Below are 288,358 nucleotides of genomic sequence, written 5' to 3' on the forward strand. Positions count from 1 at the left end.
CACCGGTTCGATCCCCACTGCCTCCTATATTTGCCGTTTTCAGTATTGCGCTGCTCTTATTGTTAATATTATACAGTACGCACAAACATTTGGTTTGCATCTGTAACAGACCATATACATTTATAATACTATACTTGTAAAAGTTACCTTTTTTTTCTCTTTTATTCTCTCACAATCATGATACATAACTACCACCCTAGGGATCTGACACTTTTAGTTTTTATTTGAAACTTGGAATAACTGTAGATGTGAGTAGTGTTTTGAGGCAATGGAACAGGATATTCTCTGCTCTGGAGGGATAAAGCCTGACACACAAACGCTGGTGAATCTGCCCTCTTTGTATCTCACCGTCACTGTATTTTTTTTTTATTCAGTTTTATTGAGTTTTCCTGCTCACACAAAATTAGTATGCACCTTATGGTGTATGACGTCAAAAAAAAAATAAAAATAAACCACAGACGTAGGTATATGTGACATTTTATAACCTAAATAGTACCAATCACAAAATGTCATTGCACTAATGCAATATTATTTGAAAACGAACAGCGTCAGATCGGGTGTGAATTTACGCTGGTGCTGTTACTTAGAGTCAAATCAGGAGAGGCAGGCAGGCAGGCGGCCGGGGGGTGGGTGTGTTAGAGCGTGATCTTCATTGAGAGAATAAAACTGAAAAAAGCTAACTTTTACAAGTACCATAAATTTATACCCAATGTCCCATATATTTGTCTACACCAACTCATCTAGAGTTCAGGTAAGCTAGTATCTCTGTAGAATGCTTTTAAGACCTTGATTAGCACATTCCTTGATTTCCTGAGGCTGTTCTTATAGACCATGGCATAATTAGGTAAAATGAAAAATTAGAAGAATGACCCTGTATTACAAATTAAGGCAAGATCATCATTTCATCTACATTTTTTTTTCAACATTCCAGCAGAAGTTAGCCCAATTTGCCTTATTCAGATGAGAAGCTGAGGTCATTTTAAGAACTTGGCTCGACAGGGGCCAGATCTGGCACAGAGCCAGTCTGGGGCTGTAATGGATGTGTGCCAGAAAAGGCCAGGATTTTAACAAAATTATTTAATGCTGGTCCAGCTCTGATTTAAATTTGGCCCAGGTAAAAATCCTGATCTGTGCCGGTATTGGGCCGTTGTGCTAAAAGACACTGGACCAGGTCTGTACACCAGATCTTGTCCTGATGTTACAGTATATCCGGGCCATATCTGGAAATGTGTCCATTTGCGTTCTGAATAGAGCCAATTTAGTGCTATCATTTCAAATAACCTGCATATCTTTGGAGAAAGGGAGAAAACCAGAGCACCCAGAAGAACCCACACAGACAGGGAGAGAGAACATGCAAACCCCATGCAGGGAGGACCCAGGATGTAAATGTTGGTGTTCTTACTGTTTGGCAATAGTCCCCCACCCTCGATCACCATGCTGCCCACATAGAGAGGCAATGCACTGAAATACAGTATATACAAGCATAACTTGTATTAAATCATATAACTAAAACACAACAAAGCTTGCACAGTTCCTGATAAAAAAATATTTTTGTATATTACTGTACTATCGTCAGGGAGAATGATCTGAGGCATACCAGAGGTCACTATTAAAATCTAGGGAATGCCTAATGACACACAATAAAATAACTGCAATACCAAACAGCAGCAATGAGCATTGCTCAGCTTGTGAATGTAACAAGTAGTACCAAGAAAGACTTTCAGATGCCTTGGAAACTCATCAACTTTAGTCTTTGCAGCCATATGAACAGAATAATTCCATAGCTGACATTTTCAATTAAATGCAAGTTAAAGGTAGCAAATTGTCTCCTGCAAATCAAGTCACTGGTTTTTACAGAATGTATAGAATGCTTTTACAATAATGTTAGGCGAACAGAGACAGAAAAAGGAAATGAGAACAAGGAAAGGGCTCAGATGATGCAATTTAAGGTAACAGCAATTATCTGCATTAAAGCTTTAAATAAATATATAAATCAAAAATATAAAAAGATATTTTGTTTTCACAATCAGGGCCCACAAGTGCAATTTAATTTCTTTATGCTAAAATTTTAAATGGACTTTTATTTTGCAATCCTTACGTCTCAAATACCAGGCCACTACACTCTCTATGGGGAGGGGTTATTATCTACAAATAGAAATTGAAGAGTTGCGTCTACTTCACAAAAGTAGGACAATTATTAGCAGGATACTCACTTATTCAGTGTAATTGCAATGGTGAATTGTAAGCAGTTCAATGCAAATGAAAGGCTTTGAACAACCAGACTGATTAGCCACTTCAGGGAGTAAAGATGGAGGCAGCAGGCACACAAAAACTCATAAAAACCCTTAACTGAGATAATTAAAAATACAAAATGAATCTCCTTTTACCATAAATATATTAAAATATACTGTGTTTCTGTACCCTGGGAAAACTGTCCCAAAAGTAATAATTTGCTCACAGAGGCAGTGACTCAGTGTATACTATACAGGGTTCTATTTTAGGAGAAAGGATGCTGGTCACTTGCGCAAATCCACAGTGGCATAAAACAGGAGATGGCAAGGAAAGGGCTGCCATTTGAAGACCTGATACAGGCAGTGGAAGGGTTTTCTTTGTTATTCGTTCAGATTGTAAAAATAATACAATCCACTGACTATTAAAAAAGAAAAGAGTGAGCAAATACATCCCAATGATTCCAAATATCTACAGTATAATTAATACAAATGAATTCCAGAACAACCTTAAAAAATGACAATAAGGACAAAATATAACACGCTTGCGTGTGTAATACAACAATTTTGTGTCAAAACACATAACAACCCATCACATGACCTGGCAACCAAACAAAAAAATATTAGAACTTAGTAATACTATCTTTGGTATTTTAGCTGTTTTATAAGCAAATTTTAAAAAGGAACTACAGTCTAACAATTAAACATTATTAACTGACTGAGAGAAATCAGAAGGTTCTTGTGGTGGACCCAACTACAAATATGTCCTAAGGATATGCTCTTTTTCTAAAAAGCCACATTAATTGCAAATTTTACCAACTGCTGTCAATTTTATACTTGATTTTTGTCTTACTAGGCCATAAATGAACTGGAGGATATCAGAGCAGCGTGGGATCCCAGTCCCTTACTGGGTTCTCTTACGTACCCACCCCAATTTTGAATCAGCGGTTATCCTATCATAAACATAATATAATATTTTAGGTCTTCTCTGAGCACTATGATTTCATCTGTGTAGAGAAGAAACAGCAGAATCTACAGAGACTGTTTGTGGAAATCTAACCCAGGCTATAGAAACATAACCATTGTTATTTTGAGCAATTTCAAATTATTGTGTTCATAAGAGATCAATCTGAATACTATGAAGTGCTTCCTGACTTGCCAGTATGAGAAAATCTACAAATATAATGCACAGTTTAACTTGTCTTGCTGTCCAATTATGTAAGGGGTCCCCTCCTATTTTTGGCCCTAAAGACCTCTCATTCTTATACAATTTTTGAACCATATTTTGTACAAGAAATGACACCCTTATGGTAAAGAGGAAAACAATAAAATTGACGAGATGGACTTTGAAGTTTTGCATGCTACATCAACCGGCCCCTGGGGTTCACCCCTAATGTTGTACCAGTGGTCCAAGTTACCCAAGGGTACCCATAATAATATCCATCCATCCATCCATTTTCCAACCCGCTGAAGCCGAACACAGGGTCACGGGGGTCTGCTGGAGCCAATCCCAGCCAACACAGGGCACAAGGCAGGAACCAGTTCTGGGCAGGGTGCCAACCCACCGCAGGACCATAATAATATAGGAATGTGAAATATTCATTTCATGCTATTTTGAGGTTGCTGATCACAATTGTGATGATAATTTTGATATTTAATACTTTGCCAGTGTTCCTAGCCCGAGCCACTCATAACAATTTAAACATTACAAATTTCAAATATAAGCGCGTGGGGTGTCACTTTAGACTATTTCAAAGTCAGTGATTACAAATTTGATGTTATTATTGATTTTTGATCCTTTTCTAGGGATATGGCCCACTATGGACTAATAGCATGATAAATTTCTATTGCAATCAAGAATACTTACACTTTGGACATTGAACTTTAAACTTAAATCACGTATTTCAACATTTTAAATATACTGTATCATGCAACTATTTTTGCTTATTACGTATTTCTATCACGTGAAATAAATCATTACATTCCTCATGAACACCCAGAATTAGGGTGGATTTCACTAATTCAGACTTTTTATTTAGTTATGTTCCTTTCTACAGCATTGTAGGTCAAGGTTTGTTCACTCTTAGTTTCATCATACCTTACAAAGTATGAATCATTATAATTAGAAAGACATTGATTTTAGTACTCATTTTGATGAACAATGTGGAAGCCTTTGGGTCATTTTCGTTCACTGTACACACAAAATTTTGCATAAATTTAAACAAATTTATGCGATACCATTGTGTTTTATATATATTTGCCTAAACAAAAAATGGAGCTGTGCAGATTTAATTAACTCTATACATAATTTACTTTTACGCACTTTTGAACTTAAACGTAGCTGGTAAACATTTCTCTTGGTGTTACAGTGACACATTTACCATGTTATGTACAATTGACAGTACAATATATAATACATGGCACCACCCCAGCATTATGCACATTAGTAGTGAAGCACACGATTCAAACAACATATTGATGTATTAGTGCCCTCCTGCCCAGTAATATATCAAGGAAGGCTTTATAAAATAACATAATTAAGGTAGGATGAAGGAGCTTTTTCAGCTTACGAAAAGCCAGATGAATCAGAGACTGTGTTTAACCTGAGTAACTACAGCAGGAAAGAAACTATGTGTCAAGTAACATTTTCTTGATGGTAAATACTGAATGAGATGGTTACTGTAGTTAGTGGTCTTTACTTATATTTCAGCACATTTCTTGACCCGTGATGTACAGTATATAGGAACTCAATGGAGTTCAGTTTCACACCCACAATACTTTCTGTTGTGTGAATGACAGATAGCACTTTATGTTATGAGCGCAAGAAGATGCCTTGCCACTCCAGACTATTATGGAGAAAGTGAGAATATTTATAGAAATGTACCAGCGCTGTTTGGAGACAGATTCAACTTTTTAGTTGACAGAGTAAAGGCATACACGACTGAGCTTTGTTTTCATAACAGAAATTATGTTTTTATTCCAGTTCTAACTATAAGTGATATCGATACCGAGTAAATTGTGATACCTCCCTTTTGATAGTGACACCAATTATAACCAGTGAAGCAGAAGGTGAAGAATGTCTTGTCAAATACACAACCATTTTAAATTTAAGATAAGCTTGCTAAGGGTGTACCAACTGAAAAGCTGACTTTCTGCCCTCTGATATGGCACCTCATTCCCATCTGTAGTCAGGCCAGTCAGGGTGGTGTCATCAGCAAGTTTCAACGGTTTTACAAATAGGTAATGAGATTATGTCATTGGTGTAGAAACAGAAAAGAAGAGGAGGCAGAACACAGCCCTGAGGGGTTTCTATGTTCAGGGTCAGGGGCCCTGCCTGATACGTGTTCCATTTCACTGTCTGATGTGTGTTTCTTACAAAAAAGTCAGAGATCAGGAAATATGTGGTAAAGTCCAATTTCATACTGAGAATTTGCCATGGTGAAGTTCTGGCATGTTTGTGTTAAATGAAGAATTGAAACCCTCAAGTAATATCTTGGTGTAAGTGACTGTGAAGTCTAAATGCTGCAAGATGAGCGTGTTTACTGTATCCACAACTGACCTGTTAGCAAAGCAAGCAAATTGTTGTCATCAAGATGCTGGAGAATCCATCCATCCATCCATTATCTAACCCGCTATATCCTAACAAAAGAGTCACAAGGGTCTGCTGGAGCCAATCCCAGCCAACACAGGGCGCAAGGCAGGAAACAAACCCCGGGCAGGGCGCCAGCCCACAGCAGGGCTGCTGGAGAATCACTCATTCAAATATCTTCATTATTACAGAGTGTGGAATATGGCCGGCAGTTTATCCTGGCCAATACCCCCAGGCTGCCAGATGGAGCCCTCCCTGCCCCGAATTCCAGCAGGGAATCATGGACAATGGAGTCTTTATTCACAGCCCTGCTGGATACCATGGGGGCCGCCAGAGGACTCCGCAGGGATGCTCAAGGAATATTTTCCCTACAGCCCGGAAGCATGTCCCAGTCATGGGGACAGATGAAATGATGTACTTCCGGGTTAATAATAATAATAATACATTTTATTTATATTGCACTTTATATTTTAGCAATCTCAAAGTGCCACAGAGTAGGAATAAAGAAAAAATTGTAAAACAAGAAAATGTATTTATACTTTAACAAAATCTTTCTAAAAAGATGAGTTTTTAGATTCCGTTTAAAAACTTCAGTCAACAAAGGGTCGCTCAGGTAGTCAGGGAGGGCATTCCATAGTCTCGGCGCCACAGATGAAAAAGCCCTATCACCCATACTGCGAAGCTTGGTTCTAGGGACTTGGAGAGTGTTTGTGTGTACAGAGCGGAGGGTGCGTGAGGAGGTATGAGAGGTAAGGAGTTCCTGTAAGTAAAGGGGGGCATGTCCATAAATGCACTGATGGGTGAGGAGAACGACCTTATACTCTATTCTGAGTGAGACAGGGAGCCAGTGAAGGGTTTTCAGGATTGGGGTGATATGGTCATGCTTTCGCACTCTCATCAGGATCCTGGCAGCGCAATTCTGAATATGCTGGAGTCTCTGTATACTCTTGCCAGGAATCCCAATGAGCAGTGCATTACAGTAATCCAGCCAGGATGAGACAAAGGCATGGACGGGCTTCTCTGCATTTGCCAGGGTGAGAGTTGGGCGGAATTTAGCGATGTTCTTGAGGTGGTAGAAAGAAGACTTACAGAGGTGTTTGATGTGGGTGTCAAAGGTGAGTTGAGGGTCTATTTTAACACCCAAATTGGTGACAGATGTGGAAAGGGGAATGTTTTGGCCAGCGAAAGTGATACTGGTGAAGTTAGAAGAGCGGAGATGGTGTGCTGTGCCAACTAAGATGGCTTCTGTTTTGGATCTGTTTAGCTGAAGAAAATTGAGCCTCATCCACGCCTCTATCTCCTCCAGGCAGGTAGTCAATGTAGATATTGGCACAGGAGCAGTAGAGGAGGTGGGGTTAGTGCTGAGGTAAAGCTGAGTGTCATCAGCATAGCAGTGGAAAGACAGACCATGTCTGCTAATGACATTTCCAAGAGGGAGCAAGTAGATGGTGAAAAGGACAGGGCCTAGCACAGAGCCCTGTGGGACACCACAGGTGAAGTTGTGGGTATGAGATTTTGTGGTGCCCAGGTCGACATGCTCAGTTCTGCCGGTCAGGTAAGATGTGAACCAATTGTGAACATTTCCTGAGAGTCCAATGGTGTATATCACGCGGTGAAGGAGGATGTTGTGGTCTATTGTGTCAAAAGCAGCTGTCAGGTCAAGGAGGATGAGTAAAGAAGGGGAACTAGTATCTCCTGTCATCAGAAGATCATTGGTGACCCTGACCAGGGCTGTTTTGGTGCCATGGCCAGGGCAGAAACTAGACTGAAACTTTTCGAACAGATTATTCAGTTTAAGGTGATCATGAAGTTGTGCTGCAACTGTTTTTTCCAGAACTTTAGAGAGAAATGAAGATTGGAGATGGGCCTATAATTGGAGAGAACTTCAGGATCCAGGTTGGGTTTTTTCAGTAGAGGTCTGATGACAGCAGTTTTTAGTGAAGAAGGAATATGGCCAGCCAGGAGGGACTGGTTTATGATCCTGGTGATAAGTGGAGAGACGGCAGAGACGTTGGCCCTCAGCAAAGCTGAGGGGAACGGGCCCAGGGAACTGGTAGACAGTTCCATTTTCCTGATGATGTCCTCCACCTCTTTCCGTGCGGAAACAGAGAAGGAGCAAAAGGGCTGGACAGGCTCAGACAGTAGGTCAACTGTTTCGGGAGGGGCAGGATATACGTGGTGGAGAGGTGTAAGCAGATGTTATCAACTTTTTGTTTGAAGAAATCGATGTGCATATTGCACCTCTCATCAGTGGCCTCAGAGTGGGCAGGTGAAGGAGGTTTGAGAAGGTAATTTATAGTTAAAAAAAGTTTTTTGGGGTTCCCGGAGCTGTTGCTGATGATAGTGGAATAGAAACTGGACCGTGCAACCTTCAGCGCTTCTGCATACGCCCTCTTGTGTTCCCTGTAAGCCTGTTTGTGGACAGTCAGCCCAGAGGCCTTGAGCCACTGCTCAAGGACACGCCCAGCCGCCTTCATTTTTCGCAGGTGTACCAAGGTGTTGAGCATGAAGGAAGATGTTGCAGGTATCAAGATACGGGACAACCCCAAATCCTGACGGTGGATGATTGCTAAGCCACCACCATGACCAGTGCTGCGAGCTGCCTCTAAGTAACTGTAGCCAGGTGGACAGGCTTCATTTAAAGCAGAGTAAACCTCTGACTGGTGCCATGTTTCTGTCAGACACATGACGTCAAGTCCTTTCTCCCTGATGTGTTCTTCAATCAGTGTGGCTTTCAGGGCCGTGGAGTCGGTAAATAAATGCTCCGACTCCGACTCCTCAGTTTCTAAATCTTCTGACTCCTCTGTATGTATATACTATGCTAATGTATTTTCTACATCCATTGCAGGAAAGGAAGGCAAGATACATGTCATTTCACCACAGAACTACTTGCTAGGAAGCCAACACTCTACTATAATGCCATATTAAAGACAAACACAATGAAAACAAGGTTTTGTTTATTTATTTATTTTTTAAACAAGTATCTGGATAGTAATAGCAGGCATAAAAATCAGGAACAGGAAATGTATTGGTTCAAAAATACAAACCACATTCTTTGGTAGTTTTAACTTTAAAAAAAAAAAAAAGCTTAACTATATGAACTAAAAACAATATCTGGAAAACCTATATTAAACTTGGAATACAATTATAGTTAAAGGAAAGGAAATAAATATGGCAGCCTCCATATTCCTCTGACCTCGGGTTCCCTTTAAATGCAATCTAAAATCAGTGTAGAGTTATAAGAAACAGAATTGTTTCAGCCAGATCCTCTTTCATAGAGGCTCTTAAATCTGATTTGATTATTTTCAGAGCTGAAAATAATCTTTCAACACTGACTTGGGTGGGTGGCATTGCTGTTACAATTCTAGCCACATCACCAATGATCTCTGGATACACAAGGATGGCTTCTTCAACACTAAGTTTTGATGAACGATCATACTTTTCAACTTCCTTTACTTCTTTAAGAAACTCCTGCCGGAATTTCTTTATTTGGACATTGACTGGTTCTTTATTGCTTATGCGACGTCACTTTCCTTTTCCTTCCATTTTGTCCAAGAAGGAATCAAAGTCTAACTCTTCATTTGAAGAGGATGATCCTGAGTTACCACTAGTGCTTTGAACTTCCTCCTGTGGAGGTATTTCTGGTAGTAATCGCCTCATGCGAACTGCTAAATCGTAGAGTGCCTTTTTCGCTGTAGCAGTCTGGTCACTGTTCAACAAAATTCGGCTCATTGGGTCGACATAAATAGCTGCTAACAAGATTTCATTGTACAGCAAAAGACTCTCTCTTATTATCATTGAAGATGCAATGCCATCAGCTATTAACCCTCCACTTTTGTTCAGGTGATACATCAGGCTCTTCCATTCCAAGAAGAATTTACCGGGGGTTAGATCGTCACATTGCAACCTCTTGGTGACGGTAAAGGGGTGCGAAAGAAGGTTTTCCAGCTCTTTTATTTGTGCCCACTGGCTTTCAGTTAAAGCAACATTCTCATTATCCAATTCTTCTAGGAAGTCTTTAAGTTCAAGCAAACGCTTCACCATCAAATAAGTGCTTCCCCGGCGTGTTGTCTGATCCAAAATGACTCCTTTTCCTGCACGTCTCTTCAAAATTGCATCCGTTTTTGGTGCCCTGGCTGGAATAGCTACTTGCCTTAATTTCCCAATCAATGTAGCTGCATGGCGATCTTTTAGTCCATCCCTTATAGCAAGCTGCAGAGTATGAACAGCACATCTCATATGGTGAATAGTAGCAAGCTTCAATGCTTCTTCAACAATGTTATCCACAATGTCAGTATTCTCTTCATTTTTTCCAATACTTTCAGAGCAGTCTTCCTCTAACTCTAATAACTCTGTGCCACTTTCTTCATCTTTGTTCATCTTCTCAATTGTGCTCAACATATTAGAAGTATTATCTGTCACAAAACAAAGAATCTGTTCCTTTTTAATTTCAAAATCTTCTAGAACACCCTCCACTAACTTCTGAAGATAGTCACTTGAGTGATGTGCCTGGGTGTCCTTTAATCCCAAGGTCTGTGTTATTGTTTTGTTATTTTCATCCACAAATCTCACATTAATACCAAAATAACTGACCCTGTGACGTGTTCATGCATCCATTTTAATGAAGAGAAAATGTCCATTCAGAACTTTCCGCAGTTCTTCCTTTTTACATTTGGCCTCCTCAATTATAAGTTTCCTTATATTTTCTCTTTCCAGAGAAACACCAAGTTTTTTAGCCATTTATCCATTTAGGCCTAAAAAGGCTGGCTGAGAAAAGAAGGATAGTGGTAGACTATTCTTTACTACCATTTCAATAATGTGGGTTTTGAATTTTTCTGGTGTCATTGTTATGGTAACTTTGTCAGATGCAAAGAATTTTCTTATTTGTGATTAGGTTCCAGTAGAGGCAATGTTTTCATTGCTATCTTTCTCATTCACAGCTTCTAATACTTTGGGATGAAAACGCTGTAAGTGTCTTTTCAAATTTGATGCTCTTGTAGGTGCATTTTTATCAGGCCCACTGAAACTGCTAATTTTTGCATCACATTGTTTTTCACCATCATCATCATTTTGAATACATTGGCACACATAATGTTTCCCATCACTTGATAATGCAAAGTACTCATAAACAGCAGACTTTGTTGTGTTTGTCGTTGTTGACAGTCTTTTTGCCATTCTTAATAGGATGCGTCCTTCACTAAAATATAAAATATAAAATATTTTATACTTACTGGCATATGCTTCAATTTTAAATATAAAAATTCTTTTACTAAGCAAACTTACATACAACATGGCTTTATACATACAAATAAGCTATCTAGCTCAGCATTAAACCTAGATACGATTTGTCCTATGCACATACTAGTAATCAGAAGCATATAAACAATCTGCACTAACTTTTATACATTCCTGCACACTAACAAACCTACAGATAGCAGCCATGTAGTTTTATCCAGACACATGTGCACACAGCCTTCCCTCATACAGACAAGAAGCCATGCAGTTTTGTCCAGACACGTGCACACAGCCTTCCCTCATACAGACAAGGAGCCATGCAGTTTTAAAATAAATATGAACACTTACAGTTGAATGCAAATGCAAGAAGCTGTTCCACCAAATTCTTCTAAGCTCTTATAGCAGAGAGAGGCAGAAGCTGCTGCTTTTTCCTTAGTGTTCTTATCTTGTGAAGATAGGGCAGTGGAAGGCTGAAGGAGGAGGCAGGGGGGAGAGGCACTTCAAGGGAAATCATGAATCATGTTTGAATCCCATAGTCAGGTTTAAAGTTTAAGTTTATTCCCTTCACTTATACAAGTGTCTCTAGTCCTGCAAAAAACATTTACCTAATTATCAGCGAGAGTTAAGGGCCCCAAATACGCAGCGATCCATGGCCGATTTTGCCACTGACCGATGTGCATGTACAATCGCGGCAATTGATTGGCGGCCGCAGATTGTGGGTGTCCACATGGACGGGCAGATCCAGCTTGCCGAAAATCTCGACCACCGCCCCCATCCAAAGTAATGTGATGCCTCTGTCTGCTGCAGTGGCTGTCTCTCCTCTGTCAGCCAGCCGGAAGTTTAGTGCATTGTGTCACTAACCGGCCAGCTGATCAGCAGAACGAGCCTCTGCTGGAGACAGGTAGGGAGATCTGTGTTCTCGGCTCCTTCGGCCCCCTTCACTAGCGCATAGCGAAGGGGAGCCGACGGAGCTGAGAACACACCAGATGATTTTTCAGGTGTTTGACGCGTAATGACCCTTTGAACGGCCAAAAAATCGGCAGTGCATCTGTAAATGTATGGGGGGCTTTAGGCTAGTTCCCTGTAACAGTGGAACACGACACAATGGAAAGCGGTGCCGCACCTTACCTGTGCATTACATCCCAAATAGTGACGCATACAGTCAATGAAAAGCATGCTTCATGGTTACTTGACATGTTCGTTTTGTGGTAACATTATGCACTGCATGCATTGGGCTTTATTCTTACAGCAGAGAAGTAGTTCATTATGACTGCTTGTGAATTGGGACATTTCAACTTACCCTTTTAATTCCCATTTAAATTTAGTAGGAATCGGAGTCGGTAAATTTTTTGCCGACTCCGACTCTAGGTACCCAAAATTGTCTCCGACTCCAGAGCCCTGGTGGCTTTATTGCATTTGGATTGAGAGTTAAACAGTTCAAATTTGACCAGTGACTGTGGGGTAAATCTCTGTACTGGTCGCAAAACATTAAAATCCACTCCACACAGCTTAGAATCCACTCCACAAAATAAATTCAGCCGGGGATGTGAGAATCTCGCTGTGTTTCTCTCAATAGCTCGGGTGTTTCCCATGCTGGAGTGCAGAGATCTCATGATACTTTCAGAGTTGATAGTAGTTGGAGCGACGGTGCTCTGATGACGCGTCAAACGTGCGACAGGTGACCAGAAAGATGGAATATTGGGAGCAGAGCACTTTGGCTGGTTATGGAAGATGAACTTTCGACCGGAGCCTCTATGAGTGTAACGAGGACGGCGAAGGAGTCCAAGTTCTTTAATGATGGGTATGTTAATTTCAGGAGTGGTTGCAGGATTAAGTCGGCGAGATGTGAGCTGGAATAACTGAACGCCATTCTGACCGAAGAAGTGCGAGATGCTAAGAAGTAAAATCCAAAGTAGACGGTAAAACAGATGCTATCCAGACAACGCCGGTAAAACAGTATATCCAAACAAGTGAGTAGTCAGATAAAAAATCTAACTAAAAAACTAAACCAAAAGTAAAATAATAAACTCAGAGGGAGAAGCGGCGAACATTCAACGCCAGCATCCTCTCCACTCAGTCAAATTCAGTATAAAATGCATACTTAAACATTTTCCAGAAATAACTACACTTTCATATTTATTTATTTTTAAACATTGGAAATAACAGCTAACAATCACTTTAGAATCATTCAAAACACACACCTACCAATAACTATTTAAAAAGGAACCAAAATTAACCTCACACGTTTTAAATGACAGTCCTGCTCTTCAGAAATGTTGCTTTCAAGACTTGTTACTAAAAGGAAAACCACAGAACGTAGGCATGGACTGGCATTAAAGACACCATACACATCACGGGAACATTCGGAAGTTTAGAAATACGTCTATCAGTATGTTTTGCAACAATAAGGTTGCAAAGTTCTTGAGAGAGACCTTTGCTTTTTACCCATCATGAGATGCTTCTTGTGCATGGGTTGAAGAAAAAGGAGTTTTTATCCGACCCGGAAGTGTTGAAAAGTCACATGGAGAGAGAGAAACACTTCCGGGTCAAGGACTTTAAAAGGACTGTGGGAGATCCCAGCAGTGGGCCAAGTTGGGAGGAAGGGTGACTGAGCTGCTGGGTGGTGTGGAGGATTATTGTTGTACTGGATTATTGAATTGTGAATAGTGTGTTGTTTAGTGAAGTATAGTGGAGGTGAAGGTGCTTTGTGCACATTATTGTAAAAATAAAATTAATAATTGGACTTTTTTTTTTCTTTCCCAAACCCAGTGAAATTCGCAGCTGAACTCTTCTCTAAAATAATCATGGAGGACTTTAAAGCAGAATATGAGATAGCAGCGGCTTACCGTGTACGCGGATCAAATACCATTCGATCCAGATATTTTATTATTCGCTTTGAAAGATTATCATTTAAGTTAAAGGTGACGGCACTCCTCAGAGACAAGCAAGATATTATATATGAGAATAACCACATTCATATCTTCCCTGACTTCTCTCCAGCAACAGCTACTAAACGTGCAGCCTTCTACAACATTAAACAGCGGTTACGGCAAGCCAACATCAAATACAGCCTCTTGTATCCGGCCAAACTGAAAGTTGAATTGCTAGCAAGTAAGAAGCAGAAAAGGAATTAAGAAAGCTGATCCCAGGACTATTCTGATACATAATAATGAGTCATGGTCATTAATGATATAGCAAGGACTAATAATCTACTGTCTGATCTTTTTGTTTAAAATATGGGTTTTTATCATCCTATAATTTCATTATTACTTAGTATTACTAGGGCGCCATCTGTCTATGTTTTATTGTGTTTAATTACTTTCCTTTTTTTCAGCTAATTATTTTATCTCTACCCTAAACGAGACTGTTCAACATTAAACCCTTGGTTTATAGTTATTGCTATTATTGCATTAAGACTTATACTTATTTTGGACAAATTTCTAACACTATTCCCCAGGTTTATTGTCTGGGTGTATTATCTTAATGCACTAAGATTGCTGAAGACTATATATATTTTAAATTCACAATATTTTTTTTCTTATAGACTATATTGGTAATAGATATTTCTATCTTTTAATCCTAAAACAAGGCTGCGTGGGGGCTTGTTTTGCTTTGGACATGCTCTGTCTATGGGTATGTCAGAGAACTGGGACTGTGTGAAGTGGGTTCTAGCCTCACTTGGCGAGGCAAAAAGGGAGGGTGGGGGGTTAAGGGGGGGGAAAAAATAGAGCAGGCTTGATCTATACCTAATCTATCCTCTTAATCTTTATAATTATAACTACCAATGTAAAAATAAGCTACATGGCAACAACTCTAGGGGAAATTAAGGCCGAAGCTGTCTCACTTCTAGTTAAGACTATAAAATGACATGAAAAACTCAGAGTCAATGTCTCCATGATGGGACAGTTAATTTCGTGAGCTGGAATGTTAAAGGCTTGAATCACAAATTAAAGAGAAAGAAAGTACTCTCTCACCTAACAGGTTTAAACGCTAAATTGGTATTTTTACAGGAGACCCACTTACTAGGCAAGGATCAGTTCCGGCTGCAAAAAGACTGGACTGGCCAAATGTTCCATTCTAGTTTTACAAAGAAAACTAGAGGTGTGGGAATTCTCATACACAGAACAGTCCCATTTGTAGCATCAGATGTAGTATTAGATCCTGAAGGGAGATATGTAATGGTCATGGGAGATTTATCTAACTGCAAAATGATCTTGATTAATGTTTATGCACTGTCACAATAACGAGACATGAACAGATAAAGGTTTGGGGCAGCCACCCGTGTAATATGGTATCCCGGATGCAAAAGTCGTTTTTATCACAATAATTAGCACTGAAGTGCATACAACGGAGTCCAAAACAAGATTGAGGGAAAAGGGGAAAAGGGCAGGCTTTTAAAGGGGAAGACAGGAAGTGAGGTCATAAGGATCGGGCATGTGTTCATCGCTCATTGGATCAGGCCCGGACGTGACATCAGGGAGCTGGGGCCTCATGTATAAACTGTGCGTACGCACAGAAATGTTGCGTAAGAACTTTTCCACGTTCAAATCGCAATGTATAAAACCTACACTTGGCGTAAAGCCACGCACTTTTCCACGGTACCTCATGCCTTGTCGTACGCAAGTTCTCCGCTCGGTTTTGCAAACTGGCGGCACCCAGCGTCAAAGCAATGGTACTGTTCTTGTGTGATTACACATTATTTTCATAACGCGGCTTAATAAATACACAGAAACTAACCGCATATTGTTTATTAGTGTAATGCATCTGATTGTAATTAACTCGTAACAATATAATGGTCCAGGGAACAGCCATAGTATTCCAAATACCATAACTGCTTTAGCGTTGTTACTCTCACTACTTTTTCCTCTTCTTCTTCTTTCAGCTCCTCCCGTTAGGAGTTGCCACAGCGGATCATCTTTTTCCATATTACTCTCACTGCACGACTCGGAGTATTTATATCACTGTATCTGAGTGTGAATCACAGCAGCAGCTGATCGGAAAGAGAATTATCGGTATACGGCATTAAGCACACGCTGTCTCAGCCACTGCAAAATGTTTTAAAGCCTTTCCTGTACGGACCTCGCGGTTCAGAAACAGTTTAATCCCAAGAACTTTAAATGCACTCAATCAATTGCTCCTTGTAGAACTGTGTGTACTTATAAGTACAATCACCCCACTGTAAACTTGCACTACAGTTATAATATCTCACAACCTGGGTCACTTTATAAAGCGCGTATTTACATATGATGACGATATCATTTTTAAGGTGAAATGCAGCAAAATATGTTTGTTAAATTATACACATACAACTTTAACTTCATTTAAATAATCTATATTCTTCACTGGGAGTGTCGTGAAGGATAGAATAATTAAACATGTACTACGAAGATATTTCAATGTTCTTTAAACGTTTTGAAGAATCGGCGCTAAGCTTACAGATGGCTTAACGTCTATTACAGAGCTGATTGTGTGGCGATGGGTTACTTGGGGAAAGAAAAGCAAGGACTCTTGGGGCGGCCACGCCAATATATATTGAATATAAAACAGAAAGAGAAAATAACAACACAGCTAAAAGCATAGCGACAAATTTCGACAAAGATAATGCTTGTCATGAGCACGAGGCTCATGAAACACATGTTTAATAATGTGCTTTAGCTCCTATCATCATGAAAATGACATCACGTATACATCTCAGTATTTTAGTTATTCAGAGAGCTGTAATATCACAAATGTAATGGACTCTGTGTCCAGTTGGAGGAAGAGAGCCAGTTTAAGAATCAAGTAGTGATTCACACACATAGATCACATACGAGTAGAAGATCAAATACAAAACAAAGCATTTAACGTGCTACTTTAATTACGATGTAATTTTGAGAAACTGGTTAATTAAACGATTTTAAGATGAAGTTTATAATGTTCTACTAAATGACAAAATAAACTACGTGATTAAAGTGGAAAATTCGAGATTAAAGTTGACATTTCGTGCTTTTTCCCCACCGTGTGCCTTTTTCTCTGTACCCTAATAAACTTTCATATGACACTCAGACAGTGGGCTTACAACTCTTCTTTTCACGGCAACTTTGATATGTGACTTCTTTTTATTTCCGCACTGTGCGATTTTGTGAATGTGAGCTTTCAAGTTTCTCCAACACGCTATGTCACTCGATCAACTTCATTTTGTTGATTATACCACGGTTTATTTGAACAAATAGTATGTTTTTCCTTTGCCTCCACTTGGTATTCGCTGAAATTCTTATATTTTCCCGTGCTTTTCCCATTGTCTTTTCACAGAAGGCTGCGCTTAAGGGCGATTTATATTGATTTGCATATTCAAATAGGCGTAATTCTGGGAGGATTTGGGGCGTTACATAATGCGCGTGCACGAGCGTTAGTTTTCACGCTGGTCGGGATTTATGTAGCGGAAGAAGCGTGGAAGTTGGAGTACGCACAGATTCCTGCATCTGGATTTTTCTGTGCGTAAGCACATTTCGGCTTTTGTGCTTACGCCATGTTATAGTGCGAGTTCTACGCACGGCGTTATACATGAGGCCCCTGGTAAGGTCTGTTTCCATTGGTTCGGTCCCGGAAGAGATGTCAAGAGAGCCAGGTGGAGTCTCCCAGGAATGGTCTACAGGGAAGTGAGAAAAAGAGTCAGTGCACTCTGCCACATCCCGGCATGCCTCCGAACTGCCTTCATTTAAGCCCTTTAGCTGCCTCCCATGCGCACGTGTGTGACAGCACCTAATGTCGATGATAAGGAATTTATACAAAATTTATTTGCATCCATTCCCAATCTGAACACTTATAAAGTTATAATGGCTGGGGACTTTAATTGTGTTCTAAATCCACTTTTATATAGGACTTCTTCCACAGTGGGAACGCATCTAACACCGCAAAGATAATTACAAAGTTTATAACTGACCACAACTTATCAAACCCCTGGAGGTTTTTAAACCCAAACTCAAGAACATATTCTTTCTACTCACCAGTACATCATTGCTACTCAAGGATTGATTACTTCTTTATAGATAATAACTTCTTGCCTAAGATTAAATCTTGTAAATACGATGCTATTGTTATTTCTGACCATGCACCTATGATCTTGGAGCTAAATTACTAAGCCCCATACACTCACCCCGCAGATGGTGTCTCAACCCGCTTCTATTAGCAGACGAGAATTGTATGAATTTATATCCAAACAAATCAATTCTTTCTAGAGACAAATACATCCCGAGATATCTGCAGGAATACTCTGGGAAACTCTTAAGGCCTTCTTAAGAGGACAGATTATCTCATATCTTTCCCACAGAAATAAATCAAAGCCAAGAAAGTAGCAGAGATAAAAAGCGAAATTACTAAAATAGATGAAGAACATGCCAGACTACCAAGCGAGACTCTACATAGGAAAGGCAGGCTCTACATTCAGAATTAAACCTCTTGACAACTAAAGAAACTGAACAACTAATTTACAAATCCAGACATCATTACTATGAACATGGAGAAAGCTAATAAGCTTTTAGCTCAACAAATTCACAAGCAAGAAGTGCAACGCAATCTCAGTAATCACCAACGAATGGAGATAAAATCATCGAACACAAAAATATAATGCACACTTTCAGAGACTACTATAAATCCTATATACTACTGAGTTTAAAGAAGACAATATACAATCTAATGCATTTCTGGATACATTACAGATACCACAAATAGACACTTTTAGTGGAGGAACTTGATAAACCTCTGCATTATCAGAATTACTAGATGCTATAAAGTCACTCCAAGGCGGAAAGCAGCAGGCCCTGATGGCTACCCTGCAGAATTTTACAAGAAATTCTGCTCAGCTAGCTCCCCTCCAATTAGCAACATTTACAGAAGCCAGAGATAACCAATCACTTCCTCAAACCTTTCGCCAAGCACTAATCACTTTTTCCAAAACAAAATAAGGACTTATTACAATGTGCATCATACAGACCAATTTCACTTCTGAATAACGACGTTAAAATACTCTCTAAAATCATAGCTAGAAGGATGGAGAAAGTGCTCCCTCGGTAATATCACAAGACCAAACTGGATTTATTAGGGGCCGACACTTATCTTCAAATCTTCAGCCTGTTTAATGTAATATACTCACCAACTAAATCAAACACCCCAGAAATATTATTATCATTGGATGCAGAAAAAGCATTCGACATGATTGAATGGAAATACCTTTTTACTATATTGGAGAAGTTTGGGTTTGGCCGAACATTTGTGCATGGATTAAATTACTGTATACTAACCCAGAAGCTTCAGTTTGCATCAACAACATTTGCTCAGACTACTTTAAACTAGAACGTGGCACTAGACAAGGATGCCCCTTGTCACCGCTGTTGTTTGCAATTGCCATTGAACCACTGGCAATACATTGTCGAAATACTGATCAGATAAAGGGGATTAGCAGAGAAGGACTGGAACAGAAAATCTCATTATATGCAGATGATATGGTACTGTATATATCGGACCCAGAAAATTCTGTGCCTGCAGTCTTAGCAGCACTCACAGAATTTCAAAAGATCTCTGGTCTCAGAATTAATCTGAATAAAAGTGTACTCTTTCCAGTGAATTCTCAAGCATATAATATTAGATTAGATACCCTACCTTTTATCATTGCAGAACAGTTTAAATACCTAGGGGTAAACATCACAAGTAAACATAAAGCTCTTTATCAACAAAATTTTGCGTCTGCATGGAAAAAATTAAACAAGACTTGCATAGATGGTCAACCCTTCATCTCACACTAGCTGGAAGAATTAACACTGTTAAGATGAATATTCTTCCTAAGCTCCTTTTTATTTCAAAACATCCAATATACATTAATAAATCATTCTTTAAGCAATTAGATTCAACAATAACCTCATTTATTTGGAATTCAAAACATCCACGCATCAAAAGAGACACCCTACAAAGACAAAAGGCAGAAGGCGGCATGGCTCTACCTAACTTCCAGTTTTATTACTGGGCAGCAAATATACAGGCGATAAGAACCTGGACACAAATAGAAGAACATACACAGGCTTGGACCGCAATAGAAGTAAAATCCTGCAGTACTTCTTTGTATTCCTTGCTCTGTGCTCCAATAAACACCCATTATTGGCAATACACTAATAACCCAATTGTGCTCCACTCACTTAGAATCTGGAACCAATGTAGAAAGCATTTTAAGACGGAGAAGCTTTATCTGTGGCACCCCTGCAAGAGAACCACCTCTTTCAACCTTCACAAACATATGCAGTTTTAATATCTGGAAAAATTTGGAATTAACTTGCTTAGAGATCTTTATATAGACAACGTCTTTGCATCCTATGAACAATTACATTCCAAATTTAACATTCCAGCTACACATTTCTTTCACTATCTTCAAATCAGGAACTTTGTTAAACAGAACCTTCCAGATTTTCCTCATCTTGCACCCTCATCCATGCTGGAAAAAATTGCTCAATCTCAAGGACTTAGACATCCATCTCTACAATATATAAAATCATTTTACAATCCCTCACTTTCAAAGATCCAAGAGGACACTGGGGAAAAAGATCTCTCAATTAATATATCAGAAAAGGAGTGGAAAGTAGCAATGCAGAGAATTCACTCGAGCTCCATATGCGCAAAGCATACAATTATACAACTCAAAATTATATATCGAGCACATCTGTCTCGACTAAAACTCTCCAAAATGTTTCCAGGGCATGATCCAACCTGCGAACGCTGCAAACTAGTTCCAGCCTCACTGGGTCACATTTTCTGGGCCTGCACCAAATTAACATCTAATTACCTTTCAGACCGCCTTGGATTCACAATCCCTCCTAACCCATTAACAAATACTCAGTTAGAGGATCCGTAAAGAATTTTTTCAAAACATGGCAGGATCTAATCAGTAATATTTTAAAATAATTTCATAAAGCACAGAGAATCTATTAATTTAGGTATGTCTACAGGTCTTAAATTTCATGCTGTTTGGCTTGCTCTCTCTCTTAGGGGTGGGGATTGATTTGTTCTTAACTCAAATTTTCTTTATGTAAAACTTGATTGATTTGTATGGAATACAATAAAATTAATTAAAAAAAAAATAATAATTGGACAAACTCTAGATGGTTCAGGTCTGAGTAGTGGAGGCATGCTTCTCACACCTGCAATAGAAACTGTTTAGCTGGTCAGGTCAAGATGAAAAAATTTTACCAGAATTGAAGGGTTTTGGTACTTGTGTTTGGAACTAGTAATCTCTTATAGGGAACGATAGACAGAGGTGTAATCACTGATAGAGATATTCTGCTGCAGCTCTTTTGCACCATTAATGGCCATATCTAATTGATATTTGTAGACTTCCTCTTTAGCTGTTCATAACCTATTCAGCTCTTTGGAAAACTATGGTTTATCATTAATGTATATGAAGATTTGTTTTTATTGGAATACAGTTTCCTGACAAATACTTATGTACTATAAGAAGTAACTGTGTCTATATAGTCATCTGATTGAACACAGGATTCTCTGAACACACCCCAGACAAGTCCAGGCCAACCTGTAGTCTATCCACTGCATCACTAGTTCAGGTTTGCATTTTTTTATTTCTAATTTAACTGATTTCTGTGTATGTCTATATAAGGGTACAAAAAATATCATCTTATGGTCAGACTTGCCAATATGTGCATGTGGAACTGCACAGCAAGCATCAGAGCTAGTGCAGAAGCAGAGTTCTACTGTTTGTCCCTCTTCAGTTGCACATTGTATTAGCTGCTTATATATAGAAAGCTCACATACCAAGGTGGAAATACTAAAGACACCCAGGGTAATATCTGTGGAGTCCAGTGTCACACACGTGAACATGGGAGGCAGCTAAAAGGCTCAAACCAGGGGATGGCAGAGGAATTACAATCAATTGAGCCTTTTAGCTGCCTCCCATGTGCATGTGTGTGACACCAGGTAATTATTTTCAGCTGCTAAGACTTGATCTGGTAAGTGCTGCATTACAATAGTGCCATTTGATTGAGGTGTAACATTAAACTCCAGTGAAAATGACAGATGCACATTCTCTGAGCAGATAAAACGGTTTGCAATTGTCATAAATTCAGATGAGGCGAGGCACTTCTTCCTTTTGTGAATTGGTTTCATTTTTGATTTTTTGGACATCTTCAATGATTACATTAGGTTTTATTTGTGGTTTTAAAATTAGAAAACAGAAAACTAGCATTTGTTTGTACAGTGTTTTCATGATATTAAAAATTATACACATGTTACAACATTGTCATGATTGTTTATCTACGCGTGCAGCCATTTTGTTAAACCTTTTGTTTAATTTTGTCAGGGCTTTGCTTTCCAGCAATAGTTGGAAGTATGCATGATGATAGATGCACTTTGGCATAAAAGTCAGCACTATGCCTTTCTTGGTTATTCGAATTTGCGTATATAAATAAAATCTCTTGCAGGTGCGTTCCTTGCTTCTCAGTATCATCTTATTAAACAATCTTTGTATTACAACCTTTTTATTACAAAATTGGTATTCTGATAGGGCTTTGTTTAGAGATAGAATTGTGGTATTGATATTGGCTGGTATTTCTAGCTACTTTTCATCTTCTGGTCCCTTCCATTTTTACCACATTTCTTTGAGGGATTAGACTTCCCAGCTCTTTAACATCTGAGCACCAAGCACTTTTTCACCTTAATGTTGTTGGAGAGATCGTAACTTCAAGAAGTCCTGAAAAGATTATATCATTGAAAACTGATAAACTGTTTATGGTTTTAAACAAGTCAACCACATTTTTTGTAAAACAAAACAAACAAGGGAGTAATCAGACCTAGTATGGTAAGCCAAATTTACATTTAGAAAAAAACTCAAAGTAAATTTTAGATATCTTAAAATGCAGTTCACCATTTAAGATTACTTGCAGTATATTTTGAGATACCGTATATCCTAGATACATTTAATATCTGAAATGCATTTTAACATATCTCAAAGATATTTCTAGATATTATAAAATAGTATCCTGTCCACTTTCATGTATTTAAAATACATTTAAAGATAACTTAAGCTTACCTGTGTCATTATACAACAATCAGATGTTTGAAAAAAACAAAGCTGGTAGAGTTGTTTGAAGGCCATGGGAGTATTTTCTGTACATCACTTAAATCATTCGAGATCAGATGCCTCATCTTGGATGAGTTAATACTGGTGAAACTCATACAGGATAAGTCGTTTTTTTAAATGCAGCTGTGTAGTAGATTAGTCTAGGTTGATCTAATCATCCGAGATGACTGTGCGTGCCTGCGCTGATTGAAAAGCCCATATATATTGAGTCTAGAAAACATGATTAGCAAGTCTTTCATAGGCCGCAACAAAATGACGAAAGAACGGGCACAATTTTTCACACAAGCGGAGCAGGACCTTTTACTCGAAGGATATGAAGAATTTCAAAATTTAATATGCACAAGGGGTAACACTGCAAAAGCAGCCCAAACCAGAAAAGAAGGCTGGCAAAAAGTGGCCGACAAATTAAACGCGTAAGCAGTGTACATTGTACTTACTGAATGCAGTGTTTCATTTCCTATGTGTCAGATTAATTATTATTTAATATATCATAATTCCAGATTAAACATGAGCACAAGGAGAACATGGGAACAGGTTAAAGTGAAGTACAAGAATATACTTCAAACTGGTAAATATTTGTACAGTATATAACTATTTAAAGAATTGTTGACATAAAGAATCATATATAATATAAAAAACATTAATTTTAAAGCTAATGAAAAGAAGGCAGACAAGCAAAAAACAGGTGGAGGTCCACGCGGTCCAAACCAAACCTCGCAGAGAAGTTGGCTCTCCAACAAAATGCCCATTGCCCTGTTTCTGACGGCATTCCGGGGGAAGCTCCTCCTCAGAACCAGTGGCAGGATAAAGTGGTCACTTCATTTCACGTAAAGGATGGTCATTGCATATATTTGTCCTCAATGTGTGCCATAGGTATGTTCCATATAGCCCTCTTTTTTTGGTTTGGTCAGTTGCAGGAAATGTCATTTCTCTAGAACCTGTGTCTGACCAACGAGATTTTGACGAAGGTCAAATATTTGATGAAAACACTGTGTCTGATTATTCATCAGGAGGAGAGGTAAACTTTCCAAATAATGTTTGATCAAACTTCACTCTGATCAGTCCCACGTACCCCAATCACATTTGGAAATCCTGGGTAATGAGAATGTTAGGCTGATTGTGAGATTCTTTATGGAACTGTGGATGTTGTTGCCTGTGTATTACCTACCTGCAATGGCATGAAACACCTCTTTTATTGTCTGCACACACAGGTGTCCAGGAAACACTATGAAAACCCGAAGGAAATATTTCAGAGCCAAACAGACTTTACGAATTGTCTGGCAAACTGTACTTTTAGATTGATTTTCCACATCGCTTACAGTATATAAAAAATGTGTCTCTTGCAAAAAACTTCAAAGCAATGCATACTGCCTGTGTGCTTGTGAGAACCAGACTTTGCCTAGTTTGACTTCGAATATAAGGTACAGTGGAACCTCAGTTCACGACCATAATTCGTTCCAAAACTCTGGTCGTAACCCAATTTGGTTGTGAACCGAAGCAATTTCCACCATAGGATTGTATGTAAATACAATTAATCCATTCCAGACGAACTGTATGTAAATATATATTTTTTAGTTTTTAAGCACAAACATAGTTAATTAAACCATAGAATGCACAGCGTAATAGAAAACTGAATGTAAAAACATTGAATAACACCGCGAAAACCTTGAACAACAAAGAAAACTAACACTGCAATAGTTCACGCTATAGTGCTAGGAACCGCTTGCTAAAAAACTTTTTTTTTTTAAGCACGGAAAAAAAAACGAACATTTGAAAAATCAGTAATTTAATAAACCACCAAGAAAAGTAACATTACCACAATGCATGCTATGACCCGATCACTGTAAACAGAACTGAAAACAAAAACAAGCCTTTTCTACCTTATGCATCCAGCCCTCCCTCTCTCGCTCGGTCTCTCTTTCGCGAGCCTGGAGCACCTGTGTGTGTCTCTCTCTCTCTCTAGTGCGCTCACTTGTGTGTGTGCCTCTCTCTTGCGTGTGTGCCTCTCTCTCTCGTGTGTGTGTGTGTGTATGTGCCCCTCTCTCGTGCACCTGTGTGTGTGTGTGTCTGTCACGCTTTCTCTCTCTTGCTCGCTCGCTGCACAGGGAGAGACTGAACGTGTACAAACCAAAAGGGAAACTGGCTTGTTCGTATACTGAGTGTGTGGTTGTGAACCGAGACAAAAGTTTGGCGAACTTTTTGGTCGTAAACCGATTTTCCACTGTACTAACAAATCTTTACGGTACAATTTTCCCCAGGCTAAAGTGGTATCTTTCGAAAAGAATTTCCCCCGGGAGCAATAAAGGATCTTGCCGATCGTGCAAAACCCTCTCTATATGAAATTCTCTTCTTATAATTTGCACACTGATATCAATTGGTCACTCATTCATGAACGGCGAAGCCATGACAATGAATTCCATGCACGGATACTGATTAAGTGTGTGAGCTAATTCTTGTTTGTTGTATATAAACATTTGGATGTGCTGCTATGACAACACATGCAGCAAGAGTTTTGAAAACCCGACAGATCCAGGATCATGCCAAATCGTTAACAATTACATCCGTTTAAACAAGTAATCCACGTACAAAAAATACCTCCCATGTTTGTTGAAACAGAGATCATCAGCTCTTTGACCCAGCTTTGTTCTGTTAGTGCTAGTGGAACTCCTGCTGTGTCTCCCCGTGCCGCGTTTAAGTAGAGTCCTGCTGTGATGAAATCAGCTGCAACCAGAACTTCCAAAATTACAGTCGATTTGTCACTGAATATATTATTTGAAAGTAATTATTATGGGTATATGTTAAACAGTAAATTACACTTATGAACAAATGTGACAAAGAGACAGTAAAACTTTCCTTTGGTGCCATCTTCAATAATAAAAACTTTGATATCAAAGGGTGAATTTCAGGATATTTTAATCTTAATTTAGTAAAAGAACATGTTTGAATAACCAAAAAAACTTATCTATTGCCTCTCCAAACCATAAAAGTTATATTTGAAGTGTCATTATAAAGCACAGACATGATGCATATTTACCTCTATATATGCATTAAAAATAACTAAACGTGGCAAAATTCAGGGGCCTCATGCATAACACTCTGCGTAGAATTCACACTATAACATGGCGTACGGACAAAAGCGGAAATGTATGTATGTACAAAAAAAATTCAGACGCATAAATCTGTGCGTACAGCAACTTCCACGTTCTTCTGCTACATAAATCCCGGTAATTTATTGCAGCAGTACTGTCTCTCTCCAACATACTAACCTCCAATTACTGTCTTTCCTTTCTCCAAGTACGCAATCGCCACACAATCAGCTCAGTAATAGATGTCAAGTCATCTGTAAGCTTAGAACACCAATTCTTCAAAACTTTTAAAGAACATTGAAATATCTTTATAGTACATGTTTTATTATTCTATCCATCTATCCTTCCTGTGACGCCAGCCCCAGCAAGCATACAGCATGAGGCAGGAACAATCCCTGAACGGGGAGCCAGCTCATTGCTACCGCTGTCCACTGTGTCCTCACATATTAAATTATTAACAATATTTAAATGATGTTAAAATTTTATCTGTATAATGTAGTAAATATTTTGCTGCATTTCATCTTAAAAATTATACTGTTATCATATGTAAATGCACACTTTATTATATGGCTCAGGTAGTGCAATATTATAACTTTATTGCATGTTTACACTGAGGTAATTGAACTTATAAATACAAAAAGTTCTACAAGGAGCACCTGATGGGTTGATCGAGTGTGTTTATAGTTCTTGGGATGAAACTGTTTCTGAACCTGGATGTCTGTACAGGAAAGGTGCTGAAGAATTTGCCATATGGGAGCATTTCAATAGACTGTGTGCACAGCTGAGGCAGCGTGTTCTTGATGCTGTAATACCAATAATTCTCTTTCTGATCGGCTATTGTAGAGCTGTGATTCCACACTCAGATACAGTGATGTAAATACTTGAGAGTAACAATGCTAAAGCAGCTATGGTATTTGGAATAGTTTGGCCATTCTGTGGACCATTATATTGTTACAGGTTAATTACAATCAGATGCCTTAAACTAATAAACAATATGCGGGTAATTTCAGTGTGTTTAATAAAGCTGCGTCAGGGATGTGGATCTAAAAAAGAAAGGGAAACCACGCAGGAACAATAGCACTGTTTTGATGCTGGGTGCTGCCAGTTTGCAAAACCAAGAAGAGAACTAGTGTACGGCAAGGATTTAGCTGGCGTGAAAATGTGCATGGCTTTACAACAAGTTTAGTTTTTATACATCGCAATGTGAGCGTGGAAATGGGCATACACATCGTTTATACATGAGGCCCCAAAAGTGTATCTCAATATGTGATCCTAAAAATTTCTCTAATCTCTCATATTTCTAAAGTTATGAATTATTTTTAAAACAATAACTAGATGATTCATAACCTTTAAACATAAACTACTGATGACAACCCCAACTAACCTAGAAACATTTACATTGTGCGTTTCCTGAAAATCATAGAATACTACTTATGCTTTTGGATGTGCTTCTTCGCATCAAATATTAGGTTTGTAGTTTGTAGATTACGGAGGGACTATAATCACTTTTCATAGATGTTTTAGACATACAATCATAAATATTTTTGATTGTTTAGTTTATATTACCTTTTGACTGCTTTTTGATTTTTCTAAATGTGTATTTACTTTCAAGATCACCTCTAGTTATATCATATTTTTTATGAAAAATGTCTTTCCCAACAATTAATGAAACACAAGAGGAAAATAAGTATATAGTAAATAAAATTAAGGTCATTGTGTTTATTTACCTTAGTTTGCTTAGTTTTTTGGTGCAAACACTGTACACACAGAAGCATCTCAGAAAATTTTAGCTGTTTGTTTCACTGAGTCTACTAAAAATAAGAGAAAATATTTGTAGGTTGTTTTTCGATATGTCTTGTTTTACTGTATCTGATATTGTGCAGCAGGGTCCACTTTGTTATGGTGTATAATAGAATGTTTGATCCTTATTGTACCTCACTAAATATGCAGACAGTTTAATGCACAAAGATGTATGTAGCAATATATAGTACATCTGAATTTACACTTTTTCCACTGGCAAAATAATTAAGTTTTAGTCATAGTTATTATCCTTAGTTAAGTTTAATTTTATCTCAGGTTTTTTTTTTCAGACTATATTAATGTGTGATATTGTTAATTTTGTTTATATTTTGTATATTGATTTTTGATTAGTTTATGTAATTTTCCTATTTTTTCTTTCTTTTTTTGTTATCTTCCCTGTCTCCTATATAAAGAGCCACCTAATTAGGCAACTTTCCCATTAATAATTTAGTACTTTAACTAACTTTGACATTGAGTTTCTATTTACTTTTACTTTACGAGAAACCTATTTTTTGTTAATTTTGTTCCTATCTTGCCTTTGCTCTTTTGAGCCCTCAAACAAATTCTTTACATATAATGAAACATTGTTATCGTTGGACCAGAGGGAGAGAGCTTTCTTCTCCTCCTTTATAGGCATTTTGGGACTTTTGCTATTTGCAAATCTTAACCTTATTTTTGGGCCTATTCAGGCTGAACATTTGCCAGTTACATTTGGGTTTAGGCTTTCTGCTGTGAGACATATCCAGTGTGCCAAGAACTTTTTGTGATTTTGCAGTGGCCTGAATAACAGCAATGGCACAGTATTTTCCTAAATTGAAAAATAGCACTTCACATTTACCAGTACATTTTTTAGTATTCTTCTGGTCTTGATAAATAAATAATAGATTCTAGACCTTTAATGAGTTTTCATTTAGTAATGACTTTTTCCTGCAATTTGTACAACATGTACATTGGTATGACCAATAACAGTTATATTCTAGGTATTAACATAACACATACAAAATAATTCATTTTTTGATGCAACAGTAAAAAAATGTTACATAGCTAAGCACTGTAATAATGAAATACAAAATGTTCTTGTCACAATAAAAATTCATCTTAAATCATACAATAGCAAAGTACAGTAGATCTTTTAGAATGGTAAAGTGTTTACTTTGCATTATCAATATGCTTCATTACTTGTAATAGTAAATCAGTTTAAAATGGAATTTGGTATTTGATAAAACTAAATTATCAAATTACCTTTAAGAAATATCTTGGCAATTTCTTTTAGTATCAGTTACAGAATGTTAAATAGAGTTTTTATTTAAATGGCAAGTATTTTCTCTTAGCAGAGTTGGAAGGTGGATGAAGGTAGCTAATAATATGATAATTCTTGTGTTTTTCTACCATACTCAATGAAGAACTGTAGCCCAATTTGCATGGTAGTACATCCCCACAGCCAGGTAGTGGTTTTTGGCTCATCTTTATGCTGTATTAAGCAAGTGCAGATCATTCTAAACCTTTTATTATTATTGATAGATTTTACACAAAAAGCAGAAAAATGTTCTATTAGAACAAGTGCATTAAATTAAGCCAAATTTATTTTTCAGTAATAAATATAGTTTACAGCTTTTTTTGCATAGTAATTGTCAAAATAAATTTGTAGTAAAAAAAAAAAGTGTTCACTCAAGTTTGACAGTGACCCACACACTGCTGACATAACAGAACCGTTTAAATTTAGGTTATCATGGTTAATTTGGAAGGCATCATTAACTGAACTATTTATGATACAAGGAGACAGAATTTAAAGCAAGCCATAAATCTGAAATCTAGATAAATTACAGTGGAAAATTACTCTTCCTGATTTTTTTCAGCACTATAATATTTTTGTCTTTGAATTCAGTCAGATCTTTTATTAGGACGTGTCATTTTCAGATGGAAAGTTTAAGAGAAAGATCTAAGTTGTGTCCTTCTTTTATCTATTTCATGTCCAAGACAGTAAAACATGTAGTCTTTGTGTACGATATCTCAGTCTACCGTTTGCATAAGTTATCAGTCAGTATTGTGCCACACATTTGAAACTAGCAGCACAACATGCAAATATCGAGAAACATTTTCACAATGCATCCAGACAAATGTTTTTTGGGACCCGGAAAGGACTATAGTAACATTTCCAAATTCCTGCAATTCAAGTCAAGCACATACTGACCAAATTGTTATATTTTCATATAGTAGCAAATATTATCACATGGAATTGTACTTCCAAAATCATAGTATGAGCAACAATTTTCATTTCTATTCACAACTGTTTAAAGAAGAGACAAAATGTTACATGCAAATAATGTCTTACTACACTCTGGATATATGATATAAATTTCAATTTGAACTTGTAACACTATCACAATACAATAAATGCAGCTTTAGAAACATACATAGAACAGAAAAGACAAAAATAAAACTTTTCTGCCAGCATTGGGCAGTTTAAGGGAATACTCCACTCAATATGTTTTATATGATACTTTCTTCATGCACTTTGCAGTGATGACCAAAAAAAAATAAAAAAAACCTGAATCTCATGTTTGCATACATTTTGGAGAGTAAACAGTTTATCACATAAAAGACATCAACAGTGACCAATGCTGTACAATAGTACAGTGTTTCAATGATGTGAAAAACTTTAAATGGAGAAAGGGAAAAATCATTACTTGTGTCACTTAACATGTCAGTAGTCGTATGTTTAGAATAATTTGCTAAAATGTTGTTAAATTGATACTTCCAGAATAATCAGAACACATCATAAATATTAATGTAAATCCTTGTGCGGTTGATTTTTTAAATTAAGGACTCTTGATCAAGGAATGAGCGGGGAGGCAAGTATTTAATTCAAAAAGTAGCTCTCTTAAAGCTGTAGTTTACTGTTTATGATGTGTGCTGATTATTCCTGAAGTAAATATTTAGTATTTAATAGTCTTATACCATATCACTTTGAAAATAAATCATTACTGGAGGACCGACTTAAGAGTTTGGGAAAAAGGAACCTTCATCCTATGTACACTTATGAAAAGGATATTTTTAACTTTCTATTCAAAAAATACCACAATGTAGGTAATTGTGTGACTTACTAACTCTTGGCACCCAAGATCAATGTACAGATTTTCCTATAAAATGTTAAATATGTAATTGTGTTATGTTACTTTTGCATTGCGTACAAACTAGAAGTAATTGTAATTTTCAAATACTTTTACACTGTCATACTATTCTACAGTATAATATGGTGTAGAGCATCAGGGTTGCACATATTGCTGTGAGATAATGGTTAAGTTTTTTTTTTCCAATAGCAGCAGAGCAATGGAGTTGAACACCTGACAAAGGATTTTAATGAAGCTTATATTTTTAAAGTTCCTATATCCGTTTATTAACTGATCATAATAATTTTATGGAAGAAAATAATTTAGAAAAATTGCCTTTCAGTTGCTACTGGTCTTGAAGAAACTCATGAAGTGAAACACTGCTAGTAAGAAAGCCTTAGACTAAGCCAGATTCAGTACATCTACTATATATTGAATATTACATGAATTTGCCCAAAATACAGTAACAGTAGATGAGTGAGCAATTTAAAATCAGCTTTGTTTTTACTCCATGATTAACATATACAGTAGAGTTCTTTAACCAGTTAATTGAGCAAGCTATTAATACTACAGGGAAATGCAGATTTTGAAAGCAGTAGCAGCCACAGTGCCAGGAAGACACTGATATGAAAAATGATAATGTGATGAGCTGAAAACAGTTCCAGATGCATACATGGGGTACTTACTTCTAATAAAGGTAAAGAGCAGAGTTTCCAGATGTTTTGAAGGGTGTTCTCAAATCTGTGTTTTACAAGTTAGATATTGCAATAAAGTAAATATCTAATGAGGAGGAAAAATGGGGGAGGGCTGGGGGGTTTGGGGAAAGAGAGCAAGTTACTCATTTATCCTTTTAACCTTGACAGCTATAATTGCCAATATAATAGGCTCCAAAGCCACAATATTCTGCAACAGTATAAAATCAAGGCTAAAGCTACTGCATTAAAACATACTACTTAAGTTTACAAAATGTCATCAAAGGTTCTCTCTGACAAAACAGTAATTTTTTTCAGCTGGAAAATCAATGGTCTCAAACACAATGTAAAGAGAAAGAAAGTATTTTTTCGTCTAACACGTCTAAATGCTAAGATAGTATTTTTACAGGAAACTCAATTAGTAAGTAAGGATCAGTTTCAGATGCAAAGAGATTGGACTGGTCAAATCTTTCACTGCAGATACACAAAGAAAACCAGACGTGTGGGAATCTTAATTCACAAAACAATCCCATTTGCAGTATTGGACACAGTATGTGATCCTGAAGGACGATATGTCATAATGACAGGTAATCTAAAGTAATTTTGATAAATATCTAAGCACCTAATGTAGGTGATAGGGATTTTATCCAAAATGTATTTGCATCTATTCCAAATGTGAACACTCATACAATAATAATGGCCAGAGACTTGAATTGTGTTTTAAATCCTAACATGGAGAGGTCTTCATCTACAGTGGCGATAATATCTTAACACTGAAAAAATAATCACACGGTTTGTAGTGGATCGTAACTTATCAGACCCAATGAGATATTCCTTCTTCTCACCAGTACATCACAGTTACTTAAGTGATTATTTCTTTAGTAATAATAATCTGTTGCCCATTATCAAATCTTGTAAGAATAATGCTATTGTTATCTCAGACCATGCCCCTCTAATCATGGAGCTTAAATTACTGTGCCCTACACACTCATCACATAGCTGGCATGTTAACCCAGTCATTAGCTGATGAGAACTGAACAGAATTCTTCTCTGAGAAAATTGTTTATTTTTTAGAGACAAATGCATCCCCTGAGGTCTCTGCTGGAGTACTCTGGGAAACTCTGAAGGCTTCTTCAAAAGAATGGATTGTTTCATATCTATCCCACAAAAACAAATTGGGAACCAAGAAGGTTTCACAGCTAATTGATAAAATTACCTGGATAGATCAGGAATATGCTAGGTCTCCAAATTAGGCACTTTTTAGGAAAAGACAGGTCTTCCAATCAGAATTTAACCTCTTGACCACAAAAGAAACAAAATACAACGGTAACTTTAAATCGCAACATCAGTACTATGAAAATGGAGAGTTTAATAAGATCATAGCTTGGCAAATCCACAAGCAGGAAGTTCATATGCAATAACAGAAACCATTGACCATAAAAATGTACACATTTAAAGAGTGCTTGACTCCTTATAATCTACTCAGTTGATAGAGAAGATAAGACACAATCTAATGAGGTTTTTGGTGCATTACAAATTTTACAACTAGATATTGTTAATGCAGAGAAACTGGACAAACCTCTGACATTGTCAAAACTACTGGATGCTATAAACTCCACTGTGGGAAAGCAGCAGGCCCTGATGGATATCCAGTGGAATTTTATTTTAAAAAATTTCAAATAAGTTAGCTCCACTACTTTACCGTCATTTATAGAAGCTAGAAACAACAAAATTGTACTTCAAACTTTTTGATAAACATTACTTGCTGTCTTTCCAAAGAAAAATAAGAACTTATTGTACTGTAGTTTGCATCATAGAGACCAATTTCACTTCTGAATAATGATGTTATGGTACTCTCCAAAGTTTTATAGATTCTAGAAGGATTGAGAAAGGACTTCTTCCTCCTGTAATATCACAAAACCAGATATAACAGAAGACATTTGGCTTCTAATCTTCGATGTTTGTTTAATGTAATGTACTCACTCATAAAATCTAACACACCAAATCTTATCTTCGGATGCAGAAAAAGCATTTTGCATGGTTGATTGGGACCATTTACCACATTACACAAATTTGGGTTTGGCCCAAATATATGTGCATGGATCAAACTACTCTATGCTAGTCCAGAAGCTTCTGTTTTTATTAACAAAATTAGTTCAGACTACTTTAAGCTAGACCATGGTACACAACAATGATACCCCCTATCACCATTGAACCATTGCCTATTCTCTTTCAAAATGTATCAGAGATGAAGGAGATTACCAGAAAAGAACTTGAGCAGAAAATATCACTATATGCAGATGATATGTTGCTGTATATATCAGACCCACAAACATATGTACCAGAAGTCCTCAATGCACTAGCAGAATTTCAAAATATATCTGCACTCAGAATTAATTTAAATAAAAGTGTGCTTTTCCAGTGAACACTCTAGCACACAATATTCAGTTTAAGTAGCAGGAGTAAACATCACAAGTAAATATAAAGATCTTTTTTAAAACAAAATTATATTTGAGATGTGAAAAGATGGTCTATCCTCTATCTTACATTAGCAGGGACAGTCAATACTGTCAAGATGGACATTCTTCCCAAGCATCTTTTTTAATTTCAGAGTGTCACCATTTTCTTTAACAAACCATTTTTTAAGAAACTGGACTCAATTATAACCTCATTTATTTGGAATTCAACAACATCAACACATCCAAAGGGCAACTCTACAATGACGTAAAGTAGAAGGTGGCATGGCACTACCTAACTTTCAGTTTTATTACTGGGCGGAAAATATAGAAGTTATGAAGACCTAGACATTGACACAAATTAATGAATGTACATAAGCCTGGTTTAGAATAGAAATAAAATATTGCTGTACTTCTTCCCTGCTTTGTGCCCTAGTAAATACAAATTATCATCAATATACAAATAATCTAATTGTCCATCACTCACGCAGAATATGGAACCAATGCAGGAAGCCCTTTAAGACAGAGAAGCTATCTTCAACCCTGCACAGTATTTCATTTTTGGAAAATGAAGGCTGGCAGCCTTGGTGGCAATGAGGATGCTGATGAGGATCTGGCCTTGCTTGTTCCCCACATTGGTCACTCAGGCCACCAAGCCACCAGTGGGACCAGAATGTTTCTTGGTTACCTGGAGGACAGAAGCAAGAGTGATAGTAAGCTTGGAAGGATAGAGGATAGGGTTCTTGCTCACCTCCTCGGTTGAGTCCATCTTGAAGATTGAGCCGAAGATGGAGGTGATCCAGGCTTTCGTCTTCTCTAGTCATGAAGCCACCTCCCTGGCATAGAGAGACAACAACCATTTTGTGCCTGGCAGTGGAGTCATTGGAGATGGTGAATTGGGCATTAATGGGTGGTCGGGTACTCAGTGATAGGAACTTGGCGCACACCTACAGGTACTTTCTGGACAGTGACTTCCAGGATCTGATGTGCACTTTGAGCAGTTATCTGCGTAGCCGGTAGGCCCTGTTGCACAGCGTGTTCTTGTGCATCTGTCCAATGGGCTTCTTGTTGCAGGATAACCTGTGTTTGGGAGAGGAGAGAGGTGTCAAGGATGCCCATGCCTGTCAGCCTGCCTGTCTGCATGCAGAGAATAGCCCCGACAATACCATCTGAAAAAGCATAGCCTTTTGACTCAGGTTCTCCAGGCTGAGATAGCGTTTGAGTTGATTGCTGTGACGGATCAGGTTTGGAGTGCTGGTGTGGTGTGTGCCATCCACTGGTTGCAGACTGGGAGGGGGCAAAGACAGACATTAACCTGAGATCACTGTAGGTCCTAAGAAAAGTGAAGATCTGGTAGTCCAGCAAAGTTAACGTGCATGAGTCCGTGGGCCACCGCGAGCTACTGGGTTAGCAAAGCTTCATTAGTGTGCTGCAGTCTACAAGACTAATGACACATGTGCTCACACAGTCTCACACCACCAAAAACTATTGTGCCTTGAATATGGAAGAGGCCCAGTTAAGACAGTTAATTGTGCCAAATAACTAAACATGCAGTTTGTGCGTGACTAGAGCTACTGTTTCGAGAAATCCATGACTGTACAGCAAGGCTGTTTGTAAAACAGCAAACTCCAACAAAAGTCAGGTTAAAAAAAGGTCAAGAAACCCAACGTACCATTGGAGGCTATCACTTACTAGGCTCAAACCTCACGCTGGCTAACAACAGCATGCCGTCAGGAATCTTGATAATGAAGGCTGGTGCAGAGAGAGGGGTGTTGGTGTGATCCTTTTTCTGGTCTTTGTGGGGATGGGGGTTTCTGGGAAAATAGGAGGAAGAGGAGGGAGCTGCTGCCCTCGGCTGGTCTCTTCACCACACATAGAGTTGGAGCGCCTCCATCCTGGGTCTAGCTGGACCCAGGTCTGTTGGCGGATACACTTAATGACTGTATCAGGGCACAAAAGTGGCATGGGTTACAGAGGAATAAATCGGGGGGTAGGGTTAGGGTTACTTCTTTAATAGTCAGCTGCTGGTGTAGCATAAAAGTTCAACATTAACTTTACAATACCAGCGTGATAGAACTGTCTCACTTTTTTTTGTTTTTGACGGTTACAATATATAATTTTTTTATGTTAAAATGGTACATCTAAAGAATGCAAGAAATAGGGAATTCTTTTTGATTACACAAACTGTCACTCTTATGTAATATATTCCTGTAGTAATTTAGACAAGTTGGCTTTGTAAAAATGCAATAAAGCCAGAGAGCCTTTGCCGCTTATATAAAGCTTGCAGCTCTGATAATGAAAGTGCATGAGTCTACAACAAAAAAATCAACCTTGAGGGAAGAAGTATGAGTTTGTGAAGAAATGACCCTTGTGAATAGAGGATGAATATGGCCAGGTGTGACCTGCAGAATACTTGTAAAAAGCTCACTCATGAGAGATTAGGAAAAGTAAACTCAGTCCTTCAGAGCAGCTTTAATTTAAAATGTCATTTCATTTAAATTTCTGAGAACAAATAAAACTAAAGCAGGAGGCAGAGATCTTAGTTATTGGGCACCCGAACTCTGAAAAGATCTACCTAACAATATTAGAGAAGCTGAATTCATCTCAACATTTATGCTAAACCTCAGGATTCATTATTATACCATAGCATACTCTTATTAGAGCTGCTTTCTATCTATCTATCATGTGTTTAATCTTATTGTCTTATGTTACATTTTTATAACAATTGTGTTTGCATTGCTACAACTACTATGTCTTTTACTTTTTCTTTTTTATCCCATTGTCAGTGATGGTACTTGGTCTGCTTTGGGTGAATGTGTCATCACATATGATAGATTTGTTTTTAGATGTTATCTATTTAAATGAAACAGTTGTAATATGCCTATGGATGGGTCCCTTTAAGAATTTGGTCAACCTAGGGCAGTTAGAATACACACACAGTACATATAGTATAGTGGACTTTAGGGGGTTGTATTGAGCTGTCCCTCACTCCAAATGAATATGAAAAAAAAAAACTAAAAAAAGGAGCGTATCAAAACAAGTGGCTGTCAGTACCATAACTTCTGGCCTCCATAAACACTCCAAGGACAACTAACTATCCTTTGGATGGCTGGTCCACTTACTTGATTTCCCTTTGCAGTGTTCACCAAATAGTTTTGTTTCAGCTTTTCTCTCTCTCTCTCTCTACCCCTTTCACATACCATCCTTCCTACCCACTTCTTAGCCCTTGTCTCCGGTTACCTACCAATTACAAGCACTTTGTGTACTGGTTGAAAAGGCCTATTAAGTCTGGGCCCAGGAACACATCTTGGTAACCTTTTTTACGTATTTCTAGGTTATCCAGCTACCATTCAAGAGCCTGTTGGTTTCACTAATGAACTCCACCCGTTGAATCAGGTTTCCCCTGCAGGTTCTCCATACCATCGAGTCTGACTGGGGATTGCAAAACTGTTCTCTCCAGCACTCCTTTGAGCCTAACCCAGAGTGTTCTCTAGTCACCTGGAAGGCATCTACTAGGTGACATGTCTGGTTTTACCAGTCCCACAAATAGGCTATGTTGCATTTGAATACCTCCTTGGAGACAGCATGAGTGTCATGAAATGCTACACTTCGATCACTTTGGTCATCTGAGTTACAATATCTGCCAAATTCTTCATGTGGTCACCTGTATCTGGTCGCTGCTCGTTCAAAGAAAAAAAAATAGCCCACTATGTTGTCTGTGTCGGTAAGAGGGGTCAGTACCTGGAAGGGAGTCCGGCTTTGATCCTGGCAGATAGTGAGACGGGATTCTGATTCCTCCAGCCGTAACTGGAGACGTTGTAGTTCACCCTCCATGTTTGTGAGAACGTTATTCAGGTCCTGACATCATCAGGGTTGTGTTCTGTATCCTGTATGAATGGGGTTAAATCTTATTTGTTCCTGCAAGGAAGGAGAGAAGGCATTAGTGCACATGTTTAGCCCCCCTTATTGGCACTTCAGAATCAACCAGACCCTGCTGCTGCCTCTCGTGCACTTGTCAAATTGGCAAAACTGAAATTTTAACAGAAAATGAACAAATACAATTCACTTTAAATTAAATGATAAAAGTAAAAATGATGATTTTTCTACACTCACAATGACCCTCCTCCGTTCACTAAACATATTCCTATTTTTTAGCAAAATAAATGGCTATTTTATATGTAATAGTCCAATACATTATACACTCTATCTGACAATGTAATCACAAACAAGATAATGGACAACAAATAATAAAAGAACACAATTCAAGAAAAAATATATTTATTGAACAAAATATTATGATTACAAATGTCAGTGTAGTTTTTTTATTAAGCAAAATACTTTCCACAACAATGAAACATTTTAGTGTAAAATACAATAATACATTAGCAAAATAAACATTTTAAAAATAAAAAAAACAAACTCTGATCACAAATGATAAAGCCATATACAGTAATCTCTCCTCGATTGCGGGGGTTGCGTTCCACACCCCCCGGCGATAGGCTTACTTTTTTAGATACAATTTCTTCTTTAAATATTTGATGAATTAGGTTCATAAGTTCTTAATTCAAACTAAATTTGTGGTTTTCTGATGATGACTTATTTTTAGATACAAACTAAAAGTCACCTTCATTTTCAAATGATTTTGGCTCTTCAAGTCTTTCTCCTATCATTACGTGAGAAAGCTGTTTAGAAGATGCTACCGAAGTTTGCTCCCTCTCTGCCAGTCTTTAGCATTTATCTGTGGTCTCTACACTATGACACATCATATCTGCCAAATTTGATTTCATCCATGGATGACTTTGAAGAATAACAGAAACCACTGTCTTTCTGAAGAGTGTACAAGTTATATTCCAATTCAAGGCACTTTTTCTCCAAATTGATTGAAATACTCCAGATATATGCCTACTTTGAAGCTGTTCTCCAGTCCAAGTAAGAAAAACAAAGTTCAGTTTCTCATTGTATCTAAAATCTATTTGTGCATGAGCCTTTTTTGCAAAAATGCTTAGCCAATTAAATAAGGTGGGACTTAGAATTACTTTTGCAGAACCCTGTGTAGATATGTTCTTGTGTTTGATAACAGATATGACGTGATGGTTATTTACAAGTCAAGTGCCTGAAAGTTGAGCTATGTTCATACTGACTAGCGCACTAGATCGATTTGCATTATTCAGTACAATCTCAGTTAAAAGAAAACCCCTTACTTTAACATAAGGTGACTGTGTATTGTGTTTTTCATTATCACAATTAAAAGTATATACGTTTTATAGCAGTTGTGGCAGATTCACTTTTTTCAAATTTTTCAGTCTCTGCAGGGGTAATCTCTATTTCTAAGTCGCCCTTCTCTTCTAGGCTACATTTAGTGCTTTCCTATAAATGGTACAAATCCAAAGTGCCAAGCAATGTTTCACATTGTGGACAGCCTTGTTTTTTTTACTTTCAGAATGCTCTACTCTCTCTCTCCTGTTAGTAAATAGCTGTACCAATGTATTAAATTAGAAAGATATGTTTTTATGGTCCCAAGCAAAAGCCTTTTTTTGGAAATTATTTATTTAGAAATATATCCCTTATTAGTGTTTTATCAATAGGTTATAGATATTGCTTAGCTTTGTCAATAAAATAATACTTTTAACCTATAAAGAATTTTGCTTTTCCGACTTACTGCTTTTCATTTCTCCATCTGCAGACTGCAGCCATTTTTCAAATTTTAAAAAATGAAAATCTTCCCTTGTGCTACAACTAGAATTGCTTTCATTACTTATAAAATGCTGTTCATTTTCCTGAATTTTAGATTATTTCTCCTCACTTATCTCATTGGAACTAACTACATCATCTTCAGATGCATAATTTACTTCTGCTACATCTTCCTTCCTGTTATAGTAGATCTGATGATTATTTATCAGGTTTAGGACTGAAAAGCTTTGTTCACAAGAAGCATTGCTGACACAGCTATCTTACAAAACCCTAACAGCTCAAGAAACACATCCCAGTATGGGTCCAACAGATTGGCAGGATTTTGTTCATCCTTTTTATGTCTTTCTAAGATATGCATGTTTCAAGCCTTCAATATTGAACTAACAAGCATTTGCCAAAAGAAGAACATCCTCCTTTCTTGAAAAGCTAGAACTAGATGGTTTTAGAGCTTGAATATTAATCATGATATGGCAGTTGCTATTAGAAAAATGCCTTTCAATTTCCCCAATCATGCTATCAATAACTGGGTAGTACCCTTTGACTTGAAAAGCATATTTGCTGTCTGGTTCTACATGCTGTTTAAGAATGGTGGTGGCAACACAATCTTTGAGTTTTCCACTTACCATCACTAACTGTTTTGAGAGGTTCTTGGTTATATGAGTGGAAGTACCACTTCTTACACATGTCAACAATATCACTCCAAATCTCATCAAAATAGGCATCACTACAATAATGTGTCATTATGTCTTTCAGCGATTGGAAGTGTTTTTGTCTGCAGCATGTCTGACAAACTTTTTGAATCACCTAAAACCTTTCTGAACACTGCTGAGGACAAATGAGATCATGAGATCATCATGACTGAAAACTGTGCATTCTCTTTAGCCTCTTTTATTATTTCTTCATTAACCATGTCAAACAAACATACCAGTATTTCGTTTTGCATAGTTTTACTAGTATGTGTTGTATTTTTGACTTGCTCTTCAAATCTTTTTCACTTTTCTCTTCATTTTACAAAGCAGACCATACAACTTTTCAAATGTTTTTTGTCTTTTGAAATCTGATTAAAAAATGTATTAGTTTAACAGTGTTCTTCCTATATTGGGAATTTTGCTTTGTGAGGATGGAGGAAGCAGTATACTAGAGACAGAGAAGACGCCTTTTTACCCATGTGTACCGAAGGAGAAATACATAGTGGTCGCATTGTATATAAAAAAATCTATACAGTTAAAGCAAAAACACAGGCAAGATTCTACAAACCCATGCAAATTAGCAAACTAAGCAAGAGGAGCCAGAATGCTTGAAAATGTGTCGTGATTATAAAGTTTAAAAATCATTGTTAAACTTGTCTTTTCATTGTTTTTTATATATATATCAACACTGACAACAGCAAATCCACATAAAATGCAGTGTGCAATTTCAAGTATTTGTAAGTATTAGGTTAGAATAAAGTTCACAAACCATGCACATAAAACAAGAAAAATAAAAAATAGAAGAAAGTATAAAATGCTGTAAACATAAAACATGGAATTATAACATGTAAAAAGTAATATAACATGTGGCTGTAGTTAATTAGGTGGTTTTTCAAACATTGGATTTATGTCTTTTTTGAGAATTTCTCTGGCTTTAATGTTAACTTCAGCTAAGCACCTAGTTGTAAATCAAACACAGGAAAAGGAAAGAATTTACAAATTATTTCTGACATTAACTCATTCTTTCATCTGAGACAGACAATCTCAGTTTCACAAATTGCGTGCTGTTAAATTCGTAGGACCAGGAAATGCAACTGGTGCATGAAACAGACCAGTGTTCTCTGAAGGGGAGGTTTACATGGAAGGCTGAGAGCAGGACATCCTTTATGTCAAATGAATTTTTGTGAAACTTATTTATTAATTACAACTTTTGTGATTTATATTATATTTACATTGGGTGGGGCAAATGTGGTGGCACATACTTTTGTTCAGGTGTCAAATGCCACCACATTGGATAAATCGGTCTAATCAGTCAGTAGTAGCTTGAAAGGACATCCATCCATCCATTTTCCAACCCGATGAATCCGAATACAGGGTCACGGGAGTCTGCTGGAGCCAATCCCAGCCAACACAGGGCACAAGGCAGGAACCAATCCTGGGCAGGGTGCCAACCCACCGCAGGACTTGAAAGGACATGTTTTATAAAACTGTAAAGAATTTGGTCTAATCTGGTTAAAACCATACAGGTAGAAGGAAACATATAATGTCTTTTTTATTGCTATTTATTTATAATGTCAAAGAAATGCAGTTTAATCTACAATAGAATGTGTGTATTATCCTGTACCATGATTTAGTAGTTTATTATTTAAATTCAAGAAAACATTTAGTTTATTTCTTACTTTCTGACTGGCCCACACACTGTGCCTTAATGTAATGATGAAATCTTGCAGGGATGATGTGTACAGTTTAAATCAGACATCTAAATTTGATTACCTTTATGCAGTACTTTGCACTGCATGTTACACTCACAATTTGATCCTAGATTGATAAACCAAATGCAAAATGTAGGAGATTTGCTCTCATCCTTTGCATGAGATGGAAAGCTAGAGCTGAGCTCTGTTAGCAGCAGTGTTATTTTCATCCTTTTTTTCCACTATCATCCCATGGTATCCTGTAATTATATTATACACAATTATAAATAAACATGAACAGCAAACAAAGGGTTCAGAATGAAAAGGAAAAGGGTAAAGCAGCTAAACTTTAATCAAAGTCAAAACTAGGCTCAAGGCCATAGTATGGCCTATCAGAGACTGACCTGGAACAGACGGGTGAAGGAATTAATCTGCCAGGACCTCACACTGCAGTATCACCTCCAGCCAAAAGCAAAAGTGGGAGCAAAACTGTGAGTGAGAAGGGCAAGGAGGATTCATTGATTTCAGGTGGATTACTGGAACTAAGCGTGACCCTTTCATCCCCACTGTCAACCATAGCCAACTCCTGAGTTCAGCCACATCAACTCCAGCCAGACTCAGAACTCTGCCTACAGAATGTGCAGAAGACCGAAATGAAGGAAATGATTGCCACACTCTTGGGGGACGTAAATTATATGAAGAGCGATATAAAGGGTATAAAGAAAGAAATAATGGACCTAAACAAGAAACAGCATCAAAATATAAAACACCTTGAGGAACATTTAAGTAATAGGTTTGCTACAGTCTTTACATTCTAATTCTAGGAAAAAATGATTAAAAAATAAAATACATGTTGGTAGAGAGAGAAAGATAACTTTGCTATTTCTTATTTATCCTTTGTACTCCAATAATCGATAATGCCAACAAAACACTAGACTTCATAGCCATAACTCTTGGCAGTAATTTGAAATCTAGGTCAAAGCTATCATATGTAAAAATGTACTACCTTATTTAAGACTACAAAATATTAACAAAAGTCCAGAAGCAATGTTTTTATGACCAAACAGTGAACTTTGTGAGCTGGAATGTCAAATGTCTCAATCATGAATAAAAGAGAAAGTATTCTCTCATTTAACAGGTTTAAATGCTAAGATAGTATTTTTACAAATGCAAAATCAAACTGGAATGATAAAACTTAACAATTTGCTGACTTACAATTCCAGTTATTTACTTTTTTTTTTTTTCATATTACATTAAGTGTGTCTGGTAATGTTTTGTTTTATAAAAAAACTTTTACACTGGAAATTTAACATTTGAAGAAATAAAAAAATGTTCACAAGCTTTCTTTTATTGTTCAACAGAATTGCCATTAGAAACAATTAAACCTTTTAAACTGTTGAAAGTAATTCTATGTTACAAGTTCCCATGCGGCATACCTAGCATATGTCATATGTTGTTAGTTTAAAATTAACCCAAAATCTTAAAAGTTTGTATTCTAATATATTAACTCATAAACTATTTGTTGTTTGTACTCACTATATTTTCAGTGGCTATTGTTTTGTACATAAAGGCTTCAGGTTTAACTCACATATTGTATTCTTGAGAATTATTTTGTTGATTGTTTATCTGAACTTGACAAACCCTTCTTGTGATAAGATTCATACACAATTGCTGTATAAATCTCATTAGGCAATCATGTCATCTATCCATTTAACCATCCATTTTCTAACCAGAGCAAGGTTGCAGGTTTTGGGAGCCTATCATATTAGGCAACGGCTGGAGGTAGGAACAGCATCTGCTCAGTCCATGCAGCCACAGAGAGAAAACGTAAAATCCATGCAGGTAGGACCCAGGATGAGAATTCTGGTCTCCTTACTGCATAAAGGCAGCCTCCAAATTGAACAATTATGCCATCCAGAAGTGTTAAATAAAATGCACAAAATATGTTAGCATGGAATAGCATATATTAAAATTAAGTCGAATTCTGAGATTATATGCATATTTTAGGAAATTTGTTTAACTATGGTAAGAAAAAGAAAAGAACTTCTGCATGTGTGTTTCTATGCCCATGCTTTACATTAGAAGTGCTTTCATATTTATCTGGTATGTAATATGACTTTTATGTAAGGCAGTATTGGCTGCAATTTTTCTATAATTAATATCATCAGGTGGCACAGTGACTCAGTAGTAGTGTTGCTGCCTCATAACAAGGACACCAGGGTTTATGTCCCAAGTATTCCTGCAAAGAGTTTGCAAGTTCTGTCAATGCCCACGTGGGTTTCCTCCTGCAGTCTAAAGACATGCAGGCTAGGTTGGTGGACAGTGCTTAATTGGGCCTGATATATGTTAGTGTGTGTGAGGCTCAGCTGTCCCCTGCCCTAGATAAGCCAGTTAGGAAGATGATTGGATGGAAAAAGTAGTAATATTGGATTTGGTTATACTGTAGCTTTACCTTATGCTTTGTAATGCATACATTTCTGTATTTTTAAAGAGTGTACAGTCATTAATAAGACCATGTGAGTAAACAGGTTAAGTAAAAGAATGAAAGGACAAATTTGATTAACCAGTTCATATCACAATACATCTTAATCATATACCATGTTACATGCGGATATAAAATATGTACAAAAGGCATTAAGCAATATACAGAAAACACAAAAAGAGAAAACTTTAACCTTACATATGATGTCAACGATCAGTGAAACTTCAAAGTTTTCACATGTCATCATTCTGTATGTTTGAAAACTCGTACCAGAAGTCATTGAGCTCACTTCTGGATAGCAATATTAACACACCCACCTTTATTTTATAATTTGTTAATGGAATAAATCACTTTTGTTATTCAGCAAAGAAATATTTATTTATACTAATAAAAGGCAAAGCCCTCACTCACTCACTCATCACTAATTCTCCAACTTCCCGTGTAGGTAGAAGGCTGAAATTTGGCAGGCTCATTCCTTACAGCTTACTTACAAAAGTTGGGCAGGTTTCATTTTGAAATTCTATGCGTAATGTCATAACTGGAACCTATTTTTCTCCATATACTGTAATGGACTTTAGCTTGATGGCCGTGGGGGGTGGAGCTGTATGTGACATCATCACACCTCCCACGTAATCACGTGAACTGACTGTGAACACAGTACGTAGAAAAGAAGGAAGAGCTCCCAAAGAGCGCTGAAAAAAAAACGCTGAATACTTTATTTCCCGAGATACAAGTTTAATGAGAAGACACGAGGTATAAATGAGACTTTGGATCACTTTGTAATGGAGCTAAAATTGCTGTAGAGAGAAACTTATAAATGCCGTGTCTTAGCTAACATTAAATAAAGCCGTGGACATCGCAACATCACACAAGAGAGCAGCTCACGCGAACTGACTGAACGCCGTACAAGTGATCACTTCCATGCAACAAACCTGTTCAAAAAATGCATTACACAATTGACAAGGTAGGAAAAGAATATGCTCCGAGCTGAGCTCCATAGCTAACGCGGTCTTGCGGAAGCAACTTCGTCACACTGCCACCAAATACTCACAGAAAAATCCACAAGTTAATACACACGCTGTCTCTAGAGTTTCTCCACACTCAATGTATTCCTCGCATCCCCGTTATACCCTCTGATCTGCCATTTCAATTCAGATGCCTCCAATTTCCAGTAAGGCTCTGCTGCGCGATGGCAAGTAATAAGTCTCAGGGACAGACCCTACAAAAGGTTGCCATTGATTTCAGACAAGATTGCTTTTCTCCTGGACAACTATACGTTGCATTCTCAAGAGTGAGCTCACACAGCTTCGTCATATTACAACCAGAGTGCTGAATTGACGACGTGATATATAAAGAGAACTATAATAATCGTAATAAACGAACAATAAAACAGCAGAGAACCTGTGGATTAAACAAAAAGGCAGCTTCCTTGGCAAAGCAAGGAAAAAGGATGGCTTTATATGTCGTTCGTTTATAAAACAGCGGAGAAGCTGTGTAAAGGCTGCTTCACAAAAAAACAGTGGAGTGCCTTATATGAGCAGGCAGTCAGCTAAAGAAGGGAATCAATAAATATCTATAATCGTAATAAACAAAAAATAGCGTACAAGCCGTGGATTAAATAAAGGAAATTGGTACCTGAACAGTAAAGTAAGTCTCGAATAGCTACAAAATAACTATAACAATTGTAATAAACGAAGAATAAAACAGTACAGAACCGCGAAGCAAGGAGAAACAACGGCCTTATATGGTGTTCGTTTATAAAGCAGCGGAGAAGCTGTGTGAAGGCAGCTACACAAAAAAACAGCAGAGCGCCACACTCTGAATGTATTCCTGGCATCACCGTTATACCTTCTGATCTCCCATTTCAATTCAAATGCCTCAAATTTCCAGTAAGGCTCTGCTTCGCGATGACAAGTAATAAGTCTCAGGGACAGACCCTACAAAAGGTTGCCATTGATTTGAGGCAACATTGCTTTTCTCCTGGACAACTATACGTTGCATTCTCAAAAGTAATCTCAGTGCACAGCTTGGTCATATTACAACCGGAGTGCTGAACTGACAACGTGGTATACAAAGAGATCCTTAACAGATAGTTATTGGTATATTTTCCCTCAGTTTAAAAAGGTTGCTGCGAAGCGCGGGGATTTTCCTATATACAGTATATATATATGTATGTATGTGTGTGTATATATATATATATATATATATGTATATATATGTGGATATGTATATATATGTGTGTGTATATATGTAGATATGTAGATCTGTATATATATGTATATATGTATCTGTGTGTGTATATATATATGTGTGTATGTATGTATGTATGTGTGTGTATATATATGTAGATGTGTATATGTATATATATATAGATATGTGTATGTGTAGATATGTGTATACATGTACTGTAGAAATGTTTATATGTATATGTATATATGTTTATATGTGTGTGTGTATATATATTGTATATGACAGCAACACTCATAACAGTGACAGTCATGTTACGTTATTTTTAAAATGTTTCCTTTTCTTTTTTATAACTTCTTTAACCCACTACTTCTCCGCTGCGAAGCACATGTATTTTGCTAGTATTATATATAGGTGGAGAAATCTAAGTTTCTCGATATCCAAGTAAGGCTCTTCATGCCTGAAATCCATTTTTCTGTGCATTAAAGCAATCTATACTAATAAAAGGCAAAGCCCTCACTGACTGACTCACTCACTCATCACTAATTCTCCAACTTCCCGTGTAGGTAGAAGGCTGAAATTTGGCAGGCTCATTCCTTACAGCTTACTTACAAAAGTTGGGTAGGTTTCATTTCGAAATTCTACACGTAATGGTCATAACTGGAACGTATTTTCGTCCATATACTGTAATAGACTGCAACTCGATAGCAGTGGGAGGTGGAGTTTCGTATTAAAGCATTTAACCAATCACATTTCAGCCGTCATTTGTTGCCAGGCAGAGAGAATAGACTGCAGCTTGATAGCTGTGGGAGGTGGAGTTTCGTATTAAAGCATTTAACCAATCACATTTCAGCCGTCATTTGTTGCCAGGCACTCTAACACAGAATAAATGTTGATTAACCTGTTGCTTCAACCAATCAGATTTTGAGTTGGTGTCAGTAGGGCCCTGTAGCAGGTGTACGGCAACATCACCGTATCCAGACCCATTGATTGGATAGAAGCCGATATGAGGAACTCTACGAGGCCACTGAAGCACTGCAAACGCTCCGAGTGAAAGATTGTCGTGCGCACTACGGCCAACACCATGTCAGGATTCTGGACAATATTTGCCAGACACAGACCAGATTTCAAGACAACGAAGACCTGATGTTTGTCACGCTGCTCAAGCCCCAGACGTTTCGGGAATACAATAAAAAATTCACGCATGCAGCCTTCTCCAGTTTAACACAAGAGCCATGGAGGGCTTTTTGATCTATCTCGCCTAAAAACAGAACTGACTGTAATGTATGCCGTGGATGATTTTGCAGGAAAATCTCCCACTGATCTCCTTGAATTCCTTCATCAGAAAAATCTGAATGAGAGCATGGGCTACTGATCACATTGGTATATTTGGTGGTGAGCATTCCCGTGTACACTGCTTTTGTCGAGCGGACATTTTCATCCCTAAAGCGAATTCAAACTTATGCCAGAAATACCATAGGGCGCGTTCGCCTTTCAGCATTAGCTTCGATGGCGATAGAAAGTGAGGTTTTAATGGAACTCAAGCGCATGGATAATCCGTACGACAGAGTAATTGAACTGTTTTTGAGGAAAGAGAGAAGGATGGATTTTGTTTACAAATAATCCGAATTTTTGGTGAGTAAAATGTTTCGATTTTCCTAAATAATATTGCAAGTTTATGAGTTATTATTGATGTTTTTTATGTGTGTCGCGGCTGTGGCTGCAGTAGAAAGGAACTTATATATATATACCCCGACCTACATACTTTCAAATAAATGAACCACACGCTGTGGTGCAACACGAGAGGCTTCGCCTCTAGCGCTAACGTCCAAGGTTCGATTCCCGAGAGGAGGTGCAGAGAATGTGTACGCCTGATGAGCCCAGAAATAGGGCGAAACACGTGCCGCGTACTGTTTGCATTATTTGACAGTAAAACTATTTCAATATATCTATACTAATAAAAGGCAAAGCCCTCACTGACTGACTCATCAATAATTCTCCAACTAACCGTGTGGGTGGAAGGCTGAAATTTAGCAGGCTCATTCCTTACAGCTTACTTACAAAGGTTGGGCAGGTTTCATTTCGAAATTCTACGCGTAATGGTCATAACTGGAACCTATTTTTCTCCATATAATGTAATGGAGTTGAGCTCGATGGCCATGGGGGGCGGAGTTTCGTGTGACATCATCACACCTCCCACATATTCACGTGAACTGACTGTCAACTCAGTACGTAGAAAACAAGGAAGAGCTCCAAAAAGCGCTGAAGAAAACATGCATTATACAATTGAGAAGGCAGCGAAACAATAAGAAGCGACTGAGTCACACATACAACCATATTCATGACTACAGCTACTTTGGAAACAAAGCACGGTGTAAACCTAAAGTTTAAATTAAGTTCATAGACAGGCTGCTGCTGGCGTTTGTCATGCCCATGGCTAATGCGGGATACAAATTTAATGAGAGGACGCAGGATATAAACGAGAGTTTTGATCACTTTGTAACTAAGTTAAAATTTACTGGTGAAGGGCTGTGCTTATGCAAATTCCGAGACACTGTCTTTGTGGGTGGATTGACAGTTAAGGTGGGTGGGAGAGTCACGTCATCATCTCCCCTCCCATTCATATCATTTCGCTGTGAGCTGAGCTCTGCAGCTAACGCAGTCTTGAGGAACCAACTTTGTGACGCTGCCACCAAATACTCACAGAAAAATCCACAAGTTAATAAACACACTGTCTCTACAGTTTCTCCACACTCTGAATCCTCCAGGCACTACTTACAAAAGGTTACATTGACAATCGTGTTACGTTATTTTTAAAATGTTTTCTTTTCTTAGCACAAGCACAGCTGAGAAGCTTCGATGTATGTGCTCCATAACACATTAAAAAATAACGCATTTAATCACACTTTGTATGCGAAGCAAAGGGGAACTTCTGTCAATGCATGATTTCCTCGTACACCGATTACATTGATGTACATATCAGAGCTACAAAAATGTAACAGTCGGAAGAAAGCGTGTTGCTACGACTGATTGGAGGAAAATTTCATTTCAAAAGACTATCCAACGGAAGCCTTGATATAAGCGTGGTTTTGTGCACATATATATATGTATATATATGTGGATGTATGTGTATATATACTGTATATACGTGTGTATATGTATATATATGTGTTTATGTGTGTGTGTATATATATGTATCTATACTAATAAAAGGCAAAGCTCTCACTCACTGACTGACTCATCACTAATTCTCCAACTTCCCGTGTGGGTAGAAGGCTGAAATTTGGCAGGCTCATTCCTTACAGCTTACTTACAAAAATTGGGCAGGTTTCATTTCAAAATTCTACGCATAATGGTCATAACTAGAAGCTATTTTTCTCCATTTACTGTAATGGAGATCAGCTCGAAATCCGTGAGGGGCGGAGTTTCATGTGACATCATCACGCCTCTCACGTAATCACGTAGAAAACCAGGAAGAGCTACAAAACGCGCTGAAGAAAACATGCATTATATAATTACGAAGGCAACGAAACAATTAGAATCGAGCAAGTGACATATAAAACCATATTCAGCGGCTCACGTGAACTGACGCAGTGCGCAGACATAAAGCAACAGTTCCAAAGAGTGCTGAACAAAAACCGAATTACACTGCTACGCTCAAATAGACAAACCACACGCCGTGGCGCAATAGTAGAGCCTTCGCCTGTAGCGCCGACGTCCGAGGTTCGATTCCCGAGAGGAGATGCACTAAGTATGTAGCGCGCTTCTCGATTCATTTTAACCTCGCATCCCCTTAGTTTGAGACGTATGAAAACACATGCGGTTAACGCAGAAAGACAGATCACCTATTGAAGCTTCATGAATAATGGATACTTTATTCGCGATCAATGATTGTTTTGGTAAAGCAATACGCAGTGTATTCATTAGATGAACGGTAAAAAAGTAAGAGCGAGGGGACGGTAATTTACTGAGGCACACAAGCAAAACCACAATAGCACGCGGGCTCGATGTACTGACTTGCGCGATCACATTCCAAAAAATATTTCTTTTCAAGTTCTATTTAGTCCATATATGTCAAACTCAAGGCCCACGGGCCACATCCGGCCCGGCGTGTAATTATATCCTGCCCGCGAGATCATTTTATATACTGTATTATTCTTATTAATGGCCCGGGGATATGAAGCGCTGGTAACACCATAAACTACAGATCCCAGCACTTCAGCTGCCTTGTCGAACACTTACCACATTAATCAAGTCTCGCTTATGATGCTATAAGTTATTGCCAAGCTAGCCCACAAGATACCAAAGAGAAAAGGTGATTTTGAACATAGAGCCTTTAAAAACCGATGGGAGGCTGAGTATATGTTTACTGACATTGCCGGTAAACCCGTGTGTCTCATTTGTGGAACGTGTGTACAAAAACTGGGGTCTCCTGCCCTGCAAAAGTCGAGCAGCTGGCGCACACGCATAGCTGTGCCGGCCTTTGAGACGCTGACTGCGCTTCTGCCTTAAGTGAAAGTGAGCACTTTTAATATTTTTCCTCCTCCCTATAAGGCTATAGCCCAGACAAGTGCAAACACGGGACCCCTTTTCTACACCCCGGTAAACTAATATTAAGGCGTTTTGCACTTTCTTTTGCACGTATACAATTATGAGTTCGTCACCTCGGATTATGAAGACACGCACACAAGTGGAGGACCAACAGTGCCATCACAGCCGATTAATGGCAGGGATGTCTCACCAGTCTACACAAGACCCACCGTGACTGTCCCCAAAAGGCGCTCATATCGTCAGCAAAGACATCTCTCTACACTATATAAAAGAAAAAGGCAAATTTCCTTTCTTTACACCTTTTTTCCTTTTATCCCAAACCAAAGCCTTTCTCTCTTAACACTGCAGAGGACACAAAACTAATTTTCTTTAATTGCTGGTAATGCCGGTAAGGCACATTACCAGAGGCAGAAATCTGAACGTTCACATAGAAAATGTAATTTCTATACCACAGCCGTCGTGTAGCGCCTTTCAAAATGGATCTAATACCGAGAGATGATCCATATACATTTTAGCTTCTGTTAGTACTACTTACCTGTTCTGTTATACCGTCTTTTAAAATGTAGTTTACCCGAAACCACTCCAGTAGTGCTCAATGTAGCTTTACTTCTTAAAACGTTAATGTTTTACTGTTTAATAACTTATAGACTACATTTTATTATTTTTCCCTTCCACTCAGTGACCAAAGCTATACACACACATATAGACACATACATATATATACACATATATATACCTGTGTGTATGTTTGTATGTATGTGTATATATATACTAGCAAAATACCCGCGCTTCGCAGCGGAGAAGTAGTGTGTTAAAGAAGTAATGAAAAAGAAAAGGAAACATTTTAATAATAACGTAACATGATTGACAATGTAATTGTGTTGTCATTGTCATGAGTGTTGCTGGCATAAATATATATATTGTGGTCGAGGAGAACCAGAGGAGGGCTTGTGCCTCCTCCAGACCGCGAGGGGGCGTCCATCCTGGTTATGTTGGGGCCCTCGGGTAAAGGGCTTGGAAGCCCAGCCCTGTAGGGACCCGTGGCCACCGCCAGGCGGCGCCCCGATGCCGGTATATCCCGTGTGGTCCCTGGTCGGGGCTGGAGCCCGGCCGGGACGGACAGGAGGACCAGAGGAGGGCTTGTGCCTCCTCCAGACCGATAGGGGGCGTCCGTCCTGGTTATGCTGGAGGCCTCGGCTAGAGGGCTTGAAAGCCCAGCCCTGTAGGGACCCGTGGCTACCGCCAGGCGGCGCCCCAGTGCCTGATTATCCCGGGAGCCTGGCACTTCCGCCACACCAGGAAGTACCGGGGGAAGACGACAGGGGACACCTGGACGGCTTCCGGGTACGCAGCCGGCACTTCCGCCACACGGGTGCCCATCCGGGTTCCTATAAAAGGGGCCGCCTCCCTCCAGTCATGAGTGGATGTCGGGTGGAAGTGGACAGAGCTGGAGAGAGGACGGAAGGCGGTCAAAAGAAAGGCACAAAGGACTGTGTGGTCTGGACAATTGGGGGATCGGTGCAAGAGGCACTGGGGTTTGTGCACGTGATTTTAATTTGTGTAAATATTGTAAATAAACAGTGTGTGGTGAATTTAAGATGTCCGTCTGTGTGTGTCCGGGTCCAAGTTCACTATATATATATATATATATACTGTATATATATATATATATATATATATATATATACACACACACACACAAATAAACACACACATATATATATACACATATACAAATATATACATATACACACACACGTATATACTGTACATACGTATATATACAAATCTACATATATAAAGCTACATATATATATTAGGGGTGGGACTCGATTAAAAAAAATAATCTAATTAATTAGAGGCTGTGTAATAATGAATCTTGATTAATCGAATGTAATCACACATGAAAATTTGCCCCAAATCACAAATGTTTTTTTTTAATTTAAAAGGGTTTTAGTGAGCGACAGAATCAAATAATAAACATGGACATGAATATTGTAAACTCAAGCTCTTTTAATTTCTGAAAAAAAATTCTTTTAAACTGCATTTCAATTCAAAACAGAAACAAAAATATCATCCCTGGCTAAAATTGGGCAGACGTAAAAATAAAGTGGTATTTTAAGTACTTTAAGTACATTTTCAGAATGGTATTGTCTTTAAATAATAACAAAAATTTCAACATAAAGTGCAGTTTTTCTTCTTAAAAAAAATAAGGCAGAAACATAAAAGGTAATTTGACCAGCTTCAACTTTAAACTTTGAGAAACCATAGCCAAAATTATTTTGTACATTTGGCTAAAACAGTGTGATCATTGAACATTTTGTAATTAGATGTAATTAGAACTACTAACGGTCACAGAAGTCCAATGATCCCCAGTAAGAGCCACAAAGTCCGCTTTCTGTAAAGCATCTAATTTTGCTTGCTTTTCAGTTTGCACAAAACCACACTTTTATCAAGGCTTCTGTCGGGTAGTCTTTTGAAATGAAATTTTCAACCGATCAGTCGTAGGAATGCGCTTTATTCCGACTCTAACATTTTTATAGCTCTGATGTGTGCATCAGTGTAATCGATGTACCAGGAAATCATGCACTGGCAAAAGTTCCCCTTTGCTTGGAATTGAAAGTGTGATTAAATGCGTTATTTTTTTTAACGCGTTATGGACAGTGGCGGCTGGTGAAAATGTTTTGAGGTGGGGCTGTGGTACAGCAAACAATTTCTCAAACAATTCTTCACAAATCAAAGCAATATGATTTATTGCAATGCAGACAAAGTTAAAGAACATTATTAAATCATGTCTGATCAATTATTTCAGTATATATATATATATATATATATATATATATATATATATATATATATACACACACACACGACAAATGTGAGGACAACCATGTACAGGAAAATAACTGTGGTGGGAAAAAAAACTGCATCTTTTTTTTACTTATTTGTACAGGAATTTTGCTCTTCTCTTCTTCTGATTAACAAACTTCTCAATTACTTTCTTATTGAAGTCAGGAATGTCTCTGACAAGTTTCTTCTCAATAGAAAGCATTGCCAGAGCATTAAGGCGGTCCTGGGTCATTGTGTTTCTTAGGAAAGTTTTGATCCTCTTCAAAGTAGAAAAGCACCTCTCGGACTCTGCTGTTGTCATAGGCGTGGTGATTATGATCTTGAGAAGACTGACAGTCTCTGTGAAAGTACTTTGAAGATTGTTGTCAATGAAAAACTGGTACAGAGGCACTGCACCACTGCCAACCCTAAACTCAGGGTTTTCATAGATGAGGGACAGCTCTGTTTTGAGCTTGGCCTTGTTCAGCATGGGGTATGCCTCCACTGTTGTTTCGAGTGCTGATTCAGGAAACGTCACACTGTGTTGTGGAAACAACTCTCCATGCAGCAATGTTGCACTGACGAGGTGCTGGGTGAAGGAGAACCGCTCCTTGCTATGAATCAGGATGGTATCACATACCTGTAAAACATTATCACAGTGATTCTGAGTGAACATAACCTGTACATTACATTGTTATTAAAGTTTAAACTCCAGTATTCATCGTTGTACTTTAGGGTGTTTACTTCTCCTGATCTTGAACTTTTTATTGGTTTACTAAACAAAACAAGCTATACAGTAGCATTTCAATAAATAAACCACCTATTTTCTGCTACATGTACGGATATTATGTACTTAATTATTTCCCATTTGTGTTGATGACAAACATCATCATGCAGCTTGTGACTTATCAGCACTTTTTTGGCACTATACTTGACTTGGCCCATCGGTTTAATAACGGTGGTCTATACATTTTAAATACTGAGGCCAGCTACATAGTTTTCTTAGACTAGTCTTAAAAGTTAGCGATGTAATTTTTTTCTTCAACAGTTCCTATCTTTTTTTAGTCAGTTAAATTAAAAAGTTAAGTTTACTGTTTGGCTGACTGCTAGTTGGTCAAACTAGTGCTTAATATCTTAATAAAGTGGCTAGGTTTATGCTACTTGACTGGTCTGATATAAATTCCTTTTAATTGTCACTAAAAGATGTTATATCCACTTACCCACAGAGGCAAATACTATATTCACAAAATATTACATTTACAAAGAGTCACTGCAAGAATGCTTACAAACAAAATTAAATTGACATTTTATGGAATTATTCACAATATAACGCCCAAACTAAACCTCAAACATTTTGGATTTGGTTTTTGGGAAAATATAATACTTTTCACTCTCTTTCCTTGTTGGTATTTAACAATCCGTTTCTTTACAATTACAATAATTATAATGTATATGTCATCTTTGTCTCTTTTTGTGTGAGTGTGTTTTACCTCTGTAGCTAGCCTCTGTTGTTCTCCTGGTCCCAGGGTCCTCAGTCGCTTGTTGGGCTGGTGCTGCTGGTCAGATGATGTACTGTCCCCACACAGAAAGGGAATCAAGTCCCTGGTCCAAAAAAAGTTAATAAATCATTTTTTAAAAATGTGGTGTGCTCTAAGGCAATCATTAACTTTAATGGCAAGGCACAATTAAGATTTCATAGACAACAAATCTTTCTAACAACAACAGCTTTATAAGCCAATAGTAAATAAGGGTATTTACCTGATTGCTTGCATGTTGTTTGTGAATCCCTGGACAGCTGCCTTAATGTAGACAGGGTCAATGTTCCTCTTCTGCAGCTGGTTGAATAGCATGTCTACATTTGGCATGATCTTGTGAAACAATGCCAGGAAAAAACAGAAAGCCTCGTCTTCAAGCATCCTCACAAAACCCCCCGACTCTCTGACAGTTGAGGAATCAAAGTTCCCTGAGTCTCTGATGAACTGAAAACATTTTAAAATGTCATCCTTGTGTTCGTACACAGTGTTTACAGCGACTTTGGAAGTTCCACCGTGTTGTAGAGGCCCTGGGAAGTCTGTGCGCAACCACTTGGTCAAGCACAGCGATTCGCTTAGGTGACCTGGAGAAGAAGGCAGAAAATCCACCAAGGTCAGAAAAAAAAGTGCCGATTCTGGGAATGCGTGATGTCGCCTGCTGCATGACGAGGTTCAGCTGATGCGCGTAGCAGTGAACATAGTGAGCATTTTTGCAGACTTCCATTATCTTACGTTGCACTCGCCGGTGCTTCCTCTCATCACAGTGGCCCCGTCATAAGTTTGGGCAATTACTTTGTTTTTTTGTCCGTCTGGTAGTATGGTACTTAGACGGTCCAGAAGCGCTGTAGCAATGGAATCAGCGTTTGCGTTCTGGATGGTAAAGAACTCAAAAAAGCGCTCTTGGATGTTACCATTGGAATCGATGTAACGTAGCACAAGCACCAGCTGACAGTGGGTGGAAACGTCAGTCGTCTCGTCAGCTTGAATGGCGATGAAATCAGCAGCAGTTACTTCCTCCAAAATGTAATCCTTAACCACTGATAGCATGGAGTCCAGCAGCTCGTTTTGTACCGTCTTTGATGTTCCCTTAAAAACGGTTGCCGTCTTAAGGTGCTCCTCTAGCACACTGTCTAGCGAGGCAACAAAATCCACTAAACCCTTAAAATGCCAGGGTTGTCTGACGAGTCAGTCTCATCGTGCCACGCAAGGCCAACTCAAAAGCCCCACAAAATTTAACACAATCAATTATCTTGGATAAAATATACCGATTTTATCTACCTCCTCGTTGTGTTTTCTTATCGCAATCCTGTGACCGTCGTCTAACTGAGTAGCGATGTTTACTCTTCCCAAAATGGCTAGTTTGACGGAATTATCCATGTGTGTCCTGGTGTTCTCATGTTTTCTTACTTTCTCGGACAGGTGCTTCATATCTCTCACTCCGTAACTGTCCAAGCAGGATCTGTCCCAGTTGCTTTAAACAACAAGCACGGGAAACAAAATAAGGCATTAGCAGAAACGCATCCACATAGCCAGGCCTTTTTGGTGTACCAACTGGAAGAGTAGCTTCGCGTGTACTTCTTCCCTTTTTCGCTTATCTGCTGTCTGATTAAGAGGTTAGGCTGATCTGGACCCAGCTCCTTTACCTTCAGTTTTTCTGCCAAAGTTCTCTTCTCAAACGGATATTGGAGTAGAGATTGAACAGAGTTGGGTTCGTGTCCGGAATTAACAACACCTGAGTCCACCATTGTCACGTAATGTTAATTGAAAATTGCGCCACTACAGACCATCCTTGATTTTAGCTGCTTGGGGCGACAGAAAAATCGCCCATTTCAGTTAAGATTTGAGGACGCTGATTGGCTAAATTTTATGTCACATCTTGAATATATTTATATCTTGAATCAGCATTTGACTAAATTCTACAAAGACCCGCCTCCTTTGGGCGATATCTCGATCGCCCTCAGCTGAAATTGAGACGTGCTGACAGGCAGAGAAGTTATATGGTGATGGTGAAAACATTTATTTTTTACAGAAGATTTTCTAATATATCACATCATATAATTATACATTTAAATAATTTATATAATTATTATTTTGTGTGTGTGGTTCAGGGAGGGCGGCGCCCTAGCGCCCTCTATTGGCCAGCCGCCACTGGTTATGGAGTACATGCATCAAAGTTTCTCAGCTGTGCATGTGCTGAGAAAAGGAAACATTTTAAAAATAACGTAACATGATTGTGAATGTAATAGTTTTGTTACCGTTATGAGTGTTGCTGTCATCAAGGATTTGATTATAATTTCTTTCAATCAGGTTCGTATTTGGACAGTTTGCACAAAACCACGCTTTTATCAAGGCTTCCGTCGGGTAGTCTTTTGAAATGAAATTTGCCTCCGATCAGTCTTAGGAATGCGCTTTGTATCCATAATTCATGAAGCTTCAATTGGTGATCTGTCTTTCTGCGTTAACCGCATATTTTTTCATACGTTTTTTCATACAAACCAAGGGGATGCGAAGGTAAAATTAATCGTCAAGCGCGCGTAAATACTCAGTGCATCCTCTCTCGGGAATTGAGCCTCGGATGTCGGCGCTAGAGGCAAAGCCTCTACCATTGCGCCACAGCGTGTGGCTTGTCTATTTGAGAGTATGCAGATCGTGGTATATATATACATATATATATATATATATATATATACCTGTATTTCGCAGCGGAGAAGTAGTGTGTTGCGGTCATCAAGGATTTGATTATCATTATTTCTTTCAATCAGGTTCGTATTTGTAAGATGTGTTTTGTTCAAGTTACATTCCGTGTTTGTCAATCGTTGTAAAGATAACAGGTTTCATTCATCGATTCGTTTCTTACTGCATCAATAAACACCTCGTCTTCCTCTTTATCTGAGACGTGACACACTGCATGCACAGGTTTTTTTTACACTGTCTTCCTTTAGCGGGACATTGACTTTTTCCACTATGTGCTTTGTTTCCGCAGTAGCTGCACTTATGAATATGCTTGTATGTATCAGACGCTTCATATTTTTTTGCTGCCTTCTCAATTGTGTAATTCGGTTTTTGTTCAGCACTCTTTGGAACTGTTGCTTTTTGTCTGTGCACTGCGTCAGTTCACGTGAGCCGCTCGGTGTACATGCATCGAAGTTTCCCAGCTGTGCTGGTGCCATCTCGCGCGATGTCCACGGCTGTATTTAATGTTAGCTAAGACCCGGCACTTTTTTTCACTCGCAGTTTCGCTAAGTTTGTTCCAAGCACCACCCTGACCATCTCATCTTCCTCTGCATAAGCACAGTCCTTCACCCGTGAATATTTAGCGGCAGTGTTTCTATTGGATTGCCGCTGACAGACGGCCTTATATGGGCAGGCACTAAATAAATAGTTACGCCTCCCACGTGCAGCGAGCAGAAGTCTATTATAGTATATGGACGAAAAAATAGAAAATAGGTTCCAGTTATAATCATTACGCATAGAATTTCAAAATGAACCCTACCCAACTTTTGTAAGTAAGCTGTAAGGAATGAGCCTGCCAAATTTCAGCCTTCTACCTACACGGGAAGTTGGAGAATTAGTGATGAGTCAGTGAGTGAGTGAGTCAGTGAGGGCTTTGCCTTTTATTAGTATAGATATATACACACACACACACATATATATAATTTGTGTGTGTGTATGTACGTGTGTGTATATATGATGTAGATAGATATGTACAGTAATCCCTCCTCGATCGCGGGGGTTGCGTTCCAGACCCCCCCGCGATAGGTGAAAATCCGCGAAGTAGAAACAATATGTTTATGTGGTTATTTTTATATATTTTAAGCCCTTATAAACTCTCCCACACTGTTAACATTATTAGAGCCCTCTAGACATGAAATAACACCCTTTAGTCAAACGTTTAAACTGTGCTCCATGACAAGACAGAGATGACAGTTCTTTCTCACAATTAAAAGAAAGCAAACATATCTTATCTTCAAAGGAGCGCCGTCATAAAGGAGCCAGGAGCAGAGAATGTCAGAGAGAGCGCTCGCAAAGAAAAGCAAACAATCAAAAAATCAATACATGCTTTTAAGTATACAGAAGCACCGCGATAAAGCGGCATTTTGTAGAGGAGCGTCCGTGTCCTCTGTGCAAACAGCCCCTCTGCTCACACCCCCTCCGTCAGGCAGAGAAAGTGAGAAAGATAGAGAGAAGCAAACAAGCACAGCGCGGGAAACATATCTTATAGCATTGAGGAGTTTTAGTTAATATGTAATACATGCTCTGATTGGGTGGCTTCTAAGCCATCCGCCAATAGCGTCCCTTGTATGAAATCAACTGGGCAATCAAACTGAGGAAGCATGTAACCTAAATTAAAAGACCCATTGTCCGCAGAAAGCGGTGAACCAGTGAAAAATCTGTGATATATGTTTAGATGTGCTTACATTTAAAATCCAGCGATAGAGTGAAACCGCGAAAGTCAAAGCGATATAGCGAGGGATTACTGTATATATATATATATGTGTGTGTGTATATGTAGATATGTATATATGTATGTGTATATATATATATATATATATTTATATATAAATGTAGACTCAAACCGATTATGACAGCAGCAATCCAAGCTGTGAGAAAACAGTAAAAAGGAGGCGTGTCAGACGTCGTGGTACATTTTCTGATGTAGCTAGACGAAAATAACTTTGTGACGCTGCCGCCAAATACACAAAACAATTACTTTGACAATCATGTTACGTTATTTTTAAAATGTTTCCTTTTCTTTTTCATAACTTCTTTAACACACGACTTCACTGCGAAGCGTGGGTATTTTGCTATATATATATATATATATCTATATATATATATGACAGCAACACTCATAACAGTGACAAAACAATTACATTGACAATCATGTTACGTTATTTTCAAAATGTTTACTTTTCTTTTTCTTTACTTCTTTAACACATTACTTCTCCGCTGCAAAGCGCAGGTATTTTGCTAGTTCAATATATATATACCAGCGCTTCCCGATTCATTTTACCCTCGCAACCCCTTGGTTTGAGAAAAGTATGAAAAAATATGAGGTTAATGCAGAAAAACAGATCACCAATTGAAGCTTTATGAATATTGGATACTTTATTCGCCATCAATAATTGTTTTGGTAAAGCCATACTCAGTATAATCCTCCTTCCATTTTCTAATTTTTTCGTGACTAGCCATGATTAAATAAATGGTAAAAAAGTAAGAGCGAAGCGAGGTTGACTTATTCAGGCAGGCAGGTGACAGCTCAATAGCTCTCAGGCTCGATGTAGTGCGCGTCAAGTCGATCTAAAATGCGCAATCACATTCGCAAAAACATATCTTTTCAAGTTCTATTTGGATATAAGTAGGTTCTATTTAGTTGACAGACATATCTTTGGTAAGAATGTAAGTTGAATTTAGTCTTTAAATTTCTATGGTGAAGAAAAATTTATGCAATGATGACTAAATTTAACTTACATTCCTACCAAACATATTTCTGTCGACTAAATAAAAATTACTTATATTTCAAATTTAAATAGAACTTGAACAAATACGATAGTTCATAATACCCACGCAGCACTAAGTGCACTTAAGAGCAGGAGTCATCCGGTTTAACAAGCAGCGTATTGCACTGAAACGAAATAGCGTGTCCATTTAATTATTTAGGAATGGATAGATAAATTAAGATTTTGTACAAATAATGTTTTTCATTTTTCTTCCTCGATGGATTCTGGCAACCCCAGCAACAGCTGCTCGCACCCCAAAGGATATATATATATATATATACATATATATGTGTGTGTGTATGTATGTATGTATATGACAGCAACAAAACAATTACATTGACAATCATGTTATTTTTAAAATGTTTCCTTTTCTTTTTCATTACTTCCTTAACACACTACTTCTCTGCTGCAAAGCACGGATATTTTGCTAGTTAGTTTAGATTTCATAGTGTGCCTTTTGTAGTGAGCGCTTTAAAAAAATATCCTTAAAAAGCCACATCACAGAATCAACAGATAGGGGACTTTTGTACCATGAAAGAGAAAAAAATGCTAATTAAAAAATTGGGAAAAAATATGGGAATATTATTAAAAATACAAAGAGGTCTAGGAACATAGATGTCATCAGTTTACTTTACAATGCGTTATTAATCAGGAATGCAAGAACACCAAAGTATGCTGGTTAATGCACAACCATTACAAAGTATTTTTTTCTGAACAGAGAATGAAAGATGCAATATATGAAAGAATTTTCAAATTAGCAGAATCAATAATACAGAATTTAAAATTATGACTTACTTTTTAGGGCTGCATGGTTGCGCAGTGGGTAGCACTGCTGCCTCACAGTTAGGAGACCCGGGTTCACTTCCCGGGTCCTCCCTGTGTGGAGTTTGCATGTTCTACCCGTGTCTGCTTGATTCTCCTTCGGGTGCTCCGTTTTCCTCCCACAGTCCAAAGACATGCAGGTTAGGTTCATTGGCGATTCTAAATTATCCCTAGTGTGTGCTTGTTGTGTGGGTGTGTGTGTGTGTTTGCGCCCCCTGCCCAGGGCTTGTTTCCTGTCTTACACCCTCTGTTGGCTGGGATTGGCTCCAGCAGACCCATGTGACCCTGTAGTTAGGATATAGTGGGTTGGATAATTGATGGATGGACTTACTTTTAAAAAATTAGGTGAAAAACAATTGTGAATGGGTTGTTAAAGACATTTCTTATGTTCTTTTATCAAGATCAGACACTTATAATGGAGCAATTTAGTTAAAATTAATAATAGCACGTAAAGGTTTTTATAGCAAGACTTACTGTCTCACAATTAATCAAACAATAATTAATGCCTGTATCATGTAGAGGGTTTACATTGAGAACTATCACAATCTTCATTACAACATTGTTAATTACCACAGTCCAGGCATTTTGAATTTCTTGAGAGTAGAAAAGTACAGAATGATTCTTCAGCCTACATTTGCTATTCAAATTACTTTTTCATATTTTCAATGTCATTTTCTGGAAATTAAAGGAAAGAGAATGAGATTCATAAAAAAAGACAATTTCATAAGTCATTTATATCAAACGGTCCATACTGACAAATTCATAATTATTGAAATTGAAAAATAAACTTAAATTTCTCAGATTTTCTTTATGCAAAAAAAGATTGAATACTTCACTAAAGTTTTCCATTAAGGAATGCTTTATTTAAAAATATACATATATTTACTCTACATTTAATGGTGTACTGGTGTTTCACAGATCCAAAGACCTAGGTCAGTGAACCATCCTAGACACTGTTTATGTGAAGTTTGCAGGTTTCTTTGGGGCTACTCTGACCATGCCAGTGTTCTCCCATATCCCAAACACATGCATTTTATGTTATTTGAAAATGTCTCAGTCTGAGTGTGTACTAGGATGTGTATGAGTGTATACCTCATAAGAGACTGACTGGCTTGCCATCCCAGGTTGGTCGCTTTGAATTTGATGGCATCATAATGGTCCCCTGTTCATAAGACCATATAATAGTTAAAATCAAAAAATTTCACTTAAACGGATGAGTGGATGGAAGGTGATTTTTAATTATAATCAAATTAAATATAATCAATAGTCACATATATGCGCATGTATATGGGCATCACATAAAGTACACATGAATTTTGCATACAGTGTGACTGTCTCATTATTTTTTTATATAAAGTAAACAGTGCTTTATGAATTTTGACAAGCATGTTACAGCCTTTTTCAGAGGGCATTTTATAAAATATGCAATCTCACACATGGTTGCTATGCAGCAATGCTTTCCCAGAAATTAAAAGCAATTGAAAAAAACATTGAATTATCTTAAAAAAAGAGCTAGAGGTGTGCTTTCTTTTTGTGTATGAGTAGCTGAGGTTATCAATTCATTTTGTCATTTTGATGAGGGCTCTTGATAGGAATTAAAATGAATCAGTCTACAAGGTAAATAGATACCTGCATGAAAATATTACAGATAGGATAATGATCATGAAAACATACTGTGAGCTGCAAAAATGTTTTATACAAAGGCTCCTTCGTAAAACTTCTTTGTATGCACCTTTTATGTCTCAAAGTTGGAATATGTTATTGAGGTCATAAAGGATATGTACATTCACCTTATGTGTCACTGTACAGTAGTTAATGAGTACTTAATGTAATATTATTGTGTATCTTCTTTAGCATTATTTTTGCATTTCAATGTAAATGTGTACTATGAGCAAATTCTTGACATCCTCTTGAGTCCTACTGCAGTACCCAGTTAGGTTTAAAGTTCTACTATCATTCTAACACCACATTGTGGAGGAAAGCAAGCTTGCAGCCTAACAACAGAAACTGAACTGAATGGTGTGTATAACTCCATGAACAGTATTTTCTGATAATATTGCATGCTTTCATATTGAAATTCGTATGTTGATTAACTGTTATGAACAGAGACTAAATGTTTGAATTTTATTAATTCATGAATTTTTCAAACCTGCATATTCTAATACGAAGCTGCAAGTCACTGATGTCTATATTGGTTGCATCAAAAGCAAAGCAGGAACTGCTAAGAGCAAGTGTGCCAAGGTCTGCCAAGAGTAGAAAATGTAGATCAGAAAAAGGACCAAGAAATGTAATATTGTTAATGAGCAAGTCAAAGACCAGTACTGCTAGATCAATCAAACCTTCTAGATCAAGTCATAAAAATGCTAAATTAAAATTCTAGTTAAGAAATCATGAGGAGAGGTTTAAAAGACAGAAAAATCATTAAAAGTCTAAGAGTATCCACAATCTTGGAAAACCAGGAAGTGCACTATGCTGTCCTTTATGCCGTCACAATTATGATATCACATAGCACACACTTTCAGTCATTCCAGGTGTGAGTGTCATGGAGGACAAATGGGAATCCCGGCTGGACAGCAGCATGAATTTTTGCCAAGATGGAAAGTGCCAGAAGATGGATGAATCACTTTACTGATGCTTTGTAATTATCATTATCACTAGAATTACCAAAGCCTACAAAAAAAAAACTTGTAATCCCGGCCCACCTTAAATCCCTTCACACCACTCCGTCAGCGTCTTTTGTATTATAAATGTGTTTATAAGCACAAGCAGCAAGCAGCCAGCTATCCCATCCTCCCACCAACTCAGAAAGGGCAGAAAGTTCTTTCAGCTCAAGTCTGTTTACCTAAGTGTGAGATGCCGGGAGTTGTATAGGTTAAATAATATATCGTTATTTGGACTACATGCATTTCATGTGTTCTCCGTCTCTACAACAATCTATATAAACAAATTGTTAAAACAGAAATGTTTTTCATATTTTAGTAACTAATGACAAAATGTAGACATGAAGTGTATAATGTGTGAAGCCTGAAGTCCAAATATCAAATAACAAAACAAGTGCATGTTTATTCAAGAATATAACTGCAGAAAAAGAACCTGTATTAGAGTGCAACATTGACACAACTTTAATACGTCCGCTTAGGTGGTGCAGCAGTAAGAACTGCTGACTGGTAATCCAAAAGGTTGACGGTTTGACCCTGGATGCTTCCATTTTGTGGCTAAGATGCTCTTATTCCTACTATTATAGGATAAAAACATACAGTACATTTGATTTGAGTCTGTAACAGCCAGTGTAAATTTATGGTACTCGTAAAGGTTAGCAATTTTGTTTTTATTCAGTTTTATTCTCCCAGACACATTCACGCTCCCCCCGATCTGACACTGCTGTTTTCACATAAAGACGTGTTATAACTGAGGTGAACTCAGATGATGTTGAGGTTTCTACCTTGCAGAAAGAATGCATGTTACACTTTTGCTGTCGCAGTACTTTGTATATAAAAACCCGATAGAATGTTATTTACCTATTTACCTTGATTTATTTACTTATCTTCCTACAGCATAAAGTCACAAGTAGACTGCAGAGCTTCCTCTGCTTGATTGACACACAGTGTTAAACCAAAAGAAGCCTTTGTTAAGGTTGTGTTACATATAAGTAAATAAGTAATAGATGTATTTTTGCAGTACCAAAACTAAAGTCTTACCAAAGGCTTTAAATGAGTTGTTTTTATAATACAACAGTTTTTTGTATGCAGCACGTGATACATAGCAGAGCTCTGTATTCTGGGAATCTTGTTGAATACATGGGACCCGTAAGAGCCAATCTTAAAATGTTAATGTATGATGTTAAATTCATATATGGTTTGCTTTATTTCAATAGTAGAATATCAGTTTCTTAAAGCTACCTAGAATATGGTATAGCCTTTTACCCCCTGTAAGTTAACATGAGATAAAACTTTCTTAGCTGTATCTGTAGGACAGAGAGTTAATTGAGCCAAATAGGAAGCTTTCTTACTGCCAACATGGACTATTAGATATGTTTGCAAATAGGAGATGGCATACAGTTTTCTGACCATGTTTAATGTGCTCATGTGCTTATTGTGCCTTAAGCACGACTGTATAACCAAACTTGGAGAAATTAAACAATATTAAACAATGCCTTAAACAGAACCTTTCTTAAACAAGAACTTTTCCTTTCTTAAATGTTTTTTTTCCTCTATTTTTGTGTAAACTGTTTTGCTTTAAAGTTTTACTAAAACTTTTAAAACAAAGATACTTGATCTGTGGAATTATTTGAGCATGTGTCACACTTGTGTTTGAATCATCCTATGAAGCAAACTAAAAGCTGCAGTATTTTGGTAATTTTGGATAAATGCAGCTATGGGACCCATAATGAAAGCTGTGATAGTTTTAACAAATGCAGCAGTCAGAAGTGTTTAGTCACAGGGAAACAAAGTAGTTAAATATGGCCTAGGGCCCAGCTGTGATATCTGGTTTTCATCCTAAAAAATATCCCTTTTTAATTGGACTTCTATCATATTTAAACAAGCTTTTATTTCTCATTTTTATCTGTTCTTGTATACAGAAATTACAAAGTAGTTATGCTACATTTGTACTGAATAAAAAAGCATGTATGTTGGCAGGGATGAACTCATTCTTTCTATTCTGCCTTTTTATTAATGTTCATGTTATTTAAATCATTATTAGTAGACTAATAAACACGCACAGTGGTGCAGTGGTAGCACTGCTGCCTTGCAGAAAGGAGACCAGAGTTCATTGTCCTGAGTCCTCCGTGTGTGGAGTTTGCATGTTTTTTCCGTGTCTGCATGGGTTTCCTCCAGGTACTCTGGTTTCAGTTGGAGAGGAATATAGCAGATAAAGCGAAAGAAGACCCTAAGAGATTCTTTCAGTATTTTAGTAGTAAAAGAACAGTCAAGGAGGAGGTCAAGTGCATCAGAAATAGTAAAGGGGAATTAAAAGATACAGACAATGAAATAGCGGATGCCCTAAACTTACATTTTTCTGAGCTGTTTACAAGTGAGCAAGTTGATAACCTCCCAGAGGTAAACGTGACTACTAAGGAGGTACTGAGTGATTTGGAAATTGTAGAGAGAGAAGTGCTGCTCAGATTAAATAAGCTGAAGTCAAAGAAATCACCAGGAGCAAATAATATTTATCCTCGTGTTCTTAAGGAGGCTAGTGAGTATATATATAAACCCATGACACATATTTTTATGAAGTCACTGTGCACTGGAGAGATTCCGAAGGACTGGAAAATGGCAAATATCATCTCATTATATAAGAAGAGTGACATAGCAGATCCAAGCAACTATAGGCCAGTAAGCTTAACATGCATCACAGGAAAATTAATGGAATGAATTATTAAGGATAAGATTGAGCAACACATGGCAAGGACAGGAGTTATTCTGAACAGTCAGCATGGATTCAGAAGAGGGAAGTTGTGTTTTACTAACATGCTGGAATTCTATGAGGAGGCAATAAAAGGATATGATCAAAGTGGAGCTTATGATATTATTTATCTGTACTTTCAGAAAGCATTTGATAAGGTGCCACATGAGAGGTTGGGCATCAAATTAAAAGAAGTGGGAGTTCAGGGTGATGTTTTTAGATGGGTACAGAATTGGCTCAGACACAGGAAGCAGGGGGTGATGGTGCGAGGAACCTCATCAGAACTGGCCGATGTTAAGAGTGGTGTTCCACAGGGAATAGTGCTAGGGCTACTGCTATTTTTAATATATATAAATGATTTAGATAGGAATATAAATAACAAGCTGGTTAAGTTTGCAGATGATACCAAGGTGGATTAGCAGATAATTTGGAATCCGTTATATCATTACAGAAGGACTTGGATAACATACAGGCTTGGGCAGATTTGTGGCAGATGAAATTTAATGTTAGTAAATGTAAAATATTACACATAGGAAGTAAAAATATTAGGTTTGAATACACAATGTGCGATCGGAAAATCGAGAGTACACATTATGAGAAGGATTTAGGAGTCATAGTGGACTCTAAGCTATCAACTTCCCAACAGTGTTCAGAAGCCATTAAGAAGGCTAACAGAATGTTAGGTTATATAGCACGATCTGTGGAGTACAAGTCCAAGGAGGTTATGCTCAACCTTTATAATGCACTGGTAAGGCCTCATCTTGAGTACTGTGTGCAGTTTTGGTCTCCTGGCTGCAAAATGGACATAGCAGCGCTAGAAAAGTTCCAGAGAAGAGCAACTAGGCTGATTCCAGGGTTACAGGGAATTATGAAGGAAAGATGAGGAAAGATTAAAAGAGCTGAGCCTTTACAGTTTAAGCAAAAGAAGATTAAGAGGTGACATGATTGAAGTGTTTAAAATTATGAAGGGAATTGGTACAGTGGATCGAGACTGTTATTTTAAAATGAGTTCATCAAGAATACGGGGACACATCTGGAAACTTGTTAAGGGTAAATTTCTCACAAACATTAGGAAGTTTTTCTTTACACAAAAAACGATAGACACTTGGAATAAGCTACCAAGTAGTGTGGTAGACAGTAAGACGTTAGGGACTTTCAAAACTCGACTTGATGTTTTTTTGGAAGAAATAAGTGGAAGGAAAAAGAGGAATAACCTTGGAGGTCAATCATCACCCGAAAGCGGATAGTAGACGTCACCTAGTATATGTGCACCAAATTTCAGGTCAATAGGTTAAACGGTTTGCGAGCTACAGGTGATTTAAAATCCTGGACAGACAAACGAACAGCCACGGTAGCATATTATATATAAGTATTTGGACTTCAGTCTTCACACACCCTACACTTCACGTCAGCATTTTGTCATTATTACTATAACATGAAAAACCATTATACAGATCTTTGTAGGCACAGAACACACATTAAGTGCATGTGTTCCAAATGACAATATACCCTATACAATTCCAGACACCTCGCTCGTAGATAAAAGAGACTTAAACTCTGAGAATTTTGCATCTGACTTGACTTCAACTACCTCGGTGTGGGATGAGTGAGCAGGCTGCCTGCTACTTGTGCTGATTGACACATTTGCAAAAAAAAGACGCTGATGATGAGGTGCAAGGGAATTTAAAGTGGCCCAGCATTACAAATTTCTTCGTAGGCTTCAGGGATTCTAATGTTAATATATATAAATTACTAGCAAAATACCCGTGCTTCGCAGCGGAGGAGTAGTGTGCTAAAGAAGTTATGAAAAAGAAAAGGAAACATTTTAAAAATAATGTAACATGATTGTCAAAGTAATTGTTTTGTGTATTTGGCGGCAGCGTCACAAAGTTGTTTTCGTCAAGCTGCATCAGAAAATGTACCACGACGTCTGACACAACTCCTTTTTATCACAGCTTGGATTGCTGCTGTCATAATCAGTTTGAGTCTACATTTATATATATATATATTTATATACATATACATATATATATATATTTATATACACATAAATATATATATATATATATATACACACACATACATACATACATATATATACATATACACATACATATATATATACATACAGTGGTACCTCGAGATCACCTCTGTATACGAGAAATTCAAGATAAGAGGAAAGTAAATTTGGATCTAAATAGGAGCATTGGCTCGCGTAAAGAGCCACAAGCCAGGCTGTGGGTATGCGTGACGCGTTTCCCGATCCGCCTCGACTCAGGGATTCACCCAAGCTTACGCTGCCAACCCATCAGCTCACTCAGTGTTCCTTGTTCTCCCGTAGCATGAGGATCTACACGTTTGTGCGCTTGTGATTTCATTGTTTCGCTGTAGCAGATCGCCGTATAAGCATATCCAAAAATATCACGGACATGCAGACGGAGAATAGGAGACGATTGCCCTCAAGAGGAGAGAGATAGAGAGGCGCGAGCGAGATAAGGAGAGAGAGACACGCATGAGAGAGAAGAACCATCAGCTCAGTTATGATCACATGACACTCAGCAGACAAAGTGTATCCATACTACATGTATTGCAAGACATCGCTCGTTTTATCAAGTCAAAATTAAAAAATTTAGCTTGTCTTGCAAAACACTCATAAACCAAGTTACTAGCAAACCAAGGTTCCACTTGTATATATTATTTATCAGTGTTATTTGTTAGGAAAATTGATTTTTTTATGTTGATATTTTTGAGGGTGAGGAACGGATTAACTGGATTTCCATTATTTTCAATGGGGAAGTTTGTTCTAGATATGAGAAATTCGCTATACGAGCTCAGTGCTGGAACGAATTAAACTCGTATCTCGAGGTTCCACTGTATATATATATATATATATATATATATATATATATATACTGGCAAAATACCCGCGCTTCGCAGCGGTGACGTACTGCATTCAAATTTTTATTAAGAAGAAAATTAAACCTTTTTAAACTGTGGGACAATATGCCAATAAGTATTTGTTAAGGATCTCTTTGTATACCATGTTGTCAGTTCGGCCCTCCGGTTGTAACATGACCAAGCTGTGCGCTGATTGAGCATGTAACTTACAGTTGGCCATGTGAACAGTAATCTTGTCTCAAATCTCACAGCTTGGATTGCTGCTGTCATAATCGGTTTGAGTTTCATGGTTTGTTTCAATTACGACAGTATTTGCAGGATTTGTTGTGTTGAAGTGACATTTGGCATCTGTCAAGCGTTGTAAGCACACAACCGGTTTCATGGATAAAATCACATCCAGCTTTTGAGAGTTTAAACATTCATAAACATCAAAGTGTCCACTACTGAAATCGTCACCTGTGAATCTAAGATGTTTAAGAGGCATTGGCGGTTGTCGAAAGGTGTAAAATATTTGGCCATTTCGGTACACTTGAAAGCGACAACCGAACAATTCAGCGGCAGCCATCAACTCACATGCAGAACCATAGGTGAAGGGCTTAAGCATTTCACTCTTCTAGTGCTCCTGTGTAGTATAATTATCTCCTGTACCGTCATCAGTCCACACCTTGAACCTGTCCCAGTCATTCAATACATAAGACAGAATGTTCCTCCGGATATCAAGAGTGAGCCTGATATGGCCGTGCAATATGTAACAAAGAGAATGGAAAAGGTAGGTGGTATCTCCGGGCATGGAAACCACTCGGTAAGTGACAGTTCTTTGATCGATAGAATTTCTTGAAGATGGGCCCATAAGTAACAAAGACTGTTGAAAAGTTCAATATGGCGGCCGACAGTGGCATCATACTACCGAAATAAGTACGTACATTGGTTTCAGTTAGTGGAGGGAAGCCGCCTACCAAATTTCGAGAAGATGGGGCCATAAATAAGAAAGTTCAACATGGCGGACGTTGTTGACCGTTATGACCATTACACGTAGAATTTCGAAATGAAACCTGCTTAATTTTTGTAAGTAAGCTGTAAGGAATGAGCCTTGCAAATTTCAGCCTTCTACCTATACGGGAAGTTGGAGAATTAGTGATGTTGGAAAATTCAATATGGCGGCTGACAGTGGCATCATACCATCGAAATAAGCACGTACAGTGGTTTCGGTTAGCTAAGGGAAGCCACCTACCAAATTTCGTGAAGATGTGGCCGTAAATAAGAAAGTTCAACATGGCGGACGTTGTTGACCGTTATGACCGTCACGCGGACAATTTCAAAATGAAACTTGCTTAATTGTTGTAAGTAAGCTGTAAGGAATGAGCCTGCCAAATTTCAGCCTTCTACCTACACGGGAAGTTGGAGAATTAGTGACGTTGGAAAGTTCAATATGGCAGCTGACAGTGGCGTCATACCACCGAAATAAGTATGTACATTGGTTTCGGTTAGCGCAGGGAAGCCGCCTACCAAATTTCGTGAAGATAGGGCCATGAATAAGAAAGTTCAATATGGCGGACGTTGTCGACCGTTATGACCGTTACGCGTAGAATTTCAAAATGAAACCTGCTTAACTTTTTTAAGTAAGCTGTAAGAAATGGGCCTGCCAAATTTCAGCCTTCTACCTACACGGGCAGTTGGAGAATTAGTGACGTATGGAAAATTCAATATGGCGGCCGACAATGGCATCATACCACCGAAATAAGTACGTACATCCGTTTTGGTTAGCGCAGGGAAGCCGCCTACCAAATTTCGTGAAGATGGGGCCATAAATAAGAAAGTTCAATATGGTGGACGTTGTCCACGGTTATCGACCGTTATGACCGTTACGTGTAGAATTTCGAAATGAAACCTGCTTAACTTTTGTAAGTAAGCTGTAAGGAATGAGCCTGCCAAATTTCAGCCTTCTACCTACACGGGAACTTGGGGAAATAGTGATCAGTGAGTGAGTGTGTGAGTCAGTCAGTGAGTCAGTGAGGGCTTTGCCTTTTATTAGTATAGATACACATACATATATATACACATACATACATATATATATACACACACACCTATATACAGTAATCCCTCGCTATATCGCGCTTGACTTTCGCGGCTTCACTCTATCGCGGATTTTAAATGGAAGCACATCTAAATATATATCACGGATTTTTCGCTGGTTCGCGGATTTCTGAGGACAATGGGTCTTTTAATTTATGCTACACGCTTCCTCAGTTTGTTTGCCCTGTTGATTTCATAAAAGGGACGCTATTGGCGGATGGCTAGGAAGCTACCCAATCAGAGCACGTATTACATATTAACTAAAACTCCTCAATGCTATAAGATATGCATCCCGCGCGGAGCTTGATTGTTTGCTTGTCTCTGCCTCTATCTCACCCTCTCTGACATTCTCTGCGCCTGACGGAGGGGCTGTGAGCAGAGGTGCTGTTTGCACAGAAGCTGTTTGCTTAGAAGATACTGACGCTCCTCTAAAAAACTTAAAAGCACACGTATTGATTTTTTGATTGTTTGCATTTCTTTGCGAGCACTCTCTCTCTCTCTCTCCTGAAGAGAAGAAGATATATTTGCATTCTTTTAATTGTGAGAAAGAACTGTCATCTCTGTCTTGTCATGGGGCACAGTTTAAACTTTTTACTAAAGGGTGTTATTTCATGTCTAGAGGGCTCTAATAATGTTAACAGTGTGGGAGAGTTTATAAGGGCTTAAAATATATAAAAATAACTACACAAACATGGTTTCTACTTCGCGGATTTTCATCTATCGCGGGGGGTTCTGGAACGCAACCCCCGCGATTGAGGAGGGATTACTGTATACCCTTACATACATACACACACACAAATTATATATGTGTGTGTGTGTATTATATATATATATACATATACATACACAGGTATATATGTATGTGTCTATATGTGTGTGTATAGCGTTGGTCACTGAGTGCAAGGGAAAAAAAATAAAATGTAGTCTATAAGTTATTAAACAGTAAAACATTAACGTTTACCTAATGTTACAATACATTGAGCACTACTGGAGTGGTTTCGGGTAAACTACATTTTAAAGATGGTATAACACAACAGGTAAAAGTAGTACTAACAGCAGCTAAAATGTATATGGATCATCTCTCGGTAGTAGATCCCTTTTGAAAGGCGCTACATGGCGGTTGTGGTATAGAAATTACATTTTCTATGTGAACATCCAAATTTCTGTCTGTGGTAATGTGCCTTACCGGCATTACCAGCAATGAAAGAAAATTAGTTTTGTGTCCTCTGCAGTGTTAAGAGAGAAAGGCTTTGGTTTGGGATAAAAGGAAAAAAGGTGTAAAGACCGGCTGCCCGACTTTTATAGTATTTTTGCATTGCAGGAAACGGTACTTTTTGCAGACACGTTGACGTAATCAAAATGTCTCTGCGCTCTTTAGAGATCTTGCTTGTTCTCTGCTTACTGCGTTCATAGTCAGTTCACGTGAGCCGCTCGGAGTACATGCATCGAAGCTTCTGAGCTGTGCCTGTGCTATCTCGTGCGATCTTGCGATGTCCACGGCTTTATTTAATGTTAGCTAAGACCCGGCACTTAAAAGTTTCTCTCGCAGTTTTGCTGAGTTTGTGTCAAACACCACCCTGACCATCTCATCTTCGTCCGAATATTTAGTGGCAGAGTGTTACTATTGGATTGCCGCTGAGGGACGGCCTTATATGGGCAGGCAATCAATTACGTGGGAGGCGTGATGATGCCACCTCCCACGGCCATCGAGTTGCAGTCTATTACAGTATATGAATGAAAAATTAGGTTTCAGTTATGACCATTAAGCATAGAATTTCGAAATGAAACCTGCCTAACTTTTGTAAGTAAGCTGTAAGGAGTGAACCTGCCAAATTTCAGCCTTCCACCTACATGGGAAGTTGGAGAATTAGTAATGAGTGAGTGAGTGAATCAGTCAGTCAGTGAGGGCTTTGCCTTTTATTAGTATAGATTTGGATAGGAATATAAGTAACAAGCTGGTTGAGTTTGAAAATGATACAAAGCTAGGTATTTAGCAGATAATCTAGAATTGGTTGAATTATTATAGAGGGACTTGGACAGAAAATAAGCTTGGGTTGACTTGTGGTAGATAAAATAAAATGTAAATAAATGTAAAGTATTATATGAAGAAAGTAAAAATGTTAGGTGTGAATACAAAATGGCAAGTATCAAAATCGAAACTACACCTTATGACAAGGATTTATCGTAGTGGACACTATCAACTGCCAGACAGTGTTCAGAAGCCATTAAGAAGGCTAATAGGATGATAGGTTATATAGCACAATGTGTAGAATACAAGTCCAAGGAGGATATGTTCAAGCTTTAAAATACACTGGTGAGCCCTCATCTGGATCACTGTGTACAGTTTTGGCCTCAAGGCAATAATAAAAAGGACATAGCAGTGCTGGAAAAAGTCACAGAAGAGTGACTACACTGAATCCTTGGCTAAAAGGGATGAATTACGAGAAAAGATTAAAAGAGCTGAGCATTTTCAATTTAAGCAAAAGAAGATAAAGAGGAGACATGATTGAAGTGTTTCATCAAGAACACAGTTGGAAACTTATTAAGGGTACATTTCACACAAGCATTAAGAAGTTTTTCTTTATATGCAGAGAACTATAGACACATAGAATAAGCTTCCAAATAGTGTGGCAGACAGTAGGACTTTGGGGAATTTTAAAACTGGACTTGGTGTTATTTTGGAAGAATTAAGTGGATAGGACTAGCAAGCTTTATTTAGCTGAATGATCTGTTCTTGTCTAGATTGTACTAATTACCACACAGGACAGAGATGCAGTGGAACAACATACGTTATTGAGAGACAGCCCCCAACAGCAAATTAATAAATTAGTCAATCTGAAAAATAAAAGGCCTGAATGATCTTTACTAAGCTAAAATCTCAAAATGAATTAACTGTGTAAAAGAATTAAATCTAGGGCCACAAACAGAGAAATCTAAGACTTTTAATACCAATCCATAGGAAAGAATGAGATCAATAGAAGACCAAAAAGAGAGCGCTAGTGGACAGAACCAGAATATAGTATATACGAAGAAGAGCAGTGAGGAGTTTTAATGAACACCAGTTGCACAATGAATGCAGAGTTGCATGGCAAAATGCCTGCAAAGTGGTAGGTACCATCTGTGTACTAATTGGGAGTGCATATATTGATACATAGGATTATTAGAATAGTTTTTAATATTTAAAAAAAAAATCTCACCTAATGACAGTTCATTCAACCAAATAGAAGTGGAAGTAATAATGCAAAAAGACGTTTTCTGTGGGGAAACAAAGAAAGCAAAAGAGTACATACTGGATGAGATGGCACAGAGAAGCCCAGAGAAATTGCAATAGTTTTAAGTATGGAATGTACTTGTAGTTAAAAACAGAAGAAAGAGGAGGAGGATATTTAATAAGAAGTGTATAGACCCAGGAATCCAGTTTCTTTAGAAAGCTGTCGATCTCAGGGGAATAAAAAATTACAGCTCTTTTCATTTCTGCACAGATGGCCATCTCCCAAACAATCACCATTCCACTTATAATATATTGCATGTGTTGTTGGGTTTCTTAAATGCTTTTGCTGAAAAAGAGTTACTTTTTCTTCCGTATTAATAATATTTATTCTTCACAGTTAACAGAAAAAAAAGCCACCACCTTACACATTCTTAATTTCTTTTACCCTGACTGGACTTGGACAGTCTGGATGTAAATATTACAGTTTGACTGTTGACCGACCTCTCTCAAATTGTTCTCAGCTGTAGCTAAGTTCTTCCAATAAACTCGCTTTTTTTACCCTGTTTCGAATAACTGCCAGGCATTTCTCCACTCCACAATCCTCAGCTCAAACAGCAGGTCGTCCGAGGCTTAACTGACCTTCCACACTCTTGCCTGAATCAAATTTTTATGAAACAGATGTGCTCCCAGTCTTTGAAGCCCTTTACTGGATCACTACTTTCATCTCTGGATTTAAAGCACTCCCTTACTTCTATGGCTCCTCTGTAATTATGAGCACTTTGTATTAGTATATCTCTCAAATTATTATTTTAAACATCTCACACTGACAAGAGTCTATAATGTAGTTTTCAATAATAACTTACTTTCAATCTGAATTAAATAATTATTATAATTTTTTTTTTGTCAAATTTAACAAGCGACAAAATACACCAGTCTCTGAATACAGTAGTTTGTGGATGATAGCTTTGACATAATGATTAGTGTCAAGTTAAGTGTTCTTTAAACATGTATGAACTTCTTTTCAGTCATCTTTTTATTGCTATGACCGTGTAAACAGTGAAACACATTTGTGTTTTTACAGCTGTGAATGCCCTGTCAGACAAATGAATACATGCAATAAAGAAATTACTGCAAATGGATGCTACACACATGTACACGTAGGTGTACTGTTTGGCACTCACATTTTAATTTTCTACCAAATGTTTTTACCATCTCATATACTGATCATAACATAAACAACAGGTGGCAGATAAGTAAGAGAGGATAGGCCTCCTGGCATCAGCAGCTGCTTGCCATGTCTTCTAAAAGCAAATTTCATGGAATAGGCAAAAGTTATCATCACTATGGTGTCAAAACTTTCATGACATGCAGTTCCATTCCTGGTTTTCAAGAAAGTGAACATCAAACAACTAATAAATAATTTATGTTTTAGTGGAGTGGGAATGTTGTAACAGTCTGCATCGGAAATATAAAGGATATGTCGGCTATGGCCAAGGGCAAATTAGGATTACCATAATGTACAAGTTCAACCACAGATTTAGAACACACAAGGCATACCAGGTATGACATTTTTGAATGCCATAGTTCAACATAAGTATTAGATAAAGGGGAACACATTAAACAGATATTAGACTGCTGTAATATAGTGGAAATATGAGAACACATCATTTCACCATTCAACATTCCTTTAATACTTTGTAAAAGAACACACATGGCATGCTTTGAGGAATATAGCTTAAAAGCACAAATATCACAAATGTATCTATTATACACTAGAGTAATAAGGTAAAGCAAAATACAAAAAAATCAGTATCTCTCTTTCAAAGCATTACATGAACTGAATGTTATATAACCATAAGCTGGCCTAAGTCATTTGAATAAATAAGACTGAACATTAAGCCAGTGTTATCCAACTTATACTTCTGTCATCTGGAAATATCAACTGTACTGCTTGTGCAAAGCAACAAGGGTTATGAGAAAGAATGGAATTCAAAGATGATACAGAATAGTCTCATTTAAAATATGGATCATGACAAGGAAGACTAATATTAAAAAAAAGTTTAGAATATGTAACCAGAATCATAGTCAAAAAGCAGTGTAATACGTTGTAAGCTAAAAAGAGTACACATAACCAGAGAGACAAAAACAATACATAATTTGTAGTGGGAAGACAGAAACATTTTCATAACTATTTTTTTCAAAACCCATATAAGATGTGATGGTAATGTTTTTTGTTAGTAAATTCAATCTTAGATGTCCAGGAAATGAGTGACTTTTAAACCATGGTGGCAAGCATCTCACAATTTAGACACTCCATGATGTCTAGCCTAGCAATGGCATAGCAACTGTGAATAAAACTATTGCAAAATGTTAGCGCCCGTAAGCAAAACAAGATAGCACTGTAGAGAGAATGTGAATCATTTTTATCAACGTTTTAAAACACATGGTAACAATCAATAAATATAAACAACAGATTCATTCATTTTCAAAACTCTACAAACTAAACAAAATAATCCGGAAAAAAAAACTAAAAATCCTGAACATGATATCAACAACCCTATCAGCCATTTTTTTTAACATTTTATTGGATTTATTAAAATCAAACAACATTCCATACAAGCAAGTCAAATTTTACAAGACTAGATTCAAGTCAAGTCAACCCCCACCCATGCGAAAGACAGCTAGGCCAACATAGCGAAAATTTAATAGTAGAAAAAATAAATAAGTAAATAAATAGAATAAAAAAAGAGTGGTAGACAGTAAGACTTTAGGGATTTTCAAAACTCGACTTGATGGTTTTTTGGAAGAAATAAGTGGATAGGACTAGCAAGCCTTGTTGGGCTGAATGGCCTGTTCTCGTCTACATTGTTGTAATGTTCTAAAAAAAATAACTAAGAGGAAGGAACCAGCAGTATCCCTGAAGGTCATAGAACACTAGAGAATAAAAATGTGTCTTCAATCTAGTTTTAAACAGTTTAAGTGAGGGTGATTACTTAAAGTAATTGGGTAATTAATTCCAAAGACGAGGTGCAGCAGCTGCAAAAGCTGTGTTAACCTTAATTTTACAGTTAGTAAGGGACAACAAGAGACAACTGGCCGGTAGATCTAAGCTCTCTGGATGGATGGTGTATAACAAACAATTCAGAAAAATAGATGAGCGTATACCCATGTATTGATTTGAAAAGCTGCAGAAATATTTTTTAAATCAGTTCTGAAAGTAACAGGCAGCCTGTGGAAACGGGCTAAAATTGGAGATACAGAATCAAACTTTCTTGTCCCGACGAAATAACGGGCAGCATTCTGGACCAACTGCAACCTGCCTGTCAGGGATTTGCTGATCCCAGAATACGAGTTGCAGTAATCAAGCTGAGAAAATATAAAAGCATATCTAGCTTTCTTAAGATCGGTAGGCGATTAAAAAGGCTTAACCTTGCTAAAAGACAAAGCTGGAAAAAGCAACTCTTGACCACAGAATGTATTTATTTATTTGTTTGTTTCTCAAAAGAGAGGCTACTATCAAAAATAACACCAAGATTCTGAAAATGAGGTTTGCAAAAGTCCATAAAAGAGCGAGGGAGTTCAAAACCAATTTGAGTTTTGGGAGGAGGATCAGCTATATTTTGATTAAGATCGAAAAAATTGTCAGCCCTCCTGGATCTTAGTTCTACAAGGCAGATGTGCAGCCAGTTGATTATGGAGTTACAATCAGAAATGCAGACTTGTGTGTCATCAGCATAACAATGAAAAGAAACATTAAACTTCTTAAAAATAGCTGCTATAGAATAAAGATAAATAGAAAGCAAAATAGGATCAAGAATGAATCCCTGAGGAACACCACATTTAACAGGAGCAGTAGACGAAAAAGACGAGGAATGAAAGTCTCTGAAAAGTGTCTATCAGTTAGATATGACCTGAACCAGTTAAGAGCAGCCCCTTTAAGCCCCACCAGATGCTCAAGCCACAACAGCAAGATCTCATGATCAATAGTGAAAGTGAAAATAAAAAAAAAACGATGTTACACTGTAAGGTTTATATTTTTCTTTATTGACATCAGCAGTATTTGTTTCAAATGATTAGGGTGTTTTTATTTATTTATTTATTTATTGTCCATCTTGAAATTTATATCTCCATCAAAAGCAATAATCAACTGGTATCTGTATTTTTAAAGGTTTGTGTAATATGGATAATTAATGTTACCTGTGAAAAGTGATTATTTATGACTAAGGGGCAGTAGCTAAATATAACAACAGGCTACAGACCAGCAAACACTAATATTATACTAATAATTAGCTGCTTACAGGTAGTTTACCGCTACTGAATATATTATTTTAAGTAAGGAATATCTGTTTTCATAGTTTGCACAAACTCAGCTTATGCACTTGTCAATAACTACAGTTGATATAGTAGGTAGCAGAACCAGCTCATGGATGCAATGTCCTGGATTTGAATTTGCAACCCATTCAACGTACATAAGGAGTTTTGCATATTCTCTCTTTGTCTTTCTGGGATTTTTTAAGGGCGTGCCTGTGTTGTTAGACTGTTAAAAAGCTAATCAATTTTTGTAAACTGTGAGTTATTATTATTTTTAGTAGGTGCAATTGAGTTGGGTTCAAGTTCTAGTGACTTGATGAATTAAGATCTAAAAAGAAGACATTTTTGTGCTAGTCTGGCGAGGTCCTCCAGTGTCATCCCCATGGTTGTCTCCAGCGTGTCCAGCCATCTGGTTCAGGGTCACCCTCTTCACCTGATTCTTTCAATCTTCCCAAACATGATGTCCTTCTAGTGTGATCTCTCTCTTCTTTCGATGTGATAGTCTTAACCTCATTATCTGGGCTTGGAGCGACATAGTGGGTTTGATCTATTCCAGAATCAATTTGTTAGTTCTTCTGGCGTTCTACGACACATACAAAATCTTTATCCAGCACCAATGTTTAAATGAATCAATGTACTTTCTGTCTTATTTTTTAGTGTTCAGCTTTCGATTCCATCATTGACCACTGAGAAAATGAGTTACTGAAAACGAGTTAAAAACTGTGAGTTACCTGTATTCTATTTATTATTTTTTTAAATGGCAAAATTTTGAATAATGATGCAGAGCATGCTGCATTGGCAGAAGAGTAGCAATAAACTAGGGTAAAAAGAACAAACACTACAACATGAAACAACCGATAGCTGTCTCTAGTGCTATCTGGATCGACCAATCAGGACCAACACAGTTGTGCCCATACTCCCAAAGCTTTCCAAATGTCAGAAAATCAATATCAATGGATAGCATTATTCTGAATGATGATTCCATTTAAAAATGGTGTAATTATCAAATTTTAATCCATGTTTTTAGTCAAAACCTGATATAACTTTACAATTTAATAAAAGTATATAATTATATGAAGTTATAACAATGCATTATTAAACATAAGGATAAAGAAATTAATGTAACTAAAGGGTTAACTAAATGTTGTTTTAAGCCTAGGCACGTAAGGCTTTTGTCTCATCTTAGTGGAGCCAATCGTTGACTGGATGACATTATACACATTAAGAGTCAGATGATGTGATGTATTAAATGGGGTAACGTAACAGAAAAGCATAAAGGCAGATGAATTGTTTTATTGAGTGCTAACTCCATGGATGGTGACATTTGTGCATAATTATGTACAAATAAAGAATTGCTTTACATTTTTATATGGTCTCTGTGAATGACTTCTTTGAAAACACAGGGAAGTTTTTCCCCAATAATTTCCAGCACAAAATATAGTTCAAGAATGGCCTAAAAACAGGGTTTTGTTTGAGCCAAGAGGGTTAAAAATATGGGGGCACCCAAACAGTTAGATATCTTGCATAAATAAACTTCAAGACAAGTTAAAAGTATATCATATATGGGTGTTTCCTTGCACCACTGAGTCAAGAGGCGCCGGACAAAAAGAAAAAAAACACCTGAAGTGATTTCAAAGCAATTCTAATTCTAAATAATTCTTATAAGCACAACCAATCGAAAATGCTTGAAATAAAAATGGTACAGTAGCATAATGGTTATACTTCTTTTTTCTGCCTGGGTTAGATTTCCACCCACAGTCTCTGTGGATTTTGCACCTTTGTGCTCTGTCAACAGAGATTTCAAAGCATTCAGAAATAATTCTTATGAAAATAAAATGTTTATTTGTGCTCCATCTGAATGCATTTTCAGTATGGCTGTAAACATTGCCATTCCAGAGATATCTGCATTAAAAATGTGCTGGGAGGGAACCTTCCATCATACAGCTTAGAATTTTTAAAATGTCTCATTATATATTTGTTATGGTTCGTGTTTATAAGTAGTTACAATCTTTAGATATTTGTCTGTTTGTTGTTTTATTTCTTGGAAACAGTTTAACCTGCAATCCTGCCCTGGATAAGCAGGTTGAAAAGATGGAAAGACAGATTAATGGATCAGTTATCATTTGGAGTGTAAGGTTTCTTTAATAATTTAAGTTTGCACAGGTAGTTTGAGTAAAAACAGAGCATCCTTTTTTAAATAGAATAAAGTACTTTATACTTTAGCATATTCCATAGGCTATAGTTATATAGGCAGTGAAGTGTTTTGCACTGTTTCAATAATACAAAAATCACAATTTTAAAAAATATAAACTTTTTAAAAGTGTGTTTAAATGAAAAAAGTCTGCAATAGTACTTTATATTCACAACATGCCCCCTCGTCCCCCCAATACCACCAAACAAGGTCAGTATAAATTTCGATTCATGGTATTCTTTTTTTGTTAGTTTGAATTAATTTGAATAAAACAATACACATTCCCAGTTCAATTCACTTTATTTTTTTATACAGTATTAATATCACAGGCAAAATATAATCAACTAAACTGTCCCCAAGCACTTTCACAAGTGTAATGATACGTAAAGATGAGCTGTCACACATTTAATTTACTTTTTTGCATTTTATGCAAAGCTGTGACATGTAATATGATTAACCAATTGTGAACAACTATATATTATTGGAATTCTCTGTACCTCAGCTATCCAGTGGTAATGAGTCTTTTACTGTATGTGGCTCAGCATATGTGAGATCTTTGATAAAAGCATGTTCACTCAGCTGTTACGCAATGGGCACCTTGGCAAATCAGGTATCACTAATGAAAGAGAGCAGACAGCAAAGAAACTTAAGAATTATTTGAAAGAAAACACTATTGGTTATGTAAAAATACCATTATTGATTCTGATTGACTTGTGGGTTAGAACATTAGAACATCAGAATACTCTAGACGAGAACAGGACATTCAGCCCAACAAAGCTCGCCAGTCCTATCCACTTATTTCCTTCAAGAAAACATCAAGCCGAGTTTTGAAAGTCCCCAACATCTTACTGTCTACCATACTACTTGGTAGCTTATTCCAAGTGTCTTTCGTTCTTTGTGTAAAGAAAAACTTCCTAATGTTTGTGCAAAATTTACCCTTAACAAGTTTCCAACTGTGTCCCCATGTTCTTGATGAACTCATTTTAAAATAACAGTTTTGATCCACTGGACTAATTCCCTTCATAATGTTAAACACTTCAATCATGTCACCTCTTAATCTTCTCTTTTAATTTTTCCTCATAATTCAACCCCTGTAGCCCTGGAATCAGCCTAGTCGCTCTTCTCTGGACCTTTTCTAGTGCTGCTATGTCCTTTTTGTAGCCTGGAGACCAAAACTGCACACAGTACTCAAGATGAGGCCTCACCAGTGCATTATAAATGTTGAGCATAACCTCCTTGGACTTGTACTCCACACATCGTGCTATATAACCTAACATTCTGTTAGCCTTCTTAATGGCTTCTGAACACTGTTGGGAAGTTGATAGCATAGAGTCCACTATGACTCCTAAATCCTTCTCATAAGGTGTACTCTCAATTTTCCGCCCGCCCATTGTGTATTCAAACCTAACCTTTTTACTTCCTATGTGTAATACTTTACATTTACTGACATTAAATTTCATCTGCCACAAATCTGCCCAAGCCTGTATGCTATCCAAGTCCTTCTATAATGATATAACGGATTTCAAATTATCTGCTAATCCACCTATCTTGGTATCATCTGCAAACTTAACCAGCTTGTTACTTATATTCTTATCTAAATCATTTATATATATTAAAAATAGCAGCGGCCCTAGCACTGACCCCTGTGGAACACCACTCTTAACATCGGCCAGTTCTGATGAGGTTCCTCGCACCATCACCCTCTGCTTCCTGTGTCTGAGCCAATTCTGCACCCATCTAAAAACATCACCCTGAACTCCCACTTCTTTTAACTTGATGCCCAACCTCTCATGTGGCACCTTATCAAATACATTCTGAAAGTCCTGATAAATAATATCATATGCTCCACTTTGATCGTATGCTTTTGTTGTAACCTCATAGAATTCCAGCATGTTAGTAAAACACGACCTCCCTCTTCTGAACCCATGCTGACTGTTCAGAATAACTCCTGTCATTGCCAAGTTTTGCTCAATTTTATCCTTAATAATTCCTTCCATTAATTTTCCTGTGATGCATGTTAAGCTTACTGGCCTATAGTTGCTTGGATCTGCCCTATCACCCTTTTTATATAATAGGATGATATTTGCCATTTTCCAGTCCTTCGGAATCTCTCCAGTGCGCAGCGACTTCCTAAAAATATGTGTCAAGGGTTTATATCTGTACTCACTAGCCTCCTTAAGAACACGAGGATAAATATTATCTGATCCTGGTGATTTGTTTGATTTCATCTTATTTAATCTGAGCAGCACTTCTCCCTCTACAATTTCCAAATTCCTCAGTACCTCCTTAGTAGTCGCATTTACCTCTAGGGAGGTTATCCACTTGCTCACTTGTAAACACCTCAGAAAAATGTAAGTTTAGGGCATCTGCTATTTCACTGTCTGTATCTTTTAATTCCCCTTTACTATTCCTGATGCACTTGACCTCCTCCTTAACTGTTCTTTTACTACTAAAATACTGAAAGAATCTCTTAGGGTCTTCTTTCGCCTTATCTGCTATATTCCTCTCCAACTGTCTTTTAGCCTCCCTGATATCCTTCTTAATGGTTGCCCTCATGTTCTCATACACTCTCCGATTCACTTTGCAGTTATTGGTCTTATATGACTTATACAGCAGTTTCTTCCGTTGCATCTTTCTTAAATCTTAATAATCCGCCTTGGAGTTTTTTTTAGTTTCCTATTAATTCCAAATTTAGTTATGTATCTGTCCTGCATTACATGTAAAACATTTTTAAACCTGTTCCACTGCTCCTCGACTGTCTCCACACTTAAAGCTTATCCCAGTGTATCCTACTTAGACTTTGTCGCATCTGCTCAAAATTAGCCCTACCAAAGTTCAACTTAACAATTTTAGTCTTTGCATCTGCACTCTTACAAAATACTGAGAATTGTATTACATTAGGGTCACTTGACCCTAGTGGTTCAATCACCTCTACATCCTCAATTCTATCCTGATTATTACAGAATACTAAATTCAGACAGGCTTCACCCCGTGTTGGTTCTCTAACATGCTGTGTTAAAAAACAGATACTGATTACTTCTAAAAACTTCTGCTCTTTACTCCTCCATCTGCAAGGTTATCCCAGTTAACATTGGGATAATTAAAGTCCCCCATGACTATAATATCTCCCTGTAAACTTGCCTTTTTGATATTACTAAAAAGATGTGTGTTGAAATTACTGTCTGAATTGGGTGGTCTATAACACACTCCTAAAATATGACTTGTTTCCCTAATATTTTCCAGGCAAAGCCACATGTCCTCACTAAGATGGGGCTCATCATCCAACTGAAGATGACTTACATTTAAACCCTGTTTGACATAAACAGCAACCCCACCTCCTTTTCTGTTCTGTCTGTCCTTCCTAAAAAATGTGTATCCCTCTATGTTACACTCATTCCCATCTTTGTTATTTAGCAAGTTTTCCGTTATTGCTATAATATCATAATTATGCTCTGCTACATAAAACTCCAACTCACTTATGTTATTTTTGATACTTCTAGCATTGAGGCAAGTTTTTTTTTAATGTGTTAGTCCTTCTACATTTAAATGTAGAAGGGTTTACTCAAACGTAAACAGACAACATTGAAATATTGTGGTGTTCCATGTACCTAATTGGCTACACATATCAAAAAACAAATCAATTTGAAATGAATTAGCAAAAATTAATCCTAACAATGTGTATCCTCTCATATTATCACTTATGGCCATTGACAACAGAGCAGAAGAACAAAATCAGGAAGTCAGCATCATTCCTACACCATTTTTTTTCTCAGTAATGCTTTTTAGATTGTAGGCAGAGTTCCACTGGTGGTTTGGGGTGGGGGGCTTTTCTATCTTTATTAATTCATTGTTTGCTATTTAAATACCCTTCAGAAGTCTTCTGCCTCAGTGATCACAGAAATGCATGTATAGAGGTTTACAATTTGTACATTTAAATTTTAGGCTAAATATGTGTATAAATATATGGTTTTCTCACTGTCTGCCTCTCTCCCCTAACAGTACCTTATTTAAAAATTCCTCCTCAAGACAGCTAAGTGCTCTCATTTTTACCCTGCAAGCCCACATACTGTCTCAGGTCCTGGACTCTTTTCAAACTGAATGTATATTTATAAATAGCTGTTCTACCCAACTTTGCCCAGATGAGTAATAAAATGTACATTGCATGGGAAAATAAATAAAAAGCAGATCTAACACTTATGATCTCCTCATCATGGTAGTTTTTTTTTTTTTTTACTGTTATTTAGATTGTAGTGCAACTAAACTTGTTCTGCCTTTGCAAAATTTTCATGTGAAATTCTGTGTAAGTAATAGAGAAATGAACAACCTTTATGGGAATGAACAATTCTTAGAACAGTAATAATGGTTACCTCAATAGGTCAGTAATAATATTGAAATGGTTTAGAGTATGCAGAATGTACAAAAGTTGTAGTGTGCAGCTCGATCATTGAGTGACAAATGAGGGTCAATCGGCACACAAGCCCTCTTCTTCTCTGAGCGGTGAACATGGCAGATCCCTACGAAGTGTCCCCCAACTCTCACACGTGCCATGTCAAAAGACTGTTGTTTACTCCAGCTCAAACATGAATCTCATCACATCTGCATCATTTGCTTGCTTATTATTTCCCCTAGACCAAAACTGAATATGAACAGTTTTTGTTTGTCATAAAATGAGCATTCAGAAAGACAGGAAGTACTTTTAAAAATATCAAAGTTTAAAGAATTATTGATTGGCAAACAGAAATTTTTTTCAACTCGCTTAAAAATTTAAACATCTTCAATAATTGTTGTGGTCAATATAAAACTGAAATTGGTGTTCTTTTCTTATGCAATTATTGCCAATTCTTTAGAAATAAAAATCAAAATGTGAGGAGATTTTAAAGTTAAATTAGCAAAGGTTTAGCAAAAATGGCAACTTTAGTGAGGTTTTCTCAGATTTTATTTTTTTTCTATACATTTATAAGTAGAAGACCAGAAGTTTTAGAAGCCAGCTGTATATTAAAAGTCAGATTATACAAGAAATAACTGCAAAATCTTTCTAAATAGGTGTGCTAGTTTTTGTATGATGTTTGTGAGAGAATAATTTGGAGGTAACAATAGTTAAGTATTTTTGATTTGCAGAGCATATTGAAATTAATAAGCATTTCTTTTAGAACTGTCATGAAAAGAACTACTGAAATGGTTAAGTAAATAAAAGAAAAGAATATATTAGGAGAATGGTTGATGTAATATTCAAAATGTACTAGGAGATGTTTAAGAGATCAATAGATGTCCTGCAAACAACAAAACTGGACAGTTGTTTCATACACAGAGATTTCAAGGATAATAGCTGAACATAAGGGATATGTAAGAACAAAACTGTAGTGGAATAGACTTTTATTTAGATAAGTTTAGATTGTGTTTTTGGGTGTAAGCCAACAAACCAATCAAAGTAAATGTATGCATTAATCAGCACTGTTATGTAAATTCAGTTGTTTATAAAATGAAACTCTGCCATTATTATTTTGATCATTCTGTAACAGACTACTATGATGAATGCTTCCTGTTCAGCATTTGCTGTAGAGTAAATAAAGAACACAAATGGGCAGGTTTCCTCCTGACTGATTACTGACTTAAGGAGGTTTCGTCAAACTTGCCCTAGTAGAAGATACGTTTTTTTATGAATTAATCATTTAATTTCTACCACATGTTTCTGCAGACACAGATATGCCATCTAGCAGATGTGGTGTTATTCATTTATTATTATTTCAGCTGATATTGACAGCTTACAGTGGTCTCAGGTTCTATTTTTTTCTGTATATTTATACATAGAAAATCTAAATTTTTATTAGCCTAAGTTAAACTATACCAGAAATAATTGCAAAGCTTTGTAGAAAACTTTCTGTACACCACTCTCTTTACCAACACAATGGAATTATAACAGACCAGAGCTTATATCTTCTTATTAAACTATAGTCTTTTTAAAAGTGATCAATAAACTTGGCATTACAGTTATTGTAAACTCTTGAAAAATTTTACACTTAATCAACAAGAGTAATTTAATATTTAAGGGTATTTAAAGGAGATACAGAAGCCTAGGGTAACACAGACATCCAAATGCAGAAGGTGGCATAAATCAGTGATATGTTTATAAATACCTTTTTTATTTGTATGTGTGGCTGGGATAGTTAGTTTCTCCTGTATCAGTTTCTGTCTGACCAAGACATCATTAACCTACTGCCAAAATACAACCATCCACATCTACTCTGTGATGGGGTCATTAAGAGAAAGAGATGTTTTCATAGCATCTGTCCCTTCTAGGATTTACATAAATATGCAAATGGTAGTGTGGTTGAATTAAAATCACATCCTGTGTTTGAATGAGCGTAGTAAAAAGGCTAGTTTTTTGTTTTACTTAAATAATTGTTTCAGTTTCCCGTGAAACCTACCTACATATTTTATAGAGTCTTAAATTCTTCAACCTCATTATCAAAGGCATAGCATTGCTTCCTTATTTATTATAAACTAGCAAAATACCCGCACTTCGCAGCGGAGAAGTAGTGTGTTAAAGAAGTAATGAAAAAGAAAAGGAAACATTTTGAAAATAACATAACATGACTGTCAATGTAATTGTTTTGTCACTGTTATGAGTGTTGCTGTCATATATATACATCCATCCATTTTCTAACCCGCTGAATCCGAATACAGGGTCACGGGGGTCTGCTGGAGCCAATCCCAGCCAACAAGGCAGGAACCAATCCTGGGCAGGGTGCCAACCCACTGCAGGACGCACACAAACACACTAGGGCCAATTTAGAATCGCCAATCCACCTAACCTGCATGTCTTTGGATTGTGGGAGGAAACCCACGCAAACACGGGGAGAACATGCAAACTCCACACAGGGAGGACCGGGAAGCGAACCCGGGTCTCCTAACTGCGAGGCAGCAGCGCTACCACTGCGCCACCGTGCCGCCCTTATATATATATACACACACACATATAAACATATATATACATATACACACACATATATATATTAGGGGTGCAACGATACACAAAATTTACGGTTCGGTTCGGTACTTTGGTGTCACGGTTTGATATTTTTTCGATACAAAAAAATTTTCATGCCTTTTTTAATTTGTAATTTATTAAAATTATATATATTTCTTTTAACTCAAAAATACAGTTTTTAAATTAAATGTTGCTGAAAAAACAAAATAATAAAAAAATAAAAGAGTTTGGAAACGAGTTTATTACAGAGAAAGGTCCCTTTCCAAAATAAAAGCTATGCTATACCCTTCTTCTGGGGTATATTCTCAGGAGCATATTGAACATATCATGTCCCCATAAAATGAACCACTCTCTGATGGACCTCCCCTCACACTCATCTTCTGGAGTGCTAGCACTTAGCTGCATATACAACAAAAACAACTTAAATAAAAATATGTATTGCACAGAAATGCCTTCCTAAATATATTTTGAAACATTTGAAATGTTCTAAAATAAGGTATCAACCACATACAGTTCTGCATTATTTGGGGATCCCTGACTGTATTTTCTATACTTGGTAGAATATAAAACAAACACACCCAATCCCTGACATGAAAACAATTTTAGAACCATTGTTCTATGGTGTACAGAAAACACATGAAAACTTAAATCTGGTAAAGCTATACTTCACATATTTTCTGTTGTGCATACTTAGCACCATGTAAAACCAAAAAACCACCATGTAAAGAATAAAAAATAAATAAAAATAAAAGCTATTCTATACCCTTCTTCTGGGGTATAGTCTCAGCAGCATATTAAACAAATCAGGTACCCATAAAATGAACCACTCTTTAATGGACCTCCCTAACACATCTTCTGGAGTGCTAGCACTTAGCTGCATATACAACATAAACAACTTAAATAAAAGGTCCACTTAAATACAAACCAAAACATAGTTTACTCAATTTCCATGTTCTTCTTCAGAAAAATTAGGATGTCCACATGTTCTGCTGACAGTACAGATCTGCTTGCTGTGACAATGTCACCTGCTGTGGAAAACACCGTCTCACTTGGGACAGAGGTTCCAGGTACAACCAAGTAACACTGTGCCAACTTGGAAAGATGAGGGTACAAGCTCTGATGTTTCTTCCACCATCTCAGTGGGTTATCATCTGTGGGAATGCAGTCTGCTAACCTGTACAAGTTAATTTCCTCCTCTGCCACTTCGGCTGCAGACCTGGTCCTTGGCTCCTGTGCCATGAACAGTTCTCCAAACAACTCCTTCATGGCCGACTTTTTCTCTGGTGGAGATGCTGATGGTGAATCTGAAGAGTTTGCTGTTTGAGTCTCTGCGGAGGTCGCAGTTTCTGTGGTGCCTGCGGCTTGGTCCTGAGGAAATATAAACAACCAAACCGTTAACAGTAAATCAAGCAGTAGCAAAATAAAATTTGAAAAATGAAAAAAAACCCTACTTGTTCAATGCTCAGGACAAGCTCTGTGGTGAGTGCTCCATAGACTCTCAGCTGAGTGACATCATCCAAGTGTCGCAGGGACTTGAATCGAGGATCTAAAGCTGTGCACTTGTGTAGGTAATTCTGAAGGGCAGGATCAGCGTATCTCTGCTCCAGGTCGTCCCTGATGTTTTTTTTTACATCTCTCACTGCTGGGCTGTCATCATCAGACTGTGCCATAGAGTTCAGGATGTTCATTTTAAGTGGCAGGATCATGGATGCCGTTGGAGATGATGCTTCACACATCATGACTGTCACAGTTTTTAGGGTTTTCATGAGTGTAATGAGATTTTCAGCCAGTGCATGTTCTTCCTGAGTTAGATTCTGAATGTTCTTCATACTCTTCTTCACAGTGTTGTCGGCCATAGCAGCATACACCGCAGCTTGCTGTTCAAGGTATCTTTCCATCATATCATGAGAGGAGTTCCACCTAGTTGGAACATCTTGAATGAGTTTTTTTTCACTAAGCTGCAGCAATTGCTGTTTTTTCTTAAACACATTGCATCCTGTTGTGCTTCTGTGAAAGAAGGGGACAATTCTTCTCATCTTTGCCAGGAGATGGGAAACCTTCTGCACTGCCATTCCTTTCTGAGCAGCTATATTAATAGTATGCACAAAACATCCGATTTGTGGCCCCAGCCCAGCAGCTGTGACAGCATTAACTATGTTCTTAGCATTGTCAGTAGTTACAGGTATTGTCACATTTGGTCGCACTAACTTCCAATCTTCCACAGCTTCTGACAGACCTTTGGCTAAGTCGTCAGTGGTGTGACTTTCGACCAGGCGTGTCTGCAAAACACAGTTTTCATCTGCCATTCCGGATCAATGTAATGTGTGGTGACAGTCAGGTAGCTCTGTGTAGCTCTTGACGTCCAGCCGTCTGAGGTCAGAGCAACAGCAGGTGCTGCTGACACTGCAGTCTCTAATTTAGCTTTTGTCTCCTTGTACAAAGCAGGAACTGCGGTATAGGTGAAATAAGTTCGTGAAGGAATACTGTAACGGGGCTCAAGTACTCTCAGCATTTCCTGAAACCCGGTGTTTTCTACAACAGAAAAGGGTTGCATGTCGACAGCAATAAAAGTTGCAATTGCCCTGTCAATTTCTTTTGCCCTCTTAGAATCATGTGCTAACGGCTGTCTAAATGACTCGGGTAAAGTTTGTAGCATGCGTGCTTGTTGTTGTTTTGTCTGCTTCCACTTGTCTTTGCACTAGGGTGATGTCGGCGTAAATGCGCAGTCATATTTGTTGTGTTCCCACCAATGTAATTAAGCATTGCGTGGCACATCCGACATACTGTTGTAGTTTTGTCCACAACACGCTTACCATCAGGGTCATACTTCACATGAAAGCCAAAATAGTTCCAAACGCCAGATTTCAATGACGGTGGAGGAGGTTCAACTTCGGGTGGCGTTGAGGCAGTTGCCATGCTGCATCTAGCTTAACTTCTGTCTCGCTAGCTTGAGTGAATGCATGTGGGCGGCGCTCAGTGGATCTGCGCTCGACAATGCAGCCTAGGCGGAGTAGTCGAACGCAGATCCACTGAGCTCTCAACACAGACGGCATCGTCAGAAGAAAAGCTGATTAAATAAATATATAATTTTGTATCGTTCAATACATATGCGTACCGAACCGAAAGCACTGTATCGAACGGTTCAATATCGATACATGTATCGTTGCACCCTTAATATATATATATACACATATATATGTATATGTATGTATGTATATATACACATACATATCTACATATATACACACATACATATACACCAGTGTTTCTCAAATAGTGGCTCCGTCAAGGGGGGCGCGTTTGACCTCGGCGAACATGCTTTTTTATTTTTCTTTTAAATTTTTTTGGAATTTAGAATGCACTTTAAATCTTTTCTGTTACATTTAATAAAGCTATTCTTTGTTGTAAATTGGTCCATATTTCTTTCTTTTTTTATTCTCTTATACGTTAATAAGAATACAGTGTTATGCAGAGGTGTACTTATAACAATTTTATGGACAAATGATACTATTTATAGTCGCGCGGGGGGGCGCAAGATGTTTTCATGACAGAAAATAATTGAGAAGCACTGATACACCACACACACACACACACATATATATATATATATATATATATATATATATATATATATATACCCTTTGGGGTGTGAGCAGCTGTTGTTGTTAACAGTGAAAAACATTATTTGTACAAAATCTCAATTTATCTATCCATTCCTAAATAATTTAATGGCCAGGGTATTTCGTATCAGTGGAATACGCTGCTTGTTAAAACGGATGACTCCCGCTCTTACGTACTGCGTGGGTATTATGAACTATCATATCTGTTTAAGTTCTATTTAAATTTTTAAATTTTTATTTAGTCGACAGAAATATGTTTGGTAGGAATGTAAGTTAAATTTAGTCATCATTGCATAAATTTTTCTTCACCATAGAAATTTAAAGACTAAATTCAACTTACATTCCTACCAAAGATATTTCTGTCGACTAAATAGAACCTACTTATATCCAAATAGAACTTGAAAAGATATATTTTTTTTAATCTAATCGCGCATTTTAGATCGACTTGAAGCGCACTACATCAAGCCCGCGTGCTATTGTGCTGTCACCTGCCTCCCTCAATAAGTCACCGTCGCTTCGCTCTTACTTTTTTACCGTTCATTTAATCATGGCTAGTCGCGAAAAAATTTAAAAATGGAAGGAGGATTACACCGAGTATGGCTTTACCAAAACAGTTATTGATGGCGAATAAAGTATCCATTATTCATAAAGCTTCAATTGGTGATCTGTCTTTCTGCGTTAACCTCATATTTTTTCATACTTCTCAAACCAAGGGAGTGCGAAATCGGCCTCGTCCGTCACAAGTGGTGCGAGGGTAAAATGAATCGGGAAGCGCTGATATATATGTATGTGTATATATATATGTGTGTGTGTGTGTATATATATATATATATATATATATATTGAAATAGGTTTTACTGACAAATAATGCAAAGAGTACACGGCACGTGTTTCGCCCTAATTCTGGGCTCATCAGGCATACACACTCACTGCACCCCCTCTCGGGAATCGAACCTCGGACGTCAGCGCTAGAGGCGAAGCCTCTTGTGTTGCGCCACGGCATGTGGTTCGTTTATTTGACAGTATGTAGATCGGGATATATGTATATATATATGTAGCCACAATAAATGCCTTTACTGAATAGACAAACCAGGGTTGGGCAAGTTCCTTTCTACTGCAGCCACAGCCGCGACACACATAAAAAACATCAATAATAACTCATAAACTTGCAATATTATTTAGGAAAATTGCAACATTTTACTCACCAAAAATTCGGATTATTTGCAAACAAAATCCATCCTCCTCTCTTTGCATAAGTTTTAATTCGCTTTAGGGCTGAAAATGTCCGCTCGACAGAAACATTGTACACGGGAATGGTCACCACCAAATATACCAATGTGAACAGCTGCCCCATGCTCTCATTCAGATTTTTCTGATGGAGGAAGTCAAGGAGATCAGTGGGAGATTTTCCTGCAAAATCATCCATGGCATACATTACAGTCAGTTCTGTTTTTAGCCGAGACAGATCAAAAACCGCTCCGTGGCTCTTGTGTTAAACTGGAGAAGGCTGCATGCGTGAAATTTTTCTTGTATTCCCGAAACTTCTGGGGCTCGAGGAGCGTGACAAACGTCAGGTTTTCGTGGTCTTGAAATCTGGTCTTTGTCTGGCAAATAATATTGTCCAGAATCCTGCCATGGAGTTGGCCGTAGTGCGTGCGAGGACGCGAGGAGCGCTTGTGGTGCGTTCAGTGGCCTCGTAGAGTTCCTCATATTGGCTTCTATCCAATCAATATGTCTGAATACGGTCACTTTGCCGTACGCCTGCTAAAGGGGCCTACTGACACCAACTCAAAATCTGATTGGTTGAAGCAACAGGTTAATCAACATTTATTCTGTGTTAGAGTGCCTGCACAACGGATTGTGAAGGCTGGCAACAAATGATGGCTAAAATGTGATTGGTTAAATGCTTTAATACGAAAATACATGGCTGGAAGCAGCACAACCATCGGAAAAGCTATGAAAGGAAGTGGACAGACTATTTGGAATTATTTAATAAGTATTCATGGACATAATATAATTAACATCAGTTTCTGATTCAGATATTTTTACTCATGAATATGCTAAGCACAGTCCTTCACCCACAAATTTTTACCTTATATAGGCAGGCACTCAATTACGTGGGAGGCGTGATGATGTGAGATGCAACTCTGCCTCCCACGGCCATCGAGCTGCAGTCTATTACAGTATATGGATGAAAATAGGTTCCAGTTATGACCATTATATGTAGAATTTCGAAATGAAACCTGCCCAACTTTTGTAAGTAAGCTGTAAGGAATGAGCCTGCCAAATTTCAGCCTTCTACCTACACGGGAAGTTGGAGAATTAGTGATGAGTGAGTCAGTCAGTGAGTGAGTCAGTCAGTCAGTCTGTCAGTCAGTGAGGGCTTTGCCTTTTATTAGTATAGATAAAATGTTCAAAGTATACATGAATTAATGCACAGTGTATTCAAACAAATAAATAAATGCACAGTACCTGCATGATACTTTTCCTTACACTGAAAGATAAAGTGAGAAACAGATCGTTGTAGTTTCTTATTGCAAAGCACTGTTCGCAGTGTCTTCTGCTAACCCTCTAGAAAATTTGTTAAAATATATAATCTATAAATTTAAAATAAACTGAATTAAAAAAAATGTAATGCCTTGATTTTAAAAATGCTCTTAATTTGAAGGTACAATCTTTGTTAAAAACAAATGCAAAAAGCTTTAGAGTTAAATGTAAACCTACTGTATGTTTTATTAATCTTTAAGAGTTTAAGACAGTTGAACTTTACTCTAAATTTAATTTAAAATATTTTAAGCAGTTCAGTCTTACAATATAACCATTTCAAGCCATCAGTTCCATATATTGGCTTTTTAACTAGGGCAGATGACTTCATTCAAGTCTGTGCCATTTTAAATTACTGAAGGTTTTTTTTTTAGACATCCACCCTCTTTTTAGTTTGTTTGTTTCCTGCCTTGCACCCTGTGTTGGCTGGGATTGGCTCCAGCAGACCCTCTGTGACCCTGTAGTTAGGATATAGATGGTTGGATAATGGATGGGTGGATGGATGTTTTAAAACATTTCTTTGAAAAAGACTAAAGGATTTTTTGTTGCATTGGCATTTTTGTACATGCCTACGTATGAAGTCTAAAGTTAATGTATCCATTTGATGACAAAGCATCCCTTTCAGTCAGGGACAGTCAATCCATTAGTCACCTAGGGTGCTGTCATCTGAGGGGCTATGCACACCAAAGGGTGCTGTTTTGGTAACTCAAGAGGCATGTTATCCGGACACTCACACACCCAAATTTCCCAAATCATCTGCTTCAGCACTATATGTTAGAAGGCACTGCTTGTACATTAAAGGCAATTAACTAGGAGATGTGCATTCCTTTAGGGACAAACTTAACAAATAATCAAAGTAAGCATCTGTTTATAGGATCTGTGTTTTAAGGGTGCCCCCAAAAGCTGTAAAGGTCAGTGAAAGTTTCATATCCACTGGTGATTAGTAATTATGTTTCTAGGATTTAACAGATAGATAGTGTCACAAACGTGCGAGTAGGAGGTAGCTAAAGGGCCTGAATAATTCTAATTCCTCAACAGACCAGGGGGCGGCAGGGTGCACTGACTGTCTCTCTCAGTTCCTTGCAGACCATTCTCGGGAAATCCTGCAAGGTTCCGGCTCCTCTGATGACACCACTGATGACGAGGGGTTGTGTGTGTGGCGATGATAGTGTCACTTCTGGTTCTGATAACATCACTTCCGGCCCTGCCCCCGGCCCCAATGATGACATCACTTCCTGTACTGGACTTTAAAGCTGCCATCTTGCCTCCATACAATCAGTTCTGTGTTGAGCTCAGACCAGTGAACATCTCTGTTCAATTCCAAACCTATTTTGCAGCCGTTTTACAATATATGGGTGACTGCCACAAAACTTTATGATGTCTTTGTCTTTATCACAATAGACAGATAAATAAATAGATAGATAGATAGATAGATAGAGGGCGGCACGGTGGCACAGTGGTAGCGCTGCTGCCTCGCAGTTAGGAGACCTGGGTTCGCTTCCCGGGTCCTCCCTGCGTGGAGTTTGCATGTTCTCCCGTGTCTGCGTGGGTTTCCTCCGGGCGTTCGGTTTCCTCCCACAATCCAAAGACATGCAGGTTAGGTGGATTGGCGATTCTAAATTGGGCTTGGTGTGTGGGTGTGTTTGTGTGTGTCCTGCGGTGGGTTGGCACCCTGCCCAGGATTGGTTCCTGCCCTGTGTTGGCTGGGATTGGCTCCAGCAGATCCCCGTGACCCTGTATTTGGATTCAGCAGGTTAGAAAATGGATGGATAGATAGATCTTTATTTGTCCCTGTTAATAAAAAAAACAAAATGAAAGTGCATTATTTAGTGCTTGTTTGAATGTATCTCCCTCTTCCCTTGAGAGAAAAGTGGACTGTTCCATCATCCCTGGATCCTGTGTAGCAGGTAGCTGGTTAGAACAGTCAGAAGGAACTCGTAAGACCTTGAGGAGCAACCACATAAACCAAGCAATGAAACTTAAAGGCTAACAACAAAATGAAACATAACTATTGTTTTGGGTCAAGCAAATGTAAGAAAAAAGATGAAATGAAGAAATTCATAAAGAAACTTACCTTAATCTTTCATGCTCCTCCAGAGTCTACCCCAAATTGTGGTAGCACAAGTGGCACACATGCAGCCATAGAAGTCACCCCTGCTGCAGCCTTAGAAGCAGGGAGTTGGAAAAACTTTAGAACTAAAATTACCAGTACCCTCCTCTGTAGTGATAATGAAAATGTAGGTGAGCCCCTTCACTGTTCACTAATGAAGAATGGCCAGTTTAAGTGAAAAATAATGTTTACCCTGTAAATAACAATAGTCACCAATTTAGTAACATTAATTATTATATATAAATAAAAAATGCAGAAAGGATACATAGGTCACAGATGGTGTACAGTAAGAAAAATGACAGTGTGGTCTGCTATTTTTCTTTTTGGAAGTGAGAATAGAAATCAGTTCAAAGGATATGTCTCCCCTGGCTAAAGCATGTAGAGTCAAGGTTTCGTGGGCTCCTCTGTCTCTTATGAAACACACTCACTATAGTTTTAATGTAGTTTTCTAATCCACAATTTGTTTCCTATTAGTATTTTCACCAAAACTTGGTGTTTGTTCTTAGGCTGTTCATTTATCAATTATAATAAATGTTCATTTCCATTTGAAAACCTGCTCTGTTTTTTGCCATCAGGTTTTTCTCCTTTTGATTATAACAAGTGTTGCTTTAAACATTTTTTGTCTAATAATATAATTTATGCACTAGCTTTAATGGTGAAGAATAGGATTTGAAGGGGTGCTCCCATACCTGTGTTCACTTTGGGCCCCCCAAATCACTAAGTCTGCCGCTGCATTTCTTTCAGAAATTACACAATTTGTTTTTTTCCTGAGAACTGAGGGATAAAATCAAAAGCCAAAGGTTAATGTTTCTGAACACTGAAATCTGACCTTGTAAACCAGGGGGCTTAACTGTCATTGTTGTCAAAAAACTTATGCAAGGAGTTGTTCTATAGCACAACAAGAGCCAAAATACCAAGACTGAGTCAAAACCAAAAAGTCAACAGCAGAAACAAGACTTCCAAAGAGTACTTATTAACTGATTGAATCCATATCTCAGACAAAGGAGCAAGTGAGGCTGCACTGCAATTTATCTGCTCCATTCAAGAAGATGGGCCTTAGCAACAGGTCGACTCCCATAGCAACCATTATCTGCCCATTGCAGCTTTTGAAATTGTAACTTGATACGCTTAAAATTTAAAGAAAAAATATAAAACTTTTTGAAACAAAAAACATTAAATACCTTTAAAGTACTTTAATAATGCTCACAGCAATCTCCTCATTGATTAAAACTGAATTAATGCCTGCTTTTCATAATGGTTTATTAAAAGTGCTAAGAGATGAGATAAGCAGTCATGTTATAGGGGATTCTCTTGGTGAATTAATTTATATAGCCCTGTAATAAGGAACCCATTTAACAAGAAAAGGAGGAAATAAAATTAACATGAATACTGTAGTATATACAGTATGTGGTAATACAAATGAATACCACAGTTTCATCTGAGGTATTTATCAACGTTAACATTAACAAAAAACTTCACTAGTGTGTCTCATTTAAGAAAGAGGATATTGAAACTGTCAGTATTTCCATTAAATTTAAAATACACACTATTAATAAGGAACATATTGCTAATAACATTATTAAGTCCTAAAAGATAAAATAGTTTGGTCAAAATCAATGTTTTACAAGCTGAATTGGGCAAGACAAAATTCAAGTATATGTCTGTAACCAAAAAGTCAAAAAGAATGGTATTATCCAAAGACCAAAATGCGTTCCAAAATCAAGTTTGAAGTCTTGACTGATATTATTATTAAGAAAAGATCCATAATTAAACACAGCTTGGATGTCAAGTATGGTGTCCTGCCATCTTCTACATTGCTGAAGCAGTAAAATCGCAGGGGAAAACCATATGATGTGAAGTTACTGTGAAGTATTACACATAATAAATAAAAATAAAGGACAATTACTCAAAATGGGTTTATAATGTGTATCATAAATATAATTATAAAATCAAATATGATGTTGAATAGGACTTTAGACAAAGAAAATATTTCTTTCTTTGTTATTGATATGACAACTCTGAAAATTATAGTAAAATAAATGTCGGTCATTTGTTACAACCTTTTGTTAGAATGGGTTACAATGAATTAAAAAGTTGAATTCCATTCTGTTTAATAAGCTGTATTTTCCTTTTTACAAATCATGCGTCAGCTGTACAGTATTTTTCATATTTTCCTTTTTACCTTCACTTTATAGAAGACTTTAGCAAACCTAAATCACTGGCACCACCTTTTCACAGAGAATTCAGTGCACTTATGTCAGAAAATTGTTACCAGGGACATGTTCAACAAAGCAGTGGTTATAAGGGGTGACCCCAACACTCATTAGTATCAAACTTATAGCACCTTCAAAATACTCACCTTGACATACAATACACTTGTCCCAGCACTTCTCCGATTCCTGGAAACATTTCCTGTGCTAATCTTCTATTACCATATCTAGAGTCTCCTGCATTTTTTGCTTGGTTTTCTCCATGGTAGCGAATCTTCTTCACTTCACCAACAGTTTTAATTTCAGGAACAAAAATAAGTGACAGGGAGCAATATCTGGTGAATATGAGGAGGGAAAGTAACAACTACATTGGTTTTGGTCAATAACTCTTTGACTGACAACGCAGTGTTTACAGGTGTTCTGTCTTGGTGCAAAATGCAGTTTTGCATGTGCCACTACTCCGGACATTTTGTTCCTGATGCTTTCCCATAGATACCTCAGCAGTTCAATGCAATATCACTCATTAACAGTCTGTTCATGGGTAGGAAACTTTTTATAAACAAGTCCATCGATATTGAAAAACATGATCATCATTGTCTCTTGAAAAGCTGCCATGGCGGCTTGGAGAAAAAATAATCACTAAAGTTACATTCTCAATTTTAGAAAGAGAGCAGAATTACACACTCAATCAACTTGGCATGATGCCGCTCAGCACTGTGATTAACCAGATTTGTACACACACCATACGATGGCATATTCGATGCCTGCAACCTACTCCTGCAATACTGACCGATTATAAGAATTTTTGGGTCCTCCATTGTAATTGTTTTTGTACAAGTAGGAAGCAAAACCTATAAAGACTTTGTGATTATACAAATTATGGCATAAGTATCAGAGATTTTGTTTTATAGAATTATGCAGGCATTAAGAAAGTTGAGGCCTAGTTGAAGGCACTACCTTTTATTATACATGCAGACGCGAAAAAATGTAAATTTAATTTATTTAAACTTCAAACGAGTGCATTTTAAGAAAATGTGTGCATTGCTTTTAGTAGAATGAATTGTATTATTATTTATTGTACAGTGGAAAAAAATACTTAAAGATGAAATCATTATACTATGAGAATGAAGGTCCTGAAAGCAGATGTTTGAACTACTTGTAGGAAAAGTTATCTGTGTAGTAGGTTTAAAAATTAATTTTAATTTGGAGGATATTGTGAAAAATGTTACAGAAGTCTTTCAAACATCAGAGGTTCCAGGGGACTTTTTGTTTATACCTAAAGAATTGAATTTGAATTTTTTTTCTTGGGTCACTATTTTCTGGTTGCTTGAAATTTGAATTAATATAGAACTCACGCACAAATGATCAATTCCTGAAATACGTTTTTCACACACTTCCATGCATTTTATTATTTATTTAACACAATCTGAAAGCTACACAATCATATTGGTAGTAGTATGAAGATTTTGTAAAGCATCACACTTTTGTTAAAAAACAATTCCACACCTTTAGCAAAGATCTGGACCTCAGTTTGTTTCTGATCATTTTTGCTGTTAAGTTAATTTAAATCAACATTACCACATTGAACATACTTGAAAAACTGAGAGAATAAATCAAGAGTATATAAAGTCAGAATGCTGTCAGAATATTCATGTCTTCATCTACAATGCATTTGCCAGCAACCCAAATTATCCATATATTCGTATATTCAAGATGCTTTTGGTGTAAGTATAATGTCCTGATTTTCCATGTAATTGGTTGGAGAAAACAAAACTTGAAATCTTAATACATGCAGGTGCAATTGAACCAAAACAGACAAAACAAAACCAATGATTATTATTAATATTTTTTGAGTAATCTAATATCCTTATACTTAATTCATCATTCTTCTGTCTTATATACGAGGTGAGACATAAAAATAACTGGATTGGTAAAAAAAAAATATTTACTGATGAACTACAGCATTCTAAACATTGCCACCTTCTATATACTCCTTCTCCCGATCTCTACACCGCTCCATACATATCTTCCATTGATTGAAACAGTGCTGGAAGTCTTCATGCTTGAGGCTCTTCAACAGGCTTGCCGTTTTTTTTTTCTTCACTTCATCATTGAAGAAAAATGTGTTCCCTTCAAGTCACTTTTGATTTTCAGGAAAAAGTAAAAATCAGAGGGAGCTAAATTGGCCGAATAGGGATGATGATGGGTGGCAGGAATATTTTTGTCAGTCAAAAACTGCTTTATGGAAAAAGAGAAAATTTGCAAGAAATTTGATATTGTTTCGCTGTTTGTTTTTTTCTTTTCACCCAACATTATTGCAGCAACTCGTGTAGCGATTGTTGTACAAATACTGAATGGGCTATTCCCAAGATATACCTAGCTGGTTGGCAGTTTGAGAGGGCATGTAGGAGAGGATATAGTTCAATAATTCACGTCCAGCCGACATCCATACAGTTTTCCAGGAAAGCCCAAAGCCCAGTCTGGTTATTTTTGTGTCTCACCTCGTAGACAGTCAGATAATAATGGTATTCAAGGTATACTGTATTTATATGATTGCCATTGCATGTGGTCAGCAGTGGTAGTAGCCACGCAGAAGCAGTCAAAAACTGTTGCTGACTGTGAGGAAAGAGCCATCTAAAATGGTTTTGTAGTGATGTCAGAGTCACACCAACATAAACCTATAAATAAAGCTGAACTCCATGTAACTATTTGTTGGGTGGTCTTTTACATCCTTTCAAAGTAAAAAAGAAGAAAGTAATTAAACAATAATAACCGTCCTGCATTCTCTTGGTTGACATGTCATACAGAGAATTGATCTGAATTTTTACTAGCTGGTTGTGTTTCTGTATCACCCTTTCTGAAGAATCAGATACTTCTGTTTTACTTTCACCTGTCCTTTTCAGTGTCTGAAAGTCAGTGTAACTTGTTACACTATAAGAAAAGCCTGACTGATCCAAAAGCAAGAACAGTACCTTGAAAGTCCATGTTCATTAGTATTTTTTCCAAGAAGCCTAAATTCGAACACCACAAGAAACAGTCCTGTCTCTTTTTGTCTTCAATCTGTACACCTCCGACTACAAACATAAAACCAGGTCATGTCACTTGCAGGCATTCTCGGATGATTCTGCACTTATGGAGTGTATTGATAAAGGGGATGAGAGAGAGTATAGGATTCAGGTGGAGAAATTTGTTTCTTACTGCAAAGAGAATTGTCTGCAACTTAACTGCAGTAAAATCAAGGAACTGGTTATTGGCTTTCACCGCAGCAAAGAGCCTGTATGTTCAGTCAATATTCCAGGTGTGGATGTAGAGGTGGTCCACTCCTACAAGTACTTGGGGATCCATATTATTGAACTGTTGAACTGGTCTCCAAACACAAACACATTATATAAGAAAAGGCAGAGCAGGCTCTTTTTCCTTAAGAGTCTGTGTTTCTTTAGAGTGGAAAGTGACATCCTTTGCATCTTCTACTACTACTGCTGGCCAGTGTGATTTTCTGTTCTGTGATGTGCTGGGCTGGTAGCATCACCAAATCAACAAGTTTATTAAAGGGCAGCTTCAGTTATGGGACACACTCTGGACCCCCTACAGATAGAGGTAAAGGAGAAAATTAAAATAAAACGGCATGCCACTATGAATAATGCTGTACATCCTCTTATGTGACACACTGACACTGAAAACTTTCAGCCAATGAATCATTCAGCAGAAGTCAGAATTTTTTTTCTTTTTAATTTTCTTCTTTGTTCAGACAAAAATGTGTGTGTGGGTATGTATTTATTTATTCATTTGTTACTTACTTACTTACTTATCTACCTATTTATGTATTTATTGATTTAAAGAGTCTCTTTAAAAACCCTATAATTCCCCCGAAGTTCTATCTATCTATCTATCTATCTATCTATCTATCTATCTATCTATCTATCTATCTATCTATCTATCTATCTATCTATCTATTCCATTAACTCTAAAAACAGCGTGCCTTACAGCACTGAAAAGATTATAATAAAAGGTATACAGTATAAATATTTCTAACGTTGTTGATTTAAAACCTAATCTTCAAAGCCACAGTTAATTTATATATAGTTAGTTCAGATAGATGGATTATAGAAAAACAAATCTATTATCTGAGGTATGTGCCAAGTTTGTTTCCATAGAGCTGCAAGCAACAATAAAAACATTTAGTGCAAACACTGGCTAAAATAAAAATAATCAAATGCTATTTTGTTATGCTCTTTCCACCAGAAATATCCTTCTATTTAATTTAAGGTGTCCTCAAACAGCACATCAGAATATGGATATATTATTTCCAAGCAAATAATAAGTAGCACTTACAGTAGAAATGTAGAAAGCACCCACACATTAGTAAAATGGCAAAAAAAAAGGTTGAGTTTTCACAGAGATGACATTACAGCTGCTTTTATCAGAGCTCTTAAAACTCTGAAAGAAATATATCACACTCTTTCTATCTATTTCACCAAAAATTGTTTTTCCTTTGACACCCGGTGATTGATCTGGTCTAGTTTGCACAAAGTACAGTGTGAACTTTTTCATTTCTGCTATGCTGAGAACACTTTATGCACCAGTGGAGTTTTACTTACAAGAAAATAAATTAGCCTCATGATATGCAAGGACCTTTTTTTATGAAATTATGCTTTACAGTATTTAGGTGAATATTTTAGACTAAAAGGTATGAAGTTTGGCCTACTATTCATTAATTTAATTCTTTGAAAATCTTACCATTTAAACTGTTATTTAATTTCTTGCATGATTATACCACAAACTACTATACTCTGTCATGTTGAATTATGTGCCCGGTACAGCTGAGCATGTATGTTAATGTGCTTTACTTTGAGCAGCTATGTTAAACAGAAATAATTTTATTTTAAGGGTCCAGTGTCTCATTTGGGTCAGATTCCTAGCTTGTGCCTGTTGATGCCTGCATAGGGTTTGGTGCTCCAAAGCATTAAAAATGATTATTTGTTTAGAAGACACAAGTTGACATAGGAAATCAATATACACCTATTATATGTTGTTTCTTTGGCAGAAAAGTACAAATTTAACATGCAGTAAAGATCAAAATTTAAACAAAAGCACAGAAATTTTAATAATGCTGTTCTACAAATGACAATCTATCAGTGCATCAACAAAAAATATATATATATATGGTTTCTGTTAATTGCTGATGGCGAGACTTATGACATTACTAACATCAGAGCTTAGAAAAGGTTCAGTGTAAAAACAAGCAGAACATACTAGTAGATATCAGATTGGAGAGTTTAAACTCAAATGATGATTGTTTTGTTGTACATCTTTAAAGAGATTAAGAAGAGAAAACCAGAGGTAAGCCTGAAACCACATTATATAGCAATTTGCACATTGATGGAGTGTGGTAAAGTGAGCAAGGGGCCTGTGGAACTGGAAGTGGTTTTAGGTAAAAGCCTTCTGGCTCCAGAGAAAGGGAGGTGTAGGTGGTAGCATGAAAGAGCGGCCTCAGGATGTTGATGGAAGAATTGGCCGTGTCCATGTTCATGTGCCAATGGGCGTGGTTCAGCCAATTTCTTCACTAACGCTCTGGGGTCCATAATTAGGCATGTATGGACAATGACGCATAAAAGGAGCCTGAGTAGGACAGAGGGAGAAAGAGAAACCCAACATCACTAAAAGGCAGTATTGGAAGTTTGAGCCAGCATGGTGGTTGGGAGGCAAGTGGTCAGTGGCCCCTCGAGGGAATGAGAGGAATGGTACTCCAGGTATGGATTGTCTCCTGCTGAACAGTCTTGTTAATACCCATCATTTATAGCACAAAAGAGGTTCGATGTAGACCATTTACACACAAAATAAGTCATCAAGAGGTGTATTGGATTGTTAAAAGATAACTTCATAGCTTTGTAGGAGGTGCCCTGCAATATTCTCCTATAAATATGTCAAGATGGTTGTTGCAGCCTGTAAAGTACATAGTATTGCCCAGTACAGCTGCAAACCACTTTAAAGTTAGAACTTCCAGAAAGATCAAAAGGCGCTGGTGGCACTCCCACACTTGCCATATGTTGTTTTGAAATATCTGCTAAAATGTTTAAGGGCTTCTGATATTTTTTATTTACTGTTTTTATCATTTCTCTCTGTACTCCCATTTTTCCTACCTCAGCCCCACCTTTCTTTTGCATCATAAGCAGTGTTTCCCTTTTAATTTGTAGATGCTTAGTGTTATTTTCTCACTACATGTACAGACAACAAGATTCTGCCGTGGCCTTGTGAAGAACTGTGCTGCTGCAGTGTAGCTCGATGGTCTGCAGAAGCTGGAGGTGCAGCCTCCTTGCCGAATTCTTCTTCAAAGTATATTTTATGTGGATATAACTTTAGATATTTCACGAAGTGTGCTGATATTTAATATCATCAGTCAATGCTTTAGTTAATGTTTTAATTTTTATACATAACTTCAGAAAGCTAAAGATTAATATTTTTTTAACGGATCTACTATAGTTTGCCCAATATTTTTTGGTTGCCAGGGTATTGCTCTACCACACCCAGTGACAGTCATTTTATGAGCAATTTCTACCCACAAACGTTGTCTCCTTGATGTGACATTGTCACTTTAGAAAAATACCATCTTTTGTAATACATGTTGTGAACGGCTGTGTATATAGTATTTGATCATGCATTTTTGCCTCATCATTTTTCTTTTGTCCATCAAACATTATATGGGGATGGTCCCCAACTCTTTTTCCTTTCTGGAAGTGTTTTTGTTCATTACACAGTATATACCCTGCATGTTTGATGGTTTCAGAACAAAGTGTATACGTTTCACTATAGAGTTTATTAATTTCAGTATAATGTAATGTATGTGTGTCATTATGAAGTGTATAAACCTCAATATATAATGCATGCATTTCAGTATACAGTAAAAGCATCTCATTATGGAGTGCAGGTGCAGTTTTTATTTATGTCCTAAACAGCACCCAATACACAATGTCACTTAATTGCTTATACCTGCACACTAATCCAGAGCTGAACTGACTGAACCATTTCCCAAAAAGGTGCAGGTAAGATGACTTGTTAATTTGAACATAGCCCTGTGTTTCCTTCAATGGACTGATGTCTAGAAAGACAGATAAATACTTTATTAATCCCCAAGGGGAAATTCACATAATCCAGCAGCAGCATACTGATACGAAAAACAATATTCAATTAAAGAATAATAAAAATGCAGGTAAAAACAGACAATAACTTTGAATAATGTTAACATTTACCAACCCCGGTTGGAACTGAAGAGTCGCATAGTGTGGGGGAGGAACGATCTCTTCAGTCTGTCGCTCTGCTGCAGATGTTAAACTGTCCAGCTCCGTGCCTCCAATAGAGCCTGCCTTCCTCACAAGTTTGTCCAGGTGTGAGGCGTCCTTCTTCTTTATGCTGCCTCCCCAGCACACCACCACGTAGAAGAGGGCACTCGCCACAACCGTCTAGTAGAACATCTGCAGCATGTTATTGCAGATGTTGAAGGACACCAACCTTCTAAGGAAGTATAGTCGGCTCTGACCTTTCTTACACAAAGCATCAGTATTGGCAGTCCAGTCCAATTTATCATCCAGCTGCATTCCCAGGTATTTATAGGTCTGTACCCTCTGCACACAGTCAACTCTGATGATCACGGGGTCCATGAGGGGCCTAATCTAATCCAGTATTGTATGTCTGTTTGCTCCTCGAGCCAGCATTTAGGATTGTACAGGTTTAGAAAAGGGGTTGGGGATTTACGTTGTTTTGTTACTGAATCATTTTGTTGTTAGTTCTTCAATTAAATGTTGAGGTTTCTTTCTATTTTCAACAGCGAAATCTTTTAGAATGTATTTTTCTTTCTTTCACTCTATATTTAAGGAAGAAGCACATTGCTTTCATAATATCTGTAAATCCTTCCTGACCATTTTAGCTGTAGGCTTATTTGCATTTTAACTGTGCACACATTTAAGCCCCATACTTAATAAAAATTGCAGGTAACTGACACCCAAAAAATGTAACCAAATTACATAGTGTTACTGAATACAAGCAGGCAGAGTACAAAAAGGATGCTGCTAAAAATAATGGAAATAGAACATAAATTGCAGAATCGGGGCACCTGGGTCCAAGCTACTTTAAGCCTATTGTACACTGTGTCATTGTACTTTATGTAACCTAGCAAGCAATATTCTGACTATGTATATCTATAAAGTCACATTTATATGCGGCAATAAATATAAGTCATGCTGATTGCACTGCATGAAACATTTTGTTAAATCAAAACCTAACATTTTTTTTAAAAGAGTCCACGGCAATGGTCAACTGCAATGGTTTACAGTGCCAAACGACTCTCAGCATTGAGCACTTTCTGTGGAATGTGCACACTATAACAAAATACTGAGTAAATGAAAAGCATTGTGGAGTTGTAAAGATATAAAAACACAAATTATAGCTAAGCCACTGTTCTGGAGAATATAAATGAGGAAAAAACTTGACTTATTTGTATGGAATGTTATTTGATTTTAGTAAAATCAATAAAATCCAAAATAAAATGAGAGAAAACTATTTAGGATGGTGTGTTTGTGTGAGTAGGTCTCATTAATAACTTGTACTGCTTCTTGTATGGTAGAAATTTTTATAATATTAAAACTGTAATATGATGAGGCAATTCTGCCTCTGTGCTCTTCAACCACTACTAAGATACTATCTGTAGGACGCTTATATTAACTTTGAATAACTGCCTTACAAACTTTATATAACCGAAAACTGATTGCAAGATTTGTGCAGTGTCTCTTGTAGTAGCATGCCCTGCTGCAATCCCCATGAATGGTGTATGTGTGTTGTAATAAGTGGAGACCAGAGACGCGGAAAGGTTTGGGGCAGCCACCCGTTTATTACGGTTTCCCGGCTGCAAAAGTTGTTGAGGCATTGCAATAGTAGTTTACAACACAGAGTCCAAAACAGAACTGCCTGCCTAAGCCAAGGCAGTGAGCTTTATAGCACAGAGGGCGGAAATGATGTCGTCCTCTGGGCCGGAACTGGAAGTGACATCATCCTTGGGGCCGGAACCGGAAGTGACCTCATTCTTGGGGCCGGAACCGGAAGTGATGTGTCCTTCCTGGAAATGGCGGTTCCTGGTGGGATTTCCCGGGTAAGACCTGCAGAGAACTCAGAAAGAGCGCCAGTGCACCCGCCCCTGGGCAGATGTATAAACAATATTTCCTAAGCCCTTCAGCTGCTTCCCATGCACACGTGTGTGACAAGACTCCCCCCTCAGCCCAGACCCGTCGGGTCGGGCGACCTGCACCGAGAGGTCGTGGGCCCGGGAGAGGGCATCGGCGTTGGCATGAAGAGACCCCTGTCGATGAACGAGCGTATACTTGTACTGCTGCAGGTCAAGAAACCCCCTCGTGACCCGTGGATTCGACTCCCTGTGAAGGGCCATCCACTTCAGAGGTGCATGATCCGTCACCAGAGTGAACACGCGACCCAAGAGGTAGTACCGCAGCTGAGTTACTGCCCATTTGATCGCCAGAGCCTCTTTCTCCACCGCCGCACCTGGTCTCCCTGTCCAACAGTTTCCGCTCAGGTACATAACGGGTGTTCAACACCGCCGACGCTTTGGCTCAACACGGCACCCAAGCCTGTGTCCGGCGTCCGCCTGGAGGATAAAAGGGAGAGAGAAGTTAGGGAGATCAAGATAGGTGCTGAAGTCAGAGCCCTTTTTAAGTCACTGAATGCAGCCCCCGCTTTATCAGACCATACCACCGTATTAGGAGCTCTTTTCTTTGTCAAGTCGGTCAAGGGGGGCGCTCTCGAGAAGCGAGGCACAAACCGGCGGTAGTACCCGCCAAACCGAGAAAGGATTGGACTTGCCGCTTGGTTTGGACGGGCCAGGCCATTATGGCTTGCAACTTGGAACACTGTGGCCTCACAGTACCCCGGCCCACTAGGTAGCCCAAATATTTGGCTTCCCTCAATCCAAAGAAACATTTCTTGGGGTTGATTCGGAGCCCGGCCTCTCCCAGTGTCCGTAATACTGCTGTGACCTGCTGTATGTGTTCCTTCCAGGTGCTGGAATAGATGACACGCCATCCAGATAGGCAGCACAGAACGAGTTATGGGGCCGGAGCACTTTGTCCACCAGACGCTGAAAAGTCGCAGGCGCCCCGTGTAACCCGAATGGAAGGACACGATACTGCCAGTGTCCGCTAGGAGTGCTAAACGGTTTTTCCTTCGCGGACTCCGTTAAAGGAACCTGCCAGTACCCCTTTGTCATGTCAAGTGTAGTCAAGAATTTGGCTGGTCCCAGTCTCGAGGAGGTCATCCACGCGAGGCATGGGATAAGCATCAATTGGAAACTTGGTTAAGCCGACGGAAGTCATTGCAAAACCTCCAACTGCCGTCAGGCTTAGCAATCAAGACGATGGGACTGGACCAGGGACTACTACTTTCCTCGATTACTCCTAGTGCCAGCATTCGCTTGATTTCCAGTTCCACTTCTACTTTCTTTGCCTCCGGGAGTCTGTAGGGTCGCCACGGACGATCACCCCGGTCAGTCAATATGTCATGCGCAATCAGAGAGGTCCGACCGGGTTTTCACTTACCACCTCTGGGACAGAGCGGATAGCTGCTTCGAGCTCTTGTTTCTGCCTGGGGGATAGCTGCTCGCCGAAATTAAGGGAACTTACTTCGCAAGAGAGAGCAGGGCTGTCCGGAGGAGGGATCGGGACCCTCTCCTTCCACGGTTTCAGCAGGTTTACATGATATATTCGCTCAGCTGGTCGGCGATTGGGCTGTTTCACCAAATAGTCAACCAATCCCTTCCTTTCCTTAATTTCGTAGGGGCCTAGCCAATGGGCGAGCAGTTTAGAGTGAGAAGTTGGTACCAATACCATGACGCGATCCCCCGGTTGGAACTCCCGGAGAGTCGCCACGGTCATAAAGGCGGGCCTGTGCTGATTGCGCCTCTTCTATATGACTTTTTAGAATCGGTCTTATTGCATCAAATCTACCGCGCAATTGGGCGATATATTCCAAAATATTAGTGGAGGGCTGTGCCTCCCCTTCCCAGCCCTCTTTTAAAATATCCAATAAACCCGGGTTGTCTTCCGTACAGTAATTCAAATGGAGAGAACCCGTAGAGGCTTGAGGAACTTCCCGATATGCAAAGAGGACAAGGGGGAGGAGTTGGTCCCAATCCCTCCCATCCTTGCTGACTACCTTACGTAGCATTTGCTTGAGAGTTTGATTAAATCTCTCCACTAGGCCATCGGTTTGAGGATGATACACCGAGGTCTTTAAATGCTTTATTTTCAGTAACTTGGCAGTCTCCTTGAACGTTTCCGAGGTAAAAGGCGTTCCTTGGTCCGTCAGGACTTCTCTAGGAATGCCTACTCGCGAAAAGACTCCTACTAGTTCCCGTGCAATATTTTTGTGGTAGCCGAGCAACGGAACGGCTTCAGGGAATCGGGTAGCATAATCCACGAGGACGAGTATATATTTATATCCTCGGCTGAGGGTTCTAGGGTCCTACTATGTCAACCCCAATCCTATCAAAGGGAACGTCAATAAGGGGAAGGGGAACCAGAGGAGCACGGTCCTCCTAGGAATTTGCCGCAGTTGACATTCCGGACAGGAAACGCAAAAGCGGCGAACCTCCTCATTAATCCCCGGCCAGAAAAAACGGAGCTTAATTCGCTCTAATGTTTTATCGGAGCCGAGATGGCCTCCAAGAAGGTGGGAGTGTGCTAACTCGCAAACCTGCCGCCGGTAGGTCCAGCGGGATTAGCAACAACTTCCGGACCTTCCCTCATGTTCAGCGACCCGATACAACAATCATTATCAACGACAAAGTGAGGTCCCTGTGGCATGGGCAAATGCGCGCGTTGGCGTTAACGAGAACCACTGCATTCTTTATGTGTTTCAGAGAGTCGTCATTCCACTGTTCTCTCTTGAAAGAAGCGGCGTCGCTCTAAACTGAAAGTGCAACTCAGAGAGCGGTCCGGTCTGACCTCAAGGGGCGGAGATTCCTCCTCGCTGCCGGGCGCTAGTGGATGACGTAGTAGCCCGCGACGGTCCGGGAGTGTCTTCGTCACTCTCTTGGCCTACCGCCCCACTCCCTGTCGGCTGATTACACGGTGTGGAAGCAACTTGAGATGAATCGTTGTCATCTATAACGAGGCCATAAGTTTTCGGGAATGCTTTCTAAACTACGCCGTTACTATCAGACCAGTCTCGCCCGAGGATTACGGAAACGGAGGATCCGGATGCACCGCCACGGTAAGCTGTCGAAGGGTTCCTCCGAGACATATGTAACACCGGGCGGTATTGTAGCGGATATCTCCGTGTATACATTTTAGACTGGTCTTCTTTTAATCCACTGTTGCGGTAGAATAAAACGGCGAGCAACGACAGACACGCTACTGCCGGAATCGAACAGCGCTGTTATCTTATGTCCATTAATAAGAAGCTCCCCGTATGTTTATCCGCCAGGGATTGCTAAGGGCACACAAACAACCCCGCCATTGTCCCCTACGGTCCGCCTTGTTCCCGACAGGTCGCAAGCCAGACGGCCCGGCGACTCGAACAAGCTCTGGAATGCGTGGAAGGGACTGCTTTAGTGGGACATAGCTCCCGGTAGTCCACAGAGCGGCTGTTCTGCCCTCCCAGGTTTCACAGCCGGCCTCTGGGTTTGCAAGAGCTGCAGCAGCTCGTCCATAGAATGGAATTCGCCCCAGGCCGGCTGGGCAAAATCCTGGGGTAGTTTTTTTAGCAGCAAAAAACAGGCCACTTGCTGCACTATTTGTAAGGGGTTAACTCAATGGCCGTAGCCACTCACCCACCTGTTGCCAGAGAGCCATAGCCTGCTCTGACAGCCCTTTGCTTGGGTTAAACTCCCAGTTTATGATTTCCTTCACCTGCCGGCCTGGGGACAACCCATCGCTAACTGGGACCTTGGTCCCGATGGGCAGCTCGGCTTTCCTGCCAAGGAGAGCATACTGAGCCACTCGTGTGTGTTCCCCAGAAGCCAGCCCACGCCTGTGGGTCCCCTCTACGTTCTCCACGAGATGGGTGGTCCCCACCGAGTTATGCTCATGGAGCAGAGCCTGCACCGCCCTTCCTGACCCTCTGGCACTCCCGCCCTGAAACTCGGCCCGGTACTCACCCACCTGGTTCCGTGATAGTTCGTGTCCCGGTTCATCGGGACACCATCCTGCCGACTACGCCACTGTAATAAGTGGAGACCAGAGACGCGGAAAGGTTTGGGGCAGCCACCCGTTTATTACGGTTTCCCGGCTGCAAAAGTCTTTGAGGCATTGCAATAGTTGTTTACACAACAGAGTCCAAAACAGAACTGCCTGCCTAAGCCAAGGCAGTGAGCTTTATAGCACAGAGGGCGGAAATGATGTCGTCCTCTGGGCCGGAACTGGAAGTGACATCATCCTTGGGGCCGGAACCGGAAGTGACCTCATTCTTGGGGCCGGAACCGGAAGTGATGTGTCCTTCCTGGAAATGGTGGTTCCTGGTGGGATTTCCCGGGTAAGACCTGCAGAGAACTCAGAAAGAGCGTCAGTGCACCCGCCCCCCCTGGGCAGATGTATAAACAATATTTCCTAAGCCCTTCAGCTGCTTCCCATGCACACGTGTGTGACAGTGTATACAAAAAAACAGTAAGATCAAGATAAAAAAAAGGATACAGATACAATCTCGCTGACTTGGTGATGGTGACACAGATTTTTTTACAATTAATATTTTCGGTGAGATTGGATTCTTCTGGGCCTCAGGGCCATAAGATGAATCCCTTTGTGAAAACCATTTTTACGTAGGTGGAAAGAAGTGAAAAATGTCTTGCACGCCAAGCAGTGAGTCAATCAGGGACATTTACCTTTTTATACATACGTGTATTTATTCAACAGATCCATTGGAGAAAGACCTTCACATGAAGTCTCTCTGATTAACAGAGGCATTCCTTGTAGTTTTATAGTCCTTAGATAACAAAAGCAATATATCATCCTGCAGACTGTAAAAGAGATAGAAAGATGACAAAAACAACTTATCATATGTTAAATAATGTGCCATCTTTGCGAGAAGCTGATGGAGGTCATTTTTTTACTGTATATCTATAATTATATATATTGTCACAGATGCATGTTGGGGGATCACCTTATAGTCTCATCGAAGCTTTGTACTTCCACTCCAGGACACAAGGGGGCACAGTCGCTAAAAGTTAATCAATTTTCTCACCTCAGTGCCAAGAAGATATCGTATGAGGGGAAGGGCGGCACAGTGGTGCAGTGGTAGCGCTGTTTCCTCGCAGTTAGGAGACCCGGGTTCGCTTCCCGGGTCCTCCCTGTGTGGAGTTTGCATGTTCTTCCTGTATCTGTGTGGGTTTTTACCAGGTACTCAGGTTTCCTCCCACAGTCCAAAGACATGCAGCTAGGTGGATTGGCAATTCTAAATTGTCCCTTGTGTGTGCTTGGTGTGCGTGTCCTAGATAGATAGATACTTTATTAATCCCAAGGGGAAATTCACATAATCCAGCAGCAGTATACTGATACAAAGAAACAATATTAAATAGTAATAAAAATGAAAAAAAATGTAAATAAAATTAATGTTCGCATTTACTCCCCCGGGTGGAATTGAATAGTCGCATAGTGTGGGGGAGGAACGATCTCCTCAATCTGTCTGTGGAGCAGGACAGTGACAAAAGTCTGTCACTAAAGCTACTCCTCTGCCTGGAGATGACACTGTTAAGTGGATGCCATGGATTATTCATGATTGACAGGAGTTTGCTTAGTGCCCGTCGCTCTGCCACAGATGTTAAACTGTCCAACTTTAATCCTACAATGGAGCCTGCCTTCTTAACAAGTTTGTCCAGGCGTGAGGCGTCTTTCATCTTTATGCTGCCACCCCAGCACACCACAGCGTAGAAGAGGGCACTCGCCACAACCGTCTGGTAGAACATCTGCAGCATCTTACTGCAGATGTTGAAGGATGCCAACCTTCTCAGAAAGTATAGTCTGCTTTGACCTTTCTTACATAGAGCATCAGTATTGGCAGTCCAGTCCAATTTGTCATCCAGCTGCACTCCCAGATATTTAAAGGTCTGCACCCTCTGCACACAGTCTCCTCTGATGATCACAGGGTCCATGAGGGGCCTGGGCCTCCTAAAATCCACCACCAGCTCCTTGGTCTTGCTGGTGTTAAGGTGTAAGTGGTTTGAGTCGCACCATTTAACAAAGTCTTTGATTAACTTTCTGTACTCCTCCTCCTGCCCACTCCTGATGCAGCCCACAATAGCAGTGTCATCAGCGAACTTTTGCACGTGGCAGGACTCTGAGTCATATTGGAAGTCTGATGTATATAGATTGAACAGGACGGAGAAAGTACAGTCCCCTGCGGCGCCCCTGTATTGCTGCACACAATGTCAGACCTGCAGTTCCCAAGACGCACATATTGAGGTCTGTCTGTAAGATAGTCCACAATCCATGCCACAAGGTGTGAATCTACTCCCATCTCAGTCAGCTTATCCCTAAGGAGCAGAGGTTGGATGGTGTTGAAGGCGCTAGAGAAGTCCAGAAACATAATTCTTACAGCACCACTGCCTCTATCCAGGTGGGAGAGGGATCGATGAAGTATATAGATGATGGCATCCTCCGCTCCCACCTTCTCCTGGTATGCGAACTGCAGAGGGTCGAGGGCGTGACAGACCTGTGGCCTCAGGTGGTGAAGCAGCAGCCGCTCCATGGTCTTCATCAGATGTGACGTCAGAGCAACAGGCCGGAAGGGTTGGTGCCCTGCCCGGGATTGGTTCCTGCCTTGTGCCCAGTGTTAGCTGGGATTGGCTCCAGCAGACCCCCGTGAACCCTGTGTTCGGATTCAACGGGTTGGAAAATGGATGGATGGATGGAACTGATTCTGTCCCTTTTGGTTGGAGGTCTTTAAAATTTGATTGTCCACAGAATGAGGCATCTTACTTGTCCAGAGGTCTGCAATTCCAGACCCACTACATTGAGCAGTAGCACTTGTCCTGAGCAGCCCTTGCTTATTGTTTTCAATAGTTTTGCGCCATTGTGCATATTCATTTTATCAAATGGATATGAGAGTATATAGAAAAATACATAAAAAGTAATTTTCTTCTGAAGCTTTACTGCAAACACCCCCAGTGTTTCCTCCTCATCACGACTCTCTGAGATTACCATCATGTTGAATGACACCACATGCCCATGTACACCTACACCTGCATGCTCTGGGAAGAGCCACCAGACATGTATGTTATTCTGTGCTGCTCCAGTGATTTGTCTTCCCAGTTCTCAACTGTCTTCAAGTATTCCTAGCCAATTGCTGCATGAAGAAACTCTGACAAGAAGGAAACAAGCGTACAATGCATACAGTGCTTGTGGGACCCTAAATCAGGATGCTTGCAAGTTTTTTTCCTCTTGCATTTACACTCTCAGCACAATACAATGCTAAACCACCAACCACAATGAATAAAGCACTGTAAGCAAGCCAAAATTCTAACATTCCATTTTAAAAGAGTGTATAAGCCTACTACTGGAAGAAAGAAAAACAGATTAAACAGTGAGGCACTTCCTCATGATAACATAAACAAAAACTCATGTAATCCAAAATATATTTCTTAGGGAGCAGAAAAGATTAATGTAGAACATTGTGATGTGTAGCTTGGTGTTAGGAGGACCGCAGGAGGCTCAATGTAGCACGGGGGAAAGGCAAGGATAGAAAAACCAATAGAAAAGAGTGAGGAGTTCTCACCGCCATGTTATCAGGTCAATACAGGTGGAAGGGCAATGCCAGATAGCAGCATGAGTGGTGAGGATGAGATGTGACCTGAGCAAAAACATGTTCTGTACTGCTAGGGCACTAGATGGCAAATGTGCCATGAACACCTGATTATTCTTTGGAAGAAAGAATGGAAAGTAAAGTAACAAAAGGTTTGAGACTGTATCTGCAGTATATTTCCTATTATTATAGGAAATTCTTCACTCTCCCACATTTATTTCCTACAAATATATGGGAAGTGACTCTGGGACTTCACTGAATTTATGGTTTAAATATCTAAGCAAAACATTTCAGATTTTTGAAAGTTTCTCTGTTTACAGTGCATCAAGGGAAACCTGCCAGTGCTTTAGAACTTTTCCAGGGAGCACTCTTCAACAGTCTAACCATTTCTCTCTCCAACCCTTTGGTGTACCAAATGAATGAAGACATGGTTTAAATAATAATAAATTTTATTTAAAAGTGCCTTTAAAGGTACATAAAGTCAAGCAGTTCTTTACAAACAAAATTAATAAGAACAACAAAAGGCAATATTAAAATGTTTTTAAATTTAGATTTAAAAACAGAAAGTGAGGTACATGTACACTAAAAGCCCTATAATCCAGTCTGTACAGTGGAATGGTTAACAGCAAGGAGTCAGAAGAACAAAGTGAATGTGATTGAGTATATTGACATAATAAAAAAGTCAAGCTGCTGTAGTTAAACCCCTACTTAAGAAACATAATCTTGACCCCTCGGCTCTTGAAAATTTTAGACCCATCTCTAACTTGCCCTTCTTAAGTAAAGTTCTAGAGAAGGCAGTCATTATGCAGTTAAATGACCACCTAAATAAACATGCTATTCTTGATAAATTTCAGTCAGGTTTTAGAACAAATCACAGCACAGAAACTGCACTCGTTAAAGTAGTAAATGACTTGCGGGTAAATGCAGACAGAGGCCATTTATCTGTTCTCATCCTCTTAGATCTGAGTGCTGCATTTGACACCATTGATCACAACATTCTTAGAAATCGCCTTAGTCAATGGGTGGGCCTCTCTGGCAGTGTCTTAAATTGGTTTGAATCCTACCTGACAGGGAGAAAATATTTTGTTAGTTGTGGGAATTACAACTCGAAGACACATGATATCCAATATGGTGTTCCACAAGGCTCTATCCTGGGTCCGCTGTTATTCTCAATCTACATGCTTCCGTTAGGTCAGATTATCTCAGGGCACAACGTGAGCTACCACAGCTATGCTGATGACACACAGCTGTACTTATCAATAGCACCTGATGACCCTGATTCTATTGATTCATTAACAGAATGTCTGACTAGTATCTCAGAATGGATGAATAGTAATTTTCTCAAGTTAAATAAAGAGAAAACTGAAATTTTAGTGATCAGCAATAATGGATACAATGAGGCTATTAGAAATAAACTGGATACATTAGGATTAAAAGTCAAGACGGAGGTAAAAAGCTTAGGGGTGATTGTTGACTGTAATCTGAATTTTAAATCACATATTAATCAGATCATAAGGACAGCATATTTTCACTTAAGAAACATAAGTAAAGTTAGACCTCTTTTATCACTGAAAGATGCTGAGAAATTAGTTCACGCGTTTGTTTTCAGTCGACTAGATTACTGTAACGCACTCCTCTCAGGACTACCCAAAAAAGATATAAATCGTTTGCAACTAGTGCAGAATGCAGCTGCTAGAATCCTAACTAGGAAAAGAAAATCAGAACATATTACTCCAGTTTTGATGTCACTACACTGGTTACCTGTGTCATTCAGAATTGACTTTAAAATTCTGCTTATGGTTTATAAAGCCTTAAATAATCTAGCCCCATCTTATATATCGGAATGTCTGACACCTTATATTCCAAATCGTAACCTCAGATCCTCAAATGAGTGTCTCCTTAGAATTCCAAGAACAAAACTTAAAAGAAGTGGTGAGGCGGCCTTCTGCTGCTATGCACCTAAAATCTGGAATAGCCTGCCAATAGGAATTCGCCAGGCTGATACAGTAGAGCACTTTAAAACACTGCTGAAAACACATTACTTTAACATGGCCTTTTATAACTTCATTTTAATCGTAAATTAACTTAATCCTGATACTCTGTATGTTCAATTCATCATAACAACTATTCATGGTGGCTCTAAAATCGGTACTGACCCCTACTCTCTTTTCTGTTTCTTTTTCCGGTTTCTTTGTGGTGGTGGCCTCACGCCACCTCCACCTACTCAAAGCTTCATGATGCTCCAACAATGATGGACGGATTAAAAGGAAGAAGTCTACGTGACCATCATCATCATCAAGCCCTTCCGTGAGAATCCTAAAGCCAAAGAGGACTGTTTCATTTATGTTAGGTAGAATGCCCAGAGGGGACTGGGCGGTATCATGGTCTGGAATCCCTACAGATTTTATTTTTTCTCCAGCCGTCTGGAGTTTTTGTTTTTCTGTCCCCTGGCCATTGAACCTTACTCTTATTCGATGTTAATGTTGATTTATTTTTTATAATTATGTCTTTCATTTTTCTATTCTTTAATATGTAAAGCACTTTGAGCTACTGTTTGTATGAAAATGTGCTATATAAATAAATGTTGTTGTTGTTGTTGTTGAAGTAACGTGGGGCCAGACCATGAAGAGCCTTCAAAACTAAACATAGAAGTTTATATTGACTGCGGAAAGGGACAGGAAGTCAGTGTACCTTTAGGAGTGGAGAAGTAATATGCTCCCAGGGTTTTAAATTGGTATGATTTAAACCATGCAAGATCTTTTCCAGCAATATTGAACTCATTCTCAAGTCTAAACAAAAGAATGTAATGATGGACTGTATAAAAAGCAGTAGTGAGGTCTAAAAAGATCATTAGTGTTAAAAGACCACGATCTGCTGCGATTAGAAGATCATTAGTCACCCAGGCGAGTGCTGTCTCTGTACTGTGATTTGCCCTAAAACTAGACTGAAATTCCTCAGGCAGGTCATTAGAGGCAAGATGTTTTTTCAAACGGTCCACATCATGATAATTGACACGTTCTAGGATTTTACTAAAAAACAGAAGATTCAAAATAGGTCGATAGGTTTTAAAATTCTTATGGTCAAGTCTAGGTTTTTTGAGGACAGTTGCAACAACAGCTACTGTATCTTTAGGCTAGAAGAGACCAAACCAGTATAAAGACATACAGGGTGAGGCAGAAAGGACAGACATTCTTTACAAAATCACAAAATTGTTAATTTTTTCTTACAAAGAAATTTATTGAAAGATTTGAGTTCATATTGAAATAGCATTTGACAATTTGTAGGGATGGAAATGCAGGTCTAAATGCAAAATACTCCTTACTGAACGATTACTGAGGCCAGGTTCAGAAAAATGCTTCTGAGCAGATCGACTTGGACTTCGCAGCAGGGCTAGTCGTACACTTTCCACATTTTCTGGGGTATGTGCCGTTCGTGTAGCCCCCGGCGGTCTTTTGTTCATTAGTGTACCTCGTGTATGAAGTGCTTTAACCCAACGTAGGATAGTGTTATGGTGTTATGAGCGGGAACAGCTTTATTTCTGTGGATATTGAAATGGCAACGAAACTCACGCTGAACCGCGGTAACAGATTGGTTGTTCTTGACAAAACAAAATAAAAAATAGAATAGAAAATAAAAAAATGCTAAAACTTTGCGAATCTAACAGCACCTACTGCACATCTGTCACTCCACCTAGTGGTGAGTTCTAGCCATTTCAAAGACGTCCGTCCTTTCTGCCACACCCTGTACATTGATAATACTGGTGAATAAAAGTAAGAAGAAAAGGCAAAGCAGCCTTAACCAAAGAAGAAGGCATAGGGTCTGAAATACAGGTAGTTGGCCTGACGGTCATTACAAGATAATTGACTTCAAGATCATCCAACAGTGGGAAACTAAATAAACAGCTTCCAGTTAAGATATGAGATGGACACAGCTTTGACTGAACAAGTGGACCTTTTTGAAATTCAAAATAAATCAAATCAATCTTATGATTAAAGAAGGACAGCAATTTCTCACAAAGGTCAAAGGAGGCAATCAAAGGAAAGTTATTTGCAAGATTAAGTAGCTTTTTCACAGTTGAAAAAAGCTTTCAGGTTTTATGCTGACCAAACAGATTGCTATTAGTTTAATAAGCAGTCTTCACTCTCTGTAGTGCCTGCTTTATAGAGAGCAACATGTTCCTTATAGGCAGCTGTATGGGCAACCAAGCTTGTTTTCCTGCTAAGGCATTCAAGCCTTCACCCACAAGCGTTCTTGTGACGCAGCTCAGGAGAAAAACAAGGAGCAGAGCATGTAAATGTCACACTATGAATTTTAAATGGAGCAAGATGATCCAGACTAGTTGAAAGTATACTATCATAATGATGTACTGAGGTAGCAGGCGGTAAAGAAACACCAGTTGGAGAAGGACACTGCTTCAGTGTACTTACATGAGCAGTGGCATTGATATTTTTCATGTTCCTAAAGGTGATATTACAAGTTAATTGTTGCCCATGCAACTGACCAAGGATAAGCATATCAAATAAAATAGATAAATCAATGCCATACAAGTTAGCAGGAGTAATACCAAAGGTATACACAAGGTCAAGTGTGTGTCCTCTAGCATGAATAGGAAAATTGACATGCTGAGTGAAATCAAAGCACTGAAGTACATTAAGAAAGTCAGCCACATGTAAAGAATTTACAGAGTCTACATATAAGTTAAAATCACCAAGCAGTAGATTAGAAGGTGTCACACATGTGCGAGTAGGAGGACATTGTATGGACCAAGTGAGGGAAATTCCATGCCAGGCCAGCGGGTGGTGGGATGCACTAAATCTTCTTCTGTTGTCTCTGCAGACCAGCCAAGGGAAAACCTGTCTGACTCATTGCTGAAGACATCACTTCCGGTTCTGGCTCCTAGGACGATGTCACTTCTGGTTCCAGTGCCTAGGACGACATCACTTCTGGTTGTGACGTTAGAAGAAGGTCACTTTCAGTTCCCCTACGTCATTTCCAGTGTTTACATTTAAAACCGCCATCTTTAAAAACTCAATTCAGTTCTCTTATGGACTCCATCGAAGGCACTTTTGTCTCATTACAAAATCCATTGGAGCTAGAGATAATACACGGGTGGCTGCCCCAAACCTTGTTAAGTGTGTTGAGTCTGATCTTTTCACAAAGGATATATAACTGCAACAGCAACCTCATGGCCAGTAACATGTGGCTTTTCCAGATAACAATAGTGGGATGGAACAGCCATATTTAATCCAAAATAGTCATTAGGTTGTTGCCAAGATTCTGTCAAGCACAAAAAATCAGTATTATGCCCCTTAAAAAAGGTTTTGAATGTATTTGCATGAGTGTATTTATTTCTAAACAATACCATACATTTATTATGAAAATCTCTTTTTTCCTCTTTCTGTGCATTTATTTTGTGAATTATCTCAGGCCAATGTGGAATAACAGAGATTGGAACCAATTGTGGTGGTACAGCAGGAAGCTCATCAATTTCAGGGTACTAATTCTATGTTCCATTCATACTGTGCCCTTATATTAAAATGTTATTTCACAAAGTATAATTTACTGAGCATGATTCAAGCAAATAACATGAAAAGAAAGTTGTGTGTGCAATGTATAATTGCAATACATCGAGTAAATCTTTTAGTAAACATTTCTTAAATTAAAGTTCACAACTGTCATTTGGCAAACAAAACTTTAGGTTAGAAAATTCCTGCAAATGGAATCATTCATATTTGTGTTATCTATTAAATGCAAGCTAAAAACCCTTTTAGTGTTGTTTAGTTGAATTTTTATCTTATTCATGTATAAGGTTAAAGAGATGGAGATGTCCTTTTTTATTGTTAACGTTAAAATTTATGTTTACACACAGATGTTTTTCTATTGCTTATTTCAAACAGATACAATAAAAAAAAAATGTTTAATACAGTTTCTTGACAGTTTGTGTGACCTGGGGCCAGTTTGTTGATATCAGAATGAGGAATATTTAAAAACTGACAGCTGCATCGGAGCAAGACAGTCGTTTTTCAAGGCATATCAATGTGGAAAGCATGCATTCCCTGCATACAGATTGTGCCTGTGAAATTATTCTTTCTTGTGACTTTGTGATCAGTATTTTTGTATTCAAATCAGACAGAACTTGCTTCAGGACAATGTGAGGACAGATCCACATTGTTTCTAAGTAGTATGTCATTGTGCAAACTTCAAAAAAGGGTTCTGTAATCATATAACCACTTAAGAGCTCTTTTTTAAAACAGAGCTGAATGGTAGCCCTGCCGATAAGTTTTTACCTTAAATTTGAACTTTAGCAGTACAGTGCTCAGAAAAAACAAGCTAACAATTTGGCTTATATTTTAAATTAATACAAATTTCTCTTTTTTAATTTTGCTTAACAGTATTTCAGCTTTATTTTCAGAATGTCTGCTTCCATATACTTAATAACTTGGATTGATCAAACAAAACAAAAACAATAATATCGAGATACATAAAAATGGGAGTGGGAAGCACTTCTGATTGAGATACCAGTCCATCACAAGGCAGACACACACACACACAGGGACAGATATGCATTCATAATCAGCCATTTTAAATTTCCTAGACAAGCTAACTGAAATGTGGCAAATGGCAGGAAAGAGAAGTCCATCCATCCATTTTCTAACCCGCTGAATCCGAATAGGGTCACGGGGGTCTGCCGGAGCCAATCCCAGCCAACACAGGGCACAAGGCAGGAACCAATCCTGGGCAGGGTGCCAACCCACCGCAGGACACACACAAACACACCCACACACCAAGCCCAATGTAGAATCGCCAATCCACCTAACCTGCATGTCTTTGGATTGTGGGAGGAAACCAGAGCGCCCAGAGGAAATCCACGCAGACACGGGGAGAACATGCAAACTCCACACAGGGAGGACCCGGGAAGTGAACCCGGGTCTCCTAACTGCGAGGCAGCAGCGCTACCACTGCGCCACCGTGCCGCCCGGAAAGAGGAGTTCTTAAAGGTAATCCATTGTAAAAAAAAAAAGATGAAGATAAAGATTTGGGACAGTACTGCTACCCCGAATATTGAAAAAGCAAAAATAATAAAGCTTTTCAGCAAAAGTAATGTCCTTGAGGATGAGAATCTGAAAATAGACTATCCAAGATGGCGACACTTCCGGTTAAATACAGGCCAGGAAGGAAGAGGCAGGTCTAGGTGGATGAACACCAGAAGTGCCGTCAGAGGTGGTAAGGTTGTTAATCATCAGGTCTGCAGAAGGAGGAAGAGAAGAGGCATTATTATACTGTGCCACCCTACAGATTGGCAAGGAGTTACCACCACCAGAGCCTTTAAGCTGTCCCCAAGGCGTACATGTGTGGCACCACACAGACACAGAAATGTGCAGATTCCATATAAAAGGCACACCAAAGGACAGAACTATAAGGTGGCAATGTAACCTACTGTGCTGCTTTGTGAGCCATAACTAATAATTATAATAATTATAACAAACTCTGAAAACCATTTGGAACATTTTGTCCTGACTGGCAATTGTTCAACAAATGTTTTGTCATTTCATTCTTGGATAGTTTCAACAGTGCATACATTATAACATGTAGAGTAATGCAATACACTAGCATGGCAATCTTCTTGATTAAAAAAAGAAAACCTTTTTTAATGAATTTCAAAGAACAACACAGAGTGACGGAGAAATCTAATGATTCACAGCATTGGGATTAAGAGCACACAGTAGCTTTCCTAGGAATTGTGGGTGCTGTTTTCCTTCATGGTCACCAAGTGTTAATTGCATCAAACTCAGAGCAGAGAATTGTCATGGATGGTTGCAGCTGCACATTTATTTGGTGCACAAAGACTCCTGAAATTAGTCCCAGCTGCATGCTAAAATTGGTCCTAACTGCAATAAACCAAAATGAATATCCTAGAGGAGATCAAAATGCAAGATTGCAGTAATCCAGATCTGTTTATGGACCCAATGAGGTAGAGCCTAGATGCCTTATCTATTGCTATTGCTGTACTCCTCAAATTTTCCGCTCATTTTTTGTGTATAACGATGGAGTACTGTCAGCGCATTTCTGTACATATTAGAATCGATTTTGATAAATAAGAACTAAACCAAGCAAGCACAGTGCTTGTAAGCCCAACATCATTTTCTAGCCTGTGCAGTAAAATAGAATGGTCAATGGTGTCAAACGCTGCACTTAAGTCTAATAACATAATTACAGTGGAGTTTCCTTCATCAGAGGATATCAGAATGTCATTTACAACCTGTGTTAGTGCTGTTTCTATACTATGACCAGTGCGGAAACCAGACTGGAATTTCTCAAATAAATTGTAATGCGTAAGGTGTGACTAAAGCTGACTGGCGATGATACTGAAGTTTTAAAAGTGTTATCTCCCTTTAGTATGGTTGCCACGCTATAATATATTGGGGAACTTGTAGGAAGACTGGTAGCCCTCTAGCTAAATAATCTGTGCTGGTAACTGGTAGCCCTCTAGCTAAATGATCTGTGCTGGTAACTGGTAGCCCTCTAGCTAAATGATCTGTGCTGGTAACTGGTAGGTTGCTGGTTCAAATCCCGGCAGCGTCAGAAGGATTGCTGTTCTGCTGGGCCCTTGAGCAAAGTCCTTAACCTGTAATTGTTCCAGGAGTGCTGTGCAATGGCTGAACCAGCACTTGCTCCCCCTCTGTGTATCTCTTGAGTGTACATTGGGGGTATGTGAAAAATGACAAATACCTAATACAAAAGTAAAGTTTATTATTGTGTATGGTATGATTAAACAGTGCCTCCTTCCATTGGTGACAGTTTATTCAATCCAATTCCAATCCAATTTTATTTATAAAGCACTTTAAAACAACCAGCACAGGACCAAAGTGCTGTACAATAAATAGTTGATAGGTAAAACAACACAACATTTTTGCACATAAATAAGAATATGGTATAATACATAAATAAAACAGCCCTACGATAAAACAATATAAAATGGAATAAAATCAGCTAAAAACAACAAATGTAAAATAAGCTAAAATGAACTTCTCACAAGGTATCAAAGGCCAGGGTAAAGAGATGGGTTTTTAAAAGAGATTTAAAAACAGACAGAGAAGAGGCCTGTCTAATCTCTAGAGGCAAATCATTCCATAGTTTGGGAGCTGCTACAGCAAAAGCACGGTCTCCTCTAAGTTTACGCTTAATCCTTGGTACATTCAGGAGCAGCTAATCAGCTGACCTGAGAGAGCGAGTGGGTGAATAAGGCTGTAGGAGCTCAGAGAGATAGGGTGGGGCAAGGCCATGAAGAGCTTTAAAAGCAAATAAAAGAATTTTAAAATGGATCCTAAAAGAAACGGGCAACCAGTGAAGTGTAACTAAAACAGGGGAAATGTGCTCAAATTTCCGAGTGCCAGTTAAAAGATGAGCAGCAGCATTTTGGACCCTCTGGAGATGAGTAATCAATGAGGCACTGACTCCTACATAAAGTGCATTACAGTAGTCCAGCCGAGTAGTAACAAAGGCATGGATTACTGTTTCAAAATGGTGCCGGGAAAGAATTGGCTTTATTTTAGCCAACTGCCTCAACAGGAAAAAGCTTGATTTAATGACCGACTTAATCTGGCTATCAAACTTAAGATCAGCATCCACCTTGACCCCAAGATTTGTGACAAATGGCTTATTGTACTGGGCCAAGGAACTTAAATACACTTTAGGGGTCTCAGTGGGGCCCCCAAAAATGATCATCTCAGTCTTTTTTTCATTGAATTTTAAGACATTAAAAGCCATCCAGGCTTTAACATCTTCAAGGCACTGAAGTAATGGCTATACAGAAAATGTGCCTTTTCTCTTTAGAGGAACATAGATCTGACAGTCATCCGCATAAAAGTGGAACCCAACACCATGTTTTCTAAATATAAAACCAAGAGGGAGCAAATACAAAGAAAAAAGGAGGGGGCCTAAAACTGAGCCTTGTGGGACACCACACAAGAGAGGAGTGGAAGAGGACGCATAGTCACCAAGACTAACACAAAAGGTTCGCTCAGCCAAGTAGGACCTGAACCACTCTAGTGCTATACCCTGGATGCCCACCCACTGCTCCAAACGAGAGAGTAAAATGGCATGGTCCACTGTATCAAACGCAGCAGTCAAATCTAAAAGCACAAGAAAAACACAGTCGCCAGAGTCAGTAGCTAAAAATATATCTTTAAAAACTTTTAAAAGGGCTGATTCTGTGCTATGTAAGTGTTTAAAACCAGATTGGAAAATCTCTAAAATATTTTGTTTTTCCAGAAAGACCATCAATTGGTTGTGAACTATCTTTTCAAGGATTTTAGAAAGAAAAGGTAGTTTGGAGATAGGCCTATAACTTGCAAGAGCTAAAGGATCTAGAGCCGTTTTTTTAATCAGAGGTTGAACCACTGCATGTTTAAAATCCTTAGGGACCACACCTGATGACAAACTATGATTTACCAGTTCAAGAACAAGCGGTCCAATTGTGGATAAAAAATATTCAGGGGAACAAATTCATTTCCATTCTTAGGAATAACGTGTCTCTTGTCTTGTTAAATTTTACACATTCTCCCAATGTTTGCTCTCAGATTGATATGGAAATTCATTTAACTGATAACTCAAATCTGTCTCTGTGTAAGTGTGGTGTATTGTCGTGGACCATTTAATGGAAAGGCTAGAAAAACGAATAACTTTGTGCTGTACAGCTCAGTAGAAAAGGAACAAACTTCTGTAAATATTTCAGTCATACAGCATAAACAACACTGATGAGGATACAAAGTACCTTAAGCATGAGAAAGGTAGAGAGAAAGAGAGGTTAGGAGCATGCACTGATACAGCGTATTGCTGCACGCACCACATGACAAGCCACCTCAGGATCCCAGATTAGGACCTGAGTGCAGCCATGCGACAGGTGACACCTCAGCACCACTCTAGTTCAGATGGAATGGAACAATGTGAGGTTTTTTTTATGGTGGCTGGAGTGCCAATTATGCCACCAACCCCCAAGTTTTTCCCTGCAGGATGAAGGACCTAATTGCAGGGCTGGATGCAGATTAACGTCATACCCAAGATGGAGTAATTGCAAGTTAAGTGCCTTGCTCAAGGTCACTTCTGGTGTTTATGGAATTTGAACTGGCCACCTTCCGATTGCCAGTGCAGATCCCTAGCCTCAGAGCCACCACTCTGCCCATATATATAAATAAAATAAATATAAATATAATGTATTATTATTAACAGGCCCACCCAATCTGACCTCCAAATAGGCCAAATGTATTCAAAAAATATGCATTTATCATATAAATAAATATATACATTACCTCCAGTAACACTGGGGGAACACAAAGTACCAATTAAACAGAACAAAACAGCAAGCCTGCTACTATTCTATGCCTCACTTTATAAGTTTTGAACATTGTCTACCAGGTGTGGTGACTCACTCATCTCGAAACAATACCCTGCCAACACTCCCCCAATTATGGTCATAAGAGCCATCACTCTAACCTTCTTCCCAACTTTGAACTTCTCAGTGTTCTCTTGACTATCAGGTAATTTAAGCCGCATTACAATTTAAATGTGATTTGTGTTCTGGAACCAGTTCTGGGTTTAGAGGCAGCACTACTTTTACTCCAGGGTCTGGAACTTCCTGCCTGTTTGGTGTTTCTACACTCTTTAAGTCTTCTATTATCCTTAAAAGGCAAGGTTTTTGAGGTAGCCTCTCAGCTGCCCATTTCCTATTTCTTAGATGCTGCTCCATGCACTCCATGTTCACTTTGTTTTCACCCTAGCGGTGCTTGGCTGCCACCTGTTGGAAGGAGATCTTGTGGTTCCTTCATTCCTCTCTGTGACCTCACTCTTACTCTTGACTCTACAATGATGGGTGGATTAAAAGGCAGAAGTCTACGTGACCATCTTCATCAAGCCCTTCCGTGAGAACCCTAAATCCAAAGAGGACTGTTTCATTTATGTTAGGTAGAATGCCCAGAGGGGACTGGACGGTCTCATTGTTTGGAATCCCTACAGATTTTATTTTTTCTCCAGCCGTCTGGAGTTTTTTTTGTTTTTTCTGTCCCCCCTGGCCATTGAACCTTACTCTTATTCGATGTTAATTAATGTTGATTTATTTTGTTTTCTTATTGTCTTTTATTTTTCTATTCTTTATTATGTAAAGCACTTTGAGCTACTGCTTGTATGAAAATGTGCTATATAAATAAATGTTGTTGTTGTTACTCTTAGAGCATTACTGGCTGATGCTGAGTTGCATTGTCTGTTGTGGATGCTATGTGTAGCTGAGCTTCATCACTGATGATCTTATGAGAATAATGACTACCAGGAATTTTCACACTTTCAAAAACATTTTCCAAAATGAGGTTAAAATCTCATTGTAGTGGTTGCATCAGTGTTAAATGAGTAGCTGAAAAACATGTAACATGTTATTACGGTTCTCTTGTATTTATAACAGCATCTCAAAACTTTAGGGATCAGTTGCAGTGTACCACACTAGCAGCAGATTAACACTAGAATTACCAGAGCCTACCAAAAAACTCGAAAGTTACTGCTCTTTACCATTCTGTCCTCTGCATGTCCTGGAGTACAAAAGAAACAGCATACAGCAACATGCGGGGACTGGCAGGAACACTCAATAAAACTGAATAAAAAGAAATTCAAGTGACGGTGAGATACGAAGAAGGCAGCTTCGCCAGCGTCTGTGTGTCAAAACCCTTTTTGGGGGGGAGCTCAAACACAGGAACATAGGTTGGTGTAAAAGTATAACAAAAGTGCACTTTTATTCAAGTGCACTTATTCCATCGCCTTTTCCTGTAAGAAGCTCATTCAGTGTAATAGGAACCATAGCACAGAGAGGTGTGTGCACTGCAACAAGTACACATGTCGTAAATGTAGGAAGGGCGGTCCTTGGGTGTGTGGGAACTGTTAATATTTGAATGTGATGATTTTATATAGCACGCAATGAAGATCAGCACTTCTTAGCATTGCACCATGCAAGCTGTCGTATCAATCGCTTACTGTAACTTGCTTTCTTTTTTCTTCGGTTATACAGGTAGTCTTGAATAAAAATGCACTTGTTTTGTTTGCGAAATGAAGTGTCTGCGTGCACTTTCCGTGGCATTACACGTGTATTTTTTGAGCATGTCCGTTTGAGCATGCTCAAACACAGGAACATATGTTGGTGTAAAGTATAACAAAACAACGGGCAGATGGGGAGTGTCTGATGATTGCATATAGCGCCGAAGTTACTGTTCTTTACCATTCTGTCCTCTGCATGTCCTGGAGTACAAAAGAAACAGCATACAGCATACAGCAACATGCGGGGACTGGCAGGAACACTCAATAAAACTGAATAAAATGAAAATCAAGTGACGGTGAGATACGAAGAAGGCAGCTTCGCCAGCGTCTGTGTGTCAGAACCCTTTTGGGGGGGGGCATTAGTATGCATCGTGGTACACTGCAGAGCTATAGCGCATCTTTAGTGAAAACAGCCGTGTCAGATGGGGTTGTATGGATTGATTCTGAACGTGACTGAGAGAATGAAAAGTGAATTAAAAAAAAAAAGCTAACCTTTACCAGGATCATAAATTGCACCGGCTGTTACAGACTGAAATCAAATGTATGCTTTTACTCAAAAATAGTAAGACTAAGAGCAGTTTACTTCTCAAAACAGGCTGGTGCAGGATCGAATTTGCGACCTTTTGATTCCCAGGCAGGAACTGATTCGATTGCACCACAGAGGCAGTTACACTGAAAGGGTGTCAATGTCTCATGTTAAGGCGGCTTTTTGTTTCTGCAGTTATATTTTTGAATAAAAGCGCAATTGTTGTGTTATATTTGTATCTTTTGTGAAAATGTTTCTTTGATATTTGGACGTCAGGCTTCATACATTATATACAGTGGTGTGAAAAACTATTTGCCCTCTTCCTGATTTCTTATTCTTTTGCATGTTTGTCACACAAAATGTTTCTGATCATCAAACACATTTAACCATTATTCAACTATAACACAAGTAAACACAAAATGCAGTTTTTAAATGATGGTTTTTATTATTTAGGGAGAAAAAAAAATCCAAACCTATATGGCCCTGTGTGAAAAAGTAATTGCCCCCTGAACCTAATAACTGGTTGGGCCACCCTTAGCATCAATAACTGCAATCAAGCGTTTGCGATAACTTGCAATGAGTCTTTTACAGCGCTCTGGAGGAATTTTGGCCCACTCATCTTTGCAGAATTGTTGTAATTCAGCTTTATTTGAGGGTTTTCTAGCATGAACCGCCTTTTTAAGGTCATGCCATAGCATCTCAGTTGGATTCAGGTCAGGACTTTGACTAGGCCACTCCAAAGTCTTCATTTTGTTTTTCTTCAGCCATTCAGAGGTGGATTTGCTGGTGTGTTTTGGGTCATTGTCCTGTTGCAGCACACAAGATCGCTTCAGCTTGAGTTGACGAACAGATGGCAGGACATTCTCCTTCAGGATTTTTTGATAGACAGTAGAATTCATGGTTCCATCTATCACAGCAAGCCTTCCAGGTCCTGAAGCAGCAAAACAACCCCAGACCATCACACTACCACCACCATATTTTACTGTTGGTATGATGTTCTTTTTCTGAAATGCTGTGTTCCTATTACGCCAGATGTAACGGGACATTTGCCTTCCAAAAAGTTCAACTTTTGTCTCATCAGTCCACAAGGTATTTTCCCAAAAGTCTTGGCAATCATTGAGATATTTCTTAGCAAATTTGAGACAAGAGCCTAATGTTCTTTTTGCTTAACAGTGGTTTGCGTATTGGAAATCTGCCATGCAGGCCGTTTTTGCCCAGTCTCTTTATTATGGTGGAGTCGTGAACACCGACCTTAATTGAGGCAAGTGAGACCTGCAGTTCTTTAGACGTTGTCCTGGGGTCTTTTGTGACCTCTCGGATGAGTCGTCTCTGCGCTCTTGGGGTAATTTTGGTTGGCCGGCCACTCCTGGGAAGGTTCACCACTGTCCCATGTTTTTGCCATTTGTGGATGATGGCTCTCACTGTGGTTCACTGGAGTCCCAAAGCTTTAGAAATGGCTTTATAACCTTTACCAGACTGATAGATCTCAATTACTTCTGTTCTCATTTGTTCCTGAATTTCTTTGGATCTTGGCATGATGTCTAGCTTTTGGTCTACTTCTCTGTGTCAGGCAGCTCCTATTTAAGTGATTTCTTGATTGAAACAGGTGTGGCAGTAATCGGGCCTGGGGGTGGCTACGGAAATTGAACTCAGGTGTGATACACCACAGTTAGGTTATTTTTTAACAAGGGGGCAATTACATTTTCACACAGGGCCATGTAGGTTTGGATTTTTTTTCTCCCTAAATAATAAAAACCATCATTTAATAACTGCATTTTGTATTTACTTGTGTTATATTTGACTAATGGTTAAATGTGTTTGATGATCAGAAACATTTTGTGTGACAAACATGCAAAAGAATAAGAAATCAGGAAGGGGGCAAACAGTTTTTCACACCACTGTAGTTTATGCCTACATTTTGTCATCTACTAGTAGAATATAAAAAACATTTCTGTTTTAACTATGTGTTTACACAGATTACTGTAGAAACGGAACAGACATGAAATGCGTGTGTTCCAAATAACGATCTATTATTTCCACTCTAAAACTCCACTTCACTCCCAGATACTCAAACTAGGCATGAGCTGAGAGAAGTTCGTGCATGTTCTAAATTGGTGGGGGGATGGAATAGCCGGCTGCTCCTAGCTTCTCTTTATCAGCACATTTAGAGAACAAAGGACGCTGGCGGAGAGGTGTGAAGGGATTTAAGAAGCGATTTAAGGTGGGACGGAATTACGAGTTTTTTCGTAGGCTCTGGTAATTCTAGTGTTAAAACCAGGTTATAAAGTATTGTACTAAAAGGAGATGATTCTCATGTCTAAGTGCTGTTGCATTGAACAGCAGAACCAAGTTTAACCAATATGCAGCTAGTCTCTTCAGTTTATTCAGCTGGCTGTCTGATTGCCCGTTAACGGTGGAGAGCAAATGATTAATGTCTTACCCCCTCACAATTAATGACCTTCAGTTGCACATTCCTCTTGATTTAAAGCTGTAGAGCAGAACGGAAGATTACATCCTCATGTAAAAATTATAAAATAAAATTAACTTCAGTCATTACATTATTGAAATGAGCGTCGCGGTCTTTATTGTAAATATTACTCACATCAAGCATCTGAAAAGGTCATGAAATCTATGGAAAGTGTGGAAAATCTTCAAATTTTCAATTGCAAGTGACAGTGAATCTCAATATTGAGAATCTTATGCAGATTACTGTGGAGTGGCACCACTGGTGTGTTTATCTGGATAGGTATATATATCACTGCATACCTCTGTAAATGTGTTCATCTTCAAGGGCAAGAGCAGATGAATCCAATAAAGATTCCTGTAAAATCTGACAAATTTCACTGTAATACAGAAAGTACTGAGTATAGAAAGTAATGACGATGAAAGGTAAATGTTACTACAATTGTACGTGAAGCATAATTGTAACTCATGGTTGGAAGATGATCTACCATTAGAGTGATATGGGTGTGAGACCTGGTCTATCTGAGACTAGAATAATGCAGATCTTGTACTCAAAATATCATCCCACTTTCGAATGCATGCATGTTATCCAAGCCAAAAAGTATTATTTTATTTTTCTTAAGGTACATATTGGAGAGCCTATATCGGTGAAAAAACTTCTGTTTTAGTTATGTGTTCAACATTTCTTGTCTCGCATTTCCTGTCATCCTATATTTACCAAGATTGTTGTAGACATGGAACACATGTGAAATGCATGTATTCCAAATAATGATATATTATTTACCCAATACAACTCTAGGCACATCACACCCAGATAAACAGACTTGAGGTAGGAGAACTTCAGCTGAATTGGTGGGGGATGGGATAGTAGGCTGCTTACCGCTCATGTTGATACATTTGCAAAACAAAGACACTGATGAGGAGGTGTAAAGGAATTTAAGGTGGCCTGGGATTACGACTTTTCAGGGATTCTAGTGTTAAAAAGGCATAAATGATCTTATGTGTCCCACTCGGTAATGTAGTTCTTCCACTTAACAGACTGGAGCAAGTGAATTTTTTTACCACATCAATGAAGTTACAATGGGTACTAGGGTGGGATCTAGCTATGTCAACATGTTTATAGGCTGAGTACAAGAAAATTTATTTTTCTTCCTGCCAAGGTTTTGTATATGACCTGTACAAAAGATATATCAGTGATTGTGATGGCACTGCCTCTTACTCATTAAGCATTTGACCAGTTTTCTATTTGTCCTTCAAGTAGTCAATGTATCAACCACAACTATACCATTCTTAGACATGCCAACTACCTTACACAGTTACTTTCAGCTCCTTTCATCCATTGCACACTAAAACTTTTCCATACTTACAAAAACTCCACTTCCATAATTAGTTTTTTTCAATGGCAGAGCACATCCTTTTGCTATTGTTGGCTGTGCCCTCATTCAAGCCAGGGACAACAGAAATAAAGCCCACATCCTGCTCAACCCACCTTTCAACTCGAATACTCATTTCTCTTCCACTGGTCATTAAACAAAACGTGCCCATTTTAGAGATAGACTAAAGTATAGTGTTTAAACTTAACAACATATATTGTGATTTTAAGATGCAAGGCTCCTTAAAAATCAGAGGATAAATAATACTTGTGTAGCAGGCACAGCTTTCATGATGGACTTGTTATCAGAAACTGTGTATCCAGATGAAATTGTCATTGCATGTGCTTGGATTAATCCATTTCAGAATGTGGTATACCTGGAGTGTCAGAATTTGAGCTTAAAACCATCTTCCCTGTTTATGTTTTGTTTTGTGTTTATACTGCACTTCATTTTCATTCTGTATTCGTAATTATTGTAGAGCACATTGGGCTTTTGATGAGCTGTGCATAATAAGACTTGGATTTGAATAAATTTAACAAATTTTTTTTCAGAATTGTTTTCATATATTTAAAGGAGTTAAATCTATAGCAAGATTACAAAAACAAGAAAAGGACAGCTTGAAACGGAAAATTATTAGCATTTTTATAATAAATTATGTTTAATTACAGTTACATTTAGATGTAATTATAGTTACTATCTCCTTTAGTGTATATAGAAGGATCATTTTCAAGACCATTGAATCACTGGGAAACTTAACCATGTTTTGGAAGTAACATTATTCAGCCTCAAAAAATTGTTCTGTAAATGACATTAATTGACTGCTTTTTAACTGCGGATGAATTTGTAATGTGTGCTGTCATGAAAAGCCATTATTAGATCTTGACATTCCAAGACATTACAAAATACTGTTTCCTTCAAAATGACAGCTGCTTTTCAATGATTTTTTTCACATTTTTTAATGACAATATTTCTTAAAAGAATCATTATTTCAAACACTATTGTCCTTTTTGAAGCAATTTGTGCATGGAATTTTAATATGTTTCTAAAATGTTGGTTATTTCATTACCCGATTCTGTTAATTACATGATATATATAAAATAAATAAATAAGTTCATAAATTAGCTTACAGATCCCAATGGCACATAAAATTATTAACTGTAATATTACAAAACATTTTTTTCTAAAGTCTATCATATTGAAGTGAATATTTCACCTTTCAAAAAATATTGGTATTGGTTTAACCAGCAGCATTTGATCAAATCTTGGCAGTTGCTCTTGTGAAGAAAGTACTCTGTAGAAGAAGTTTTGTGTATTATTAATGACTCAAGTTCTGCACTGTCCAATGACGATTTGGAGTGTCGGTTTCAACAAAACTGTCAGCACTGCAATCAATACATATTGCAAATTGAGTCTTATGAATTTTATTGCTTTGAATCGTATCATATGCCTAGAAATGATCATGTATTGAGTGCTCAAACATATGTTAGTTCTAAGTTTCCACAATTTCAGTTTTAACAAAGAATTTTGATATTTTTCATGAAAAGTGAAAACAATTCAGTCTATATCTTCTCAAAGAATGACAAAAAAATAATAAATGTATTAAAAGCTTTACAGCTAACCTGAGAAAGGTCCCATCTGGAATTTGGCATAATATTGTTTGACCTATCTGACCCTGCACAGTCAGCATGAGCACCTTGAACCTCTGAAGTGGACAAACATTACAGTGCTGTAACAAGCAAAGAAAAAAACACACAAAATATAGAAGCACAATGATGTCAAAACACAAGCAAAATGCATAGGCATAATAGATAAAAGTCACAAATTCATTAATCAAGAATTATTACTATAAAATGGCGTAAGCACAAAAGCCGAAATGTGCTTATGCACAGAAAAATCCAGATGCAGGAATCTGTGCGTACTCCAACTTCCACGTTCTTCTGCAACATAAATCCCAGTCAGTGTGAAAAGTAACGCTTGTGCACGCACTTCAAGTAACGCACCAACTCCTCCCAGAATTACGCCTCTTTGAATATGCAAATCAATATAAATCGCCCTTAAGCTCAGCTTTCTGTGAAAAGACAATGGGAAAAGCACGGGAGAAAATATAAGAATTTCTGCGAAAACCAAGTGGAGGCAAAGGAAAAACATACTATTTGTTTAATTAAACCGTGGTATAATCAAGAAAAGGAAGTTGATCGAGTGACATAGCGTGTTGGAGAAACTTGAAAGCTGACGTTCACAAAGTTGCACAGTGACGGAAATAAAAAAGAAATCACATATCAAAGTCGCCATGAAAAGGCGAGTTGTAGCCCACTGACCTTCAATGAAATTATTTATTGCAGCAGTACTAATGGGCGGCTCTAGGCTTGTGGCAGCCCTGGGCAGAGAAAGAATCGGTGGCCCCTTCGCCCACCAATGTCAATATGGTATCTTAAGCACAGCGGATGGCCACATCCGTTGCGGACACTGCATAGCCGCCTCGTGCTAATGACACAAGTGATTAACTTTTGTCGAAATTTGCTGCTGCGTTTTTAGCTGTGTCATTATTTTTCTCTTTCTGTTTTATATTCGATACATATTGTCATGGCCACCCCTGCAGTCCTTGCTTTTCTTTCTCCAAGTAACCGAGTGCCACACAATCAGCTCTGTAATAGACGTTAAGCCACTTGTAAGCTTAGTGTGCTGATTCTTCAAAACGTTTAAGGAACATTGAAATATCTTCGTAGTACATGTTTAATTATTCTATCCTTCACACCAGTCCCAGTGAAGAATATAGATTATTTAAATAAAGTTAAAGTTTTATCTGTATAATATAATAAACATATTTTGCTGCATTTCATCTTAAAAATGATATCGTCATCACATGTAAATAAGCGCTTTATAAAGTGGTGCAGGTTGTGCAATATTATAACTGTAGTGCAAGTTTACAGTGAGGTAATTGTACTTATAAGTACTAACAGTTCTACAAGGAGCACTTGATTGAGTGCGTTTAAAGTTCTTGGGGTGAAACTATTTCTGAACCGCGAGGTCCGTACAGGAAAGGCTTTGAAATGTTTTGCCGTGGCCGAGACAGCGTGTGCTTGATGCTGTATACCGATAATTCTCTTTCCGATCAGCTGCTGCTGTGATTCCCCACTCAGATACAGTGATAAAAATGCACCGAGTGGTGCAGTGAGAGTAATATGGAAAAAGATGATCCGCTGTGGCAACTCCTAATGGGAGCAGCTGAAAGAAAAAGAAGGTGCAGTTAGAGTAACAACGCTAAAGCAGTTATGGTATTTGGAATACTATGGCTATTCCCTGGACCATTATATTGTTACAAGTTAATTACAATCAGATGGATTACTAATAAACAATATGCAGTTAGTTTCAGTGTATTTATAAAGTTGCGTCAGTTAAATAAAAGGGTAACCACACAGGAACAGTAGCACTGCTTTGACGCTGGGTGCCGCCAGTCTGCAAAACCGAGTGGAGAACTTGCCTACGACAAGGTATGAGGTACCGTGGAAGTGCGAGGCTTCACACCAAGTGTAGGTTTTATACATTGCGATTTGAACGTGGAAAGTTCTTATGCAACATTTCTGTGCGTATGCACCGTTTATACATGAGGCCCCAGAAGATGAATATGAATGTAGATACAATACTCCATGTTAAGTGCAAGCAAGACCAGATATTCTGACTTGTTAACTCTCTAATAACTTGTTTCAGAAAATGTAAAGAATTTTGTTAAATTGCTTTAACAAAATAACAAATATAATTAACATATTAAACACAACCTAACCTTCTATTTCCTGTGATTTGAATAACAAATTTTACTGACCACTCAACATTAATAATTTAGTGTAAGTGCCCTTTACTGAGATAAAGCTAGTTGCACAGGGATAGAATGTGTCTGAGTTTTCCCAGAAATGTACTTTTTTAGGTGACTATCTGCATGTCCAGGTGCATTTTACAAAACAGTCAATTAGTCTGGGGTTTTCACATATACTACACAGGGAGAAACTCTGCAGTCTTTTTTTTTAGCAAATATGGTAATCCTATGGCACCCATACCACCTGTGCTTCAGAACAGGTCATCCACCTGAAGCTAAGAATGTTCGGGCCCAGCTAGTACTTGGATGAGAGACCATCTAGGAAAAGCTTGGGTTGCTGCTGGAAGAGGTGTTGGTGAGGCCAGCAGGGGATGCTTACCCTGAGGTCTGAATGTGAATCCCAATGCCCCAGTGCAGTGAAGGGTACACTGTGCTGTAAATATGAGATGTAAAAACTGACATCCTGGCTGTCTGTGTTCATAAAAGTTCCCTGATGGCCAAGTTAAATTGCCCTCCATGGCCTAGTCTTTCTGGCCCCTAATCATATCCTGTCTCTAACTGGCTATCCCTCTCTCTCTCTCTCTCATCATTTCACCATCTAACAGTTAATGTCTGGTGAATGTACTGGTGCAAAAATGGCTGCCATTGCAACATCTAGGTGGATGCTACATATTAGTGGTGGTTGAAGTATCTGACATCTAACTATGAAAAACACTTTGAGTAGTGAGAAAAGTTCTCTATAAATGTAAAGAATTATTATTCACTATTTCTTCCACAATGTTGGACACAGTTTATTGGGTGTCACTGGCTTAAAAGTCTGCCTGAGGGACATCCCATCACATGCATTCAGGAAATTAGTCGGTGGCTAAGAAAAACAAAATGGAAGTGTGGGAAAAACAAAAAATATTGTTATCAAAAAGCAAACTTCTTTTAGAAAAAAGATATAAGATATAAGAAAAATAACTAAAAACTTAATTGGGGTTCAAAACTCCCAAAGAAGGTGTATCCAGTGGAGGGCAAAAATAAATAAAAAAACGAAAAATGCAAACTTATCTAAAGTGTGAAAAAATTAAAACTAAGATTGACTACAAGGCAAAACAATATTAAACACAAAGTAAGCAAATAATAATATAAAAAACACAAATGCACAGAACTAGCTGACACATCTGATTACATGTGAGTATGCATGTGGAAAATTTGGAATAATTTGATTTGACATCCAGACCCTACCATTCAGTTTAATTTAGATATCAGAAAAGATTCAGTTTTATCCAATACCAGTCATTACACCCTGTGCATTGTTTCAAGTATCTATCAATCAGATGCAATTATAATGGCTAATCTAAAACTGATGGATTTTAAACTAGTTTTAGAAGAGTGAAGCCTTTTATTATGCTTACCAATTTAAAGAATGCCACACTGCCCAATCAAATTCAAAATCTGAGCTAGATTGTTTGAAAGTCCAAACCATATCAACTGTACTACCTGTACAAACAAGAAAGACAACTAGTAACAGAATAAAAATTAAAATAGGAAATCTATTAAATTAGGCAAAGGTAACTAAACAAAACACAGATATACAAACACATGCTCTCACTTTATATGTATATATATGGTGGCCTGCACAGGGCACACCGCCACCCAGACCCGACACAGACAGATGCAGGACACAAGTTCAAGGCACACACATTTTATTTTATTTTTTTTCTTTTTCCTCATGGGAAATGTCTTCCCTGTTTCCCACAAGCCCAGGACAGTCTTACAGCATAAACACAATGATTGGTCGCTGGTGGGGCTGACGAACATCCAGCCCAGCACAGAGGCTGATTTTTTGAACATGATCACGGCTGTATGGGAACTGGAGGGTGTCCTTCAGCCTGTGCAGTCACTTTTGCAGGTCTTGGGCTTCTTGCACAAAACAATCAAGAGGCTGGAGAAGAGGGTCGACATGCCCCTGACAACAGTATAGGAGTGGCTTGGGCAGCATGGCGCTGGACTCTCCAGGCAGAAGGATGCGGTGTTACAGGTAAGTAATGCCTGTATCGTAAATGAAAGAGGGGTGCAGAGAGAAAGCGCGCTGGTATCGATCAGTTCTGGACGCGGAGTAGCCGGAAACCCTACAGTGGACGCAGCGGTGATGACTGATCATGCAGTGGGGGCAGAAACGGGAGAGGCACATACAGGGTGCTGTCTGGTAAGTGCCTGCTGTCAGAGTGACCCTCCCCAAGAGTCGGCAGCAGTCACACGCAGGTTTACAGGGTTGCAGACGGTGTGGGGTCTCTTTTCTTCCCATTGGGACACACTGACAGTCTGGGTCTCCCTGAGTATCGGGAGGACCCAGAAAAGAAAGACTGGGTTTCTAAACAGGGTGAAATGTGAGTTTGTAATGTGACCCGAAGGTCCGCTCATCCTTTGTAGTGGATGGCCAAGAATTTTTTTATTCTCATATTTAATACAGAATGGAAATAAAAATGTTTCTACTAGAATAGAAGTCTATAGTAACCAATGCTGGATAACATCAAGCAATACCAAAATGTCCATGAAAAAAAAAAATCTCACAATACTCACACTGCCTAATCCATATGTGAAGTCATTAAGTCATATGCTCATAAATGTATTATTACTAAGGTACTGTTAAATAAGTTGCTTTTGGAAAACACTCGTGAGCTAATCCGGAATGTGCTCAGATGTGAATGAGCATTAGAATCATACAATACGCAGGCCTTCAGTTTAAATGCACGGGTCCTTCTGAGCATCACAGACCTGTCTTCGATTAAAAACTTTTTTTGAAAACGTGATTAAATTTTTTTTTCAGCAATTGCTCCATGAATATATAAGCAGCATATTAAAAAATATGATTTTTTTGAAAGGAGTATTGCTAAATTTAAATGGTTAAAGAAAGAGGCAGTTTTCATTAGGTTATAATGCTTACATGAGTCTGCCTATAACTGTAGCAGTTGAAACAGAATGAAATAATAAATGGCAGATGGCACAATCTGTGAGAGAAAAAAAAACAAAAAAAAAAAGAAAGATGGTCTCACTGTGCATTTCATGATAGTGCAGAAAACCATGGGAGAAATAGCCTAAGTGGTATTTCATGTGTCCACCCCACTGATTGTGAAATAATGGGTAAGATGAACAAGGGTAAACAAACTCCTGAGCCATCAAATGCTGATGTGTGGCTGCTTTCAAACTATGAAACAGGAGCAAACTGTTGATATGCAGGCAGACAAAACAAACAAATTAGGTGCCATGCTTTGTGTTTTAAATCCAAATGACTATCACCAAAAAGGGACAATGCTGTATGTTACCACTGGTCCCATCCATCCTCATTCAATTTACATTTTTTTTTTCTTTGGTTATATTCTTGAAAAAATTTGCACGTGTTTATTTTATATTTAGACTAAAGTCTTCACACATCGTACACTTCACGTCATTATTAGTATAACATGGAAGATGTTTCTGTTTTAGGTATGTGTTCAGCATTTATAAGGCATATAAGACTAATGACTGCAAAGAGAACCGTAGCGCGTATGAGAAAATGAGAGCAACCATTAAGAAGGATATCAGAGAGGCTAAAAGACAGTTGGAGAGGAATATAGCAGATAAGGCGAAAGAAGACCCCAAGAGATTCTTTCAGTATTTTAGTAGTAAAAGAACAGTTAAGGAGGAGGTCAAGTTCATCAGGAATAGTAAAGGGGAATTAAAAGATACAGACAATGAAATAGCAGATGCCCTAAACTTACATTTTTCTGAGGTGTTTACAAGTGAGCAAGTGGATAACCTGCCAGAGGTAAACACAACTACTAAGGAGGTACTGAGGGATTTGGAAATTGTAGAGGGAGAAGTGCTGCTCAGATTAAATAAGATGAAATCAAACAAATCACCAGGCCCAGATAATATTTATCCTCGTGTTCTTAAGGAGGCTAGTGAGTACATATATAAACCCTTGACACATATTTTTAGGAAGTCACTGTGCACTGGAGAGATTCCAAAGGACTGGAAAATGGCAAATATCATCCCATTATATAAAAAGGGTGACAGGGCAGATCCAAGCAACTATAGGCCAGTAAGCTTAACAAGCATCACAGGAAAATTAATGGAAGGAATTATTAAGGATAAGATTGAGCAACACATGACAAGGACAGGAGTTATTCTGAACAGTCAGCATGGGTTCAGAAGGGGGAGGTCGTGTTTTACTAACATGTTGGAATTCTATGAGGAGGCAACAAAAGGATACGATCAAAGTGGAGCTTATGATATTATTTATCTGGACTTTCAGAAAGCATTTGATAAGGTGCCACATGAGAGGTTGGGCATCAAGTTAAAAGAAGTGGGAATTCAGGGTGATGTTTTTAGATGGGTGCAGAATTGGCTCAGACACAGGAAGCAGAGGGTGATGGTGCGAGGAACCTCATCAGAACTGGCCGATGTTAAGAGTGGTGTTCCACAGGGGTCAGTGCTAGGGCCGCTGCTATTTTTAATATATATAAATGATTTAGATAGGAATATAAGTAACAAGCTGGTTAAGTTTGCAGATGATACCAAGATAGGTGGATTAGCAGATAATTTGGAATCCGTTATATCATTACAGAAGGACTTGGATAGCATACAGGCTTGGGCAGATTTGTGGCAGATGAAATTTAATGTCAGTAAATGTAAAGTATTACACATAGGAAGTAAAAATATTAGGTTTGAATACACAATGGGCGGTCGAAAATCGAGAGTACACCTTATGAGAAGGATTTAGGAGTCATAGTGGACTCCAAGCTATCAACTTCCAAACAGTGTTCAGAAGCCATTAAGAAGGCTAACAGAATGTTAGGTTATATAGCACGATCTGTGGAGTACAAGTCCAAGGAGGTTATGCTCAACCTTTATAATGCACTGGTGAGGCCTCATCTTGAGTACTGTGTGCAGTTTTGGTCTCCAGGCTACAAAAAGGACATAGCAGCACTAGAAAAGGTCCAGAGAAGAGCGACTAGGCTGATTCCAGGTCTACAGGGGTTGAATTATGAGGAAAGATTAAAAGAGCTGAGCCTTTACAGTTTAAGCAAAAGAAGATTAAGAGGTGACATGATTGAAGTGTTTAAAATTATGAAGGGAATTAGTACAGTGGATCGAGACTTGTATTTTAAAATGAGCTCATCAAGAACACGGGGACACAGTTGGAAACTTGTTAAGGGTAAATTTCGCACAAACATTAGGAAGTTTTTCTTTACACAAAGAACGATAGACACTTGGAATAAGCTACCAAGTAGTGTGGTAGACAGTAAGACGTTAGGGACTTTCAAAACTCGACTTGATGTTTTCTTGGAGGAAGCAAGTGGATAGGACTGGCGAGCTTTGTTGGGCTGAATGGCCTGTTCTCGTCTAGATTGTTCTAATTCTAATTCTAATTCTAATTCTAATTTCTTGCCTTGCATTTCTTGTCATCCTACATTTATGCAGATCGTTGTAGACACGGAAGATGCATGAAATGTATGTGTTCCAAATAATATATTATTAACCCTGTACAACTCCAGGCACCTCACACCCAGATAAAGAGACTTGAACTGGGAGAACTTCAGCTGCATCAGCAGGTACATTTGCAAAACAAAGACGCTGATGAAGAGGTGCGAAGGAATTTAAGGTGGCCCGGCATTTCGACTTTTTTCGTAGGCTTCAGAGATTCTAGTGTTAAAAAGTTTCTGCAAACCTTTCCAAACTACAAGCCACTTTCACCAGCAGGTGGCATCAGGGAACTCAAATGATATGAGCACACCTGGACAAAATGACGCAAATTCATGAAGGCGTGGAATGAGCAGCACTGGTTGCCTGATACTCTCTATAGAACTGGTTAGAACCTATTTAAAGGACTGCTTGAGAAGCTTTAATGTAAATTTAAAAACTTACTTATAAAAGAAAAGTACAGTTATCTGGTGAAATTCAGAAGGTTTGATAAATGTCGCATGACGTACGTAGTAAAGACATTCAGAGAATATGGAATATTAGCAGTTGTAAATAAAACCTGATATTAAATAACTAGGCAAATACCTCATTTATAATAAAACACATTGATGTAAGCATTTAAATCAGTACAAAGTTTTTTTTTAAATAGTTGTCAGATCTATGTGCCTGAGAATCCAGGCTCAGACAAGTATGCAGTAGCCCAGCAGGGAAAGAGAGGGCACCAACACTAACAATGATATCTCTTTTCTCCTCTGTAGTTCTGTGAATTAACCCAGTGAAGGTGCCTCAGTCACACCCCCATTCAATTAAAGCACACCTCTTCTGCTCAGGACAACATAAATTCAGAGGTTTTCGGAAGACGGCGTCTCGGTCTGATGAACACCGTCCCGTTTGATGGAGATACCCATCCCAAACTCGGTCAAGAGAGCTGATAGTTTTGAGAGCACAAACTAAAGAGGCACCTGATTTGCCTCTGTATGCTCATTTTTGTTCATTGTTTTGGACTTTAGCATTAAATAAGGCAAACTAACTCTTCTTTGGCTCTCCTCTCCCTCATGTGCACCTCACATAGCACAATGCCCACTTAACCAGCTCAGTAGACTGAAAGATGGGTATTTAAAGATTAGATAAAGATTACTAACAATTACTAAACACAAGCAAAATATTTTTAAGAATAGGAAACAATGATGAGGGGCCATTTACAAGTAGACAGGTACAAATTTATTTTAGTAATTTGCCTAAATGTGCAATGCAATAAATTTGTCCCTTTATTTCATCTGATTTTTTGACTTCTGACATCTGTTTATCTAGAGTAGCACCCATTCATTCTTTGTAGGTGTGCAATGATGTCTTCCAATATATACAACAATATTCATTAGAGATGTAAAGAACAATCTAGAATAAGAACCCACATAGAGGATCTAGTTAATAGAAGCCACATTATATAGTACAGATACTGTTTTGATACTGGGCAAAGTGGGGCAAATTACCTAAAATTCCTACCTCACAGATTCAGGGATTTTATGTGTCCATGATAAACTATCTTAAGTCCAGAGTTTGCTTCTTCTTTGTACCAAATGCTTGCAAGAAATGCTGAACTTGACAAAATAACAATGAACAACAACAATATTTATTTATATAGCACATTTTCATACAAATGATGTAGGTCAAAGTGCTTACTGAATTACTTGAAAAAAGCCAAAATAAGCATGGGAAGGGAGGTATATGGATAAAAGTAGAGGGCTCCGCCCCCTGCTCGCTTCGCTCGCCAACCCCAGGTTTGGTTAACCAGATATACAATTTAAAGAGATTGTTATTTTCATGGGAATTGTTACATATGCATTATTTTCACTTTTGCTTTAAAACTTAATTTAAAACAATATTTGGAATTAACCTTTCTTCAAGATAGCATTGAATTTTGATTCTGTGTTTGGATTTACATTGTGACAATGCAATATATATATATTTATCTCTAATAAATAAAGCGACTTTTTCGAATGTTTGTCCTTGTGATTTGTTGTCATAACAAAAGCTATTCTCATGCGAAACTGTAAACGTTTTAATGCGAATGGCATATCAAGATCTTCTTTTATGTCTAATGTTATTCACAGAATATGTACTACATTACCTTTCTTTTCACCTGTTAAAATTTTACATGTTAGAATTGTTCAACCAATTTTTAATACAACTAATCTTGTTCCATTGCATAGTCCATCACTCATACATAAATTACGCAATAACATTACGATACATCCTTCTTTCATCCTTCTTTCAACAGTAATTTGGATGATGGAAGACTGGACGGTTTTAATGGTTGTAGTTATTCCATGGAATATTGTAAGTTGATGTTTTCATCTTCTGCACGATCACCACCAACCCCTTCAGCGTAGTCTATTGATACGCATTTAATCAATTTGCCGTGCAACCGATTGACAATTTTTTTGTTAATTCGTTTGACTTCATCATTTCTCACTGCCATATTTAGATGACTGCGGTGGGCTGGCGCCCTGTCCTGGGTTTGTTTCCTGCCTTGTGCCCTGTGTTGGCTGGGATTGGCTCCAGCAGACCCCCGTGACCCTGTAGTTAGAATATAATGGGGTGGATAATGGATGGATGTATGGATATTTAGATGAATGGGTGATTCTAAACTGGATCTTCGTAAGTGTGTGTGTGTGTTCATAAGTAAGCTCTTTAATGGGTTGGTGTCTGTCAAGGTTAAGTGCCGGAATGCACCTGATGACCGTGGTCTTGTTTTAAAATTGTTGTAAGTAGGGCGTGACTTGAAAGAATATCATGCCAAAAGTCTCTGTCTCATTTGACTTGCTTCCAAAGGTTGTAAGTATGGCGTGACTTGAAAGACTCTTATGGTAAAAGTTTCCATCTCGCAGGACTTCCTTCTAAAATGTCTCTTCTTTCAGACAAAACACAAATCACTTCTGTTTTTACAGTGGCTTAACAGTAATTTGGTCAAATAGTGTTTAGAAAGTGTTATATTGAGAATATAAGATTTTATTAAGAATGACTTTATAATACACATTAATGTGCAGGTTGGATTGACTTGTACTTCAAGGCATTCTCAGTTTGAACAAGGGTGGCTGTGTGAATGAGAATTCATGGCAATGGATTCTTATAGAGTCCACAGCTTCTGCTTTGTGCTGATGCTCTCAGCAAAAGTCCTTGCTATCTGCAAACTTGCATTTAAATAAGTGGGCTGAACAAACTAATTTATGAACAGAATGTCAAATATATACAACATATCATGACTAAAAGATGCTAAAGGAGATACAGTGAACCATAGAAACAAATTGACCAAAATTATTTGTAGTTTTTAAGGTATCCTAACAATGCTGAATGAACAGCCTACTAATGCATATTAACAATCAGTGCACTATCACAAAGCTGTTTAATTCACTAACACCATCAAAGCGTGAAAGTTGTATGTTTTGAATGATTAAATATTGAAAGGATATAATTAATTTCTCTTAAATAGAAAAGCATGTTTACAGTATATATGTGCTTTGGAGTATATTTAAAGTTTTCAAACATGCAGACCCTCACTGACAGTGTTCAGCAGTGTATTTCTACACCTAATTCTGACTCAGTGCAATTCAGTGCAACACAAGGTTTAACAGTAACTGGACTCTTTTATAACTGATGATCAGTAAAATGTGAATTGAACGTCTGTGTTACATTTCCTTTAAAGTTGTGTTTATTTTTGGTATTTGCTGATGCGGAGACTGTGACAACACTGAATCTTCTGTTATAGCTGTTACGTTTAAAATTATATTTTTTATTACGATGTTTTAAACTAAAGATCGAAAGTTTTACTAACTTTTTTTCCAAAAGTATACAATTTGTGTAAAGTATTTATAAATCTCCATCCTGCATTATAAATGAAGCTACCTATTTCTCCTTGTACTCTGTTCTGCCATCAATCATTTGTAGCAATTTCTTTCTTTCTTTCTTTCTTTCTTTCTTTCTTTCTTTCTTTCTTTCTTTCTTTCTTTCTTTCTTTCACCCTCTTTTTTTCTGACTTTTTCTGTACATGGTGCCAACTTAATTCTCTGAGTCTCTGTTTCTCCTCAAGTGTGTTATCCACTCCTTACCCCGTGTCTTTAGAGTTATACAAGGGGCCTAAAAGTTATCAGTAACATCAATTTTTAAATACTCCATGAAATCACTACAGGGTGCTCTGGAAATAGTCATTCCAATAGATTAGCGCACTTCATGAAGATCACTGCTGCTCTTAAAGGTAATGATTCTAGGGGGGCAAAGGCGCAAATGTCCACCTAATTCTACAGCAATGGCAGAGAAAGCTCACAGTGGTAAAAATTACCATTTTGTTGTGTTTGGCTGTATGTGTTGCTACAAGCTACTAAGGCTACATTCAGGTTAGAGTTTAAAGTTTTAGATTTTTAGCTCCTATCTGATTTTTTTGTTTGACTATTCAAATTAAGTTCCAATATTAAATTATAGAAATATCTATCCTATATCTACAAAATCAATAAAAATTAATTCATTCATCAGATTCAACCTAATAGACAACCAAGAATTGCCCAGAGGGGACTGGGCGGTCTCTTGGTCTGGAACCCCTACAGATTTTATTTTTTTCTCCAGCCTTTGGAGTTTTTTTTGTTTTTCTGTCCACCCTGGCCATCGGACCTTACTCTTATTCTATGTTAATTAATGTTGACTTATGTTTATTTTTTATTGTGTCTTCTATTTTTCTATTCATTTTGTAAAGCACTTTGAGCTACATTTTTTGTATGAATATGTGCTATATAAATAAATGTTGATTGATTGATTGATTGAAGAATACCAGGTAAATGCTAACCACTGATGTGCTGCAAAAAAAATGATATTGCATCCTTGTATAATACACACAAAGGAAATAATCACTATAAACAGAACATAAATTGCATAACCCGCAACCATTCATAGTCTACATGTGCAAATGATGGCATGACCTGTAACCGTTGGGTTGCAGTCATTCTTTTTATTTTCATTTGAAAGTTGTTTACCATAAAAGTTGATCACTATTGAACAACAGTGTTGCCTGATTCAAATGTCTTTTTTGTATCACTATAGCTTGGATTCTCCCTCTCACCAATATCTGTCTATATCTGATACAGTTGTTCCACTTTGTATGTTAGCATCCACTTGATGGTAACCAGTTTAACACTTGATGATTTGGGATATAACTCAGAAACAATCACAGTGGTTTGCTGCAGTGTAAGTTAACAATGATGTGCCTTTCTTTGCATTGGTCGATCAAATGATGAGGACTTGTTGGATGAGAATTTATAAAGCAGTAGTCTAGGATAGGAAAGAGTATTGCTCTTTTTCTGGGTTGGCTTCTTCATCAAAGAGAGTGAAAGCAAAGAAACAAGAGACTGCACCTAAATCCTTCCCAGTGTTACCAACAGAGGCACACAAAATCCACACACTTAGCATCTTGTTGGGCTTAAAGGGGCTGCTCTAAACTGGTTCAGGTCTTATTTAACTGGTAGACACTTTTCAGTTACTTTAAATTCCTCTTTTTCATCTACCGCTCCTCTTAAATATGGTGTTTCTCAGAGATCCATTTTAGGTCTTATTTTATTCTCTATATACATTCACCCTATTTGAGCTATTTTTAGGAAATTTAACATTTCTTTTCACTGCTATGCTGATGATACTCAGGTTTATATACCTGTCTGCAACTCTGCAATAAATCCACAAACTCCACAACTGTCTTTCTGAACTAATTTTCTTCATCTGAATCAAAATAAAATGAAGGTGCTTATAGTGGGTCCTTCAGCTAAAGCCCACATTTAACTTGGACTTCTCAGCTCTTTCTCTGTCTTTAGCAAACCTCAAGATCGCAATCTTGGCATTATCTTTGACAGTAACCTCTCTTTTGAGAAACAAGTAAATTCTGTAGTCAAGAGTTGCTTTTTCCAGCTTCATCTATTAGGTAAGATCAAGTCTTTTTTATCTCCTAGGGATCTTGAGAAAGCTACTCATGCTTTTATCTTTACTGCAACTCGCTGTATTCTGGGATTAGCAAATCCCTGATACACAGATTACAGTTGGTACAGAATGCTGCCGCTCGCTTTCTGGTTGAGGCAAGAAAGTATGACTCTGTTTCTCCTATTTTAGCTTCTTTACACTGGCTGCCTATCAGTTTTCGAATTGATTTTAAAATCTTGTTGCTTGTTTTTAAATCTTTACATGGGCTTGCTCCTGCCTCTTTATCTGAATTGTGTGCTTTACACCAGCCATCCAGAGTGCTTAGCTTACCTTGTACCAAGTGTAAAACCAAGGGGGACAGAGCTTTTGCAGCTGCTGCTCATTGCCTGTGGAACTCTTTACCTCATCACATAAAGGAGTCGTCTACAATTGAACTGTTCAAAACAAGATTAAAGACTCATTTCTATTCACTTGCATTCAGTGACCTTCAGTAATACGTATGGTTCCCTCATTGTGATTATAAAACATTACTTCTATTTATTATGTATTTTATTTATGTTCTTATATTTTATTTCTACTTATTTTATTTGTTATTTATTTGTTTCCTTTATTCTATTATTGTAAAGCACTTTGGCCACAGCATTCCTATGTTGTTTTAAATGTGCTATATAAATAAATTGACATTGACATTAACATTTTATAGGAAAGTAAAAGTGTGCTCTGCTTCTCAGGAATAGTTGGTAACTACAGTACAAAATGTACCTGCATCTTCCAATTTAATACATTTAAAACCATGTAAGTGCAAAGAATCAGAAACAAGTATTGCAAAGTGAAAGAAACAGATGCAGTCAGTAGCAATATTAGCTCACTGTGATTCTCTTCAGCAGCTTTCCTGTTACGTGATTTATTATATCCTATTGAATAAGTGTTGTTCTTTCACAAAAAATGCCTGATGGAAGTGAAACACCCAAAGGTTTTAGTCTCATACATTACTTCCATCAAAAAGAAATAACTCCCAGACACAGAAGGATTAGCAGTAATAATTCTAGTGCAAAAATTTCCCAAGTATTCTTGCAGACATAATTTTTCAATTGTGTCAGATTCCACACTGCTGTTGTCACTCCTTAATCAGATGGAATATCTCCTCCAAATTGTATCTCCAGAGGGGATTAATGGTACTGAGAGCATATGCAAAAGAAATGACTTTCAAAGCATATAAATATCATTTTAATGCAGAAAACCTTGCAAATGTGAAAAAAATACAATGAGGAATAAATGTATTCAGTAAGAATGGCTGTACTGTAGGTAACGCTATTTTTTTAAAAGTAAGGATGAAAGGAAATAAGAGAATAGTGTTTTGTGCTATGTACTGTGCTGTGAACTGTAATGTGTGGGTGGGAAATGGGGGAAGGTGTTTCCTACAAGGAAAAAGAGAAAAAGAAATAAAAATGTGCAAGCTTAACTTGTGTCTTGCGTCTGTCTGTGTTGGGTTTGGGAGGCAGGAGCGCCCTCTGCAGTCCACAATATGACAACTGTCCAGTCATTTCTTAGTACGTTTTCTGTATGACATCAACTTTCCTCTGGTACAACCTTGTCTTTTGTGAACTTATCCATTTCAGAGATAACTTCATGACAGTTCTAAAACAAATGCTTATATCTATGTATTATAAAAAAAAACTTGGGACGAGACGTCAATCCACAGGGCATTACTAAATAGTCGTTGTGCCCTGTGGCTGTGTTAAATACTGTTTTCTATTCACCCCTTTTTCTCATGTGATTAAGATTGTGTGTATCCCTAAGGTCAAGTTTGATGAAGATGTGTAATTCCTGGACTTGATTACATGAAGGAGCAATCAAGAGAAAGGATAATTATTTTTAGTTGCAGTTTTACTAAGTGGTGTGAAATCAATACACAGTCATGGGGAGCCATGCTTATTATGATATCTGGACACACAAAAGTTAAACACAGACCTGTAAAATTTAGGTGGACCTAGTAATCTATGCTACACTTGGCCCTGACACTTTTGAAGAAGGCATACTCAGCAAAGCGACCCTGATGTCCCCTGACTCAAATAACAAATCAGTCGTAATTATACTAATAATAAAGTTTACTCAAAAAGGGCAAACAGTGGGAAAATATTACCCACACACTATGAAAATCTAATCAGAAATCCAAAGAAATACCTTTCGTTGCTGTGTTTGTCCCAAATTACCAAGGTTCTGCAGCTTTTAGTTTGCTTCATAGATTGGCTCTATAGGTTGACGCGTGTTCAAATAATACCACAGACCAAGTATCTTTGTTTTAAAAGTTTTAGTAAAATTCAAAGCAATACAGTTCACAAATAGAGAAAAAAAATGATATTAAAGAAATGTTCTTGTTTAAGAAAAGTTCTGTCTATGGCTCATATATCTTGTTTCATTTCTCTAAGTTTCTTCAAACAGTAATACTTAAGGCACATTAAGCAAGGTAAGCATGCTAAGCATGGTCAGAAAACTGTATGCCATCTCCTATTTGCTAGCATATCTAACAGTCCATGCTAGCAGTAAGACTATTTCCTAACAGGCTTAATATAGCTAAGAAAGTTCTATTTTGTGTTAACTTACAGGGGGTAAAGGGCTATACCATATTCTAAGTAACTATTGGAAAATTATACTCTATCTAAATTAAGCAAACACTTATATGAATTTAACATTAAACACTAGCTTTCTAGGATTGGCTCATACACCTTTAATGAGAAGAAAGTCATGAAACCAAAAAATCAAAAACAAGAACTTCCAAGATCCAAAGAAAGCAAAGGGAATACAAGAAATAGAAACTGAATAAGAGAAGCTGATGCTTCTCTGACTTTCTAAAGGCTGAGGGTGGTCCCTACTGCTACAGCATTTGGGGCACTGCCCTTTTATGCCCAGCATACAAAAGATGGGAATAATTATTAACAGATTTAACGTAAAGCAAAATGAGTATAAACCAGAACATATTAACATACAATACACAATCTATATATATATATATATATATATATATATATATATATATATATATATATATATATATATATATATAAAAAAAGTCAATGTATTTGTTTATGTATGTATGTTCCAGCATCACTTTGGCTGGAGCGATTTTCATGAGACTTGGTACACGTGTTTCTCATTGGTCAACTAAAAATACTGCAGGGTGAAATCAACCCTAACCCTTCCCTTCTGGGCAGGGTAGGGGGTCATCTTGTGGTCTTGTATTCATGTTATCATCCAGTTGACACTTGGAACGACCACCAGAGGGCGAACTGGAGGTGACTGCCAGCATTCTTTATGTTTGAGCGCCACCACGTCCCTGCTGCTTTTGAAATTAAATAGAGTTGGCCTGTGCTGAATGTAAACTGGATCATAACATACATACAAAACCGCAAGACTAGCACATTAGTGAGTCTTCATTGTTTGTTAATTTATTTTTATTTTTAAAGTTGGGGGTTAATTATATTTTTCTCAAACAATTAAAAAAAACACTTTATTTTCCTCCTAGGCAACGCTGGATATTTTGGCTAGTATTTTATAAAGAAAGTAAAAACATATGAGTTTATAAATAACAAGATAAACAGTAAGGAAAATAAAGCTAGTCACAAAAAATCTACACTACCAGAATTACTGGATGGTCAGATAAAATTATTGGCCATATTTTCTTTTCCTTAGTTCTTCATACTTGGGCAGAAGTCACAAGGTTTACTGGGCAGTCATACATGTGTTCCCCTGGTAGATCCTCCACCATATTACTATTACAAAGTAAAGTTTAACTAATCAACAGCTCTCAAGATCAGTACTGGCATTTTCCAGTTTCATTTGAAATTTTGTTGTTTTAACCATGGTATCACTAAAAGCAAGATTTTTTCCAACTACAGCGTTTTGAATAATTATAAAATAAGAATTGACCAATATTTAACAAAACCAGTAGTGACAGGCTTCCCATTAACCGCTGATAAGCAGAATTTTTGGGTTTTACTTGTGAAGTTCATTTTCCACTAAAGGCTATATCACATAATGTGATTTTTCAAGCAATTTCCAGTTGTAGCCTTCATTTAGCAAGTCAGAGGTAGTTGTCAACACACTCCTGTGAAGATGGTTGCCTAATGTGACAAACCCAATGACTTATCTAACTAATCTATGACTCACTCTATTAAAAGGAAACCAGTTTAATTTTGTCTTTAGTCATTGGGACAGGCTATTTTTGTATGAGAGCAGATAATCAATAAATGCTCATCCGAAAGTACAATAACATAGAGACAAGGAGTAAGAAAAGTAAGAATAGAAGCTTGTCTGTTTTATATACCACAACACAATGGAAAAAATAAATAAAAATGACTAAAACTGCAGCTGAACTTGCAGCAGTTGTTAGCCATTCGTACAATGCCAGCTCCATCAGGCAGCAAACTATTGGCTCTCAGGAAGAGGGGTAAGCATGGCTGTGCTAGAAGGTTGGCAGTCAGTTGGTAAATGTTGCATGGCTACTGATTTTAAGTTGTTCAAACTGACATGGTCCAGTGACAAGATAAGGAACTGCGTTTGACAAATCTGACATACCCCACAACTACTGTAGTGTGACATCAGCACAGGCCCTGAAACACTAAAAGCTTCAATGTTTGGCATATTCTTTACAGTTACTGTGAGCATAGAGGTATTTGTATATGATCTAAATCCTCCTCTCAACCCCAGTTATTCATTAAGTTATTTCTTTTCCCATGATGCTTTGGGGCTATTGTCCCACACGTGCTCCAGACTGACACAGTTAAGCATTTTCTGTACTTATGGCCAGTCTTTGAGACTTAATTACAGATTTCCCGATTGGTAGGAAAGAAGCCCTCTTTAAACCTGACACCTTTTTGAGGTGTAAGTACCAAGCTTAAGAGCCAATTGTACTATATCTTCCAAGGCATTGTCCATTGTATACCTAGCCAATTTAAGCATAATGACCTTGTTGAAAATTAAAATAAGGGCAGCAATAGTTTCCACCGCTAGCATTTTAAATTTCCCTATTTGGACCTGTATATGCCAGATATTTTCTCACTGAGGCATCAAAACACTGCATGGAACTCCTGATAAAACTTCCACCAATGAATGGATACAGGGACAATGATCATCCAATACAGTAATAATAATAATAATAATAATAACTAGGGGGCTTTGCCCCCTGCTCGCTTCGCTCGGCAACTTCTGTGTTTGGTTAATCGGATATACAATTTAAAATTTTTCTTTTCTTTGGAATTGTTTCAATTTTTATTATTTGCATTTTACTTTAAAGCTTCATTAAAAACAATATTTTTTGGAGACACATTGTGACAATGCAGCGTATAACTGCCCGTGAGTGACTGTTGTTTCTGTTTCTCTAATAAATAATCTGACCTTTTGTAATGTTTGTCCCTGTGATTTATTGATTGTCATAGCAAAAGCCATTCTCACAGTAAACTGTAAACATTCTAATACAAATAGCATATCACGATCTCCTTTGGTGTGTAATATTATTACCGGAATATATATATTATCTTCCTTTTTGCCTTTTAAAATTTGCATTGCTTCTCTGTGATCATAAATATACACCTGACTGAATTGTGTTTTCTTTGAAATTCAACTTGTCGTTGCTTTAACTGCTCCGGGACCACAGATTCTCATAGGGTATGGTCCATTATTGTGTAAATCCACGTTTCGTGCATTGAATGATGCAAATGCAAAAAGACTTTGTTGTCTGCTCTTTGCCTTTTTTTTCTAACCTCGATTTGTCCTGCTATTTTTTCAATCACATCTGGTTCTGAAGAGTAATCACCTTTTGTTTGCGGTAATGCGATCTTTTCTACCTTTTCTTTGATACTGTTGCGACTGACATGATAAAGTGTCACAAAAGTTCTACTTGAACAATCGCCGACTACCTAACCCCAAACACAACTTTCTAGCACCCTCTCCAACCCCACCTCCCCCCGGGTCTTGCCCCCCCCTTAACGCATCAATCAATATCCCGCTATCAGTCTTCCGTGCTGTACTCCGCCCTCCCTCAATCGGACCGAACACTCACTTAAAACCAAAAAGGCCTCAACCTGGCTGGGACTCTACAATACTTTCGAATTTTACTGCTTTCATATTCTGTACCTTTCTCTGCATGTGTATCACGCCATCATTTGTTTGAGCCTTTCGAATTCCACTGCTTTCATAATCTCTTATCTGCATTTTTTTCTCTCCAATGCCTTTGGGTCTCTATTCTCCATATTATCCTTATACGCTTTATATGTGCTGAGAGCACAGGATGTGTGTGTGCTACGTGCTTTTACATGACTGAGTGTTTTTTGATGGGTGTGCTCTTATATGATATCTTTTGTAAGTAGGGCGTGTCTTGCAAGAATCTCATGTTCCACGTCCCTGCGAGACGACCATGGGATAATCTCTTGGCACCAAGTCTCATGTTTACGGTTTCCACGAGATGCTCCGTGGCAAGTCTCTTTTGTCTCGCGGGTCTTTTAAATGTCTTCCGAGAACTTCCAAGAAGATCACGTATCGTCGCCTTGCTTTTGCTTTCCAGGATTTTTTTTTATAATAGAGAGAAATGTATATATACTTTGGAACAGCATGTGGTACAAAACTCTAACAGGCCCTAAAATTAGCCTGAAAATAAAGGACATTACTGGCAGATATTCACAATGCTAGAAAGATCTTCCCTTACCCCTCATTACAGTATTATGAGGTCAGCATTGGTACCTGTCAACATAAAAGGCTTTTAAATGAGCATTAGGATTCCAAGATACTAGAATGGCAAAAGGTCTTAACAAACAAACAAAAGTAAAACTTGTTTTAAAACAGTAAAGACAAAACATGCAAAAAGTATAGATGGAACCTCAATGCTCCCAAAACTATTTTGCAAAACATCAACACATAATAGAAACAATAACATGAAATAAACAGAAAGATTGATAATAAAAAGGCACAACACAGCATGAAAATACCATCAAATGACTGCAGAACTTTACAGTCTCCACCTAAGATGACCATGGACAGACCAAATATTTCCAGTTGACTAAAAGCTGACACACTATGTAGACAAAACAAAAGGGAAGAATGGCACAAGGCAGAAAATACAGCAAAATTCCTACTGCTGCCAGAAAACGCAATAACTGATTCAAGTAATCTTGATCCCCACCAAGACTTTGTGCATGTCGCTTCAGATAAAAGTGACACTAACCACAAGACAAAAATTTGCTAAAAATAAAACTAAAATCGGTATAATGTGTTACATGAAAGTCTTACTCAGTTAAAGTCTACATGTCTATCAGACTTAACAAAACGTAAAAAAACGCTATGTTCATCCCTTATCCTATCACATCTCAAAAAAGATGATTGGCAATGGAAAAGCATAACAAATATATAAGTGTAATAAGGTGACTTAAGTAAAGAGAAAGTTTGAATTAGCATAAACCACCCTCTGCGGTGGGCTGGCGACCTACCTTGGGGTTTGTTTCCTGCCTTGTGCCCTGTGTTGGCTGGGATTGGCTACAGCAGACCCCCATGACCCTGTAGTTAGGATATAGCGGGTTGAATAATGGATGGATGGATAAACCACCCTAATTCAGGGTGTTCTTAAGAAATTTAATGATTTACTTTATGAATTAGAAGTACATAATAAACAAGAATAGTTGTGGCAATATTTGAAATATTAAAATGTGTGCTTCAGTTTAAATATTTAAAGTCTAAATAATTTTGATTGTAATAGAAAGCTGTCATTTTTCACCCTCTGATACAGGAGCTAGATCAATAGCAGAGGATCAAAAATCAAAAACAACATTGTATTCACAATCACCGACCTCGAAAAATAGTCTAAAATGATACCCTATGTGCTAATGTTTGAAATGTGTAATTTTCAACCTGCTGGGAGTGGCTCATATCATATTCATGATTTTATCATATTTGTGACCAGCAACCTCAAAGTAACACAAAATGACTCCATATGACTATATTACCAATCCCTATTTATTATTTATTTTTCCTGCACAAAATACCACCCAGAAATGGCTTAAAAATGAGGTTTAGAGAACCACCAAAAGCGTGACATCTTACATAACTGGGCCTCTAAACAAGTCAAATGGTGTTTCATATGTGGGTGTTTTCTTGTATATATGAGTCAGGAGACACCAGACAAAAACAAAACTGCAGTGATTTCAATGCCTCCATAAGTAATTTTTATGAACATAAGAAAACGTCACAAAACATAGAAATACTACAAAATACCCCCAGAAACCTAAGGGATCCTGACAATCAACAATGTACTATTTTAAACATAAAAGTCCTGATTTGGAAAGAAAAAAATATTTTGAACTGAGAAAAAGAAAATTGGAATGCTTAAAAGGAAGAAAAGAAAATCAAATCACCTGTTGTAAAGTCACAGGCAGCTTATTGAGGAGGAAACCTTTACATTTAATTTTGATGTTGACTTTGACCTTAGCAAGTCAGTGTTGTGATCAAAGGGAACTAAAGACAAGTCTTCACAGACAGTTTTAGATTAATCAAGGACTTTCTTTTATCACTTTTCAGAAGAACAGTCAAGGTTGTTAGCAAGGGTCAGTACAAAAGACTTTAAATCATTTACCAAAGATCAAGGGTCTATATTAAATTCAAAGTCAAGTACAAAACCAAATTAAAGTTAGTCTTGAGCGCAAGTTTTTCACTTAGTTGTTCCTTTAATTTTTTAAAGCTTGAGCACTGTGAAATCTGTGCCACGATCTTTGTTCAACAAAAAATGTTCTTGTTTTCTTTGAAATGTACTATCGCTGGAATAAGCCATTAAACAGTGCAGAGCAGGACACTAACTTGTGTGTCTGTCTTTGACCACGCCTGCTGCAATGCTCTGTGGTAGTGCCAGTTTGAAGCAAACCCAGGTACAACAATGTCTATGTCCATAAACACTTCAATTAAAGATTGTAATAAATACCTGAATGTCATCACTAATGTCAATGAAATCAATAAAAAAAAAAAACTCAAAACCTGTTTGGGAAATTGTCAAAAATAAGAAAAAAAGAAGATTGACTGAGGGATGAGGACTTGTAAATTCTTCCACAAGATGCATCATTTTCATATCATAATCAATCAATCAATCAATCAACATTTATTTATATAGCACATATTCATACAAAAAAAATGTAGCTCAAAGTGCTTTACAAAATGAATAGAGTAATAGAAGACACAATAAAAGATAAACATAAGTCAACATTAATTAACATAGAATAAGAGTAAATCAACAGGTAACTCAAACTGTGAGGTGTGACTGAGGACAAGTTTCATATTATTGTGGCTTGATGAAGACTGCACAAATTAGGTGTAGCCTGAGGAAGATGAATTGGTTTATCTTTGAATGTGTTTTGAAAGCAACTATATTTTAATGTGCCATGAAGGTGAACACCCCAAACAATGCAATATAACATTACAAAAGATACAGAGTGTAACATGGTATCTAAGTAGTCCAAGATTAAGGCATATCATTATTTACAATGTAGAAAAAAATTGAATAATACAAAAAAGAGTTGGAACATTAGAATAAATTGACGAGAATAGGCTATTCAACTCAACAAAGCCTGTTAATCCTATCCACTTCATTCCTCCAAAATAGTATCAAGTCAGTTTTTGAATATCACTGAAGTACTTCTGTCTACCACACTATTTGGTAGTTTATTCCATGTGTCTATAGTATGGTTTTCTTATACTTTTTTTTGTGACTCAATCGTGCCCATTTTAGCGACCTTGAGTTAGTGCTTGGTCCCCCATGCAGATTTGTGTCTAATTCTCCGGGGGTCCCTTTGGACAATCATGGACAATTGTAGGAGTGGGAAAGGAGGCAATCTAGGACAATTGTTGGAGCAATGACAATTATTTAACAAACCAGTGGTGACAAACCATGACTCTTTTCACAATCCATCCGCAACTCTATTACCAATAAACAAAACAGTAATATGCAACCAGATGGCCTATAAACTCTGGTCTATAGTTCTCTTGTGATGAGAGGTCTGTGGCAAAGTGCAATTTGTAATGAATAATTGTGTCCCAGGTAGTGTGGGCTCTAATCAGGTGTGGATGTGTGGGAGCGTGCTTCACTGTGGGGCTGATTGGAGTGCCTGGCAAATATGAGCAGATCAGTCAGGTGTCTCATTCACACAGTCGGCAAAGCACCTCACCTACGAATCTGAATGAGGCACCTGACTGATCCATGGCAAAGGAGGGACAGAAGAACAGAATGGATTGAAAAAAAGGAAGACATGCAGGTTAAATGAATGAAAAGGAATGAACAGGAGCCATAAAAAGTGGAAGCAGGTGGATGGGAAAGTGAGCCCTGGGGATTTAGCATTGTGGCAATGTGGTGTTATGGGTCCACAGCTCGTTGAGCAAAGGCCATTCATTTTAAATAAATGATCACCGCGCTCACTTTTAACCATCCCCTTGCTCAGATGCTCAATTATTGCCTCCATTGACTAGCTCAATCGGTAACATTATCGACGGTGTTTGGTTCAAGTGCTTCCAAAAATCAGATGGGAGTGTGGAGCCAGAACCCACATCGTCACATTTGGTGGCAGCGGTGGGATGAGCTAGCAGTGGAGGCCAGAAGAAGAGACAGCAGCAAGCGGGATTGGTAACTGACTTTTTGGAAGGACCCACGTACCCAAGCCGGAGGAGGACATTTTTAAGAGACTGAGCTTTTTAAGTACATTTATTTATTGCTGATTTTATATGTCTTTTAAATTTCTTATTCTTTTAATGTCCTGTTTAATGAAGGGGGCTTGGGTTTGTTTTATTGTGGGGAGTTGTTTTAGTGCTTTTATTGTTTTAGTGCAGTGTAGAGTGGCCGAGCTGTGGACCTGAGCTCCAGTTGCATTGGGTTGGCAGTGGTGTGGAGCCTTCCCATGCAACTGGAGTTTTATGGGGGTTGGTATGTGGTATAGCGGGTCCACAGCTCATTAAGCAAAAGCCATTCGTTTTAAATAAATGATCACCGCGCTCGCGGCTTAGCGAGAGGACATTGGGCCATAGCGAGCCGTGGGGCGATCCATAGGGTGTGGGCGTTTCTCACCGAGTGCACAGGTGAGGAACTGCCCACATTCGTGATTGTCCCATGGCTAATGCTGCAGCTGCTGTGGCCCGCGTCAATTTAAAAAAGCGCGAGGTGGCTGAGATCGGGAGAGATGAGAAAAGAGAGAGAGGAAAAGAGGACGGAGGTTACAGGGAGCGAGGAAGCAGGCGGTGTGTGCGTGAGGTGAGACGCTAACAGAAAAGAAGCACCGAGCTTGTTTGTTGTTTTTAAGACTGCTTCCTAAAGAAGATTTTAACCTCTGATTTTTAAGGATTGTGTTTTTCTATTGGCTTTAACCTCCACCTTTTATTGGATTATTTATTGAAGAAAGAACTGCACTATTTATTGGAACACTGTTTTGTTTTGATGGACAGTTTTAAATAAAAGCACTATTGCACTTTTTGCACCACCCCTTGCTCAAGTGTTTATTTGCCTTCACTCACTAGCTCACTCGGTTACGTTATCGACGGTGTTGGGTTCAAGTGCTTCCAAACATCAAAGGGAGTGTGGAGCCAGAACCCACATCGTCACATTTGGTGGCAGCGGCGGGATGAGCTAGCAGTGGAGGCCAGAAGAGGAGACAGAGCAGCAAGCGGGATTGGTAACTGACTTTGTGGAACCCACGTACCCAAGCCGGAGGAGGACATTTTTAAGAGACTGAGCTTTTTAAGTACATTTATTTATTGCTGGTTTTTAATTGTCTTTTAAAGTTCTTATTCTTTTAATGTTCTGTTTTTATGAAGGGGACTTGGGTTGGTTTGTTAAAGTGGGATTGTTTTAGTGCTTTTATTGTTGTAGTGCAGTGTAGAGTGGCCGAGCTGTGGACCTGAGCTCCAGTTGCATTGGGTTGGCAGTGGTGTGGAGCCTTCCCATGCAACGAGTTTTATGGGGGGGTGGAATGTGGTGTTATGGGTCCACAGCTCGTTGAGCAAAGGCCATTCATTTTAAATAAATGATCACCGCGCTCGCGGCTTAGCGAGAGGACGTTGGGCCATAGCAAGCCGTGGGGCGATCCATAGGGTGTGGGCGTTTCTCACCGAGTGTACAGGTGAGGAACTGCCCACATTTGTGATTGTCCCATGGCTAATGCTGCAGCTGCTGTGGCCCTCGTCATTTAAAAAGAAGCGCGAGTCGGTTTTGAGGGATGAAAAAAGGAACGAGAGAGAGAAGAAAAGAGAGAGAGGAAAAGAGGACAGAGGTTACAGGGAGCGAGGAAGCAGGCGGTGCGTGCGTGTGGTGAGCGCGCGAACGCGCTCGAGGGCAGCTGTAAGGAAGCTGGGTGTTAGGCCAACACCCAGGCGTTTGAGTTGATGTTGCTACCGCTGAGCGACCATGTAGCGGGAATGACCTGGTGAAAGCGATGAGCCGCAGAAGGCCACGGAAAGGCAGCGGAAGTCGGGAGACTTGGTGGTGGAGTCCCCAATGTGTGCGTCCTGGCCATTGGGGTAATCAAGTCTCGGGGACTGGGATGAGTGCCATACCGGAGCCAGGGATCGGGAGGTCTCCAGTCTCGAGTGTGTAGAGGAGGGCAGCTGCAGAGAGCGTCTTGCCTGCTGCTAAGCCCAAACAGGATAAGCAGGTGAGACGCTAACAGAAAAGAAGCACCGAGCTTGTTTGTTGTTTTTAAGACTGCTTCCTAAAGAAGATTTTAACCTCTGGTTTTTAAGGATTGTGTTTTTTTTCTATTTATTGGGTTTACCTCCATGTTCTTTTAATGGATTATTTATTTATTTAAAGAACTTTGAGAACTGCACTATTTATTTGAACACCTGTTTTGTTGGAATTTTAATAAAAGCACTGTTTTACTTTTAACCATCCCCTTGCTCAGATGCTCAATTATTGCCTCCATTGACTAGCTCAATCGGTAACATTATCGACGGTGTTTGGTTCAAGTGCTTCCAAAAATCAGATGGGAGTGTGGAGCCAGAACCCACATCGTCACAGGCCGACCTCAAAAGACGGGGCTGAGGGTTGCTGAGGACTCCCCCACAAGGCCGGTAAATGGCAGCAGGAGCCAGAGTGAGTAAAGCTTGGTGCAGCACACTGTACACACGGATGGACTGGCAGCAGGGGTCTGAGCAGGATCAAAGGGTTCTCTGGAACCTGCTGGTTGACATCTCCTCGTCCTGCAGAATCTGAAGAGGATAATGCATCAGATTTTAGAAAGCAGCACAATTGCTTGTGGCTTTAAAATCAATATGTTCGCTCTTGGGTTTTAACCTCGTTTTACGGATACATTTATTTGGACTTTTAACATCCATGATGTACACTGAGTTTATGGATTATGTATTTACTGAGACAATTTGAATCACTGCATTCATTGCACTTGGTCTTTGGATAGATTTTAATAAAAACACTGAACCAATTATGCACCAACCCCCTTGCTGAATGTGTGTGTTCTCATTTGCCCAGCTTAGCTCGGTACATGACTATCAACAGTTATGGGTTGAAGAGGCTCCCGGAAGCAACCAGGGAGTGTGGAGATAACCTGGACTGTCACATCTCTATGTACAGAACAAAAACGCAATATTTGTGAGACATTTACCTCTAATGAGTTTCCAACTTTGCCCCTGTATTATTGTTTAGCTACTGGTAAAGAAACAGTCTGGATCCAAAGAACTAACTCCCTTCATAATTTTAAACACTACTGTAATGTCTCCTCTTAATCTCCTTTTGCTTAAAGTTCAACTTCTTTAATCTTTCCCCATAGCTTATCCCCTGCAGTCTTGGAATCAGTCTAGTCATTCTTCTCAGTTGTATCTTACGTTTACTTATATTAAAATCAGTTACCACAATTCTACCCAAGCCTGTAACACTAGTTACCCTGCAATTATGCCATTAACAAGGTGAATTTCTTACTGTCCTGTTTGTCTTTAAACATCTTTTCTAAAAATTCATATTTCCATTGTCTCTTTTCTCTCCAAGCAAATTAACAGAAATGAGCTCTCAATTAAAAGCTTTTGGGTTTAAGTCAGATCAACTACACACAATACTACAAACGTCACAGAAACTGAAAATTGAGACAATATAAATTTTTTTTCTACTGAGTATCAAAAAAACAAAAAAAGAAAACAAATCACTTACAGAATATTATGGCATAATATGAATGGGTATTGAAGGAGCCCATCTGTTGAGACTGAATAATTCAATAATTAAATAAATATTAAAGTTATTTAGTGTATTTAGAAGTAGGCATAAAGCAATCAGTCCAGTAAGATTAAACAAATTATTCATTAAATAAATGTTTATTTTATTTAGCACCTTTTAAATTCAAAGTTAACAAGGATAAAATAAAAAGTAGCACAATATTCTGTGGTGTTATGGGTCCACAGCTCGTGGAGAAAAGGCCATTGATTTTAAATAAATAATCATCGCACCCGAGGCGGCTTCGTGAGGGGAGCGTTGTTGTAGCGAGCCGCGGGGCAGTCGTCGATGTGGGCGTTTCTCACCGTGTGCACAGGTGAGGAACTGCCCACATTCGTGATTGCTCCCGTGGCTAATGCTGCAGCTGTGATGGCCCCTCACGTTTTTAAAAGAAGCGCGAGTCGGTTTTAGGAAGAAAGAAACGATCGGAGAGAGAAAGGAAAGGAGAGGACGGAGGTTACCGGGAGCAGGAGAGGAAGCAGGTCGGTGAGAGGGAGAGAGCCGCGAAGAGCGAGCGGACGTGCGAGCGAATGAGCGCTCGTGGACAGCTGCATGGAAGCTGGGTGTTAGGCCGACACCCACGTGTTTGTGTTGATGTCGCTCCCGCTGAGCGAGCAGGTAGCGGGAGTGACCAAGGTGAAAGCGACGAGCCGCAGAAGGCCGCAGAAAGGCAGCGGAAGTCGGGAGGCTTGGAGTGGCAGTCCTTGGTGTGAGCGTCCTGGAGACCAAGGATTCCAAGTCTCGAGGCTGGGATGAGAGCCAAACCGAAGCCAGGGATCGGGAGGTCTCCAGTCTTGCGTGTGTTTGAGGAGGGCAGCTGTAGAGAGCGTCTTGCCTGCTGCTTGGCCCATACGGGATAAGCAGGTGAGACGCTAACAGAAGAGCACCGTATTTGTTGATGGTTTTAAGACTGCTTCCAGGAGAAGATTTTAACCTTCGTTTTTAAAGGATTGTTGTGTTTATTTATTGGTTTTACTCCACGTTCTTTTTATGGATTATTTATTTAATGAATTTGAAGAACTGCACTATTTATGGAACACTGTTTTTATTGACTGTTTTTAATAAAAGCACTTCTGCACTTTTTACCTTCCCCTTGCTAAGATGCTCAATTATTGCCTCCATTGACTAGCTCATTCGGCAACATTATCGACGGTGTTGGGTTCAAGTGCTTCCAACATCAAAGGGAGTGTGGAGCCAGAACCCACATCGTCACATATTCCCAGGTAGATTAGAATACAATTCAAACTTCTTGAAAAAAACACTTCCAAGCCAAATAGGAGACTGGCCCTTAATATATTTGTTGAGTAATGAGATTTACTACTGACGCCTTGTGTTTAATCTCACATTCTTGGTCGGTCCATGTTTCTTGTTACTGAGCTGTGTACTGTCCCAGGCTCAGAATTAAATGACCTATAAATCTAATACATCTGTATTATAAGTAGCAGTGTTTATGAGGGCGTATTGTCCTTTTATAACAATTTGTTAATTTATTGCTGTGCACACTGTTACTATAATCTTTGCTAGATCCCTGCACAAATATCCTCTCATTTTTTCACATTTACAGTTAATACCTATTGATGTAAAACAAGCATAATTAAGCCTTACTAACCAAAGTAATTTTACTTGAGGATTAGACCTTAAAGTAAAACGATACAATAACTAATCAAAATTACTGGAAACATGTAAGGTAACATTCAAAAACCATATCCTATATATATATATTGTAATAAAGAGACAAAACGCTCATAAAGATTTGGGGCTTTTAACCCTGCATACTTTAACACAAACAGGGTCAGCAATTTCCAAAAACTCAAAAGACACAGAAGTATAGGAAGACGGACATTTTTTGGGGTCAGGCCGGAAATTAAACTGTAAGGAAGGACAGAAGCACTTCCGGGTCAAAGACTATACTGTATAGCGAGCTGGATTTGGGAGGTAGAAGACAGAGCATGCTGGGGGGTTGTTTAGGAGAGAATTGTTTGTGGTTATTGTGCTTATTATTGTATTACTTGCCTCTGTATGGTGACTGTGGTGCTTAGAGGCACTATTACAGAAAGGAAAGGAATTAAACTACCGTTTTGTACTTTTACCTGGTGTACTAGACATCTGTCTGTCGGGTTAGAAGAGCGAAAGCGCCCTCTAGTGTCACAATATGTACTTGCTAAACTCCTTAGGAGCTCAAGGATAAATATTATCTGGTCCTGGTGATTTGTTTGACATCAGCCAATTTAATCTGAACGGTACTTCTCCCTCTACAACTTCCAAATCACACAGTACCTCTTTAGCAGTCCTTTTTACTGCTGGGAGCTTATCCACTTCCTTACAAATGAAGACCTCAAAAATGCAAATTTAGAGCATCTGCTATTTCACCGTTTGTATTTTTTTAATTCTCCTTCACTATTCCTTGCTATTCCTTATGCACTTCACCTCCTCCATGACTGTGCTTTTACTACTAAAATACTGTAAGAATTTCTTTGGTCTCCTTTCGCCTTATCTACGGTATTCCTCTATTCTAACTGCCTTTAAACTTCCCTAATACCCTTCTAAATTATTGCATTCATAATTTTTTAATATTTGGGTAATTGAAGTTCCCCATGACAGTAACATCCCCCTGTAAACTTGCCTTTTTAATATTAAGATGCATATTGAAATTACTGCACTCATTGGAGGATCTATAGCACACTACTAAAATAAGGCCTCTTTCTCTAATGTTTTCCAGACAAAGCCAAACATCATCACCAAGATGTACCTCATTATCCAACTGAAGAAGACTTGTGTTTTTAAATAAGCAACAACCTCTCTTTTCTATTCTGTCTATCCTTCCTTAAAATGTGTACACATCTATGTTATACTCAACCCCATTTTTTGGATGTATCCAGGTTTCTCTTGCTATCTTCTTGTATAATACGCTACCATGGCTGTCTGTCTATCCAGGATTTTAAATCACCTGTACCTTGCAAACCGTTTGAACTATTGTCCTGAAATTTGGTACACATATACTACGTGACCTTTACTGTCAACTTTCGGGGTGATGATTGACCTCCAAGGTTATTCCTCTTTTTATTTTTATTTTATTATTGAATCAACTCTCGGTAGCAGCCAGCAGGGTGGCAGTGTGGCGCATGCGTATAGGTGCCATTCTCATTCCCTAACACCTTTGCCGTCACTTCCCCTACCTCCTCATATCTTAAATCATTCATGAGGCAGAATGAAGATTTAAGTGCCAGCTTAAGTGAAAAATTAAGGAAGACGTACTAAATAATTGCAACATAAACACAGACTTAATCAGCTTTAACGTAAAGGTTGCTGACAAAAGAAGAGAAGAAGCGGGCCACTAGGGTGGAGACAAGAAGAGCAGCTCAGGAAGCAGCAAGCACATCAACCTCTGAGCAAACAAATGCTAAACATACAGAGAAAGAGGATGAAAACTGTGAATGCTCAAGTCAGGTGTATTCACTGCATGTTATCGTTATAGTAGTGCGCCGTTACCGTAATATCATAATTATGCTCATCTACATGCAACTCCAACTCACTTGTTTTATTTGTGCATTAAGGCAAGCTATTTTTAATGTATTATTTATTTCACTTATTTTACTTTTGCATTTAAACTTTGGGTTAGAAATTCTGTTACTATGCATATTTGTTTTTACACTATTGTTTGTTCCCTCATCTACAGTTCTAAACCTGGTCTGTCCTAAACACCCCAAATCAAACAGTCCTCAACAAACCTACTCATACCTTCCTAACACATTGGGCTTCTTCGGTTCAAATGTAACCTGTCACGATGAAACAGGTTCAGTTTATTCCAAAAAGAGTTCCAGTACCCATCAATTTTTCCTGGATTGATGACTGGCACAGGCAGGATTATGAAGAAGATTACCTTGTCAGTTCTGGTCCTCAATTTGGCACTTAACTCTTTAAATTCTGATTACAGAACTGACAGCCTACCTTATGTATGTAATTTGTTCCAACATGGACTTTGACAACTGGATCCACTCCTACTCAGGTAAAGAGCCTATCAACCCTTCCAGGGAGGTCTTTCACCTGTGCACCCAGAAGGCAATATACTATACAAGACACTCTCTCTCTGGAGCCAACCTGACCTTCAATCCCCCTAATAACTGAGCCCCTTACTATCACAACCTCTTTCTTGCTGGAGACTGACCTATTGGGGTTACTCATGTCTGCCTGCCACCTCAGAGTTTTCAGAGGCTCCATTTAGCTTCCCAAGGACTTAAACAATCCTACAGTGCATCTGGAAAGTATTCACAGCACATCACTTTTTCCACATTTTGTTATGTTGCAGCCTTATTCCAAAATGGATTAAATAAATTTTTTTCCTCAGAATTCTGCACACAACACCCCATAATGCCAACGTGAAAAAAGTTTACTTGAGGTTTTTGTAAATTTATTAAAAATAAAAAATCTGAGAAATCACATGTATATAAGTATTCACAGCCTCTGCTCAATACTTTGTCGATGCACCTTTGGCAGAAATTACAGCCTCAAGTCCTTTTGAATATGATGCCACAAGCTTGGCACATCTATCCTTGGCCAGTTTCGCCCATTCCTCTTTGCAGCACCTCTCAAGCTCCATCAGGTTGGATGGGAAGCGTCAGTGCGCAGCCATTTTAAGATCTCTCCAGAGATGTTCAATCGGATTCAAGTCTGGGCACTGGGCCACTCAAGGACATTCACAGAGTTGTCCTGAAGTCACTCCATTGATATCTTGGCTGTGTGCTTAGGGTCGTTGTCCTGCTGAAAGATGATCCGTCGCCCAAGTACGAGGTCAAGAGCGCTCTGGAGCAGGTTTTCATCCAGGATGTCTCTGTACATTGCTGCAGTCATCTTTCCCTTTATCCTGACTAGTCTCCCAGGTCCTGCCGCTGAAAAACATCCCCACAGCATGATGCTGTCACCACCATGCTTCACTGTAGGGATGGTATTGGCCTGGTGATGAGCGGTGCCTGGTTTCCTCCAAACGTGACGCCTGGCATTCACACCAAAGAGTTCAATCTTTGTCTCATCAGACCAGAGAATTTTGTTTCTCATGGTCTGAGAGTCCTTCAGGTGCCTTTTGGCAAACTCCAGGCGGGCTGTCATGTGCCTTTTACTAAGCAGTGGCTTCTGTCTGGCCACTCTACCATACGGGCCTGATTGGTGGATTGCTGCAGAGATGGTTGTCATTGGGACTTTCAAAGCAGCAGAAATTTTTCTGTAAACTTCCCCAGATTTGTGCCTCGAGACAATCCTGTCTCGGAGGTCTACAGACAATTCCTTTGACTTCATGCTTGGTTTGTGCTCTGACATGAGCTGTCAACTGTGGGACCTTCTATAGACAGGTGTGTGCCTTTCCAAATCATGTCCAATCAACGGAATTTACCACAGGTGGACTCCAATTAAGCTGCAGAAACATCTAAAGGACGATCAGGGGAAACAGGATGCACCTGAGCTCAATTTTGAGCTTCATGGCAAAGGCTGTGAATACTTATGTACATGTGCTTTCTCAATTATTTTATTTTTAATAAATTTTAATAAATTTGCAAAAATCTCAAGTAAACTTTTTTCATGTTGTCATTATGGGGGGTTGTGTGTAGAATTCTGAGGAAAAAATTAATTGAATCCATTTTGGAATAAGGCTGTAAAATAAAAAAATGTGGAAAATGTGATGCGCTGTGAATACTTTCCGCATGCACTGTATCTATGGTTGTGCACCTGTTGCCTTGCACCTTTCGACTGTGACCCATCTATCTCTACCTGTCTGATCTAGAATTTTTTTCCACAATATTTTAGGGGTGCACATTACCTCCGTAAAGAACATCTGGGCCAGTTCCGCTAATTCTCTATAATGCTGGAAAACTAGCTCAACCCTCCAGTTCAGTGACACTGAGCCCAAAGTTCTGGATCAGCTGGTATCTCCTGATAATTTATCCTTCAAGGAGGACTGACTCCTCCAAGCCATCCCCCAAAAGTTTTAATATCCAACAGGACTTACATTGTCCTGACCTCATTTTTAAATTTTGGCTTTGGATTATAAGACTGCTCAACTGTTTTTTTTGCTTAAATGATTTATTTTAATTTAAATTACTTAAATGAATAATAAATTAACACTAGAATTACCAGAGCCTATGAAAAAACTCGTAAATCCGTCCCACCTTAAATCGCTTCTTAAAATCGTTCACAGCTCTCCACCAGTGTCTTTTGTCTTCTAAATATGCTGATAAAAATCAGGCTGCAAGCAGTCGGCTATTCCATCCCCCCACCGACTTAGAACGTGCACAAACTTCTCCTAGTTCATGCCTTGATTGATTTTCTGGGAGTGAAATAGAGTTTTAGAGTGGAAATAATAGATCGTTGTTTGGAACACACACATTTCATGTCTGTTCCGTTTCTACAGTAATCTGTGTAAACACATTGTTAAAACAGAAACGTTTTTTATATTCTAGTAGTAGATGACAAAATGTACACATAAACTATATAATGTATGAAGCCTGAAGTATCAAACAAATACTTTCACAAAAGGTACAAATCTAACACAACAATTGCGCTTTTATTCAAAAATATAACTGCAGAAACAAAAAGCCGCCTTAACATGAGACATTGACACCCATTTATTATGACTGCCTCCGTGGCGCAATAGAGTCAACTGCTGACTGGGAATCAAAAGGTTGCGAGTTTGATCCTGCACCACTCCGTTTTGAGAAGTAAACTGCTCTTAGTTTTACTATTTTAGAATAAAAACATACATTTGTTTTCTGTCTGTAACAGCCGGTGTAATTTATGATACTTGTAAAGGTTAGCTTTGTTTTTTGTTTTTTTTTTAAGTCAGTTTTATTATCTCAGCCGCTTTCATGAGCCCAAACACACCACACCCCCACATCTGACACTGCTGTTTTCACATAGACACGCTGTAACAGAGGTAAATTCAGCTCCCTTCTACATCGGAGCAAGAATGCACATACCATTGCTTGCATACAAAAGTGTCAGCAGGCACTTTTCGTGGTATTACACACGTTTTTGAGCATGCCCTTTGCACATTACTTGTGACTTTAGGAAGTAAGTAAAGAAATAAAGGGAAATCGTGTCATAAAATGATTTCTTCTTCTGTCATGGACATGCTCAAAAAATACATGTGTAATGCCACAAAAAGTGCATGCAGACATGTCCGTGTCCTCTGTTACAGCGCATCTATGTGAAAACAGCAGTGTCAGATGCGGGGGTGTGGTGTGTTTGGGCTCGTGAACGCAGCTGAGATAATAAAACTGACTAAAAAAAAACAAAAAAACAAAGCTAAACTTTACAAGTATCATAAATTACACCGGCTGTTACAGACTGAAATCAAATGTATGTTTTTATTCTAAAATAGTAAGACTAAGAGCAGTTTACTTCTCAAAACGGAGTGGTGCAGGATCGAACTTGCAACCTTTTGATTCCCAGTCAGCAGCTGACTCTATTGCGCCACAGAGGTAGTCATAATAAATTTGTGTCAATGCCGCATGTTAAGGTGGCTTTTTGTTTCTGCAGTTATATTTTTGAATAAAAGCGCAATTGTTGTGTTAGATTTGTACCTTTTGTGAAAGTATTTGTTTGATACTTCAGGCTTCATACATTATATAGTTTATGCCTACATTTTGTCATCTACTACTAGAATATAAAAAACGTTTCTGTTTTAACAATGTGTTTACACTGATTACTGTAGAAACGGAACAGACATGAAATGCGTGTGTTCCAAACAACGATCTATTATTTCCACTCTAAAACTCCATTTCACTCCCAGAAAATCAATCAAGGCATGAACTGGGAGAAGTTTGTGCACGTTCTAAGTCGGTGGGGCGATGGAATAGCATTTGAAGCCTGATTTTTATCAGCACATTTAGATGACAAAAGACGCTGGTAGAGAGCTGTGAACGATTTTAAGAAGCGATTTAAGGTGGGACGGATTTACAAGTTTTTTCGTAGGCTCTGGTAATTCTAGTGTTAAAGAACTACTTCAGTTATTTAACACCTTCTGGCCCCTGCAATACTCTCCCCCTCAACTGCCTGCTGTGTGTATTAACTTTCCTTCTTCCCAGCCTGTTTTCCTAATTTTGTGTTCCACTTATTACTTCCTTACTTTGAGGTTCTCTACTACCACCATTTGTATTCCTTGTATTCCTTCCTATAATGAACCCTCATGCTGTCACCCTCTTAACTGTGCTAACTTTCCTAACCTCTAAGAACTGTTCTAGCACACAAAACTTTTACACACTACTTCCTTTTGACTAAAAAGCTGCTAGTCACTTGTCTGTTTCTAATGCCACTTGTTTCTAACTGGCAACCCTAATCTAGACACCTCTCTACTGTAAAGACACAACAGACAATCATAAAGGGCCTGGGGCACCTTAAAGACAAACCCCATATACTGAAAGACGCAAAAAGCACACAAAAATTGTGTTAAGTACAAGCTGTTGAGACTTCTTGTTATTTTCACAGAATCTGTTCAAGATGGCTACATTTCCATTTTTGATGGTTTCTGGGAGGAAGGAGTGGGTCCAGGTTGAGTGACCCCAGAAGTGACATCATGGTTGAAGGCATGTCAATCTTCCTTTCTGCAGAGGGGAAAGGAGGAGAGAAAATGTTTTTGCTTAGCAATAATGATTGTTTTGGGGGAGTAATGTAATTATTCATGTCTTTAATTTGTTCCCCAAGCACATATGTGTCACACTATGTATTACCGAGACCCTCTCTTAACTGCTTTCAAGTAAGCTGCCTACCTGTACTTAAAATTAATGCTTTTTTCCAAAGGAATGAATGCAAACATCCTCACTTTCTACTGAGTTTAACACATTACTGTTCAAGTCCTATATGGTGTTCTGTCCAATTATTCTTTATATGTCTTAACTTCATGTCACAAAGGAATTGCTACTACTTGAAAATGTTTGATACTATGATGTCAGATATTTACTTATAGAAAAACAGGTTTCTACAGCTACTTTCCACCCCACTGCGCAGCGTCTAGCCTCACCAACACTAGTTTTGAATTCAAATATCTTTTCCAAATACTGAGCTACCTTTACTCCTGTGACGGTAAGAAAATGCAAAAAAAAAAACCTTCTAAACACTTTAAAAATTACTTCACAGCTTATTAGCAGCAACCAAAAAGCTTTTAGGAGCAAAATTAGCATTTTAATTATTCTCAAACAGCAATAATAAAACATACTTCTTCAAGTTCACCACACTTCCTTCAATTCTTCTTCCTTCTTCCAATTAAAAACTTAAAGTAATGATAGAAAGCCAAATACTTTACAAAATTCTACTAAAGATGTTACTTTCTATGATCAAGTTTAGAATAAATGCTTAGTTTTTAACTACAATATCAATCTACTAATCGTGAGGAGCCAGCTGTCTGATTGTCAGTGAATTTTCCTAGGCTTTTTAGAAGACACTTTCTAGGGTCTATAAAGCCCATGGTGTTGGCAATTTGAATCAAAGTATTACAATTGTCATTGTCTGGTGTTTCTGTTAGAAAGACAGCCATGGAATCAGGAGTCCTGAAAATCCATATGTTGAAGAGGAAATTGTCAAGAGCTGATCACAAGTCTGTAGGTGATTGAGAGAGCACAATTCACAATCAGCACAAGTGTCTGTGAAAAGGGGACAAGGCAAGGTCAGTTGCAACTAGTTTAATGTCTAGATGTGTATTTATTTTGGATTCCCCATGGTTAATAATGAAATTCTCCACTGAAAAAATTGTCATTTTATCTGTTACTTAACCCATGTTGTTTGTAGTAATGGCAGAGAAAAAATGTAATCTCATTACTTATAGCGAACAGAGATAACAAAGTTTCTGTCAAAACAGGCTTCTGCAGGGACCAACACTGAACAAACAGTAACTATATCAAAACATCCATGTAAAAGAAATCCCAATTTATACTTACTGCATAATCCATGTCAGCTATCTAGTTGTATGCTCACAACATTCCCAACACACATGTTTTGGCAAAATTCCATTTCCAGAAAATCCCATTATGAACAGCTAGGAAACATTCTCAAATGAAATTGATCTTTTGAATTGTTACTGCGAGTGTTGTTTTTACAACAACAACAACATTTGCTTTACAGGGTGAAGAAAGAGAAAAAAAGACAAAATATAAAAATAAAATTAGGCAACACTAATTAACATAGAATAAATGTAAGGTCTGATGGCCAGGGAGGACAGAAAAAAAATAAATCCTGACTGCTGGAGAAAATAAACTAAATCTGCAGGGGTTCCGAGGCCACAAGACCAGCTAGACTCCTCTAGGCATTCTACCTAACATAAGCAATCAGTCCTCGTGATATTCAGGGTTCACATGGAAGAACTTGATGATGATCATCTTCTGGACATCTGGCATTAATCCATCAATGTAGGGACATCAAGGTGCTTTGATCGGGCAGTGGTGGCACTGATAGCCACCACAGAAAACCGGAAAAAGATCAGAAGAGAAAGTAGGGGTTAGTATGGATTTCAGAGCCACCATGAAATGGTAATCATAATTAAATGAATATACAGAATATCAGGATTAAACTAAAATGTAGCTATGAGAAAGTCATTTTAAAATAATGGGTGTGTAACAATTTTATAAAGTGCTCTACTGTATTAGCCTGGCAAATTTCTATCAGTAAGCTATTCCAGATTTTAGGTGCATAACAGCAGAAGGCTGCCTCACCACTTCTTTTAAGTTTAGCTCTTGGAATAATAGCCAGAAACTCATTTGTGGATCTAAGGTTACAATTTGGAGTGTAAGGTGAAGGGCATTCTGAAATATAGGAAGGCTTTGTAAACCATAAACAGTATTTTGCAGTCAATTCCAAATACTGTAGAGTGCAACTGATTTTAGATCCAAGGATAGGTTGGAGATACACAAATATTTTAAACCAAAAAAGTATGTGGAACATTCCCCCAGCATATGACCTAGTAAGCTGGGATGATGACAGCATTCACAATTTGGATCTTGTATTAGGTAAAGTTTAGACAGTTTTAAATGGGATATACTGTATGTGAGCATCATACAGTTTTGAGCTTTGCACAGATTGAAGAAAACTATATTTTATCGATGCATGAATTCCATTCCAGTTTACTAGATCCTTTTTCCATTGTCCTTTCAGATCATCTGTGCAAAAAATTCTTGATATTTTTCGGTAGAATTTAGAAATACAGCTGGTGTCTTCATTAAAACTAGTCAGCATCACTACAGGGAGTAAAGGTGAAAGAATAAGGATATTAGGCATGTTAGTTTTGATGAAAGTTTCTAGATTTTACATCTATTTCATATGTACTAGTTTAAATGATGCGTACAAATTATCTGTACAGCAATATCTAAAGGTCTGGATATCATCTGTGTCCCATTAATTGAGCATTGTATGGGTTAAAGAGGTTAGAATATATCGTTGACCTGACAGAATTCCATCTATAGTTCACTTTTGTGGAGAAAGATACTTGTTTCCTACTCCTTCCAAGTCAAATTCATATCGGTGATTTAACGTACATTTCTTTGAAATAGGCAGACAAAAAATAAACCAAAGATAGGCAATGTTTTAAATAACACCCTTTTTATTATCTTCCTTCCATCAAGTGCTCTCAGCAATCCACCTGTCATGAGCTCAAGTTGGTTTTAAATGCGTAGGTAGGTTGGCTAAAGCTCCTTGCTGCCTAGAAGATTGTTAGCATATGATAATAGATATTCGTTGGCAACTACATCAAGGATTGTTTTTAGTTTTTGCATCATTGAACTATTGACTTGGCTTGTGGCCATCACAGATGGAGTGAATAGCTTTCATCTTAGTTTATAAGCACAGATGTTCCTTCGCTCACAAAAGGTGCTATGACTCTTTCATAAGGCACATCACTGCTGTTTTCAATGTGAAAAAAAATATTTTAATTGTCTAATATAGCCTGCCATATTAGTTTCATGGTATTTCAAAGTTTAAAAATAAAAAGGACAAAGGGGTTAAGTTGATTTTTGGTCACTGTTTCTAGAAAGTGTGTTTTTGAAAAGTTCACTATGAATTTCTGGATATTTACTAGTAATTTAACATTTTTAGCACAGGTGGTAAAAATGTAACACCTTTACACAATACATTGGATGGCATTTTTTAGACTTCTCTCATTATGAGACTATAAGCACGCAGGCTGCACTGAAGGTCTTTCACTAGCTACAGACAGCTGATTAAAAGTGTATGTAAGGTCCAGTTCAATGACGTCATCTAAAATAACGTGTTAGAGAAGCATTCAGGCCTGTTCTGTGTAACTGATAAAAACAGAAGATAAAGAACAATTGAATAACTGCTACATAAAGAGTAATCAATGCAGCATATTGAGAAAGTGTAATTTATGTTAACTTGTAAATTGTAGAATTATCACTAATGGGGCAGTTACTACTGCAAACAGGCTACCCTAATCTTAAAAAGCATAAAAGATACAGACAGCTCAATAAATATACTTTATAATAAAATATACATTCTAGATGTAATCTGTCACTTTCAAGATTAACTGTGCCCATGTAAATAACAAAGTATTCTCATTGATATGCATGGAGTATAATGGGTGCTAACTGGGTTCCTGAGAAGCATTAACTCCAAATACCATTAACTATAATTACAACATTATGTATAATCAACAACAACAGGTAGCGGATGTTGAAATTGAATTCTTAGTGGGCTTATCAATACCAAGCCCTTTCTCTTCATATTCACAGTCTTTATTACAGGAAGTCTGACTTATCTTCTTTCCAGAGCAAAATTGTACAACTGAGCAAAGCTTCTATTATGACAGAGACATATGACTTATTGGAGTGGGCCACTGAATTGGTAAAGGAAAGATGTTCAATTTCCAAAGATAAATTTTGACTCAGGTTGGCCTTTCCATTTAAAACTGTCAGAGGCATGAACATCCATAGCCTTATATGATAGCACAGTATAACATTGATACATTATACAAAGCCTTTCTGAAACAAATCAACTCTTTATATTTTAGCACAGTAGAGCACAGATACAATTACATAAACTATACAAATGTATTTTGAAATATATCAGTATTTTCTTCAGACAGGTTGACTAGCTAACATTACAAGCACTGTGCTGACTTTTTTAGCTGTGTGCCATATTCATCCAGTGTTGTAATAGATCAAAAGTCGTATCTGTGTTGAAATGTGAGGTTCTTTATCAGCTACACATATCTATGTAATTATCCTGAGCTTTACTTACAAATGAACTGTGTTTTAATCTGACTACAGGCTAGTAAACCTTCATGTGATATATTCTTCCCATGTCTGTACTAACTATAATCAATTATTTCATGTATTAAAATATATCTTTTTCTCTGACAAGATGCTACATTTGATGGAAAAACCTGTCCTCAAGTGCATTTCTGAAATGGTGTAGGACAAAGTGGGCATTTTCCATTCTGCTAGGCTCTAGTGGCACCTCAGGCCTGTTAAGGCAGCAGATTTAGCAGACACCCAACTGTGCCTTCCTCTACTTAAGATCCAAACTAAGTGACTAAACTCCAGCATTTACAAGGATCTGCTTGTACTTCATCTGATAACAAAAGTGTAAATCAGAGCTGAACTGACATCCTTCCAGAGGCCCCTTTGAAAACTTCTTGACTCAGAATCTGTGAAATGGACTCAAGCAAGAACAAAGAAATACTATTCGGGGAATGATAATTGGAATGGACAGAATAACTCGCTTAAGAGGAAGCCCTGATTTTGTAACTTTAATCCAATCATGAGGGGTTAACCTTCCTTCATAAGGAACACTCATTATATGACCAGAAATCAAGAGGCACAAACTTACAGAACCTTTGGTGAATCCTTGGGGCTTCTGAGCACATTCTCCAACATTTCTGAAACATCTCTCTGAAAGATGAAAATATGTTCTCTTTGGGGAGTTGAAGCTGACGGTAATCTCTTTTTGTGGACCTAAAGCTGAGATCTAGTTTACTAAGCCAAAGCTCTGTCTGTGCCAGTGGTCTGAAAAGGCCGAGAAGCAGTTACTAAATTCAAGAAAAGAATTTTGGCATCTAAAGCGCTTGTGCCAAAAAGAGTAATGCTTTTCCCTAAGAAGTTGCTGGTGACACAGCAAATGGCCTAACTGAGGAAAGCTCTCCACACCACAGACAAAGGATCATGCAGCAAAGAGAAAGAGTGTAGTACAATGAAGACACATTCTCCACTTGAACCTGGAACAGCAACAACTCTATACAACACTGGACATCACCTTTAAAGACTTGATATCATAAAACTATTTTTGCCAAGATAAATGAAGAACTCTAAACCGCACATAAACACCCATGCTCTCTGTGTTATATGTTTGTTTGTCTTGTCAATATTAAATGCTGGATGGCATCACATTTTCTCCAACTAAATAATATTATTCTTTTTGGTCCTTCCAAATCTACCAATAAAATTGCAAATAATTTGGAACCATTGACTTCATATATTAGGTCACAACTAAGAAATCTAAATGTGATTTTTGACCTTGAACTTAAATTTGACAAACATATAAATGGAGCTTTAAAGAGATGCTTTTATAAATTTTGGGCTATTGCTAAAGTTAAGCCTTTTTGTCATATAATTACTTGCAAAAACTTATTTATGCTTTTGCCTCCTGATGCCTGGATTACTGCAATTCTCCTTGTACTGAAGTCTCTCAATTGTCTTTTTTTCACTTCCAGTTGGTTCTAAATGCAGCTGCAAGGGTGTTGAGTGGCACCAAAGAAAGACAGCATATCTCACCTGTTATGGCTTCCCTGCACTGGCTTCCAGTATACAGTATAAGGTGAATTTTAAGATTTGATTATTTGTGTATAAGGCACTGCATGGGTCTGCTCCCCTTTCTACTATCCAGGGCTTTCAGGTCCTCAGATCAGTTATTACTAAGCATTCTGTGGACATGCTGGAAGCTAACGAGTGGCCATGCTTTTGCAGCAGTGGCCCCAAGGCTTTTGAACACTCTGCCTATTGAAATTAGAGGTGCTCCCGTAATCAATAGTTTTAAATCAAAAACACTAAATCAAAACTGAAAGTATTTTTATTCACTGGCTTTTGCTTCAAAATAAGGGTGTATTCTTTTAATTGTTTTTCAACATATGTACTAATGCTGTGTATAGTTTTTTAGTTATTTACTTACCTGTTTGTATTTTACTCTTTTGTAAATACTGTGATCTGTATTTTTACAGGATATTCATTTTTTTTATTTTAACCTTGGTCAACTTGTAGTTGTGTTAAATGTGCTACAGTATATAAATAAAGCTGACTTGACTTGCCTAGTCTGTCTGCGTCCTGTCCTACAGTATATGTCAATATGTATGCCATTATCATATTTCTATAATCCTTATGCTTATTAATAAATTGTATTATTCTGTATCTTATTACAAGTGGGATTCAACTGCCTTGATGTAAGTCTAATGGCTGGGGACCGACCTACTACAACAGAGAAAGGTAAGGTAAAAAAAAAGTAGGAACCTTGCCAAATTATTTAATTAATTACTAGCATTGCTGAAGGCAAGATCAAAAATTAATGAACAAAATTAAATCTCTTCTCCTTGCTTTTTCTACAATAGTACTGTGTTCTGTTCAGAGTTGTTTGTTGAATCATGGCTCATACTGCCAAGATACTCAAACTCTTTGTAAATGTTAAAGTGATTAATCATGGATGGATGTTATATATGTCCAGAGAAATGCCAAATGCCAAATTTAAACATCTAATTCAAATTGTGCACGTGTAGAAGAATGATATCTGATATATGTAGCTGGAGCCCTGGTAAGGATAGGTAGTGCAGGCAGGAGAGGAAGCATAGGGCAAGCATACACTGGCATTGACAGCACACATCTCTATGCTTGTGGCAGAAGTTGGGCACTGCTTGATGGTCGCATGCCTTTGGAGTGATACTGAAGGATGCTTATGGAAGGAGAGAAACGACAAGGAAGAATTGTACATTTTATCAGGATGCTAGAGGGTAAACAACCCAGCAGGTGTCAACGCTGTCAGATTTAAGAGCAAAGCTAAGACCAAAGGAGGAAACAATAAAGAATGTCTAGTGGTACAATGTCCCAAAAGGGATGTGATATGGTGATTAAAATATGTTCAGAAATAAAAGTCTGCGGAGGAAAAATGAACTGAATTACAAAACTGTGCATTTGTTTTCTGAAACATTGCTTTGCTAATGTTCTTTTGCTGTCATTTCACATTGTTGTGTATTTGTAACATCCAGCAGTATGATACCTGCATAACATAATGCTATTTAATGCTAGTATTATTAATTACATGCCTGTATATCTTTTCTTTGTTATTTGTCTGAAACTACATTTGTTCTTCATGCGAAACTGGAGAAAATGCGGACAGATGTGCTGGAGATGTACTGGAAAACTGACTTAAAGCTAATGAGGATTTGCTACTGAATCAAAAAAGTCACCTGACACCACGACACCCCACTGGTCCATGAGTTGTGACAGGAAACCAAAGGATTGGCATATGTTTACTCCATCTCTGTCATTTTCCATCCTAAGAATAAGAGGAAAGGCCTGTTTTGGCCAATACATTCAAAAAACAGATGGAGCAAAGGTTAAGTTGGACCCGAGGATAATCAGCATAAGACTGGCACCAACTTGGCATTAAGCATATGGATCCAAGAAGGACTGTTATTTAGGTTGTAATGGTATTTTTGTCACATTTGTTTTAACTTGATTATTATTTTGAGCATTTTGAATATCTATAATACATACATTTGTAACTGTTTCTCCTGTGTGTTCTGGCACTCCATCTAGCTACCTGTGATTAAAGAATGTAAAAGAAACAGAAAGGTAAAGATCTACAATAACAACCAACCATGACACCGTGGTAAGAGATTTGGATATGTGTCATTCAGTTAAGTTCTACATAACAGAGTATAAAGGGGAATAGGGTCACCCTAGGACTCCCACTACAAAACAGGAACATACAGCCATCCTTCAAATACCTCCTTGTGCCAGTTAAGAATTTGTTTGGAGCTCATTTCCAGACTTAACTTTCAATGGGCACAGAGATGGTTTTAGTTTAAATTCTTCAGAGGTGTTAGTTGCGAGTTAGTTCCAAGGAACACAAGTGGTGTCAAGAGCACTTCAGTTCTTGCCCACCACCATGGCATCATCTCCTTGACCATGGATATTGATAGGTATGACTGGTGAATACTAGGGCTATGAAGTCTGAAGAACAACAAAGGTGTGTCAAAGTGCATTGAGCATTTATTCAATCAGTGTCCAACAAGAAAAATAAAGTGTAGTGTAGTTCTCTTCTTTAAATAAATAAATAAAAGGAAGAGCTTCTTCTCAGTGGGTGTTAAAATCAGCCATCAATAAATAATCCAAATGAACACAATTAGATGAATAAATTTGGGTGCTTCTTACAGTTCTCTCTAGGTTCTCACTGCGGGATCAACTACCAACCACAAAGCCTCTTTCCTTTGCACCAGCAATCATACATGCTCTCTTGGCCACAAAACTCTTGTCTTTGATTTTCCTTCCTTCTTTCTTTTCCAACCTCCTTTTCAAATCTCTCACCTATACTGCTCAGGCCCCTGTATACTCAGTGGGTGAAGGTACTTTGCTTAGTGACCTGTGGAGTGTCAATGAGGTGTAGCTAATCTGACTCTGCCTGTATGTTAACAAGCATTCAGCTTGTATACCAATGAAAATACCCTGCAGCCGCAGAACTTCTTGGCAGCTTGCACCCACTTACCTGAACTCAAACTGTCATGAACCCCTTACTCAAGTTAGATAGAGCTTTCAATGACAGGCCCTGGTGTCTCCCCGTTCACCAGGAAAGGGCTTACCATCTGCTTAGGCATGATCAGAAAGCCTAGAGGTGGTCTTCCAGTATATTTTCTTTATTTTGTTCTTGGTTTTGTTTCTGTCATTCACTTTTGTTAACACTGGCCAACAAAAGCAGCTTATTTGTATGTGATCTTCTTCCATATTGGGAACGCAAAATGAGCACCCCCACCTCCATTTTTCCCACTGGATTTAAAAAAGCTGTGAATTGAAGAATTGAAAAAGCAATTCAGCAATAATTAAAAATAGTAATTACACATCATATGCATTGGTCACTTTTAAATAATTGTTAATGTTCTTATTTACTTTTTGTTTGTATACTGTAAATATAAATGTCACAGACATTTTATTCCAAAAATACATATATTTAAACTTAGGATTATGGCAAGAAGTAGCGCTGCACCAACTCTACTAAAGTTTAATAGTGGAGCAATATATTGTACGTGTGTAAGAAACTAAAATGCCATTTATGACACACCCAGCTTTTTATATAAACGACAATGTGAATTACAGTACTCAGAGCTATAACAGTATATTACTGCTCTGAAATTATTCTTCCAATGTATGAAAAAGCATGTACGAACTGAAAGCTAATGACTGTGATTTTTGCTTTATACAATATTTTAAATGCAGGGTAAGATCTAGATTTTTTTTACTAAAAACTAGAAATGATTTAAAATAGTCTGAGAGACTAATAATTAAAATATTGGATTCTTTTCTGTCCACTACTACTCAATTAATTCACTTTTTGTTAAGAGGCTTCTCTGTCTTTCTGTTACCCAAGGTTTCTTGCAATGACATGATGAATAAAGGGGATAAAAATGTGTCCATAAAAAATTAATTAATTGTTCAGTGTGCTGTAAAGCTGCCTCCAATGTACAATGTGACATAACAGCGCCTTCAGCCTTTGTTCTGATATTACATTCCCAGAGTGAAGTCAGCTTTTTTCACGGGTGGTGATACAGTAGATGCTTTAAATAGCCTTTGTTACTCAAAGATCCTTATGCTTCTGATTTACATCAGTATGAGCATTTAACTTTTTTACCATTAGTAGATAAGACTTGGGGCATCTTTACTAGAAAAAAAAAATCAGTTTTACCATACAGTTATTTTTAGAGTGTAAAAGTAAAATTAGAATAATCCTGACCAACTTGTAGGTAAGATGTATAAAGATATATAGAGACACGTATTAACTCAAAAAAGAAAATAAATAAATACAAATAAAAACATTTATGAATAAAAAATATGCACTAAAACTGTAAACAAACAAATTGTCTGCTCATTATTTCCTGATGATACTTTGCCTATCATTATGGTTTTGCCAGTGCTTCATCTATGTAATTTTGTTACTTCTTGTGCATTTACTGTATTTTGTTGTTTATAATTTTGTTATATGTGTTAATGGAAATGTTTTGCTACTTTATTTCATTTTGTATTTAACAGTGTTCTGTTTTTTAATCGTTTTGCATTTTTGTGTTCATTTTATGTCCCTTAAGCTTGTTATATTTGTTGTTGTTTATGGGTTAAGCCCAAGGGGGCAGGACCTCCTGATGCTGAAGCAAAGTGGTTGTTTCTGTTGGGGGGATGAATGATTTGTCAGAACAGATGCAGCTGTTGCAATATCTTCATTTTTATTTAGTTCAAGAAACTCCTTTATAAATGCTTCTTTGTCTTGCCACTTTAGCGTCTGACGATTCTTTTTTATTGGTGAACAAAAACAACTACTAATGATTTTTTTAGCTTACTAACTGTGTTTTACATGTACACCTCATGATACAAACTCCTGGAATCTTTAGCAAAGAACAGGTTATCTTGCTGCTGGGGTCACATCGCTACTTTGGACTGCTCCCAGCTCAGCTCTTACCTGCAAGGATATATCCTGTCTGAGAATCTCCTCATTGCATTAGTGTATGTCAGTACCTCATCCTACAGAGACTGCTTGACCTCTTTGACTTGGCTTAGAATCTCACAGCCCCTTGGTCTTTGCTAGTCCCGGTAGATGCAAGGTATCCATCCATCCATTTTCTATTCCGCTGAATCCGAATACAGGGTCACGGTAGTTTCAGTGAAATAACTGCAAAATGTTAGGGCTAAGGAAGGATTCTTGTCATGGTTTAGGTTTAATTTTTTTTTTTTTTATGTCTCCTTTGTTCTTTTTTCATTATCACCCATTTTTTTAATAATATTGCTCAGTTCATGTATTATTTCGTTAATTATGTGCTATTTATTATTTTTATTATGTTTGGTTATTGTCTAGTATCAATGTGTTTTGAAACCAAGAGGATTTTTTAAATAAAAGTCAAGAAGAAGGGACGTGAGCCAAAAAAAAAAAAAAAACAAGCAAAGATTCATAACCAAAAAGTGTATCACTATCATCCAGCCAAAATTAACCCAAATGTGTAGTGAAAAATACATAGATCAGAATACTTTTACCAGGAACTCTAGCTAAATAAACATACACTATTATTTTCTTATTTTTACACAAACTTGGGTAAGAAGGAAGTGTTTAGGAAGAATTGTATATGTTAGACCCTGAAAGCAAAACCCAAACACTTCCGGGTGAGACGCCTAGCAATATCATAGCAAAACTCCACAAACTGGCAGCAGGACAGAATTCAAAATGGCATCTGAAAATGGCTCAAAATGGTTCTGTGTCTAGAATAATCTTGTAGAATGGTAATAAACACAGAATTGATTTCTGTAGCATCTAAAACCTTTTTTTACAAAAAAAGGAAAGCAATAATTGGTTTCAAACATGCACAAAAAAGTAAAAAATAATACCAGTCATAATATTACGTGTGTTTAACTTTTTTTTATGTCCTGGTATATTGTGGTTGGGTCATCAAGAGCCGGGTCCACCTGTACATCTTCATTTAGGGACTGCTCACAACCGTATAAAGGTTAATGGGAAAAGTGGGCCCTTGCAGTTCATCTGGGAATCTGTACTCTGGGAATGTGGCAGATATTAGCTGAAAATATTGTAGCGACCTGGGGTCGAGTCTTGAAGTTTTAAAGCTGCTTTCTGCCGTGCACCTCTCCCAAGCTGTCGGCTAGCAGATTGTCAGCGTTATGCACGCAGCTTTACCCAGCTCTTCAAGTAGCGAGCACTCGTGTCCCATACACTGCACGACTACGAGTGTCTCGGCAGCACGCAGCTGTACCCAGCTTCTTAAGCAACGAGCACTCGTGTCCCATACACCGCACGACTCCGAGTGTGTCGGCATTAATTGCTTAGATAAAATCTTAGCAATGAATAACAGCTCTGTCCTGTTGTATCTCTTTATTCACAGATAGCCAGTAAACAAAGCTCCACATTATTGCACTGCCATGGTCAAGGTCATGCACGAAGACACATTTCACATAACCGGTACTTTTTACAAAATAAATAACCCCGGACGGCGATGACCCAAACCCACCCAACTAATTGAACACAAACACAACAATTATTTACAAGTTAAGACATTAATAAATACAACAAGAAAAACATTATAAAAAGCAGTGAACGTACAACCTTCCCACAATGCATCACTCCGGCAGCGCTGACTGCCGGGTCGCTACAATATTGTGCTTTTGATTTTATTCTGTTTCTCTCATTTTTTGACTTCTTTGTTCTGGTTTTAGGTTCTCCATATTGATGTTTTGTATTTGGGACTTTGCTGCTTAGAATGGCCTTTTAGGCAAAATTATCAAGATTACTATAAGAGGTTCAATGGAAAGTGTAAGCACTTTATTTTTCATTTTGTTTTCACATCATGTGTAAATGCATTTTTTAACCATTTTAATAGAAAATCAATATCACTGCAAACTGCTTCATAACACACGTATGCTTTTGTGCTATTATACTTCCATATTAACACGAATACTTCACCCAATGAACAGAAACGTATCCTTACCTCAGGAAAAATTGAGCCCAGAAGCCATGATAAAACATGTTGCTTCCACTTTCTATTTGTTTTCATAAACATACCTTAGAAACATGGAAGCCATGTTTTCTGAAATCAAAACCTTTGCTACTTCAAAGTAAACATATTTGGTAACTTTCCAAACCTTTTGTTTTTTATATTTGCTACATAGATAAAATTTGAAACTGCAAGAACAGGCACAGTATTTTGAATAAAAATGCTTCATTTAAGAACTTAATTTACCATGCCAAATTACAGTATACCATGACTAAGAAGAAATCCATTTAACTTGAAAAAAATCTTATCCTTTAAAGTCTACTGTAGTTCTTCAGACATACTCCAGCATTAAATTGCACCCCAACCCTTTGCGATGTTTTTGTCTTTTTGTTTTGCAGAGTTTATTATTCAGTATTTAAAACACTCAAATATTATTATTCACTATTTTAAAACACTCAAATATGAATGAATTTAAAAGTAAACCTGAATTTGAACGATGAAATCGGTTAGGATATTTATTTTAATTAATTGATGCACTGCCACTCTCTAAACATAATTATGAGAGCCATTGAATGCTCCATCCATGGATAACATAACATTCTCAAACCTACTTTTTCACAGGGTTTTGTTGCAGGTGGGGAACAACATTTAATAGCTGCCCTTCAGGTCAGAACACAGTTTATTTGTCAAGTGAAGTACTTTATATGCATTTTGCATATTCCACTCATGCCCTTGTAGATATTCTTTAGGGATTTTGGTATCCTCCCACAGTCCCACATCATGCTGCACGTGAATAAACCTGTGATGGACTGGTGTCTCATGCACGGTTAGTTCGTTGAGTTGCAGCCATTGCTGTTGGGTACAGACATTAATTTCAAGTGACTATACACTAAATAAAAAACATTCAAAAAATAGATGGACAGTTTTAACTTTTAGAGCTGAAGATTGTGATACCTCTGTTGCTGTGCAGTGGTGTCATTTCATCCTTTTCAGTTTTAATGGTCAGACGTCTCCATTGCCATAGAACAAATACATGGCGTAGGCCAGTTTGTTTAACTTAAAGTAAGTCAGCGTTCATTTTGACCTCTTTTATGAAAGACAAATACAGAAATACAGAGAAAGTAGCACAAGCAATAGTCAAAGGAAAAGCAAGGATGGTAGCAGGTTACCACATGTTCTGAAAGCTGGTCTTTAATCCTGTTTAGGCCTTCAGTGAAACCCCTAAGTTGACACCTAAGATACCTACTGAGAACAGAAAAATGTAAGAATCTAGACCAAATTAATATTAAAATAGTTTATTTAGTTTACTAAAGCAGAAACATAAACTACAAAGATGAATGATTTAATGCAAAATATAAGTAATACACATATATTTATATATTCTTAAAACAGTTCAGCACTAGTGACACAGATTCAGACATCCTGCTATCTTCAAAATGATCTATATAATCTTTCAAATCTCATTTTTTTATGTCAGAAATTCCTTCTCCCAATTGTTTGGATCGTACGTCTTAAGTATTTTTTATTTTTTTTTGTTTCTGTGATGTTCTGGGACAACTCTTCACTCCCGCCATACTGCCATAAGCCTCTTCAACCTGAAACTGTCGATAGTCATGAACTGAGATGAGCCAGGTAAATGAGGACACAAACCTTCAGCAAGGAGTTGGTGCAAAAAGTGTCAAGTGCTTTTGTTAAAACTAAACTTAAAACAGCATTCAAAAGTGCAGTGATTCAATAAGTAAATAATCCATAAAACAAGTGAATGTGGGGGTTAAAAACAAGCCAATAAATAATGCTTTAAATTGACGTTAAAAATATTGGGCAGTAAAACCATGCTCTTAAAACACAATCCAAGCTATGACGCTTCCTGTCTAAAATCCAATGTCACCCGGCTTACCCTCTTTGGATTTTGCAGCACAAGAAGATGTCAACCAACAGGTGCAGATAACCCTAATCCTGGCCTATGTCCCCACAGCCAATTCCCCGCCATTCCACAGGGCACCTTTCCGAGTCTGTTCCTACTCCCACCACCATACTCTTGACGTCTGCTGGAGCATTCACCAAGCACATTGTTACTCTTGGTCTGTAGGGTGCTCAACAGGTACAACACTCTGCCTACACTTGATCATTGGCCACATGCTCCTTCCCTGAAGCTCACTTTCCCATCTGCCTGCTTTCTCTCTGTTTTGCACTGGCTCTATAAGTTCCTGCCCTTCTCTCTCCATTATTTTCTTTAACTTCCATTCCTTTCTCTTTTTCGATCCCTCCTTGTCGTGTGCAGGCTCCTCTTTATATGGCTTGATTGGGTGTTACGCAGGTGTATGTTATGTGGCTATCTCCGAGGTGTGAATTAAGCCCCTAAGTGATACGCTCGCATTTACACATGTATGTGTGATGAGCCAAGCACCCCATTCAACCCAGGAATGAAGCTCACTCATGCACACCAGCACCCGATTGGAGCCTGCGCTTTCTGGGAAGCGATTATATATTTAAAAACTACATTGTGCCATGGACCTCTTATCACAGTTTGATAAAAAAACAAATCAGGTTAGATTTCAACTGAAGGTGGCTATATTTCTCAGGTCATATTGTAAAAAATGTTGAATATAAATTAAAGGATGTTATGCTTCAGCCAGTGTTCCCTCCCAGGCTGGGTTTAAAATATTGCATTTATGTCTATTTTGTTCATATATTAAGTTAATAGCCTGGATTCTTCAGTGCCTATATGTCAATGTTTCTTCTAATTTGTTCCATGTGTTTTGTAGGTAGTTTGGAAACTAGCAATAATTGTCATTATGTTAAGAACTTACATATGTGTAACTGCCATAGTTTTAGGGATTTTGAAGTCCATGAGATTGTATTGTGGTGTTTAGCAGATAATTATGTCAAATATATATATATTAATAAAGGAAAATATGATGTCTGTGGGCATATCCATGCTTATGTTTTCAGGATTTAGTTTTAAAATTAATAGCTATGATATTTGAAGCTAATTGAGGAACAGTAATTTGGGGATATTGATTCTTAATTTTTACTTTGATCTACAAACTAATATGCTAAGGCACAAACAGTTCTATATAAAGCTGCCTTATGAAGATGAAAACCATAACATATAAGAATAAAGGAACGGTAGACAGTTTTAGCAAGGGAGTGAGATAAAATTGATGAGAATTCTCATGTTGCAGTTTCTTTCTTGTTGTCACCGAGTCACGCTCTAATGAAGGCATTTAAATTAAGAACAAGAAGCTGTACATCACATAGAAGCCTACATGAGCCAGATTATAAATTAAAATATATGTGGGACTCAAATCAGAACATCAATTTACACTCTTCAACAGCAAAAAAGTGCAGAGTTTTAAAAATAAATGTTTTGAATGAAAAATCTATTTCTCTGGAGAGTTTCAAGGCTTCTCTCTATGTTTTAAGCACATTTTCCATACAGGGAAAAATGATAAATTTATATAAGCATTTTATGAAATAATTATACATCATGAATCCTATACATAAAGAGAACAGTTTCACAAGCATAAATTGCACATTTGGTGGCTGTGATGCTTTAAAAAATTAAAAATAAAGTATAATTAGCATTACAAAATAGGTCCCTTCAAGTTTAGGGTTTATTAAATGTTTCACGTACCTTACATTCACATATTTATGAAAGAACATAAAAATGAATTATAAAGAAACAGCATATTTTGTATTAAAAGATGTGGTCAAAGAATGACGCCTCAATAGTTAAGAAGATGAAAGGAAGAAATTCATAAAGTAGAGCACAATTTTAAGTGCCTTGCATTGTAGGGCTGCCTTTTTCTGTTAGTGGTGTATTTCTGGCCAAATTTTAATGTGAATTGTAAAGTGAAATCAAAAGTTCTGAATCTCACACCAGGTTGTTATTTGTGTGGCATTTCCCTGAGTCTATTTCTCTCTGGTTTCTCTCCAGTGTTTCTCCCATATTTCCTAAGATGTGCAGATTAGATAAATTGGATTTTCAAATTGGCCCAAATCAGAAATGACAATGTGTGTCCTGAGATGAAAAGAATATGGCCACCAACACCACTGAAATGGATTATGCATGTTTGATTCTTTGTGTATGGTAAATTTTAATGTAATATATCCTGTACGCTGTTTGTAAGACAGGAAACCTCTCCAGTAGTTCTTTCATCAACAGCTAATTAAAACATGCATGTTATGGTGATGAGGAACACCAATAGCCCATGTTACATTTACACATCCCTACATGTCTTCTAGTTGTTGTCCTGAAGCAGTGCAGCATAAATTTTAAAAACTCATAGATCACCTTGTTTTAAACTTGATTATCACCTTTAACTGATTTCAACTTTGCTTTGCCTGAGGACAGCTTGTTTAGCTCCACATATAGTAATAACACAGTGTAAGTTGAAGTTAATTAAAAACTGATCAGAAATGTTATACATTATTACTCCTTGTCCAACACTTCCAGTCGGGAATGAAATACAAATTAGAAGTGTAGCCTGACACAAAATGGCTCTGTATAATAAAACAAAAACTGCTTTGGGTAAGTGTGGGGCATCTATAGAGGGATTTAGCTTTTGTGTGTTACTGAAAAAAATAATTTCTAGCAGTTCCAAGAATTTCTAGTAATTATGAACCCTTCTTTTGTTTAACAGACAGTTATGTATCTGAGAGATGCTTAAGAGACTGAGTGAGGAGTCTGGGTGTCTGGGCTTGCGAGTGTCCTGGATAAAAACCAAGATGCAGGCCTTTAATGACCTCTTGGGCACAGCCATCATCAGTGTGTTTGTTTGCGGAGAGAGTGTCGACCTTGTCGAGAGGTTTACTTACCTTGGCAGTGACATTCATGTCTCTGGTGACTCTTCCTATGAAGTCAGTAGACAGATTGGGAGAGAATGGGGGTCATGACGTCGCTGGAAAGGGGTGTGTGGTGCTTCCGATATCTATGCAAAAGGACGAAGGTCCAAGTCTTTAGAGTCCTGGTGCTTCCTGTCTTGCTATATGGTTGCGAGACATGGACGCTATCCATTGACTTGAGATGAAGACTGGACTCCTTTGGTACTGTGTCTCTCCGGAAAATCCTTGGGTATCATTGGTTTGACTTTGTGTCGATTGAGCTGTTGCTCATGGAGTCCCAAATGAGGCATATTACCTGCATTGTGAGGGAGCATCAGTTACGGTACTATGGCCATGTGGCACATTTCCCCGAGGGAGATCCTGGCTCATAAGATCCTCATTGTTGGGGACCCAAGTGGCTGGATCAGGCCAAGGGGTCGCCCACGTAACACCTGGCTTCGGCAGATGGAGGGTCATTTCCGGAGGGCAGGACTGGACCGTGTGTCTGCCTGGGTGGTTGCCAACCGGGATCCCAAGTTGTTTTGCTGTGTAGTGGATGCGGCAACGCACTGTACCAGTGCATTCTCCCTAACTTGACTTGACTTGACTATGTGTCTGTGCTTTGTGTAGTTTGAAGTGGAGATCAAAAGGCAGGTTGTGTTGTACTGGCCAAAATCGGGGATCAAAAATGCCTGGATTTCTGCCTTTTGTTTCTTCAGTATTAATCTGTTTATGCCATTTATAACAGAAGAATAAAAAAATGACTTCTGCAAAATGATATTTAAATATTATTCATTGGAAACTTAAATTAAATGAAACAAAAAAAATAAATACAGACAGCTTGAGGACAACAAAACCAAAAACTGAACTAGAAGAAAAATCAGGCAAAGAAGAAAACAGTAAGCAGAAGGTAGACAGATACTTGAACACATCAATAGAGAGATAATTATTTATGCCAAGGGGAATGTGTTGTACCAGCAAATATACAAAATTCACAAAAACTAACAAGAATACATTCATTATGAAACAGTAGATAAAAAATTATATAAGTACATAATGTAGTTAGAAGTAATGTATTAAAATGGCAGGAGAACCAGTCTAGCTAGTGGTTGTGTTGTAACATCTAATGGAACCTTGAAAGAAAGACTTCTAATAGCACTCCCTGGAGTTCCTTAGTAGATTTAGACTTGTATTAAAGGTACTCACCAGGCTGAATAGGGTATCTTCCAGAGGGTGCAAGGCACTGTTCAAAACAGAGAGGAGCTTACTCATCATCTTTCTCTTTACTTCTGCCTCCTGAGATTTAAGACTGCTGCCAAGAACAAAGACAAATTTCCTAATTAGCATCTCCTATTTTCATGTTAATACCACAGCATATTGCTGTAGATTCCCTAGGTAGGCAGAGGAAGTACCTTGCACTCTGAATTTTTTATATATACCTTCTGTATTTGCAGCCCAGGTGAACTTCAATTTTCTTGTCTTTGAAAAAAGACATGAGCCAGGGTAGCTAAGATGAGCACCATCTCCTTGGTCTTACTAACGCTGAACTAAAGATGGTCAACTTGTTCCAGTCAACAAAGTCATTCACCAGGCCTCTGCATCTCTCTTCGTGTCCACTGCCTATAAACGGTGCAACTGTGGAGACATTGTAAGAAAAGAGGCAAACATAGAAGAAGGTTTATAATGAAAATAAATGAAAACAAAAATGATCTTTTTACAAAGATAAGAATGACGTCTTTTCAGATGAGAGAACTGATGAAAATACAGAGAGTACAGAACTGATGAAAAATGGCCAGACTTCCAGTCATATTGATTCTAAGCAGGAAGGGCAAGGTCCAGGAGGGCAGACAACAGAATTGATGTCAGTGGTGGAATGGACATCAATCCTCTGTTCTGCAGAGGGAGGAAGACAGAAGTCATTAGAATCCAGTGCCAACTCCTGGTTGGGCAGGTAACTACAATCATCAGAGCCCTTAAACTGCCTCCCAAGCACATGTACATGACAGCATTCAAGAACTTCTGAAGGTAACTTGAATCAGGTAATTTATGTAAAGTCTGAGTAAATAGAAATAGAACTAGATTCATTTCTTGGATGCCTTTGAGGTACTGGCCATCTGTGTAATTCTTTAAATTTATAAATTCTGGTAGTGTGTAAATACAGTGGATTCAATAATTTTAGAATTTTAATAAATTTGCAAACCTTTCTAAATACATATTTTATCATTATGGGTCATCGATTGTCAATTGATGGAGAAAAATAGAAAACGTATCTATTTAAAATTAAATCCGCAACAACATAAATGTGCAGAAAGTGAAGGGCTCTAAGTACTTTCTGAATACATTGCATGTACTGATTGCATGCACATTTTCTAACTTAATTCATGTTTAAGTCTGGAACATGTTACTTTCACTGTTTCTGCTTCATAAGGAAAAGTATTACTCTTTCTGGCACAAATTTTAGATGCTAAAGTTCCTTTCTTGAAGTAATGAGTGCTTCTCAGACTGGGCTCAGTCAATGCCACAGAGCTTGGCTTTGCAGAGTTGATCTCAGCTTTCAGGCCCGAAAAGTGAAGAGACTGTGAGCTTTCAGCTCCCCAATGATGGAATTGGCTCATCAAATTTTAGGTTTCAGAGAGAAGAAGTTACAGTGAGTGCTTTCTGAGAGATAACAGATAAATGTATCTGGTTATAAAGGAAGGTGTAACATCTGGCGGTTGGATTAAAGTCTTTCTAGTTACAGATCCAGGGCCTGTTTATAGGTGCTGTCACGCATGCACGAGTAGGAGGCCGCGGAGAGACCTTAAAACACATCGAAAGACGTTCGCCGGTGGGGAATGGCGGGGTACTAACCTTTCTCCTTTGTTTTCCAAAAGTAAAGACGCTCTTCCCTGACGTCAGCAGTCCCGTCATCCCTCACGCCTCCTTCCCAGCATTCCTCCACTTCCGGCTCCTCCCATATAAAATGGCCGCCGACGCCTAGTATGGCGTCGCGAAGATGAATGTTTTGTTTTTTCTGTTTGACCCGTTTTTTTGACTTGAGCTGTAGATTGTAGACAATATACGGGGCCGGAAAACCCCAAACCTTTTTTCTGTTTGGCTCTGAATCTTTTACATTGGCGTAGTCGACAGGAAACTTGTCCGAAGAAAATGACAGAAGGACAGGACCTGAACACTGTACTCCAGGGGATGAGTGCCCAGATCGTCGCCCTACAACAGGCCCAGGCTGCTACCAACAGAGAGCTGGAGCAAACGAAGACCCAGTTGGCCGAGGCCTGGAGAGTAAGACCTGATCCGCCTCGCCCAACGGCCCAGCCTCTGGTGCCTATGACCAAGGCTGACGATGTGGAGTCATACCTCGGCATCTTTGAACAGATGGCCACCCGGAACGAGTGGCAGCGGTCTGAGTGGGCGTCCATTCTTGCTCCCTACCTGAAGGGACCCGCACAGCGCGCTTATTACGACCTCCCCGAGGAGGAGGCCGCGCAGTATGACCTCCTGAAACAGGAGATCCTGGCACGCTACGGCATAACGCCGGGCCAGCAGGCGGTAGAATGGAGAACCTGGCAATATTAACCAGAAAAGCCGGCCCGAGCGCAGGCCTTCAACTTTTAGGGAAAAATGGGTCGGTGGCTACGGCCCGAGGGTCCCCAAGCCAGGAAGGTCGCAGAGAAGGTGGCCTGTGAGGGCCTGGTTAACGTCCTACCTAGCTCCCTCGCCCAGCAGGTCCAGCGCTACCCATATAAGGGCATGTCAGGACTCCTGGAGGTCCTGGAGCGTCAGCTCGCGGCCTACCAAGCTGGGGGGTCTGAAAGGCAAGCGCGTGGGAACCGACAGGGACGGGTGGCCCACCCCGAGCCCTCTCGATGCGCTGCGGAAGCGCAGCTAAAACCCAAAGAAAAACCGGCCTCTCTGCGCTGTTACAAGTGCGGAGAGACCGGACACCTACTGCCAACCTGTCCCCTCAACACGGCAATGGAACCAATGGACTGCACCTGGGCCTCCAAGGAAAGGTATTGTACTCCGTCGCACCCACTGGCAACTCCAAACACGGGAGTGGTGTTGTTGAATGGGCACTCGGTGGTGGCTTTGTTTGATTCCGGCAGCAACATCACCATTGTTGCTCGCCGTTACGTATTACCGTAACAGTGGCTTAAACAGAATTTACAGGTCACATGTGTGCATGGAGAGACCAAGTCTTACCGTTCTGCCCGGTGCTTCATTACCTGGAAGGGGCAGGTTTCCAGTTTGACGGTCGCGGTATTGCCCGAACCCTCCTATCCGGTAATTTTGGGACAAGACTGGTTGCAAACAAATTGCGGTAAAACGAACACCGCTCCCGAAGCCTATATATTGTCTACGTATTCAGTGACTTAAAAAAGGCCCTAACGTCGACACCTATATTAAGAACCCCTGATTTTGGGTTACCCTTTATTCTCCAGACCGATGCTTCGGACACAGGCCTGGGTGCCGTGTTGAGCCAAATCATTGATGGTGTCGAACACCCCGTGATGTACCTGAGCCGGAAACTGCTGGACCGGGAGACCCGGTACGCGGCGGTGGAGAAGGAAGCTCTGGCCATTAAGTGGGCCGTGACTTATCTCTGATACTACCTGTTGGGTCGCGAGTTCACTCTAGTGACTGATCACGCTGCGTTGCAGTGGATGTCCCTTCATAAGGAGTCGAACCCGCGGGTCACCAGGTGGTTTCTGGACTTACAGCCCTATAAGTTCACGGTCACTTATCGCCACGGCGGCCTTCAGGCCAACGCCGACGCCCTCTCTCGTATTCACGACCTCTCGGTTGGGTCCGCCTGTCCTGACGGTCTCGGGCTAAGGGGGTCGTGTCACGCATGCGCGAGTAGGAGGCCGCGGAGGGACCTTAAAACACATCGAAAGACGTTCGCCGGCGGGGAATGGCGGGGTACTAACCTTTCTCCTTTGTTTTCCAGAACTAAAGACGCTCCGTCATAAGGCACTGTACCGCAGTCCGTCCACTTCCACCCTTCCTCCGCCATCTTTCCTGACGTCAGCAGTCCCGTCATCCCTCACGCCTCCTTCCCAGCATTCCTCCACTTCCGGCTGCTCCCATATAAAATGGCCGCCGACGCCTAGTATGGCGTCGCACAGATGAATGTTTTGTTTTTTCTGTTTGACCCGTTTTTTTGACTTGAGCTGTGGATTGTAGACAATATACGGGGCCGGAAAATCCCAAACCTTTTTTCTGTTTGTTTCTGAATCTTTTACAGTGCATTATTTTGTCTATCAAATAAAAACAGGTTCAGTTCTCCATCACAAGTCAAAGAATGTCATCCTGGGCGCCTCTCTATCCGAAGGATCCTCTGCAAAGGCATCCACTCATTTCTGATTTACACCATTGTTGTCAGATGAAGTACAGATACTGGTACAGTAAGAGCTACAGTTAAGCCATTTTCTTAGGAATGCAGGTTGGGGGGGAAGCTGGATTTCTGCATCCCAGATAAATCTGCTGTCTGTTAACAAGCAAAATGGCAATGCACACTTTGTCCTGTGGTTCCTATGATGAAAAAACCACAGTGGAATAAAGTATTCTGAAAGTCCAAAAGACAAAAACTTCCTGCAGCTGATTATTGTCCATTGCTGCAGTACAGTATTGCTAGTTAGCACAAACTCAACCAAAAGATCTAATGCATAAAAAAGAGATGGTGCAAATTTAACATGCTGCCTCTTTGTGTGGCACATCTAGATCCAGAATAAGCCAAAGTTTTAAGTTGTTACAAATAACCAATTGCCCCTACTGGTTTATTTCAATATACAGTGATCCCTCAATATATCACGCTTCGACTTTCGCGGCTTCACTCCATTGCGGATTTTAAATGTAAGCATATCTAAATATATATCACAGATTTTTCGCTGGTTCGCGGATTTCTGAGGACAATGGGTCTTTTAATTTATGGTACATGCTTCCTCAGTTTGTTTGCCCAGTTGATTTCATACAAGGGACGCTATTGGCAGATGGCTGAGAAGCTACCCAATCAGAGCACGTATTACGTGTTAAATAAAACTCCTCAATGATATACAATATGCTTCACGCGTGGTGCTTCGCACACTTCAAAGCTCTAACAGCCCATATTGATTTTTGATTGTTTGCTTTTCTCTGTCTCTCTCACTCTCTCTGACATTCTCTGCTCCTGACGGAGGGGGTGTGAGCAGAGGGGCTGTTTGTACAGAGGCTGTTTGCTTAGAAGATACGGATGCTCGTGTAAAAAATGCTGAAAGACTACCTTCACATTAATATCTTCATTGCGGCCGCTTTATCGCAGTGCTTCATTTACTTAAAAGCCCAACAGCCCTATTAATTTTTGATTGTTTACATTTCTCTCTCTCTCTGACATTCTCTGCTCCTGACGCGAACTCCTTTGAAGAGGAGGATATGTTTGCATTCTTTTAATTGTGAGAAAGAACTGTCATCTCTGTCTTGTCATGGAGCACAGTTTAAACTTTTGACTATAGGTTGTTATTTCATGTCTAGAGGGCTCTAATAATGTTAAAAAAACGTATTTAGAAGGTCGTAAACCGGTTTTCTATGCTCTAACTGCAAAAATATTAGATTTATAAATAAAAAATATTACTTTGTGGAAATTTATTTATTTGTCTGGAGCGGATTAACCGCGATAAACGAGGGTTTACTGTATAACTGTGCGGAGAATATTTATAAACAGTGTGGGAGAGTTTCTAAAGGCTTAAAATATATAACAATAACCATACAAACAAATGGTTTCTACTTTGCGGATTTTCACCTATCGCGGGGGGTTCTGGAACGCAGCCCCCGCGATCGAGGAGGGATTAGTGTAGTACTCTGAACTGCATTGTTTTTTAACTCTCCTTTATTGCCAGGCAGTTGTGTCTTATTCATCTATTTATCCATTTTCTGAATCCACACTGTCAGGGGTCAAGGGTGAGCCTATTGATGCATTTGTGTTAGACCAAATATGTATATATGCATGTACTGTATATGTTGCAGCATTTTTTTTCTGTTTTTATATCATATTTATCAATCTGTGCATGCTCTCCGAAACAGTTTTGCGAGGCAAGCACAATATAAGAGGGAACTTGTTTGAAGTAATTGAATATGAGAAGGTTAAAAATCTAAAACAAATTTTAAAAATTGAAGAAAAGCTCAATCCAGCTACTGCTTGAGGTTTGTGTTTTTGTGTAACCTACACCTGTTTGTGAGGAACTAAAAAGAGCGTCTCACTGTTGCTATTATGATCTGCAGTGCTCTTGAAACTCTTGAAATTGTTTCTCTTCCTCTTATGATTACATACAGTTTTTATTTTCTTTTACACTTACCTTTGTAGAGAACCCAACTTTTGATGGGTGATGTGGTCGCAAACAAAATGAAATACTGATTATGCCTCTATGCTTTAAAAATAATGGATGGATGAGGTGAATTTAAGTCATAAGCCCTACTGCATTTTTCCACCCCACCACCCGAATATCAACACAATCAGACCAAGAAAATGTCTAAATAACCTGAATATATTACAAACACCAGAAAAAGTTCAGCTATTTACAAACAGAACAATGAGAAGCAGCAATAAACATATAAGAAGTACACCCCAGTATCACTCCCCCGATGAGACATATACAGTCCAGAAAGTCCTTACTGTTAAGTGGTACTAAGAATGTCAAATTACAATAAACAATTTATTGTGTATAAAAGATGTGATGGATTGTCCTCCTTCAGTAAACTGCTTCTGATAAAAATGATTTAACCACATTGTCCTACCACCAGTATCCAGAAGTTTTCTACCATCTTCTGAGGCATGCCAATTCCCTGAAGTTCATCATGGGTAGGGATGGCAAAAATGCTCACTGCTGACCCTTGTTGTGACACCCTGTGTAGTGGGAATTGGGGTAAACCAGACTACACCCTAGGTGTCTAGTATGCGGGACCGAACGTGACCAGGATGGTGATGTAAGACAGGGAGACACGGACACAAAAGGGTTGGTTTTTGCAAAATTAAAGTGAGGTTTTATTTATAGGTGCACATAAAGAAAAACATATATAATGTCCTGGGGAAAATATATATCTATACACAGTCCAATACCACAAAGGACACACAGAAACACTAATGAAATGGAGCAAAAAATTATATTATGTACACTATTTACAGTGCTGACCGAAAGTATCAAAGGAAAAAGAAAAATGCACACAAACTAGTGAAACCCTTACATACACAAACACAAAAAAAAGCTGCCTTCATCCACAGTAATCCAAGTCAGGGAGCTGATCCTCCAAACAGTGTATAGTACAGGGGTTACCAGGAAAAATGTTCAAAATACAGAAAAAAAAAGTGTATATACAAAAATAAACAGTGCACCATCAACCACAACCCAATAAATACCTCCACCAAAGCTAATCCAGACCTATTTATACAAGAAGAAAAAACATTTGCAACAGTCAAGGCACAAGCTGCAGTGCTTGGTAAACTTACAAGCCCGCTCTACCAAGCACCTCATTCAGCGCGATCTAGCCAGAAGATCCCTGCTAAAGGCTGGAAATTCTCTTTTGTATTCGGCACCTTCACCAATTATGCTATTGAACATCATCCTTCTACAGGCACATGATGACATGGATGCTTTTACAAAAAGTGGCATCTTCAGCCCGGCAAAATTCCTATAAGAATGTCAGTGGATGGTGTGCACACACATGAGTAAGCCTTTTTTTTCACCCAGGCTACAGCCCAGACAACTGCCAATACAGGATCCCTTAATATGCTGAGGCAAGCCGATACTAAGACGCCTTGCATTTTCTCTTAGGCTGGTTTTATACTTTACGTGATGTGATGTGTTTTGCAGCAGATGCTACTGCTACACAAGCATTGCACTGTTTATATTTGTGCACGAAGATTCGACCAGGTGGCAGTATGAGATATAAATAAATAAAATAAAATAAATTCTTTGAATTTATATAGCGCTTTTCTCACTACTCAAAGCGCTCAGCAATTGCAGGTTAAGGGCCTTGCTCAAGGGCCCTATTGGCATTTTCGCTGTGTTATGAATTGCCTGAAACATCCATTAAATTCCAAGGACACCTTGCCACAATATCTCCGAAAAGAATGTTTAATCATTACATTCATCAATTCAGGGATGTGCCCATTCCAGCAACCATCAGATGTGAGACACAAACAATCCCAGGACGGGGCATCAGCTCATCTTCAGCTGAACGCAAGCACACGTCATTGCAACTTCACCAAATCCCCAAACCTTCATGTCTTTGGATGGAAAACTGAACCCACTGTAGAAACCCACCAAGAAAACATGCAAACTTCAGGCAGGGAACACAAGGGATGTGACTCCCTGCAAGGCAGGAGCGCTACCGCTCTGCCACCGTGCCACCCCCATGTGTGTAATTATTAATTGTATTCATTATTTAAATGAAGTTAACAATTTATCTGTTAAATGTAACATACTGTACATACTTTAATGCATTTCATCATGAAAGTTATATCAAGTAAAAATTAAGATTCTACATGTGCAGAGAACAGGAATATCATAAATTGAATGTGTTCTGCACGGCAATCTATTGCTGATTTCCACTGCATGTAGCACTTAACAACCGGGTCGGTTTTAAGATGATGTTTACGATGACCTACTTTAATGATGAAGTAAACTACAAGGTTAAAGTGGACATCTTGAGATTAAAGCCAAAATTTCTACTTTAATCACAAAATAGACCTATTCACTGTGTCCTTAATTTTTTTCTCAGTGGCTCAAATACACTGCCGTATGTTCTGATACTGTTGTGAAGGTGCAAAAAAAAAAAGACAGCACAGAAGATGTTGAGATTTTTAAAATGTATTGTGCCATTACGTTTGGGAATATGCTACGCTTGAATATAAAAGTACCACAAATGCATTTGTATGTCAGCATTTTGCTTCACCACATTAAAAAATTCATCAAACATCGAAGCATGCACATCGATCTGATAGGGTCCGCAAAGCAGTTTTCTGTCACATGTAGATAGTAAACAGAGACTCTTATGTCATGTTCCAACTTTATCACACTGCGGCGACTTTTTGCTGGTACTGCAACTCGTACACTCGTCGTATTTATTTCTGAGGACATGCTCAAAGGACGCATTAAATGAACACTGAGAATGCATGGCAGCCATGATGCATGCTTGTACACATTCTGAGTGTGAAGTATAAACTGTCCCTTACTCTTCCAGCGCTATGAGGTCACGGCAGGCACGCGGACAATGGCAGAGCCGTCTTTCCACTCCAACACGTGACCCTCCGCAATGCAAGCCAGAAGCCGCTCACATAGTCAGTGAAGACATCCCTCTGCACTTTCTAAATGGACAAAAAGGCAATCTTTATTTCTTTATACTCATTCATCCGTTTTTTCCTCAAACTAATGCCTCTCTCTTAACACAGCAGAGGACACAAAGCTAACACTGTTTACTAATGTTTTTTCTCTTCCTTCTCTGGCAACCAGATTGATGGTTTTAACATTGACAACGTCACTTTCGGTATCTACCCACCTGGACCTGCCTCTTCCTACTTAAAAACCTGAAGAAATCGTCTTCTCAGTCAGGCAAGCATTAGACTTATGACTGAAAAGATTCAATTTGCTAAAGATCTGTTTGTACGATGCCATTTATTTTGCTTCAGTTATATGGGGTTCTCCTGTGAGTTCCCCAGAGCCTCTGTCTCTCCCGCTCTTACAATGAGAAAAAATATTCCTTGAAATCTGTGAGTGTTTTGAGACATTAGCAAAAAAATTACCCTGTCCTGTTATTGTGATTTTATTAGCAGACAACCTACCAATTAATGAATCAAATAAATTTTACTGTGCACTGGATAAAACCATACAAAGCAAGAAGCTTGTTAGTTTTGCAAATGTTAGAAAACAAAATTAGATTAAACATGAAAATAAACAGGGAAAAAACAGTAACTGATGTGCATATTCTCGTTTAGTAATATTAACAAATATATCAATGCTTTATAAGATGATAACTTTTTTTTATGAGAAACATGCTGCACTTTAAAAGTGTCATGTTAGAGGTAATTGGTGAAGTTATAATCTTTAATTTTGTAGCTTGCACATTAATACATTTCGGAAAAGTTTAGAAAAACAAAAAAACATGTTTAGAATTCTACTGCTCTTCTTTTTATCATAAACACATATAAATCTTTAAAGCTGTCTAAGGCTGGTTATTGTAATTTATTATACAACTAGTAATGGCGCACAGCACGATAACATGCAGTAAATACACTTGACTTGAGCATTCCTAGTTTTCCTACTCTTTCTCTGCACGTTTAGCATTCGTTTGCTCAGAGGTTGATGTGCTTGCTGCTTCCTGAGCAGCTTAACTTTTCTCCACCTTAGCGGTCCACTTCTTCTCTTCTTCCATCGGCATCTTTTCACTTTAAAACTGATTAAGTCAGTTTTTGTGTTGCAATTAGTACGTTTTTCTTAATTTTTCATTAAGCTGGCACTTAAGTGTTGAATCTGCCTCAAGAATGATTTAAGATATGAAGAGGAAGAGGGAGCGACGGCGACGGTTGTAGGGATGAGAACGGCGTCCGTACGCATGCGCCGCACAGCCTCCCTGCTGGCCACTGCCAAGAGTTGATTCTACAATAAAATAAAATTAAAAAGTAAAAAGAGTAAAAAAAATCACCCTAAAAGCGGACAGTAGAGGTCACGTAGTATATGTGTACCAAATTCCAGGCCAATAGTTCAAACGGTTTGTGAGCTACAGGTGATTTAAAATCCTGGACAGACAAATGGACAGCCACGGTAGCATATTATATAAGAAAATGATCTTCCAGAATGTACGTATATACATTCAAATTAAAGCCAGACTGGACTATCGAGTGCTCTTATATACATAAACTTCAAAAAAGGGGGCATTTGGGGCGACTTGGTTGGTAAAATACATGCAGTATTGCATAGACTAAGGTGATACTTTCGAGGTCAGACAGTGAAGTGCCATTATGCTCTGGTTTGCAAAGTAGAGAAATGGCAGTACTGCGTAGCAGCCGACTTAATGCCCTAGGTACAAAACAAACCAGGAAAAATGATCACTAAAGGCCCCCACAGACAGAACACAGAGGAGGTGATCATTATACATAGTTCATGACATTCTTATTTCTTTACACCTGTTCATATCTGAACTGTGCTTAAAACATTATTATGTTCATGACATGGGTTACATACTGTAAAAGTGCAGTTTGCATATGTCAATACTGTATGTAATTAGTTAAAAGAAAGCACAATTCAATGTAAATTGCTTTTGATCTAAACCCTCCAAAACTTTTTAAAAGTACAAGATTCAATATGAAAGCTTTACATTCAAATCTGACTGGAGCTACTAGTTTTACAGGATCTGCTAAAGGGTGCAATTATATTTATACCCAAATTTCCATTATTCTTACTAATTACCTGTTTGATTTCAAAAGAATACACTGTCCTGTAAAACTGAGTTTTGTAATGACAATTAACAAAAGCCAAGTCACTGGGAAAACAAGACTCGATCTACGGCAGGAATGTTCTACTCGGTAGCATGTTCAAGGGTGGGCAAACACGGTGGTGCAGCTGTACCAACTGCTATCTCGCCATAAAGAGATCAGGGTTCACTGCCCATCTCCTCCTTGTCTTTAGCTATATATAAAAAATGCATTACTATTATGGTCTCCCTGTGTCTGTGTAGGTTCCCACCTGGTGCTCTGGTTTCTTATCACAGTCCAAAGACATGCAGGTTAGGTGCATTGGCAATGCTAAATCGGCTGTGGTGTAGTGTGTGTGCCTTGTCCACAGGTTTGTTCCTGCTGTGCCCTATTCTTGCAAGATGACGTTCCAGCTCCCCAAGTACCATTGTTTAGGATTAAAGAGGTTTAGCAAACATTTACTTGAGCCGGTTAAAGTGTAAAGATGTCAGTTTTGGTAAATTCAAGTCCTTTGAGTATCTTGCTGTTGTTATTCATGGAGTTTCTCAGTTTCTAGTATTATCCGTTGTGATGGATGGCCGGCCGTTTATCCTGGCCAATACCCCCAAACCGCCAGGTGGAGCCCTCCTTGCAGTATGGAGGTCCCCAGAAGAGCATCAGGGCATCATGGACATTGTAGTTTTTATACGCAGCCCTGCTGGATGCCATGGGGACCACTAGGGGACGATGCAGGGAGGAACAACGGATATTTTCCCTACGCCCCGGAATCACACATGGACAAGGGGAATGACGTGCTTCCGGGGTGAAGAAAAGGACTTTTTACCTGACCCGGAAGTGATTGAGAGTCACATGGACTGGGGATTGGGAACACTTCCGGGTCAGGATATATAAAAGGACTGTGGGAGCTCCCAGACGGCGAGCTGAGCTGGGTGGAAGGGTGGCAGCGCATCTGGGAGTGGAGGATTGATTTATTGTGATTATTTGTGATTTGAATGAGTATAGTGGAGGAGAGGGTGTTTTGTGCACTGTGGCAACTTAATAAAGTCAAGTATTGGACTTTTACCTGGTGTCTGGAGTTGTGGACAGGGGTTCAAGGGAGCGATAGCACCCCTATCTGTCACACTGTGTATAGACCTGTTAAATACAATGCGTCTTTCTTTGAGGAATTCTCAGACTTTGTGTCAATTATAATTACGAACTATGACACACTCCTAATAGTTGGAGACTATAACTTTCATATCGTTTGACCCAGTACCAACAAGTTTTTTCAAAGTATCGGACGTGTTAATTGATAGTATTCTTGACATAGTAAACTTGTCATTAGATAGTCTTAAGACTGCTGTAGTTAAACCCCTACTCAAGAAAAATAATCTTGACTCGTCTGCTTTTGAAAATTTTAGACCCATTTCTAACCTGCCTTTCTTAAGTAAAATTCTAGAGAAGGCAGTCAATATGCAGCTAAATGACTACCTCAATAAACATGCTATTCTTGCTAAGTTTCAGTCAGGTTTCAGAACAAATCACATTACAGAAACAGCACTCCTTAAAGTAGTAAATGACTTGCAGGTAAATGCAGACAGAGGCCGTTTATCTGTTCTCATCCTCTTAGATCTGAGTGCCGCATTTGATACCATTGATCACAATATTCTTAGAAATCGCCTTAGTCAATGGGTGGGCCTCTCTGGCAGTGTCTTAAATTGGTTTGAATCCTACCTGGCAGGTAGAAAATTCTTTGTAAGTTGTGGTAATTATACTTCAATGACCCATGATATTCTATATGGTGTTCCACATGGCTCTATCCTGGGTCTGCTGCTCTTTTCGATCTACATGCTTCCGTTAGGTCAGATTATCTCGGGGCATAATGTGAGCTACCATAGCTATGCTGATGACATGCAGCTGTATCTATCAATAGTACCTGATGACCCCGACTCTGTTTTTTCACAAACACAATGTCTTACTTGTGTTTCTGAATGGATGAGTAGTAATTTTTTCAAGCTAAATAAAGAGAAAAGTGAAATTTAAGTGATTGGCAATAATGGATATAATGAGGTTATTAGAAATAAAATTGATGCATTAGAATTAAAAGTCAAGGCGGAGGTAAAGAATTTAGGGATAATTATTGACTCTGATCTGAATTATAAATCACATATTAATCAGACCACTAGGACAGCATTTTTTTTACTTAAGAAATATAGCAAAAGTTAGACCTCTTATAACATTGCAAGATGCTGAGAAATTAGTTCACGCTTTTGTTTTCAGTCAGCTAGATTATTGTAACGCACTCCTGTCAGGACTACCGAAAAAAGACATCAGTTGATTGCAACTAGTGCAGAATGCAGCTGCTAGAATCCTAACTAGGAAGAGAAAATCTGAGCACGTTTCTCCAGTTTTGATGTCACTACACTGATTACCTGTGTCATTCACAATTGACTTTAAAATACTGCTTATGGTTTACAAACCCTTAAATAATCTCACTCAATCTTATAATGTCTGACACCTTACATTCCAAATCATAACCTTAGATCTTCAAATGAGTGTCTCCTTAGAATTCCAAGAGCTAAATTTAAAAGAAGTGGTGAGGTGGCCTTCTGCTGTTATGCACCTAAAATCTGGAATAGCTTGCCAATTGGAATTCGCCAGGCTAATACAGTGGAGCACTTTAAAAAACTGCTAAAACACATTACTTTAACATGGCTTTCCCATAACTCCATTTTAGTTTAATCCTGATGCTCTGTATATTCAATTAATTATCATTACTATTCATGGTGGCTCCAAAATCCGTACTAACCCCTACTCTTCTGTTCTTTTTCCGGTTTTCTTTGGTGGCGACCTGTGCCACCACCACCTAATCAAAGCACCATGAAGTCCCTATATTGATGGAGTTAAGGCCAGAAGTCCACGTGACCGTCATCATCAAGTCCTTCTATGAGAACCCTGAATACAATGAGGACTGATCATTTATGTTAGGTAGAATGCCTATAGGGGGCTGGTTGTCTGGAGGTTTTTTTTTGTTTTGTTTTTTTCTGTCCTCTGGCCATCGGACCTTACTTTTATTCTATGTTATTTAGTCTTCTCTTATTTTTTCTCTTTCTTCATCATGTAAAGCATTTTGAGCTACATTATTTGTATGAAAATGTGCTATATAAATAAAGGTTGTTGTTGTTGTAGAGTCTGGTATGGTTTTTTCAGGAGTAAAGAGCTTCAAACACTGGGGCAAATAAATATTATTTACAGAAAAGTTCTCAATTATTTACATACACCAGTACTCTGATACATCCAATTAACCCTTGCCACTGAAACCAAGGCCTGTTACCTTTGAAAATTTTACAAAGGTAGTACTAATATATATTCTATAACTGCAAGAATTTATTGATTCCTAAAACCACTGTCTGCCTGATGGTCATCACCATTGTATACTGCAGGGGTAATTCATATAATTCCTTGAAATCTCATTCAAGTCCGTCTTTTTTAAAATAAAACAGAACTTGTGAAACACGTCAACTTGGCACAAATTCTTAGAAATATTTGATAAACCAGTGAGTGAACATTTTTCAATTAAATAAAATTTTACAAGAAAACTGTATTTAAAATATTTTGAATCAGTGCCATATTTTGACCACAGGTCCCTCAGCCAGTACTTGATTGTGTAACACAAAGCTACCGTCTCAAGCTTAGCAGCTCTAGCTAGGACACTTTTCGGCTTGTTGCGCACTTGCTATTTTTAGAACTGAATTGATTAAACTACCAGTCGACTGATAGATAACTGAGCTGGCAGGGCAGTAAAGAAGAGGATGCAAAAAGAGGAAATTAAACCGAAAATACAGTTAAGGCATAATGTTCCATTCATCTTGTCTGAAAACTGGAAAAGGATTACAATAACAGAAACAGTCTAGCCACTGTAATGCTTTTTGGCTGTAAAACCAAAAAAAAGTTTAATTTTGAGATGAAAAATCAGAAATCTGTTTTGCTAAAAAGAAAATTAAACCAAAATGGGAAATGTTGACATTTGCTGCCTCAAGACTGAAACACAGTCTTTATATATAGTTAAAATTTATAAGAGTCATATATTAGTTTTCTTTTTGTTAAAGAAATGGTTTTATAGATTTACTTACTGCTATTGTTCAATGGCAATTTCCATAGAAATTAACACTACAGGGTGAAGAGAAAACTGTTTAGAGTATTCAAATGTGAAATTGAGGCTTACAGTACATTTTAGAATATAATGAAAATTACAGTCATTTTTTAACCACTTTCTCCTAGTTTGTGCCACTAGCAGCTTATGCTGGACAACAAGCCCTGTAAGGAAGGTGAGGCCATTATTGGAGTCAGTGAGACAGATAAGAACACTCACACCGTGGAAATTTTACTGCCACTAGAATCTCTGAATAAAACTGAAATTAATATAAAGATAAGTGACAAGCAACTCACAGGAGTGACCTCAAAGAGCTGGGTAATTGTTTTGCTTTTGTAGAAGTTCATTTTAAATATTACTTTTTATATTGAAGTAAAAGGCCTGTATATCTGATACAGGTATGCTGTGCTTTAAAAGAATAACAAGTAAATATAACCATTGTCTTATACTAATAACTTAATTTGCATAATAATAGTGGCCAAATTGACTGAATTTCAAGGACTGCTTGACATTGCTGTCCTTTTAGTATTAAAATGAGGTCCTTGTAAATATATAATGAAACTGGAAGAATGCATGAATGTTAAAAGCAACAACAACAATGCATATTATTTCATAAAAGAAAAACATGTTGGATATGTTTGTCTCACTAGAATAACAGGAAAAATTACCCCAATTTAACAATGAGTTACATATAATTTATTAAATATGGTTGGTGCCAAAAATAAAATAATGATATCCACAGGGACACCTTAATATTAAGTCTGTACTTTACTGTAACAATAATATATAATTATCTCATCTTTTAGCTGTACTTCTCACTGGACGTTCAGTTTATTCTTCTCAAAGTCACTTACTGAAATGAAACATCACTGAAACTTCTATTCTAATTAGAAACTCTGCATTTCTTATTATTATCTCACATCACTGTGCACAAAGGCTGCCAGTGCCAAGCTTTCTGAGCAGTTTGATCTTTTGTTCCCCTGAATAGTGCCTTTTATAATGGTCATAAATATAAAAATAGCCTTGTCACACCGGATAGTAGCATTTGAACATTCTGTTTGAAGTAACCATATACTTGGAGAAATGTGAGGTCATGTCTTAATTTAGGATTCAGCAACTATGAGTATATAACTTCTGCATCTAGAAATGTTTCATCAAATCTATAAATAGTAATCAAGCAATTAAAGTCTTTGGGGTTGTGATTTGTTGCAACCAGACCAGAACACATTATCTTGAATTTATAAACAGCATCATAATCTACATTTTTGCCACACATATTAATAAATGCTTTTGACTACTACAATAGAAACTTACCAAGACAATTATACTTTGATTCTAATATTTGTTGTCATAATCTCATCCATCCATCCATTATCCAACCTGCTGTATCCTAACTACAAGGTCACGGGGGTCTGCTGGAGCCAATCCCAGCCAACACAGGGTGCAAGGCAGGAAACAAACCCTGGGCAGGGTGCCAGCCCACCGCAGGGCTATAATCTCATCCATATAGCTATATGCTGATCACACTTTGGATTTCACAAATTTGAATCTCGTGTATTGGACAAAGCTAACAGAGCGATGCATTTTATTGCTACATGCATTACAAAAGACATTCCAATAAATCAGCGTTTCTCAACCTTTAAGTATTTGCGACCCGAGTTTTCATTACAGTTTTAATCGCGCCACCCCTAACATATTTTTGAAATGTAGATGCATATTTTATTATACCTACTTAACTTTTATCGACATTTATCTAACTCTATATTTTTTGTTCTAGTATCAGAATGTAGTTTAAGTTAATTTGTTTTGGTTTCAACAGATGTTTTTTTCATATTTTTGATTCTTGTTTTCTTTTTTTCACATCTTTGTGCCCCCCTAGGGGGGCCCGCCCCACAGGTTGAGAACCACTGCAATAGATGGTATATCGCTAGCATTAATGCCTAATACGCTCAACCAGGTGTAAGTGTCGGATGGAGAGAAATTGTTTTATTTTATATAGATATATCAGTTTTGTTGTATTTTGTTTTTCCTTTATTAAGTTACAGTTTCAGTTTGTCTATTATCACATTTGCTAAAGGATTCTTAGTTATAATGCTTATTTTTGGGATGTGCACTCTATTAGGATAAGGCATTGCATTTTATTACTACATTCATGACAAAATACATTCCAATAGATGGCATATCACAAAGATTAATAGTAGCAATAATTACTCTTTTGTGCCAACTATTGGAATCCAAAAAAGATTTGCATTTTATTACTGCATGCATTACAAACTACTACATGTCAATAAATTTTATATCACACCCAACAGAATGAAACCTCCTGAATAGACTGACCTAAATGATTAAGGCATTGGCAATAGTTTACAATGTCAATACTGAATTTCAAAGAATGAAAGAAAATATGAATAATTTATTTCAAGAATTGAAAATTAAATACATTTCGAAAAACAGATATTGTGCATTCTGACCCATATAATCAATATGTTATTGTTAATGATTAAAAATGAAAGATGTGAATGAGAATAGTACAGTGATGTATAGTAAAACAAATAAAGTAACAAAGACAAAGTTAACAGATACCAGGGCCAACAATGCCAGTGTGTGAAGCTTTACACCTAACTTCTTATGCTGGTTCAGTGTTGCTCCAATTAGCTGCTGACTAAGATTTGCAAGCATTTGAACTTGTTTTCAGGAGGAGGCTTCCACTCATCACTCCTCTTGCACCCTAGTTATTATGTGATATTTTAGATTTCACACATTCAAATCTCTCGTGCATATTCCCAAGCAGTGTATTGTATAAAACTACGTAATATGTGGAAATGATTGCAGTGTGTATGCGGATATAACTAAACACACAAAAGAAACTCCAATTTGGACAACCTTTGTAAAGAATAATGATTTTAATGTAGATGCAGATGTGCGTTTATACCCTGCCATGCATATGCAGTTAATCAGCATTCAAAAGGCATGTATGGAATTGATAACTCCATCCCAAGTCAAGAGGGAGCACTGGTATTCACATCCTGTCTCTTTTTATCCACAGACCAGAAGGTCAGAAAGTTTGGTTTCACCTCTCCGAACCGCCGATTCCTGCCCTGCAGGCACATAACTCTCTGCATTTCATCATCATGGAGTCAGTTTGATAGATGAACACATCTCTGCAAAGATGGTTTCTTTTCAGCTTGCTAACTAAGCATATTATTGATTCTTTACAATATGAGGATTACCAGCTGGTGCCCCAACTCTTTTTCTTACTTTGTTCATTTTTACAACCCGTATTACTATTTTCATTTTTGTACTACATTTTGGTGTGCATGTATGCATGCCATTTCCTCCAGCTCCATTGCTTAGCAAACTTTATTTTTATTTTTTTTATTTTTGCTAATTTATACACATGGTCAAGCGTGTCTTATTTGGTCTACAGCAGGGGTGCCCACACTTTTTCGGCTTGCAAGCTACTTTTAAAATGACTAGGTCAAAATGATCTACCTACATTAAAAATTATATATATATAATATAATCCAGTATTTGGATTTAATAATCATCATGTGGGAAATGGCCGACTCTCTTAAATAAGTAGAGCTGAATAATGCAGTTGAGGAGCTTTTGAATTCAGCCAAGTGAAAAATGACGGCTGTCCGATTAACTGCGATTTTAGTTCTCTCTCCTTTCTCTTTCTCAGATCGGTTTTTGCAAGGACGCCAGTTTCGTAGTTTTTATGTTTTATGCCTTTCCACATTTTCCTTTTTTGGAATAGCAATGATAGATTGACAGATCAGACAAACGCACTTCTATTGTGACATTGTGAGAAAAAAATCCTCTTCCTTTTCCACATCCAGCCAATACTCTCCCCAAACAATTTTTTGAAAAATCCCTTCTTTAGTCGATATAAATTGGAAGGCTAACTAGATCACAGCCGGAGTTTAGCAGTAGCTCACGCGTTTGATCATGCGTGCGGGATGACCAGTGTGTTAGAAGAAAAGAGATCTCAGACTGGCCGCCCTGTATGTCAATCAAGTGGCAAATGCCATAGGGAGGATATATGATAGACTAACATTTAAAAAAAAATTTTTTTTGAACGCAATGCGATCTACCTGCACTACCTTGGCGATCTACCGGTCAATTGCGATCGACGCATTGGGCACCCCTGGTCTACAGCAACCTTGGTAGCAAGTTTTATGATATAGAAAAGCAAGAAAAACAAATTCCCAATGACGACAGAGTGTGTATAAAAACATATTTTTTGCTTAAATATTTTATTTCATTTAATATAGAATTAGGTAAGTATACAGTATATGCGACAAGCATTTAAATATGCAATTGCATGTATAAACAGGGTCATCTAAGCATACAAGTTATTTATACATTTTCTCATCTTTCTTTTGTACTTACAGCTATAAGTGGTGTGCACCCATTCAAGATTACAGCCTACTTTACTCAGTTGGCAGGACGTGTCATTTTGGCTTATGCTGATACTATGAAAGTCCAGACCACAGTGGGAGAAGCATAACAATGTAAGTTTCTTTAAAACATTTTATAATAAACAATAATACATTGCATACTCAGCATGTCAGAATGGCAAAGTGAGCAAAGGAAATCAATGGGACATTTGGGGGCTAAAATGCAGTAGTCTGTCATGCCCATGGTAGTCAAAATGTATCTGTTTCTCAAAACACACTAGGCAACATAAATATGGAGAAGTTAAATTTAATAGGTTCAGAGATTAATTTGTTGTTAACCAAACTGTGTTAAGACACTGAAGAAGAAAAATACACTTGTTGTGTATGCCACCCTAACCAGTTTCACTCCTTACAGACATAATACTTATGCAGTTAATTTTTGTGAAGTAATTTTAGAGTTTCTTTCTTGAAAACTTTATAGCCCCTGTTATATGCAAAATAAGATATAAGTCTTTCTTATTTAGTACTACAGAGTGGTAATTTCCTACATATTCTAAGATGTCATGTTGTAGTGAATTTAGATGTTACAATTAAGGTCACATTTTATTATTACTAAATGGCTAGTCATCTCTGATCAGCAAAGCACCATATACTAATTAAATTCATGGGCTACATAATAAATGTACTTCAGAGTAAGCTCATTTTCTCCAGAAAGAGATAAATTATATTATTGCTTCTTCAGATAATTGCATTTACAGAAACAAAAAAAATGTATCATATCATTATGTGAGTTACAAAGGCAAAAACTCTATAAAAAACAAGCAGTAAAGTGGTACATAGAGTGGATACAATTTTCACACAGAGACCTCTTCCAAAATAAACCAAAAAAAGAGGCTTTCAGCAGAAACGAACACTGGAATATAATAAGTAGGTACAGGAGTTAAACATTCTTTATAAACGGGTTGTCATGACAAGACCAGATAGTAAAGGAGCTTGTTATTCAGTCAGAAACAAAATATTATTTTATGCTGATAGTATGATTTTCTCCTTCCTACTAATTTAAAAAATAGCAAACAACTAAATAGGCAGATACTGTAAATATCATTACTGTCCTATTAATAACATCATTTGAAATGGTATGAAATTGCGGGGCAGATATGCATGGCACTCAGTTTTTTAGTAGAGCTTGTGAAGGAAACAGAGATACAGATTAAGGGTTGGGGATCCATCCCTGTATAATTTGTGGTCAGATACAAAATTTGCTTGGGAAAGTACAAAGGTTAGGTTTCGTGAAAAATGGGTGACAATTAATGGCGTACATACGGACCAATTTATGGGATCTGAAGAGGAAGTAAACAGCAGGAAGGATGACATGGATAATCTTTGACAGAGGTGATGTCATCAGAAAGCGACCGGAGGTGAAGTCATCAGGCCAAGACGGGAGTAATGCGAAAGTTCATCGGATGTCGGGACAATGTTTTCACAACATTTTTAAGGTGCCATATTCTTTTGTTCTATAGTTTTTCTGGTTTAATAAAGAGAGAAGCATTAATATGCTGCCTTAGTTCCCACCCTGCGGTTTTCCTCACCTCGTCGGCTCCTTTAATTGTCCCCTAATTGCTCCTGTGTGACAAGCTAAAACACGTCTGTGGCAAACTACTGGCTTTAAATTGATTTCCTTTACATTAACCAATGTATCTATTCTTTAAAGTTGCTTGTTCACTTGTGCCATATCTGGTTTATCAAAATACCTTATACAAAACATTCCTGTTCAATGAAATCCTATGGTATAATCTGACATTGCAGGTTATGTACTACTGTAGTTTTCATGGCCACTCTTATCTATGTATAATTTCAGCCTCAAGGTGGGCTCTTCAAACCTTTAACTGTTTCAGTGTCTATCATGCTTTGGTGGGTGTAATGTTCATGAAAAAAAAATGCCAAAGAAAAAGCAACTCTGTAATGCCTATAAGAAAACTAACACCAGCTGAATCCTTGAAGTTTACAAGCACATGAAAATAAAAGTAAAAAAAAAAAAACAATTAGAAATGTTGAAAGGCAATTGGGGAAGATTCTAAGTAATGTAACTTAGTAAACTCTAAGAAGTTAAATAAAATACACTGAAAATACCTGTTACTGAAAAAATGTAATTATTTAATATTTAGCAATTGAGAATTAAGTAATGAAATGATACAAGTTTTTAAAATTATGAAATGAGTAAATATGGTGGATGACGCATGTTATGTTTAAAGTAACTCTTCAGGAAAATGAGTGCATAGATGGATGGAAACTTTGTATAGAAATATATTTAACCATTTTTTCATGCAAAGACCTGTAGATACAATTAGCAGGTGTCTACATGGGAAGAATGAAAATAATTGCTCTTGGAGAAGTTTAAATCTCATGTCTGTGATAATTTGATAAGGTACTGTAAAATGAATGGAAAACAACAAGCTTTGAATGGACTGCTCCTGTCAAAACGCTTCTGACTTTCTTATGTGAAAGTGTATGTAAAATCAGCTTAGTGCAAGTTAGTAAAGTTTACACTATTAATTTTTAAATCACAGTGTCAAAGCACGTGAGCAGAGAGTAGTAAACCTGACATATTCATTATCATAATGTTAATATGTTCATGTTGTCGTTGAAACTTTCAATAAAAATACAACTTACTTTTTGAGTAGTGCTCTTCAAGGAGTACTGGCACAGAACACTGTGAATAATTCTCAGTTAAAATACACACATGCAGTAGTTACTAAATGCAGAACTGGTTTACATCTTGCATCACCCCAGTCCCAAAGGCATCACGTCCTAGTGAGCTGAATGACTTCCGGCCTGTCACTCTGACATCACATGTGATGAAGACCATGGAGCGGCTACTGCTTCACCACCTGAGGCCACAGGTCTGCCACGACCTCAACCCTCTGCAGTTCGCATACCAGGAGAAGGTGGGAGCGGAGGATGTCATCATCTGTATGCCACACCGATCCCTCTCTCACTTGGACAGGGGCAGTGGTGCTGTAAGAATTATGTTTCTGGACTTCTCTAGCACCTTCAACACAATCCAACCTCTGCTTCTTGGGGACAAGCTGACAGAGATGGGTTCAGATTCGTAAATGGTGGCATGGATCGTGGACTATCTTACAGGAAGATGTCAGTATGTGCATCTCAGGAACTTCAGGTCTGACATTGTGGTCAGCAACACAGGAGCGTCGCAGGGAACTGTACTTTCTCCGGTCCTGTTCAGCCTGTATACATTGGATTTCCAATACAACTTGGAGCCCTGCCACGTTCAAAAGTTTGCAGACAACACTGCTATCGTGGGCTGCATCAGGAGTGGGCAGGAGGAGGAATATAGGAACATAATCAAGGACTTTGTTAAATGGTGCAACTCAAATCACTTACACCTGAACACCAGCAAGACCAAGGAACTGGTGGTGGATTTTAGGAGGCCCAGGCCCCTCATGGACCCTGTGATCATCAGAGGTGTTTGTGTGCAGAGGGTGCAGACCTTTAAATATCTGGGAGTGCAGCTGGATGATAAATTGGACTGGACTGCCAATACTGATGCTCTGTGCAAGAGAGGACAGAGCCGACTGTACTTCCTTAGAAGGCTGGCGTCCTTCAACATCTGCAATAAGATGCTGCAGATGTTCTATCAGACAGTTGTGGCCAGCACCCTCTTCTACGCGGTGGTGTGCTGGGGAGGCAGCATAAAGAAGAGGGACGCCTAACGCCTGGACAAACTGGTGAGGAAGGCAAGCTCTATTGTAGGCACGGAGCTGGACAGTTCGACATCCGTGGCAGAGCGACAGACGCTGAGCAGGCTCCTGTCAATCATGGAGAATCCACTTCATCCACTGAACAGGATCATCTCCAGGCAGAGGAACAGCTTCAGCGACAGACTGCTGTCACTGTCCTGCTCCACTGACAGACTAAGAAGATCGTTCCTCCCCCACACTATGCGACTCTTCAATTCCACCTGGGGGGGTAAACGTTAATATTGTACAAAACTGTCTGTCTGTTATACCTTCATTGTTATCACTCTTTAATTTAATATTGTTTTTTATCAGTATGCTGCTGCTGGAGTATGTGAATTTCCCCTTGGGATTAATAAATCTATCTATCTATCTATCTATCTATCTATCTATCTATCTATCTATCTATCTATCTATCTATCTATCTATCTATCTATCTATCTATCTATCTATCTATCTGTCTGTCTGTCTGTCATATAAATGCAGATTTATTAAAACATACAAAAACAAGGTAAAAACAGATTAATCATAAACAGAAAACAACAACACCTGTCCATTAAATAATTAAGGAACTATGGCCCGTTGACAACAGAAGAGATTAAAATTGTAAAAGAGAAAGTCATAAATAAAGTCACAGTCCTGGAGACCTCGGCCAACTGGCCACCTATCTACTCCTACAGTGTCTTTTTGCCATTCAATCTGAAAAAAGAATTTGTCCATTTGATGATGTCAATCCTTCTTTATCCATGATGACTTTTCCATATGCAAAAGAGTTGCCTGGAGGTAGAGCAGGGGAACCAAGTGCCACATCCACTTACCAAGAAGAGAAAGAGAATGGAGAAGGGTTAGTAATGGTGAAACAGTCTCTAGACTCTAGACTTATTACTTTATTATATTGACCTCCTCTGTAAGCCACTTTGAAAAATAGTGTCTGCAATGCAAATAAATGTAAATGTTTAATATCCTTTTTATATTGAGTTTAAGTCGAAGGGGCCACCTGATGCTACGGCTGAGGGACTGCCCTCAGCCCTATGTAGGAATGGTCTGCTATTGTTGATTGGCTCTTGTTGTAAGTGGTCTTCTTTTCATGTGATTTTTGAACCTGCGCCTTCATTTCTAGTGTTCAATTTTTTGATGACTTATTTTGTTTTGCTTTGTTTAGGTTTGCCTCTTGAAAGCAACCTTTTGGTTGTTTTGCACATTATTGTTTAAAATTAACTTCAAAATATTGTTTTGTGAAATGTGATAAAACTATAAGTTTGATCCTTTTTTGTGTGTGCAGGAAACACAATTTCTCAATTTTGAGAACCAGGCTTAACCTGAAAATGCTATTATTTAATGCTTGATTTTACAAACACACAAATGTGACCAGTAGGCATATTGCCTTTACGGTAGAAAGCATTATTGGTTTAGTATCCTTAATCGGAAATGCTTGGGACCAGAATATTTCAAATTCTGGGATATCTGCATATATGAAATGAGATATCCTGGGGACACCCCTGATGAAGTAGAAAAATGGAGCCAAACCAGTTAAGTTCTGACTTATTATAATGTACATTGATATGACAAACATAAATATGAATGAATATATATATATATAACGTATAGGCTACATTTTAGTTCCCTTTTAAAAAGGGTCAATGCTGTGTTTTTGCACTGAAGAATTTTTTTTAGTTTATCGTTAGTTTATATCGGCTACCTATTGTCACTTCTCAGGCCACCTATTATCACTTCTAACTGACTGATGAGTTGCTACTTTCAATTTTTGTGTTGTGGGTATATATACTGTGATTGCTGCCGCTGGGGAACACGCTGGCCCTTCAGAAATCCCCTCTTGAACAGTTTTTCAATAGAAAAGAAACACACTCTTTCAGTTGCCAGCTTGCTGCGCGAGGGCTACGAACATTTAAAATATCGAGCCATGGCCATCCTGAGGTCTCTTACTCTCCTGTCTCTTTTCCCCCAGACTTTCTCTGCTCCGGAACTCTCCTGTGGAACTTTGTGACCCAAGCTTGACAATACATAAAATATAAACATTTTTGCCAAAGTAAAAAAACACATGAAAACATAACACAATTTAGAGCAGGGTCCAGTTTACCTAATCAGAGCAATTTACTGACGTCATATTGCAATAAGGGTATGTAGTGAGAATGAAGCTGCTTCTGTTAACCATAAGCAATGACATTCCATTAAGGCATAAAACTGCAATATTAATGGTGGCACACAGCACGTTTGAATGCAGGTGTTATCTTGTTGCTTAACTGGGGACAAAGCGCATTGACTGTTTTTTGTTGCCTAATGGCGGTCAATGCTTATTAGTGTAACCCCCCAGCCCACCTTCCCCTGGATAATTGATTATGCCTCATTTTCTTAAGTATGCTTCTAGTTGCTTAATGACACTCTAACCTTCATGGCAGAACTCCCCCAATTCTCATCTGGCTCTTAAAGAATGAATCCATTTTGAATTTACACATTGTGGCAGACAGCCAGGACCCTTGCCCAGCCAGGACACCTCTTCTGTATATGGTCTGTGGGAAGAGGCATGGACTGATCAGTACCTCCTCCGGAACGCTAGATGGCAGCCCCCCTGGGTGGCAGTGGTGCCTTGGATTCCTGCAGGGCTCCATGGGAGATGGAGTTCTCTACGACCCTGTTGGGATCCGGGAGTGCCACCAGAAGGCACTGGAGTAGTTCCTGAGCCCATGTGGACGGTTCTTCCGCCACACCTGGAAGTGCAGCCGAAATGGGTCTTCAATCACCTAGGCTATAAAGGGAGCCAGAGACGGAAGGGGGGACACAAAGTTTGCCAGAGAGGAGTGGAGGAGACAAAGAAGGAAAAAGAATTATATTTTTGTGCTGTGCTTGTGGGACTGTGTTGTGCCTGTGGGAACAGAGACGGCGTTGCCCACAGTCGAAGAAAAAGAAATAAAACATTTATTTGATTTATCAGTGTGCCTCCCGTGTCTATCTGTGTCAGGTCAGGCGTTGATATAGCACCTTTTGTCACAGCATGTTATTCGCTTTTTTGTGTAAACATATTTTCATGCTCAAATCCAAGTAGAGTTTTATAAAAGGGACCACTGCTGTGGAATTTTCCATTGTGTACTTGTATGCTGTGTAAAATAATGATTTGTTTTATAGTCTTACTTTTATTTAACTACAGGAGAACAATCATAATCAAAATCAAATTTGAAACTGGTACTGTATTGATGTATACACTGATGACCATAAAAAATTCAAGTATGAAATCTGTACCTACATATTTAAAATACAACACAATTAACTTTTCCAATCTGAACATCTGTAATCATACTGCTATTTGTAAGTGACCGACAGTTCTTTCTATCAAATGGCATTCTTCTTTCATTTTGTACTCATACCTTCTTTTCCTGTGCACTCAGGCCTGATTTTGCATGCACCACCTGTTAAAGTAGCCACCCATTGTACTTTTGCATGTCACCCCTTATTTTAAACGCACCACTTGTTCTCATTTTCTGAAGCTTGCACATTGAGGCAACCATACTAAACATAGATTCACAAAAGATGAGGCTGAAATTTGGTCTATCACTTGAAAAACAAAGGTTTGTCCAAAGAGCACATGGGACACACATACTTTATATGTAAAATGGCTGCCTTGACATCACATGCTTATGATAAAACCACGATAACCCTAACTGGAAATAATTTTTCAGGTGGTCAAAGACTTCATTAGAGCATGGTGAAAAACTCCTAAAATGTGATAACATGATCAAAACAATTAAATTTGTATTCTAAAGAATAAAAAAATGCTAAAATTGTACAGTAAATACTACGATAGATCTAGTATACTACAAAACAAAATTATATAATTATTCTTGTTAGGGTCAATAGATATAAATTTCCTAAATATCAGAAATTACATAGTATGTCCACTAAATAAACTCTACAATCCAAAATAAGGCAATTTTATTTTCCCAAAAGTAAGGTTTCTGAACAGAAGATGATCCAAGCTCTAAGTCAGGAACACACCAAGGTCAAAAACCAAAAATGAAAAGCCCTAAGCTAAAGTCAAAGAAGTAATCCCTTGGAGCAATGTCAATCTCAATAAGCTTTGCAGCTGACAAGGGATCCACACTTAAATTCTCCTTCAAAAAGAAGGAAAGAAAAGAAAAATGACATTAAAATCATTTGTTTCTATTAATTCTTCTTAGCTTTTTGTTACACATGTAATGTTTTTGCTTCCCCATATCATTTTTGCAAAATGAAGGAGATTCCCCTGGCACTAAAAAAAGATCTGTCAGTGAGGCGTAGTTTAAGTGTTCTCAATTATAAAACAACATCCAAAGCAAAGCAAATGCTTTCCATGGCATAATGTAACTGATGGTGTTATTAATATGTGATGCTGCAAGCACCAAAACACTCTCTACTTTCAAATATTCCCACCCACCTTACCAAAAAAAAACTCCAAAAACATTTTTGATCCAATGCACCAAATATGTTTTTTTACTGTCTGATTACTTTCCAGACACACATATACACTACACTTTTTCCATTTCAGTGTATCTTCCAATAAATGTCAAACTGTTGCTTTATTCTACTTTTCTTACTTATTCTCAATTATATTTTTTGTCTCACTCACAGCCAGACAAAAGATATTGTTTTATCAATAACCCAGCTAAACACCATTATCACACATTCCTAGACTCCCTCCAGTTGCTCCTGACACAAGCGGTGGTACCTCACTGGGAGACCCCAGAATACATGCCATTGCTGCAGAATTGTGCTCTTGTTCACCTTTGGATTGCCTTGTTGGTCTATCCCTTTTTCTCTATTGACTATTTTGGTTATTTGTTCTGTTTTTGTAATTTTTTTTTCAAATATAGACAATTATAGACTCATCTCTGCAAGCCAGAGTGTTTACAGATTCTCTCTCTTGTGAAGGATTTTTGATATTTCCAGATACTTTCTTTGTATTCTGAGATTTCAAAGTCAACCCCATTTATAGGCCTGCAGGAAGCAGTTGGGGGCCTGCCTGGTTTGCAGTGAGAGTATTCTAGGCACGTCTGTGAAGGTTCAAATGTGCTGGAAGAGTATTTTTGGAGGCCATGCACCATTTTTGCAATGTTTGGAATTCTAAATCATAACAGACACACTGTCTACCACCAGAATAGCGTGACAATTATCTGTATGTGTAACATCATGGAGTCCAGAACCCAACGTGGCTCATTTGGCATAAAGGCCATATCACCTAAGGGTGAGAGAGAGAATCTATTTAATTGGGGTAACACCATCATCTGGCAGGAGCAGCACATTTGGTGAGGCAATATTCTGGGAAAGAATATCTAAGATTGAAGGGACAAGAACAAGGTGGAAAAGTTCATCTCCAGGGAGAAAGGCTTAAAAGGATGGCAATGTTCAAATATCTTGGATGAATCATAACAGAGGATGGTGAGCTAGTTCAGGTTGGAAAAATTGGAAAATAGTATTGGGAGTGTTATGTACCCAAAGAATCAGTGCAAGAAATCGTTTACTCAGAAAAACTCCATGCCCTTTGGTGAAGATTCCAGGTTATGTGCAATAAAGATACAGTATGAAAGTTTCAGCAGAAAGCTTACAACAACTCTAAAATCACCACAATGAAATGATCTGGGGCCTCATGTATAAACAGTGCGTACGCACAAAAGTGTTGCGTAAGAGTGTTTCCACGTTCAAATTGCGATGTATAAAACCTAAACTTGGTGTAAAGCCACGCACATTTCCACAGTAGCTCATACCCTGTCATACGCAAGTTCTCCGCTCGGATTTGCAGACTGGCGGCACCCAGTGTCAAAGCAGTGCTACTGTTCCTGTGTGGTTACCCTTTCTTTTTCAGATCCACATCCCTGACGCGGCTTTATAAATACACTGAAATTAACCACATATTGTTTATTAGTTTAAGGCATCTGATTGTAATTAACCAGTAACAATATAATGGTCCACGGAATGGTGAAACTATTCTAAATACAATAGCAGCTTTAGTATTGTTACTGTCACTGCACCTTCTTCTTCTTTCAGCTGCTCCCGTTAGGGGTTGCCACAGTGGATCATCTTTTTCCATATTACTGTCACTGCACCACTCAGAGTATTTATATCACTGTATCTGAGTGGGGAATAAAAGATCTACAGAAGCTGAGAAAGAGAAATATCGGTATACAGCATCAAGCACACGCTGCCTCAACTATGCTGTCTACTGAACTGCTCTCACACGGCAAATGTTTGACCTCATGGTTCAGAAACAGTTTCATCCCAAGAACTATAAACGCACTCAATCAGTCCATCAAGTGCTCCTTGTAGAACGCTTTGTACTTATAAGCCCAATTACCTCACTGTAAACTTGCACTACAGTTATAATATTGCACACCCTGAGCCACTTTATAAAGCACGTATTTACATATGATGATGATATCATTTTAAAGATGAAATGCAGCAAAATATGTTTGTTATATTATACAGATTAAACTTTAACTTCATTTAAATAATCTATATTGTTAATAATTAAACATGCCAGGACACGGTGCTGCAGCGCTAGCGAGGAGCTTGCGCTTCGTTCACGGATTGTTCCTGCCTTGCGCTGTATTCTTGCTTGTGCTGGCACGACACTGGAAGGATACATGGATATAATAATTAAACACATACTACGAAGATATTTCAATGTCCCTTAAAAGTTTTGAAGAATCAGCGTTCTAAGCTTACAGATGGCTTTACGTCTATTACAGAGCTGATTGTGTGGCGATTGGGTATTTGGAGAAAGAAAAGTAAGGACAGGAATTAAGGGTTTGTACGTTTGAAAGAGACAGTACTGCTACAGTAAAGTATTTCATCGTAGGTCACGCATGGCGCAGCAAGCATCTTGTGTGAGACATGAACAATCACTGTTCTCATGTTTAATAACATGATATAACTCCTATCGTCATGAAAATGATATCACATATACATCTCAGTATTTTAATTATTCAGAGAGCTGTAATATCACAAATGTAATGGATTCTGTGTCCTGTTGGAGGAAGAGAAAGCTTGGAAGCACGTAGTGCACATAGAAGATCAAATGCAAAACAAAGCATTTAATGTGCTACTTTAGTTATGATGGGATTTGAGAAACTAGTAAATTAAACAATTTTAAGATGAAGTTTATGATGTTCTACTTTAATGGCAAAATAAACTACGTGATTAAAGTGGAAATTTTGAGATTAAAGTTGATATTTCGTGCTTTTTCCCATTGTGTGCCTGTTTTTTTTTTTTTGTCTGTCCCCTAATAAGCTTTCATATGACACTCAGACGGTGGGCTACAACTCGCCTTTTCACGGCGACTTTGATATGTGACTTCTTTTTTATTTTGGCACTGTGCGACTTTGTGAACTTGAGCTTTCGAGTTTCTTCGACACTCTGTCACTCGATCAACTTCCTTTTGTTGATTATATCACTGTTTAAACCAACAAATAGTATGTTTTTCCATCCCCCCACTTGGTATTCACTGAAATTTTTCTATTTTTCCCCATGCTTTTCCCATTGTCTTTTCACAGAACAATGAGCTTAAGGGCTATTTATATTGATTTGCATATTTAAAGAGGTGTAATTCTGGGAGGAGTTAGGGCAGGACAGCAGGCGCGTGCACATGAGTTACTTTTCATGCTGACCAGGATTTATGTAGTGGAAGAACGTGGAAGTTTGCGTACGTGCAGATTTATGCATCTTGAATTTTTTGTGCGTAAGCACATTTCCACTTTTGTCCGTATGCCATGTTATAGTGTAAATTCTACACACAGCGTTATACATGAGGCCCCTGGTATTTGAGATAATACCAAATGGAATTAATGGAGAATATTCACTACATTGTATTCTGTGGGAAAGAAAACAATTTAAAAATAATAATAAAAATACACCATATGTGACTTGTTAAATAGGATACAGCTATCTGCTTTTACAAAATAAATCCACATTTCAAAATATGTTATTTTATTATGAATATTAGACTGCTGTGTTATAAAATGAACAAAAAAATTGTTATATTGCAATATGCTTATATACGAATTAATCTACATGCTAGAGAGAGCATCTACCTGCAGTCTGGCAAATGCACATTTTTAGAAAGTTTAAATACTATCATAATTAGTTGGCACTCAGACCAATAGGAAGGCAATCGTCTCAGTAGCCATGCAATTCTGGTTAAAAATAAACTTGTTTTATTTAGTCCTAACAGGTAAGAATAGCCCAGAAGGCTTTTCAAATGTTAATGGTGCATTTCTTTATTGAGCCTATCTACGTGGTTCTGTTTTCAATGTGCTTGGTCCAGTGCAATGCATATAGTGCACCCTTTAATGTGTAGAGCTGTTCTGTCAGCCACACTGGCATGTTAATTCTCCTTCTGGTAGCTCCTTTTATAGTACACGTTGCTGGAAGTGATGGTTCATGGCCATCTCTTTCCAAATCACATGGGCATGTTTTTGAAATGGAAGTTATACCTGGTCCTTCCAAAAGGAGAAGAGAAAATATACTTTGAGGCATCTAGTGCTCTTCATTCTAGTCCTGGCCCAAGTCTGTGCCCTTGACCCACATGTCACAAGGAGGCAGAGCAAACCATGACAGTACTGTTTCAATACTTGTATACGATGAAGTGTTTATATGACTTATAATACTGGTTATCTGCTTTCATCTGATTGGATTCTTTTAGGAGTAGCTATCTTACGTGGTGAGGTTACTGAATTTAAACTCTTGATTTTAAATCCGTTGAACTTTTCTTTCTAACTGTTACTTCCCCTTTACTAAATGTGCAAATTTTTTCCACTTACTTTAGTCCTGGTTTACTCTGTCTCACAATCTCTGTCTATCACTCCCATCACCTAATGATTCAGTGGCAGGTCCCTCATAGTTTCCTGAGTTGAGGGTACCGGACTTGTCTTTCGTCATATTCATACTCATTTTCTCACACTGGTTCCTTCGATTCATTTATGGTAATTATTTTCACCTCATTTTTAACTTTCTTTGTGATTTACCAGTCATTTACAATGACTCCTCAGTCTGAGAGTTAACTGAATTTCTTTCCCTCTCCTGTGTCCCTGCAAAAAAAATAAAAATACCCTCATTCATTGTGATTACAAAATTTAAATTCAGTGCTACACACAGTGTCTAATTTTTCATTTTTTTGTATTACCAAATATTTACACATGCAGGTTCTATATTGTTATCCCTTTTTTGTGTAACAGAATCTGTTAAGGATGGAAAGTACATTTTTTGCAGTGTAAATCAACAATAATCTCTTGAAGTATTTGCACACTTTTAATTGAAATAGTTTTTCATGCGGTATTTTATGTATTATGTTATAAATATTATTTTTAAGATTGTTATATTTAAGATTTAGTCTACTTTACAGTAGGCCACCAATTTATGACACTAAATTCTTACAAATTACATGTTTTATGAGAAAAAGTAACCAGGTTTAAATTATTATTCAGGGCAGCTTTTTATTACTTTGGAATGCATCAGTTATCCCCTCAAAGAGCCAAAACCGTGTTAAACAACTGATGTGGTTTAGATAAGACATATGGAACTGCCTACTGTTTATTTATAACACTAGGAATATTTAATCTGTCTTCTCTCTTTCCTGCTGAGCTATGGAGAGGAACCATACTGTGCTATGTGAAAATATTTTTCTGGCAAAACAAAAGTTTGTTATATTTTTTATCCATTTTTTCCCTGCTCTATTGTTACCAGTTTATTAAAGTAATAAAAACTTTTTTTAAAACTTAACAATGATTTATGTTCTGTTTCCACCAGACTATGACTGATGCATACACCATCATAACAGAATTGTGTTAGACTGTGTCAGCAGTTATGCTGAAGTTCCTGGCATTGTGAGTTTTGGTTGATATACAACTGAGAGCTGTCTAGTATGCATGTATCTTGTTAAGACTCCTGAAATAATTAACTCAAGTATAATACAGTAAGTGTAAAGTATTCTATTTAAGAAAGGACACTGTAATCGGTAAACAACTTTTGTTTTATAAATCCAAGTGTTCCAGATAAAGGTGGAACAAATACTAAGCTACATCTTAAATTTATAAGTCTTAAGAGCTTTACATACGCACAAACACATTCAAGATGATTTATCTAATTTGCATACAGTCTCAAGCTTGTTAAATCCAACTAGCCGAAGCCCGCCGTACCATATGGCGGTGTAAGAAAAGGAATGGAAAATGGTGAGAAAGGAATTCAGAAATCAAGAAGAAATAAATACTTCTTGAAAGACGCAGTTGTGAATAGGTGTTTTAGTGATGATAATGATCAATGATCAATCAGATAATGAGTCAAAAGATCTAACCCTAGAAAAAGCCACGTACAACTGACAGTGGCTGAAGACTGGTTGTTAGAATTATTGTGAAGAGTAAACAGCACGTGGGTACGAGGAAGGCCGCGGTTCTGAAATTCAATTATGTAAATATAATCAATAACAACTTCAAAAAGATGTTGTTGTAGAATGTCTCTAAGTAATTTCTGCAGCTTAATCCAAAAGACTCGTACTACAATATCAGGTCTGTGCTCCGGTCTTTGGGTATCCGACAGTGCATGTAGAATTTCCGGTCAAGCAGAATTACATGTGAAAGTGATAAATAAATGAGGCTGTCCAAATTTACGTACTATGGCCATGGCATCCTGTTAGTTTTGTTGCATGTATCTTGGACTTCCTGGAAATGTGGACGGTAATATGATCATTTTGACTACACGTACGTTGTTATTTTCAGCGTTTGCTTGCAGTGCGTCTGACAGTCCTTTGTATTGTTCCACGCGCAAATCTTGTTGATCTAATCTGAGATAGTTAAGACGCGTGCCCTTTGTTGTAACATACGCATCTACAACGTACTGTTTGAATAGTTCGCCACTGGAGTGCAAAATACTAAATGTATTCCTCATTGCTAATCTATACATGTAAAATTGCCATTGAGTAAGCCTTCTTTGCTTGGCGGTTCTTTTATCGGGAACATGTTGTAAATCGTTGTGCCAGCCAATGTCTTCGTAAGGGAATAAAAGTGGGTAAACCATAGGATCGCAATTCATATTTGTAACAAAGGCGCTATATAGGCACCTAACCCGACACAGATGGACACAGAGGCATGTATAAAAAGCACAAAGACTTTATTTGTCTTCAGCTGTGGGACATGTCTTCCCCGTGCCACACAACCCAAACACAGTCCCAAAGCACAAACACAAAACAATTCTCTTCCTTTGTTTTACCACCACTCCTCCTCAAGCTTCGTCTCCTTCCTCGCAACTCTGGCTCCTGGAGTGGCAGTGGCTGAGCCCTTTTATAGCCCACCCGGAAGCATTCCAGGTGATTGACCACCTGTTCCTGATTGCACTTGGGGCTGAAGACTTGTCCAGCTGGGCTGTTGGAAGCAGACAGTCTCCCCTAGCGGCCATCCTGGGCCCCAACCAAGCTGTGGAGGACTCGAACTCCCATGGAGCCCTGCAGGTGGTTGGGGAATCACCGTCGGCCAGGGAGGCTGCCACCAAGCATCCCGGGGGAGGTATTGGACTGCCCATGGCGGCTACCCAGGAACATAAGCAGCAGGGGTGTCCCTGCCGGGCATGGGACCCGGCTGTCCTTCACATATTGAGCGTGGAAATCTGTTTACAGGAGTTGCCTATGGGACAGATGCAAATGTCCCTTTCGGCAGGTGGTTCGCCATCTTCTCCGACGAAAATCAGTGCAACATTGGTGTGACATGTCGGGGCATTGTATCGTCGTAAATCCTGCCTAGGGTTTTCCTCAAAAAGCATTTGTATAGATGCTGTTGGATTGGACTGAGCAATTTCATGCATGTGCTTGTATGATTTAGTGAAGGATTTGATGTTTCTGAGCATGGAATCTAGCTGAAGACGTAAATTTTCGCTGCATGTAGAATTTGCTTTATTTGGTAAGCGTAACTGAGAAGCTTGGCGAGAAATGCTGTGTCGGCTGGGTGTGGGCAGGACCGGTTTTGAAGAGGAGCCGCTGGCAGCATGGGGAGGGGTTTGGAAGAGGATAAATAGGAATCAAGAAATGCCGTGTGTGGGTGGGACTGGTTTTGAGGTGGAAGCAGGATGATGGTCCTAGCTTCCCAGCTTTGATGGTATGAATCAGCGTTTTGTAGACCAAGGTTTTCCTTGTTCCTGCAGGACCATCTAAGAAGAAGCATGTTTGTCGCGGATGGGAATCGCTGTATGCAGCGTGTAAACATGTGTTTGGTGAGGTGTTAGGGGCGGGCACATGAGTAGGCAGTGTGCATGCCTCGAGAGCGAGGGTGGGCGCGGGAGGAGGGTTAGAGTTGGCGGGTAGGGCTCTGTCGTGTGTACCCTATGGTCGGGTGACTTGGTCAATTATATATATAGATTCAAGTTTGCAGGACCCTGGCTAACAGCAGTGGGTGAAAGACAGAATGCAAGCCTAACAAAATGGGCCAATTTAGACTCAACCCTAAAATGGCATCGACATCTGGTGAGAGACCAAAGCGAATGTGCAAAACAAAATTGAATAGGACTCTGACTTGTCAGACTCTGAGTTTGATACAAGTGATCCGGAGATGGAGATCGAAAACGAAAGTGAGGTACCAGCATTATCTGATCACTCCCCAGCTGATTGTGGTGCTGAACACTTTCATGTAGCTGATGCGCCTACAGCAGCGTTCACCTGGGAGGACCACCAGATATTGCGTTACACTGCAACCACCACCAACCATCCACCTGCTGTGCGAAGACAGCCAGGCAGCAGGGCCACCGTATCATTCATGCTGTCCATTAGGATGCCCCCACGCAGCCATTGCCACCTGAGATGCCGAACATGAGCCAACAGCAGCCACGGCCAGTAGCAACAAATGTTTCATGTTGATTTATGCGTGAAACAATTGCTTTGTGTGCTTCTCAGAAAACTGAGAATTTTAGAAAAAATATTCAGCCCTCAAAGAGTTAATTTACAAATTCAATTGGGCCCATTTGTCAAACAAAGAAATTTAGCTTGGACAGACCATTTTCAACAGCCAGTAAGCAGCAAGCAGTAATAAAATTTAAACCAACACAAATTAATTTATTCAAAAAAAAGTAATGTTTATTCATTGTTTCCCTTTTAAATTTGGTCACATCTGACACAGACACATTAAAAAGTGTATAAAAAAACAATAAAAAAGCTATAACTGTAGTTATAGTAGTAGCAATACTTTTTTTCAGTTTTGAAATAAAAAATAAACATTTTGGTCATATTTGACCTAAGCTCAACTCAAAGTCCATAAAAACAAAATAGAGCATAGTATTATAAATAACATTTGTTTCCTATGGTGCCTTGTAGATGTCAAGAAAAAACAAAAAATAATCTGTTTGAACGAATTATTCATCCTTTCTGTCAACGATAACTTACGTTTCACAGGGAGATTCTCTGTGTGATGTGTCTCTTAAAGTCAGACGAAAGACAAAAATGAACCTGTGATCGAGATATTTGAAAGGTTGGCTGGTACATTCAGTTAGTACAGATCATCTAATAATGATTTCTGGTATCTCTTAATGGCATTTCATTTAAGAGTAATCCAGATCAGGAAGGGTAGGGAAAACTGGAGCTGCGTGATTGTATCTGAATGCCATATGCAGATACATTCCTTCAGATACAGTATATATATATTGGTTGAGTTACAGTATAACCACTTGGATATACTGTATAAGTCAGTTCAGATGTATACATCAGTTTGAATAGAATGGTTGGGATTTACAGGCAGGCACAGCATCTTCATTCCACTAAATCACTGCTTTAAAATTGTTGTCATTATTGTACGTACTTTATACACGAGTCAGGGCAATGTCTTAAATAATGAAAGAAAAAGAAGTGCTTTGGAATCGAGGATCCCCATCTAAGACGGCTTGAGAAATAAAATTTGCCCAAATAAAAACTAGACTGCAAGAGGAAAAAATAATAATAACCTGTTTGAACAAATTAATGCAGAATGGGGCTCTGTACTACTGAAATAGTCAGGGAAAAAAAATTTAAATAATCCATTTCAACAAGTTAATAATTCGCTTGAATTAATAATTTATTTGAACTGATTTTTTTTTCCTTGACATCTACAGGGCTCTGTAGTTTCTCTTTTGAAATAAAATAAACACTTTGTCCACACATGACCCAGGCATATCTCAAAGGGCATAATATCAAAAACAGTGCAGAATACTAGTAATATCATTTGGTTCCATTTTGAAATAAGATAAATACATAATAATATAATAATAATAGTCAGTCAGTCAGTCATTATCCAACCAGCTATATCATGACAGAGGGTAATAATAATAATTTTTTGTATTTATATAGCATATTTCACAGTGCTCAAAGAGCTTCTTACGCAGGGAGGACCCGGGACTCAAACCCATAATCTCCTTATTGCATTTTGCCTCTGCCTATATGTGACCCAGATGCATCACAAGTGAATTTAACAGAATCAAAAAGAACTATCAATCCTATCAAAGCATATCAGTGCACAAACCCATAACAAGTGATAACAGTGATAACAGTAACTAGCACACATGAATACAATGAATGCTGTGCACTGAGGGAACTTAGGGTCATTTTAAATCACCACATAACTGTTTAGGCATGAGTTTGTTACACTTCCCACATTATATGGATATTGTGACGTGTCTCAATACTGCATGGGCTGTGGGGGTGGAGTCTTGGGGTAAAGCACTTTTTGAGGGCTCAGCTGAGTAACAGGATCTGGGTGAGAGGGGAGAGATTCCCTTTAGAGAAGCAGCTTTATGTGTCTTATTTGACAGTTTGTCACAGTATCAGAGAACTACTGCCACTGCTTCTAAATACCTAACAACACGCTGCATTGTGGATTGAATATTTCTAAACTACGTGTTGCATTCATGGTTTGCACTACCGTAGGAATTTCTGAAGGATTGGAAAATGTCTTCGCATTTTTTTTTCTGTGTCTCTGTCTCTGGCGAGAACATAGGCTGGGCCGCCCTGAGGTTGCTTCTGGGCCTTCATTTGAATAGGCCGGACCTAGGGGATGTGTGAGGAAACCACACATACGCAGACAGCACATGGGCATAGGATTTAAATTCAGGATGCCGGATCTGTTAGGAGTGCCAACTACTACACCACCATGCACACCAAGAATACCCACCTTAAAAATCCATACATGCTTCCATTTCTCATATTCTTTATACCAAGCTGCATGATCTGCAGATAAATCCCCCCTTGCTAAACGACTCTTCTAACAATGTGCCCCATTGTGTGACAGAGGCTAAGAGGCTACAAAGATGTTGCTAAAGGCAAAGCAATTGCTCTTTCAGTTTTGCAAGGAACACCAACCTTGTAGAACTATGGGTGGCGTAATAGCAAATTTGTGGAGAGTCACTAGTTTAAATGGGAAATGTACTAAACAACGTCTTATTACTGATCTGATATGGAAGCTCTCAATAAAACAATACAGTAAGCAGAGAAATTGAACCAGTATGTGGTGTGCTGCCTGTGGGCAACAGTGCTTAGGGCATCATGGACTGGTTAACTTAATGGATAAAAATAAAATTTAAACCAACAGCTTTTTTAAGATTGATTGTCTCCTCTGGCAAAAGTGTAATACTCAAAAGCAGGAAACAGAGACATATATTGCTTATTTACGTATTGTATTTTACTATATTACATTTTATTGTTTCTTATATACAGAATAATTTGTTGCCACATTCTCTGTGTAGCTCAGAATTTTTTGAGCACGTTGAATTTCCACTTGTGAACAACAAATGTGATTGACGTAAGAGCCTTTTCAAATTAACTTTTAAATTTGCCTAAAGAAGAGGGAATTACATAGCATCTAATATTTATGTGATCAATGCCTAGTGCCCAGGTTCAAGCATAGATGTGATAGTGTAAACTTTCACATCTACTGTGTGTTTTCATGTTTAGAATGGTTAAAGACTATTTTAATTCAAAGTCAATATCTATTGTCTTCGATAAAGTTATCTGCATTATGCATTTTTTGTTCATTCTTCAGCCATCACTGAATGCAAAGAAACAACACACCGAATATGAACTTCCTTTTAACAATGGTAGTACTGACTGAAACACTAATGGTGAATTTGTTTTCTGAAATGCAGGACTTTAAAGTACAAAAATGATTAAAGGAAGGCTCCAGTCAAAAAATATGCTTTTTAATATGTTACTCAGCTCATATAGTTTGTAATGACAGCTGTGACCATTTTCAATCTAATGTTGTCTTGCATAGCACACATAAAAAAACAAATACAAACTTTATGGCAGATTACAAACAAGTACTGACCAATGCCACCAAAAAGCAAACAATATAAAAAATATCTATTGAAAAAAGAAAAAAAAATACACATAACTCATTTTGAATCATCCAGTCATATTCTCAAAATATGCAAAGCACATGCATTTTCGCTAAAACATTATTAAATAAACCACCATTGGAATAATCAGTGGGCATTATAAACATTCACGCAATTCACGTGCAAATGAGTTTTTGAACTGAAGATCCCCCATTGCCTGCATTCATTGGTCAAGTATCCTATCTTTAATCCAAAAACTCAATTGTATATACTGCACCAAGATCTTATTTCTATGCTCTGTCTCTGGGAGGAATAACTTTCTTTTTGTAGACTGTTTTTATTCATTTAGTATGGTTTAAATGTGGTTTGGAGTGTCTGGAAGCTGTCCCTTAAAAGGCATACAATGTGGGTTTATGTGTATTTTCTATTTTACTGTTGTTTTTGTTATTTTTGTTATATTTGTCTATTACTTACTAATTATGTAAGGTATTTATACTTTAAGTGTGCTGCCATTCCATGTAGTTTGTGGGTTGAGTCCCAGAAGGCGGGGCCACCATGATATCACTGCTTACTGAGCCAATGAGAGAATCTCGGCAGTAGATTGTTGAAGTGAGCATTGTTTTTTGTGTGGATTCGCTGTTTTTTTTTTTTGCTCTGATTTTACATGTTTGATTTGTATATTGTGTTCATCTATAAATTGACAAATTCTTGTTTTCTCTTTTAAACATGTTTCCTATTTTTCTATTGTTGTTATTTTCTTCATTAATAAAGATCTGTGTTTGAATTGTTTCTACAAGCCATGGTTTACGGTTCTCTCCAAAGTAAGTAGCACCGTTTCATTGTATTTCACACTTTAAAAAGCCAACTCTTAATTTTTATAACAGCTTAGGCTGCAGTCTGCAGGTGATAGTTGTTGAAGCTAGCTGACTTGGGAAAGACCTCATCTGGAAAGGCTGGTGAAGCTCTTGGCCTGTTTTTTTTTTGCTCAATTGGAGTCCTCACTCCCCTTTTTGCCCTTTTGGAGATTCCATTTCACAACATCATGGACAAGTCTGTGAGTATCTGTTTGATTGAATAAGGAAGATAGCAGTTTTCAAGCCAATTTTAACAGTTACAAACGCATTCTTTCTTTTTTAATCCTAAATAATTAGCTGAATAGCTGAGGTGTAGACTCTAAGCAATGAGATTGCCAATTAATTCCTCACAATCTAAACATGAAAGAGTCACCTGCCTGGGCTCCAACTGCAGAGTTAATGTAATGTGTGAGTCATTTTGGACAAGGTAATTCAATCAATGTAATATAAGGTAGCTTCTTTAATATAAAATTGATTTTAAATTACTTGTATTGTCATTACCCCTGAACTGTGTTTATTAGATGTGAGTAGAAAGTTAAACACAGGTTATATTTAAAGAGATGAAAAACAAACAAAATATATAGCTAAGTTTTCAACTTCAGAGAAATATGAAGCAGCAGTTTTGTATATTTGTAAATACAATTTCAAACTATATGCTTCTATGGAAATGTTGATTTATTTATTGGGGTCTTGATTAATCAGAATCAAAATAAAAATGGGATTTCACCTGAGATTGTTAGTCGCAATCAGGCTGTAACTATAGCAACTGAAGTGACCATTACCCAACAATCACCATTAATTTGCAGGACAAGCCACCATAACAGTTTTACAATGACTGTCTGTACATTTAAAAACAAATGTTTATTTCAAAATAATAATAAATACATTAATAAATTATATCAATATATATGAATACATAGGGTGGCACGGTGGCACAGTGGGTAGCACTTCTGCCTCACAGTTAGGAGACCCAAGTTCGGTTACCCGGGTCCTCCCTGTGTGGAGTCTGCATGTTCTCCCCGTGTCTGCATGGGTTTCCTCCGGGTACTCCGGTTTCCTCCCACAGTCCAGAAACATGCAGGTTAGGTGCACTGGTAATTCTAAATTGTCCCTAGTGTGTGCTTGGTGTGTGGGTGTGTGTGCTCTGTGGTAGGCTGGCACCCTGCCCAGGGTTTGTTTCCTGCCTTGCACCCTGTGTTGGATGGGATTGGCAGACCCCCGTGACCCTGTAGTTAGGATATAGCTAACTATATAACTTCAGTAACTTTCTCTCTTTCTTTCCTAGGTGACGAAGCGGAAGCGGAAGTAGAAGCAGACAATGGCCGACAGTGAGATGAATCGCGTTGCCATCGTTGTCGAGGAACTCCAGGCACTCGACAAACAGATTCAGAAACTCCTGTCTAGACGAAGGTACCTCAGAGACTTGAAGACTCGGCTGCTGGACAAACCACACCAAACAACCGAAGCGGCGTAACATCAACCCCACCTCGTGCCGCTCAAGTCCAAGGGCAAGTAAGCTTCACCCCCGCGCCTCGTAGGAACAACGCTGATGAAGACCTCGACGGGTTTCAGCTTTGCAGGCGGGGGTTCAAGGCTAGAACACCTCCAGCGGCACAGGCGAGCATTCAAATCCAGAATCGATTCGACCCTCTCCGCGTCCCCAGTCTGCCTTCAACCCCGGGTGATATAATCGTGGTAGGTGATTCCATTGTACGAAACCTGAATATCACGTGCCCTAATCAAAAATCCTTTGTTTCTTGTTTTCCCGGTGCTCGAGTTCGAGATGTGATGAGGCGGGCGCCGACCTTCTACCAGAAGCACAAGAGGGCAATTGGATCCATCATTCTACATGCCGGCGTAAACGACATAAGGCACCGAGAGTCAGAGGTTCTCAAGGCTGACTTCGCAGCACTAGTTGAAGACACGAAGGAGAGGACCCCATCCGCAAAAATCTTCATCTCGGGTCCACTACCTCTCGTCAGACGATCGCATGAATACTACAGTCGTCTGCTGGGTTTAAACAACTGGCTGAGAGGCTTCTGCGAGAATCAAGACATCGGGTTTATAGACAACTGGGATCTTTTTGGGAAAGGCCGCTTCTTCAAGCGGGATGGACTGCATCCGAATAGATTTGGCGCCCGGGTCCTCTCCGAAAACATCGCTAAGGTAATTCGTCTATCTTGACTGTCTACTTCTACTGCTAACCCCTTACGTAATGCTACTGGTTTGATAGGACATAATGGCTTAACAGAGTCTTCCGTTAAAGTGCACATCATTAATAATCTAATAACAAATCTTAATGCACGTAAAAAACTAGGCAGTGCGGCAAAACACCAATAATTTAATTGAAATTACTACTTCAGATCAACACTGCATTAAGACTATAAAAACGGGTTGTAGATTACATAAAAAGTACACACAGCGGCGTTAACAAAAATAACTTAATTTTTGTTCCGATTACCATAACACGCATAAAATTCAGCTCTGCCCTTCAGAAACATTAAATATGGCACTATTAAATGTTAGAGCTTTAACTAACAAGACATTTTTTATAAACGATCTTATTAGTGATAGAAACATTGATTTTATTGCGCTAAATGAAACATGGCTTAATTCCAATGGGCGGCAGTTTTAATCGAATCTGCGCCTCGGATTACAGTTTTACTCGTGCGACCGCCAGGGAAAAAGGGGCGGTTTGGCAAACATTTACTCGAGCGATTAAAATGTAAAGATGTTAGTTTTGGTAAATTTAAGTCCTTTGAGTATCTCGCCGTTGTTATTCATGGAGATTCTCACGTTCTCGTATTATCCGTGTATAGACCTCCTAAATATAACGCGTCTTTCCTTGAGGAATTCTCTGACTTAATGTCAATTTTAGTTACAAACTATGATGCACTCTTAATAGTGGCGACTTTAACTTTCATGTCGACAATCAGTGTGACCAAAAGGTAAAGGAATTCATGAACCTCCTGGACTCTTTTGATTTGAGGCAGCTCGTAAATCAGCCTACACATAAAGCAGGTCATACGTTAGACTTAGTGATTACTAAAGGACTTAAAGTTGATATAAAGCAGGTCACTGATATCGGTCTATCAGACCATTTCCTTCTACTATTTAATATAGAAATAAAGATAGAAAACGCTCATGAGAAGCATTTTGTTAAAAAACGCTTCTTTGACTCATCAGCAGCTTTAAAGCTTACAACTATTCTAAGCAATCAGTCCGTTTATAATGCCAGCTATAATAGCGAGGATAATGTAAATAGTAAAGTGGAAAACTTTAATTCTAAAGTAAGAACTGCTGTTGACATAGTTGCACCTGAAAAGACAGTTAAAAAATCCTCTAGTACTGTTATTCCATGGAAGACCCAAAGAGTGTCTGATTTAAAAAGAACATGTCGTAGAGCTGAGCGTAAATGGAGGAAAACTAAACTAACTATCCACTATGAAATATTAAAAGTTAAAATAACAGAATACAATAACACTGTCGTCTTGAGAGGCTGCTATTTCTCTAATATTATAAATAACAATGCTAGTAATCCCAGAGTCTTATTTTCAACAATTGACCGTCTGTTAAACCCAGGTAACACAAAGGAATGCCCCAGAATACTTCCAGTGAAACCTGTGAGAACATTGCTGTATTTTTCACTCAAAAAATTAATGATATTAGAGATAACATAGTATATCTCCCCAACACTGCAGAACCTCCAAAGCCCGGTACTCCGTTATAAACAAATTAAATGCTTTCACCAGGATAGATTTACCTGAATTACATAGTATAATCTCTCAACTGAAACCTCCACCTGCGTCCTTGACCCAATACCAACCAGGTTTTTCAAAGAAATATCAGGCGTCTAATTGACAATATTCTGGACATAGTAAATTCGTCATTAGATACGGGGTCTTTCCAGACTGTCTTAAGACTGCTGTAGTTAAACCCCTTCTTAAGAAACATAATCTTGACCCCTCTGCCTTTGAAAATTTTAGACCCATTTCTAACCTGCCCTTCTTAAGTAAAATTCTAGAGAAGGCAGTCATTATGCAGTTAAATGACCACCTAAATAAACATGCTATTCTTGATACTTTTCAGTCAGGCTTCAGAACAAATCACAGTACAGAAACTGCACTTGTTAAAGTAGTAAATGACTTGGGTAAATGCAGACAGAGGCCATTTATCTGTTCTCATCCTCTTAGATCTGAGTGCTGCATTTGACACCATTGATCATAATATTCTTAGAAATCGCCTTAGTCAATGGGTGGGCCTCTCTGGCAGTGTCTTAAATTGGTTTGAATCCTACCTGGCAGGGAGAAAATTCTTTGTGAGTTGTGGTAATCAAATCTCAAAGACACATGATATCCGATATGGTGTTCCACAAGGCTCTATCCTGGGTCCGCTGTTATTCTCAATCTACATGCTTCCGTTAGGTCAGATTATCTCAGGTTACAATGTGAGCTACCACAGCTATGCTGATGACACACAGCTGTACTTATCAATAGCACCTGATGACTCCGACTCTTTGATACACTAACACAATGTCTTACTGGTATTTCTGAATGGATGAATAGTAATTTTCTCAAACTAAATAAAGAGAAAACTGAAATTTTGTAATTGGCAATAATGGATTCAATGAGGTTATCAGAAATAAACTTAATGCACTAGGATTAAAAGTTAAGACGGAAGTAAAAAATTTAGGGGTAACCGTTGACTGTAATCTGAATTTTAAATCGCATATTCATCAGACCACTAGGACAGCATTTTTCACTTAAGAAACATAGCTAAAGTTAGACCTCTTATATCATTGAAAGATGCTGAGAAATTAATTCACGCTTTTGTTTTCAGTAGACTAGATTACTGTAACGCACTCCTCTCAGGACTACCCAAAAAAGACATAAATCATTTGCAACGAGTGCAGAATGCAGCTGCTAGAATCCTAACTGGGAAAAGAAAATCCGAACACATTTCTCCAGTTTTGATGTCACTACACTGGTTGCCTGTGTCATTCAGGATTGACTTTAAAATACTGCTTATGGTTTATAAAGCCTTAAATAATCTCGCTCCATCTTATATATCGGAATGCCTGACACGTTATATTCCAAATCGTAACCTTAGATCTTCAAATGAGTGTCTCCTTATAATTCCAAAAGCTAAACTTAAAAGAAGTGGTGAGGCGGCCTTCTGCTGCTATGCACCTAAAATCTGGAATAGCCTGCCAATAGGAATTCGCCAGGCAAATACAGTGGAGCACTTTAAAACACTGCTGAAAACACATTACTTTAACATGGCCTTTTTATAACTTCACTTTAACTTAATCCTGATACTCTGTATGTTCAATTCTTCATAATAACTATTCATGGTGGCTCTAAAATCCGTACTGACCCCTACTCTCTCTTCTGTTTCTTTTTCCGGTTTCTTTGTGGTGGCGGCCGGCCACCACCACCTACTCAAAGCATCATGATGCTCCAACATTGATGGACTGAAAGCCAGAAGTCTACGTGACCATCATCATCAGGTCCTTCCATGAAAACCCTAAATACAAAGAGGACTGTTTGATTTATGTTAGGTAGAATGCCCAGAGGGACTGGGCGGTCTCTTGGTCTGGAACCCTACAGATTTTATTTTTTCTCCAGCCTTTGGAGTTTTTTGTTTTTCTGTCCACCCTGGCCATCGGACCTTACTCTTATTCTATGTTAATTAATGTTGACTTATGTTTATCTTTTATTGTGTCTTCTATTTTTCTATTCATTTTGTAAAGCACTTTGAGCTACATTTTTTTTGTATGAATATGTGCTATATAAATAAATGTTGATTGATTGATTGATTGATTGATTGATTGATTGATATAGCGGGATGGATATATGAATACATTAATAGTAGTAAATTAATAAATAGTGTTTATTTTAGAATATCATATCTTTTCAGAATATCTGAGTTTCTCCACACTGAATCCTCTAGGCACTACTTACAAAAGGTTACATTGACAATCGTGTTACGTTATTTTTAAAATGTTTCCTTTTCTTAGCACAAGCACAGCTGAGAAGCTTCATGCATGTGCTCCATAACGCGTTAAAAAATAATGCATTTAATCACACTTTCAATTCCAAGCAAAGGGGAACTTCTGTCAATGCATGATTTCCTGGTACACCGATTACATTGATCAGCGCTTCCCGATTCATTTTACCCTTGCACCCCCTTGGTTTGAGAAGAAGTATGAAAAAATATGAGGTTAACACAGAAAAGCAGATCACCAATTCAAGCTTTATGAATAATCGATTCGCCATCAATAATTGTTTTGGTAAAGCCATACTCAGTGTAATCCTCCTTCCATTTTATAAATTTTGCGCTACTAGCCATGATTAAATGAACGGTAAAAAAGTAAGAGCGAAGCGAGGGTGACTTATTCAGGCAGGCAGGTGACAGCTCAATAGCTCGAATTTGGATATAAGTAGGTTCTATTTAGTCCCCAGAAATTTCTTTGTTTGGAATAGAAGTTGAATTTAGTCTTTAAATTTCTATGGTAAAGAAAAAGTTATGCAATGGTGACTAAATCTAACTATATAAAGTCAAAACTTCATTATATAAAGTCACTGTCGGAATAAATAAAGTCAAAACTTGAATATATAAAGTCAGCGTCGGTATATATAAAGTCAAAACTTGTTTCTGAATATATAAAGTCAAAACTTGAATGTATAAAGTCATTCTCAAATATATAAAGTCAAAACCTGAGTATATAAAGACGGTGTTGGAATATTTCGGAATATATAAAGTAAGCGCTGGAATATATAAAGTCAAAACTTAAATATATAAAGTCAGCGTCGGAATATACAAAGTAAGCGCTGGAATATCCATCCATTTTCCAACCCGTTGAATCCGACCACAGGGTCATGGGGGTCTGCTGGAACCAATCCCAGCCAACACTGGGCGCAAGGCAGGAACCAATCCTGGGCAGGGCACATGCATCATTTTCAAAACATTAACCGAACAGTGTTTTTTTAAATTATTTTTCTGAATACGTTTTTGTTAACTTACTTCAGTTCAGAGTCGTTTCAATCAATAGATTTTGACTTTGACTTTATATATTCAGGAGTGAGTTTATATACTCCGATGTTGACTTTATATAATCAGGAATGACTTTATAAATTCTGACGCTGACTTTATATATTCAGGTTTTGACTTTATATATTCAGACAGTGACTTTATATATTCAAGTTTTGACTTTATATATTTGGGAATGACTTTATATATTCTAGTTTTGTCTTTATATATTCTGACGCCGACTTTATATATTCAGAAAATCAATGTATTTGCCTGTTTGGCACCCCATAGTATATGTGTGTGTGTATATATGTACACATGTATGCATGTATATATATATATATATATATATATATATATATATATATATATATATATATATATATATATGCCAGCAACACTCATGACAATGACAAAACAATGAAATTGTCAATCATGTTACGTTATTATTAAAAAGTTTCCTTCTTTTTACTTCTCCGGTGCCAAGTGCGGGCATTTTGCTATATATATATATATATATATATATATATATATATATATATATATATATATATATATATAGAGAGAGAGAGAGAGAGAGAGAGAGAGAGAGAGAGATACTGTATATATATATAGATATAGATATAGATAGATAGATATATATAGATATGACAAGAATACTCATATCAATGACAAAACAATTACATTAACAATCATGTTACGTTATTTTTAAAATTTTTCATTTTCTTTTTCATAACTTCTTTTACACACTACTTCTCCACTGTGAGGCGCAGGTATTCTGCTAGTATTTAATAAAGCCAGCAGGCAGTTTTAACGATAAGTGCACAGAAATAACATACAGCTACAAAAGCTTGCTTAATAAGAATTCAAATTATTTATTCTTTTGTTAACCTAATTATTACATTACAAAGACATGTCATGGCTATCTGTCAATCCAACCATGACACTGTCCATCCATTTGTCCATCTCTGTCACCCCCCCAGTATGTACACTAGTGGGAGTGCAGCCCAATTTGGGAAAGGCAGGCCAGGGGGGTGCGATGGGCAGGTGAATTACCCCCTAGGCACCTTAAGATGGCATCAATAGCCTTGCCTTTCTCTTCTATTCTTGTTGATGGATTAATTGTTATTTGAAGTGACAGTCTGTCTCTTTCGATGACAGTCTGTCTCCGTGAGCACAATCTCCAGCAAGTTTCTCGAGTTGCCTATGTGGAATGGAGCAAGTCCTGAGGGAATGCTTCAAGTAGTCCTTCCAGTATTTATTTGGGCCACCCAAAGGTATTACAAAACCATAGCCATCCGTAGAATATTCTGGCAGCAAGACAGCATCCAACATTCAATGGTACACCAGTTTGCTGATAGCAAAAAGAAGTTAGAAACAACATTAAATTTTACCTTTATTTGTTTGAGATGTGAGTAAAAATCCTAATAAAAAAACCTTGGCAGACATGAAGAGAATGTACAAAACACATTTTCAAATGAAGACAACAATAACAAAAAGGAAATACATAGCCTGTTGAGTATGTTACTTTAAATTAGTTTGTGCCGCTCTTCACTGCAGAAGTAATATGGTTATTTATTGGTATTTCCTTTCTTAATAATTCACTTTAGTCAACCATCAAGTTTAATTAATATTCAATGTGTTACTTTAATCTGTGGCTTTGCACTCCTACAACCTGCTTATAAATTATTATTCTTTCATGTTCCATTTCTGCTTATTATTATTATGCTACAATGATTTCTTGTCCTTTGTATTATACAGTCTTGCTTTACACTGAGAGAAAATAAGTCTTGGGTTCTGCTTGAAGAATTGCTGATAAGGTCCTTTCTTGCATGGTGATGAAATTTGTAGTTAAACACTGCTTGGTTCATTGTACTAAAATGTGTTATTCTAAAAGTTACAAAAAGTGTTACCATGTCATACTGTGACATTTGAGACCCCATAACAGCAGGACCCCAGACACTGTAGAGCACAACCACTGCTGGTCAATCCTGGGGTTTTTGAGCTGTGGATCTCCATAACTTTCCACACTCCAAGCCTCTACAAGTTATGCTTTACAGAATATAATGGCTGGAGCACAGAGAGCACCTCAGCATTCACCTCTATCAACTTTAATGAGGGGTCCCCTGGCAGAGGTTGATTCAAGATTTGTATGCTAAAAGATTTTTTTATAAAAGTTAAGTATAAACTTATTATTTGTGCTGTGAACAGTTTCTGTTGTTGTTGTTGTTAGTTTATCAGCATTATGGCTTTGAGGTGTTACTGTCACCATTTCACTATGGATTCAAAGTATTGAACCTGTTCTATCTGTGGAACCGACACTCCCTTCTGGACACATTCATGTTTATGATGTCTTTTTAGAGGCGTTCAAAGAAAACACATGCTAAACCTGCATAGCTTTTTAAATGGCAGTCAGTTGACGGTTAGGAGTATACTCAGCTACATGAGAGCTATTGTGAGAGCAAAAGTGACCGGGAGACAATATGTACACCAGACCCCAATGTAGTCAGACAGGCAAGGATCTTAAATGTGGGATCAAAAGTAAAGCTTAGCACCAAGTTGAAGGGGAAAACCACAAAGTGAGTGTCTTGAAAACAAAGCCAAAGCCAGAAAATTGAAACACACCTACTTGTTTTGAAAGCTAATCTACCTTGGAACTGCAATGGTGCATTTCTTTATCCACTGAGCGATAACTCGGTGAGTAAACGCTGTTGAAATTACATGTAACGGATGTTGCATCACTCACATCACAGACCAGGTCACATGGATACTAAAAGGCATAGCATAAGCACAAAGTAATATATTAAAAATACTAAACATATTCAAATAACACAGAGAACAAAATAAACAACAAAATTATAATTCTCCACAAAATAATAAAAGAGCTAATAATAAAATGCAAATATAGTGGGGGAAATACTGTAAGTATTCAATTCCCTGCTGAATTTGTAAGTTTGCTTGCTTAGAAATGAACAGTCTGTAATTTTTATGGTAGTTTCATTCTAATGGAGAGAGACAGAATATCAACCAAAAATCCAGAAATAACACATTACGCAAAAATTATAAATTGATTTGCATGTCATTGAGAGAAATAAGTATAAATATTTCTTAAATCTACTCTCTATACTGTATATAAATATCCTAAACCTAAAAGTGCAACGATTGTATGTGATTTTTTATGTCACACTTTAAATCAGGCTTATTTTAAAACCTACATATATAATGTTTGGTATCATTCTTTTCAGAATTTATTGAACTTTAATGTGATGTTATTAGATTTTCAGATACTTATTCCGTTTTAAATTATATACTAAAAAATATCAAGAACCCACGTCCTGCGAGACGGGAATTTGTGCCAAAAGATTTAACCACGTCAGGGACCGGAAATAAAAGCCAAAGAGTAGGACAAGTGCTGTACAGGCTTTTAAATCATCCAGCAGCTGATCGAGCAAAGAGGAGGTAAAAAAAAACTATTTGTTTCCCATAGTATTAACATTTAAAAGGGAGTTTTGGAGGAGCGACCGCATCTCCTTGGGGTGCGTTCAGCCCCCCTCTTTACAACGCGAGCAGCAGAGACTTGAAGTGGATGGCGCATAGCATTTCAGGGGGGGTTGGCGAACCAAGCGAGTGGGGGGAACCATGTAGTATTTAAATATTATTATATAATTATTATTTTAATATTTCTTCCATTTCCAAATAATCACACCAACAGTTGTCACCTTCTCACCAAGCTTCTTGCAGATGGTCTTGTAGCCCATTCCAGCCTTGTGCAGGTCTACAGTCTCGTCCCTCATGCCCTTTGACAGCTCTTTGGTCTTGCTTATGGTGGTGGAGAGGTTGGAATGGAAGAAATTGATTCTGTGGACAGCTGTGCTTTATACACATAACGAATTGAGGTCAGGAATATCTGGAATTGATTTATTGATTGACCGATTGATTGTAATCTGAATGCCACATGTGCACACAACCAATCTATCGGAGCTAGAATTCTAGCTGGGTTGTAGGGGATCAAATACTTATTTCACTCAATGATATGCAAATTAATTTATAACTTTTATGTATTGTGTTTTTTTTCTGGATTTTTGGTTGATATTCTATCTCTCTTCTTTAAAATGAAACTACTATAAAAATTAGAAGCTGTTCATTTCTTTGTAAGTGAACAAATACTTATTTCCCCCACTGTATAAACGACTAAAAATAAATATAAATAAACCACAATCATAACAAGGTGGATTTTTTGCAAGAAATATGTGTGACAGTTGTTTTTTCATTACCCTTTTAAAAATATTGCTTACAAAATCAGAGCCCAGTATATAATGCATATACTGTATGCATTTTCCTGTCACTGCTTCCATCAATAACTGGAAAATAGTAATAATGAGAGGGCCTAACTGGGACCTATTTAAGTAGGCACCAGAAGGAAGGACTGCAGGATTGCACCAACTTTCACTCAGTATTGCTGCTTCTGTTCCCAGGCATGAAGAAGTCCCACGCAAAGTGCACTGACCTCAAATCCAGTTCACCCAATCTCCATAAGTTGTATACATTAATTGGATGCTATTTGACTGCCTAAAGCAAGACAAAGGTGTCATCTATAGCGTTTCTTATGCAGAAGATCAGCTGCTTCCAGTTTTTTTTAATGATTAACTGCTGTTTTCATATTTTTGTCCTCCATTAAATGGGGATTTCCAGTAGGAACCCTAACTCTTACAACTTTCCTGTTTCATTTGCCAGAAACACTTATCTTGTTTATATGTTTACATTTGAATAGAATACGTCCTGCAGTTTTCTCTTTCTATATTCTTAAAATCATTCTCTTTGTTTCATATAGCATTTAGCATTCAGTGGCAATGTGGTAAATTATCAAAAGGAGTTTTGCTTTTTCTGTCAGTAAACTCAATAGTAAAATTATTATGACCACATAATTGTAAAGCTTGATGACTGAGACATATATATGTGAACTTTAGCCACATCATAAATTTAAACACTGACATAACACACAGGCACCACAAGCTGACATGGCATTTGGCTATATTGTGTGATGACATCTGTACTGATGAATGTGATCACAGAAGCACAATGAGTAGATAATTAAATTACAATTAAATATTTGGTTTATAATTGTTTCTTCAATTAACTGCATTAACAATTAAATGCAGTTAACATTTTATTGTATGTATTTTTAAATTGAAGATAACTCTTTTTCAAGAAAGTAACAGTATACAATCAATACAGATATAATTTGCAGAACTTATATAACAAATAACCAACATAAATTTAAAAAAAACATTAAGAATTAAAAAAAAGAGAAAAAAAAGCAAGAAATAAATCCCCACTGAAGAAAAAGAGAAGGGAGCTAAGAACAGGCGCTCTAAGTGATAATTATATTTTTTCCAATTTCAAATAATACAAAACATTAGTTTCCCACTGATTTATAAAAGATGGGTTGAGATTTTCCCAGTTAAGTAAGATAGGTCTACATGCTAATAGTGTGGTATTGGTAATTACAATCAATATGTCCTTCTTTGCCTTAAGTCCATCGCCAAATATTGCTGGTAAAAGGTAAGGAGTGATGCCAAGGTTGTCTGATAAGCATTTAAAGATTTTTGTCAAAAATTATGTTCATTTGGGGCACTCCCAGAACATGTGGCACAGTGAGGCTGGAGCTAGATTGTATTCTATGTATGTCTTCTTTTCGGAGATGTTAATTGAAATGCCCTTTTCCCACCATATCTTGTTGAAGGGAAGATTCTTTGAGATGTTCTTATAAATTGCTGAGATGTTGACTGGGTCTTCAAGACTGATCAGCATTTCCTCTGGAATAGAAATGGGAAGTAGGTGTGGAACATTGGTTACATTTCTTTTAACCAAATTTCTAATATGAAAATAGTGGAGAAATTGTGTTGCTGGGAATTTAAATTGGAATTGTAATTACTCATAAGATGTAAAAACATTACCTATAATACAGTTCTCTAAGTGTTTTAATTGCAAATGTTTTCCAAAGATTAATTATTGTGTAGGTTTGAGAGAGTTGAAAAAGGTGACTATTATGTGCAGGAGTAACAGATTAAAGCTTTAAGCATGTCCTGCATTTGTTCCATATTCTGAGTGATTGGTGGGCAACTGGATCATTGGTATATTGACAATAATTAGTATTAACTGGGGCACAAAGCAGAGCATATAATGAAGTGCAGCTGGTGTAAATTAATTAATTTGTGCAGATTTCCAGGTCTTTATAGTGTATATATTTGCCACCCAGTAAAGTTAGATACTGCCATGCCACCTTCAGCTTTACTTCTTTATAAAGTCACCTTTTGAATGTGTAGACGGCTCTCATTACAGATAAATAGGGTTATAATTGAGTCTAGTTTTTTAAAGAATGATTTGTTTATGTATATAGAGATGCTCTGAAATAATAATAGAAGTGCAGGAAGGACGTTCATCTTGACAGAGTTGATTCTCCCTGCAAATGTGAGCTGGAGAGACCATCTCTTAGTATGTTTGATTTGTTCCATGCTCATAGCAAAATTATGTTGACAAAGATCTTTATATTTCCTTGTGATGTTTACTCTTAGATATTTAAACTGTTTTGATAAAATGAATGGATAGATGTCCAGTCTAGTATTGGTTGCTAGAAAGTTCACTGGAAACAGCACACTTAAATTCAAATTAATAGTCCAGTGGCCTCGTGTATAAACAGTGTGTACACGCAAAAATGTTGCATACGCCCGTTTCCACGCTCACATCACTATGTATAAAAACTAAACTTGGTGTAAAGCTCAATCCCTGGTGTATGCAAGTTCTCCTCTTGGTTTTGCAAACTGGTGTCACCCAGTGTCAAAGCAGTGCTTTTATTCCAGTGTTTTCCCTTTCTTTTTTAGATCCACATCCCTGACACAGCTTTTTCAAATACACTGAAGTTTACCACATATTGTTTATTAGTTTAAGGCATCTGATTGTAGTTAACCTGTAACAATATAATGGTCCACGGAATGGCCAAACTATTCCAAATATCATAGCTGCTTTAGCGTTGTTACTCTCAATGCACCACTCATATTTATCCAACTGTATCTGAGTGCGGAATCACAGCTCTACAGCAGCTGATCGGAAAGAGAATTATCTGTATACAGCATCAAGCACACACTGCCTCAGCCATTAGCACATTTGAACTGTACCCATACAGCAAACACTTCAGAGCCTTTCTTGTATTGACCTCATGGTTCAGAAACAGTTTCATCCCAAGAACTATAAATACACTCAATCGGTCCATTAAGTGCTCCCGGTAGAGCTGTTTGTACTTATAAGTACAATTACCTCACTGTAAACCTGCAATACAGTTAAAATATTGCACAACCTGAGCCACTTTATAAAGTGCCTATTTACATATGATGACAATATCATTTTTAAGACGTCTCCTTGAACCGCCACCTTATCGTGGTGGAGGGGTTTGCATGTCCCAATGATCCTAGGAGCTCTGTTGTCCGGGGCTTTATGCCCCTGGTAGGGCCACCCAAGGCAAACTTGTCCTAGGTGAGGGATGAGACAAAGAGCGGTTCTGCAAGCCTTCTATGATGAATGAAAACTTTGGACAGTGTTTTCCCTCACCCGGACGCGGGTCACCGGGGCCCCCCTCTGGAGCCAGGCCTGGAGGTGGGGCTCATTGGCGAGCGCCTGGTGGCCGAGCCTGCACCTATGGGGCTCAGCCAAGCACAGCCCGAAGAGGCAACGTTGGTCCCCCTTCCCATGGGCTCTCCACCAATGGGAGGGGCCAAGGAGGTCGGGTGCAGTGTGAGTTGGGTGATGGTGGGGATCTTGGTGGTCCAATCCTCGGCTACAGAAGCTGGCTCTTGGGACGTGAAATGTGACCTCTCTGAAGGGGAAAGAGCCTGAGCTAGTGCGCGAGGTCGAGAGGTTCCAGCTAGATATAGTCGGGCTCACCTCGATGCACAGCTTGTTCTGGAACCAATCTCCTTGAGGGGGGTTGGACTCTCTACCACTCTGGAGTTGCCCCCGGTGAGACGCGCCTAGCAGGTGTGGGCATACTTATTGCCCCCCGACTTGGAGCCTGTTCATTGGGGTTTACCCCAGTGGACAAGAAGGTAGCCTCCCTCCGCCTTCAGGTGGGGGGACGGGTCCTAACTGTTGTTTGCGCGTATTCACCGAACAGCAGTTTGGAGTACCCACCCTTTTTGGAGTCCCTGGAGAAGGTGCTAGAGGGCATACCTTTTGGGGACTCCCTCGTACTGCTGGGAGACTTCAATACTCACGTGAACAATTACAGTGAGACCTGGAAGGGCGTGATTGTGAGGAATGGCAACCCCCGATCTGAACCCGAGTGGTGTTTTGTTATTGAACTTCTGTGCTCATCACGGATTGTCCATAATGAACACAATGTTCAAGCATAGGGGTGTTCATATGTACACTTGGCACCAGGACACCCTAGGCCTCAGTTCGATGATCGACTTTGTGGTCGTGTTGTCAGAAGTGCGGCCATATGTCTTGGACACTCGGGTGAAGAGAGGGGCGGAGCTGTCAACTGATCACCACCTGGTGGTGAGTTGGCTTTGATGGTGGGGGAGGGTGCCAGTCAGGCCTGGTAGGCCAAAATGTGTTGTGAGGGTCTGCTGGGAATGTGTGACAGAGTCCCCTGTCAGAAGTAGCTTCAACTTCCACCTCTGGCAGAACTTCGACCATGTCCCGAGGGAGGTAGGGGACATTGAGTCCGAATGGGCCATGTTCCATGCCTCTATTGTTGAGGTGGCTGACCAGAGCTGTGGCCGTAAGGTGGTTGGTGCCTGTCGTGGTGGCAATCCCTGAACCCGTTGGAGGACACTGGCCGTGAGGGATGCCATCTAGCTGAAGAAGGAGTTCTACAGGACCCTTTTGTCCTGTGGGACTCTGGAGGCAGTTGATAGGTACCGGCAGGCCAAGCGGAATGCGGGTTCGGTGGTTGCTGAGGCAAAAAAATCGGGCGTGGGAGGAGTTTGGGGAGGCCATGGAGAATGTCAAAAAACTCCTTGGTGGCAGGGCCCCGGGGGGTGGATGAGTTCCTCAAGGCTCTGGATGTTGTAGGACTGTCTTGGTTGACACGCCTCTGCAACATCGCATGGACATCAGGGACAGTGCCTATGAATTGGCAGACTCGGGTGGTGGTCCCCCTCTTTAAAAAAGGGGACCAGAGGGTGTGTTCCAACTATAAAGGGATCACACTCCTCAGCCTCCCTGGAAAAGTCTATTCGGGGGTTCTGGAGAGGAGGGTCCATCAGATAGTCGACCCTCGAATTCAGGAGGAACAGTGTGGTTTTCGCCCTGGTCGCAGAACAGTGGACTAGCTCTACACCCTTAGTAGGGTCCTGGAGGATGCATGGGAGTTTGCCCAACCAGTCTACATGTGTTTTGTGGACTTGGAAAAGGCATTCGACCGTGTCCCTCGGGGAATCTTGTGGGGGGTACTCCGAGAGTATGGGGTACCGGACCCCATCATAAGGGCTGTTTGGTCCCTGTATGATTGGTGTCAGAGCTTGGTCCGCATTGCCGGCAGTAAGTCGAAACCGTTTCCAGTGAGAGTTGGACTTCGCCAGGGCTGCCCTTTGTCACAGATTCTGTTCATAACTTTTATGGACAAAATTTCTAGGCGCAGCCAGGGCATTGAGGGGGTCCGGTTTGGTGGACTCAGGATTGGGTCACTGCTTTTTGCAGATGATGTTGTCCTGTTTGCTTCATCAGGCCGTGATCTCCAGCTCTCTCTGGATCGGTTCGCAGCTGAGTGTGAAGCGGCTGGGATGGGAATCAGCACCTCCAAATCCAACACCATGGTCCTCAGCTGGAAAAGAGTGGAGTGCCCTCTCAGGGTTGGGAGCGAGATCCTGCCCCAAGCGGAGGAGTTCAAGTATCTCGGGTCTTGTTCATGAGTGAGGGAAGAATGGAGCGTGAGATCGACAGGCGGATCGATGCAGCGTCCGCAGTGATATGGGCTCTGCATCGGTCTGTCGTGGTGAAAAAGGAGCTGAGCCATAAGGCAAAGCTCTCAATTTACCAGTCGATCTACGTTCCTACCCTCACCTATGGTCATGGACTGTGGGTAGTGACCGAAAGAACGAGATCGTGAATACAAGTGGCTGAAATGAGTTTCCCCCACAGGGTGTCTGGGCTTTCCCTTAAAGACAGGGTGAGAAGCTTAGTCATCCAGGAGGGGCTCAGAGTAGAGTCGCTGCTTCTCTGTATCGAGAGGAGTCAGATGAGGTGGGTCGGGCATCTAATCAGGATACCTCCTGGACACCTCCCTGGTGAGGTGTTCCGGGCATTTCTAACCGGGAGGAGGCCCCGGGGAAGACCCAGGACATGCTGGAGGGACTATGTCTCTCAGCTGGCCTGGGAATGCCTCAGGATTCTCCCGGAAGAGCTAGAAAAACTGGCTGGAGAGAGGGAAGTCTGGGAATCTCTACTCAAGCTGCTGCCCCCGTGACCCGATCTCGGATAAGTGAAAGAGGATGGATACATCATGAAATGCAACAAAATATGTTTATTACGTTATACAAATAAAAATTTAACCTCATTTAAATAATCTATACTGTTAATAATTAAACATGTGAGGACACAGTGTTGCAGCACTAGCAATAAGCTGGCGCCCCTTTCAAGGATTGTTCCTGTTTTACGCTATATTCTTGCCGGGACTGGCACAACACTGGATGGACAGATGGATAGAATAATTAAACATGTACTACAAAGATATTTCAATGTTCTTTAAAAGTTTTGAAGAATCAGAGTTCTTAACTTACAGATGGCTTGACATCTATTACAGAGCTGATATTGTGGCAAATGGGTACTTGGAGAAAAAAAAGGTAGGACAGGAATTGGGGGTAAGTATGTTTGAGAGAGACAGTACTGCTGAAATAAATTATTTAATCGAGGTTCGCGTACGACACAGCAAGCAACTTGCGGGAGGCAGGAAAAACCTCCGTATGGGACGTCAGCTTGTCACTATCACTGCACCACCAGTGTTCCCATGTTTAATAACATGCTTTCATTCCTATCATCATGAAAATGATATCAAGTATACATCTCAGTAGTTAAATTATTCAGAGAGCTGTAATATCATGAATTTAATGGATTCTGTGTCCTGTCGGAGGAAGAGAAAGCCTGTTTAAGAAGCACATAGTGATTCACACACATAGAGCACATAGAAGAACTCATACAATACAAAGCATTTAACGTGCTACTACAGTTATGATGGTATTTGAGAAACTAGTAAATTAAATGATTTTAAGATGAAGTTTATGACATTCTACTATTATGACAAAATAAACTAGGTGATTAAAGTGGAAATTTTGAGATTAAAGTTTCAAGCTTTTTATCCCACTGTGTGCCTATTTTTTTTTTCTTTTCTCTATACCCTAATAAGCTTCCATATGACACTCAGACAGTTGGCTATGACTCCCCTTTTCACAGAGATTTTGATATCAGAGAAGTTCTTTTTAATTTCGGGCACTGTGTAACTTTGTAAACTTGAACTTTCGAGTTACTCCTACACTCTTTGTCACTCAATCAACTTCCTTTTGTTGTTTATACCACTGTTTAAACCAACAAATAGTAAGTTTTTCCTTGCCTCCACTTGGCATTTGCTGAAATTCTTCTATTTTCCCCCGTGCTTTTGCCATTGTCTTTTCACAGAACGCTGAGCTTAAAGGCAGTTTATATTGATTTGCATATTCAAAGAGGTGTAAATTCTGGGAGGAGATGGGGTGGGATGGTTAGGTGCGTGCATGTGTGTTACTTTTCACGCTGACTGGGATTAAAGGAGTGGAAGAACGTGGAAGTTGGCTTATGCACAGAGTTATGCATCTAGATTTTTTTGTGCATACTCACAGTTCTGCTTTTGTCCGTACGCCATGTTTTAGAGTGAATTCTATGCACGCCGTTATGCATGAGGCCCCAAATTTTTTTAAAAATTCTGTTAATGTGTTAAGGACTAATGGTAAAGATGTTTGTGGGTCCGATATATACAGTACCATACCATCATCTCTGTATAGTGATGTTTTCTGTTCAAGTCCTTCTCTGATATCCCCTTTATTTCAGACTAGCAAAATACCCGTGCTTCGCAGCAGAGAAGTAGTGTGTTAAAGAAGTTATGAAAAAGAAAAGGAAACATTTTAAAAATAACGTAACATGATTGTCAATGTAATTGTTTTGTCACTGTTATGAGTGTTGTTGTCATCAAGGATTTGATTATCATTATTTCTTTCAATCAGGTTCGTATTTGGAGGATGTGTTGTGTTCAAGTTATATTTCGTGTTTGTCAACTGTTGTAAAGATAACATAAGCACAGTCCTTCACCAGCAATTTTAACTCTGTTACAAAATTAAACATGTATCTCGCGAATATTGTATTCGTCTTAGGCATGACAAACGCCAGCGACAGTGTGTCTATGAACCTAATTTAAAGTTAAGTTTTACACCTTGCTTTCCTATTCGTTTGCATAAGCACAGTCCTTCACCAGCAATTTTAACTCCGTTACAGCAATTTTAACTCCGTTACAAAGTGATCCAAAGTCTCGTTTATATCCTGTGTCTTCTCATTAAACTTGTATCTCGCGAATATCGTATTCATCGTAGGCATGACAAATGCCAGCGGCAGCGTGTCTATGAACATAATTTAAACTTAAGCTTTACACCTTGCTTTCCTATTGATATGTGTACAAAGGCTTGTTCAGTGTCAGAGGGTTATTCATTTCCTACTGCATCAATAAGCAGCTCGTTTTCCTCTTATCTGAGACATCACACACTGCATGCACGGGTTTACCTTTCCCAGTCCTGCAAAGTCTGTTCACGTGAGCCGCTCAGAGTACATGCATCGAAGGTTCTCAGCTGTGCTTGTGTTATCTCGTGCGATCTTGCGATGTCCACGGCTTTATTTAATGTTAGCTAAGACCTGGCACTTAAAAGTTTCTCTCTCACTTTCGCTGAGTTTGTGCCAAACGTATTCTATCCCTGACCATCTCATCTTCGTTTGCATTAGCACAGTCCTTCACCCGCAAATATTTCGCGGCAACGTGTCTATTGGATAGCTGCTGACAGACGGCCTTATATGGGCAGGCACTCGATTACGTGGGAGGCGGGACAATGTGGGACGCAACTCTGCCTCACATGGCGACTGAGCTGCAGGCTATGGCCGTATATATGTACATAAGTAGGTTCCAGTTATGACTGTTACGCGTAGAATTTCGAAATGAAACCTGCCTAACTTTTGTAAGCAAGCTGTAAGTAATGAGCCTGCCAAATTTCAGCCTTCTACCTACACGGGAAGTTGGAGAATTAGTGATGAGTGAGTGAGTGAGTCAGTCAGTCAGTGAGGGCTTTGCCTTTTATTAGTATAGATGAATTTCAAAATTGAATGACCAATGCCTCAAAGGCTGTTGCAAAAAGCAATAGTGAAAGAGGGCACCCTTTTTGACTACCACATTCTAGTTTAAAGTAGTTTCAGTTAATGTTGTTAATACGAACTGAGGCTTCCAAACTGGTATAAATTAATTTCAGCCATGTAGATAGATTTTGGCCAAACCCGAATTTGTGCAATGTGATGAATAGATAGTCCCATTTGACTCTGTCAAAGGCTTTTTCTGTATTCAAAGATATTAAGGTCTCTAGTGTGTTAAATTTTGTAGGTGGGTATAGTACGTTAATCAGACGCCGAAGGTTCAAAGCTAAGTGTCTGCCTTTAATGAATCCAATTAATATTTAAGAAGTAGAAATGTGGCAAACAACCAAGACTGAAAAAGAAGTGAAAAAGCAGAGCTTGAAATAATAATACAAAATATAGGCACATACTCATTAGCATTTTTGGTTTAGAAAAGTGGTACAGTTATTAGCTCAATATATTCTGAAACATGCTTAATTAAATTCACAGTCTCGTGGGTGAGAGTCTGAGTACTGGGTGTAAAGTGGGAACAATCTATAAATAAGAATAAATTGTTGTGCTAGTGTATGTTCATATGAAATGTGCATCATTTCCTTATACAGTAGTTTCAGCATCAGACTTTGCCCTTAAAAGTTAACTTTGTCTTTGGTTTTAAAGTCACTTGGAATTTTGATTCATTTGACAGCTGCATTGTTAATAAGTGCACAGGAATATTACTTTGATCAAAGTCATGAGTTCTAAAAAGATTTACTCTCCAATATTTTCATACTAAAAACATCATTATCAAGTGCTAATGTAGCACCTACTTTTCTTTATTTATAACTAATCCAAGTGTTAGGTTATAATCTAATTGCAAGACCTAGGATTTTTTCTCACATTGTAAAAGTTTATTAAACTTTCTCTGTGACCCCAGTCACCTTAAGGCACATTACAGAAAAAATGGTGTACAGTCACATTTGTGCAGTGTAATAAATAGATTACACTACAAAAGCAGCAAGAGGTGCATAATTAATTAGATGGTCATAAAAAATGTATCATATGCTAATTATCAGTATTGAACTTTTTTGAGGTTAATAGAGAAATCACTAACCAACAGTATAAAACATGAAAATGTCTATAGTTTGCAACAATGTGTGCTACAGTGTATAAAGCTCTGGAGAGAATGAAAATGCAGTATTTACAGAAGTTTCCTTTTTGAGTAAAAAATGAAAGATAATGATATCCCACGAACCAACAATGATTTATAAACTAATCCTTTTTCATAAACACATTCAAACTGAAATCTGCTTACATCTGCAGTGCCAGCAGTAATGTCAATCCATCAGTTTGTAGCTGAGGATCAACATCTGTAGAGTTTACTTGAATGGTATAGAATATAACTATGCTCATTTATTATGTGGAAAAGAGTGGATGAGACATTTAGATTAAATGCTTTTTATTTAACACACACACACACATGCATATATATCTATGGCCTTTTTCCTATACTAGCAATGACTGCCTCCTGGCTATTATTAGTTCTGCCTGTCATCTTTATTTATTTTTCTTTTACAATTTGTGACTATGAAATCCATTTAAAAAATAACACTTTTTTACATATAAATGTAAAAGCAGAAACGTTTTCAGAAGATTGTGACAACATGCTTTAATAGAACAGCAGAAATTGATTTCCGATTCCAAAGGTCAGTTGCATCAAATGCTCCATGCATTTCATGTCACAGTATTTTATAGATGCAGGCGCTGTATATGAGAATATTTTGAATAAATTCTTGAATGGATAACAGAGAAAGTACATCATTAACTCTAAATCATAAACTATGACAAGGAGTGAAATTATTTCACTCATAATATTTAATAATAATAAAAATGATACATTACGCACTTTAGGGGATGCACAAATAATGACCAGAGTATCCAAAGCAACAACAGAAAAGGGGGATTTATTAGCAAGCAAATAAATAATTCCAGGCAGGGCAAAATGTATTTAAACAAGAGAACACAAAAACAAAAAGAATAAGACTTAACGGTTTATCTACACAAACTGGGGTCAATGACTGCCACATGGGGTGGTTGGCTCTTTAATCAACTATTGTATCCAGGTTCCCTTTGTTCCATCTAACAGATCATTTTATCCAATTGCCAAATCCCAAGTCCAAAACCTCATTGGATAAGAAAAGACATTGCTTTTAAGCTATGGCCCATACTACTTTCTGATACCCAGCAGTATGCACTTCTGGGACCTTACCTAATTTAATACATTCCTAATGCTTTTATGGTTAGAACTCCCAGGTTACTATATGTCAGAAAAAACAAAAACAAAATAGAATGTCTGTCCTCCACAATACTCTTGTGAGACTACCACATATTGCTATGCAGCTGCCTGGGGGACCTCAAGCACAATAAAATTATTTCCTCTAATAAACAAAAGGTCTTGATTGAACCCCTACCGTAATGGTAGCAACTCCCAATAATGAAACACTTGAGCTGATCAGCGCCATGAGGCAAGAATGCATCGCTGTATGCTGGGAGAAGAGGATCAAAATTAAGCCCACTATCAACCCCATCAGTTTGTTCAGCTGGGACCCCATGGACCTCTTTAGCTCAAAGCCTACTACTGATCATTTAGAACAGTTTCTAACCAAGTGTCTACTGGTGGAACATATGAAATATTTAATTCAATTATTTTTCTTTTTAAAACATTTAGGGAACTTCAATTTCCCTTGTCCAGAGGTTGTCATCAAATCTGCCCAAACCATTTAACAAAAAAGGGGTCAGAAGGCGAGATGTAGTCAAATATCCAGTTAAAGACCATTTCCTAGAATTCTAAACTAAGAATCGTCAAGGCCAAAACATTCAACTAAATTGTATTTGAAAATCAAAGCAAGAATCAGTAACCAAACTAAGAACCTAAACTAAGAAGCACGCAGCAGACTTTTTGTTTTTCATTTTCACAATCTTAGATAGCCAGGAAATGCATGGTTCTGACCTTAATAATTATTCTGGATACTTGTCTCAGCATACTATAAGTTAAACTAACTTTTGAAATTCTTCCAAATTCACATATTACAATAGTCTATGTCTTATGCTGAACTGTTCCTACCTTCTGAATGTCAGAGGGAGATACCTGAACTTCTATGCAGCTTTGGTCACTATGTAACCAATTCTTCAAGTTTATTCCTCAGAAACTACTGCCAACGCCAATATTCCAGTAAAAACACTTCTGTGAGATACTACATCGGCATATCTTGCATTTTACTGAAGGGGTTCAAGCAGATGCAATGCATGGTTTCAGTCATTAAATTAGAATCATTCCCTGCATTTATGCCATCCAGTTCTGAAATAAGCATACTGGCACACTGGGGTCCTGCTTGGAGTTCATATCTTCAAGTTATGACTGAATGGAACTTCTTTGAATTCTTTTAAAAGTCTCATGATTTCACTTCGATCATTTTACTCTATGGCAAATTTTATCTTTAAATCCTTGGTTATTGGATTGCAATTGTCAAACTATGGACTTTTTACTGGTGTTGACTTGCTCTCAGTAGTACAATGGCATTTTGTTTTTGGTGCACATACTCCAGAATGTCATTGTTTTTCACCTAATCCTGGATAGCCAGCCTAGTAGTATTGATATCGCCATAATTGAGTGCTGAAGCTTTGAATGTTTCAGTGCTGAAACAAAGAGAAAAGGTACAAGTGGCTTTTTGCAAACCCAGGGTAGTTATAAGTGACTCAGTACTCCTTATTATTCTTATAATATTATCCTCACACAAATGTTCTATTTTTTAGCATCTTCTGATTGTTGAGCAGGGTTTATCTCATGAGGCTCACCTAGATTATGTGCTGTTTATCCAGATTTCTTTGGGCAGGCTATGCAGTTATTTAGGTTTGTTGACATTCTAGTAGCCCAGGATGTTTTCCCATAAGCCATTACAGCAGGATACAGAAGTGTATCTGAAGCTTTGGTATTAATGTGAATTGCCTGTTCCTGTTGAGATGCTTGTTTTATTTTCTTTATCTTGTGTGTTATGCAGATAAATAAGTTTGGGCATGTCGGATAATAAATTGTGAAGAACATACAAACATAATATAATGTATTTCATTTTTTTCTAAATGACACATACTCCTTTGTAAGAGCCAATCTTAGAAAGTTAAAGTTTTGAGTTAAACTCATATTAATGTTTGCCAAATTTGAATAGAATATAACTTTCTTCCATAGTCATAGACAATGGTATAGTCTTTTCCCTCTATAAGTTCATAAGAGATAGAACTTTCTTGCTTTAACTGAGATACAATGTGATAATTGGGTCAGTTTGTTGTTTAGAACGGGTCCCAGGGCACAGGGACTTGGAAGACCCATTTTCAACTCAGAAATGGGATAGGCATACAGTTTTTTGACCGTCGCCTAGAAATGTCCAGGAATGTTAAGCAATTGGTAACAATCTGAGATGTAAAAAGATTTAAGCTTTGAACAGAACTTTTCTTAGCAAGAATTTTTCTTTTTTTTTGTTTCTATTTTCATTTTCTTTTTGTATGAACTGTTTTACTTTGAATTTTAACTAAAGTTTTTCAAAACAAAGATATTTTGTCTGTGGAATCATTTCGACGTGTCAGGCTTTTGTTGAATCCCATTTATTTGGAAAAATGCAGCTACATCCTTCAATGATCTTAGATTCTGCCGGCACTGCAGTCTGGAATGACTGGTAAATCTCCTTGGTGAATGAATCCTCATCACGTGGCTTTACTTACTCACTGGAGAGTGTAAGTGGAATGAAAATGACTGGGAGATGCTGGAGTCATAAACAAGTCGACATCAAAGCAGAAGGTCACAACGATCTGTCATCAAAGTGAAGATGTTATCAGAACTTCAAAGTCAAAAACAAGGATTTGTTATCCAGAAATTTTAAAAAACAAAGGTTTTAGAATTGCAAATTGAAGGTTATAATACACAAACTTGGACACTATATAGCTGTCCGGTTGACCTTTATATATTTGTTGTCACGTGCAAGCAAACTATGGAGAATTTTGGATAAATGACCATGGAAACAGCTAATGCAATTGGTCTAAAATGGCAGCACGCATACAAAAACAAAATGGCACTGTGGTAAAACGAAAATTGTCAACTTTGCCAGTATGCGTTAAAGTCAAAAATAAATATAAAATTTGAAATTATTGAGTCTCAAAACCCTAAACAACATATAGATCATGGATGCAGGAATTAGCACAGGAAAGTTTAAACATTACTAATCAGCCAATTTAACACCAGCTAACATTTTAGGATCCTTCTCCATTCTAGGGAAAATATGAGGGGGAGGGGAACAGTCTTAGTCATGGGTTCAAATGCACCACAAAATCTTTTGAGGGAAGAGCTGCCCACCACACTAACATACATACACTACATATATGTCAGACCCACTTAATCCACTCAATTATGCTAAAATACTTGAGATGTAACAAGATTTAAGCTTTGAACAGAACTTTTCTTAAGAAAATTTTTTTTTTTTTTTTTTGCTATTTTAATTTTCTTTTTTGTATGAACTGTTTAAGTTTGAATTTTAACTAAAGCTATTGAGTCTCAAACCCCTAAACAACATATAGATCATGGATGCGGGAATTAGCACAGAAAGGTTTAAACATTACTAATCAGCCTATCTAACACCAGCTAACATTTTAGGATCCTTCCCCATTCTAGGGAAAATATGAGGGGAGGGGAACAATCTTGGTCATGGGTTCAAATGCACCAGAAAATCTTTTGAGGGAAGAGCTGCCGACAACACTAACATATTTACATATATGTCAGACCCACTTAATCCACTCAATTATGCTAAAATACTTGTTATTTAAAGTATTTTATAGCAGAGACTCTTTATTCTAAGGCTACAAATTCCTGTTTTTTGCACTGTTAGAGAAAATGTGTAAAAAATAACTTCAAATATAAAATGAGTTTTGCATGAATGCACAATTGCTTAAATTATGTTAAGCATTACGGTCTGCTTCTCTTACTACTCTAGTTAGGGACTATATATAGTAAAGGAATACATTGCAAAAATTAGTCTCTCTGGAAAGTACTATTATTTTATTTATCACAGTCCCTTCCAGAATTATGTTTATATAATAATTGGCATTTTTCTAACAGATCTAGTGGATGAGGTTTGCATTTTTTGAGTTTGCATGTTATCCTCCTGCATGTGTGAATTTTATCCAGGTATTCCAGTTATCCTCCCATATTACAAAGAAGTGTGTGGGAGGTTAAATGTGTTGTGAGCTGCCAAGCTAATGAAACTCAAACAAGGTTGCAGCTCCAAAATTAGGTATGAAATATCACTCAGAAAGCATCCTGCACCTCCCAAAAAGGGCCTTATACTTCTCAAAAAGGCCCAAAATAACAAAAACAGAGTTTCTAAAACTAAACTGAAGAAGTATTCAAAAGAATAAGCAATGTCTGTGCTGAAAATCAAAATTCTACACTAGGGCAACAAGTCCAAAACCAGTAAATTTAAGAAACAGACAGTGCAAAATATCAGAGCCTTATAAAGAGCTGAGGGTGGCCCTCACCAAATAAACTAACAAATTTAACAAATATACAGGGATTGGAAAACCAAAACAATATAAAATACAAAATGTTAAATTGCAAAACATTATAAAAACTTGGGAAAAGAAAAACCAATACATCATACAACAAAGTTAAACAGACAAGAGGAACAGAGACCAAGAAGTGAGAAGTGAATATTCTAAACTGGCCTTAAATTAGTGTGAGTGCCATGCCCAAAGTTGATTTTTTGCCCTGCTAAAAACACAGCCCTTTCTATGAAATGTTATATATTTCCATAAACATATTTAATCTTAAATTGATATTAATGTTGTGGTTAATCTTTTGGGACTATTTCCACTGGAGTTTAATTCTATTATAATATTCTCTTAAAGACTTTCTAATGAAGCAGACCCCCTGATATGTTTTCTCTGGGGTAAAGGTGTGGCTTTTATGCCATGCAAAGTGTCAGACTGTCACCTTTCTCATTGTATTTCTTGATAGCATGTTGAACTGCTGTTAAGTTTATACAATACAGTTTATTTTTGTATAGCCCAAAATCACACAGGAAGTGCCGCAATGGGCTTTAACAGGCCCTGCCTCTTGACAGCCCCCCAGCCTTGACTCTCTGAGAAGACAAGGAATAACTCCCAAAAAACCTTGTAGGGAAAATGGAAGAAACCTTGGGAAAGGCAGTTCAAAGAGAGACCCCTTTCCAGATAGGTTGGGCGTGCAGTGGGTATCAAAAGAAGGAGGTCAATACAACACAATACACAGAACAGAACAAATCCTTAATACAGCATAATAATAAAAATTTTAGAAGTACAGAGCAGAATTTAACAGTAGATGATATCACATAATAAGATTTGGATATTTTTAGAGTCCTGGAGACCTCATCCATCAAGCTGCCTCCCCATTTGGCCATTCCACGTCTGAAACGTTGCTCCGATGAAAGGACCCCTCTTTCCCATGATTCCTGTGATCCTCCATCAGGGATGACTTTACCATAGGCAGGCAAACATTTGGCAGGTGGGCCGTGGCACCAATTGCCACATTTGGGTACCGAGAACAGAAACAGAATAGGTGAGGGTTAGTATCAAATATAATTATCATGTTACTTATGTTTTAGTGCTAATGACTAACAACAGAGATGCAGTATGTACAGTTAATCAGCAGCTCTAGTCAGGATATGCTAAACTGAAGTAGTGAGTCTTCAGCCGGGATTTAAAGGCTGAGACTGAAGGGGCATCTCTTATAGAAGCAGGAAGACCATTCCACAGTTTAGGGGCCCTGTAACTAAAAGTTCGACCCACTGTTATTTTTTTAATCCTTGGAATCCTAAGCAGACCGGCATCTTGAGATCTTAATGTGCGCTCAGGTTTGTAAGTCATGATAAGTTCAGACAAGTAAGCCGGACCTTGGCCATTTAATGCTTTATATGTTAAAAGGAGGATTTTGAAATCAGCCCTAAACTTAACCGGGAGCCAGTGTAAGGATTTAAGAACTGGAGTTATGTGTTCATATTTTCTTGTTCTTGTAATAATTCTTGCAGCCACATTTTGGATTAACTGGAGCCTGTATAAAGAACAGTTTGAATAGCCAGTGAACACCGCATTGCAGTAGTCAATCCTACTAGAGATAAATGCATGAATTAATTTCTCCGAATCCTGTTTATTTAGAAAGCGCCTTAATTTCCTAACATTTTTAAGATGGAAGAAACATGTTTTGGACAACTTTGTAATATGTGCTTTAAATGACATGCTAGAATCAAAGATAACTCCTAGATTGCGGGCTGATTCAGTAAAATTAATTGGGATTCCAACTGAGTTAAATGACAACAAAATATTGCTGTGATCAGCATCATTCCCTCCAACAATTAACATCTCTGTTTTATCTGTATTTAAAGACAAGTAGTTCTCATTCATCCATTCCTTTAATTCACTAACACAACTAATTAAAGACAACATCGGAGAAACTTCACTTGATTTAAATGAAAGGTATAACTAGGTGTCATCTGCATACAAGTGAAAATTAACATTATGTTTCCTAATGAGAGATCCCAGTGGAAGCATGTAAAGTGAAAAAAGTAAAGGTCCCAGTACTGAGCCCTGCGGGACACCATATCTCACTTCTGTGTATAATGATGGAGTACTGTCAGCACATTTCTGTACATATTGGAATCGATTTGATTAATAAGAACTGAACCAAGCGAGCACGGGGCCTGTAAGCCCAACATCGTTTTCTAGCCTGTGCAGTAAAATAGAATGGTCAATGGTGTCAAATGCTGCACTTAAGTCTAACAACATAATTACAGTGGAGTTTCCTTCATCAGAGGATATCAGAATGTCATTTACAACCAGTGTTATTGCAGTTTCTGTACTTTATGTGGCTACAATTTTCCCCACTGAATAAGGTTTGATCTCTGACTTATAACAGTATTTGTTTTTGGTTCTCGTGTATAAAACGGCTAACTGAATATATAAAGGGGTGATAGGTGGTTCTGTTTTCCAGAATGCATGTCTGTATATTTCTCTTAATCTTTATTTTGCTATTCTATTTTACGGTACAGTATATAATTTTGAGTGTAATACAGGTCAAATTCCATTACAACAATGTGCCAGGGACCAAAAAATATTTTGTTGTAATGAAAATTTCATAGTAATGAGATTCTGTATTTGTCACTATAGTGCTTTCTTTAACTTGCTCCCAGGTGACTGCAATCATTTCAATAGCTTCTTTCACATTCAATTTCATCTCCTCATGTCTGCAAGTTATGATGACGAGAATTTTCCTTAGCATTTCATTTGCGATAATACATTTTCAGGGTGCGACTGATGCCCAGATCCACAGACTGAAGCACTGCTGTGTAATTGGCTGGGAGGAACTCAACTCAAACATTATCTAAATGTAGAAGCATGCTGTGAGCTGCACAGTTATCATTCAGAAGCAGAATCTTTGTTTTTTTCATATTGTGAGGTTTCTGAACTCTTTTGGGAAATGAGACAACTTGCTGAAGTGCGTCCAAAAGTGTGATTGCCGTGTCTGTGGAAGATTTCTTTTCACAGAGCTGCAGCGGAGTGCCTGAAAAGCAAATCCGAGCCGATCGCATTTGAGCGCCTGCTGTCGATGGGTGATGCAAGGAACATTATAAATGCAGGTAACAGTATTACTTGGCCACTAACCTGGCCACCAGACCATGATCCTGTCTGACTGCTATGTCTGTGTTTAGGAGAGTGGTAGATCGTGCTACAATAAATAACCATGCTGTTCCTGTTTCAAGCTGAATAAAGCTGGTTTTGCTAAAGTACTGAGACTCAGCCTCATGTTTTGGGGTGCAAGACAGTGACTCACCCATCACAATACCCTTGTCAAGTTGTCCCAGCCAGTTTCCAAGTCGCTGATTTGCTTTATACTCGCAGGGAAGGAATGTAATGTGCTTAAAACACCGAGGACTGGTCGACTTGCCAATGATGAGAGGAATAACTGCTTTTTCGACGTCTTCAAATGCAGCAGTTTGTATACGTTTGCACTGAGGTCCAAGGTTTGCAACCCGAGAGTTTTCTTTTATTTTTGCTCAGCCTTTCAAGAAAGTTGACAATGACTATGGCGAAATTCTGATTTCACTGGCAACGTCTTTTTTCTTTTTGCCGGAATCAAGAGCCACAAAATTTTTAAGTTTTTTTCTAATGTGAACTGTTGTTGTTTTTTCATGTCTGTCATTTCTATAGGAGGGTGACAATGAGTTAAATTCCAGTGGATGTTTTTCAGATGTTGATGAGCAATAAGCAGAAGGTATCACTGAAAACCACAGAAAACAAACACATCAAAGAACAGTATGAGGAAAGTTTCGAAGAAAGAGAAAAATGTATAATGTTTCTGTTTGGGGATCATTGTGCATAGCTGACCTGTGGCCATAGAATCTAACTGCTCTGAGGATGATTCATTCGGGCATTTCAAGGTCTTTTGGGTACTTCGTTGCAATGAAAGTATCTGCTGAATGTTTTTCCTAATAACAAGATTTTTATAGACTCTGTTTTATGGCAAAGTCGTAAAACACTTCCTTGTAATGAAAATTTTGTTGTAAAGGTATTTGTTGTTAATTAATTAAATAATTATTTTTTTTAGAATTAAACCAAACATTTGGCATCAGATTATTGGCCCACAATCCTATTCAGTTGTTGGTTAGGAAACGTAATCCTGTGCTGAAACTAGTTAAGTTCAGAAACTTAAAATATCTCTTGATATTCATAAGCAAGCGAAATGCCTACACAGTAAGAGGGTACAGTATTTTACTAGGGGCATGTGTAATAACAAAATATGACCAAATCAAGCAAATGAAAACAACATGTCAAGTACAATAGTTAGTTATTAAACCAATCATGAGAAACACAAAGCAGCCTTACAGCTCCACACCTCAGATGTCCACAGCCTGTATTTTCCCTCAAACTGACTATCCCATATAATCTTCTAGCAGTGAGTATTTAAGACCAACTGCTATGATGTTTAAAGCAGCTGACTAGGAGATGCTAATTTCATATGAGAATAAATAAAAATACAAACAAAGTCTTTCTTAAAGACTGAAAATAAAATCTAAAACGCAAGAAAGCCTTTTGTAACAGTTTAACTATAACTGTAGTCAGACAAGAATTGAAAAGAGATGTTCATCAAATTTCTATTATGTTAAGAGAGCCAAAACCTTAAGTTGAAAACCAAGTTGAGACAAAAGAGCTACAAGTCAAATCCAGAATATCAAAATTAACTATACTTGTTCACTAATCAAATGCATATATTGGACAAAGGGGCTCCTGAACTGCTGGGTAATACAAATGTGAGTCAGGTAAGAGGTGCCTAGACACCAGGCATGATCCCCTAACAATCCATTATCCACCTGTGACGTCTTCTAAAAGAAGGATTAACTGATATATATAAATTCTCTGAAAAAGATAGACATTTTGACGATTTTAATTCTTCCTGCTAATGTATGATGGAGAGCCATTTAAAATCTTGTTTCATCAAAGAACCAAAATTATCGTTAAAAAGATCTTTATGTTTACTTGCAGTAATAATTCCTAGGTGTTTAAACTGTTCTGCTACAATTAGTATGAAGTGATCAAGCTTGGTCTGGCATCCTTGAGAATTCACTGCAGAAAATATGTATTCATTCAGATTAATTTTGGACCCAGAAAACGTAGGAATTTCTCCTATCATATTTAATAATAACAAGATAGATTAAATGGGTCTGAAATATAAAACACTGCATTATGAGTATAAAGAAATATTTTCTGTTCAAGCCTTTCCCTTATGATCCCTGTTATCTCTGACTGCTGCCAAAAAGATGAATAGCTAGTGGTTTAATAGCAATCACAAAAAGCTTTCATAATAATGGACCTTATATGGCTACTATGTTCTAATTTGAAATATTTCAAATTTATATTTTTAGCATGAACTGAGGCTTATGGACTAGTTTAAAGTCATTTAAGCCATGCAGATATATGAACCCAACTCTGCACAAGATGGTAAATAGTTATTCCCATTCAATGCTATCAAAGGCTTTTTTCTGCATCTAAAGGCAACAAGCCCTCTGAAAATGCAGATTGTGTAGAAGAATATATTACATTAAAGAAATGCTGAAGATTAAATACTAAATAGCTGTGTTTAATAAATATGGTTTGATGTTGTGATACTGCAAAAGGAAGATTTTTCACTATTTATTTGTTTATAACTTTTGCAAAAACCTTATTATCATTATGTATAAGTGAAATTAATCTATTTTATGCACATTGTAGCAAGACTTAATTTTTCTTTGTAAAGACAGCAATTGATCCTTGGCATAATGTTTTGTAAAATTATTTTTTTTTTCTAGCCTCAATAAACATTGCTAGCTATAGTGCTCTCCCTGCATTTTTTTTATCAGTTTCCACTAGATAGGATTCTAGGCCTGCAGTTTTCCAACTTTGTGATGAGTTTATTGTGCTTTGAATTTCAAAGAGCCTCAGATGTTCCTCAGAGGTTAATCAAAGACTTCTATGCAGAAACTATTGCACTGTGGCATTTTTATTTTATTACAATGGTCTTAAGCTTCTTTAATGTTGCTACCTTTGCTAATTTGCTTAATAATACCCCAGAACAAACCCACCTCACAGTAGGCAAGATGAGGACAGAACACGTGTTATTACAGTGTAAAGCTGATTTTACTTTTGGAAACAAACAACTGTGAAGGCATAGTGCAGTGGTGTAGTAGCACACTGTCAGAACAAGAGTCTCTTGTCAAACAAGGGAAACTGGGATCTTGAGCAAATTCCGTAAAGGTGTTAAGGAAGACACCTGCCCTCAGCTGCTCATTATTCTTGAGACAACAGTAGCTAGACTCAAACTCAAAGCCTTGGGATTTTATACCATCATTCTTGTCACCTCATCAAAAGGACTCTACTTTACCACTCATAGCTGAAAGGGCAGTCTGTAATCAAGTGCAGAACTCTTAGTTATCCTAATAATTTTTTGACTTTGGGGTTTTCTTATTGCCAATGACATCAAAACAGAGTTTTCATTGTTAGAACTCCAACACTTTGCTACATCTCTTTTGTGCTTCTTTCATTAATTTTGTCCCTTTTCTGTAATCCAGTGCTCCAAACTGCATTTGACAGACACAATCTAAAAAAACAGCAACAATATGGACAATTTAGGTCAGTGCTAAGCGAGTATTTATCATTTAATACAAAGAGCATCTCAGATTTCAGGGTGCTCTGGGGACTGTTTAAAGGTTTCAAAATACATTTTAATTGCATTTGCTTCTCAGTTATCAGGAATGCAATAAAGAAGTAAAAGGAATTACAGTTAGCATTGTTTGAGAAAGTGTGACCCACAAAGATCAGTCAGGGTTTTCAGGCTCAAATAACTACAGTAAAGGTTGAATTCATCATTGCTTAGACATGCAAAATTTCAAGTACATTGCAGAGTGAATCATTTTTATTCAGCAATTGCAACACCTAGTAAACTCCTTGGTCAGTAATTATGTTGGTGAATTAATTATTGGTCATGTTCAATATTGCTTATTTTAGAAACTAAATAAGAACATATAACTTAATGAATTTGGAGATTTCTTATTTAATTTATTTTCTGTGTAGTCTTCTCTTACCCCTAGCTCTTTAGACTCTTTTCAGCACAAATGCAAACTACTCCAGCGGTTAAAGATAAAGAAGGCTTTTGCAGAGATCAAATCTGAAAAAAACACTTGGGCTCGATGGACTCCATCCAGCATTTTAATCAGCTCTTGGGATCAGCTTTCATTCTACCTTTTTCAAATGCTTGAGTGGTCAATTTGTAACACTTACCCAAACAAGGATAAGCACTACAGTAATTACATCTTTATACAAACAAAGAAAAGAAACCTAGTCATATTTATGTAATAGACCATATCATTAATGAATTTATGTCACGTGATTTTCTAACCTGCTTAATTTAGACCAGGGTTGCGGAAGGTGTCAGACAGCCTATTCCATATAGCATAGGGCACAAGGCAGGAGCAAACTTTGGACAGGGCGCCAGTCCACCACAGGGTGACTGCACACACACACCAAATGCACACTTTGGCCAATCTAGTGTCACCAATTCACCTTATCTGCATATGGGAGGAAATCGGAGCACCCAGAGAACATGCAAACTCCACACAGGGAGGATCCAGAGTGCAAACCGTTTTTTTTTGCTAAGAGACAGTAGCGCTGCAACTGTGCCGCAGTGCCACACCTAATGAGGTTATTTGTAAAACTATTTGGTCAAATTTTGTTGCCAAAGGTTATGAATAAGAACATACAAATTGATACACTCACCAAAATGATATCATGTGAACCTTATACAGTATGTCAGACACATACTTTATAAAACTGATGTGGCACCATCTCTCTTTCCTCTAGATCTGCTTGCTTAAAAGCATTTTGCCATTTTAAGAGGTCTTCTTTGTAATGTGTCATGGGGTCAGAATGTGATTCAAATAATATATTCCACTTCAACTGCAGTAACTCTGCCTTGTCCACAGGTGGTCCAGACAGGTCTGTCCTCTCAGCTCTTCTGCTTTTTGCATGTCTCTCAATCCTTTTACCAATGAGGTTCTCAATTTTCTATTTCCTCCTGGTTTCCAATGAAAGTGTTCTTGATTTACTTCTTTATGTTCTGTGCTCTCTGTTTAAGTTCCTTTTTAATGTCTTCATTGTTTAATTTGAAGTGTCTTCTGTATCATTATTGCATTTATTTTTGTAATATGTATAGTTTTTTGTTATTATGTAGTTGCAATATGTTCTTAAGTCCAGCCACATATTTTCTCTGGCTTCTTGTAATTTGCTGGTTGTCCCCTTTAAGATAGAGCCAACTGTTTGTCTTCATATTTGAACTGCTCTCAGCCCTATAAAGGCTGTGGGAGATATACTGGCATAATGGGGTTCATTGTCATATTCTTGTTGTTGTGTTGTTCTCTGGTGTTTAACATTTAATTTGTTTATTGATTTTCATTCTTTTTGTGTGGCCAAATTTCCTTTTTTAGGGCCTGCTTCCTATAAAGTCAGCAAATCAGATTCAGGACCTGAATGGATGAAATGTGCCTCAGCTTGGTGCATCAATAAAGAGCCTGGCCCGCTCCACAGCAGTATGCCGTCCCCTGAGGATATTGTGGTAAAAAAACTCCTTGCATCAGAACATTAGAATATTCTCATAGTCTGAAAGATCTTTCTTTTTTTAAAAAAAATTAATATTTCAAATTCAAAACACATAGGTGGTATAGCCACCTAGTATGTTGTTATGGCAATTGGTCAAAAACCAGCTTCTTAATGGTTTAAAATGGCATAGTCTCCTGTTCTCAATAATCACAAGTTGCTGATTGTTGCACTACCTTGACATTTTCCTTCTCACATTAAGTGGCAAGCGGTTGGGGGTCATAGGACCAAAGGAGGGCTTACGCCTCTTCAAGACCACAAGGGGGCTACCGCCCTGGAGGCTTTGGGGACCATGGGAAAGGAGCATGGAAGCTCAACCCTATAGGGGCCCGTAGTCACCGCCGGGGGCGCCCTGATACCTGAGGAGCCCTGGCCCTGAACACTTCCGCCACACCCGGAATTGCTAGGGGGAAGAAGACCAGGGACACCTGGAGTGCTTCCGGGTGCACAGCAGGCACTTCTGCCACACCTGGGAGGGCTGGCAGAAGGTTATCGGGAGGCATTTGGAGTACGTCCGGGTGAGCATAAAAAGGACTGTCTCCCTCCATTCGATGGCTGGAGTCGGGTAGAAGAGGACAGAGCTCGGAGGAGAGGATTGGAGGCAGCGAGAAGAGGCATTGCTGATGGCCTGGACTGAGGGTGATTTGGTGCAGGGGCACTGGGTTGTGTGTGTAAATATTGTAAATAAACGTGTGTGGGTTTAAACCAATGATGTCTTCCTGTCTTTGTCCGGGCTGTGCCCCACAATCAGGATATGCAGACATTGTGTGATATGCTGTTCTTATGATTAGGAGTTCCAAAAGTAGCAATATGGGTGTGAGACCTCCTAAATGAGCCACAAAAGACAGGGATACCACCTAAATAGCCTGTCAAAGGATGTTCAGCCTAATTCCAGCTAATATCAATACTACTAACTGCAGGCTTCTGGCCTAGCAGACTCTAAACAAGGTGAGAAGTCAAATTCTAGCTAAATATAGCTAAAAACCTCACCATTTAAAGGATGACCATAAAACCATTGGCTTGTGTGCAAAAGGGCAACAACAGAATCTTTATAAATGAAAGATTTAATTGAAATAATACAAAAAAACAAGCAAAATGCAATCCCAAATGAACATGTCCAAACCCATAATCCAGAAGAGAAACTCTGGGGCAGAAGTAAAGTTAATCAAGAAAACCAGACAATCCAATAAAAATACCAGTACTTACAAAACTCCTTTCACAAAAAAATGTTTTCCTGATGCTGAGCCAGCTCTGCTATGACTAAATATTTTGAGTGAGGTCTAAGGGTGGTCCTGCCTCCCGGGGCTCCATCCAAAAAGTACAAGGAGCACAAGGACAGTCAAAAGAGTGACAAATAATTATGAACATCACAGAAAATACATAAAAATATGAAATATAATAATTCAGAAACAACAATAAAACACAACAAAAACATTTACTGTATATACTTTAACCCCATGAATATCCATAATATGTTCTGCTTCTGTCCTTGTTTGTTTTCTTTCTGTTTATCTGTTGATCACCTGCTGTCTTCTTTATTAAATAACTAATTTCCCATTCACCCTCAGATTAGTGTACTGTCTTACATTGTTACATTTAGCTATGAAGAAGTTCATTTTTTTCAGTGGGCACTGCTGTGGTTAAATCTACATTGGCCTCCAAAGAGTAAATTTCTGTTCTTTCCTGAGGATTCCTCAGTTTAGTACATTATGAGCTCTGTACCTCTTGGATTAATAAGGCATAACCCAAATTTCTGCACATCTGGGAAAGAACACTAAATAACCTGATGATCCTTATCTCTAAACTCTCTTGAGCTACACCCCAGCAGGCAAAGTGAACGAGAAGCTCAGGCAGAACTCCCATGTTAAAATTTCAGATTTCAGGCAGATCAACATATTTATTACACTTCCTTTCTATAAATTAATTTCTGGCATCTGAGTTTTCTCATTTGAGGAGATGGAGGAGGCAGGATATATTCTCTTTTGAGCAAGAAAGGATGGAAGTTTGCCTGGGTGTTAGAATGTTGTTTGATTTTGTTTGTTTAATATTTATTAAATGTTTTGATATTATATGTGATCTCTAATAAACATAAAAAAATGTTTGCAAAAAATATAAATTTTAAGAAATGGCTTCCCTCTTTTCCTTATATTTTATGTTGTTGATATTTTTATAGTTCAGTACTTTACTTTCCTCTAAAATGCTTCCACGAATGGTTATGAATCAATTTTTCACTGGCTTTACAATATTCTATTCTTTTGACAGCATGAAGAAAACATTCTCCTAAAAATCCTGGTAAATCTTCTATCTAGCAGGTCTGAGATATGAGAACAGTTTTGAGGTTGTTTTGTTTTGAAATTGTTTTAAGAAAACTTACTGAGAACAAAGTAAAAGTGAAACAGAACTACATAAATACAAATTTCAATACATTTCTACAAGCTAATTTGTTTCCAACAGCATAATGGACCATTAGAATTGTTTGCCACCGCAAAATTTATGAGGACACACAAGTGAAAGTTGAGAATATGATTTTAGGAAGCAGTCTTGATGTTCTTTTTATGTCTACTGTGTCAGGTTCCAGATTTCCAAATTCTAGAGGCCTTTAAGGTAAATTTATTTATTGTTGCAGTCTGGTAGAATGTCAGTAATTTCAAATAAATATATAAAAAGAGGTACAAAGCATTACAGTACTTATGAAAAAGCAATAAATAATCAATAAAACATTTCCTTAATGGACAAAAGTTGATTTTTCTGCACAGCTGTTTGGTTCTTTTGACATAAGAAATCACTTCCCATTGCAGATTATGCCCAGTGCCTACAGCAACTCAGTTGTCCAGACATCAAAAAACTAACAGAGCAATGAGAAAGAAAGAAAGAAAAAACAACAACTTTATTGTGAGGCATAAGAGACTAACAGGATTAGACAGGTCAGTAGAAGTCTTACGAACAAGATGGATATTTCCTTAAACACTGACAGCTGTATCATAGATGAGCTAGAAATCAATGGGAATTCATGTACTGTGTCTTAATTTTCTAAAAAGCCAAAAGTGTTTTCCAGTCATATGAACCAGACTACAAGCCCTCTGGCAGAGGTGACATTGATGTCTGTACCAACTGGCCAAGCCATCCCAGTGCAGTGCACAGCAGACCCTGGCACAAAACCATTAAAACAGGGGGCTAGTTGGAGTGTATGTCTGTGTCTTAACCCTATAAGAAAACAGCTGGGAAAAGAAAATCCTCAGATATTGGACTAACTCTCCCAGAATCCCACAGCACACCCCAGTAGTCAGCATTCATTTTAGAAGACCTAGCCACGTGATTTGAGTCAGGAAAATGCATTTTTTGAAGCAGGGTACTACAAAGGTCCTGCAGGCTAGAAACAGTGTTACTGGAAAACTTTTTCTCCCTCATTTTCTTCTGATGGTTATTTCCTCCTCTCTGTCCCGTGCAGGATCATTTTTAACTCAACTTGAATGGGTGCAGGTGTAAATTGCCGCTCCCCACAAGGCAATGAATAAGGCACCTGACAGATGCTCTTATTTATAGGCACCTCAATTAGCCCCGAAGTGAAGCACAGCCACATCCTGCACCCGATCCCGAGCCTGCATGTTCCAGGACCCAACCTGCACCCAAGCCGTGTACCTCGCTTTATCACAGTGCTGTTTCCTCACTTGCTGGTATTCATGAGATCCTTTATTCTTTTGTTGTGACTATTAATTTGAATCTAGCATGGTTGGGTTGTGTTGTGTTTTGGGGCTGAAGAGTGGGGAGTGGGGGTTGATCAAGGCGTTTTACTTTATTGTCATTCCTGTCAGAATGGCTTATTTTCCCCTTTAATGTATTTGCTCTACATTTAAAAAAAGATACAAAAAATAATGCACGTAAGTTTATTTGTTCAAGGAAAATACAAACATATGTTTTGAGTAGCAACACGAAAGGACCAGTGCCCAGTCTGGGTTCAATAGTGCCGCCTTATCTGGCTGGGCGGACATAATGGATGAACAGTGTAATGGAAGAAGCATCCCCAGCTAGGATGGCTTATGATCCCTATTCCAGTCATGGCAGCTTGGGTGTCGTGGATGGACTAGGTCAGTTTATCATCCAACACGGGAGGTGGTAGTGCTTCTCCAGCCGGCTCCCAATTTGGACACCCCTAGGGTATCATGGGATTTGTAGTTTTGAAGTGCAACCCTGTCAGAGTCCCAGGGTGCCGCCAGAGGGCACTGCCAAAAAAAGCTCTACCTACTTTGGGGAACTTCTGCCTGATCGTGATGGGCTTCCTACAGGCTACATCCAGGCACCAGCAGTACTCCCTGGTCTTGTAGAAAAAGGAGTCACCTAACATCCATTCAAGGAGTCACATTTGAGGGGAGGCCAATGAAGCTCTCCAGGAGGAGTGGAAGTAGAGTAGGGAAGAGAAGGAAAAGGGAATTGGGCTTGTGTTTGTGCTTGAGAATGACCTGTATGAAGAGTATTCATTGAATAAACTTTTTATTGGACCTGGAACTCGTGTTGGTGTTGCTGTGCTTGAGGCTTGAGGGTTCAGCTTACAGGTTATAGTATAGAGACTCTAAGACAGGACATGTTGAAATTCTTGCACAGTAAAGTGAAAAAAAAGATGAAAAATGTAGTGCAGTCGTAGTTTTTAATTTCCTAATCGAAAATCAAGCTTTTTTTTGCTCTGAGCATCAAAAACATTCAAGCAAAAATGCATTTGTAAAACAATAAGAGATTCATTTTTTACCTACATGACCAGAAAAAACTGTCATAATAAAATTATTTACATTTAATTATAAAGACATGCTTTCTGAAACCATTATGCCACTTGGAACTTTTGTATTTTACCTAAAATAAATCTATAGGTTCAAAGTATTCTTAATAGTATTTTTGAGTTGTGTTAAATTATACATGTTTAATTTTCTTTGCTTGAAGTTTTTTTATTGATTTTCTGCAGGACAACTTGGCAGTGCAAGGCTACCCAAGAGGAAGCTTTTTTAATATCATTTAGAAAAGGACACAGATTTCTCTTTTTTGTGATCAAATTTTCATTGAATTGAACAATTGCAAGATATAAACTTACAATTACAACTAAATGTAGTTTTATGTAATACCTGAAATGTGAGGACAGTCATCAATGAAGACAGCAAAAAAGAAAAGGATAAAGGCTAGAAGCAAAAAAAAGCTTAAGATTCCCCCATTACTGGGCATAAGCCATGAAACCTCTACTAACCAAGTGGCAGATGCTCATTTCTTAATATTGGAGCCAGATGACCTGTTTATGCAAGAAGCTGAGGGTCCAAAATGCTCCAAGTTCTAGAAGGAAAATATCCAATACTGTGGTGGGCTGGCGCCCTGCCCAGGGTTTGTTTCCTGTCTTGCGCCCTGTGTTGGCTGGGATTGGCTCCAGTAGACCCCCGTGACCCTGTAGTTAGGATATAGCAGATTGGATAATGGATGGATGAAATATCCAGTAATTGGCAAAAATGAAAGTCAGAGACTTTCCATTAAGAGATTAGTGCTAACTTAGCAGTAATGACTCTCAAGAAAGCTGCATAGAAAGACAGATATGCAAGAAGAAATATATGGGGTGAATAAACGAATATCAATAAAGAGGAGATTTCAAAATGATGAAAAAGAAACAGAAGACAGGTGAAGCAATTGTGAAACGTAAGGAGGAATGTGACAGGTGCATTAGAAGAACACAGATGGCAGGAAATGTCAAGGTCTGGTCCAGTAGGGTAGCATGATATTGACAATGCACAAAGTAAATACAGCAGTGATGGAAGTGCTTCCTACCTTATACTAACTGTTGTTGTTCTAGGTTAGAATTTAGTTGTAGCCTGAATTGAATTATGTATGAAAAAACATGGTAGAAACATTAAATACACTATGTAGCAGCATACTCAGTATGTCTGTGATTGACAAGCTTGTAAAGGGATAATGTGTTATATCAATTCACTGAAATTGTGATGTCTGTGTAAAAGGGATGTGATTTCCTAACACAATTCCTTTCCTCCCTGTCAAAAAACTAATAACTTCCCAAAAAAACAAACAATTTGAAAATGAGCTTTAACACATTTGCTTTTATTGGCAGTTTTTTGAAAGTCATTTTACAGAAATTCTTAGTTTCTGCAGATAATAATTACTTACAGTAACATATCTGATTAGACTGATTAGAAAAGTAAAATTAATTTTGTGACCGACCATTTTTTCACGCCTGCCTAGTATAATGTAGGGCCATGTGGTGCCGAGACCTGTAACTGAAAAAAAGAACAATGGGCATCTATATAGTTAATTAAATTAAAAAATATTGAAATAGTCCCAGGTCTTTGATAACATCTTAATTAAAATAGAGGAAAATTGAAACTGAATATATGTACAATAGCAGTAATGAACAGAAAGGTGATTTGTGATCTGAATGATTTTTAAAAGTACTCTGTTCGAATTCATTCTGTGAACTCATGGCCCCCGACCGTGCAGTACAAAAGAAAGAGATGAAGAAGAGGATTTAATTATTGGTCTCTGTAGGTATGTAGATACTATCATAAATGTGCAACATACTTTTCATTTAGGAATTTTAAACACTTTAAGATTTTGAGTTATATTGATGAACTTAAATTATCATTTATTAAATATTAAACATTAAATACGAATACAAGTAAAGGAAGCCATGTATAATATGAGTACTGTAGGTGTCTTACATTAATGAAATCTTATGAAATGTGTTGTGTAATAAAAGGCGCTATATTGCGCCTAACCCAGCACAGATTGGACACGGGAGGCAAGTATAAAAAGAAAAGACTTTTTATTTTTCTTCAGCTGGAGGGCACGTCTTCCCTGTAATCCCTCCAGCCACAACACAGTCCCAAATAAAGCACAAATAAACCACACCAGCACTATCCTCTCTTGCACCACCACTCCTCCACAAGCTTAGTCCTTCACCTCCAGACTCTGGCCACTGAGTGGTGGTTGCTGGCTCCCTTTTATCAGGCACCCGGAAGTGCTCCACGTGGTTGATTATTGACATCTGGCTGCACTTCCGGGTAAGGAAAGGGGCCAGCCACTCCTGTTGCAGCACCCCCTGGCGGCGCCTGCGGAACCCCACAGAGCTGCACAGAACTCCAACCCCCATGAAGCCCTGGGGGAGTCCGAGGCACCTCTGCAACCCAGGGATGCTGCCAGGGGGAAGATACTGGGCTTCCCACTCTTGTCCCCCTGGCAGATGTGGTGAAGGGGTGTCCCAGCAAGACATGGGCCCCGGCCATCTGTCACAGCTGATATAGCAGCATATAACTTGGAATGGCGTGGTTCTGAAGTAGTAAATGCTACTGTCTCATAGGTTCAGTCTCCTATTTTCAAATCCTGTGCCCAGTTTGTGGTTTATGTAGAACTGAAATGTTCTCCACAAAATGCATCAGCTTTTGACTGAGTATTTCAGCTTTTCTTCCACATCCCCAACACTTGCAAGTTACAGCGATTGGCAATTCCAAGTTGGCCTAGTGGTAGATTCCTGACTTGGGTACCCGTAAAAAATGCGGGTAGCCGGTAACTTTAGGACTTGTTGTGTTTTTACAGTTTCAGGTGAAGTTCAGAAATGCAGCTTGGAAACAGGTAAAAACCTTTTAACAATAAATTTACAATGTATTGCTGCTTTCCATAACTTTATTTTTGTGATTGCATTTTCATTGATATGGGAAAAAGGAGAAAAGCTGGGGCCTCATGCATAACACTGTGCATAGAATTCACACTACAACATGGTGTACGGATAAAAGCAGAAATGTGCATATGCACAAAAAAATCCAGATGCATAAATCTGTGTGTACGCCAACTTCCATGTTTTTCCGCCACATAAATCCTGGTCTGCAAGAAATTTAATGCTCCTGCACGTGCCTGCCGCCGATTCCAGGCGCCTCCCAGAATTATGCCTCTTTGAATATCAAATCAATATAAATAGCCCCTAATGTTTTGCAGTCTGTGAAAGACAATGGCAAAAGCACGGGGGGAAAAGAAGAATTTCAGTGAATACCAAGTAGAGGCAAGGAAAAACTTACTATTTGTTTGTTTCAGCAGTGATATAAACAACAAAAGGAAGATGATCGAGTAACAGAGTGACGGAGAAACTCGAAAGTTCAAGTTCAGAAAGTCGCAAAGTGCCTGAAATAAATAAGAAGTGGTCAGATATCAAAGTTGCCATGAAAAGGCAAGTCGTAGCCCACCGTCTGAGTGTCATATTGAAGCGTTGTAGGGTACAGAGAAAAGAAAAACAAAATAGGAACACAGTTGAAAAAAAATTCTAAATGTCAATTTTAATCTTGAAATTTACACTTTAATCATGTAGTTTATTTTGTCTGTGAAGCAGATATCATTTTCATGATGATAGGAATTAAAGCATGTATTAAACGTGGGAACATGGTGGCGCAGTGATAGTGATGAACTTGCGCCCTGTCCAGAAATTGTTCCAGCCTCCTGCAAGATGCTTGCTGCACCATGCACGACCCTCAATGAAATAATTTATTGCAGCAGTACTGTCTCTCTCAAATGTACTCACCCCCAATTCCAGTCCTTCCTTTTCTTTCTCCAAGTAACCAATCGCCACACAATCAGCTCTGTAATAGATGCCAAGCCATCTGTAAGCTTAGAACACGGATTCTTCAAAACTTTTATGGAACATTGAAATATTTTCATAGTATATGTTTAATCATTCCATCCATCTATCCATCCAGGGTTGCGCCAATCCCAGCAACCATACAGTGTGAGGCAGGAACAGATCCCTGAATGGGGCATCAGCTAGTCACTACCGCTGTCCACTTTGTCCTCACATGTTTAATTATTAACAATATATATTATTTTAATGAAGTTTAAAACTTATCTGTATAATGTAATAAACATGCTTTACTGCATTTCATCTTAAAAATGATATCAAGAGCTCCAAGAAGATAGTGCTTGGAAATCTAAATTGACTTAGAAGCCAGTTGATTTCATATGTAAATACACGCTTTATAAAGTGGCTCAGGTTGTGCAATATTATAACTGTAGTGCAAGTTTACAATGAGGTGATTGTACTTGTAAGTACAAACAGTTCTCCCAGGAACACTTGATGGAATGATTGAGTGAATTTAGAGCTCTTGGGATGAAACTGTTTCTGAAGTGTGAGGTCCCTACAGGAAAGGCTCTGAAGCATTTGCTGTACTGTATAGGAAATGTTCAAATAGACTGTGTGCATGGCTGAGACAGCGTGTGCTAGATGCTGTATCCCGATAATCCAATCAGCTGCTGTACAGCAGTGATTTCACATTCAGATACAGTGGGTTAAATACTCTGAGGGTTGCACTGACAGTGACAATGCTAAAGCAGTTATAGTATTTGTAATAGTTTGGCCATTCTGTGCACCATTATATGGTTACAGGTTGATTACAATCAGATGTCTTAAACTAATAAACAATATGCAGTTAATTTCAGTGTATTAGATAAAGCCGCACCAAGGATGTGAATCTAAAAAATGAAAGGAAACCACACAGAAACAGTAGCACTGCTTTGAAGCTGGGTGCCACCAGTTTCCAAAACAGAGCACAGAACTTGCATATGCAAGGGATTGACCTGGTGTGAAAATGTGCGTTGCTTTACGCCAAGTTTAGTAGTTATACATCGCGATGTGAAAGTGGAAATGGGCGTATGCAACATTTTTGTGCGTACGCACCGTTTATACATGAAGCCCCTGGAGAGGATAAACTGCATCATAGGACAATCCCACTACCAGTTTTATACTAACTGAACAGCATGAAGCTAGTTGTGGTTAATGGAGATAGATAAGTCGCTGATCCAAGACAAGATGCAGAAAAGTTTAAGAATGGGAAATGCGTAAAATGAAGACTTCCAGATTGCAGGAGAGATAACTTGCTGTTTTACTGCCTTCTTGCTTATAGTGCAGCACAAACATTTTGTCAATAATGTTAAGCATAAAAGCTGTGTTTTTCTTCTACAAGGTGGATAGGAAAAGACACACCCCTCACAGTATTCTCCAATAGGAAAGCATATCACCCTCTCCTAGTGGGAATATCAGAATATCAAATTACTAATAATTATCTTTGCATTTAGTCCAATTTATGAAGACACTTTTGTGTAATTATTGATGGAGAAAACAAAAATAAAATAGAATATGCTTTAGAAGAGCGGTAGTGTGCAAAGCTGGTCTTTTAAAATGGTCTTCCTTTAAAATTTCATAATATTGGTGATCAAAAATTACATGTATTAACTATTTTACTTAATCAATACTCAACAAATGTCTCCATTTGAAAATTGGATGTATTTGGTAAGTTTTTATGCTTTTATTTTTTGTTGGAGCTCATTGTAAAATTAACAAAATTAACTTTAGAACACAATTTTACATGGAAAATCTATATATACCATGTCTGTGAAGAAATAACTTCAACTTGAAAAATAGCAAACTTAACCTTTTGCATGCTAATTATTATGCAGAAGCGGGATTGTGATCAACTTTGTGGTGTCTGCTGCTTCTTAGCAAAATACAATACTGTCAAGCTTGGGTCTCAGAGTTGCAGAGGAGACTGGAAAGGGGAGTCAGGTTTCCAAGGTACAAAATCTTTATTTCTGAACTTACAGGTCCAGATACAAGACTTAATTCAGAAGGGGATTATCTTCAGCAGATAAGCACACAGGTTGCAATTGAAAAAGTGGCAGTCCACCTCATCTCTCCAGATCGAAAGAACACAAAGTCTTCCTCATCAAGCGGGTTCATCAGCTTGGAAGCTATGGGAAATATCAATTGAAGACCAAACAAGATCTGGCCGACCTTCCACAATTAGGAATGATGAAAATCTTGAAAAAGTTGTAATGTAAATGTAATTTACAAAAATCGTCGTTGGACTATTGAAGAGATTTCTGTATTGACTTGTGTGTCTTGGAGTTCTTGCCACCTTCCCTACTCGCCTGATCTTGCTCTGTGCAACTTTTTCTTGTTCTTGCATATGACAAAAAAACTCAAAGGAAACATTTTTGTACCATGGAGAGAGTCAAAGAAAAATCGCTGCAGGCATTGGACAATGTTTTCCTTCGGCAATTCCAAAAATGTTTCCACCAGTGGGAAAACCATTGGGACAAGTGCATTCATTCACATGGAGAGTACTTTGAAGGAGACTAAAGTTTAGTAATTAAAATTATTAAAATTTGTTTTTCAATTCTGGTTATTTTTGGATACCCCCTCGTATACAACCTACTTGGTAATATACTTTTAACATTTTGTATTTCTTAAACATAATACAATGCAGCTTACAAACTAAGAAAGACTATTATTTATGTGAACAAATATCCAAGCGACAGAAACATAATTCCTAAAATTCCTAAAAATAATTTTTCTGTACTTCTTCTTTGGTCCTTAATAGTAATTTTGAGTTTTCTTCATGTTATTTTTTTTTAAAGTTATTAAATGTCTTTTGAAAAGGCATTTCTTTCTTTTCAGTTACATATATGTTTGATTAAGCAATTAAGTCAGACAGAGAAAGTTAAAGTTGTTGATGCTTTGATGGGGCTGCTGTCCTTTTCCTTTCACTTTTCTTAGATTCATAGCAACAATTAAGTCATAACACTAAATTTTTCATGGCAGTGCCTTTCAGCTCCAATTAATGCTAAAGAGAAAGTGCTTGAAAATTCTTATTGAGAATTCTGTGACTCTTGTAGAGGACATCTTAGGTGCCAACACCTTTAAATAACTGTGATGTGATGAGAGTTCATGCAAAACTGTATAAAATCATGTGACTAAGAACCCAAGTGACTTCTATCAAGCAGATTGCTGAGGTCATCAAATCAAATCAAAATGTAGTCAAATAATGTTGTAAAATGCAATGATACAGAATAATAACTTCCATCCATCCCACTGAATCCAAACACAGGGTCACGGGGGTCTGTTGGAGCCAATCCCAGCCAACACAGGGCGCAAGGCAGGAAACAAACCCCAGGCAGGGCGCCAGCCCACCGCAGGGCACACACACCAAGAACAATTCAGAATCGTCAATACACCTAACCTGCATGTCTTTGGACTGTGGGAGGAAACCAGAGTACCCGGAGGAAACCCACACAGACACGGGGAGAACATGCAAACTCCACGGAGGGAGGACCCAGGAAGCGAACCCAGGTCGCCTAACTGCAAGGCAGCAGTACTACCCACTGCGCCACCATGCCGCCAGAATAATAACTTTAGTAATACAAAATGAACCGCAAGAATAAATCATGTGGGGCCTCAGCACCAGGAGAAATGGTAAGACAGGTGTTCTCAGGGAGACCGACGCTAGATAGATACTGTTTGCATTTTTTTATTTATTTGTCTTTTGATAGCCTTTTAGTAATTTGTTCCATTTCCTTGTCAATCCAGTGGCAGTAAGCTGAGGCATCTCCCTTTTGTGCTTCTTTTTGGTTCCTAAGCTTGTTGGTCATATGGCCATTGTTGTTTTTATCATTTGGCTCTGACTTCAGGCTCTTATTTTTTGGCTTTGATTTTTCATTAGTGAAAATGGTTTGGTTTTTAATTGAATTTACTTTGGGTTTCCTTTATTCCTTTCTTGTGCATTTTGGTTTTCTTACTTAATTAGAATTTAGAGTTGATATTTAGAATTTTACAAATGCATTTTTTTTGCTTTGAATTTTTTTTTGATTATTTTTGTGCTTAGTAATTTTGACTTCTTTGGCTTTTTCTTTATTTTATTTCATAGAAAAAATAAAGTTGTGTTTATTTTTGTCCAAAGTTTTGATGGGTTGGGAATCATCTTTGGGGCAAATCATAATAAAATGCAATTTTGAAACCTCAGCTCTTCAAAAAAACATTATTCAGTAAATCATGGGATTTCATCAATAGATGTAATGGGGATATTGCTCACAAAGATTTAGTATTAGCCTGTAATCAAGCCCAGAGATAAAAGATACTATTGGCACCATCAGCCTTTTAAAAGAAATGAGTGGTTTAGATAATGATTACAAGTTATTTGATTCAAAAGACCATCTGCAATCAGTACAGTTACAACTGCTGCATGTCATAAATGTGTATAGCCCAGCAATGGCTAATGCCATTAAGCTTAAATGAAATAAGAACTCATTTATTATGGTGTTTTCAGCCATTAGCTGTGCCTGTAGCCATTGCCTCTTTAACCATGTCAAACGTTCTGATTTTTGCTGTTGTTCAAATTGAACCAACAGTTCCAGCCCTCACTGCCACACAGCTTGAACCACCAGTTCCAGTACCCACACTAAAGTACAACAAAAGCATTGCATATTCAAAAGCACCAGCAAAAGGCATAGTAAATTAATAGAAAAAACATAAAAATGTTCTTGATAACTATGAAAAATGATACTGGCAGAGTTAAGAAATAAATCGCCATTACTCTTCATCTAGACTGATTACACTTGCTTTCTGTTCATTATCATATTACCTTCAGCACTCTGCTTATGGCTGTGGAAAGCTTCTAATTCCACCCCTTCAGCTTAGCTGTTATCTTTGCTGGCCTCAAAGATTATGTGACACCAACATTCTTAGGCAGCAGGGGATTGGGGGATGTTCAACCCAGGTCCCACCCTAATGGGGGGCCCACAAAATGTGACAAAATAAAAAGTTTGTTTAACAAAATTCTGATAAATCCTAATGTAAAGCCTCATATAAATACAATAATATTACATAAACATATAACATTGCCAAATGATTATTTTCCCACATGCTATCATGCTAGAAAATCTGTAAGCACCCATCAGACACTTTAGACTATAAAAACCATCAAGACAGGAACGCTCTTTATTTGAACTTGGTTTCCACCTTCACGTGTATTTGCTTCAAGCCAACCAACATCTAGACCTAGACTAAACCACAATGAGAAATAGCATGAAGAAGAGCAAACAGATGAGAAGGGGAAAGACAGATTGTCAGATGAAGAAATGACAGTGCAAATAACAGAGAAAATAGTTCAAAAGATGCAGATCACAACTATAATAATTAAAGGAAAATGAACATGCATGACTTGAAGAAAATGACATTGTCAATGGCCCATCACAATTTTCTTGTGGTCACAATGTTAACTTTGGACAGCCACCCCAACAAATTGTATTGATTCTAAAATCAGATGCTATTTCCATCACTGTTACCACAACAGTTCTTATCAGTCATATACTAAATCCATAGAATGTGTGTTTTCTTGTGTGCTAGGCATGCATCAGATGATGGGGTACTTGAGATGGGTCCACTACGAGCTTACCTCCTCAGTTGAAAAGACTTGGTCCACCAGTGCTTCTTATTATTTCAAGAACTACTTTGCAACTCCTCGTAAACATTCATTGGGCCTAGTCCTTCTGCTCTCTAAAACCTTAAATATGTCATTGCAGTTCTATAATGGTCACATTCAACTGATTCTTAAAACTGACTGTTTCTAATTTGCATTTTAATAGGCCGTAGTCATTTATGTTCTAATTGATCCTTCTGTTCCAACTTTACTGATCATGATTCTATAGTATTATCAATTCATTCTGTCAATCTATTTCTATTTACTGTGATTTACCTTGTGAAGAGTCTACAAAATGTGCTTCTCTGTAACCTATCATACTTGCATTTTATTTTATTACTATGAATTATACTTTATTAAGCACTTGTTGGGTGCATGTTCTGCGAAGAGCACTAAATAAAATCAGCCCTGATTAATTGATCTATTGACTGATGATGAACAAGCTAAATAATTAAATATAAATTGCCTTGCTATTGACAAGAGTCCTTGAAGATTAAGCATCTTTCTACTCTGAGACTGATTTCTGTATATAAGTGAGCCATAGTATATGGTGCATCTTACTGAAGTGTGAACATCTGTCCACAGCAGCCTTCTAAGCTGCAAGTTACAGCATCTAATTACTTTGTGTTCAAACTTTTATGCTGAAACTTCTTTGGAATAAAATTAATTTAGTGGATTTAGAGAACTTGCCCTCCATTTTGCAGTTTACAAATAATAATGATAGCAACAAACAAATAATTTTAAGAATTGTTTCCAAATACATAATTTTACAATTTAAACTTGATTTTGTCCTTTTATGATAATAAAAATTTCAGATTTCTGTTTGCAATGTATCTGTTTAAAATTTTCAGCTATTTCACTGTTATATCTTTTAATAAGATGGCCAAATCTCCCTGTCAAAGCCATTGGAACACATTTTTCAAAAATATAAAAAAATCCTCTAGAATTGATTGTAATATTCAACACATCCAATATAAAATTGTACATAGAGTTTACCATTACCCCAGAAAGTGTTCTAAGATGGGTTTAGCCCCTGATCCACTGTGCCACTATTGCCACTAATGCATAGGATACCTTTCCTCGCACATTCTGGGAATATTCTACTGTTGCTGTTCTTTGAGCTTCAGTTGCTTCTGAGCTCTCCTCCATCTTATCTATTTTTTTTACCTTGCTTTCATATCAGTTTACTTCTGTTAGATTTCTCTACTCTCTCTTTTTCTTTTCATCACCAGAGCATAATTTCACTAGCCACAATAGCAGTCAAAGGTCTAATAGCATCCCAATGGAAGAATCCTGACCATTATAGAATTTCTCATTCTGGAAGACTTCCTTTTACAGTCTTGTTCGATTAGAACTGTCGACTGTACAGAGCAATGGTGTACTTGCAAATACTATTAGTAAATGTGAAAAACAATCTCCTTGATCAAATTATGGTTGACAACTCACCCTTGAGATAATTTAGCATAATGCTAGTTTCCCTTTTTCTGCTGGGTGTGTGGGCCTCCAGGACCTGTCAGTGACATGCATGTGTTATAAATTCAGACTTTACTCAACCCTCTGTATAGAGCTCCAGGGTGGAGCTGGTTGAGGTGGGTCTCTTTTAAGTCTCTCTATGGAAATGTCCTTTCAAAAAAAATTGTTATTGTTCCCTTATTTTCTGAATTCAATAAAAAGAAAATTGATCACACAAAGAAAAAGTTGGCCAAATCACAGGCCAGGTAAATCATTTAATGGAGAATTCCCCCTAAATTTCTTTTTTAAGGATTTGAATTGTTCCTTTTAATGCATATGAGAAGATTGCAAACAATCGGTGATGGTCATACAGTATACAAAAGCCAAATTTCAGAGATAGAGAAGAAAAGAAGAGGTGAACAGCTAGCAAGAGCCAATGAACCTCATAACCACAGTAGAGTGTTATGCTTCAGAGAAATTAGTAGGTAGGTCATCTAGTTTATAGTGCTGTGCCTCCAAAGGGAGACTGATGGAAACTTTGTATTCTTTCTTTCTTATTGTATATTTTATTTTCATGTGTCCGACTCTTGCTTGAACAGTTGTAACCAGACCTTAAAGTGTGGTAGGTTTCAAAGTACGAGTTTCAAAATGCATAGCTTTTTAAATTATATTTCACTGTGATAAATTGATTTAAAACTTCTCCACACTGAACATTTGAAAAAGAATGAAAAATCTCCAGTGCAAACCAAAAATGGTCAGTATAGAAAAAATGTTATTGGGATGTGCAGAGGAAAAATCTCAAGAGAAATAACTGTAGATCACCTCACTTCTAATAATCAGTAATCATTAAATCTCGCAAGAAGAAAGTGTAATTTCAAAGTCTCCTAAGGGAAATCCGTGGCCCATATAATATCAAGTTGTAAAGAAGAGATGCTGTGCAGTTTCCTTTAGACCTTTTATTTACAGTGCCGAAGAAGTCAAGAAATAATTTAGCATTTTTCAGGCTACATTGACAAATCCTTCTTGGGATAGAAGTCAAGGGTAGTTTTGAGATTATTTTACACTATCAATAAACTGATAATAAAATTAAGAAAACATTTGTTTTTTTTAATGTTAACCAACCCTAACCATTATTACAGTACATGTAATTTTTATATTAAGTAAAAACTACATATGCAATACAACTAAAAAGAGATGAGTTTATGTCACAAGAATGAGTATTCCATAAAGTTCAGTGATGTCTTGTTTGTTCAAAGTTAAGTTTAGCAAATAAGTAGCAGCTTAATAAATTAGACCCGCATCCAGTAATTATCAAATTTGCACTAATTGGCTTTGCAGCTTTAAATAATACATTATGCCTTCATTTAGGCTGTGAATTTATATCCATACTGAGCTGAAATGGTAAATACTATTTGGTTCTAACTAATAGGCAAATAAAAGCTTTCACATAATATAAAAAAAAGAATCTATTTTGCAGCTCTACTACTGAGTGAGGAAACTAAAGATTCATGTAAAAGTGCAAGGCTATTCATAATTCTTAAGTGCATTGGAATACGCATGTGGATTTCTTCCTGCGATGACAACATGGGAATATTAGAAAAAAATTTGCTTTCACAGCTATGAGAAAATAGCCATGCTGGCTGATGACCTTATGAAAATGCCTGTGTATACTTTTATGAGATTATGGTATGTAAGTTATTCAGTCAGTCAGTCATTCTCCAACCCGCTATATCCTAAGACAGGGTCATGGTGGTCCGCTGGAGCCAATCCCAGCCAGCACAGGGTGCAAGGCAGGAACAAATACCTGGGCAGGGCACCAGCCCACCACAGGGCACACACACTGACACACCAAGCACAGACCAGGAACAATTTAGGATCTCCAATGCACCTAACCTGCATGTCTTTAGACTGTGGGAGGAAATATGTAAGTTATTTTGTATTTAAAATCACCAAATGATGAAAAAGTAGTATAACTATATTAAATAATTGTACTAATCTTCCTGTTATTTATACCAGCCAAAAAAACTGGAATAACTACAGTTTGTGTGTCATAATAGTCAAAATCAGACAGATCAGTCATCTTTAAGGCCAGCAAAGTAGAATGCAGTCGCTTTTAACTACTTCATTAAAGCATCAGAAAAAAACATACACTGTGCAATAACACAGCAGTCATATGGGTTAACGTTTAGTATATTTGTGGACATCATCCTGTTACAAGAAGTGGTATGTTGGTTACAGCTTCTTGCCAGCTCCAGGCACCCAAATTTCAATTTGACGCTGAGTAAGCTGGGGCAGTCGGGTGGGGTATGAGCACATATCATATTGGCACAGTGCTAAATGCTGTTACCGCAAGACACCAGAAGATGGGTTCATTTCGCTATGAACAGGATAAGGCAGGTATAAATAAAGAATTTAACAATTTTCTAAATATTAATGATTAGCATGACAGATACACCTTTTAGCCTTAAGGTAAAATTTAATAATGTGTATTTAATATAAAGGTACAAATTGTTTCATACCTGCTTAAAAGACCAGTCTATGTCAGTCTTAATCATGCTTTTCAAAACAGAGCTACATGCATCTGTACAGTATCTGTGTAGGTGATGAATGTAAAACAGAATCCATTCTCCTGACAAGAAACCACATCATCACTGAGTACAGTGAGTCACACCAAGTCAATTTAAAGTGGAAAACCAACCTCATACTATGCCTTTAGAGCCCCCCCAAAGAAAACCTACAGAAACCTGAGGCAAATATGCAGTCTCTACACAGAAGACATCCCAGCCAGAAGTTAATCTTGCACTGAAGTTAAATAATTATTATTAATATTCATATTCTGTGTTGTATAAATACATTTTGTGTGACATACACATATGTGAACCATCTCTTGGTCTGTTTCAAAGTTGTTGTAGGGCACACTCAAAAACCTGCACATATCAGCACTTGAGCATTTTTAGAGTAATGTATTAAACTGTGACCCATGTCATTTCACTTTCATGTTCATTTTATCTTTTGCTTTGACCTGATTAAGTCGTCATCAAAAAATAAATTTTGTCACACTTTTACTTTGCAGGGTTCTATGTTCTTTATCAGAGCCCAATTTAACTGTCCTTGATTTGCCTTACAATTCATCCACTTGTTTGCAATTTTATGAGAGTTGTTGACCAAGTGTTTGAATTCTTCTCACCTTAGGAGTCGGAACCACACGCTAATCTCTCTTTATTCTACAGCAACGTCTTTCAAAAAAAAAAACAGTGGAGTTATGGAAGGTATAGGAGAAATTATCTGCTAGCACAGCAAGGTAAATGAACTCTTTTTCATAAGAACTATTTTTATTAATGGAAGTACTGCATGATTATTACAAATTTAAAACGTTTTGAGTTTAACCTGTACAGCAATTTGGATAATATAATTGAACAGTTTTAGAAATGTGATTAGCATAGACACAACATTAGGACACAAATTGTATGATACAATTAGAATTAAAACATGCTAAATTAGATACAGGGTGTAGTACAAATCTTTTAAAGTTTGTAGAACAAGGTATAACAGAAATGAAGTTCTTGAGATAGTGATAACAGTGTTTTTCCAGAAGTAGGATACTTAGGGCCATCTAGACAGAAACTTAAAGCCATATAGACAGAGATAGTTGGTGGCAATATAGGACACATAATTAATACTAAGGCTTCTTGGGCCAAAGTAATATAGAATATAGCAAAACAAAGTAATAATTTTGACAGAACAAAGATAGAGTGTCTTAAATGTGAAGAGTTGGTAAGTGTGCAGTTTGTGAATTGGAAAGACCAGATTCAAGCCAAAAATCTCAGGTTTTTAACATCAAGCTTGGGTATAACATTGCAGTTTGATTGTAATTAATGAGAGTAGTGCTGATGTCTTCCAAAAGGAGGACTGACACCTGCTTTCAGCAAGATAACTGTTTGTTTTATGCAACAAAGATGATCATCTAATTTTAACACCACCGCTGGATGTAATCTGGGGCAACTTTGTGGATGAGAGCACGAGGATGAAAGCATTGTTGTTTGTATAGGGACTCTATCTCTGGTCATTGTTGTACACATCATTGACACCATACACTAGAGACTTTGGAAGATTTTAAAGTAAATACTTGTGCTGTCTCTGTCACAACCAATACTAATATTTAATGATCTGATCATAAATGAAAAATATAGGACTAAGTACAGTTCTGTGAGCTAACACAGTTAATACTTATTGGATATGAAGGAAATTAAATAGTTACTTAACAAAGAGGGTCACTAAGACTTCGATCAAACAGTAGCTGACAATAATTTATCATTATATGAGAAAATGGAACACAACTCTGAGATTCATAAAGGATGGCATGTAATGTCAACATATTCAGATGAAGAAAAAGAACTTTGATACTTGTTATTGTTTGACTTTGAACTTTCATATTCAATGGTTTTGATTTATGTAATTAACTTGAGCATTAATGATTTACTCTGATTTCTGTTATTCCCTAAATTTAATTATCCAGAGAACTCATACTTCCTTTTAACCCCAAAGGGGAGGCATATTTAGTATACACACACATATTCTATACAGATCAGAAATAGAGATAAAGCAGGAAACTAGACCTTACAGTCTTACAGTAAGGAGTCCCAAAGGGGGTAGGGGGAAATATATAGAATTTTAATGAAATATTTGTAATCAATTCATGATCATTTTTACAATTTAATATCCATCCCTTTTCCAACCTGCTGTTTCCAAACAAAGGGGTCTGCTGGAGCCAATCCCAGCCAACTCAGGGCAGGAACCAATCCCAGGCAGGGTGCCAACCCACCGCAGGACACACACAAACACACCAAGCACACACTAGGGCTAAGTCAGAATCGCCAATCCACCTAACCTGCATGTCTTTGGAGTGTGGGAGGAAACCGGAGTGCCTGGAAGAAACCCACGCAGACACGGGGAGAACATGCAAGCTCCACGCAGGGAGGACCTGGGA

Source organism: Polypterus senegalus, chromosome 10 (assembly GCF_016835505.1).
Source record: "Polypterus senegalus isolate Bchr_013 chromosome 10, ASM1683550v1, whole genome shotgun sequence".
NCBI classification, from domain to species: Eukaryota; Metazoa; Chordata; class Cladistia; order Polypteriformes; family Polypteridae; genus Polypterus; species Polypterus senegalus.